Raw genomic sequence first — 288358 nt, 5'->3', positions numbered from 1 at the left:
CGTAATGTGTGAAAAATATGGTTCACATACAGAAGTTTTATGTGATGAATGGGAGAGAATGACAGTGCATGACGGGGAGAAATTCCCAAGAGTAGGTAGCTTTAGCCCAGAAGTGTTGCAAAATTTAAGGAGGAGGATATGTCTCATTAAATCAACAAAGAGACGAATCCAACATTATGATTATTTGCAGTTATGGCAACAGGAGGGTGAAATACAGAGAGGATTGGCTCTGGCGGCGGGATCTAATCCTATCAAGAAATTGATAGCGACGGCCCCGCCGCCACCATACATATCAGGAGAGAAATTGGTTGCGGAGAATGACGCATTAGGGTGTAACAAACAAACACTTAGCAACTGTGTAAATGTTAATAAGTTAACAAATGCAAGTATTAACCCGTGCAAGTTGTACCCTGTTTTGAACTTTCCCCAGGAGTGTGATCAAGAGGACGAATCGGCAACAATATCGGCGCTCTCTCTAGCAGCCACCATAGCAGAGACAACAGTAGGCACGGCTCCACCCACGAGATTAGTAACAAAAGCCCCTAGCGGAGGGATAGGTGAGGTCGTATCTACAGGTAAGTACGGCACCATACACTATGCTGAAACCATTTCACCACAGGCTGTAGAACCTACACAGAGTGATGTTAGTAGACTTAATCCTGTTAGGGTAATAGCAGTGCCAAATGGGAAAACTGACACGACAGGAATCACACCTGTTAGGAACATTGCCATGTACAGCCCATTTTCCCGAATGGAATTAAGAACCATAGTGTCTGAATTCCCTGATCCTAGAAAAGACTTAGTTGCTAGCCAGAAATACATCAGAGACCTAGGGAACACTTTAGAGCCCAATAACAAAGACTGGCAGGTATTGCTGAGGGCATGTTTACCCTCCAATGTCGACGCAGCTCAATTTTTAGCTGACTGTGGACTGGATCAGGATGTACCTCTTACAGATGTGTACAACAAAGATAACGTAAAAAGAATAAGTTTACAGTTAAAGGAGTATTTCCCAGCGGTAGTTAAGTGGAACAAGATTTTCTCCATTAAACAGAAAGAGTCAGAAACTGCTGCAGAATATTTTCACAGGGCATTACTAGAAATGGCAAAATACACAGGTATAGAGGACATTAAAACAAACATAAACCATCGAGAAGTAGCTGTATCTGTACTGATGGATGGTTTAAAAGAGACATTAAAGACAAGGGTACAGACCACACAACCATGTTGGCGAGGTCTGTCGGTGGCTACTTTGAGAGAGGCTGCTATTGATCACGACCGGAATATCACCAGACACAGGGAACAACAAGGTGATAAATTAATGGCCGTAAGTATACAGGCCCTGACCACAAGGCAGCCTTTGTATAAATCACCAAACCCTGTGGGTAAGTCAAATGTGGTAACTTGTTTTTCATGTCATAGACAGGGACACATGGCACGAGACTGTAGAGTGAAAAATTCACAAAACTCATATCAACCCCCTTGTCACGAACCGGTCTCTCACCTTTGCGGGTTCTGGGGTTCATCCGTTGCCAGTGCGGTTGCTCGCGGTGCTGTGCGCCCGTGTGGGGACACGGCGTGATCAATGGCACAGGTAATGCAGAGTCTGGGAACTGTGAGTGCGGGGACCAAATGGCCTAAGGCACTGCGGTGTGTCTGCTGTATAGGAGGTGGCCATGTTGGAGACCAAATAGCTAATACTGAGCACTTGTGAAAACACCTGTGGGCAGGTGTAAGCCAATCCCGTGCTTGTGCTGCCTTTAAGTAGGCTGGGATTATGTCACTCTGGGCCAGTGCTTTGTTGTATCAAAGCTGTGCTCTAGCTCTGAACTCTCTCCGTGCATTCCTGTGTGATTCCCGTGGTCCAGATATCGCCTCCGTTCCCAGAGGTCCGTTTTGCAGCCTTCACTGCCAAAGATCTACCGGCTCTCCATTGTGCTATCAGTCAATTGCACACCTATTGGAAATACTTGGATTCCCAGTGTCCTGCATGAGGTTACCTTGTCTGTCTGCCTATCATACAAAGTCTGGAGGATTCCAATTCCCTCAGCTGTTCGTTTGTTCAACTCTGCATTTAACCCATTCATCACCTCACCATCTACTACAGTTTCACAGTGATCTCCGGAACCCGCAAGTAACCCAATTCAGTACTTTTTCTATGTTGTCATTACAAGGATAATTCTTCACAGTCTCTCAGTTAACTCTTAAAACTCCATTGCAAATTCTTACAGTTAATTCTCCATGTCTGCATTAACCAGTTAAACACAATCTGCAGTTCAGCATCAAAGCCTGTTTATATTTGGACAATTCAACATTTATTCTTCAGCTTGTTTTTGCATATGTTTCCATGAACATTTCTTTTATTTATTTCTGAGTTTTCTCTTGCATATTATTTCTGTCATTCCTGCAATACTTCAGTATAATGATGATTAACAACTAGTCATTTAACTCCTTACTGAATTGTTACTTTAATAAATATATGAAACGGAACTTCCTTCGTCCTCCCTGTTTTCTTCATACCCCAGCACCTACACCTGTGGTTGGTTCCAGGTTAACGGATTCACAAAAACACCCGGACCTGACAGTAAGCACTGGCCACATGGATCCGTCAAGTGACCAATTCGCAGGAGGCGGTGCTACGTCAAATATCCTTTCCCGTCTGGAAAACCAGGAGTCTATACAGACACAAATAGTGCAGTTTATGCAAACTATGGCAGACCGTTTAGAGACTCTTCATACAGCAATTAAAACGTCTCAAGTCCAGATTCCAATTCCGGTTGTCCCAGTTACCACTACAGCTTCTCCTGTGATGCTGCCTACGTCCCGCTTGCAGTTACCCTCTCCGAGTAAGTTTGACGGAACTCCAAAACTTTGCAGGGGATTCCTGAATCAATGCGAGATCCAGTTCGAACTGATGTCCGCCAGTTTCCCATCAGCTCGTTCTAAGGTCGCATATATTATTGCCCTCCTCTCCGGTCAGGCTCTGGAGTGGGCATCACCATTATGGGAGAGAGGTGATCCTATCCTCTCTAATTACAAAGAGTTTGTATCTTCTTTCCGGAGAATCTTTGACGAACCCGGCAGGACCACCTCAGCATCTTTGGAGATTCTCCGTCTACGTCAAGGTTTACGTCCTGTCAATCAATATATTGTTCAGTTTCGCACGTTGTCTTCAGAGTTAAACTGGAATGAGGAGGCCCTGATCGCCGCGTTTTGGAATGGACTTTCTGAGAGAATCAAGGACGATTTAACTATCCGGGATGTGCCAACTAAACTGGATGAATTGATTTCTCTCTGTAACAAACTTGACCTACGCTACAGGGAGCGATGTTTAGAGAAATCCAGGGCAGAGCGATCCAGTCCACGTTATCATCCTAGGCCTCGACAAGATTCTTCATCACAGTCTCCGGTAACGACAGACGAACCTATGCAGATTGGGCGCTCTCGCCTCACAGAAGAGGAACGACTTCGTCGTCGACAGGGTAACCTCTGCATGTACTGTGGGTCCTCTGAACACTTAGTTAAATTCTGCAAACTCCGACCGGGAAACTCTCGCTCCTAGCTTATTCAAGAGAGGTTAAGCTAGGAGTTACTCTAGAATCACGTTCTGGGAAAGAGCCGACCTTGTCTATTCAATTAGAAGTTCCAAGTTCTACAGTGAAAGTTTCAGCTCTCCTAGATTCTGGGGCAGCCGAGAACTTCATCTCCTCAGCCTTTGTCATGCGGTCTAAAGTTCAAACCATGCCTCTGGAAGCAGCAGTTGCCGTTACAGCAGTGGATGGAAGTCGAATTCCAGATGGTATAATTACTCATCGAACCGTATGTCTCAAGATGAAAGTTGGTGTGCTCCATTCCGAATACCTCTCCTTCTACGTGATTCCCAAAGCCTCTCAAGATGTGATACTTGGTTTACCTTGGCTGCAGAAACATAACCCTCAACTTAATTGGCAAACCATGGAAGTCCTTTCATGGGGTAAATCTTGTACCAAGGACTGTTTAGCCTCAATTGTACCTCTCCGGTCAATCAGCCTTCCCGACCTACCTCCGGTGTATCAATCCTTTGCGGATGTTTTCAGTAAACAAGCAGCGGACTCTCTACCTCCTCATCGCGAATGGGACTGCCCAATTGTCCTGGTTCCGGGTAAAACACCTCCTAGGGGACGAATTTATCCGCTATCCATCCCAGAGACGCAAGCTATGTCTGATTATATACAAGAAAATCTAACCAAAGGATTTATCAGACCATCTTCTTCACCTGCAGGAGCCGGATTCTTTTTCGTTAAGAAGAAGGACGGTGGGTTACGACCATGCATAGATTACCGTGGACTCAATGAGATCACTGTGAAAAACAAGTATCCATTACCCTTAATTCCAGAATTATTTGACCGGGTAAAAGGAGCTACTGTGTTTACAAAACTGGATCTCCGAGGGGCCTACAATTTAATCCGCATCCGAGAAGGGGACGAGTGGAAGACTGCTTTTAATACCCGGGATGGGCATTACGAATACCTTGTAATGCCTTTCGGTCTTTGTAATGCACCTGCAGTTTTTCAAAGCTATGTGAATGAACTTTTTCGTGATCTTCTCTACAAGTGTCTAGTAGTGTACCTGGATGATATCCTAATATTCTCTAGGGATATAAAGTCTCACCGTCACCAAGTTAAAGAGGTACTGACACGTCTGAGGAAAAATCAACTTTATTGTAAGTTAGAGAAGTGCACTTTTGAAGTATCTTCCATACCGTTCCTTGGTTACATCATTTCTGGATCAGAGCTATGTATGGATCCCGGTAAGGTACAAGCTATCCGAGATTGGTCCACTCCTACAACTCTCAAGGGGATTCAGCGATTTCTCGGCTTTGCTAATTTCTATAGGAGATTCATTAAGAATTATTCTACGTTAGCTGCTCCCATCACAGCCCTAACTCGTAAGGGAGCAAATCCTACGAACTGGTCTTCAGAAGCAATCAAAGCCTTCTCTGATTTAAAGCAAGCCTTTGTGTCAGCCCCCATTCTTCGACAGCCTGATCTGAATCGTCCCTTTCTACTAGAGGTGGATGCATCTACAGAAGCAGTAGGAGCTGTGTTGTCACAAGTCTTTGAAGATAAAAAGGTCCATCCCTGCGGATATTTCTCCCGTAAGTTCCTCCCGGCAGAACGTAATTATGCAATCGGTGAGCAAGAGTTACTTGCCATCAAGTTGGCATTTGAGGAGTGGAGATACCTTCTAGAAGGAGCTCAACATCGCATTACAGTTTATACTGATCATAAGAATCTTCTGTATCTGCAGTCAGCTCAGTGTTTGAATCCACGACAAGCTCGATGGGCGCTTTTCTTCTCACGATTTGATTTCAAACTCACCTATCGTCCAGGGTCTCAGAACAAAAAGGCAGATGCCCTTTCCCGGTCCTTTGCTTCTTCTGAATTAAATGATGCTACCACGAATCAAGCCATTGTGAATCCTAGGTCCTTTTTAATGACTCGAACCTCTCCAGTTCCTCCGCCTGGCAAGACCTTTGTCGCCACAAGTCTTCGAAAACGGCTGCTTACCTGGGCTCACTCCTCTTCCTTCATGGGTCATCCTGGGGTTCTAAAGACTCTCAAGTTTATTCAACAGTCTTATTGGTGGCCACGTCTCAAAGCCGATGTCCAAGAGTTTATAGCAGCATGTCCTAAATGTGCCCAACATAAGAGTCCAAGAAGTTCTCCACCAGGTTTGTTACATCCACTATCCATACCCAAACAACCATGGACTCATATCTCAATGGATTTCGTGACCGATCTACCTCCATCAAAAGGGCGAAATACCATTTGGGTGATAGTGGATCGATTTTCGAAAATGGCACATTTCATTCCATTAACTGGGTTACCATCAGCCCCTTTACTAGCCAGATTGTTCATCTCTGAAATCTTCAAGTTGCATGGCCTTCCTCGAGAAATTGTTTCTGATCGGGGAACACAGTTTGTGGCCAAGTTTTGGAGGTCGCTTTGTTCATCTTTAAATGTCAAGTTGAACTTTTCTTCTGCATATCATCCTCAGACAGATGGACAAACTGAGAGAGTCAACCAAGACCTTGAAACATTTCTCCGGCTATATATATCGTCCTCACAGGATGACTGGGTTGACTACCTACCATTGGCAGAATTTGCTCATAATAATCTCTTCCATTCATCTTCAGAATCTACGCCCTTTTATATTAACTTTGGCTTTCATCCTCGTGTGCCAGAGTTTCATCCATTGCCAGCCCTAGAGGTCCCAGCGGCAGATCAAGAGCTTCAACGTCTATCTAGCATCTGGAGTTGTGTACGTAAGTCCTTGGTCAAAACTTCCGCTCGTTATAAATCTTTTGCAGATAAAAAACGTAAAGCTGTACCGAATTACAAAGTGGGAGACCAAGTTTGGATTTCTACGCGCAATCTCAAGTTCAAAGTTCCTTCTAAGAAATTTGCTCCCAGGTTTATTGGTCCATTTCCCATTGTAAAGGTACTCAACCCTGTGTCATACAAAGTCAAGCTGCCACCGTCTTTGAGAATTCCTAACGCCTTTCATACATCTTTACTGAAGCCTTTGATTCTCAATAAGTTCCGTACTACCCAGTCCAAATCTCCTAAAGTTCACTCTTTGCAGAATGAGGAATTTGAAGTTAAAGAGATTGTGGACTCACGTTCCCGATATGGACGTTTACAGTTTCTGGTCGACTGGAAGGGTTACGGCCCGGAGGAGAGATCCTGGGTTTTCTCTGAAGATGTTCATGCTCCAAGACTGGTACAGAAATACTTCTCCAAAAATCCTGACAAGGTTCAAAGGTGTTCGGAGACCACCCGTAGAAGAGGGGGTACTGTCACGAACCGGTCTCTCACCTTTGCGGGTTCTGGGGTTCATCCGTTGCCAGTGCGGTTGCTCGCGGTGCTGTGCGCCCGTGTGGGGACACGGCGTGATCAATGGCACAGGTAATGCAGAGTCTGGGAACTGTGAGTGCGGGGACCAAATGGCCTAAGGCACTGCGGTGTGTCTGCTGTATAGGAGGTGGCCATGTTGGAGACCAAATAGCTAATACTGAGCACTTGTGAAAACACCTGTGGGCAGGTGTAAGCCAATCCCGTGCTTGTGCTGCCTTTAAGTAGGCTGGGATTATGTCACTCTGGGCCAGTGCTTTGTTGTATCAAAGCTGTGCTCTAGCTCTGAACTCTCTCCGTGCATTCCTGTGTGATTCCCGTGGTCCAGATATCGCCTCCGTTCCCAGAGGTCCGTTTTGCAGCCTTCACTGCCAAAGATCTACCGGCTCTCCATTGTGCTATCAGTCAATTGCACACCTATTGGAAATACTTGGATTCCCAGTGTCCTGCATGAGGTTACCTTGTCTGTCTGCCTATCATACAAAGTCTGGAGGATTCCAATTCCCTCAGCTGTTCGTTTGTTCAACTCTGCATTTAACCCATTCATCACCTCACCATCTACTACAGTTTCACAGTGATCTCCGGAACCCGCAAGTAACCCAATTCAGTACTTTTTCTATGTTGTCATTACAAGGATAATTCTTCACAGTCTCTCAGTTAACTCTTAAAACTCCATTGCAAATTCTTACAGTTAATTCTCCATGTCTGCATTAACCAGTTAAACACAATCTGCAGTTCAGCATCAAAGCCTGTTTATATTTGGACAATTCAACATTTATTCTTCAGCTTGTTTTTGCATATGTTTCCATGAACATTTCTTTTATTTATTTCTGAGTTTTCTCTTGCATATTATTTCTGTCATTCCTGCAATACTTCAGTATAATGATGATTAACAACTAGTCATTTAACTCCTTACTGAATTGTTACTTTAATAAATATATGAAACGGAACTTCCTTCGTCCTCCCTGTTTTCTTCATACCCCAGCACCTACACCTGTGGTTGGTTCCAGGTTAACGGATTCACAAAAACACCCGGACCTGACACCCCTAGACAACGACACGACACACGACATTGGGAGCAGGGTCCGCAGAAACGGAGTTATGAGCCACATGCAGGGGAAACAAAAAGATACCCCCCGAACAGAGACTGGCAAGCCTCTGGCAGTTCCCATTTAACCCCTTCACAAGTAGTTGCTGCCAGCGGGATTCAGGGAGGTCACCATACCCAATAGGGGTGTGGCCATACCTGTAATCTGCAGCCAGTAAAATTGATTGCAAGTCTTGGAAGTGAACCTGAAATTGCAATTAATGTAGCTGGTAAAACATTAAACTTCCTTGTAGATACAGGGGCGGCCAAATCAGTGATAAATTCGACAGTGGGCATGAGAACCACTGGAAAGACAATTCCAGCCATGGGAGTAACAGGAGTAGTCCAGCACTACCCTGTTAGCAAACCAGCCGAGATTACAGTAGGGCCTTTACATACCAAGCATTCCTTTTTGCTGGCTGCATCGGCACCGACTAATCTCCTGGGAAGAGACTTATTGTGTAAAATGGGGTGCGTCATTTATTGTACTCCTGAAGGTGTATTCTTGGACATACCTGAGAATCACGCTCAGGAAGTGCGAGACATGTTAGACTCCCCATCAAAATTAATGTCACATACCATTATGACAAATAGGACTCCATCCCAAGTAGAAGAAATGACATCCCAGATACCAGAGTCACTTTGGACTAAAGATGGACAGGACACTGGATTACTGGCAAACGTAGCTCCAGTAGTTGTACAAGTAAAAGATGGTAGGATAGCTCCAAAAATCCCACAGTACCCTCTGAAGCCAGAGGTGGAGTTAGGAGTTTACCCAGTAATAGAGCGCTTGCTACAACAGGGCATTCTGGTAAGAACGTCCAGCACTGCCAATAGTCCCATCTTCCCTGTTAAAAAGAGTGGGGGGAGGGGTTACCGGCTAGTGCAGGATCTAAGGGGGATTAACAAAATAGTTAAGAGTCAGTTCCCCGTAGTGCCAAATCCAGCTGTCATCCTTATGCAAATCCCTCCCACTGCGAAATTTTTCACTGTTATTGACCTCTGCTCCGCTTTCTTTTCGGTACCTCTGCACCCTGACAGTCAATATTTGTTTGCATTCACATACAGAGGAGTCCAATACACATGGACTCGATTACCACAAGGTTTCATAGACAGTCCAAGTATATTTTCCCAGGCTTTGCATGATTGTTTACAGTCTTTCCAACCAGAGAGTGGATCAGTATTAATACAGTACGTGGATGATCTACTACTGTGTTCTGATTCATTGGAAGCATCCCTGAAGGATACGAAACAGCTCCTGTTTCATCTTTCAGACACAGGACACAAGGTTTCCAAAGACAAGTTGCAATTATGCCAAACTAAGGTAAAATATTTGGGACACTGTCTAACACAAGGACTGAGACACCTGACCGCTGATAGAATTCAAGCAATTAGAGACATGACTCTGCCACAAACCCAGCAACAGATCAGAACATTTTTAGGAATGTGTGGGTATTGCCGTAACTGGATCCCAGGGTTTTCCATTATAGCATTACCTTTGCAGGAGATGGTTTCCTCAAACAAACCTGATCGGGTTTCGCATACAGACGAGTCCGAGATGGCATTTGAGAGACTTAAACAGTGCCTAACGCAGGCGCCAGCATTAGGTATGCCAGACTATGGGAAACCCTTTGAGCTGTACGGAACAGAAAGTGCTGGTTGCGCGGCAGGCGTCTTAACCCAAAAGCACGGTGATGCCAGCAGGCCAGTAGCATACTACAGCGCTCAGCTAGATACGGTAGCGCGATCCCTCCCCACATGCTTGCGAAGCGTTGCTGCGATAGCATTGCTAGTAACGAAAAGTGAAGATGTAGTGCTAGGTCACAACCTCACAATTCATACACCACATGCAGTGTCAGCCTTGCTAAATTCTGCCCAAACCAGGCACGTCTCATCAGCGCGGTTTACAAGATGGGAATTGGCACTAATGGCCCCCGTAAACATCACCATAAGGAGATGCAGTGCATTAAATCCTGCAACATATCTCCCAGGTGTGCCTGGACAGGCACAAAGGGTGGAGGATGAGAGTGGTGGGGAAGGAGAATTTAATACAAAGGAGGACACACATGATTGTATGGAATATTTGACCCAAAATTTTACCGCAAGGCCTGACATCAGTGACAACCCACTGGAAGATGTAGATCTAACTTTCTACACGGACGGTAGTTGTCACAGACAGTCAGACTCGGGAGACTTGTGTACTGGATACGCAGTCGTAGATGACCAAGGCACCATAGAAGCAGAACCGCTAGGCCCACCTCACTCAGCCCAGGTTGCTGAACTGGTCGCCCTAACCAGAGCATGTGAATTGGCTAAGGGCAAATCAGCCAATATCTACACCGATTCTAGATACACATTCGGGGTAGTCCATGATTTCGGAGCCCTATGGCGCCTCAGAAATTTCATGACGGCAGCTGGTACACCGGTAGCGCATGCAGCTCACATCAAAAGGCTTCTAACAGCGATACAGGAACCCGACAGAGTGGCTGTTATCAAGTGTAAAGCACACACATATAGCCAAGACCCAGTATCACTTGGTAACAGCCGAGCAGACGAAGCAGCTAAGTTAGCAGCTGGTACCCCCAGACAGACAGACACCACACAGCTGATGGTATTTAATACCATCAACACACAGAAGCTGTGTGAGATGCAAAATTTGTGTTCCACACAGGAAAAGGCAGTCTGGAAGGCGAAGGGATATGGCCAGGAGTCCTCAGGACTCTGGACGGATGGACAAGGTAAACCGGTGGCCCCCAGAGCATATCTTCCATGTTTAGCTTAGGCAGCTCACGGGCAGACTCATCTGGGCAAGGAGGGAATGTGCAAGTTGGTAAGAGCATATTGGTGCGCCCCAGGATTTTCATCTCATGCAAGTAAGAGAGCAATGTCATGCCTTACATGCTTGAGAAAGAATATCGGAAAGGCAATACCAACAGAACCATCTCATATCCCACCTACAGGCGGCCCTTTCCAGGTAATACAGATTGACTTTATTCAATTACCCCCTTGTCGAAATTTGAAATATGTACTTGTTTGTATAGATGTGTTCTCAAATTGGGTCGAAGCATTTCCTGCGGCCACAAATACCGCTATGTTTACTGCTAAGAAAATTGTGCAGGAATTTGTATGTAGATATGGTATCCCTAGAATAATTGAAAGTGATAGGGGTACCCATTTTACAGGTGATGTCTTTCAAGGAATGTGTAAGTTGATGGGAATTGATAGCAAGCTGCACACTCCATACCGTCCACAGGCGAGTGCGAAGGTAGAAAGAGTGAACAGCACTATTAAAAATAAACTGAGCAAAGTTATGGCAGAGACAGGATTGACATGGCCAGAAGCTCTACCCATTGTACTGTACAGCATCAGAACCACTCCCAGGTCCCCTCTTAATCTGTCTCCCTTTGAAATCTTGTTTGGTCGACAACCGCATGTTATGATTAACCCTCAGGATGATTTGAAGTGTAACAATGAAGTGACTGTAAAGTACCTGGTTAATATGAGTAAACAGCTAAGGAATCAAAATGATAATTTGAAGTTGGTGATTCCTGATTTACCAGATAGTAATTGCCATGACATTGAACCTGGGGATTATGTAATGATACGGAATTTTCTACGCTCAGGTTGCCTTATTGACAGATGGGAAGGACCATACCAAGTCTTATTGACTAGCACTACAGCATTGAAAGTTGCCGAGAGAGAGACTTGGGTTCATTCGTCCCATTGTAAGAAGGTTGCTGACCCAGAGAGGTCCCGTGATAAGGAACAGACGGTAGAGGAAGTTGTATCACTGGAGTGTCTGTTCCAGGAGGACTGAGGTGGCACCTGAGCATTGAGGATCACAAGATCAAAAGCAGTTGTCGATTCCCTGTTCCCTTTTATTGTTTTTCTCCACTTCCCATCCCCTCTCCCTCAAATTATTTTTTCCCCCTTCTCATTCTTCTTCGTTTCCTCCTAAGATGGACTTGCCTCAAGAGACTGTGATCCGGATTTTCCTGTTGACCATGATGTTGACCAGAGCAGTCTGTTCCGGCGAGAGTACCATGGAGTTCGAGAGAGGTTCTGGAATGGGTTCTGATGACAGAGATGGAGGCGTAGTTTCCCAAGAACAACATAATCAACAAGCAAAGGCGAGTATCAGAAAACGATCCGATAGCATTGACCATAGAAGGAATTGTGAAGGATTGTTAGCTGAAGAAAACTGTATCTGTAGGCTCTGTGACAATGTAGTTGAGGATGGGTGCATCAAGAAATGCCAATCCAGTTTTAATATCCACATGGACCGGCATCCCTTGAGTGACTATCACTCTTTAGTGGGTAGTGTGTTAAATCAAACAGATTGTTGGGTATGCTCTCAAGTACCTCAAGGTCATAGCAAATCAGGACTAGTACCATTTCCTTTAACGATAGGGGAGGTACTTGAGCTAAGTGGTGGGAGGCCGGTGGACAGGAGGTTTAATATCTCCAGTCCTCCTAGTCTGAAGCTCCACCAATATCATGTGGATAGATCCCTAATATGTTTTAACATTTCCAATCCCCGAAAGCCGGGAAATTGGGAAGTGTCATGGAGTAACCAAACCATGACCTTTTCATATAGAGCAGATAGAATGCCTACAGATACAGAGCTTATACGCCACATAGCCAGTAGAGGAAAATCTTTCCGATATAGGTATACCCTAGGAAGTAGGATTACGAGAGTTGGAGAGGTATCACCAGGATACTGTGCACATATCGTACAAGCTGATACGTGTACTAGACAGATGGGAGAATTAGGGTTAGGAGATTTCACATGGAAAATGTGTAATATGGTTATGTCCTACTCCGTCCCATATGTTCTCCCCGATGATGCATATTTCATATGCGGGAGGAAGGCGTATAAGTGGCTTGCCCCAAACTCTGAAGGATTGTGTTATATTGGAAAAGTACTGCCTGAAGTAATGACTGTATCACATACTAAAATGAAAGATATTCACCGCGGTGCCCAAGCTCCTTATACTCACACTCATTACGAGCACATCGTTAAACGCCACCTAATAGAAAGAACAGAGCATCCGGCCTCTGACATGATCCATGAATCCACCGGGATTCAGGTTCTAATCGCGTTAGATTTCACTCGCACCGCCAGAGGAGTGTTGAATTATAAATACATATCTGCGCTCGCAAATTTGTTAGACAATATCACAGAAATGTATGATGACACGTTTAGGTATACTGGAAGAGAGCTTCAAGCTTATAAAACAGAACTGGTTCAGCATAGAATGATTCTTAATTATCTCACAGCAGTAACAGGTGGATATTGTGTCACACTGGCAACACAGTACGGCGTGAAATGTTGCACATATATTACAAATAGTACCGAGGACCCGGTCGAGGTCATAGACCAAAAGATGGACGATATTCTCCAACTGAAGTGGGAATTTCGCAGGAGACACAATCTCACTCTTGCTGCTGTAGGTAATGAGCTGACTGGTTGGGTGTCATGGTTGAACCCGCGAAATTGGTTCTCTGGTTTAGGAGAATGGGCTCAAGGAGTCATAATGAATGTAGGGAAGTTTCTCCTATGTATCTTAGGTGTTATCATAACGATTGGCTTGATATTTAGATGCGGTCAGGCTTTAATGAAGTGCAAACGTAGTACTAGGATAATGAGTTTAAGGAGTGAGGAAATTGTAATTCCAATGGATTTGATTTATGACCCAACTGTAGAAACAATGATGTGATGAAAATGCGATTTCTACGGTCCGTTTCTTTCACCTGTTTTTCTGGTTTCTCCAAGGTAAAAAGACCCACTTTTGACGAGGAATTTGATGACCCTGTATACAGACAACTGATGGATTAAAGAAGAAGTTTTGACAACCTTATACACAGAAATTTGATGAACTTTGCCATAGACCCCCAGTTTCCCTAGAAATTTTAAAATTACGCTAGCCCAACACTTTTGTAAGTCTATGGACATTGACAAAGCTTTTTGCCCACACGCCTTTTGGCAAAAGCACAAAGAAGACTGCATTCAACAGACACCGAACAAGACTTCAACCGACAAATGTTCATTAACCTGACATAGAATACCACTGCATTTACCGTAATTATGTCTTTCCTTCATCTCTACAACCTTCAGGTAATTACACACATAGTCGATAGGGAATACAGGCACAGATATCAGCAATCACATATTCCCCCATTCATGTATCATCAACTAAAATGTGCTCCCCATTTTGTTACAACCACAGCCGAAAAGAGCTCGGTAAAGTTTGACAGCCCATCCACAGACCCGTACCACGGGATAAGAAGGAATTCAAATGTATACTTCGCAATACCTCGAAGCTTGATTTAAAACACGTATGGCACGATGATACATGACCCCCAAACACGGATTCATACACACATGCTTCTGCTATCTCATTAGGTCATACCCTTTTCCTACCTTCTCCTCTCCTCCCCTACCCAACCATGGAAATGTATTAACCCCTGACATATATTTTTCTCGTTTTGAAATGTTTTAGGAAGTGGCAGTTATTGTTGACTGCCAAAGGGTGGACTGTCAAAGTCAGAAAAATATCACGATGCACACTGCCATATTTGCACCTCATATGTGTCCCTGCTGCGCATGCGTGCGCTCTCCCGTGCGTGCGCATACTCGCTGTTGCGGGCACCCGCAGGCGCACGGTATGCGCATTTACGGTAGAGATTGTATGCGTCTAGCGGGCGACTCTTTCGTTACATATTTTTACTATATAATGTATTTTGTAGATTATGGTCCCTTTGATAGAATCTGAAAGTTTGGTTAATGTAGCATGTTCATGGACAGAGAAATCCCTCTTTGTTTGATACGAAGGGTCAGACAGGAGTAATACAGTGGTGTTTAGTATCCATCGGAAGAGTATTTAATTAGCAATATTCCGGTGTTGGTTTGAAGCGGATTAATCGCTCGTGCGAATAGTTATGGACATAAGAAGTTTATGACCATTTACTATTATTTGCACTTACTTATCCATGCGGCGGGAAACCTAGTTTCCCACCCACCTGAGCAGTTGGAAATCGTCACAGCCCACCTGTATGAATCAACCTATGACCTTTTGTTATAGTGCGAGGAGGAATTCCTGTGTCCAATGAACAATGAGATTGTAGGGACCATTGAATTGTATTGTGTGTGGGGCATAAATAGACAAGCCGATCACATCCAGCTCTCACTCTTCAACGGTTCTCATTGCTGAGAATCGGGAGCTGGATGTCCAGAGGCGCATGCGATCGTTCCCCTTTGTGCGTAAGTTTTCTCCGCAATCATATTGTCTTTCTTGTTATTATGGGCCATATCTCTCTCTCTCTCTCTTCTCCTCTTTCTCTCATTTTCCCTTAAACGTAATTGTATTGTGTTTACCGTATAGTTATCTGGTTAGTTAGTCTATGTTATATTGTAGTGTATGACTTGTATTGTATTAATTCTTTTGCAAGTATAACATTCATAATATATATATAAGGCGTTGGACCCTAAGCCCAGGTATCTGTGTATTTCTTATAGTGTTAAGTATTCACAGAGCGTCGGTGACGCTCAAACAGCTTTTAAGTTAACAAGGTTACACTGTGTTGCATCTACACCCTATCTCTTCACTAAGGTTTTACTGCATATTACATTGTTTATGGTTTAGATATAAAGGTTTAACATTGTGAGCGTCTGCGCCGCTGGTGATTTCCTCGTGGTCCCGAGCGTCCGCTACGCTATAGCGAACCATTACGTTAGTCGGCAGCCAATAGCGTGCCTGCCTGTGATCTCTTGGCCGTGAGCGAACGTGACGCTTGAGCGTCTCGACCACGGCTAAGCGATTGTTACGCAACGTGCGTACCCTTACGGTACTCCATACGTCAATAGCGTACAGTGTTCTTAGGCCTCTTAAAGGGTTTTAAATAAGGTAAATATTTAGCTTTATCAATACTCAGCAGCTGTTTCTGACTCTTTTTGTTTAATGGAGAAAATTTTGTTCCATTTAACTACAGCTGGAAAATACTCTTTTAACTGTAAATTTATCCTCTTTACATTGTCTTGGTTGTACACATCCGTAAGGGGTACATCTTCATCTAATTTACAGTCAGCTAAGAATTGTGCTGAGTCGACATTGGAGGGTAAACATGCCCTCAGCAATATCTGCCAGTCTTTGTTATTGGGCTCTACAGTATTCCCTAGATCTCTAATGTATTTCTGGCTAGCAACTAGATCCTTCCTAGGATCAGGGAATTCAGACACTATTGCTCTTAATTCCATTCGGGAAAATGGGCAGTGCATGGCAATGTTTCTGACAGGAGTAACTCCTGAAGTATCCGTTTTCCCATTTGGCACTGCTATTACCCTAACGGGATTAAGTTTAATAACATCGTTCTGAGTAGATTCCACAGCTTGTGGTGAAATGGTTTCAGCATAGTGTATGGTGCCGTACTTACCCGTTGATACGACCTCACCTGTCCCTCCGCTAGGGGCCTTGGATACTAATCTTACGGGTTGGGTCGTGCCCACTGCTGTTTCTGATATGGTGGCTGCTAGAGAGAGTGCCGATAGTGTTGTTGACTCGTCCTCTTGATCACACTCCTGGGGAAAGTTTAAAACAGGGTACAACTTGCACGGGTTAATATTTGCATTACTCATCTTATTCATATTATCCTTAACATTTATACAGTTACTAAGTGCCTGTTTATTACACATTAGTGCGTCATTCTCTGCAACCAACTTCTCTCCCGTTATGTAAGGTGGCGGTGGTGCCGTAGCTATCAGTTTCCTGATAGGGTTAGATCCAGCCGCCTGAGCCAATCCTCTCTGTATTTCACCCTCCTGTTGCCATAACTGTAAGTAGTCATAATGTTTGATCCGTCTCTTTGTTGATTTAATGAGACATATCCTTCTCCTTAGATTTTGTAACACATCTGGGCTAAAACTACCTACCCGGGGAAACTTTTCCCCGTCATGCACAGTCATCCTTTCCCATTCATCACATAAAACCTCTGTGTGTGAACCGTATTTTTCACACATTACATACCTTGCCGACCCGATTGGCCGGTTTACTGAATCAACCTGAACCGAGGTTGATCGCCCCCTACCTGAACAACTGGCCCCCATACTTGCAGGTGTTGCTTTCACTACCTCTGACCTTCAAATCAGGGTCTTCAGCGAACCCTTACAAAAACCAAGATGTCCGGGGCAGGCTGGCGGCGAAGTTTACCGAGTACTCCACTCACTCCTCGCCCACGTTGGCCAGTACTGCAATCACTGATTCAGAGCTGCTGTACCCAACCTAGGGCCCCTATGAACCTTTACTTACTGGGGCGTGTTAGACCTACCAGTCCCCAGCAAGTATCGGTTGTTGGATAGTTCCCGAGTGACCAGCGAACCTCCCTTAAAATAAAAAAAAATTACACAAATCACGTTAGAGTGTACAAATAGCGTTTATGACCCCTTTCGTACGCAAATGGTACTGGTCAGGTTACTAACTAATGCACACAATTACGTGCGGTACAATCGTTCTGCACATAAGCAACTAATCTTATGTGCGGAGCGACCAGTGGAATCGAAAATTTCGGCTGCGAATTCCTTCAGCCAGAGCTTTAATGGCCTATATGGGTTCCGCACCAACCCTTCCTGGTGTTGTGCTCTTTTCTCTATAGCGGACTTCTTAGTCTGCTGTACCTAGACCTCCTGGTCTGTTCCGGACCTCCTGGTCTGTGCTACAGTAGACCTCCTGGTCTGCTATACTCTAATGCTCAAATTTATGTTTAACAAGGGATGCCTCCCAAGCCACCATGCACGTCACTTACATGTATGTACCTCACGAGAACTCGACTTCTTGTGGTTCAACCCAAAATTGTAAAAACTTATATATACAAACACTCACCACATGTACACTTTAATTTTATTTCTGCGCAGAAATTCCTTTCATTCAGTAAACAGTCTAGACCAGATGAGTCGCAAATTGGAGAAGGATCTATTAGCTTAAAATTTTGGACACTAAAATTGACTTGCGCTATTTATCGCGTTGCCTCCTTTTCGCCTGTTAAAAATAATACTATCGTGTGATTTGAATTATGTGGGCATACCCGGACGCTCCGTTGCGTAATATACGCTACGTGCGTCGGCCTTTGTGTTGCGTACACTAGTCTCACCCTTTTGTTAGAAACACGTGTATGCCAGCCAGATATGTCCACAGAAATACAATTAACACGTTTATCAATGTAGATGATCTTTAATTGTATTCATCTATCGAGCACCACACAGGTCTCTCCTTGTATCTTAGGCAAAGCTGTGTGCGTGCTTTACAAATTACCCCTTAATGTATTACTTTTACTCTTTAACTACTAATAGCAACAAATCTTTCTTAGCACGTTATCAATTGTGAAATGGCAAACAGGAGAGTGATATGTGAAAATACACGAATGAAAAGAAATGCAGATATATGCGTGCGTGCGTGCGTACGCAAGACAGAACAGAAAAAAAAACAGTTTTAAAAGATACTAGCGTATTGTTCTTACCTCCGGTTCCGGATTCCTTCAGCACCCTTTATTAAGCGAAGCAGACGCTTATCTGGTCAGCACTACGAGGAATATTACCTCCCACCCTTTGCTGACCGATAATGTCTGCTGAAATTACCTAGTGCAGATATGTGAAGGACGGACGAGCCGCCAATTGATAAAGCCTAATATTTATCTTATTTAAAACACTCTAAAAGGTTAAAGAACACAGTACGCAATTGACGTATGGAATACCGTAAGAGTACGCACGTTGCGTATCAAACGCTTAGCCGTGGTCGAGACGCACGAGCGGCACGTTCGCTCACGGCTTAGAGCGTACAGGCAAGCACGCTATAGGCTGCCGACTAACGTAATGATACGCTATCAGCGTAGCGGACGCTTGAGACCACGAGGAGATCACAAGCGGCGCTGACGCTCACAGTGTTAAACCTTTATAACTATACCATGAACAATATACTTATACTGTAAACCCTTGTGCAGCGATAAGGTGTAAATGCAACACAGTGTAACCTTGTTAGTTTAAAAGCTGTATGAGCGTATGTGACGCTCTGAGAACCCCTTAGCAATATAATAAACACTCAAATGCCGGTCTAAGGGTCTAACGCCTTTTAAGGAAATGAATGAACGTTCAATTGTAAAAGAATAATACAATACAAGTTATACACTACCAAGATAACATAAAATACCTAACCGGATAACTACACATAAAATACAATAAAGATACAATTACTTTTAAAGGGGGAAGGAGAGAGAGAGAGAGAAAGTGAGAGAGAACGAGAGAGAATGGCTTATAACAATGAAGACAATATGATTGCAGAGAAACTTACGCACAAAGGGAAACAATCGCATGCGCCTTCTGGATGTCCAGCTCCCGATTATCAGTGATGAGAACCGTTGAAGAGAATAGAGAGCTGGCCCAGATCGGCTTGTCCTTTTATACACTACACACAATACAGTACAATGGCCCCTACATTCTTATTGTTCATTGGACACAGGAATTCGTCTTCGCATTATAACAAAAGGTCATAGGTTGATTCATCCTGGTGGGCTGTGACTATTCCTAACTGCTCAGGTGGGTGGGAAACTGGGTTTCCCGCCGCATGGGTAATAAAGTGCAAATACAGTAAATGTTCATAAACTTCTTATGTCCATAACTATTCACACGAGCGATTAATCCGCTTCAACCCAACACCGGAATATTGCTAATTAAATACTCTTCCGATGGATACTAAACACCACTGTATAACCCCTGTCTGACCCTTCGTATCAAACAAAGAGGGATCTCTTTGTCTATGAACATGCTACATTAACTAAACTTTCTGATTCTATCAAAGGGACCATAATCTACAAAATACATTATATGGTTAAAATATGTTACGATTGAGTCGCACGCTAGACGTATACAAACTCTACCGTAAATGCGCATACCGTGCGCCCGCGGGTGCACGCAACAGCGAGTATGCGCACGCACGGGAGAGCTCATGCACGCGCAGCGGGGACACGCATGAGGTGCAAATATGGCAGTGTGTAGCGTGATATTTTTCTGACTTTGACAACGGTACAGTAGGCCACTGCTCTACCTACCTCTGTGTCGTCAAGTATACTATCCATCCATACCTGTGGTGCATTTAAGTTTTGCACAGTATATATATAGTAGGAGGACAGTGCATAATTTTGCTGACCACCAGTATATAATATATAGCAGTATGGTACAGTAGGCCACTGCTCTACCTACCTCTGTGTCGTCAAGTATACTATCCCATCCATACCTGTGGTGCATTTAAGTTTTGCACAGTATATATATAGTAGGAGGACAGTGCATAATTTTGCTAACCACCAGTATATAATATATAGCAGTACGGTACAGTAGGCCACTGCTCTACCTACCTCTCTGTCGTCAAGTATACTATCCATCCATACCTGTGGTGCATTTAAGTTTTGCACAGTATATAAATAGTAGGAGGACAGTGCATAATTTTGCTGACCACCAGTATATAATATATAGCAGTACGGTACATTACGCCACTGCTCTACCCACCTCTGTGTCATCAAGTATACTATCCATCCATACCTGTGGTGCATTTCAGTTGTGCGCAGTATATATAGTAGTAGGCCATTGCTATTGATATATTACTGACATATAATTCCACACATTAAAAAATGGAGAACAAAAATGTGGAGGGTAAAATAGGGAAAGATCAAGATCCACTTCCACCTCGTGCTGAAGCTGCTGCCACTAGTCATGGCCGAGACGATGAAATGCCATCAACGTCGTCTGCCAAGGCCGATGCCCAATGTCATAGTAGAGAGCATGTAAAATCCAAAAAAATAAAGCTCAGTAAAATGACCCAAAAATCTAAATCAAAATCGTCTGAGGAGAAGCGTAAACTTGCCAATGTGCCATTTACGACACGGAGTGGCAAGGAACGGCTGAGGGCCTGGCCTATGTTCATGGCTAGTGGTTCAGCTTCACATGAGGATGGAAACACTCATCCTCCTGCTATAAAACTTAAAAGAGTTAAGATGGCAAAAGCACAGCAAAGAACTGTGCGTTCTTCTAAATCACAAATCCCCAAGGAGAGTCCAATTGTGTCGGTTGCGATGCCTGACCTTCCCAACACTGGACGGGAAGAGGTGGCGCCTTCCACCATTTGCACGCCCCCTGCAAGTGCTGGAAGGAGCACTGGCAGTCCAGTTCCTGATAGTCAAATTGAAGATGTCACTGTTGAAGTACACCAGGATGAGGATATGGGTGTTGCTGGCGCTGGGGAGGAAATTGACAAGGAGGATTCTGATGGTGAGGTGGTTTGTTTAAGTTAGGCACCCGGGGAGACACCTGTTGTCCGTTGGACGAATATGGCCATTGACATGCCTGGTCAAAATACAAAAAAAATCACCTCTTCGGTGTGGAATTATTTCAACAGAAATGTGGACAACTGGTGTCAAGCCGTGTGTTGCCTTTGTCAAGCTGTAATAAGTAGGGGTAAGGACGTTAACCACCTAGGAACTTATACGTCACCTGGAGCGCATTCATCAGAAGTCATTGACAAGTTCAAAAACTTTGGGTGACAGTGGAAGCAGTCCACTGCCAACTAAATCCCTTCCTCTTGTAACCAAGCTCCTGCAAACCACACCACCAACTCCCTCAGTGTCAATTTCCTCCTTAGACAGGAAAGCCAATAGTCCTGCAGGCCATGTCACTGTCAAGTCTGACGAGTCCTCTCCTGCCTGGGATTCCTCCGATGCATCCTTGAGTGTAACGCCTACTGCTGCTGGCACAGCTGTTGTTGCTGCTGGGAGTCGATCGTCATCCCAGAGGGGAAGTCGGAAGACCACTTGTACTACTTCCAGTAAGCAATTGACTGTCCAACAGTCCTTTGCGAGGAAGATGAAATATCACAGCAGTCATCCTGCTGCAAAGCGGATAACTCAGGCCTTGGCAGCCTGGGTGGTGAGAAACGTGTTTCCGGTATCCACCGTTAATTCACAGGCAACTAGAGAATTGATTGAGGCACTGTGTCCCCGGTACCAAATAACATCTAAGTTCCATTTCTCTAGGCAGGCGATACCGAAAATGTACACAGACATCAGAAAAAGAGTCACCAGTGTCCTAAAAAATGCAGTTGTACCCAATGTCCACTTAACCACGGACATGTGGACAAGTGGAGCAGGGCAGACTCAGGACTATATGACTGTGACAGCCCACTGGGTAGATGTATTGCCTCCCGCAGCAAGAACAGCAGCGGCGGCACCAGTAGCAGCATCTCGCAAACGCCAACTCTTTCCTAGGCAGGCTACGCTTTGTATCACCGCTTTCCATAAGAGGCACACAGCTGACAACCTCTTACAGAAACTGAGGAACATCATCGCAGAATGGCTTACCCCAATTGGACTCTCCTGGGGATTTGTGACATCGGACAACGCCACCAATATTGTGCGTGCATTACATCTGGGCAAATTCCAGCACGTCCCATGTTTTGCACATACATTGAATTTGGTGGTGCAGAATTATTTAAAAAACGACAGGGGCGTGCAAGAGATGCTGTCGGTGGCCCGAAGAATTGCGGGACACTTTCGGCATTCAGCCACCGTGTGCCGAAGACTGGAGCACCAACAAACACTCCTGAACCTGCCCTGCCATCATCTGAAGCAAGAGGTGGTAACGAGGTGGAATTCAACCCTCTATATGCTTCAGAGGATGGAGGAGCAGCAAAAGGCCATTCAAGCCTATACAGCTAACTACGATATAGGCAAACGAGGGGGAATGCACCTGACTCAAGCGCAGTGGGGAATGATTTCAACGTTGTGCAAGGTTCTGCAACCCTTTGAACTTGCCACACGTGAAGTCAGTTCAGACACTGCCAGCCTGAGTCAGGTCATTCCCCTCATCAGGCTTTTGCAGAAGAAGCTGGAGAGATTGAAGGAGGAGCTAAAACAGAGCGATTCCGCTAGGCATGTGGGACTTGTGGATGGAGCCCTTAATTCGCTTAACCAGGAATCACGGGTGGTCAATCTGTTGAAATCAGAGCACTACATTTTGGCCACCGTGCTCGATCCTAGATTTAAAACCTATGTTGTATCTCTCTTTCTGGCAGACACAAGTCTGCAGAGGTTCAAAGACCTGCTGGTGAGAAAATTGTCAAGTCAAGCGGAACGTGACCCGTCAACAGCTCCTCCTTCACATTCTCCCGCAACTGGGGCTGCGAGAAAAAGGCTAAGAATTCCGAGCCCACCCGCTGGCGGTGATGCAGGGCAGTCTGGAGCGAGTGCTGACATCTGGTCCGGACTGAAGGACCTGCCAACAATTACTGACATGTCGTCTACTGTCACTGCATATGATTCTGTCACCATTGAAAGAATGGTGGAGGATTATATGAGTGACCGCATCCAAGTAGGCACGTAAGACAGTCCGAAAGAGTGTTTAGTGCAGCCGCTCACCTTGTCAGCAATCGGCGTACGAGGTTACTTCCAGAAAATGTGGAGAAGATGATGTTCATCAAAATTAATTATAATCAATTCCTCCGTGGAGACATTCACCAGCAATTGCCTCCAGAAAGTACACAGGGATCTGAGATGGTGGATTCCAGTGGGGACGAATTAATAATCTGTGAGGAGGGGGATGTACACAGTGAAAGGGGTGAGAAATCGGACGATGAGGAGGAGGTGGACATCTTGCCTCTGTAGAGCCAGTTTGTGCAAGGAGAGATTGATTGCTTCTTTTTTGGTGGGGGCCCAAACCAACCAATCATTTCAGTCACAGTTGTGTGGCAGACCCTGTCGCTGAAATGATGGGTGCATGTCCTGTTTATACAACATAAGGTTGGGTGGGAGGGCCCAAGGACAATTCCATCTTGCACCTCTTTTTTCTTTCATTTTTCTTTGCATCATGTGCTGTTTGGGGACTATTTTGTGAAGTGCCATCCTGTCTGACACTGCAGTGCCACTCCTAGATGGGCCAAGTGTTTGTGTCGGCCACTTGGGTCGCTTAGCTTAGTCACACAGCTACCTCATTGTGCCTCTTTTTTTCTTTGCATCATGTGCTGTTTGGGGACTATTTTTTTGAAGTGCCATCCGTCTGACACTGCAGTGCCACTCCTAGATGGGCCAGGTGTTTGTGTCGGCCACTTGGGTCGCTTAGCTTAGTCATCCAGCGACCTCGGTGCAAATTTTAGGACTAAAAATAATATTGTGAGGTGTGAGGTGTTCAGACTAGACTGGAAATGAGTGTAAATTATGGTTATTGAGGTTAATAATACTATGGGATCAAAATGACCCCCAAATTCTATTATTTAAGCTGTTTTTGAGGGTTTTTTGTAAAAAACACCCGAATCCGACAAAAAATTTTCAGGGAGGTTTTGCCAAAACGCGTCCGAATCCAAAACACGGCCGCGGAACCGAATCCAAAACAAAAACAAAAACACGAAAAATTTCTGGTGCACATCACTAGTAATAAGCCCTGAAAAGTGATACATTCCACAGTGATAAAGTACCAGCCAACCAGCACCTAACTGTCAAGTTTATATGCTTATGTTCCAGATTTATCAAGCCTTGGAAAGTGATAAATTGCGCGGTGATAAAGTATCAACCAGTCAGCTCCTATCATTTTTCAAACCCAGCCTGTAACACGGCAGTTAGGAGCTGATTGGCTGGTATTTTATCACTGTTAAATGTATCACTTTTCAAGGCTTATTACATCTCCCCTTGAGTCTGATAGGCCCTACACACATGCCGATTTTCTGAAAGATATGAACGATCTCGTTCATAAATGAACGAGAACTCGTTCATATCTTTCAGTGTGGAGACTCCAGCGATGAACGATGCGCGGCCCCGCGCTCGTTCATCGCTGGTCTCCCGTCGGCTGTGCATGCAGGACAATATGGACGATCTCATCCATATTTGCCTGCACTTCAATGCAGCCGCGTGACGGGGGGAGTGAAGAAACTTCACTCCCCCCGTCACTGCCCCCCCGCCGCCGGGTCGCTCGTCGGCCGTTTCGGCCGTCGGGCACCTCGGCGGCGCATCGTCAAATGAGTAGGGCCCCTGAGAGCTAACACAAGTATAATGCCATATAAAACACACACTGGCTGACAGTTATTACAGATGATCAGAGATAATTGATGTGACCCTGCCAGACACACATGTAGTGCTGGTGAACTGGGCTCAACAGCAACATGTAGAGCAGTGTTTCCCAACCTCGGTCCTCAAGGTACACTACCAGTACTGGTTTTAGTGATATCCAGGCTTGAACACAGGTGACTTAATTAGTAGCTCAGTTATTTTGATTTAACCATCTGTGCTGCAGCCTGGATATCACTAAAACCTGCACTGTTGGTGTGCCTTGAGGTCTGCGGTTGGGAACGCCTGATGTAGAGCAAAGCAGGAGTTGTTCTGCTGTAGCTCCACCCACTGCTTCATTCCATAGGCTAAATGTTAAATCAATTAGATTCCCCTCCCTGTGATGTCACCAGTCTCTGGGCAGATTTCTTATGGTCATTTCTCCCAGCTCCAGACTCCCCCAGTTATCATTATACAATCTCTTAATACCCATAATGCAGCATGGAGGGGCTCAGTGAGGGCGACAGTGTAAGTGTCTGATGGGGTCACACAGAGAATAAAAGGACATCTGTCCTGCCTCATAATCCAAATATACCCTCACTCTGTCACAGGTGATTTTGGGCCTAATTCAGCATTAGTTGCTAAATTCCGTAGATCGCAAATGGGCGCTTTTTGGCTGATTTGTGCATGTGCAGAGTACGCAGAGCGTCTGCATTCACACTGCGATCGCATTCCAGAAGGATGCAATCGCAGTTTGATTGATAGGCGGCGGGCGTTCGGGGGCGGCGACGCGGCATTGGGGGGCACCAAGAAACAGCCGTGTTATGGTCGTTTCCAGGGTGGCCCAATAATATCGCCTGCATTTCCTGCGATAGGAAACATGGCGGCGGTGTGCCTGCATACGCAGCCAGGCTGCGTATGCAGGTGAGAACCACTAATTGTAGATTTCGGCAATGTAATCGCAATTGAATTGCTATCGCATCACTGGGATTAACATTCTAGGCGGCCTCCAGCAAGCCATTGTAAGCAGTAGCATTTTTGCTTTTTTTTAGCAGAACTGCTACTGAAGCTGAGGAGGGCCATTGTCAGCTACCCGAATCTCTGTACTGTCATGTAGCACTGACTACTGATTATTATACAACCTATACAAACACCATGCCTTGTTATTATATCCAATGACTCACTTACCTCTCCTGTCTACATTGAGGTAACAAATCCCCACCCCCCACCACACTGATTTACTGACATCCACTTCCCAGTAATGTCGCCCTAAAGGTGTGTACACACGGTGAGATCCTTGCTATGCCCGATTTTGACTATGCGATTTCCCTTGAACTCCCCCCGAAGCCCAGGTAGCACAGATAGTACAGATTTTAACTATCTGTACTTTCGATTTTGTCTATGTACCAATTTTGACTATACTTTGCACTTGTTAAAGGTAGCTCCAGGACAGGGCACCCCTCGCTGATCCAAGTTCAAGCACACACTCAGTCAGTCAGCATCAGGTTCATTCACGGCTGCAGCGAGTGGCCAGAAAGCAAAGTAACCTTTGTAATAACTAGCCACGTGTGTTTAGTAAAAGTAACAGCGCAGTTTTTATTTCCTGAAAGCAGTATGTTATAAAGAAATACACATTTGCATACAGTGTCGTAATTTCCTTACACAAAGCTTAATCCTATTGGTTAATAACATCTTTAATTCTATTGGTTAACATACTTTCTTAATCCTATTGGTTAATCAACTCCTATTTTATACGTAATATGCTTAGTATCGTCTAAAATTCCTATATGTGCTTTTAAGTGGGGTAACTGGGGTTTTTTGCTAAGCTTGAGACATACATTTGTCTGGTTATGTTTTCACACCTGCTATACCGCAAACTGACAAATACCCTTTGAATCTTACATGTCTAGCTGCTGACATTATATTTCTGCTAGGAAATTACCATGAAATATATCTTAGATAAAGGTCATAACTTCACAATATGGGTTTAAACAAGGTACAACACCTTGCACTTTTTCCTGTATCAGCACTAAGCTGAAAACAATTTGAAACAGATTATCAGATGTCAATTACATATGGAGTCTATGAACAAGTATGGCTTCCATCTTTATCATACTAGATAGTACACTAGATAGTCAAGATTGACTTGACTGCACAGTCTATCTAGCCCTACGGGATCGCGCATCGGGATTGAATATCGCAAGCTGCCTAATACCTTGAGATGTGCACTAACTTTTCATAAGATTTTGACTATAGAATTTGTATGTGAATGTTTTCGTTCTCCTCTTGTTTTTGTTCGATGTAAGCCCACTTTTTTGTATTCGTATACTTTATATGTTTTGTGAGGCTTGCATTTTATATACATTGTTTGTATTTTCCTTACAGATTTAAAATTGAAAATAATGAATTTATCTAAAAAAAAAAAGATTTTGACTATATAGTCAAAATCTTGCAGATTTATCTCACCGTGTGTACACACCTTAAGGAGAATCTCCTGGTGCTTATTACCTAATCACACTGAAATCTCTCTGGTGTTACTGGGTGATTCTGGTTTACATCTGACCTAGATGCAGGTTTCCTGTCACCTGATATCTGTACATAATTACAGCTGTGGTTACATCCAGTGAGGGGTGTCCTGGGTTGGGTTCTAATTATCTAGGCCCAGATATGCTCGAGTGCCCCAGCTCGGTTGAGCTGCTGAGAGGGACAAATGCCCCCTGTGCCTGATCCGAGGAAACTTCTTTGAAATACGTATGTTTGCATTTAGTAATAGATCTGCACGTTCCTTCACATAAATACCTGTATTTATACCTGTTATTTTATCAGATAATGTGTGTAATGTCCCTGAGATGAGACCCACATCCAGATCTCCTGCACCATGGACCTGGTTATCATGCGTCTCTGTGTCCTCAGTATCACACAAGTCCCCTGTGTCTGGTTCCTGTAAGACAGTCAGTGGATCAGACATGTTACACAGCTCCTCAATGTGACACATCTTCCTGGACAGCTCGTCCTTCTTTATTTCCAGCTGCTGGATCAGATTAGAGACTGAGGTTGAAACGCGCTGTTCCTGCCTGGAGATCTCACTCAGGACTCTCTTCTCTAGGTCTTCCAGCTGTCTCCTGATGTCTCTAAACAGGGCAGTGACTGTCTCTGTTACACAAGCTGCTTTTTCCTGATCTTCTCTCTTGCGCTCCTGCAGACTCTCGACTCTTTTCTCAGTATCCGCTCTCTTTGTGGTCAGTTTCTGCAGAACATTCCTCAGCTTCTCCTTCTTCTTCTCAGAGGCCTCATCCAGTGACTGCATATGATGTCCTCTGTGCTCCCCGATCAGACAGCAGGAGACACAGATACAGGCAGCGTCCTCAGTGCAGTAATACTCCAGGATCTTCTTATGGACGGAGCATTTCCTGTTCCCCAGGGCAGTGGTGGGATCACATAAGACGTGTTCTGCTGACTTGCTGTGTACTCTCAGGTGTTTATCACACAGAGAAGCCTCACACATCAGACAGGATTTAGCAGCAGGTACAGGAGAGTGAATGCAGTAAGTGCAGAAGATCCCAGTCTCCTCCTGATCTGGCCGAGTAGACAGGAACCTCCCCACTATGTTACACAGAGGAATGTTCCGTATCAGTGCAGGACGCTCCTGACACTCTGCTCTGCAGTCAGGACAGGTATAAGCTCCAGCCCCCTCCTGTGTATCCAGCACACGATCAATACAGCCCCGGCAGAAGTTGTGGCCACATCTCAGGGTTACAGGATCTGTATAAATGTTCAGGCAGATGGAACAGTCCAGCTCCTGTCTCAGATCAGCAGACGCCATTGCTGCAGAAGGAGAGGGAAGTGAAAGTAAAAGTCTCTGACACTCAGATACCAGCCGGGTCACATTCTGCACACAGGGCGAGGCTGAGCTGTCACTCAGATACCAGTGGGTGGGTGTCATGTTTTCATACTGATGATTGGTGTTGGGCTCAAATGTTCAAGTGCTGATAGGGAACAATTAGTGTGGGTGGAGGCTGATTGCATAAACATTCAGATGAGATCATGAGATGACCAAACCCAGATGAGATCACTAATCTCATCCTAGTGTAGCCCATACACTTGTGAGATATCATGTACAATCCTTCGATTTCGACTGCATCTGTTAGATAAATTGAAGGATTGTATGCACATTTTAGGTACCATGCGACGCAATGCGCGGGCACACCAATCGAATGTCGCCTCTCAAGATAGTATGTGCTGCACTTAATATTTATCGAATCGCGGTGCGATCGCATGCTGTTTTTTTACCACTTTTGATTTATCACACTGCGATGTGCGAGCTACCAAACAGCGCACAAGGTAGGCAGGCTACACCACTGGCCACCAATGATTATTATGATGTTTTACCACCACTGCCCATCATTATGCTGCTCTACCCATCATTATACTGGCCCACTGCCCAAAATGCTGCACCACCTCAAGTCCCTGGCCGCGCCCTAAATGCCGTTATACTGCGCCAGTGCCCACCATTATGCTGCTGCACCCACTATTATACTGGCCCACTGCCCAAAATGCTGCTCCACTGCAAGCCCCTGGCCGTGCCCTAAACGCCATTATACTGCTCCAGTGCCCACCATTATGCTGCTGCACCCACCATTATACTGGCCCACTGCCCAAAATGCTGCACCACTGCAAGCCCCTGGCCACGCCCTGTCCGCCATTATGCTGCCCCACTACAAGCCGCTGTCCACCATTATGCTGCTGCACCCACCATTATACTGGCCCCATGCCCAAAATGCTGCACCACTGCAAGCCCCTGGCCACGTCCTGTCCGCCATTATGCTGCCCCACTACAAGCCGCTGCCCACCATTATGTTGCTGCACCCACCATTATACTGGCCCCATGCCCAAAATGCTGCACCACTGTAAGCCCCTGGCCACGCCCTGTCTGCCATTATGCTACCCCACTGCAAGCCACAGCCCACCATTATGCTGCTGCACCCTGCACACCAAAGTATTAGCACAACATATTTCAGATAACTCACAGCAATAACTAGAAAACAAACTTTATTTAATCAGAATAAAGGAACTTTTTTCATGTGTATTCATTTTCCTTTTTTGTATTCTGCAGATGTCCTATGAGAGCCGCGTCCTCACTGGACTACAGCAACAAACAGAAGAGGGAGCCTGCATATAATCGCCTGGTGGAGTACTCCAAGCCCACCTTCTTTGGGGGCTTGGTGTCTTGGGTCCGGAAGAAAATTGCCAATATACGGACAGTCTTCATCAAAGAGAACCGCAAGGTGGAGTTGAAGAGGTCAGGGACCGGTGCAGACAAGGTCTATGTGCTACAGCTGTGGCATTACAAAGAACTAAACTTACTCCTGGAGAAACGGTCAGCTAAGGAGTCCTTAGTGGTGATGGCAGAGTCCGAGGAGGGAAGTCTGGATTGGAGGAGGCCGAAGGGGTAAGTTGCTTGTTAGCTAATATATTCCTCCTGCCATGCCACAGCTCCTTCCCCATTGAAAAAGGCATTATATTTTTCATGGACCTCTTTTGCCCTTGCAGTGCCGCATAAGGTTATTGCAGGCCGTCCCACCGAGGAAATCGTCAGTTTCACCACTGGCTGGTTGGGGTCTTCCGGTCCTGCTGGGAGCAAAGGCATTTGCCTCGTAGCCTTGCGTCGGAGCATGTTGTGCAGTATACAGCATGCTATTACTACACAGTCAATTTTGTCCAGCCTCATGTTGATGGGTCGGTGGAAGATCCTGAACCGTTTGCTGAGAATGCCAAATGCATTCTCAACAACCCGACGGGCCCTAGAAAGGTGGTAGTTGAAAATGCGCCTATCGTGGTTCAGGACTCTCTGCGGGTAGGGCTTCATTATGTGTTCGTGTAGTGCGAAGGCCTCATCTGCCACGAACACAAATCCCAGGCCATTCTTTCTTTGCTCAACAGGTGGCAGATGAATGGAGTTGGTGGTGAGCATATCATAGCATATTTTTCAAGGATCCACCATCTGAGCAACGACCATTTTTCCCAACATCCAGGAAAATAAATTCATAATTTGCATTGACCACTGCCATGAGAACAATGCTAAAGTAGCCTTTATAATTGAAGTAGTCCGACCCGCTGTTGGTGGGTTTGGTGATGCGCACATGTTTCCCGTCTATCGCACCACCACAGTTTGGGTAATTCCAGCGCCTGTCAAAGTCCTCTGCAATAGCTTTCCATTCTTCCACGCTTGTAGGGAGCTGTAAAAAAAATAATTTTTTTTTGAATATTTACTAAATCTGTTTTTTTTTACCCTACAGACACCTGAAGACCTCAGCCATACCCCTGACCTCAAGAACACATCACCAGAGGAACCAAAATCTCCACAGTAACAGGGTGCCAGGAGGAAGCCAGGGAAACCAAATTTGTTGAAGACCCGCTACTATTGGAGGCCCGTTCACAGCTGCTACGAAACCTGATGAATTTGAAGACTTTGCGTCATATGTTAGCAAAACCATGCGTAAGGTTTCCGAGCAGCAGCAAGTAGAGTGCCAGCGCCTGGTGTCACAGGTTTTGTACAAAACACTCACAGGACAACTGACACCAGAGTGGAACGTTCATGGGCCAGAACCTCAAGCACCTGATCCTCATCTTTCTTTTACCTTCAGTTCACCACCCAACTACCCTTCCTCCAGTACCCATCCTCCTCCTCATCCCAGCTACCATTCCGGTTATCCGCAACCACAGACCCCATCCACCTACCCTTCCTCCACTTTCCATCCTCCTCAAACCAGCCACTCTTCCAGTTATCGTCAACCCCCACCCCCATCCACCCACCCCCCACTATCCAATCTCCTCAACCCAGATACCCTTCCCAAGCCAGCCAAACATCCACTGTCCCCTCCGCAATTTTGACCTCACAGGGGAAACAAGAGGAGGTGGAGGAGACAAGTCTATTTGAAATGTAGGGTGATTCTCATTTACTGCTGCCCTTGTTATACAGATGAAGCCATCTTTATCTTGGCCTTTAATAGGATTAACTGGGCCAGGGCAGTCGGACTTAATCCCCTGCTGTAATTACTTAATCCCCTGGTGGTATATTTACTAAGATTCGTGTTTGTGCCGATTTCAGTCGAAATTGAACTCGAAAGACATCGGCCGTGCAAAATTGCAACTTTTTGAATTTGTACTCGGTAATTTACTAATCTACCGTGTTTCTCAAATTCGTATTTTCTGATGTCGATGCCATTCGTATTGTCGGGCAGTGTTTTACGGGAGTGATTAGTAAAACACTGCCGGACATAACACAATGAAACCTGGCTGGATCAGTGAGATCCATGCAGGGCTTCATTGTGTACAGTACTGAAAGTGTTAAAAGTTTTTTTAAAATTGCGTGGGGTCCACCCTCCTAAGCTTAACCAGCCTCAGGCTCTTTGAGCCAGTTCTGGTAGTTTAAATACCAGGGAAAAATTGACTGGGGTCCCCCAGTATTTAGACAACCAGCACCGGGCTCTTGGGCTGGCCCTGGTTCCAAAAATACGGGAGACAAAAGACGTAGGGGTCCCCCGTATTTTTAAAACCAGCACCGGGCTCCACTAGCCAGAGAGATTATGCCACAGCCGGGGGAAACTTTTATACTGGTCCCTGTGGCCGTGGCATTAGCCCCCCAACTAGTCACCCCTGGTCGGGGTACCCAGGGGGAGTGGGGACCCCTTAAATCAAGGGGTCCCCCCCTCCAGGCACCCAAGGGCCAGGGGTGAAGCCCAAGGCTGTCCCCCGCACGCCAGGGTGGTGGGTGCAGGGCTGATAGCCTTTTCAAGTGTAAAAAAGGAGATTTATGGTAAGAACTTACCTTTGTTAAATCTCTTTCTGCGAGGTACACTGAGTTCCACAGGGAATAACATCGGGGTGTAGAGTAGGATCTTGATCCGAGGCACCAACAAGCTAAAAGCTTTGACTGTTCCCAAGATGCTCAGTGCCGCCTCCTCTATAACCCCGCCTCCGTGCACAGGAGCTCAGTTTTGTTAACCAGTCCAATGCAGTAGCAGGTAAAAGAAACGACAACCGTTAGTAGCCACATACACCACATTCTCACGACAGGAGAAGGTATCAGCGGCTAATGCCATACAAACCCAAAGAAGCTAAGTGCGTCAGGGTGGGCACCCTGTGGAACCCAGTGTACCTCGCAGAAAGATTTAACAAAGGTAAGTTCTTACCATAATTCTCCTTTTCTGCAGCGGGGTACACTGGGGTTCCACACGGAATAACATCGGGGATGTCCTAAAGCAGTTCTTCATGGGAGGGGATGCACTGTAGCAGTCACAAGAACCCTGGGAGGTGGAAGTATTGAAGGCATAGAACCTTATGAACGTGTTCACTGAGGACCACGTAGCCGTCTTGCACAATTGTTCAAGGGTCGCACCACGGCGGGCCGCCCAAGAAGGTCAAACAGACCAAGTAGAATGGGATTTGATGGTAGCAGGAGCTGGAAGACCAGCCTGTACACAAGCTTGTGCAATCACCATTCTAATCCATCTGGCCAGGGTCTGCTTATTCGCAGGCCAGCCACGTTTGTGAAAACCAAAAAAGCCGTCCTCTTCACATAGATACGGAGAGCCCATACCACATCCAAAGACTGCTCTTTGGAGGACAATTCAGGAGAGATAAAGGCCGAAACCACAATCTCCTGGTTAAGGTGGAAAGAAGACACCACCTTAGGTAGATAACCAGGGTGCATCCTAAGAACCGCCCCATCACGGTGAAAAATCAGAAAGGGAGACCTACAGGATAAGACACCCAAGTCCTAACCCCATCTAGCAGAGGGAATAGCCAGCAGAAACAAGACCTTAAGAGTAAGCCACTTAAGGTCCACAGATTCAAGAGGTCCAAACGGAGCCTCTTGCAAGGCCACCAGAACCACAGACAGATCCCAAGCAGCCACTGGCGGGACATAGGGAGGTTGAATCCGTAAAACACCCTGAGTGAATGTATGAACATCAGGCAGAGTCACAATTTTTCCTGAAACCACACCAACAAGGCAGAAACATGAACCTTGAGGGAGGCCAGACGAAGGCCCAAATCCAGGCCCTGTTGCAGGAAAGCCAAAAGATTGGCCGTACTAAACTTGTAAACGTCATGATTGTTAGATGTGCACCAAGCAAAGTAAGAATTCCAGACCCCATGATAAATCGAGCAGAAGCCAGCTTATGGGCGGCGGGCCTTCAACATAGTTTGAATGACCGCCTCAGAAAATCCTTTGGCCCTCAGAACTGAAGCTTCAAGAGCCACGCCGTCAAAGCCAGCCGGGCCAAATACTGGTAGACACATGGGCCCTGAACGAGAAGATCTGGGCGTTGCGGAAGCAGAAGAGGACGCTCCAACGAGAGACCCTGTAGGTCTGAGAACCAATGCCGTCTGGGCCACACTGGAGCAATCAGAAGTAGGATTCCTCCATCTTGCTTGAACTTCCTTATTACCCTGGGCAGGAGTGACACCAGCGGAACACGTACGGCAGCCGAAAGTTCCATGGAATTGCCAGTGCATCCACGAACGCTGCTTGAGGATCCCTTGTTCTTGCTCCGAAGACCGGAACCTTGTGATTGTGTCGAGACGCCATCAGGCCTACATCTGTTAGGCCTCACTTGTCCACTAGGAGTTGAAATACTTCTGGATGAAGGCTCCACTCTCCAGCGTGTACATCCTGAAGTCCGCTTCCCAGTTGAGGACCCCCGGAATGAACACTGCCGATATGGCTGGCAGATGGCGTTCCACCCATTGAAGAATATTTGACACTTCCATCATCGCCATGCGGCGACGAGTGCCGCCTTGATGATTTATGTATGCTACCATGGTAGCGTTGTCCGACTGTACATGAACAGGCCTGTTCTGTACCAGATGCTGGGCCAGTTTCAGAGCATTGAACACTGCCCACAATTCCAGAATGTTTATCGGGAGGAGAGACTCCTCCCTGGTCCACCGACCCTGAAGAGAGTTTTGCTCCAACACCGCGCCCCAACTCACCAGATTGGCATCCATCGTCAGGACGACCCAGTTTGAGATCCAGAAGGGACGACCCCTGCACAATTGTTGGTCCTGTAGCCACCAGCTCAGTGACAGACGAACCTCCGGAGACAAGGAGATCATGTGAGACCTGATCTGGTGAGGCAGGCCGTCCCACTTGGCAAGAATCAGCTTCTGCAGGGGGCGGGAATGAAATTGAGCGTACTCTACCATGTCGAAAGCCGACACCATGATGCCTGGTACTTGCATTGCGGGCGAGAGAGGAAGCATCGTATCCTGTCCCAAATTTTCAGGACCTTCTCCCGAGACAAGAACAACCGCTGGTTGTGTGTGTCTAACAACGCCCCCAGGTGCACCATGCTCTGAGCAGGGACCAGGGATGATTTCTTCCAGTTGATGAGCCGCCCGTGGGCTTGCAGAAAACTGGACCGTCAGATCCAGATGACGGAGGAGAACATCTGGGGAATTCGCCAGGATCAGCAAGTCGTCCAGATACGGTAGGATCCTGATACCCTGACGGCGGAGCAGGGCCGTCATCACTGCCATGACCTTGGTGAAGATTCACGGAGCCGTAGTCAGTCCAAAGGGTAAGGCCCAGAATTGATAATGGAGGTTGCCAATAGCAAACCGCAGGTATAGCTGATGCGACATGGCAATAGGTATATGTAGGTAAGTGTCCTATATGTCCAGGGATACCATATAGTCCCCTGGCTCCAAAGCCAGAACAATAGAGCGAAGGGATTCCATTCGAAACTTGGAGACCCTCACAAACTTGTTCAAAGACTTGAGGTTGAGAATGGGCCGAGAGGAATCATTCAGTTTCGGGACTAGGAACAGCGTTGAATAGTACCCCCTGCCTCTCTGAGCCAGAGGCACCAGCACTATCACTCCTGTGTCCAGGAGGGATGTCTGTCAGGCAAAAGTGATGAGGGGGACGTTTCTTGAAGGATATGGCGTATCCGTGAGTGATGACATCCCTTACCCAGGCATCTGAAGTTGTCTTCAACCATACCTGGATAAACTGTAGAAGTCGGCCTCCCACCCTGGGATCTCCAGAGGGAGGCCCGCCCCATCATGCAGCATGCTTGTTTGTTTTGGAAGCAGGCTGACGGGCAGCCCAGGCACGTTTAGGTCTGGGCTTAGTGGATTTGGAAGTGCGAGCCTGTTTCAGGTACGCCTGACCCTTTGCTTTACCTGGAGGTCCAAAGGAACAAAAGGAAATACTCTTAGCCTTCGGAGCCGAAGGAGCAGTACTAGACAGACATGCAGTCTTAGCAGATGCTAAGTCAGCAACGATCTTGTTGAGATCTTCCCCATAAAGTATGTTTCCCTCAAAAGGGATCACCTCCAAGGTCTTTCTAGAGTCCAGATCTACAGACCAGGACCGCAACCAGAGGATCCAGCGAGCCAGAATAGACGTAGTAGATGCTTTGGCCGCCAGGATACCTGCATCAGATGCTGCCTCCTAAATATAATGGGAGGCTGTAATAATATATGAAAGACACTGTCTAGCGTTATCAGGAAAAGTAGACGGTAGTTCCACCTCAACTTCCTGAACCCAGGCCTCTATAGCTTTAGCAGCCCAAGAGACCGCAATAGTAGGCCTATGCACAGCTCTAGCAAGAGTGTAAATAGACTTCAAGCAACCCTCCACATGCTTATCCGTCGGTTCCTTCAGAGAGGTGATGGTAGTGACCGGCAGAGCAGATGAGACCACCAGACGCGCAACTTGTGAGTCCACCTGCGGCGGTGTTTCCCAATTGTTGCTCAACTCTGCAGCGAGGGGATAACGAGCTAGCATCTTCGTAGACAAGGAAAACTTCTTACCCGGATTTTCCCAGGATTCCTGACGAATATCAACCAAGTGGTCAGAATGAGGTAAAACCAACTTAGTAACCTTTTGACGTTTAAACTTATCTGGTTTCTTAGAGGTAGCTGGAAGCCCTTCATCATCATTGATTTGAAGTATCAGCCTGATAGCCTCCAAGAGGTCCGGAACATCCACCTGTGACAGAAATTCCCCATCAGAAGCATCTGCATCAGAGTCTGAAGGGTCAGTGAAAGCGCCATCTACATCAGATGAGGTATCCGAAACATGTGTGGAATGTGAGGAAGTAATGGCCCGTTTAGATGACCCCTTGGTCTTAGGCGGGCGAGAGTCAGGATTTTGCTTAGCTAGTGACTGATGTAATTGCTGTAACCGAGAGAACAGAGTATCTGCCCACGGCGGATTAACTGCAGGGACAATATGTGACTGTAATGGCACAGGAGGTCCCACAGGGGGCACAAGTCTAATTACTAGCATAGTCAGTAAATTAGAGAAAACAGCCTAAGGGGGGTCTTGATTTGCCCCGGTTGCTGCAGACTGACCATGGGGTATAGAACCCCCAGTACCTGAACCCGCAGCTGCTACGTTTTCCGCCGAGAAATCCGTGGCATCAACACTGCATGGTGCAGGATCAGCCATGGATTTATCACCCTGTGTAGCAGACATGATATGTAAGCGTAACCCTAGGGTGTAATAGTACAATATAAGCAGACAAACTACCTGTCAAAAATCCCCTGTATGGTGTGACTGCAAGGCAGAGCACAAACTGAGGATTTAAGAGGTATGTGGTGACTGAAAAACACAGAGAAAAATACCAAAGTAATATATCCTGTGAAACACTATATTATATGAGAACCCTGACGCACTTAGCCCCCCTCAGGGTACAGAATATAGGGATAGCAATATGTGTGAGATACACGAAATAGAGACCACACAGCAGCCATTGGCACACACACAGTCACATGTACAATGCAGAAATTATTACAAACAATAAAACTGCACTGGACCAGCAATACTAAGTAACTATACTACTGAGTAAAGCTATGTAGATCTAGAGATATAACAATGCACAGTAAAGACTGGATGTATATCACAGGGTACTTGTACTAAATAACCCTGAATGTAACTGTCTAGACGACATGTAGAATACTTAAGTGACGTGTCCTGTAAATGCACAGCAGTGCCGTAACTAGGCATTTTAGTGCTGTGTGCAAGAAACGACATTGGCGCTCCCCCCCATGTAAGATAGGGGCAGTGCGCGCCGTAGGCGCGCAAAAAGTATATAGGGCGTGGCTTCATGGGGAAGGGGCGTGGCAACAAAATAATAGCAATTCATACTACGGTGCACAGTAGTCTACATTATTCAAATTACGCTGCACAGTAGCGCCACTACACCAGGTAGAGCCCCTTTTATACATTACAGCAGACAGCGTCCCCCTTTTTACACATTACAGCAGACAGTCTCCCTTTTAACACATTGCAGCAGCCAGTCCCCCTTTTTACACATTGCGACAGACAGCGTCCCCTTTTTACACATTACAGCAGACAGCGTCCCCTTTTTTAACATTACGGCAGACAGCGTCCCCTTTTTACACATTACAGCAGACAGCGTCCCCGTTTTTACACATTACGGCAGACGGTGTCCCCCTTTATACACATTGCGGCAGCCAGTCCCCCTTTTTACACATTACGGCAGCCAGTCCCCCTTTTTACACATTGCGGCAGCCAGTCCCCCTTTTTACACATTGCAGATGCCAGTCCCCATTTTTACACTTTGCGGCAGCCAGTCCCCCTTTTTACACATTGCGGCAGCCAGGCCCCCTTTTTACACATTGCGGCAGCCAGGCCCCCTTTTTACACATTGCGGCAGCCAGTCCCCCTTTTTACACATTGCGGCAGCCAGGCCCCCTTTTTACACATTGCGGCAGCATGGCCCCCTTTTTACACATTGCGGCAGCCAGTCCCCCTTTTTACACATTGCGGCAGCCAGGCCCCCTTTTTACACATTGCGGCAGCCAGGCCCCCTTTTTACACATTGCGGCAGCCAATCCCCCTTTTTACACATTGCGGCAGCCAGGCCCCCTTTTTACACATTATGGCAGACGGTGTCCCCCTGAGAGAGAGAGAGAGAGAGAGAGAGAGAGAGAGAGAGAGACATACTTACCATCACCCCGCTGACAGGCTCCTCGTGCAGCTCCCTCGGTGCAGGCAGGTGAGAAGGAGGAGGAGGGAGGGGGACTGGAGCCGCAGCGGCGCTTACTACCAATTAAATAGCGCTGCTGCGGCTCCAGTCCCCCTCCCTCCCCGCGCTGTGGAGGAGAGCTACAGCGCCGGGCAGGTTAGAAGGAGGAGGAGGGAGGGGGACTGGAGCAGCAGCAGCGCTATTTCATTGGTAGTAAGCGCCGCTGCAGCATCCCCCTCTCCTTCCGTATTGGCTGCCCGGCGCTGCTGTGGATGCTGGGATGGAGGAACTGCATCCCAGCATCCACAGCAGCGCCGGGCAGCCAATACAGAAGGAGAGGGGGATGCTGCAGCGGCGCTTACTACCAATGAAATAGCGCTGCTGCGGCTCCAGTCCCCCTCCCTCCTCCTCCTTCTCACCTGCCCGGCGCTGTAGCTCTCCTCCACAGCGCGGCGGTGGCGCACGGCGCAGACTTCAGAGGCATGTAATGAGTCAATTTGACTCATTACATGCCGCTGGCCGTGCGCCCTCAGGGCAACTGCGCTGTGTGCCAAGCCCACTTGGCACACACGTAGTTACGGCCCTGATGCACAGCACTGATGAAGCAGGCAGCATTACAGAGGAGGATTGCCCACCAGTCCCAAAGTCAGCGTAGCATGTGTGTAATGGCGCCCAAACGCTGACAGGGAGTGAGGGAGACAGAGAGATGCAGTTCCAGGGCAGGAACATTTACTCTAAATGGCGCCCAGGGACTGGGGGAGGGGCTACAGGCCAGAGCCTTATCCCCTGGCTGGACTTCACCACCGGGTACTGTGGGCCATAATAAAATGGTTTATATACAAAACCGACCTGTGTCCCTGCCCTGGTGGTCTAGTGGGGTCCCTGTACCAACACAGTGTCCACGCCAGCGCGCGCGGCCAGCCTCCTTATGGCTGCGCCGGATCGCGATTTTCGGCGGGTCCCACCTGGGGGACCCTCTTACCTCCTCCCTTGATGCGGCCACACAATCCTGGAGAGCTGCGGCAAGTTTGTGTGCCCTAGGTGAAGAACCGGAGCCTCTGCTGTAAGTACCCGGCAACCAGGGACACGGGAGTATACAGCGCCGCCGGGGGAGGTGATGGAGCTGCAGCAGGAGATGTCAGAATGACATCTAGCACTAAGAGTGCATCTGCTGCAGCCCTTGAAGTCTTCTATCTTCTTTAAAAAAAAGCTCTTTTCAGGGCTGCTGGAGCAGCCCTGCCTGTTAGTGCCCTGCCTGCAGGGCACCAACTTACAAACTGAGCTCCTGTGCACGGAGGCGGGGTTATAGAGGAGGCGGCGCTGAGCATCTTGGGAACAGTCAAAGCTTTTAGCCTGTTGGTGCCTCGGCTCAAGATCCTACTCTACACCCCGATGTTATTCCCTGTGGAACCCCAGTGTACCCTGCTGCAGAAAAATAGGATTTATCTTACGTCCTAGAGGATGCTGGGGTCCATTTTATTACCATGTGGTATAGACGGGTCCACTAGGAGCCATTGGCACTTTAAGAGTTTAATAGTGTGGGCTGGCTCCTCCCTCTATGCTCCTCCTACCAGACTCAGTTTAGAAAATGTGCCCGGAAGAGCCGGTCACAGTTAGGGGAGCTCCTAGAGCTTCTTTGGTTTTATTTTTTTCTAAGAGTGTTAGGCACAGGGAGGCTGCTGGCAACAGCCTCCCTGCTTTGTGGGACTTAGGGGGGGAGTAGTGTCCAACCCTGAGAGGTTAATGGCCACTATCTCCGCTGACAGGACACTGAGCTCCTGAGGGTGCTGATCTTTAGCCGCCCGAGGCGACCGCTCACTCCCGCAGCATGCCGCCACCCCCTAACAGAGCCAGAAGATTCCGGTGGTGAGTGTGTCGCCGGCGACCCGCTTGGCGGGGAGCCGGTGTGAATGGCGGCAACAGGGTTGGAGTGCAGTACTGACACTGTGCTCCGGAGGCTCAGCAGTACACAGTGCGGCGTTAGGAGGGGCGCTCTAAGCCAGCGCAATACCCTACACTGGTCACTCAAGCTATCAGGGACCTCGGTAACGCTGCTAGCACCATACCTCCGGCCAGTATAAAGATTTCACAGAGCGGGAAGATGCGCCATGTTCGGGGGCGGAGCTTCTCCTCAGAGCGGACCCAGCAGCTCATCAACGCCATTTTCTCCCTGCAGATCCGTAGACTGAGACGCTGACAGGGAGCGCTGTCTCTCCACACGACTCCAACTATCCTGTGCGGTACCAGGGGGTTGTAGAAGGGGGGTGGCGGTAGTTACTGTTTAGTCTATTAAGGATGCACAGTTATCGTCGGGTATTTAATTTATAACTGCCTGATATAGCGCTGTGTGTGTGTGCTGGCTCCAAACTCTGTGTTCCTCTGAAGGTACTTGGGAGAAACTGTGTCTGACATTTTCCTGTGTGTGTGGGTGTATGCTAGTTTCTCACATAGACATGTCCAGGGACTCTGTGTCTTATGCTGCAGAGGATGTATCTTCTCCAGAGGAATCCATTCCCTGTACTCAGGATTGTAATACCATGTGTCAGGCTCGTGATCTAAGCCCCAATGGCTGGCTTCCATTAAGGGAATGATATCTCAGATTTCTACTAGGGTAGCCCATACTGAGAATGAAACTCAGGTTTTAAAGAAATCTATGGAAGTTTGGTCAGGTTCTGTCCCTACTACTTCTAAATCCCCTAGCATATACCCAAAGAAACGTGCACTTGCCCAGACTATGCAAGCCGACACGGATACCGACTCTGACACGGCGGACGGTGATGGGGATGTGTTGAAGGGGGCGAGATCCCTTGCAAAGAGGGTGCAGCTCATGTTTGAGGCCATTAGGGATGTGTTACAAATTACTGACACACCGCCTGTGCAGGTTGAGGAGGCTTACTTTACAGACAATAAGAAAGCCTCGCTAACCTTCCCTGCGTCTAAGGAATTAAACGCATTATTTGAAAAGTCCTGGGAAACCCCGGAGAAAAAATTCCAGGTCCCGAAAAGGGTTCTGGTTGCTTTTCCCTTCCCTGAGTAGGATAGGAAAAAATGGGAAAACCCACCCATAGTTGACGCATCTGTCTCCAGACTGTCAAAAAAGGTGGTTTTACCTGTCCCTGGATCTACCGCGTTAAAAGAACCGGCTGATCGTAAGATTGACACTACGCTCATATCCATATACACTGCTTCAGGAGTGGCGTTAAGGCCCATTATTGCCTGTGCATGGATTTCTAAAGCCATAGTAAAGTGGTCAGGCACATTACTGGAGGACTTAGATACGATGGATAGTAGTGACATTGAACTGTTTTTATGTAACAAACAGAAATCTGCGGGTTTCATGGTGGAGTCCATGAAGGACCTGGGTACTCTGAATGCAAGGATATCTTCCCTGGCTATCTCAGCATGCAGGGGACTCTGGCTACGCCAATGGTCTGCAGATGCGGAATCCAGGAGAAGTGTGGAGAACCTTTCCTTCACAGGTCAGGCTCTATTTGGGGAAGCGTTGGATGCGTGGATTTCCACGGCAACTGCGGGTAAGTCGACCTTTCTTCCCTCAGCTGCTCCTTCTACGAAGAAACCCTTTTCTTCATCACCATCGCAGTCCCTTCAGACCGCAAAGACAAAGAAGTCCAAGCCCTCTACCACTTTCTTTAGAGGTGGTCGGGCAAAATCCAAAAAGCCTGCACCTACAGGTTTCCAGGACCAAAAGCCTGTTTCTGGTTCCTCAAAATCCTCAGCATGATGGTGGACTCACAGTCTGGAGGACAGGCTGGTGGGTGTGAGACTCAGACGTTTCAGCCACGTCTGGGTGTCGTCCGGCCTGAATCCCTGGATACAGGATATTTTGTCCCAGGGGTACAGGCTGGTGTTTCAAGAAATCCCGCCTCACCGGTTCTTCAAATCAGGCTTGCCAGTTTTACTGACGGAACGGGCTATCCTACAGGAAGCCATCCACAAATTGGAAAAGTCAGAGGTCATTGTTCGAGTTCCACCTCATCTGCAACACATGGGTTACTATTCAAACATTTTCGTGGTACCAAAACCGGATGGGTCGGTCAGACCGATTTTGAACTTCAAATCGTTAAACCCTTATCTAAGGGAGTTCAAATTCAAGATGGAGTCTCTGAGAGCGGTGATCTCAGGTCTGAAGGAGGGAGAGTTTCTGGTATCCCTGGATTTCAAGGATGCGTACCTCCGCATTCCGATTTGGGCGCCACACCAGGCTTATCTCAGATTTGCACTGTTAGACAGTCACTATCAGTTCCAGGCACTGCCATTCGGTCTCTCCACGGCACCGAGGGTGTTCACCAAGGTGATGGCGGAGATGATGGTTCTCCTCCACAGATGGGGAGTGAACATAATTCCATATCTGGATGATCTGCTGATAAAGGCATCGTCCAGGGAGACGTTTTTACAGTCCATAGCTCTCACGACTCATCTGCTCAGAGAACATGGGGGGTGATTCCGAGTTGTTCGCTCGCTAGCAGATTTTAGCAGCATTGCACACGCTAGGCCGCCGCCCTCTGGGAGTGTATCTTAGTTTAGCAGAATAGCGAACGAAAGATTAGCAGAATTGCGATTAGAAATTTCTAAGCAGTTTCTGAGTAGCTCCAGACCTACTCACAGATTGCGATCAGCTCAGGCCATTTCGTTCCTGGTTTGACGTCACACACATGCCCAGCGTTCGGCCAGCCACTCCCCCGTTTCTCCAGACACTCCCGCGTTTTTCCCTGACACGCCTGCATTTTTCCGCACACTCCCAGAAAACGGCCAGTTTCCGCCCAGAAACACCCACTTCCTGTCAATCACACTCCGATCACTTCAACGATAAAAATTCTTCGTTTGGACGTGAGTAAATCTACTAAGTTTTGTGTAAAATAAGTTAGCGCATGCGCTCTGCGTACCATGCGCATTTAGCAACAAATCGCAGCACAGCGAAAATCGGCAACTAGCGAACAACTCGGAATGACCACCATGGTTGGATCCTGAACCTTCCAAAGTCACATTTGGAGCCAACAAGGAGATTGTTTTTCCTGGGGATGATCCTCGACACGGACGTGCAGAGGGTGTTTCTGCCGGTGGAGAAAGCGTTGGTGATACAGTCAATGGTCCGGGATGTCTTGAAGCCTGCCCGGGTATCGGTTCATCAGTGCATTTGCCTTCTGGGGAAGATGGTTGCCTCCTACGAGGCTCTACAGTACGGAAGATTTCATGCTCGGCCATTCCAACTGGATTTCCTAGACAAGTGGTTGGGATCTCACCTACACATGCACCAGAGGATACGTCTGTCACCGAAAGCGAGGATTTCACTCTTCTGGTGGCTGCAACTGCCTCACCTTCTGGAGGGCTGCAGGTTTGGGGTTCAGAACTGGATCCTTCTAACCACAGATGCAAGTCTCAGAGGTTGGGGCGCAGTCACCCAAGGGGAAACCTTCCAAGGAAGGTGGTCAAGTCAGGAATCCCTTCTTCCAATAAACATCCTGGAACTAAGAGCCGTGTACAACGGTCTTCTACAAGCAGCACACCTTCTGCAGGATCAGGCCATTCAAGTGCAGCCGGACAATGTAACGATGGTGGCCTACATAAACCGACAGGGCGGAACGAAGAGCAGAGCTGCGATGTCAGAGGTGACAAGAATCCTCCTCTGGGCAGAAAAGCACGCTGTGACGCTGTCAGCAATCTTCATTCTGGGAGTGGACAACTGGGAAGCGGACTTCCTCAGCAGGCACGAACTCCATCCAGGAGAGTGGGGTCTTCATCCGGAGGTTTTCGCAGAAGTGACAAGTCTTTGGGGTGTACCTCAAATAGACATGATGGCCTCCCGTCTCAACAAGAAGCTTCGGAGGTACTGTTCCACGTCGAGGGACCCACAAGCAGTGGCGGTGGACGCCCTGGTAACTCCGTGGGTGTTCAAGTCGGTGTACGTGTTCCCTCCACTTCCACTCATCCCAAGGATTCTAAAGCTTGTAAAAGAACAAGAGTTCAGGCGATCCTCATTGCTCCGGACTGGCTAAGGAGGGCTTGGTATGCGGACCTTCTGGAGTTATTGCTGGAAAATCCGAGGCCTCTTCCCCTTCAAGAGGACCTTTGAAGGGGATTCCAAGCAAGGTTATTCCTACCCTGATACAGGCTAGGAAGAGAGTAACGTCTAAACATTATCATCGCATTTGAAAAAAATATGTGTCTTGGTGTGAATCCAAAAAGTTTCCTACGGTGGAGTTTCAACTTGGACGGTTTCTCCTCTTCCTGCAAGCAGGTGTGGATATGGGCCTGCATTTGGGATCCATAAAGGTCCAGTAATGTTTTCAGCTATTGCTGAGTTTCAGGCTAGTTAGCTTGATGTGCCTTGTTTGTGTGAGCTGGTATGAATCTCGCCACTATCTGTGTATAATCCTTCTCTCAAAGTTGTCCGTCTCCTCGGGCACAATTTCTAGACTGAGTCTGGTAGGAGGGGCATAGAGGGAGGAGCCAGCCCACACTATTAAACTCTTAAAGTGCCAATGGCTCCTAGAGGACCCGTCTATACCCCATGGTACTAAAATGAACCCCAGCATCCTCTACGGACTACGAGAAAAGGATCATACTTTGAGAGAAGGAAATACACAGATAGTGGTGAGATTCACACCAGCTCACACATAACCAAAGGAAAGCCAAGCTAACCAACTTGAAACGATTCAGCAACGGCTGAACAACAATACTTAACCAAGTAACAATGCAGTACTTAACCAAGTAACAATGCAGGAAAACGAAGCACTGGGCGGGCGCCCAGCTTCCTCTATGGACTACGAGAAAAGGATTTACCGGTAGGTAATTAAAATCCTGTTTTCTCTTACGTCCTAGAGGATGCCGGGGTCCATTTTAGTACCATGGGGATGTACCAAAGCTCCCAGTATGGGAGGGCGAGTGCTGAGGTTCCTGCAGAACAGATTGACCAAACTTAAGGTCCTCAGTGGCCAAAGTATGGAACTTGTAGAACTTAGCAAACATGTTCGAACCTGACCAAGTAGCTGCCTGGCAAAGCTGCAAAGCTGAGACTCCCGGGGCAGCCGCCCAGGAAGAACCCACTTTACGGGTAGAGTGGGCCTTAACAGATTTTGGACACGGCAAGCCTGTCATAGAATAAGCATGCTGAATAGTAAACCTGATCCAGCGAGAAATCATCTGCTTAGAACTGAAGCAGGACACCCAACCTTGGCCCTCATTCCGAGTTGTTCGCTCGTTATTTTTTTTCCGCAACGGAGCGATTAATCGCTAATGCGCATGCGCAATGTTCGCACCGTGCCTGCGCCTAGTAAATTTGCTAAGAAGTTTGGTATTTTACTCACGGCTTTATGAAGAAATTTCTTCGTTCTGGTGATCGTAATGTTATTGACAGGAAGTGGGTGTTTCTGGGCGGAAACTGCCCGTTTTATGGGTGTGTGCGAAAAAACTCTTACGTTTCTGGGAAAAACGCGGGAGTGTCTGAAGAAATGGGGGAGTGTCTGGGTGAACGCTGGGTGTGTTTGTGACGTCAAACCAGGAACGAAACTGACTGAACTGATCGCAGTGGCAGAGTAAGTCTCGAGCTACTTAGAAACTGCAAAGAAATTTCTATTCGCAATTCTGCTATGCTAAGATTCACTCCCAGTAGGCGGCGGCTTAGCGTGTGCAATGCTGCTAAAAGCAGCTAGCGAGCGAACAACTCGGAATGAGGGCCCTTGTTGGGATCATAAAGGACAAACAGAGCATCCGATTTCCTGTGACGAGAAGTTCTCTTCACATAAATCTTCAAAGCCCTCACAACATCCAAGGACATTGAGGTAATTGAGAAGTCAGTACAGAGCTGGCCCTAACCAATATGATGCCCTAGGCAAGATTTTGGCTGGTGCCCCCTAGCACCGCCGCTAGTTCTGCAGGAGATGCCTGGCATGAGTCAGGAACCTTTTGTTTATGAAAATGCATCTTATTTGCATTACTATGTGGCTAGGACACAGAAGCAGCTTCTGCTGATTAAAATGATATGCAGCATGTCTATATTTTGTGTGCGACTGCGGCTGTATCTGCATACGAAATGCTACATTACAGTTATTTCCAGGAATACACTGCAACATAGCATTTCGTATATGCAGATACAGCCGCATTCACACACAGAATATAGGCATGCCGCATATCATTTTAATCATCAGAAGCTGCTGGTGCCCCTAAGCATACCAAATGCCCTAGGCATTTGCCTAGTTTGCCTATGCCTAAGGCCGGCTCTGAGTCAGTAGCCACTGGCACCACAATAGGTTGGTTGATATGAAAAGCTGACACAACATTTGGAAGACATTGCTGACGCATTCTGAACTCAGCCCTATCTTCATGGAAAATAAAGTAGGGGCTTTTGCAGGACAATGCCCCCAATTCTGACACACGTCTAGCAGATGCCAATGCCAACAGTGTGACCGCCTTCCAAGTAAGAAAATTGACATCTGCCTCCTGTAAAGGCTTGAACCAATCCGATAGCAGGAACTGCAGTACCACATTAAGATCCCAAGGTCCCGTAGGAGGCACAAAGGGAGGTTGGATGTGCAGAACCCCTTTCAAGAAAGTCTGAACCTCCGGGAGAGCAGCCAGTTGTTTCTGGAAGAAAATGGACTAGGCCGAAATCTGAACTATTATGGAGCCCAAGCGTAGGCCCACATCCACACCTGCTTGCAGAAAGAGGAGAAACCGTCCTAGTTGAAACTCCACCATAGGAAACTCCTTGGATTCACACCAAGACATATACTTTTTCCAAATCCGATGGTAATGTTTAGACGTTACTCTCTTCCTAGCCTGAATCAGTGTATGAATGAAATTTTTCGGAATGCTCTTTCGAACTAAAATCTGGCGTTCAACCTCCATGCCGTCAAACGTAGCTGTGGGACGTCTTGATAAGCGAATGGCCCCTGTTGAAGAAGGTTCTCGCGAAGAGGAAGAGGCCTCGGATCCTCCAGGAGTAAGCCCAGCAGATCCGCGTACCAAGCCCGTCTTGGCCATTCCGAAGCAATGAAGATCGCCTGAACTGTTGTACTTTTTATTAGTTTGAGAATCCTTGGGATGAGCGGAAGTGGAGGGAACACATACACTGAGTGGAACACCCACGGAGTCACTAGTGTGTCCACTGCCACTGCTTGTGGATCTCTCGACCTGGAACAGTACCTCCGAAGCTTCTTGTTGAGGTGGGAAGCCATCATGTCTATTTGAGGTATGCCCCAACAACTTGTTACCTCCGCGAACATCACCGGGTGGAGGCCCCACTCTCCTGGAGGGAGATCGTGTCTGCTGAGGAAGTCGGCTTCCCAGTTGTCCACTCCTGGAATGAAGATTGCTGACAGCGCCACCGCATGCTTTTCTGCTCAGAGGATTCTTGTTACCTCTGACATTGCCGCCCTGCTCTTTATGTAGGACACCGCCGTTACATTGTCTGACTGAACATGAATGGCCTGATCTTGTAGAAGATGTGCCGCTTGTAGAAGGCTGTTGTACACGGCCCTTAGTTCCAGAATGTTTATCGGAAGGATGGATTCCAGACTTGACCACTTTCCTTGGAAGTTTTCCCCTTGGGTGACTGCTCCCCAATCTCTGAGATTCTGAATCCCGAACCTGCGGCCCTCGAGAAGGTGAGAAGTTTGCAGCCACCAGAAGAGTGAAATTCTGGCTTTCGGTGACAGGCATATCCGCTGGTGCATGTGAAGATGAGATCCCGACGATTTGTCCAGGAGATCCAGTTGGAAGGACCGTGCATGAAATCTTCCATACTGTAGAGTCCCGTAGGAGGCAACCATCTTCCCCAGAAGGCAAATGCACTGATGAACCGATACCCGGGCAGGCTTCAGGACATCCTGGACCATAGATTGGATCACCAACACTTTCTCCACTGGTAGAAACACCCTCTGTACTTCCATGTTGAGGATCATCCCCAGGAAGGACAGTGACCTTGTCGGTTCCAAATGTGACTTTGAAAGGTTCAGGATCCACCTGTGATCCTGGAGTAGTTGAGCTGAGAGAGCAATGCTCTGTAACAGCTTCTCCCTGGAAGATGCCTTTATCAGCAGATCGTGCAGATATGGTAAAATGTTCACTCCCTGCTTGCGGAGGAGTAGCATCATCTCTGCCATGACCTTGGTGAACACCCTCGGTGCTGTGGAGAGGCCAAATGGCAGTGCCTGGAACTGATAGTGACAGTCCAGCAGCGCAAATCTCAGATAAGCCTGGTGAGGCGGCTAGATCGGAATGTGAAGGTACGCATCCTTGATATCCAGGGATACCAGGAATTCCCCTTCCTCCAGACCTGAGATTACCGCTCTCAGAGACTCCATCTTGAATTTGAATTCCCTCAAGCAGGGGTTCAATGACTTTAGGTTTAATATCGGCCTTACCGAACCGTCCAATTTCGGTACCACAAACAGGTTTGAGTAATAACCCTTGTGTTGTAGATGAGGTGGAACTGGAACAATTACATTTGTTTGTACCAATTTTTGAATGGCTTCCTGTAGGATAGCACTTTCTGTCAGTGAAGCTGGTAAGCATGATTTGAAGAATCTGTGAGGTGGGTGTTCTTGAAACTCCAGCCTGTACCCCTGGGTAATGATGTCTTGTACCCAGGGGTCTAGGCATGATGATGCCCAGATGTGACTGAAATCCATTTGTCTTGCTCCCACCTGCCCGATCCCCAGGCTGGGAGGTCCACCGTCATGCTGAAGATTTGGAAGAAGCAGAACCTGGCTTCTGTTCCTGGGTGGAGAGGGTTTGGACTTTTTAACTTTTGCGGTCCGAAAGGACTGCATTGTAGACGTAGGATAAGATTTCCTAGCCGGTGGCGCTGCCGAGGGAAGGAAGGTTGACTTACCCGCAGTTGCTGTGGAGATCTGTTAGGGTCTCCTGCCCTGTGCTGCCACGTCGTCATGGCAACCGGGAGACAAGTGCTAGCGGAGTAACCTGAGCTGATACTCCGGTTCGGGTCTTTTGCTGTGCAGTGGTTACAGGCTCTGTGCACGGCAGGGGATCCGGTGCTGGTTTTTTGCTCACAGTCTGTGAGGTCTGAGTGGGGCGTGGACAGCACCTGCTTTATAAGGCCTCTTCTCAGGTTAAGCAGATGCTGCTGAATCTTTGTTGGTTAGTCAGTTCCTGAAAGTTAGCCAGTACTGTGTAGCTTTGTATTTGTTGTTGCTTACTGCAAATAGGCCTGGGGATTTGGTACTACACTCTGCCAATCCAGACCTAGCAGTAAGACTGGAGTCAGTCGTTTAGCTTGCTGGGGTTCTTTTACTACTCTGTGAACTTAGCAAGTTTGCGGCTGTATTCTAAGACTTGCCTGCCTAAATCCTGTCTCACTGTGCAAGGTGTCAGGTGTCAGTTTAGTGGCAGTAAGCTGAACCTGTGCACTGCAAGTGAGAATTAGGATTGTGGAGACTCTCCTTGTGTCTATCATTCCATCTCTGACCAAGGAGTTTACTGCCACACCCGTTGGTAACCCTTTAGGGTTTTGCTGTTGCCCTTAGCAACAGCATTTCGGGTTCTCTACGTATTAAAACACAACATCTTGCTTTTCCCATCTGAGCATTACTAATACTAGGGAGACACCCAGTTCCTTAGCCTCTGGGCTTCTCTGTTCACTTTGTGTGTATTTTGTTACCCTATCACCTTCTGTGTACGTAATGTCATATTCCCCAGTCTGTCTGTGAGTTCATTTGTTTTGCATACCTATCCGTTCAGACACCAGTACATTTCTGCAGGCACTGGTGTGCATAACAGTTCAAACACCAGTACATTCCTGCAGGCACTGGAGTGCATAACAGTTCTGACACCAGTACATTCCTGCAGGCACTGGTGTGCATAACATATTCAGCAGCCTAATACTCCTGTTGAAATTTTGTGGGAATATGGAGCATACCCCTCAAAATAAGTTGCAACAGGTGGTCGATCAGGTGCAGGTCCTGACTCGACAATTTAATGATTTGTCCATTAAAATGCACACCTCCCAGGCCGCTGGCGGAGCTCCCGCAGCAGCAGCACCTGCAGGGGTTAAGGAGCCGAAAGTAAATCTCCCGGATCGTTTTTCTGGAGATCGCTCGCAGTTCTTTTGTTTCAAGGAGAGCTGCAAGCTATACTTCCGGCTTAGGCCTCAGTCTTCTGGGTCGGAGATTCAGCGGGTGGGCATAGTGATTTCCTTGCTACAAGGAGACCCACAGGTCTGGGCATATGGGTTGCAGCCTGACTGTCCGTCGCTTAAAAGTGTTGATGCTTTTTTTACGGCACTGGGCATGTTGTATGATGACCCTGACAAGAAGGCCTCAGCCGAGGCTCAGATTTCGATCCTTAAGCAAGGGCGAAGGCCAGTTGAGGTTTACTGTACGGAGTTTCGGAGGTTGGCCCATGATACCCAGTGGAATGACCCAGCCCTGAGACACCAGTACTGAAGAGGTCTTTCTAACCAGATAAAGGACCAACTGGTACAATATCCCTTGCCTGATAGCTTGGATCAGCTCATGCAGTTAACCATCCGGGTGGATAGACGGCTGAGAGAGCGTAGGCTTGAAAGGGAGACTGAGGTTTCCTTCTTTCCCGAGGGAACCTCAGACTCTAAGGAATTTTCCGAGGAGCCTATGCAGATTGGGGCTACCCGCCTCTCCTCGCGTGAGAAGACGCGGAGGAGACAGCAGGGGTTGTGTTTGTACTGTGGGAATAAAGGTCATGTGGTAGTATCATGCCCAGAAAAGCCGGAAAACTTCAGGGCCTGAGGGTGATGGGAAATATCCTGTCAGGCCAGAAGTCAGAATTTCCCAAGAAGACTTTTATCATTCCGGTGACCTTGAAGATCCTCGGTCAAACTGTCAAGACTGAGGCCTTTGTGGACAGTGGGGCCGACGGGGTTTTTATGGACCGCCAATTCGCCCTGAAACACTCTGTTCCCTTAGTACCCTTGGCATCGGAAATTGAGATTTGTGGGTTAAACGAGGAACCATTATCCCAAGGTAAAATTACCTCTTGCACTAGCCATATTTCTTTGTTTATTGGAGCCACACACTCTGAAAAATTGTCCTTTTATGTGACTGTCTGTACTTTTGCCCCATTGGTGTTGGGGTTACCCTGGTTAAGGGCCCACAATCCTCAATTTGACTGGGTCTCTGGGGAGATTCTTAGTTGGGGTACTGATTGTTTCAGGAGTTGCTTGAGCCTTCCAGTCAGGCTCTCGCAGCTAAGTTTGCCAGGATTGCCAGGGTGTTATGCAGATTTTGCGGACGTGTTCTCCAAAAAAGTTGCAGAGGTACTACCTCCCCATCGCCCCTATGACTGTGCCATTGATTTGTTGCCAAATGCTAAGCTTCCCAAGAGCAGGTTGTACTCCCTGTCACGTCCTGAGACTCAGGCTATGGCAGAGTACATTCAGGAGAACTTGGCTAAGGGATTTATCAGACCTTCACAGTCTCCAGTTGGGTCGGGGTTCTTCTTCGTGGGTAAAAAGGACGGTTCGTTGCGACCCTGCATCGACTTCAGGGAATTGAACCGTATCACGATTAAAAACTCATACCCACTGCCTCTCATTTCGGTCTTGTTTGACCAGCTTCGTACTGCCACCATTTTTTCTAAGATTGACCTACGCGGTGCGTACAATCTAATCCGAATAAGAGAGGGGGATGAATGGAAGACTGCCTTTAATACCCACTCAGGGCATTATGAATATTTGGTGATGCCTTTTGGGCTCTGTACTGCCCCGGCAGTCTTCCAGGATTTCATGAATGATGTGCTCAGGGAATATTTGGATAGATTCTTAGTTGTATACTTAGATGACATCCTAATCTTCTCCCATTCCCTGGAGGAACATCGGAAGCATGTACGCTTAGTCCTCCAGAAACTCAGAGACCACCGGCTTGGGGCGAAGCTGGAGAAGTGCGAATTTGAAGTTCAGCAAATCGCATTTCTAGGATATATTATCTCCCCAGAAGGTTTCCAAATGGAGGGTTCCAAGGTACAGGCAGTCCTGGATTGGGTGCAGCCCACTAGTTTGAAGGCGCTTCAGCGTTTCCTGGGCTTTGCGAATTTTTATAGACGATTTATCGCTGGATTTTCGTCTATAGTGGCGCCCTTGGTGGCACTCACTAAGAAAGGGGCGGATGTTGCTCACTGGTCTTGTGAGGCTAAAGCGGCTTTTGCCCGTCTCAAAAGGGCATTTGTATCGGCCAAGGTGCTGCGACACCCAGATCCAGAGCGTCCTTTTGTGGTGGAGGTGGATGCCTCTGAGATGGGTATTGGGGCAGTGCTTTCTCAGATGGGAGTGTCTGATAATCGCCTTCATCCCTGTGCTTACTTTTCCCGTAAATTTTCGCCTGCCGAGATGAATTATGACGTGGGTAACCGGGAATTGTTGGCTATTAAGGATGCACTCGAGGAGTGGAGACACTGGCTTGAGGGGGCTAAGTTTGTGGTCTCAATTCTCACCGACCATAAGAATCTGGCATATTTAGAGTCAGCGAAGCGTCTCAATGCCAGGCAGGCACGATGGGCTTTGTTTTTTGCTCTCTTTAATTTTTTGATAACATATCGCCCTGGGTCAAAAAACATCAAGGCTGATGCGCTCTCGCGGAGTTTTGCTCCAATCCAGGAGACCACCGAGGAGCCGTTGCCCATTGTGTCCCCATCATGTATTAAAGTGGGCATTACCCAGGACCTCTTATCATTAGTCCTTAGAGCACAGGAGCAGGCTCCTCCAGACCTTCCGGTAGGTCTTTTGTTTGTGCCTCCTAGGTTAAGACAGCGAGTGTTCCTGGAATTCCATGCCAAGAAGTCGGCAGGTCACCCGGGTATTGCCAGAACTCGGGAGTTGCTATCTAGGGCGGTGTGGTGGCCCTCGGTGGCTAAGGATGTGGATCAGTGGGTTCGGGCATGTGACATCTGTGCCCGAAATAAGACTCCTAGAGGGGTTCCTGTTGGCCCATTACATCCACTCTCTATCCCATCTAAGCCATGGACCCACATTTCAATGGATTTTGTGGTGGACTTGCCCAAATCCTCGGGGATGACAGCCATCTAAGTTGTCGTTGACAGGTTTTCGAAGATGGCGCACTTCGTTCCACTGGTTGGGCTGCCATCGGCCAGACGCCTGTCTGAATTATTTATGCTGCATGTTGTGCGTCTCCACGGGTTGCCACTTGATGTGGTCTCTGACCGCGGATCCCAGTTTGTGGCCAAATTCTGGAGGGCATTTTGTTCCGATCTCCAGATTTCTGTCAGCTTGTCGTCAGGCTACCATCCGCAGTCTAATGGGCAGACTGAAAGGGTGAACCAGTCCTTGGAGCAGTTCCTCAGGTGTTATGTCTCCAAGTGTCAGACTGACTGGGTTGCTCATCTGTCCATGGCGGAGTTTGCCTATAACAACGCGGCTCACTCTGCTACAGGGATCTCTCCCTTCCTTTGTGTGTATGGGCATCATCCTAAGGCCAATTCTTTTGACCCCCTGGACTCCACGCCTGGTGGTTCCTCTGTGGTTTCGGTCCTTAGAGGTAAGTGAAGAAAGCCCTTGTGTCTGTGTCATTAGTGACCAAAAGGGTTTTTGATAAGCGGAAAAGACCCTGCAGCTTCAAATTAGGAGACTTCGTCTGGTTGTCTACCAAGAATTTGAAGTTGAGACAGCCATCTCATAAGTTAGGCCCCCGGTTCATCGGCCCTTATAAGATCACCAGGGTTATCAATCCGGTGGCATTTCAGTTAGATCTGCCCCGTTCTTTGGGTATCAATAAAACATTTCATTGTTCCCTTTTAAAACGGGCGATTAGTAATCCTTCTTCCAGTGGAAGACCTTCCCCTCTTCTGATACGTGGCCAGAGGGAGTTTGTTGTTGAAAGGATTCTTGACTCCAAGATGGTTCGGGGTCGGCTGTCATTTTTGGTGCACTGGAAGGGGTATGGCCCGGAGGAGCGGTCGTGGGTGCGCAGTTGTGATCTTCATGCCCCCAGACTGATACGCTCTTTCTTCTCGCAGTTCCCCGATAAACCCGGTGGTAGGGGTTCTTTGAGGGGGGGGTACTGTTAGGGTCTCCTGCCCTGTGCTGCCACGTCGTCATGGCAACCGGGAGACAAGTGCTAGCGGAGTAACCTGAGCGCAGCTGATACTACGGTTCGGGTCTTTTGCTGTGCAGTGGTTGCAGGCTCTGTGCACGGCAGGGGATCCGGTGCTGGTTTTTGTGCTCACAGTCTGTGAGGTCTGAGTGGGGCGTGGACAGCACCTGCTTTATAAGGCCTCTTCTCAGGTTAAGCAGATGCTGCTGAATCTTTGTTGGTTAGTCAGTTCCTGAAAGTTAGCCAGTACTGTGTAGCTTTGTATTTGTTGTTGCTTACTGCAAATAGGCCTGGGGATTTGGTACTACACTCTGCCAATCCAGACCTAGCAGTAAGACTGGAGTCAGTCGTTTAGCTTGCTGGGGTTCTTTTACTACTCTGTGAACTTAGCAAGTTTGCGGCTGTATTCTAAGACTTGCCTGCCTAAATCCTGTCTCACTGTGCAAGGTGTCAGGTGTCAGTCATAGGCGTGCGCAGCACATTTTATTAGGGGGTGCACCATCGGAGGGGTGTGTCTAGCACCGCCTTATGGGCGTGTCTAGCAGCATCTATTGATGGTCAACGCATATAAAATATCCACCCTTGTACCAATCCTAATAAAGCAGATACATTGTCAGATGTTGTGGTGTGCACCAAACAAACACCCCTGATGGCACTCACTGCAATTACACTGCTCCTCCTCAGCCTGGTCTGGCTCCCCCACTCTTTCCCCTGCAAGCTGCAGCAGCTTACTTACAAGTCAGCCACTCACTGACACTGACAGTCACAGACTAGTACTGCTGCTGCTGGTAAAAACGAGTGACGTGTCAATGCTGCTGCCGACCGCCTGCCAGTATTGAATTTGTCTTCCTAAGAGGAAAGCTGGCTGCATGCTGATCCTCATCAGTGGCTGGCGTTGGCATAGCATAGAAGGAGAGAGGTGGGCATGTGGCGGGTGTGGCAGGAGGGCGTACAAGCATTTTTTTGTACATGGAGTTTGAAAGCCGGTAGCAGTGGCACCCTTAATTAACCCAGGCGTCCGGTTAGTAATGCAATCCTGACAGGGTGCAGCGCAGAGGGGACAGTAATCAGCCTGCTCTGCAATCGCTGCATCAGGCATGTGAGATCGGGGTGCCAGACATTAGGGGGTGCCTGTGCGCACCAGGAACCCCCCCTGCGCACACCTATGGTGTCAGTTTAGTGGCAGTAAGCTGAACCTGTGCACTGCAAGTGAGAATTAGGATTGTGGAGACTCTCCTTGTGTCTATCATTCCATCTCTGACCAAGGAGTTTACTGCCACACCCGTTGGTAACCCTTTAGGGTTTTGCTGTTGCCCTTAGCAACAGCATTTCGGGTTCTCTACGTATTAAAACACAACATCTTGCTTTTCCCATCTGAGCATTACTAATACTAGGGAGACACCCAGTTCCTTAGCCTCTGGGCTTCTCTGTTCACTTTGTGTGTATTTTGTTACCCTATCACCTTCTGTGTACGTAATGTCATATTCCCCAGTCTGTCTGTGAGTTCATTTGTTTTGCATACCTATCCGTTCAGACACCAGTACATTTCTGCAGGCACTGGTGTGCATAACAGTTCAAACACCAGTACATTCCTGCAGGCACTGGAGTGCATAACAGTTCTGACACCAGTACATTCCTGCAGGCACTGGTGTGCATAACAAGATCCACGCATCCAACGCTTCCCAAAACAGAGCCTAACCTGTGAAGGGTAGGTTCTCCACACTTTTCTTGGATTCCGCAGACCATTGGCGCAGCCAGAGTCCTCTGCGTGCCGAGACAGCCATGTAAGAAGCCCTTGCATTAAGGTGGCCAAGGTCCTCCATGGCCTCCACCATGAAACCTGCAGAATCCTGTATGTGACGCAAAAATAATTCAATGTCACTCCTATCCAGAGTATCTAATTCCTCTAGCAATGTGCCTGACCACTTTACTATGGCTTTAGAAATCCACGCACAAGCAATAGTGGGCCTTAAAGCCACTCCTGTAGCAATGTATATTGATTTGAGCGTAGTCTCAATCTTGCGGTCAGCAGGCTCTTTTAAAGCGGTTGAACCAGGGACAGGCAAAACCACCTTTTTAGACAACCTAGATACAGAAGCGTCTACTATAGGCGGGTTTTCCCACTTTTTTCTATCCTCTTCAGGGAAAGGAAAAGCAATGAGAACCCTTTTTGGGATCTGGATTTTTTTCTCTGGGTTTTCCCAGGATTTTTCAAATAAGGTGTTTAACTCCTTAGAAGCGGGGAAGGTAAGGAAGGATTTCTTATTGTCTGTAAAGTAAGCCTCCTCTACCTGCTCGGGTAATTTTTCAGTAATGTGTAAAATGTCCCTAATGGCCTCAATCATGAATTGCACCCCCTTTGCAAGGGATGCACCCCCCCCCCCCCCCTGCATATTCCCATCACCGTCCCCTGTATCACAGTCGGTATCCGTGTCGGCTTGCATTATATGTGCAAGAGCATGCTTTTTAGGGTATGTAGCAGGGACGTGCAGTCAGGGGAGGCAGGGGAGGCAGTGCCTCCCCTGTCATTAGTGGTTAAAATAATACAAAGAGGATACTTATGACACATATTCTGTGCATATGTATCCTCTTTATATTATTCTAATCATTTTAGTTTATTAAACTAGTTTGGGAGGCACTGATAGCAAGTGCCTCCCATAAACAGTGGGAACGGGGATAAAGCTGGGGGCGGGGCCAAGTACTGGGCTGTAAAAGCCCATTAAAAAAAAACAATGAAAGCGGCACTTATACAAGTGCCTCGCTGGCAGGGAAAGCATGCCCCTGCTAGCGAGGCACATTTGATTGGACAGCGGATCCAGTGCTGTCCAATCAATGCAGACTGCGGTGGAAGTATGCGGGACAGCGCGACACTGCTGACTATTTCTCTCCAAGGCATGGATCGCAGGAAGGAGAGGAAAGCACAGCGTGAGAGCTAAAGGCGGACGACAGCCAGCCCGATCAGCTGCCCGCTGGAGGGTAAATGATTCGGGGCCGGCAGGAGAGCAGACGGAGAGGCGCATCCGATGACTGGACTGGGAGCGTGAGGTGAGCACGGGTCCAGCTGGTATCGAGGCCAAGGGCTCTGGAGGAGCGCAGATCCCGGCGGCTGTTAAGGAGCGACGGGGAGAGAGGTGCCTGCGCAGGTAGTGTGAGAGGGCCACAGGTCGGGGGTCACAATGTCCACACTGAGTGGAGTGTGTGTGATGGGCATAGGTTGGGGGTCACAAGGGACGCACTGCAGGAGTGTGGGTGAGGGCCATGGGTTTTGGGTCACAAGGGCCGCAATGCAGGAGTGTGGGTGAGGGCCATAGGTTTTGGGTCACAAGGGCCGCAATGCAGGAGTGTGGGTGAGGGCCATGGGTTTTGGGTCACAAGGGCCGCACAGAGTGTAGGGGTGTGTGATGGCCACATGTTGTGGTGATGACTCCCCTCCCATCTCCTGCCGTAATGTGTAATAGGGGGCTCTACCTATCGTACTGTGTAAGAGGGGTCTCTACCTGCCGTGCTGTGTAAGAGGGGGCACTACCTGCCGTACTATGTTAGAGGGGGCTCTACCTGCCGTACTGTGTAAAAGGGGGCTCTACCTGCCGTACTGTGTAAGAGGGGGCACTACCTGCCGTACTGTGTAAGAGGGGGCACTACCTGCCGTACTGTGTAAAAGGGAGCACTACCTGTCGTACTGTGTAAGAGGGGGCACTACCTGCCGTACTGTGTAAAAGGGAGCACTACCTGCTGTAATGTGTAAAAGGGGACTCTATACCTGTAATCACCTGCCATAATGTGTAAAAGGTGACTCTACCTGCCGTACTGTGTAAAAGGGGGCACTACCTGCCGTACTGTGTAAGAGGGGGCACTACCTGCCGTACTGTGTAAAAGGGAGCACTACCTGCCGTACTGTTTAAAAGGGAGCTCAACCTGCTGTACTGTTTAAAAGGGGACTCTATACCTGTAATCACCTGCCATAATGTGTAATAGGGGACTCTACCTGCTGTACTGTGTAAAAGGGGACTCTATACCTGTAATCACCTGCCGTAAAGTGTAAAAGGTGACTCTACCTGCCGTACTGTGTAAAAGGTGACTCTACCAGCTGTACTGTGTAAAAGGGGGCTCTACCTGCTGTACTGTGTAAACACAATGGCTTCAGTACCAGCCCACCCCCCATGTACTCTAATGTATCTGCTTTTCCTAAAAAGTGAGCTGAGGTTTGTGTTCTTGTGCAACTGGGGATGTACTGGAGAAGCCAGTGCCTCACCAGCCATTGACCTCACCGCACGTCACTGGTATGTAGTAAGGGCTTTAGATGAGGTAGTGGGAGCTGAATACTGTAAACCTGCCACAGATTGTTGTAAAACCTGTGTTACATTCTCATTGTGTGACACCCTAGAAGACATCTGGGATATAATTTCCCTTATAGAATCCACCCGGGGGGGGGTTCAGTTTGAGAAGGTTGAGAAGGTATATGACAATCCTGAGTACATGGGATAGACTCTTCAGAAGAAGAAACACTCTGCAGCACAACATACAGAGGCCCTCATTCCGAGTTGATCGCTCGCTAGCTGCTTTTAGCAGCAATGCAAACGCTAAGCTGCCGCCCTCTGGGAGTATATCTCAGCTTAGCAGAAGTGCGAACGAAAGATTCGCAGTTCTGCAGTAAAATATTTTCATGCAGTTTCTGAGTAGCTCCAGACCTACTCCTACCTTGCGATCACTTCAGACAGTTTAGTTCCTGTTTTGACATCACAAACACGCCCTGCGTTCGGCCAGCCACTCCCCCATTTCCCCAGGCACCCCTGCGTTTTCATATGACACGCCTGCGTTTTTTAGCACACTCCCGGAAAATGGTCAGTTACCTCCCAGATACGCCCCATTCATGTCAATCACTCACCGATCAGCAGAGCGACTGAAAATCGTCGCTAGAGCTTGTGTGAAACTGCATAGTTTTTTGTGAAAGTACGTCGCACGTGCGCACTGCGGGCCATACGCATGCGCAGAAATGCCAATTTTTAGCCTGATCGTTGCGCTGCGAACAACGGCAGCTAGCGATCAACTCAGAATGACCCCCAGAGTCCCTAGACATGGTAATGTGAGATATACAGCCACACACACACGAAAATGTCAGACACAGTTTCCCCAGAGTACCTTCAGAGAGACACAGAGTATAAGGAGCCAGCCACACACAGCGCCCCAGTAGGCTGTTACATATAAGAAACGCGGGCGCTGACTGAGTAACCTAAATAGGATAAACAATGTCTAAAACACTCTCCCCCCGTCTATAACACCCTGGTACCGCAGAGGATCGCTGGAGTTATGTGGAGGGCAGCGCTCCCTGTCAGCGTCTCTTCAGTGTGATCTGCAAGGAGAAAATGGCGCTGGTGAGTGCTGGATCAGCTCTGAGGAGAAGCTCCGCCCCGTGTAATGGCGCATCTTCCTGCACTTAGAGATTATACTGGCCTGAGGTAATTTCTGCAGCAAACAGTGGGTTAGACCTTGAAAGCTATGTTTGACCAGGTTAGGGTATTGTGCAGGCCCCTCATAGCGCCTAACACAGTGTGTTCGCTGAGCCTTCCGGAGCACAGCCTGTCAGAGCTGTGCTCCCACCCTAGTGCCGCCATTCCCACCGGCGACCCGCTTGCCGGGGCGCTGGCGTCCTACTCACCACTCTTCATTCTTCTGGCTTTGTTAGGGGGTGGCGGCCGTGCTGCGGGAGTGAGCGGTCGCCTCGTGGGCTTGCGATTAATACCCTCAAGAGCTCAGTGTCCTGTCAGCGGAGATAGAGAACCATTAACTTCTAGAGTTGGTTCCTACTCCCCCGCTAAGTGTGGAGATGTGCCCTGTACTACAGGGCACATCGTTACGGCGATGGGTGTCCGGTGCAGGGATTAGACTTTTCCCTGCACCGGATTTACAGCGGCGGCGGGATTTGAAATCCGGCGCCGTCCGCGAGCCAATCGCGGCTCGCCGGCCAATCAGAAGCGGGTTGGCTCGCCGCGTCACAGGCCCCGCCCCCGGCATCTGAGGTCAGACGCCGGGCGGGAGCCGAAGAGGCCGGGCGCGCGGAAGAGCGCTGAAGACGCCAGGCGGGAGTTGAAGAGGCCAGGCACGCGGAAGAGCGCTGAAGACGCCGGGCAGGAGCCGAACAGGGAGGAGGCCGCGCCGAAGAGCGGCGAAGATCCCGGCGGCGCGAGGAAGAAGAGGACGTCGCGGTGGAAGGTCCTGTGGCTGTTGAAGAGGCCAGAAGACGTCGAGCTCCAGAGGAAAGGAGTTGTCCAGTGGCGGCTGGACGCGGAGGAGCGGAGGCGGCGCCGCTGGCCAGGCCGGGTCAGCGGCAGAAGAGGGCACCGGAGATCCCTGGATCTGGTGAGGCCTCAGTGAGGCTACTCTCAGCCCCTCCCCTTTTCCTCCCTAGACCATCAGGGACGGGCATTAGGCCCGGGGGCACAGTTCAGGCACTAGGCCTGTGGCGCAGATAGGAGTGCGGGGGGGTCATCATCTGGCTCGGTGGTTTGGGCATTAGGCCCAAGCCACCCCCTCCCGGCGCAGTAGGCGGGCATTAGGCCCGAGCGGCACATCAGGCACTAGGCCTGGGGGAACTATAGAGGGCATTAGGCCGGCGCTAGGCCCGTGGGTGAAGTCAGGCCTCCGGCCTGTGTGCAGTCAGGGGGCGCTAGGCCCAGTGAATAAGTGCCCCCCCCCCCCCGAGGTGAATAAAGGTGGCACTGGGTATTAGGCCCAGGCCACCCTGAGGTGTTTAGGTAGGCAGGTCCGCTTGACCTGAGCCCCATAGAAGGAAGTGTACAGGAGGTGGGCAGGCTGTGTGTCGCCCACCCCCTTCCAGCGGTAGGTACGGATTTAAAGGGACAGCACCGTGGGATCTTGTAATCCGATATTGTGATGTATGTTGCTACCGTGCAGGGCAAAGTGTCTGTTTGTTTCAAGTTTGTGCATAGTTGTGTTGCACCACCCACACGAGCTAGTTTGAGGGCTCTGTTTATGTAGCTAGTGTAGCGGACGCACACTAGGGTAGTTCTTGGCCCTGCACGGCTGTTTTCTCTTTACCTCCTTACAGGGACCTGTAAGTGGAGAAGATCGGACTACAAGACTTGTGACGGTGAGTAGCATCCGTGTACGTTTGTCCCTTGTCTGTCCCCGAGCGCCGGAATAGGGATTGCTCACGGACGTGAGAATCCCCTTCATCACACTACGCGCGAGAGTGCGAGTGTGTGAAATCTGGGTGGCTGAGGCTTTGTGCCATCACCCCTGGGGTATCCCCTTTTCCGGTGGAAGAAGGGTTGATACCCCCTTTAAGGTAGACTATTTTCTCCTCAGCTCGGTCGTCGGTCAGCTCCGAGAGGGAATCGCCATGTCCGGATCCGACTGAAGATTGCCAGGTCCGTTGAAGGTTCCGGTACCTGAAGGTGAGAAAGAGCGGCGCCTGGTGAGTACTGAAACTACACCTGCACGGCAGCAGGCACCACCACACGCACCGCCGCCCTCTTACATTTTGGCGTAGTCGGCAGGATCAAGGATACAGGATCACGGACACGATGTGGAACGCCACCAAGAAGACCTCCCTGCGGACGGCTCCGGAAACAGACTCAACCCCGGACGTGTGCAGACCAGAGCGACTGGGTGACGGTGTCTGGGGCAGACCTCCTGAAGATGGTGCAGCGGTCGGTCCAGCATGAAAAGGAAGAGCGCCGGGTGAAGGGGCGCAAGAAGGCCGCTGTGACGCCCTGCAAGAAATGTCAGCAAACGGGGCACTTTGCCGACGAGTGTACTTGGCGAGAGACGTCCCCAAAGAAGGCGGTCCAGGAAGCGGACCGAAGACGTCAGAAGGGCCAAGCGAAGAAGGAGTCCTGGTGTTTGCTCTGCGGAAACTACAGGCATGAGCATAACCGTTGTCCCTGGGATAAAGAGTAGAGCCAAGACGAGGTTGATTTCCAGTGTGAAAGCTGTGAAGATCACCGACATAGACTCCAGGAGTGTCCATGGACTGAAGACAGGACGGACTACAAGGCCACAGTGAAGCAGCTGACGGAGTCTCGTCAGCAACTTCGGAACCGGGTGGCTGCAGAGCCCGTGTGTGCGCTCTGCGAGGCGAGAGGACATGCGCTTCCCGATTGTCCGTGGAATGAAGACCGGATGACTGCGGATGGTCGTGCCCAGAGAAGGGAGGAGGAAACCAGGGAAATGGAGCGGAAGACCCTGCTTGAAGTTAGTTCGCAGGTGCCCATTTCCTCTGAGCCGGAACCAATGGGTGAAGATCCCCCAGTGAAGGAGGTGGCCAAGGAACCCGTCTTGGAGAAGGTGGCAGTGACTCTCCCTTGTTGGAAGTGTCGGCGATCAGGACATTCGGCCAGTGAGTGCCCCTGGGAAGATGCCGCGGATCTACTCTGTCCCAAGAAAGCAACCCCAGTAAGGAAGAATCCTTTCCCGCAGAAGGTGGAGGTGGACGACTGGGAGGTGAAGAGACCACGCTGCGAGGGAAAGCGTGAAGACCCAGTGACGGGGATGTCCGGAATCTCCCCACGTTGGAACCGTCCACGACCAGGACGTGCGGAACAGGTGTGTCCTGGGTACTTAGAGATGCCAGCGGAAGAGAAGTACGCTGAGGGATTAGACATGCCAGCGGAAGAGGAGTACGCTGAGGAAGTAAAGATGCCAGCGGAAGAGACTAAGTACGCTGAGGAGGAAAATAATATTCTAGTCCAGGTATCGGTGGAGGAGGACTCGGACTACGGTGAGATGTCCGCCGACGAATCCCTCCAAGAGCAGATGGAGGACGACTCGGGCATCGGAAGTGCCGACGAGTGGGACTGGCAGGATCGGGTGGAGTCGTGCTCCCAGTTGATTGCCCTCCGTGAAGAGGAGGAGCTAGTCCTGGAGCAAGAATACCTGCCGGAAGTGCCGAGTTGGACGGACGTACGGGGAGAGGATCGTGATGCAGTGGGAGGACCCGTTCCAGAGGAAGACATAGGACCTTTGGAGATGCCCCACGAGGAAATGCGACAGATGGTGGCTGTTGCCCAGGAGGAAATGGATGCCCCGGAGGATTCCGCTGTTGGGTGGTGGTCGGTACCACACCCTGAAGACAGGTACGATGTCCCAGACGATATGGCAGGGCAAGAGTGGGTGACTGTTGTCCCCGTGGAGGAAGATTCCCCTTGGTGGCCAACGTCGAGCGACCGTGAGGAGATGCCACTCCCCCAGAGGATCCGCCGATGGAGGTCAGGAGGTAAGAAGAGGAACCCGGAGCTGGAGGTGGAAGGATGTGGGGTCACGGTCTGTCCGGGCTGGACCCTCGAACACAACCTGGCCGGAGGGACCTCGGAATTCCCTGACCCGCGGACGATGGACGTCGTGGAGACCTTTGTAGGCACTACAAAGGAAAAAGGGGGAGGAAATGTGGAGATGTGCCCTGTACTACAGGGCACATCGTTACAGCGACGGGTGTCCGGTGCAGGGATTAGACTTTTCCCTGCACCGGATTTACAGCGGCGGCGGGATTTGAAATCCGGCGCCGTCTGCGAGCCAATCGCGGCTCGCCGGTCAATCAGAAGCGGGCGCGGCGAGCCAATTGGCGCTCGCCGCGTCACAGGCCACGCCCCTGGCCTCTGACGTCAGACGCCGGGCGGGAGCCGAAGAGGCCGGGCGCGTGGAAGAGCACTGAAGATGCCGGGCGGGAGCCGAAGAGGCCGGGCGCGCGTAAGAGCGCTGAAGACGCCGGGCAGGAGCCGAACAGGGAGGAGGCCGCGCCGAAGAGCGGCGAAGATCCCGGCGGCGCGAGGAAGAAGAGGACGTCGCGGTGGAAGGTCCTGTGGCCGTTGAAGAGGCCAGAAGACGTCGAGCTCCAGAGGAAAGGAGATGTCCAGCGGCGGCTGGACGCGGAGGAGCGGAGGCGGCGCCGCTGGCCAGGCCGGGTCAGCGGCAGAAGAGGGCGCCGGAGATCCCTGGATCAGGTGAGGCCTCAGTGAGGCTACTCTCAGCCCCTCCCCTTTTCCTCCCTAGACCATCAGGGACGGGCATTAGGCCCGGGGGCACAGTTCAGGCACTAGGCCTGTTGTGCAGATAGGAGTGCGGGGGGTCATCATCTGGCTCGGTGGTTTGGGCATTAGGCCCAAGCCACCCCCTCCCGGCGCAGTAGGCGGGCATTAGGCCCGAGCGGCACATCAGGCACTAGGCCTGGGGGAACTATAGAGGGCATTAGGCCCTAGGAAAGCCCGCTGGTAAAGGAGCATAAGGTGACCCTGGGCACTAGGCCCAGGTCACCCAACGGGTGACAAGTTAGGCGGGCGCTAGGCCCGTGGGTGAAGTCAGGCCTCCGGCCTGTGTGCAGTCAGGGGGCGCTAGGCCCAGTGAATAAGTGCTCCCCCCCCCCCCCCGAGGTGAATAAAGGTGGCACTGGGCATTAGGCCCAGGCCACCCTGAGGTGTTTAGGTGGGCAGGTCCGCTTGACCTGAGCCCCATAGAAGGAAGTGTACAGGAGGTGGGCAGGCTGTGTGGCGCCCACCCCCTTCCAGCAGTAGGTAGGGATTTAAAGGGACAGCACCGTGGGATCTTGTAATCCGATACTGTGACGTATGTTGTTACCGTGCAGGGCAAAGTGTCTGTTTGTTTCAAGTTTGTGCATAGTTGTGTTGCACCACCCACACGAGCTAGTTTGAGGGCTCTGTTTATGTAGCTAGTGTAGCGGACGCACACTAGGGTAGTTCTTGGCCCTGCACGGCTGTTTTCTCTTTACCTCCTTACAGGGACCTGTAAGTGGAGAAGATCGGACTACAAGACTTGTGACGGTGAGTAGCATCCGTATACGTTTGTCCCTTGTCTGTCCCCGAGCACCGGAATAGGGATTGCTCACGGACGTGAGAATCCCCTTCATCACACTACGCGCGAGTGTGTTAAATCTGGGTGGCTGAGGCTTTGTGCCAGTGATGACCTTTCACCCAACCGGTGAAGGTCGCCGTCACCCCTGGGGTATCCCCTTTTCCGGTGGAAGAAGGGTTGATACCCCCTGTAACGGACGCAGCCCAGCTGGCTCATGAGGAGTACTTTTTGCCAGCCTGTTTCTGGATTCAGTGCGTCAGTGTAGAGAGGCAGGACAGAACTTGGTTATCACCTATACAGCATGCTGCCTGGATTCACAATAGAACTGGACATCACATATTATTGTGAAACATTATCCCCCTGTTATATGTGTTTGTGCTTATCAGGGAATAATATGTCTAGCCTGATATTTTGTACAGAATGCATATGAAGATGTATATATATGAATGTACTGGTTATTGTATTATAGTTTGTAAAATAATGTGTGTGTCCCCTCCCCCCCATGTGACTGCTTTGATAACCTGTTTGTTTGCTGTTGGAGATACAGCCAGTCTCAGATGTCAGTCCATACACCCCCCTCATTCTTCCCCAGACAATGGATTCCAGGCCACACAATCAGATTAATTAAGGTTCATTTAATTAACATCTATTGTGTGCTAGAGGACATGCCGGGGCATGTTAAAGTAGGTCTATCTGAAAGTGTTCTGTAGTCAGCCCCTTTAATGTAACCCACCCAATACAGAGCCAGAAGGTGTCGCCTTATGGTAGGACATAGAAAGGTTTGAGGATAACAGAGGCTATTGAAACAGAGAGTGCACGGAAGTTCCTGGCCTGAGAGGAGTGATGTGTTTGGCTTCTGAAAGCTACTGGGAAGATAGTGCTGCCAGTGTGCTGAGGCCTAGAAGCATTGTTGGGATCCGCTGGTTTCAATAGGCTACTGGACGTGCACTGAGGGAGAGATCTACACAGAAGGTCAGAGAGAGTGGATGTACCTCTGGAGTGGAGACACTGGCAAGGCATTGCGGTGCCGTCAGTGGCAAAGGGCACTGTGTGAGCTGGTATCCCAGACCAAAGGACACAGAACTACTGCTGGCATGTGACATCAGGAGACTGTAATTCTAAACTACTGTGGGGACTTAGTAAGTAAGATACCATCCTGGCATGTAATAGTTACTGTTTTGTGTACTGTGTGTGTATTTTTACAATAAAGGGGATTTGCCACTTTACTAAACTGTTTACCTGAGTGATCAGAGACTCCGTATCTTCTCAATTGGTGGCAAGCAGTGGGGTCACTCAGTCCCGGTTTACCCTGGGTAAGGCTGCGAGAGGTGTCGGCGGAGTACACCTAAGAGCCTTGTAAACAGTTTGGCACACAGTAGCCAGGTATCTTGCTGAAAAGTTGTTAGTACGTTTGGAAAGTCAGCAGTATGGAGGCAGAAACAGAGGTGTACAAAAACCTCAACAAGAGATTCCTGCATATGGTCTGTCGAGCACGAGGTATTAAGGTGACCGCAACAGATGTAAAGGAATCATTAATTGCGAAATTGCTGAAATGGGATCAAGAACACCCTTGTGATGAGGAGGAGGATTCTGAGGAGTCAGATGAGGAGGAACAAGTGACAGAGTGGTTGAGACCTACAGCCGGGACATTCGATGCCAGTAACCGCAGGAAGAGCGGAGTATCGGAGGTGGGATCCCGAGGGTTAGTACAACCCCGTCTGAAAGCCCTTGGAGAGGGGAAGGTTGGAGAAACATTTGAAAGGACACCGGAGGTATTACAGGCCCGTCTAGAAGCGCTGGGAGATGGCGCAACACCCGAGGATCGGATGCGGGTAATAAAGGAGATGCTGGGATTACCAGACAACAGTCCTACAGTGTCCAATACTCTACAGACTCCCCTGTCTGATCAGGATGTGCTCCAGGAAATGGGCCAGCAACCCAACCTGGTGTCTGAAGTTTTGCATGGAGGAGATTTGCCAAGCCAGCGACTTGGTCAGAGGATGGAGAGCTCGAGCAGTCGGCTGATGGAATCCACTCTAAGGTGGCATGAACAGACCAGGGAGCAAGGTGTGTTGGATCATTCCAGGAGGCAGTTATCCCCAGAAAGGCGTACATGGAGTCTGGACCATACAGTGTGGGTAAGTGCAGTGAATGCTACCCTGTGCTACCCTATGCAAGGAATGTATCAGGAACGGCTGAGTTATAGCATTCCTTTACAAAGGACTAACCAGTCAGCTAAGGTGCCTGTGGTGGGAGGGCTCAATGCACCACACACAGAGGACAAGACCCAGAGTCATGATCTGTTTGATACAGCAATAGACCTGGGAGAAGTGCAGCTTCCAAGCTTTCCATTTTCAGAGATGGAAGATGAGGAACTGGTGAATGAATGCCAGTACCAAGAAGATGTTGGTGTCAAGGGTACCAAGGAGCTGATAAGGGCCGAGGACTCACCGCTGCAGGTGAGGTCTAGTCTGCCAGTGGCACCTGAACCAGCTGTCCAGTTTACTATGCTAGTGGATTCCCAGAAATTATCAATTAAGGGCGTAGAAGACATTTCAGACCCAAGGGAGGGGGTAGAGGCTTTTGAGGGGGGAGCACGTGGAGAAGAATTACAGATACTCACTGCTCCCCTGCAGCCAAATTCATCCCAGCGGTTAAGTACAGAAGAAGGGCCCCAGCCACTGACTATCCCTGCCAGGTTTTCTGATGCAAGGCTGGTGATGCCGATTGTGCTACCCTGTGATACCTCTGAAGTAGAGGGAGTAACGTCTCTCAAAATGGGGGAGGGGGAGGCAAGCCACTGTCCAGATGCACCAGAGGTGATGGAGGTGGAGTTCCCAGGGAATATAGTGTTGGGGAGGAAGAGTGAAGACCCCAGATACCAGATTTTGTTGATGCAGCTCACTCCCCACTCTTATGCGCCAAATATAAAAGGAGTGTTGTCACCCAAAAAGGAGGGTGGCGAGGGAAGCACCTCTGATGATAGGGGTTACCCACCACCAATCAGGCTGTTTAAACACAGTGCCTGGGATACTGGAGGGGGTCTTAAAAACTGTGAACTGCTGAGCCCAGACCCTCTACCGCCAGATGGAAACGTAAGCCCACACTTGTTTGACCCAGGTGGTCCAGATGTGATGTCTGCCCATCCCAAATGGGTTACTCTTGTCACTGAATCGCAGCGGCTGGAAAAAGTAGGGGAGGTCTGTAACGGACGCAGCCCAGCTGGCTCATGAGGAGTACTTTTTGCCAGCCTGTTTCTGGATTCAGTGCGTTAGTGTAAAGAGACAGGACAGAACTTGGTTATCACCTATACAGCATGCTGCCTGGATTCACAATAGAACTGGACATCACATATTATTGTGAAACATTATCCCCCTGTTATATGTGTTTGTGCTTATCAGGGAATAATATGTCTAGCCTGATATTTTGTACAGAATGCATATGAAGATGTATATATATGAATGTACTGGTTATTGTATTATAGTTTGTAAAATAATGTGTGTGTCCCCTCCCCCCCATGTGACTGCTTTGATAACCTGTTTGTTTGCTGTTGGAGATACAGCCAGTCTCAGATGTCAGTCCATACACCCCCCTCATTCTTCCCCAGACAATGGATTCCAGGCCACACAATCAGATTAATTAAGGTTCATTTAATTAACATCTATTGTGTGCTAGAGGACATGCCTGGGCATGTTAAAGTAGGTCTATCTGAAAGTGTTCTGTAGTCAGCACCTTTAATGTAACCCACCCAATACAGAGCCAGAAGGTGTCGCCTTATGGTAGGACATAGAAAGGTTTGAGGATAACAGAGGCTATTGAAACAGAGAGTGCACGGAAGTTCCTGGCCTGAGAGGAGTGATGTGTTTGGCTTCTGAAAGCTACTGGGAAGATAGTGCTGCCAGTGTGCTGAGGCCTAGAAGCATTGTTGGGATCCGCTGGTTTCAATAAGCTACTGGACGTGCACTGAGGGAGAGATCTACACAGAAGGTCAGAGAGAGTGGATGTACCTCTGGATTGGAGACACTGGCAAGGCATTGCGGTGCCGTCAGTGGCAAAGGGCACTGTGTGAGCTGGTATCCCAGACCAAGGGACACAGAACTACTGCTGGCATGTGACATCAGGAGACTGTAATTCTAAACTACTGTGGGGACTTAGTAAGTAAGATACCATCCTGGCATGTAATAGTTACTGTTTTGTGTACTGTGTGTGTATTTTTACAATAAAGGGCATTTGCCACTTTACTAAACTGTTTACCTGAGTGATCAGAGACTCCGTATCTTCACACCCCCCTTAAGGTAGACTATTTTCTCCTCAGCTCGGTCGTCGGTCAGCTCCGAGAGGGAATCGCCATGTCCGGATCCGACTGAAGATTGCCAGGTCCGTTGAAGGTTCCGGTACCTGAAGGTGAGAGAGAGCGGCGCCTGGTGAGTACCGAAACTACACCTGCACAGCAGCAGGCACCACCACACGCACCGCCGCCCTCTTACATAAGTCCCACGAAGCAGGGAGGCTGTTGCCAGCAGCCTCCCTGTACCTAACTAACTCTTAGAAAACAATAAAACTAGAAAAACTCCTAGGAGCTCCCCTAGCTGTGACCAGCTCCTCCGGGCACATTTTCTAAACTGAGATTGGTAGGAGGGGCATAGAGGGAGGAGCCAGCCCACACTATTAAACTCTTAAAGTGCCCATGGCTCCCAAGGGACCCGTCTATACCCCATGGTACTAAATGGACCCCAGCATCCTCTAGGATGTAAGAGAAATATATGTAGAGATGTGCCTTGTGTCACAGGGCACATCACAGCAGCGGCAGCGCCATTTCAAATTTAGCGCCAATTCAGCAGCCAATAGGAAGCACCGCCCGTGGTCTTTCAAAACTGGCGCCCTCCATGAGCCAATCATGGCTCGCGGAGCGGCGGCCAATGGGAAGCAGCCGCGGCGAGCCAATCGGAGTTCGCCACTTCATACCTGGCCCCACCCCCTGACGTCAGACGCCAGGCGGGAGCCGAAGAAGGAGACCGCGCGGAACAGCATTGAAGAGTCAGGCGGCGCCAGAGTGAAGAGGACGCTGCAGAGGGAGTTCATCTGGCTTCATATTAGGCGGGCACTAGGCCCGTGGGTAATTGGCAGGCCTTAAGCCTGAGATGACAGCTAGGGGGCACTAGGCCCAGTATAAATAGTGCGTGCCCCCCCCCCTACCCCTTGGTGAATAAGGGTGGTACTGGGCACTAGGCCCAGGCCACACAGATGTATACATGTAGGCAGGCCCGCTTGTCCTGAGCCCCCTGGTAAATTAGTGTATGGGGAGGTGGGCAGGCTGAACGGCGCCCACTCCCCAGTAATCTAAAGTAGATTTTCCCCTGTGTGTCCAGCTCCACACACGTAGTCGTAACAACAGTAAGCAGATAGGAACTTAAAGGGACAGCACCATTCTATATTCTTGTACCGTACTGTTATTGTGATGTGTGTTGTTTCCGTGCAGGGCAAAGTTTGTTTACAGTTTGTGCATAGTTGTGTTGCACCACATACACCTGAGCTAGTTTGAGGGCTCTGTTAATGAAGCTAGTGTAGCGGACGCACACTAGGGTAGCTTTCGGCCCTGCACGACTGTTGTTTGTTTGCCTCCTTACAGGGACCTGTAAGTGAAGAGGACGATTGCAGTACAAGATTAGCAACGGTGAGCATCATCTGTGTCCGTCTGTCCCTCTGTCTGTCTGTCCACTGAGTGCCGGTTCGGTGGACCTTGGCCCTCATTCTGAGTTGTTCGCTCGCAAGCTGCTTTTAGCAGCTTTGCACACGCTAAGCCGCCGCCTACTGGGAGTGAATCTTAGCTTAGCAAAATTGCGAACGAAAGATTTGCAATATTGCGAAAAGACTTCTCTGTGCAGTTTCTGAGTAGCTCGAGATTTACTCTTCCAGTGCGATCAGTTCAGTGCTTGTCGTTCCTGGATTGACGTCACAAACATACCCAGCGTTCGCCCAGACACTCCTCCGTTTCTCCAGCCACTCCCGCGTTTTTCCCAGAAACGGTAGCGTTTTTTCAAACACTCCCATAAAACGGCCAGTTTCCGCCCAGAAACACCCACTTCCTGTCAATCACACTCCGATCTCCAGAACGAAGAAAAAACCTCGTAATGCCGTGAGTAAAATACCTAACTGCATAGCAAATTTACTTGGCGCAGTCGCAGTGCGAACATTGCGCATGCGCAGTTAGCGGAAAATCGCTGCGATGCGAAGAAAATTACAGAGCGAACAACTCGGAATGACCACCCTTGCACGGTGAGGTCCAGGGTACACCTCAGCGTGAGAGCGCTGGTAGGTGAAAATTGGGTGGCTGAGGCTTTGTGTCTGTGATGACCTTTTACCCAACCGGTGAAGGTCACCGTCACCCCTGGGGTATCCTCTTTTCCGGTGGAAGAAGAGTTGATACCCCTTAATTGGTTCACTTTTCTTCCTAGCTCATCTGTCGTCAGCTCCTGGAAGGGGATCGCCGTGTCCGGGTCCAAGTGCAGTTTCCAGGTCCGTTGAAGGTTCCGCGATCTGAAGGAGAGGGGGCGGCGCCTGGTAAATAGTGAATCTACACCTGCACGGCAGCAGGCACTACACCACACTGCCACCCTCACATATATATGGCATTTTTTTTACGTTTCACAAATGTAATGCTGCCCTTGCTATATATAGCAACAGATGTGGTGCATTCTGATACTACGGCATTGAGTGGCACCGCTTCCAGATCGACAGTGTCTAGGTCGACAATGTTTAGGTCGACCACTATAGGTCGACAGTCACTAGGTCGACATAAATGGAAGGTCGACAGGGTTTCTAGGTCGACATGTGCTAGGTCGACAGGTCTAAAGGTCGACATGAGTTTTTCAAATTTTTTTGGGATTTTTTCATACTTAACGATCCACGTGGACTACGATTGGAATGGTAAAGTGTGCCGAGTGAAGCGGTAGCGGAGCGAAGGCACCATGCCCGAAGCATGGCGAGCGAAGCGAGCCATGCGAGGGGACGCGGTGCACTAATTTGGGATCCCGGTCACTTTACGAAGAAAACGACCCAAAAAAAAAATCCTCATGTCGACCTTTAGACCTGTCGACCTAGCACATGTCGACCTAGAAACCCTGTCGACCTTCCATCCATGTCGACCTAGTGACTGTCGACCTATAGTGGTCGACCTAAACATTGTCGACCTAGATACTGTCGATAAAACGAACCACACCCCAATGTACACATGCAACTTGGTGCAGGTTGATGGTACCGGGGACCCATCTTCCTACTCCAAGTTGCATGTTTGCATTGTGCCCCTGGCTGCGGTGCCACTCAACACCGTAGTATCAGAATGCACCACATTTATCACCATATATAGCTTTTTTTTTTCCATTTCATAAATGTAATGATGCAGATGTGCTGCATCATGAAAACCTATACTGTTTGCTAAAGTTCATCCATGTTGGCCACATATTTAATATAAAAGTTATGTCTTGAAATAAAAAAGGAGATTTATGGTAGACTTACCATTGCTAAATCTCTTTCTGCGAGGTACACTGGCTTCCACAGGGAATACATTGGGTGTAGAGATGGATCTTGATCCAGGCACCAACCGGTTAAAGCTTTAGCTGTCCCAAGATGCATTGGGTTCTCCTCTATAACCCCACCTCCAGGCACTGTGAGCTCAGTTTCGTTAACCAGTCCAATGCAGGAGCAGGTAAAAGAGAAGGCAGATGTTAGTCACATAGAACCACATTCTCACGACAGGAGAAGGGACCAGCGACTAATGCCATACAAACCCATAGAAGCTAGGTGCATAAGTGCGGGTGCCCCGTGGAACCCAGTGTACCTCATGAAAGAGATTTAACAATGGTAAGTCTACCATAAATCTCCTTTTCTGCAGCGGGGTATACTGTGTTCCACAGGGAATACATTGGGGATGTCCCAAAGCAGTTCCTCAAGGGAGGGGACACGCCTTAGCGAGTATGAGAACCCGGCGTCCAAAGGAAGCATCCTGGGAGGTGAAAGTATCAAACGCATAGAACCTAATGAACGTGTTCACTGAGGACCACGTGGTCGCCTTGCACAAATGTTCTGCGGATAAGCCACGTCGGGCCACCCAAGAGGGTCCAACAGTGCCAGTGCATCCACAAACGCTGCTTGAGGATCCCTGGTTCTTGATCCGAAGACCGGTACTTTGTGATTGTGTCGAGACGCCATCAGGTCTACATCTGGTAGGCCCCACTTGTTCACTGGAGTTGAAAGACTTCCTGATGAAGAATCCACTCTCCAGCGTGCACGTCCTGACGACTGAGGAAATCACCTTCCCAGTTGAGGACTCCCGGAATGAACACTGCCGATATTGCCGGCAGAAGGCGTTCCGCCCAACTAAGGATTTTTGACACTTCCATCATTGCCATGCGGCTTTGAGTGCTGCCTTGATTGTTTATGTACGCCACCGCGGTGGCATTGTCTGACCGTACTTGAGCAGGCCTGTTCTGTATCAGAAGCAGGGCGAGAGACAAATCATTGAACACTGTCCGCAATTCCAGAATGTTTATCGGGAGGAGTGATTCCTCCATGGTCCACCGACCATGGAAAGAGTGTTGCTCCAACACCGCGCCCCAACCCCTCAGACTGGCGTCCGTAGTCAGTAGGACCCAGTTGGGGATCCAGAAGGGACAGCCCCTGCTCAACTGCTGGTCCTGTAGCCACCAGGTCAGTGACAGACGAACCTCCAGAGTCAAGGAGATCATGTGAGACCTGATCCGATGAGGCAGGCCATCCCACTTGGAAAGGATTAACCTCTGTAGAGGGCAGGAATGGAATTGATCTACCATGTCGAAAGCCTTGCATCGCCGAGTGTATCGACACTCTTGGGCGAGAAAGGAAGTTTCAGGACTTTCTCTGGAGACAGAAACAGCCGTTGACTGTGTGTGTCCGGTAGTCCCCCCAGGTGCACCATGCTCCGAGCAGGGACCAGCGAGGACTTCTTCCAGTTGATGAGCCACCCGTGGGCTTGTAGGGAGTTTACCGTCAATTGTAGATGACTGAGGAGGACATCGTGGGAGTTTGCCAGAATCAGCAAATCTTCCAGATACGACAGGATCCTGACTCCCTGGCGACGGAGATGAGCCGTCATCCCAGCCATAACCTTGGTGAAGATCTGAGGGACCGTGGCCAGTCCAAATGGCAGAGCCTGGAATTGATAGTGAAAGTTGCCAATAGCAAACCGTAGATATCGCTGATGCGATATGGCAAAAGGCATATGCATTTAAGCATCTTGTATATCCAGGGATACCATATAGCCTCTGGGTTCCATAGCCAGTACATTTGAGCGCAGTGTTTCCATACGGAACTTGGCCACTCTCATAAACTTGTTCAGTGATTGAGGTTGAGAATAGGCTGGAAGGACCCATAAGGTTTCTGGACTAGAAACAGGGTCGAGTAGTATCCTCTGCCACTCTGGGACAGAGGTAACCGCACTACCACTCCTGTATCCAGGAGGGAACGCACAACCATCTGTAGAGCTTGCGCCTTTAACGGATCTGAAGGGATAACCGTTGTGCAGAACTGGAGAGGGGGACGTCTCTTGAAAGAGACTGCGTATCCATGAGAGACAACTTCTCGCACCCATGCGTCTGAAGTGGTCCTTAACCAGACCTGGATGAATCGTAGAAGTCGGACCCCCACCCTGGGATTTCCCAGAGAGAGGCCTGTCCCGTCATGCAGCAGGCTTGTCATGAGAAGCAGACTGACGAGCAGCCCAGGATAGTTAGGCCTTGGGCTTAGTTGTTGTAGGGAGCACGAGACAATCTCGGATATGCCTGACCTTCGCTTTCCCTTAAGGATGAAAGCAGGGAAAAGTGGTACCTTATGCCTTCTGTGCAGAAGGAGTAGCATGTCAAAGTCAAAATATTACATAAAGAGAACATACAAACTACACACATTTAAGTCGCTATACTTGCAAATACGCGCAGCGAGCACAGCCATATATGGTAACACACGCATTTACACGGACATGCCACAGAGATGGATTCGACACATTTCATACAGTACATAATTATAATAATATCAAGCGCCAGACATCATGATGATTTAAAATTATCTAATGAAGTAATGTCATGAATGTGTATTATTTGAACTAAACAAGATAGACCGGTCATGTTTACTATTAAAACAACCAGCTTAATGTGTAGATTAATTTGATACTTGTTATGAAGTTGTAGGACATTGCAGCGAATAGTTATGATTACATGTATAAAAGCTAAAATCACTTTGTTAGAACATTGAATGTTAAAGTGGACAGGGAACTCAGGCCAGCCCTTTGGATGTCTTCAAGGCTGAATCTGATTATCATATACAAAGGAACTGGTGACTCATCATGAGTCCCCTCCCCCAGAAACTAGATGAGACATAAGCTGACCACACAGGAGGTCAGTTACTTGCTTTTTGGTCTCAGAGGATGATGGAGGAGTTGCTGGCAGTTCAGTTCCTGTATTTATTTACAGGGAGAGGGAGACATAAGCTGCATTGGAGGGAATGGTAATTGTATCGCTGGCATGTAACTGAAACTGTATGTAATGGCATATAATTGTATGTTCTAACTGCTTACTGTGTGAGTGTAACCATGTAACTATAGGTATACTGTACTTTGTAAGATATATTGAATCCATATCCTTTTTAATAACAAATATATACATCAATGAGCTTTGGAACTCAGATAATGTGTGGGTGTATTGTTTTCTCTTATGGGATGCAGTGTTTTGCGATGTTTAACGCACATTCATGGGATATGGCAATAAGAGGTGCAGGCGTTTACAATATATATTAGAGCGGGCATTTTAAATATTTGTGAGAAATCAATTTGGCATTCTTAGATGGGGGCTGGTCCGCGATATCACGTTCTTAATGATGCACTGTACATTATAAACGCGACGCTGTGGTCGATCAGCTTGTGATGGATGCATCATAAAAGCTGAGAAAATCATAATATCCGTGTGTATTGTTGTGTTATTAGTAAGACGCTGATATGAAATTTCAAGGGACAATGCGTTTCTCATAGTATTTAAGATGCTAAAATGTTTTTTTATTGTTGCAAAACAAGGTTCAAATAAGTCATATTGTGTTTGATTCAGATTGGATTGCTTATCTGTTAAGTAGGGTTAAAAGTACATTTAAAAGTTGCTGCATAGCCTTGATATAGTTTTTATTTTTAACTCAGGCCTAAAATAACTTCTGATGCTTGAATGATGTGTGATTACTTTGTGACAAAGGAAGCCGCATGGTCTGTCCTCCATTTTGGACTAACCACATGGCCTGTCCACCATTTTGTGTAACCCTCATGGATGTGGAAGGGGGAGGAGCAGCGGCCATTTTGGGAAGGTCATTTTTCTAAATGGCTGATTTTCAGTCTGCTCAGAATAATCAGCTCTCCTTGGTCACATCAAAACACCATTTATGAGTTACCAATGTATTTATTTAACCCATGCCATAGTCAATACAAATAGTTTCAGCTGGGCCTAGTGAGAGTTAAGAGATAAATACTTAGTGTAAGAATTACACACAGATAAAAAAAAAGTTGTTTTTTTTTCTTTTACCTCTAGGATTCAGTTAACTTTGCTTGCTAGTTTAGGAAAGACATTGAAATGTTAATTAACCTGTCCCACTACCCTCTTGAACAGGCATATGAACCTCTGTTGATATGCAAATTAGAGACTTTAAAGGAAATGCATTCATTCAGTAGGTGTGTACTGTGTGAGGGTTCTATAAGAGTCAAGTGATATATATTATATAAATATATATTATATATAATATTATTATAATTATGTGTATATTTATATCAGTGTATGTTCTGCAAGATAGCTATCCAATCTGAATCATATCATTTAAATTATTGATCATTGCTAGATTCATTTAGACCTGTGTGAAACCGGAGATATTTGTTATATAGTTAAAACTAAAATAAATATTTAAGGAAGTAAGCGTAAAGCACAAACACAGTCTGGCCTAGTTGTAAAGGTTTAGACAGAAAGAAACTGTGTTGTGTTTAGTGGGCAATAGTAGTTTTATTGCTCACATTTATAGAGTTGTATGATTTGTTTTATTGCGGACGCAGGGTTTTGTACACGTGTCTCGGACAAAGTAAAGGACTGCGCACGCAGCGTAAGAGACACGCACGGTCGCGTGTTTGTACAAATTGCGTAAGTGTACGGGCGCTAAGTACAAATTACACAATAGTTCGCTTAGTTTAAAGGTGGGACAGTAGCCACGCTACAATAGCACCAAACTACCCGGTTTCTAAGAAAAAAATTAGTTTAAAAACGAAATTTAGTATAAATATTTTTTTTTAAATTGCCTGTGGGGGTAAAGCTGCCAACTTGAATGAATCCTAATTTTCTGTACAGAAAAACAAAGTATACCTGAGTGAGCGAACGTAGGAGTGAGTGAAATTCGAACCCAGTAACTCGGGATCCCGTTGTTCGGTACATCAAGTGAGGGGAGGCTTGGTTGCGTGAGGCGGCTGACTCACGTTAGTATAAGGTTTAATACGCAAATCGTGAGGTGATTTGTAGAGGAGCGTGATAGTGCATTGTATTGCAAAGTATTGAAGTAAAAAGGTTTTTTTTGGTATTACGCTCTGGACTGAGGGTCCCAGTTTGTACAACGACCCGTGGTCGTACGGCAGATAAGTAACAAGTACCTATATGCTGTGCGATTGGACCGCGCGTTTATGGGTGCGATACATAGCGCAACGTGATATCCTTTTAAGAGCTTTTGCGTAAAATCGCGGTATCATTAGCGCTATATAGAGCAGACGCAAGCGTGATTTGTGTATAATAAAGTGCATAGGGAGTTTTCGCTGGTCTCTCTCAGGAAAATCTCCAACGACCGATACTTTACTGGAAAGGGTAAGTTATTCCTAAAAACTTCCAGTAAATATAGGTCAGATAGGGCCCTAGGTTGGGTACATTGCCTTCGCTATCGACAGTGTATGGTAGTACTGGCCAACGTGGGCGGTGAGTGGGTGAAAGCGCTCTGAGAACTTTCACCGTCTATTCGTATTGTGCATTGGGGATTGCGTAAAAGGAAAAAGTCTGTGATGGGATCCAATTGCACAAGCGGTGGACGTTTTGTAACCAGGGTTCAGGTTGAAGAGCCGCGGCCCAAGGGGTCAGCGAAGTTTAAAGGAAAAAGTATTATGTGTGGGAAATATGGTCCACACGCTGAAGACTTTTTGTCTGAATGGGAATGTATTACTGACAAAAATAGGGTACCATTCCCTAAGGTGAGCAGCTTTGAACCAGAGGTATTGCAGAACTTAAGGATAAGAATATGTCTGATAAAATCCCAAAAACAAAGGGTCAGACATACAAATTGTTTAAACCTGTGACAGCAAGAGGGGTTGGCGAGTTTGATCCTAAGGTATTGCAGGTGGTATGTCTAACCGAAGTCATATAAGACAAGAATGGAAATATAAGAACTGTTTGAACTTGTAGCAACAATAACCAAGAAAAGAAAAAAAACAGAATGCAAGTACACCGCCTTATGTAGATGTGGAAGCAGTTACGGCCAGCATACAAACTATAGAAAATAATAAAAATATGAAAAATATGACTGTAACCCATATATGTACTAATGAATGTTGAAGTTTTATTTAGGAGGAGAAGGTGACCTGATTGTTTTCAGCCATTTCTCATGCACCCAGAGGAGTATCCAACCGGTAAAAGAAGAGCAGTAGCCTCTGGGGGAAGTGGCTGAGACCAGTGGAACAGGTAAGTATGGTATCATTCGTGTACATATATATAGTAAAACCCAAAAATAAAACAAAACAAAAAAATCAAGAAAGTAACGTCAGAAATGGAGAAAAACCTGTCCGCACATTAGTATTTGCCATTAGGAAAGCGGACAGAGACAAGGTAACCCCAGGGTATTTCTTTCAGTTACCATATAAGAAGTATTCATTCCTAGTAATGCCCCTAGTAAAGATGAGCTCGGAAATGTTTGTTGGACCATGTACAGACCCTTAATACGGGATGAGAAGGATTGAATTAAATACTTTGCATGACCTAGAAGCTTGTTAAACTTTTTTTTTTTTTTTTTGTCTTTTGCAGAAATAGAAAACTCTCCATCTGGATGAGATCACTGGTAAACACTAATTCGGCAAATGGGAGATGGCTGTCTCTGTGCAAATGGACGGGCTCAATAAGGCATTGAGTGTCAGGGTGCAGACTTCTTTGCAAAATTGGAAAGGTCAGAGTAGCTAATCTTAGATAGTGTGCTATTGAACATCACAAGAATAGTGTTAGGCGCAGAGAACAACAGGTGGAGAGGTTGAGGACGGTAAGTATACTGGCACATACAGGAAAGACCCATCAGTCCAAACCCCAGATCCCAAATGGTCAATAATATGTTACACTTGTAGGAAGGAAGGGCATTTTGCCAGAGATTGTAGGAGTAGTAGGACACATAGTCAATATTGATCCCCTAGACAGAAAACACAAGCCACATTATTAAACACATAGACGGGACCAAGGGACATATAGTAAGGAATCATAAGCCATATAGAAAACACAGATTCGGCTAATGGGAAGAACAGAATAAATGCAACTTACTAATGTTACATTTCACTGTTCTAGATGCATGTCCATCACAGGTAGAGAAAATTAACTCACAGATACCGGGTTCCCTATGAACTTAGGATGGACAGGACACTGGATTGATGGCTGGGATAGTCCCAGTAGAGATAAGACACACAGAATTTTTTTTTCAAGGAGTAGACCAAGTAGAGAATCACTTTCCCGTAGTGCCCAATCCAGTTGTCAAAATTTTTATAACATCTTCTTCACCTCTACAAACTCATCTGTCACCAACCTCTATTCTGTTTCTCTACAGTTTTCCTCTTCATCTTTTGCGTTCACACAGGGTGGTACAATACATGGACCCAAGTACAGTTCAAACTCCACATGCCTAGGTCCTTCAGAGTTCTGCCTAAACCCAGTATATCTCAACAGCACGATGACACCAGTATTACTGCAGTGTGCCTTGTCATGCACAAAGGGTGGAGAATGGGAATACTGGTGAAGGGAAATTTTGTATAGACACTGATATGCCTGTTGGTGAATGGCAAACCTGACATTTTCTTTTTCATTTTCTTCTTCCTCCTCTCCTCTAGAGATGTTTCTTTTTTTTTTTTTTTTTGAGTTATGCTCATGGTACTCTACATTGCAAACACACGATAGTTAAATTAAGATACAAAAATTTGTGTTCCCTGCAGGAATAGGCAGTTTGGAGGACAAAGGGGTATGACCAGGAGTCCTCAGGACTGTGGGCAGGTGGACACGGTAAGCCAGTAGCCCCCAGAGCATACCTTCCAAGTCTAGCTGAGGAGGCACACGATCTGACTCATCTAGGCACAGAGGGTAGGTGCAGGCTGATGAGAGTGTACTGGTGTGCGCCAGGATTCTATTCCCATGCAGGTAAGAGAGCAATGACCTGTCTTAGTTGCTTGAGGAAGAATATTGGTAAAGCAATACCAACAGAGCCATCCCATATCCCTCCTGCAGACGGATCTTTTCAGGAAATACAAATCGACTTCGTACAGTTAACACCCTTTAGGAATTATTGTTATGTATTGGTGTGCACTGATGTTTTCTCAAACTGCATTTCCTGCCGCCACGGATGCTGCTGTGTTTACCGCAAAGAAAAATTGCGCAGAAATGTGTGTAGATAATGGTACCCCTAGAAGTAGGAGCAAAGCTTGAAATTGTACTATTGTGATCATAGATACTGCCACTAGCATTATGTAGCTTCGGAACCACTCCCAGATCTTCACTCGACGAATCATCCTCTTCGAAATTTGTTTTGGTTTTGGTATTTTTGTTTTTTTTGGGTTGTTTTTGGAAGACAACCTCATGTCATGATTGATCCGCACAATGATCAGAAATACACCAATGATGTGACAGTACAGTACCTTGTTGAGATGAGCCAGCATTTGATAACTTGACAAAATAACTTGAAACTGTTGATTGCTGGTATGCCAAATGCTAACTGTCTTGATTATGAACCAAAAGACTGTGTGATCGCCCTTATGCTCAGGTTGCCTAATAGACAGGTGGGAAGGACCATACCAAGATTTGTTGACAGCACTAAAGGTCGCCGAAAGAGAGACTTGGGTCCACTCGTCCCACTGCAAGTAGGTCGCTGATCCGGAGAGAACTCGTGACAAAGTAGTTTATTGCTCACATTCATCGAGTTTGTGAACTGTGTGTTCAAAGTGAACTGTGTGTTCCACATGAACTGTGTGTTCAAAGAGCAAGGTGGAGAGCAAAGTGAACTGTGTGTTCTAAGTGAACTGTGTATTCAAATGGCAAGGCAAAGAGATCGCAAAAGTATCACCAGAGACTCTGTTCCATGAAGACTGAGAGGCGGCACTGTTGAACACTACCTGAGCGTACTAAAGGACTGCAGAAAGACCAGTCATTGTAATTGATTTGTTATGAACAAGAGTTGTTTTGTTCTATTTCTCTTTTCTCTCTTTCCCGCTGACAAACATTTTCTTTCAGGATATTCTATTTTTGCGAGTTTTTTTATGAGGAGTCGAGTGTGGGACTGGAACTGGTTCTGTAGGAAGCAGTGATTTCCTTATAGGATCCCAGGATTAGCCGATCAGTTTGTTAAAGTCAGAGAAAAATCAAAGTTCTAGTAGTTATGGAGTTCAGAGGTAATCAGGAACAGTCAGACAATAGCTATTCACACATTGCAGATAAAGAGCTCATTAATATATGTGGAAGAAAGGTTTATGAGTAGCTCTCCCCGAACTCCGAAGGTTTATGTTATTTAGGAAGGACACTACTTATAACCCTTGTTCAATGATTAAACAGACCTAGCATACGTTCCAGAAATGGAAACACAGAAAATGATAGGAATATGTAGATCATAAAAATTTTATATGTCACTGTCACGATTTGTTTGTGTCTTCTTCACCTACCCAGCAGAACCTCAATTGAATCCAAACATCAGTGTACAAAGAAGTAGGTACATGTATGTGTGAAATGTTCGTCGCAAATCAGACATTATAGGCCAAAGCACTGTCCCAGCATACTCTATAGGTTGAATGTTGTCCCACACCCAACCAGTGGTCCCGTGACTGCCGAGTGCATATAGAGGATGTCTCGTCCTCCTCCCTGTCTTCCCCAAATATAGTCAAGTGTCTGATTTGCGAAATGCATACATACTTGTGTCTAGGTCACCGATTATGGTATGAAATATTTTTTTCTTATGCTAATAATTGGTGGCAGTTATTGTTTACTGCCAAAGGGTGGACTGTCAAAGTCAAAAATATTACATAAAGAGAACATACAAACTACACACATTTAAGTCACTATACTTGCAAATACACGCAACGAGCACAGCCATATATGGTAACACACGCATTTACACGGACATGCCAGAGATGGATTCAACACTTATTTCATACAGTACATAATTATAATAATATCAAGCGCCAGACATCATGATGATTTAAAATTATCTAATGAAGTAATGTCATGAATGTGTATTATTTGAACTAAACAAGATAGACCGGTCATGTTTACTATTAAAACAACCAGCTTAATGTGTAGATTAATTTGATACTTGTTATGAAGTTGTAGGACATTGCAGCCCTTTGGATGTCTTCAAGGCTGAATCTGATTACCATATACAAAGAAACTGGTGACTCATCATGAGTCCCCTCCCCCAGAAACTAGATGAGACATAAGGTGACCACACAGGAGGTCAGTTACTTGCTTTTTGGTCTCAGAGGATGATGGAGGAGTTGCTGGCAGTTCAGTTCCTGTATTTATTTACAGAGAGAGGGAGACATAAGCTGCATTGGAGGGAATGGTAATTGTATCACTGGCATGTAACTGAAACTGTATGTAATGGCATATAATTGTATGTAATTGTATGTTCTTACTGCTTACTGTGTGAGTGTAACCATGTAACTATAGGTATACTGTACTTTGTAAGATATATTGAATCCATATCCTTTTTAATAACAAATATATACATCAATGAGCTTTGGAACTCAGATAATGTGTGGGTGTATTGTTTTCTCTTATGGGATGCAGTGTTTTGCGATGTTTAGCGCACATTCATGGGATATGGCAATAAGAGGTGCAGGCGTTTACAATATATATTAGAGCGGGCATTTTAAATATTTGTGAGAAATCAATTTGGCATTCTTAAGCATTTGGGAGAAAGGCAGTCATAGTAGCCACCGATTCAGACCCAATTTTTAATTAGGTCTTCCCCAAATAAGATGTCCCCAGTAAAGGGGAATACCTCCAAGAACTATAGGAGTCCAGATCCACCTTCCATGACCTCAACCACAGAATACGGCGAGCCAGGACAGACGTATTCGACGCCTTGGCAGCCAATACACCCGCCTCAGGGGACGCCTCCTGGTGTAGAAAAAGGTGGCGGTGGTATTGTGAGACAGGGAATGTCTGGCGTTGTCAGGTATATCCTCGGGCAGCTCTTCCTCTAATGCCTGATCCAGTCATCAATCTATTTTGCAGCCCTAAGAGGACGCAATTGTGGTCTATGTACAATACCCGTAATGGAGTAATAGACTTCAGGCATCCCTCCACACGCTTATCTGTCAGTTCCTACAGTGAGGGGACAGCGGTGAGAGGCAGAGTGGACACCCGATGGGTGACACATGAGTTCACTAGCAGTGAATTAGCTACTTGTTATAGAACTCTGCAGGGGGAGGATATCGAGCTAATGCCGTTGCAGACAGGGGGAATGTCTTCTCTGGATTAGACCAGGGGTCTTGTCTGATGTACACTTAATGGTCAGACTGTGGTAACAGAGTTTTATTTACCCTCTGATGTGTGAACATATCAGTTTGTTTAACCACAGTAGGGGAATCCTCTTAACATCAGTGATTTGTAGGATTTGTTTCCCAGTAACCACAAGGGCAGTGGTATCATTTAGCAATGTAAAATCTTTGTCAGAAACACCTTGTCAGGTTCGGTCTGGTTTGTGTCCCCGGAGGGGGCGCTAGTGGGTCAGTGGAGGTAGGATGGAAGAAGTGAGGAAACTGGATTGGATTCCTGCGCATGTGCGCAATGTTGTTTATTAAGCAGAAAGATAAAACAATATGGCAGCAGGAATACTTGGAGAAATAAACAATAATAAATGCAATGGGTATGGTGCAGCGTGGAAGCTGAGAGTCTATGGCAAAACAGTGAGAGTCTATGGCAATATGCTGTTATGGGAACCAGAGATGATTAAAACGTGGAGCCAGCAGAGGTGATGATATTGGTAGCAAACCTGGTAGCAGATGCAGAAGACTTGATGCAGGGTTCACAGTGCTATTGGGAAAGCACAGGCAGCTTGCAAGCTGATTCACAGGTGAGGTGATGAGATGCACCTGGAGAAGGAGTCTCTACAGCTGAGGCTGAAGCACACTGTGTTGGAGATTGGTGTGAAGCCTGTAAATGAATGCAGGAGTTGCTGATGCTTGTAGTTCCACGGAGCTGTAGTAGGATAACCAGGAACACGGAGTAACAAGCAGGTAACCAGGAACACGGAGGAACAGGTAGGTAACCAGGAACACAGGGGAACTGGAGACTGGAACACAGGAACTTGCACACTGAATGTCGCAGGAGAGCTGGAGAGGTTGCTGGAACTTGTAGTTCCACAGGAACACTGGAACAGCTGGAAACTGGAATGGAACTGGAACAGCTGGAAACTGGAACGGAACGGGAACAGCTGGGACCTGTAGTTCCACAGGTCCAATACACAAGGATATCTCTGTAGACAGAGGATTGCAAACAGGAGCCGCCTGTTCACAGAATGTGACGTGTTGTCCAAGGCAATGAGACTGAGCCAGGAACTGGAGTTTAAACACCTTGGTCTGTGATGATTGGATGATCTCTGTGAGAACACACCCTGCTGGATTGGGTGTCCAGATCATCTGTGAGTTAACTGGAGCTGGTGATTAACCGGGAGAATAACACTGTAGTAAGTTAATGCCATGCACTGCTGGTGGCTGGCTGGGATCAGTAGTGCACCGGGAGTAAATGCTGTTTAACTAGAAACACTGTGTATTCCAGGCTGCTGGCTGAAACCAGTGGTTACCAAAAGATAGAACTGGTTAGGTGGAGCACGGTGAGCTGTGGGCTGCAGGAGACTGAAGACTGGAACTACTGGGACCTGTAGTTCCACAGGTCCAATTCACAGGGGATACTCTGAGGACAGAGGACTGAAGCCAGGAGAGCCCTGTTCACTGGAAGTGATGCAATGGAGACTGCGGATTCCTGACAGTACCCCCCCTTTTATGGGTGGGCACCGAACACCCACGCAGGAACTTGGAGGATCCTTGAAAAAGAACTTAGGAATACACAAAAGCAGAGGTCCTCAAAAGTCTTCCCAACTTTCATCTTCAGAAGACAGATTTTCCTCGTCAGAACAAGTAGACCATTCATGGTCATTAGAGACAGATTTTACTTCCTGGGAGAAGGCATAACTCGGAAGGATAGAACCCTCCATAATGTAACTTGAGTCGTCATCAACAAACTCACTTTCAGAGTCAGAGTCCAGGTCTAGTGTGGTCATGGGAGCCTTTTGTTTAGGAACAATAGTATCTGAGACAACCTGTGGACCAGTAGATTTGAAGCTATATGAGACACCAGGACTAGGGGTAACGGCAGCATAGCCAATACTTACATCAACAGATGGTAGACTTTGAACTGGTTTTTGAGCTCTCCAATTCTTGTAATTTTTGAAAACTCTGATACATTGATTCAACAGAACCTGATCGTGTTTGGAAAGAGTTGAGGACTGGAATAAGCATTCAGAAGCAGGAGTAGAATCAACTTGAAATGCTCGAGGGTGGAGAGAGGACGTCATCTCCTGGATTGACTGACGGGAATTCTCTGCTGAGGTTGACAGAACGCTAGAAGCTTCATCTTGGGGTGAGATGCTTAGAGCCTCCATCTGGGTTGAGGCAACTGCAATATCTGCAAGAACTGTAGACTCTGGACATAGCGACAGGAGTTGCTTACTTGAACCACTGGAGAGAACCACACCGGGTTCAGAGGAACTGGAATCGGCAGGGGCCGATGGCAACTTTAGACAAACGGATTTATCCGGGATTTGTCCAGGACTACTTGAATTGACTTGAACTGTAAGAGGCTGATCTGGACAGACGGATGGGACCGGATTGGGTCCAGATAAGCTTGAACCGACTGGAACTGCAGGAGTCTTCGGACTGACGGATAGAACCGGATTTGATACAAAGAGACTGGAATCGGCTGGAACCGAAGGAGTCCTCGGACTGACGGATAGGACCGGATTTGATCTGAGGATGCTGGAATCGGCTGGAACCGAAGAAGGTAGCTCAGCATTGGAAACAGAGCTACTGAGGCTGGCTGGAACCAGAGGAGGCTGATCTGGACAGACGGATGGGACCGGATTGGGTCCAGATAAGCTTGAACCGGCTGGAACCGGATTTGATATGAAGAGACTGGAATCGGCTGGAACCGAAGGAGTCCTCGGAGTGACGGATAGGACCGGATTTGATCCGAGGATGCTGGAATCGGCTGGAACCAAAGGAGGTAGCTCAGCATTGGAAACAGAGCTACTCGGGCTGGCTGGAACCAGAGGAGGCTGATCCGGACAGACGGATGGGACCGGATTGGGTCCGGAAGAGCTTGAAGCGGTAGGAACCGGTGGAGTCCTCGGACTGACGGATAGGACCGGATTTGATCCGAGGATTCTGGAATCGGCTGGAACCGAAGGAGGTAGCCCATCATTGGAGCCACTCAGGCTGGCTGGAACCAGTGGAGACTTTGGACCGACGGCTGGAACCGGGCTAGGTCCATTGACACTTGACTCTGTATAGACAGAATCCGGATGTTCGGGTGATCCCTCTTGGAGTGGTACTGAGCTGGTAGCACTCTCTGAAGTTGGCAAACAAAAGTTCATGTCTGTATCTGTGGCTTTAAGAATTCCTCCTGGGATCTTGGCCCTGGATTCCTCACTTGAGGCTGAAACTCCAAAGACCCCTCCTGGGGTTAATAGATCAGACGCACTTCTTTGAGTTGCATGCCCGGATGCCACTTCTGGAACCTGAACATCAGATACCGCTACTGGGGTCACAACATCAGATGCCCCACCTGGGGCTGTAGGCACGGATGCCCCTTCTCGGGCTGTAGGCACGGATGCCCCTTCTCGGGCTGTAGGCACGGATGCCCCTTCTCGGGCTGTAGGCACAGATGCCCCTTCTCGGGCTGTAGGCACAGATGCCCCTTCTCGGGCTGTAGGCACAGATGCCCCTTCTCGGGCTGTAGGCACAGAAACTACTTTAGTTATGGGTAACATAGATAGTCTCTGTTGATTTCTGAACTTGGGATTGGGTCTATTTGTCACAGGACCCCAATCGTATACTTTTTGGACACTCCTGTCCGAGGTAAAGGAACTTGAAACTGTAGAGGATACGTTGGAAGGTTTGCAGGTGAAAACACTGTGATGCTGGGACCTGTCACCAACTTTTGAGTTGCGGAAGGAACAGTCCTTAATAAGATGACTAGAACTCCCACAGTAAAAGCAGAGGTGAAGCTGCTTGCGATGCCGGCGTTCAGCCTCCGTGAGTTTAGAGCGTGGGTAGCTGTGGAATCTGCCCTTTCTCTGCATAGGAGAAGAGACTTTAGTTTGAAAAAAAGTTGACACGGAGGTCGCACTAGTCTCAGTACTTTGACCAGTACTCTTCACTGCGTTTAAAGCACCACCCAGGATTTCTGGCATTATTGGAATGATTTTTGTTAGGAGACTTTGAAGTTGTTCCAATAGATGATAAAGAGTGCTTATTGGTTCAGAGTTCACAGCAGACAACAAAGGAGTCTTGGAGCTTTCAAAGGAGGAAGTCGCTCTCTCAGGAGAATTAGCTGTGAAGGGACTGCCATAGGACTGACTTGAGCAAGATCCATCCACAGGAACGGATTGCGCAGGGAAAGTTGAAATTACTGGAGCAGGAGTGACTTGAACAGGAACTGGAGAAACAACAGAACTTGGAAGGAATTGCTGCAAGGTATCCAAACGGATAGACATTCCCTGTAGAAACTGGAACATCTGCTGCTGCGCAGCCTCTTGACCATCCAAACGGGAGACCAGATTTTGTAAGGCCCCTGACCCCACATTCTGACCACCATCCGAGTCCATGGGCCTTGGACAAACTGTCAGGTTCGGTCTGGTTTGTGTCCCCGGAGGGGGCGCTAGTGGGTCAGTGGAGGTAGGATGGAAGAAGTGAGGAAACTGGATTGGATTCCTGCGCATGTGCGCAATGTTGTTTATTAAGCAGAAAGATAAAACAATATGGCAGCAGGAATACTTGGAGAAATAAACAATAATAAATGCAATGGGTATGGTGCAGCGTGGAAGCTGAGAGTCTATGGCAAAACAGTGAGAGTCTATGGCAATATGCTGTTATGGGAACCAGAGATGATTAAAACGTGGAGCCAGCAGAGGTGATGATATTGGTAGCAAACCTGGTAGCAGATGCAGAAGACTTGATGCAGGGTTCACAGTGCTATTGGGAAAGCACAGGCAGCTTGCAAGCTGATTCACAGGTGAGGTGATGAGATGCACCTGGAGATGGAGTCTCTACAGCTGAGGCTGAAGCACACTGTGTTGGAGATTGGTGTGAAGCCTGTAAATGAATGCAGGAGTTGCTGATGCTTGTAGTTCCACGGAGCTGTAGTAGGATAACCAGGAACACGGAGTAACAAGCAGGTAACCTGGAACACGGAGGAACAGGTAGGTAACCAGGAACACAGGGGAACTGGAGACTGGAACACAGGAACTTGCACACTGAATGTCGCAGGAGAGCTGGAGAGGTTGCTGGAACTTGTAGTTCCACAGGAACACTGGAACAGCTGGAAACTGGAACGGAACTGGAACAGCTGGAAACTGGAACGGAACGGGAACAGCTGGGACCTGTAGTTCCACAGGTCCAATACACAAGGATATCTCTGTAGACAGAGGATTGCAAACAGGAGCCGCCTGTTCACAGAATGTGACGTGTTGTCCAAGGCAATGAGACTGAGCCAGGAACTGGAGTTTAAACACCTTGGTCTGTGATGATTGGATGATCTCTGTGAGAACACACCCTGCTGGATTGGGTGTCCAGATCATCTGTGAGTTAACTGGAGCTGGTGATTAACCGGGAGAATAACACTGTAGTAAGTTAATGCCATGCACTGCTGGTGGCTGGCTGGGATCAGTAGTGCACCGGGAGTAAATGCTGTTTAACTAGAAACACTGTGTATTCCAGGCTGCTGGCTGAAACCAGTGGTTACCAAAAGATAGAACTGGTTAGGTGGAGCACGGTGAGCTGTGGGCTGCAGGAGACTGAAGACTGGAACTACTGGGACCTGTAGTTCCACAGGTCCAATTCACAGGGGATACTCTGAGGACAGAGGACTGAAGCCAGGAGAGCCCTGTTCACTGGAAGTGATGCAATGGAGACTGCGGATTCCTGACACACCTAATATAGGGACTGACAGGACAGCATGATCCCCCTCTCTTCAGATAAAATATCAGAGAGATGATTGAATAGGGAGGAGGGAGCAGCCCACTTAGATGACCCAGAGACACAAGAGTGACCTGGAATAGGGTTTTGCCTGACCAAGGAATGAGTCATGTGAGGTAATATTTTCCCACCCACAGCGCAGTAACCATGGGGACCAGTAGCGGCTCTTGCCACGGGCAAGCAGGCTTTTTGCCCGGGGCGCCGCTGTCCCGAGGGCGCCGCCGCCGTGGCAAGAGCTACATCCTAACCCTCGCTCACTCCCCGCTCCCTGGCTGCAGCAGGCGGTGTGGGCTGTGTGGGCGCCCGCTGCAGCCGGTGCCACTGACTGACGCTAGAGGTCATAATTGACCTCTAGTGTCTGTGCGGCGCTGCTATGGGAGAAACGTCAAGATGTCTCTCCCATAGAGAGGAGCCGGCGGCCAGAGACTCCGGAGGGCAGCGCAGCAGCGGTCGGGAAGCAAGAGCGGGGCTGGTAAGTATTGTGTGGGATTTTTTTCTTTGTGTGTTTGTAAGCGCGCTACTGGGGCACAGCTACAGGGGTCACAACTACTGGGGGCACAGCTACAGGGGGCACAGCTACTGGGGGCACAACTACAAGGGGCACAGCTACAGGGGGCAAATCAACTGGGGGCAAATCTAATAGGGGCACAGCTACGGGGTCACAGCTACTGGTACAACTGCTGGGGGCACAGCTACAAGGGGCACAGCTGGGGGCACTGCTATAGGGGGCAAATCAACTGGGGACACAGCTACAGGGGGCACATCTACTGGGGGCAAATCTACAGGGGGCACAGCTACAGGGGGCACTGCTACAGGGGGCACAGCTGCTGAGGGCACAACTACTGGGGGCACAACTACTGGGGGCACAAGTACAGGGGGATAACTGTGGCCATGCCCCTTCCCTATGAAGAAGCCATGCCCCTATTTTTGGGCACGTGCCTTAGGCGCACATCAACTCTATTTTACCTGGGGGGGAGGGGTGCGCCACAGGAAACTTTCGCCCTTGGCGCCACAAGGTCTAGAACCGGCCCTGATGGGGACATTAGTGACTGTAATGTTAGAGGTGGTCCCACAGGGGGCATACAGCGTTCAAATAGAGTACCCAGTATGTTTGAGAACGCAGCCCAATTTGGCTCCTGATTGATTACAGGAGCTGCGGACTGACTGGGAGATATAAGAGACATAGTACACAGACCATCACACAAAACTTCCCCCTCAGGTAAATCCATTGCGCATTATACACAAATGCAACAGTGAGCGGTTTAGTACGATGAAGCCAGACAGAGTACAATACCTGCGAATAAATCCGTTAGCATGTGACTGAGTCCCCAGTACACAACACCTGCGAATAAATCTGGTATTATGTGACTGAGTACACAGTAGATTACACATAATAGGTAAATACTGTGGCGCACTATATATTGACCCAGACGCACCTAGTCCCCTAGTGTACAGTATACAGTGATAGATATATCTGGAATACACCGCAGTGAAATCACATAGCAGATACAGGCACACATAGTCACGTTTGCAATGCAGATAATTATTTTCATGACAATAAAATTGCATAGGATTATTATCTGAATATACAGTACTAGGTGCTTCATCGCGCCCTACGGGCGCTCTTCACACCGTCGCAAGTGGCTACGCCCCCTTAACCCTTGCATGCCTTTCTGGGGTTCAATATTTGTATTATAGGGAGTATTACCTGAATTCCTTTGTTAGTGGTTAAATATTGCACAATGAAAGGGCGCGTGATGGTGAAGGAGGCGCAGCCCCTTGCGACGGCATGAACAGCACCTGCAGGGCACGATGTACAGAATGTAGCGGGTGCAGGGGGGACTGCGGATGGGGGAGGGTGTCTGTAGATGCTGCGGGTGGAGGGGAAAGCGGATGTGCGGGGGGGGCTCGGATGGGGAAGGGTCCGGAGATGCGGGTGGGGGAGGGGCAGAGGAGTGGGGGCTGCAGATGGGGGAGAGGTCCGGAGGCACTACAGGTGGGGGAGGGTCAGGGCTGCCACGGGTGGGAGAGGGGCAGGTGCGGGGATGTTGCGGATGGGTGAAGGGTTCCGGAGGTGCTGTGGGATGGGAAGGGGCGGGGGTGTCGGGGGTGGGATAGGTGGTCCGGAGGCGCCGTGGGTGGGGGAGGGGCAGGCGCGGGTGGTGCGGCGGCGCTGCAGGTGGTGGAGGGGCGGATGCGGGGGTGCCGTGGGTGGGGGAGGGGTGGGTGAGGGGGGGGGGGGGTGGAGGATGGTGTCTGCAGATGCTGCGGGTGGAAGGCAGGTGTGGGGGAGACATATATGGGAGGTGGATGGGGTCTGGAGGTGCTGTGGGTGGTGGAGGGGTGGGGGAGTCGGAGCCGCGGGTGGCGTAGGGGGTCTGGAGGCACAGCGTGTGGGGGAGGGGTGGGGTGCCGCATGTGGTTGAGGAGAAGGTGCGGAGGTGTGGTGCATTGGGGAGGGGTCTGGAGGCGCTGCGGGTACTGTACCTGCCAAAAAGGTAGTTGGAGGGTATGCAGTAACAGGGTCAGAACAGAAGTGACAGGGTCAGAACAGGGGTGACGGGGCCAGGACAGGGGTGACAGGGTCAGAACAGGGGTGATGGGGCCAGGACAGGGGTGATGGGGCCAGGACAGGGGCGACGGGGCAAGGACAGAAATGACAGGGACAGGATAGGGGTGACAGGGCCAGGGTAGGGGCGGCAGGACCAGGACAGGGGTGACAGGGCCAGGATAGGGTTGACAGGATAAGGGTGACAGGGCCAGGATAAAGGTGTGAAGGAGCTGGGCGAACCTCACTGCAGGCGGCAGCGCTGCAGCTAGCGGTGGGGTTGCCGGGGCTGGAGATAACAGAGGCAGTACGGAACCTGCACAGTGGCAGGTGCCCCACAAAACTGCAGCTAAGAAGCGTGGAGTGTGCCAGAAAGTGACGCTCCTCCGCACCAGAGAGCGCCTGCTGAGTATGCTGATGTGGGGGGTCAAGCACACAGTGAGCCGGTGCCGTCTGTCTGTACGACATACCCCCTCACACACCCCCATACCTCCCAACTGTCCCGATTTTCGCGGGACAGTCCCATTTTTTGGGGTCTGTCCCGCTGTCCCACCCGCGGGCCGCAGTGTCCCGCGGTGGGGGGTTGACAGTTGGGAGGTTCCTGTACTCGCTGTTCTGCTTAGCAGAGCAGCGGTGAATAGACGCTGTGCGCATGCGCACAGCGTCTATTTAGTGGAGGCAGGAGGAGAGGGGGCATCAGGGGGTACGGATTAAGGGGGGGGGGGGCCCGGCAGCAGAGCCGGATTAAGGGGGGCCCCACAGTTTTAGAGGGCCCCCCGGCTGGAGTAGCTCTGTCCCAGCTCAGAAGCTCCCCCCCCCCCGTCCTGCCAGCAACAGCAGCAGCATTGTGCTACAGTCAGCACACGCTGCTGCGTGTTGGTAGGTCTGTGGTGTTGCAGGGAGGCAGCAGCCTCCCTGCTTTCTTCTGCCTGTGCGGGTGTGTAGGGGGGAGCGACCACCCCCTCTGGATTTAGCCCTAGCGCATACTTACCTACCTGACCCTCTCCATGAATGAGAAAATGCTCTGTTCCTGGACTTTCCTGGTAATGTATGATTGCCATCACCTGTGGTGAGCTAGTTAATTGATAAGAAAGGTGTTTCACCACAGGTGATGGCAATCATACATTACCAGGAAAGTCCAGGAACAGAGCATTTTCTCCCTCATGGAGAGGGTCAGGTAGGCAAGTATGCCCTAGCTGAGGGGCCAAATTCCCATAAAAAAATAAAAATAATTCCGGAATTTGCATAAGGGGGCGTGGCCACGCATCCCGCGATTAGGCCACCCGCAGCAGGCACAGAAATGAGATAGGGCCCCCCTTTCTCAAGTGCCCTGGGCCCCCGGGACTCATATTCCGCCCCTGGGGGCATGCCAGCAGCTCACAGAGCGCTGGACATGCCCCCTCACTGACAAAAACGGGGGCGTGGCTCGAGATCGCGGTCCTCCCGCCAAGCCCCCTTTTCGTTGGCCACGCCCCCTTTTCGCCGCGTGTGTGTCCCTCCTTCTGCCTGAAGAAAGCTGTGAGGTATGCACCCCTGTCTGCCTGAATAAAGCTGGGAGGTATGCAGCCCTGCCTGTGCCATGTCCATACCATCTGCTTCTGCTCCTAGTCTCCTATAGATTTGCCCAGATCTGTGACTCATTTGACTAACTCCGCCCAGTGTTGTGACTCCGCCCAGCATTAGCAAATGAGGCACAAAGTCACAGATCTGGGCTAATATAAAGGAGATATATATAATAATGCGCGGTCTGAGACCGGATGTATATATCAGAATACTCGTACAATATATTTTGTCACAGGTGCACTTGTTCTTAACTAACGCTGTCTTAATATTGACATGTAGAATACTTAAGTGTGTGTAAAATCACGTCGCTGATATACAGGCGGATTTACAGAGGAGACCTTGCCCTGCAGTCCCGGAGACCAGTCGCATCTATTTTAGAAAATGGCGCCCAGCGTCTCAGTCAGGGAGTGAGGGAGAGTGTGAGGCAGCTCCAGGGCGGCAACACCAGCAGTAGATGGTGCCCTGGGCCGGGGGATGGGCTACAGGTCAAGCACCGGCTCCCCTATGCTGGACTTCACCACCTGGTACTGTGGAGTCTTATTAAAAGTGGACATTAGTATATCCAACCTGTACTCCTATGCCCTGGTCATACTTGCCTACCCTCCCGGAATGGCCGGGAGGCTCCCGAAAATCGGGTGACCCTCCCGGCCCCCCGGAAAGGTGGGCAAGCCTCCCGCTTTCCCCCTCGGCCGCCCGCAGCAGTGAACAAGTAGGCGGGCCGAGGGGGTCCGATGACGCGATTCGCGCTGAATCGCGTCATCGTAGCTCCGCCCCCCGCTATGCAGCGCCTCGTTTCTCGGCACAGCACAGCGGGGGGTGGAGTCACGATTACGCGACCCTGATGCAACGCCCCTGGACCGCCCATCCTGCTGCCGGCCACGCCCCCGAACCACCCGTCCTGCTGCCGGCCACGCCCCCATTCACCTACAACGCTGCCTCCTCCCGGAGGAGGAGGCAGCAAAGTAGGTAAGCCTGGCCCTGGTGGATATAGTGGGGTCCCTGCTCGGTGACAGTGTCCACGCCAGCGTCGCAGTCCGTCTCCCTAGACTGCGATCGGAACGCGATTTAATGGCAGGTCCCGCCTGGGGGACTTTTTCTGTCAGAAAAAGCTTTTTGAGGGATGCCCAGTGCAGCCCACCTGTTATGTGACCTGCTGCTGCAGACACCAACTCAAAACTGAGCTCACAGTGACTGAAGGCGGGGTTATAGAGGAGGCATCTTGGGACAGCTAAAGCTTTAACCTGTTGGTGCCTGGATCAAGATCCATCTCTACACAAAATGTATTCCCTGTGGAACACAGTGTACCCCACTGCAGAAAGCACATATTATTCTACCAAATTCAGTTTGCAAAATAAAATATTTTGTTATACGACAAGCAATGTGTGGTGTAATTTTCATACCTAGCAGTACTTGTACTGAAGCACCTTGATAATAGCCTTGCAGATTTCAGGTATGATGTGTCCCAAAGCCTGCACAGAGATACGGGTCCCATACTTCAGCTCCTCAAATGACTGTCCAGTAGCAAGGAACCGCAGGGCAGCTTTGAGCCTCTCCTCAGCAGGGATGGGAACCCGCCATTTGATATCTCGCTTCTGTATGAGGGGGGTCACCAGACGCAGCAACTCCTGGAAGGTGTCATCATCCATGCGCAGGAAGTTGCGGTAGTCATCCGGGTTGTTGTCCCTGATCTCATCCAGGAGGTGCATGTAGAACATACTTACCGACTTTGTGGCTGCTCTCTCTGGGAGAGAGCAGCCAGGTCGGCTCAGCAGGGGGGGCAATGATGGGCAGAGGGGGCGGAGGCAGAGGCAGAACGGGGGTGGGATGGAGGCAGTACGGGGGCATGGCTGGCGAGGCGCGTCATTTAAACCACCCCCTGCTCTGTAATGCCGATATTACAGGCATTATACTGCAAGGGCGGGACTATGATGTTGCAATTCAACAAGAATCGCGTCATCGACAGCCCGGACCGCCCACTTTACTCACTAAGTGGGCGGCCGGGCAGGGGGAAGGGAGCACAAAAATTGGGAGACTTGCCTGCTCTTCCAGGGGGGGGGGGGGGGGGGGGGGAGCAGGTCACCCGATTTTTGGAAGCCTCCCGGCCATTCCAGGAGAGCAGGCAAGTGTGATGTAGGAATGAGTAGGCTGCTAAAGCCACTCCTTCGTCCAGCAAGATATCTGGGCCCTCTCCCTGTCTCCCCTCACCATCAGCACAGAGTAGCACATGAGAGCCTGATAGCGAGCAGAATCCATCTCTACACACACACAGCACTATAGAAACACTTTGTAATGCAAGCAGAACAAAGCAGTGCACGGTAGCTAGCAATGTGGAACGAGCAGCAGGTACGTATAAACCAAACTTCTCTAGTCACAGAGCAAACAGAAGTGCACAGACTACAAAATGGCTGCTTGTTTATATATCCCCCAGATAGGCCAGCCCTCTATTTACATTTTTAAAGATCTTGCAGATAAATCTGGTTTGCTTTGGTCAGCATGCGATGCGCTCGCATTCGATCATCCGATGCCACCCGATTTCTGGTCGTAAGGGGCATGCGATAAATCGCAGGATTGTATGCTCATTGAATTCACAAAAAAAGCACTTACGATGCGATTTATCTCAAGGTGAGCTTCAAGGGAAATCGGGCCCGATATCTTGTGGCGCCATATAAATAAAATATAATAATAATAATTACCAGGCTCAGTTGCATTCTCACCAATTAAAATCTAGGAGTAATTACTATACATTAGTTAATGCCTGTTATTATCTTGTGATTATTTCTGGATTCCGGGATTCATTTTGTTTCTATTAATTTCTGGTTCCCTTATGCATCTGGTCTGTGTGTATACAGGAACTTTGATTATAGACACACACTTACAGTATATAATATTCGAGGTTCTTGGCATATATTGGCCAATATATGAGCCTGCCCACCTACATTACTTTACGGTGACCTCATCGGACAGGTCCCTCACACTATAGGGGTTCACCTCTGGGGCGCAGAGCACCCCCAGACTACCCCAGCCACACCACCCCAGGGCACCACACAGAAAAAGGATAGGAGTGAAAGATCAGTGTTAAGCAAATGAAAGAGGCTGCTGAATATAAAAGAAAAAGAGAGGACAGCAGTAAAGTGTCAAAGAGAGGACATCAGTAAGGTGTCAAAGTGTTAGAGAGAGGACAGCAGTTAAGTGTCAGAGTCAGGGCCGGTTCTTGCCCTTGCGGCGCCCCGGGCAAAAGTTAGGGGCGTGGCTTAATATGGGGGCGTGGTCAGTCACGCCCCCCATTTGTAGCGCCGCTGAAAGAAAAGAAAAAAAAATATACTTACTGTACCCCGCTCCTGTTTCCAGACCCTGCAGACCGGCGCCGCTCTTCTCCTCAGATCTATGGGAGAGACGTCAGTCATGACGTCTCTCCCATAGCACAGCATAAGCGCTAGATGTCAATTATGTCCCCTAGCGTCTGTGCCACAATGCTGTGCGGTGCGCGATGACGTCATCGCGCACCGCACACCAAAGGTCCTCTCCATGAAGGGAAACTAGACGCTTAGCGTCTGATTCCCTTCAGAGCGGGGGAGGACCAGCGCGGGGGGGCACAACGGGGGGACACTGCTGGGGCGCACACTGACAGTGGAGGATCTTGCCATGGTGCGGCGCCCTCCGGATGGCGCCGGCGCCCTCCGGAAGGCGGCGCCCCGGGCAAAAGTCCTGCTTGCCCGTGGCAAGATCCGCCACTGGTCAGAGTGTTAGAAAGTGACGTTTAGCTGAGCAGTGTTACAAGTGTAAAAGATATGTGAAAAATGCTAAATCACAATGTGATATAAGTGTTAAAAGTAAATGTAAGGTGGTGATGCCCAAAAGTGGCCAAGCCAGAGCAATATAGGGAGCTCCACACCCCAAACGCTCACCCCCAAACTGACTTTGTATATAATTGAAAGGACCTGTGTTAGGGACCTGCCCGATGAGGTCACCGTGAAGCAAGTGGGCAGGCTCATATACTGGCCTTAGACAAAAGAAATGTAAAGATGGCACTTAAGTTCAAAGGTGCTGCAGTCCACCAGCCGGGATGGTCAACTAAATCCCAAAAAATCACAGTTTATACAGTCGAGTTTGCTGTGGTGTGCTCCCTGGGTTACTAGGGCAATATTCAATCTTCAGACGTGTTAGGCTCAGGTGAGTATATTCTTAGTTCGACAACGATTCCCCACTCCAATTCACACGATTTTACCCAAAAAATAGAAAAGAAAGCGATATAGTGAAGTATAGTCAGATTCAGTTATATTAATATGAATATATTTATATTCATATTAATATAACTGATTCTGACTGTACAAACTGTCATATACTGGCCTATATATGCCAAGAACCTTGAATATTATATTATGCTTGTAATAATTTTAATGGTGTATGGTGCACCTGCACCCTTTGTTCCTATAGTGTAGTATTGCAGTACTAAGTCCCAGCAAGGTAGCACATCCTATTATAAGAAGCTAGGGTGTGCAGTCAAGGCCCCGTCTCCATACAGAATAACAGAAACAAAAGCAACGCTGGATAAGTCTAAAAATGGATGGATGCACAGCAAATAAAAATGAATAATTTTAATAATAAAAATGTACATATAAACAAATAAAATCTTGATAAACTGCCTGAAACGTGCAGTTCATGCAAGACAGCCCAAGAATTTACAAGAACTGGAGGCTTTTTGCCAAGAAGAATGGGCAGCTTTACCATCTGAGAAAATAAAGAGCCTCATCCACAACTACCACAAAAGACTTCAAGCTGTCATTGATGTTAAAGGGGGCAATACACAATATTAAGAACTGGGGTATGTAAACTTTTGATCAGGGACATTTGGGTAGTTTCTGTTGTCATTATGATTTAAAAAGAGTAAACGCAGTTGTTTGACAATAAATGGCTTCACCCAACCACTAACCATGAGTGAAAGAAAAGTTTGTGAGTTATCATTCATATTCTCTGACAAATGGCCAGAAAATCACAAATTCTGCTAGGGTATGTAAACTTATGAGCACAACTGTATGTAGCTGGTTTGATTGATATACGAATCCTGAATGGTATATGCAGGAAAGGGAAGAGGAACATTTGTTTGAGAAATCAAATACAAACCGTATTTTGAAGCTATGTGATAAATGTATCAAAGGCGAATTGTAAACTGCCAGGTGGTAAAGAATGCAGTTTAAATGACACCAAACTTTGTGTGTAACAGGAAGGAGGAAATTGCTTTATGCAGTTATATCCTTTTAAAATGTAATTTATTTATATTTTGAAAGATATCCTGATTGGATGGAAAAGACTGAGGGTGGGACTACCTCATGAAATACAATGTGTTTTTACTGTATAAAAAGGGGCCTGCGAGCCTCAGTGTGTATTATACCATCTTCTTCTGCTGTAAACATCTGCTGTATTGCTGTTGCCCCTAGAAATAGGGAAGAGTTATTTTTAGAACTATTGAGCAAATAAACATCTTCTGCCTCAAGACGACCACTTCATCTTGTGACCTGCAGGGCTATGCCAAACATAGCTCTGATCTTCGGCTGTTTTGGGTAACACTCAGCATCTCTAAGCTCCACCTTCCGCCAGCTACCGTGCTTGGGCAAGCGACTAGTGGGGATCAATCAATGCCACACAGGTGTGGAAGGACAGCGTGTCGATGCATAGAGAGCGTGGTTCCAGACGCCACGGCAAGGAGGAGTCTGGTGGTGGCAGCATAGTACCTGCCCACTGCGCAGTGGGTGGAGTCAGTAACAGGCATTTACTGGCGGTAAGTGGGAATCCCCTAATTGGCCAGCTCCCATGTGACCTAAACTCCATTCTGTGATGCGGGACGCGAGGCAGTGAGGGCTTTCAGAACCGTCTGGTCACACATCCATGTCAGGTAGGAGAAGAAATATCAGTTTTGTCTTAATAATATAAGTGGTGACTCAGTGTATATATCATAAAAGCTGAACGTGTTATGTAATAATTTTACTGACATGGGCACTGCTGTTAATGCAGTGATCCAGTTAAACAGGATTTAAGCCTATTTCCTAACTTGCAAGTCTACAAATAACCACTGGAGGGCAACAATCGTCTAATTTTTTGATTGTTCTATAACATAAAATAAATCTTATGCAGCAAAACCTGACTTTACAATGCTCCCCGACTTTGGGGGTAATTCAGAGTTGATCACTAGGCTGCGTTTTCTCACAGCCTGCGATCAGGTCCGAACTGCGTATGCACCGCAATGCGCAGGCGCGTCGGACGACTGCACCCAGCATTGGCGCATAGCAACGGGAAGGTGCGAAAAAAGCAATCGCACGGGCTATCGCAAGCAGATTGACAGGAAGAGGGTGTTTGTGGGTGGCAACTGACCGTTTTCAGGAAGTGTCTGGAAAAATGCAGGTGTGTCCAAGCGTTTGCAGGGCGGGTGTCTGACGTCAAATCCGGTCCCGAACAGGCTGAAGTGATCGCAGCGGCTGTGTAAGTCCTGGGATGCGCAGAGACTGCACAAATTTACTTTGTACAGCTCTGCTACACATGCAATCACACACTTGCACAGCGAAAATACACTCCCCCCTGTAGGCGGCGACTATCTGATCGCAGGACAGCAAAAAACGCAGCCCAGCGATCAGGTCTGAATTAGGCCCTTTGTTTCATGCTGTGTTATTGCTACAGTATCTTCTGGTGACTTTTATTTTAACCTACACAGATTTGGAAAAATTTGTGGACAAGCAGCAACACGCCGCTCCCAGTGGTGGATCTACATTGAAACTAATGAAACGTAAGCTTTAGGGCCCCTATTCCCGGAGGGGCCCTGAACCAACTTTTTATTTTCATGAGTACATTTTTCAACAAAATCGATAACACCATAACAACCAGACTTCTAGTACAGCGTAGCTGCTATTACAGCTTGGACACACGTCATTTAGTACCGCAGGAGCTGCTGGGAGTTGTAGTCCAGCTCTGTGATTTGCGCTCTGTAGATAGTGTTAAATATGTATCCGTCTGCTGTGAGGTGATTAATGAAGTGGGGGTTCTATGAGGTGATTATTGAAAGGGGGGATGTTTGTGAAGGGATTCCAACCCACCAACCCATTCTCCACCATTTGGGCATCAAGCTCCTTGCAATGGCACCATGGCCCTTTGGCTGTTGCCCTATTGTTGCTGGTTGCAAAGGGGCCCCCAATAACAGTACAAGGCTCAGGGCCCCAAACATGTGGATCCACCACTGTCCGCTCCTGGAAACACTCTGCTCACTGCCAGAGAATACTACTGCAAACAGCGTGATCCATCCATCCACGGACCACACTTTCTGGGACATAGGTGGTAACTGGACGAGGGTGGCATGGAACTAACCCATCTTATGGGAGTGTCTAGGGCATATATGCCAGTTTCTGTGCACGTTTGTAGCGCTCAGGCAGAGGTGTGACGCCTGTGTTAGATGAGCACACAGCAGGCGGTGGATGCATTTCCAGATGATGAAAGCTGCGGGTGTACTGTAAACACAGTGACGGGATAGGCTTCCGCATGCAGTTGGGCAGAAAACACCAATCAGGTTCCTGCCTAAGCATCTTACCCCTGCCCTGAGCAACTACAGCCCTTTGTAGAAACATTCGTGGGTGGCATATACTGCTGAATGTGGGAGATAAACCCACTACATACAGATCCACAGAGATTTATTATGTGGTGCCTCACAATGGGGGTAATTCTGAGGTAATCGCAGCAGCAAATGTGTTAGCAATTGGGCAAAATCATGTGCACTGCAGGGGGGGGGGGGGGCAGGTGTAACATGTGCAGAGAGAGTTAGATTTGGGTGGGGTTTATTCAAACTGAAATCTAAATTGCAGTGTAAAAATAAAGCAGCCAGTATTTACCCTGCACAGAAACAAAATAACCCACCCAAATATAACTCTCTCTGCACATGTTACATCTGCCCCCCCTGCAGTGCACATGGTTTTGCCCAATTGCTAACAAACTTGCTGCTGCGATCATCTCAGAATTACCCCCAATGTGTGCAGCATGGCTACATCACGTAACATAACAATAGGAGTCAGTATGCAGAGTCCTCCAGGAGGGGACAGCCCAGTCAGTGCATGAGCGCATGGCCGGCATACAGGTGTGCTGTCCAGGGGGCATGCTGCACGATTGTCTCATTGTGGCTCCACCCCCTGCTCTTCAGTGCTGAGAAAACAGGCACTGTATAGCGGGGTGGGGGGGGGGGGGGGCTACGATGACTTGATTTAGCATGAATTACGTCATCAGATCCCCTTGGCCCGCCCACTTGTGCTCTATTGTGGGCGGCTGAGGGAGGGTGTGGGGGTCTGGAGGAGGATGCAGGAGACTTGCCTATCTGGGAGTGCCACATGAGATTTGGGAACCTATTGCCCCTATTCCAGGATGGTAGGCAAGTATGATGTAGACAGGGCCGAAACTAGGATTTTCGACACCCGGGGCAAGGCAGTAATTACTAATTTGGCGCCCTCCCCCCAAAAAAACAAAGCACAAAACAAAAATCAAAATAAGACTAAAATTATCAGATTATGAAAAATTTGAAAAAAAGGGGAAACTACTGGGCAATGGCCCTCATTCCGAGTTGATCGGTCGCAAGGCGAATTTAGCAGAGTTACACACGCTAAGCCTACGCCTACTGGGAGTGTATCTTAGCTTCTTAAAATTGCGAACGATGTATTCGCAATATTGCGATCACAAACCTCGTAGCAGTTTTAGAGTAGCTTCAACCTTACTCTGCCTGTGCGATCAGTTCAGTGCTTGTCGTTCCTGGTTTGACGTCATAAACACACCCAGCGTTCGCCCAGACACTCCCCCGTTTCTCCAGCCACTCCTGCGTTTTTTCCGGAAACGGTAGCGTTTTCAACCACACGCCCATAAAACGCCGTGTTTCCGCCCAGTAACACCCATTTCCTGTCAATCACACTACGATCGCCGGAGCGAAGAAAAAGCCGTGAGTAAAAATCCTAACTTCATAGCAAATTTACTTGGTGCAGTCGCAGTGCGAACATTACGCATGCGTACTAAGCGGATTTTCACTGCGATGCGAAGAAAAATACCGAGCGATCAACTCGGAATGAGGGCCAATATTCCCCTTTGTGCCTCAAATGCCCTATGTGTCACATGCTCCACCAGCGTGTTCAATTACATGCTCCTCTGTGTGTCCCCATAGATTGCACTATATCATAACACTTCACTGCACTACATTCCTCTATCCACTGCACTACATCACTATACTACATCTCCTACATGCTGAACTACATCACTACACTACATGCCGCTATGCACTGCACTACATCACTGCACTACTGCACTACATCACTGCACTACATTCCTCTATACACTGCACTACATCACTATACTACCTCTCCTACATGCAGAACTACATCACTACATACTTACCTACTTTTTGGCAGCTCTCTCCGGGAGAGAGCTGCCAGGACGGCTCAGTGGAGGGGCTGGGCTGAACAATGATGAGAGGAGGAGGCGTAACGGGGTGTGGCGGAGGAGGGGCAGAGGCAGAACGAGGGTGGGGTTACAGCGGGACACTGATTTGCCACGCCCCCCCGCTCTGTAATGCCGCTATAACCGGCATTTTACAGCAGGGGGCGTGACTATGATGACGCGATTAACAAGAATCACGTCATCTACTGTCCGGCCCGCCCACTTTACTCTCAAAGTGGGCGGCCGGGCAGGGGGGTACTGAAATACCGGGAGACTTGTCTGCTCTTCCGTGGGGCCAGGAGGGTCACCCAATTTTCGGGAGCCTCCCGGCCATTCTGGGAGAGTAGGCAAGTATGCATCACTACACTACATGCCGCTATGCACTGCACTACATACCCTATATGCTACACTACATCCCCTTATATGTTACACCACATGCCCCTATATACTGCAATACATTACTACACTACATGCCCTATATGGTACACTACATCACTGCACTACACCCCACTATAAACTACACCAAATCTCACATCTGGGAGACAAAGCAAAGGTTGATACTGCTAAATGGGAGCACAGTGCGCTTCTATAGCTTGTATGGTGCACCACACACTAGTCGCAGCACTTCATGGCAAAGAAGAGCGTTTTGAGACAGAATCCGATATAGGAGAGATCCCAGGTACTAGAGCTAACCCGTACAGCATCAGAGCCAGCTGCGGACAGACAGGTGGGTCAGATACATTGCCCTGGGAGCTGTCTACTGTCTCACTGGAGCAGAACAGCACTGCCGGTAAAAAAAAATATTTAAAAATCCTGCTCCTCTGTAACCCCTTGGCGCCCCCTCAAATCCTGCACCCGGGGCGCATGCCCCCTTAGCCCCCCCCTAGTTACGGCCCTGATGTAGACTCCAGATGTAACATCCCGGCGTTGGTGGGTGTCTAAGTGGTTAGAGATGGGTTTCACAGGTGTTCACTGGCTTGGTGATGGACCCTTTCCCTAAGATGTTTTTCCACGTACCTTATTCTATGTGAGTGGTTCAGAGAGGTAGGACAGATTAATACATAAACAGGAAGGTCATTTAACAGCAATCTCCATGGAGAGTCCTCTTTATTTTACTGCAATGAATGCTGGATAGAAAGAAGATTAATTGGTTCACACAAGCAAGATGACAAAGATGATATTCAAGAAGATTAAATCACGTGGTGGCGTTCAATAAAGACTAATTCACTACAGCTCACATTACACTGGATGACTCAATGTGGCTCAGGCCTAACTCAAACAGTGGTTGATAAAGTCTCTGACACAGATATGCAAGCATTAATCAGTACAATTTTCAAGAAGGCAATAAAAAAGATGACCAAGAAAAGAGTAATTTGCAAAAGCAATTAAAGTCACTGAGGCTCAGAAAAATACAATCCTCTATTTTCCCTCAATGGGGGTCATTCCGAGTTGATCGTAGCTGTGCTAAATTTAGCACAGCTACGATCATTAACTCAGACATGCGGGGCGACGCCCAGCACAGGGCTAGCCCGCCCCGCATGTCAGTGCTGGCCCCCCCGCACAAATACAAAAGCATCGCACAGAGGCGATGCCTTTGTATTTGAGGAGTAACTCCCGGCCCGTGCAGCTCCTGCGGCTGGCCAGGAGTTGCTTGTCGCTTCTGCTGGCCGCAGCGGCTGCGTGAGACGTCACGCAACTGCCGCAGCCTGCCCCACCAACGGCCCGGCCACGCCTACGTTGGCCGGACCGCTCACCCTAAACAGCGGCGTAACGCCGCTGTTCAGCCCCCTCCCGCCTAGCGACCGCCTCTGTCTCAGAGGCGATCGCTAGGTAACGAAAGCTGACATGCGCCAGCGCACTGCGGCGCTGGCGCATTTCCGACCCGATCGCTGCACTGCGACAAACTGTAGCGAGCGATCAGGTCGGAATGACCCCCTATATCACTACACACAGGGGTAAATTTACTAAGGTGGGAGATTTTTTAGAACTGGTGATGTTGCCCATAGCAACCAATCATATTGTATCTATTATCTTCTAGAAGCAGCTAGATAAATGTTAATTAGAATCTGATTGGTTGCTATGGGCAACATCACCAGTTCTAAAAAAAAACCTCCCACCTTAGTAAATTTACCCCATAGTGTCAATCTTCAATGGCAATAAAACATTGGAGCTCATAGATCCTACAAGTGTCACAGTGTTGCATTGGGGTTCTGAGGCTTAAATTAACTTAATTCCAACTATGCACAGGATCTTTGTGGCAAATATCTTTAGGTTCCAACTTAGCAAAATATCTCTGTAGCAATTGCTCAAGGTAGTAAGTGTGTCTGTACTGACACAGCACTGCCTTTAGACAGGGATCAATCTGTGACTGTTATCTGTAACATGCCTCCAAGCACTCTTCTTAATGTGGTAGCTGGGCGATGTGTATGGGATAATAGAAATCATGTTTTTAGTAGAGATGAGCGGGTTCGGTTTCTCTGAATCCGAACCCGCCGAACTTCAGCTTTTTTTACACGGGGCCGAGCGACTCGGATCCTCCCGCCTTGCTCGGTTAACCCGAGCGCGCCCGAACGTCATCATCCCACTGTCGGATTCTCGCGAGGCTCGGATTCTATCGCGAGACTCGGATTCTATATAAGGAGCCGCGCGTCGCCGCCATTTTTCACACGTGCATTGAGATTGATAGGGAGAGGACGTGGCTGGCGTCCTCTCCGTTTAGAGTGACTAATAGTACTAGAGAGAGAGACACACAAATTTTGGGGAGCATAATATAGGAGGAGTACTACTTGCTGCTGATAGTGTGACCAGTGGCAGTGACCAGTGCCACCAGTTTAATGAATCCAATCTCTGCCTGAAAAAAAACGATACACAGTGTGACACAGTCACACATACCATATCTGTGCTCAGCCCAGTGTGCTGCATCATATACTGTATATCATTATCTGACTGTGCTGAGTGCTCACTGCTCACACAGCTTAATTGTGGGGGAGACTGGGGAGCAGTTATAGCAGGAGTACATATTTTAAGTACAGTGCACACTTTTGCTGCCAGAGTGCCACTGCCAGTGTGACTGACCAGTGACCACTGACCACCAGTATTGTGATTGTCTGCTGACCACCAGTATATTGTGATTGTCTGCCTGAAAAAGTTAAACACTCGTCGTGTGGTGTTTTTATGAACGCATTCTGCAGACAGTGTCCAGCAGGTCCGTCATTACATAATATATACCTGTCCGGCTGCAGTACTAGTGTGATATATATATATATATTTTAATTTTATCTCATTATCATCTAGTCTATATTAGCAGCAGACACAGTACGGTAGTCCACGGCTGTAGCTACCTCTGTGTCGGCAGTCGCTCGTCCATCCATAATTGTATACCACCTACCCGTGGTTTATTTTTTTTTTCTATCTTCTTGATACTAGTAGCTTACTTTAGGAGTCTGCAGTGCTGACAGACAGTGTCCAGCAGGTCCGTCATTACATAATATATACCTGTCCGGCTGCAGTACTAGTGTGATATATATATATATATATTTTAATTTTATCTCATTATCATCCAGTCTATATTAGCAGCAGACACAGTACGGTAGTCCACGGCTGTAGCTACCTCTGTGTCGGCAGTCGCTCGTCCATCCATAATTGTATACCACCTACCTGTGGTTTATTTTTTTTTTCTATCTTCTTGATACTAGTAGCTTACTTTAGGAGTCTGCAGTGCTGACAGACAGTGTCCAGCAGGTCCGTCATTACATAATATATACCTGTCCGGCTGCAGTACTAGTGTGATATATATATATATTTTAATTTTATCTCATTATCATCCAGTCTATATTAGCAGCAGACACAGTACGGTAGTCCACGGCTGTAGCTACCTCTGTGTCGGCAGTCGCTCGTCCATCCATAATTGTATACCACCTACCCGTGGTTTATTTTTTTTTTCTATCTTCTTGATACTAGTAGCTTACTTTAGGAGTCTGCAGTGCTGAGTCTGACAGACAGTGTCCAGCAGGTCCGTCATTACATAATATATACCTGTCCGGCTGCAGTACTAATGTGATATATATATATATATTTTAATTTTATCTCATTATCATCCAGTCTATATTAGCAGCAGACACAGTACGGTAGTCCACGGCTGTAGCTACCTCTGTGTCGGCAGTCGCTCGTCCATCCATAATTGTATACCACCTACCCGTGGTTTATTTTTTTTTTCTATCTTCTTGATACTAGTAGCTTACTTTAGGAGTCTGCAGTGCTGACAGACAGTGTCCAGCAGGTCCGTCATTACATAATATATACCTGTCCGGCTGCAGTACTAGTGTGATATATATATATATATATATTTTAATTTTATCTCATTATCATCCAGTCTATATTAGCAGCAGACACAGTACGGTAGTCCACGGCTGTAGCTACCTCTGTGTCGGCAGTCGCTCGTCCATCCATAATTGTATACCACCTACCTGTGGTTTATTTATTTTTTCTATCTTCTTGATACTAGTAGCTTACTTTAGGAGTCTGCAGTGCTGACAGACAGTGTCCAGCAGGTCCGTCATTACATAATATATACCTGTCCGGCTGCAGTACTAGTGTGATATATATATATATATATATATATATTTTAATTTTATCTCATTATCATCCAGTCTATATTAGCAGCAGACACAGTACGGTAGTCCACGGCTGTAGCTACCTCTGTGTCGGCAGTCGCTCGTCCATCCATAAGTATACTAGTATCCATCTCCATTGTTTACCTGAGGTGCCTTTTAGTTGTGCCTATTAAAATATGGAGAACAAAAATGTTGAGGTTCCAAAATTAGGGAAAGATCAAGATCGACTTCCACCTCGTGCTGAAGCTGCTGCCACTAGTCATGGCCGAGACGATGAAATGCCAGCAACGTCGTCTGCCAAGGCCGATGCCCAATGTCATAGTACAGAGCATGTAAAATCCAAAACACCAAATATCAGTAAAAAAAGGACTCAAAAATCTAAAATAAAATTGTCGGAGGAGAAGCGTAAACTTGCCAATATGCCATTTACCACACGGAGTGGCAAGGAACGGCTGAGGCCCTGGCCTATGTTCATGGCTAGTGGTTCAGCTTCACATGAGGATGGAAGCACTCAGCCTCTCGCTAGAAAAATGAAAAGACTCAAGCTGGCAAAAGCACAGCAAAGAACTGTGCGTTCTTCGAAATCACAAATCCACAAGGAGAGTCCAATTGTGTCGTTTGCGATGCCTGACCTTCCCAACACTGGACGTGAAGAGCATGCGCCTTCCACCATTTGCACGCCCCCTGCAAGTGCTGGAAGGAGCACCCGCAGTCCAGTTCCTGATAGTCAGATTGAAGATGTCAGTGTTGAAGTACACCAGGATGAGGAGGATATGGGTGTTGCTGGCACTGGGGAGGAAATTGACCAGGAGGATTCTGATGGTGAGGTGGTTTGTTTAAGTCAGGCACCCGGGGAGACACCTGTTGTCCGTGTGAGGAATATGGCCGTTGACATGCCTGGTGAAAATACCAAAAAAATCAGCTCTTCGGTGTGGAAGTATTTCAACAGAAATGCGGACAACATTTGTCAAGCCGTGTGTTGCCTTTGTCAAGCTGTAATAAGTAGGGGTAAGGACGTTAACCACCTCGGAACATCCTCCCTTATACGTCACCTGCAGCGCATTCATAATAAGTCAGTGACAAGTTCAAAAACTTTGGGCGACAGCGGAAGCAGTCCACTGACCAGTAAATCCCTTCCTCTTGTAACCAAGCTCACGCAAACCACCCCACCAACTCCCTCAGTGTCAATTTCCTCCTTCCCCAGGAATGCCAATAGTCCTGCAGGCCATGTCACTGGCAATTCTGACGAGTCCTCTCCTGCCTGGGATTCCTCTGATGCATCCTTGCATGTAACGCCTACTGCTGCTGGCGCTGCTGTTGTTGCTGCTGGGAGTCGATGGTCATCCCAGAGGGGAAGTCGTAAGACCACTTTTACTACTTCCACCAAGCAATTGACTGTCCAACAGTCCTTTGCGAGGAAGATGAAATATCACAGCAGTCATCCTGTTGCAAAGCGGATAACTGAGGCCTTGACAACTATGTTGGTGTTAGACGTGCGTCCGGTATCCGCCGTTAGTTCACAGGGAACTAGACAATTTCTTGAGGTAGTGTGCCCCCGTTACCAAATACCATCTAGGTTCCACTTCTCTAGGCAGGCGATACCGAGAATGTACACGGACGTCAGAAAAAGACTCACCAGTGTCCTAAAAAATGCAGTTGTACCCAATGTCCACGGACATGTGGACAAGTGGAGCAGGGCAGGGTCAGGACTATATGACTGTGACAGCCCACTGGGTAGATGTATGGACTCCCGTCGCAAGAACAGCAGCGGCGGCACCAGTAGCAGCATCTCGCAAACGCCAACTCTTTCCTAGGCAGGCTACGCTTTGTATCACCGGTTTCCAGAATACGCACACAGCTGAAAACCTCCTACGGCAACAGAGGAAGATCATCGCGGAATGGCTTACCCCAATTGGACTCTCCTGTGGATTTGTGGCATCGGACAACGCCAGCAATATTGTGTGTGCATGAAATATGGGCAAATTCCAGCACGTCCCATGTTTTGCACATACCTTGAATTTGGTGGTGCAGAATTTTTTTTAAAACGACAGGGGCGTGCAAGAGATGCTGTCTGTGGCCAGAAGAATTGCGGGACACTTTCGGCGTACAGGCACCACGTACAGAAGACTGGAGCAACACCAAAAACGCCTGAACCTGCCCTGCCATCATCTGAAGCAAGAAGTGGTAACGAGGTGGAATTCAACCCTATATATGCTTCAGAGGTTGGAGGAGCAGCAAAAGGCCATTCAAGCCTATACAATTCAGCACGATATAGGAGGTGGAATGCACCTGTCTCAAGCGCAGTGGAGAATGATTTCAACGTTGTGCAAGGTTCTGCTGCCCTTTGAACTTGCCACACGTGAAGTCAGTTCAGACACAGCCAGCCTGAGTCAGGTCATTCCCCTCATCAGGCTTTTGCAGAAGAAGCTGGAGACATTGAAGGAGGAGCTAACACGGAGCGATTCCGCTAGGCATGTGGGACTTGTGGATGGAGCCCTTAATTCGCTTAACAAGGATTCACGGGTGGTCAATCTGTTGAAATCAGATCACTACATTTTGGCCACCGTGCTCGATCCTAGATTTAAAACCTACCTTGGATCTCTCTTTCCGGCAGACACAAGTCTGCTGGGGTTCAAAGACCTGCTGGTGAGAAAATTGTCAAGTCAAGCGGAACGCGACCTGTCAACATCTCCTCCTTCACATTCTCCCGCAACTGGGGGTGCGAGGAAAAGGCTCAGAATTCCGAGCCCACCTGCTGGCGGTGATGCAGGGCAGTCTGGAGCGACTGCTGATGCTGACATCTGGTCCGGACTGAAGGACCTGACAACGATTACGGACATGTCGTCTACTGTCACTGCATATGATTCTCTCCCCATTGAAAGAATGGTGGAGGATTATATGAGTGACCGCATCCAAGTAGGCACGTCACACAGTCCGTACTTATACTGGCAGGAAAAAGAGGCAATTTGGAGGCCCTTGCACAAACTGGCTTTATTCTACCTAAGTTGCCCTCCCACAAGTGTGTACTCCGAAAGAGTGTTTAGTGCCGCCGCTCACCTTGTCAGCAATCGGCGTACGAGGTTACTTCCAGAAAATGTGGAGAAGATGATGTTCATTAAAATGAATTATAATCAATTCCTCCGTGGAGACATTGACCAGCAGCAATTGCCTCCACAAAGTACACAGGGAGCTGAGATGGTGGATTCCAGTGGGGACGAATTGATAATCTGTGAGGAGGGGGATGTACACGGTGATATATCGGAGGATGATGATGAGGTGGACATCTTGCCTCTGTAGAGCCAGTTTGTGCAAGGAGAAATTAATTGCTTCTTTTTTGGTGGGGGTCCAAACCAACCCGTCATTTCAGTCACAGTCGTGTGGCAGACCCTGTCACTGAAATGATGGGTTGGTTAAAGTGTGCATGTCCTGTTTATACAACATAAGGGTGGGTGGGAGGGCCCAAGGACAATTCCATCTTGCACCTCTTTTTTCTTTAATTTTTCTTTGCGTCATGTGCTGTTTGGGGAGTGTTTTTTGGAAGGGCCATCCTGCGTGACACTGCAGTGCCACTCCTAGATGGGCCAGGTGTTTGTGTCGGCCACTAGGGTCGCTTATCTTACTCACACAGCTACCTCATTGCGCCTCTTTTTTTCTTTGCGTCATGTGCTGTTTGGGGAGTGTTTTTTGGAAGGGCCATCCTGCGTGACACTGCAGTGCCACTCCTAGATGGGCCAGGTGTTTGTGTCGGCCACTAGGGTCGCTTAGCTTAGTCACACAGCTACCTCATTGCGCCTCTTTTTTTCTTTGCGTCATGTGCTGTTTGGGGAGTGTTTTTTGGAAGGGCCATCCTGCGTGACACTGCAGTGCCACTCCTAGATGGGCCAGGTGTTTGTGTCGGCCACTAGGGTCGCTTAGCTTACTCACACAGCTACCTCATTGCGCCTCTTTTTTTCTTTGCGTCATGTGCTGTTTGGGGAGTGTTTTTTGGAAGGGCCATCATGCGTGACACTGCAGTGCCACTCCTAGATGGGCCAGGTGTTTGTGTCGGCCACTAGGGTCGCTTAGCTTACTCACACAGCTACCTCATTGCGCCTCTTTTTTTCTTTGCGTCATGTGCTGTTTGGGGAGTGTTTTTTGGAAGGGCCATCCTGCGTGACACTGCAGTGCCACTCCTAGATGGGCCAGGTGTTTGTGTCGGCCACTAGGGTCGTTTATCTTACTCACACAGCTACCTCATTGCGCCTCTTTTTTTCTTTGCGTCATGTGCTGTTTGGGGAGTGTTTTTTGGAAGGGCCATCCTGCGTGACACTGCAGTGCCACTCCTAGATGGGCCAGGTGTTTGTGTCGGCCACTAGGGTCGCTTAGCTTACTCACACAGCTACCTCATTGCGCCTCTTTTTTTTCTTTGCATCATGTGCTGTTTGGGGAGTGTTTTTTGGAAGGGCCATCCTGCGTGACACTGCAGTGCCACTCCTAGATGGGCCAGGTGTTTGTGTCGGCCACTAGGGTCGCTTAGCTTAGTCATCCAGCGACCTCGGTGCAAATTTTAGGACTAAAAATAATATTGTGAGGTGTGAGGTATTCAGAATAGACTGAAAATGAGTGGAACTTATGGTTTTTGAGGTTAATAATACTTTGGGATCAAAATGACCCCCAAATTCTATGATTTAAGCTGTTTTTTAGTGTTTTTTTAAAAAAACACCCGAATCCAAAACACACCCGAATCCGACAAAAAAAATTCGGTGAGGTTTTGCCAAAACGCGGTCGAACCCAAAACACGGCCGCGGAACCGAACACAAAACCAAAACACAAAACCCGAAAAATTTCAAGTGCACATCTCTAGTTTTTAGCACTCAGCCTCCTATGGTTTCTTGATTAACACAGTCTCTGTAACTCATTCAGACTCTCAGCGGCTCCTCCCCACCTGCATTTGTCTCTACGTAGCATCAGCAGACTTCTCAAATGGCCACGGCATCCGTGCCCCTGCATAGGCCTGGTGGCATCTGGTCCCTGGCTGTAGCGTCCCACGCCCGCGCTCCTAGCTCTCACGACTCTCCTGTAAGCACTCCGCTACCTTGGCTCTGCAGTGTGTCTCACAGCTGCCTCCTGCATGACCGCCCAACTCTCCGGTTCACTGCTCTGTACCACTCCTTACACATGTCTGCTCTCTGCAATGGCTCCAGCTCAACCATGTCACTCCCTTCTTCCCACAAGGCTCTACTTGCTCCTCAGACTCTGTCCAATCAGATCCTGGCACCTCACTGCATAGAACACAGGGTGTGTTATGAAATTAGGGTGTGTGCAGGTAGGGAGTGCAGGGGGATGATTGCAAGGGGAGGAGTGCAGGCGGGGATCAGCTGTGGGGATAACCTGCGGGGATCGCCAGCATCAGCGGTGATAGCGGCACCCGGGAATCCACATAAGCCATTACACTGTTAAGCACGCCCCCCAGCCAATAGGAGTCCGGGGGGCGGGCTTAACACTGTAATAGTTTATGCTGATTCCCGGGCGCCAGGCGATTAGCGCTGGTGGTCCCCAGGGAATCAGTGATGTAGCCCGGAAATCTTCTGTGGTGGCCAGCGCCGGCAGTGCAGCTGGCCCTGTAAAATTTCCAGGCATACCACTGAAGCGGTTAAAGAAACCAACACCCTTGCCACACAGACACTGATATAAATAATTAGATCTGACACAGAGAAGACTGCTGGGAGACAAAGAGGGGGATGATGAGAGACACAGGAGAGCTAACAGAGAGGGAGGATGAAAGGCACATGGGGGGGGGATGAGGGACGCAGAGTGTGGGGCAGGCTGAGGGACGCAGAGTGTGGGGGAGGCTGAGGGAGGAAGAGTGTGGGGGAGGCTGAGGGAGGAAGAGTGTGGGGGAGGCTGAGGGAGGAAGAGTGTGGGGGAGGCTGAGGGAGGAAGAGTGTGGGGGAGGATGAGGGAGGAAGAGTGCGGGGCAGGGTGAGGGGCGCAGAGTGTGGGGGAGGCTGAGGGAGGAAGAGTGCGGGGGAGGATGAGGGAGGAAGAGTGCGGGGCAGGGTGAGGGGCGCAGAGTGTGGGGGAGGCTGAGGGAGGAAGAGTGCGGGGGAGGATGAGGGAGGAAGAGTGCGGGGCAGGGTGAGGGGCGCAGAGTGTGGGGGAGGCTGAGGGAGGAAGAGTGCGGGGGAGGATGAGGGAGGAAGAGTGCGGGGCAGGGTGAGGGGCGCAGAGTGTGGGGGAGGCTGAGGGAGGAAGAGTGTGGGGGAGGCTGAGGGGCGCAGAGTGTTTGGCAGGCTGAGGGAGGAAGAGTGTGGAGCAGGCTGAGGGACGCAGAGTGTGGGGGGGGATGAGGGACACAGAGTGTGGGGGAGGCTGAGGGACGCAGAGTGTGGGGCAGGCTGAGGGACGCAGAGTGTGGGGGGGGTGAGGGAAGCAGAGTGTGGGGGAGGCTGAGGGACGCAGAGTGTGGGGCAGGCTGAGGGACGCAGAGTGTGGGGGGGGGTGAGGGAAGCAGAGTGTGGGGGAGGCTGAGGGACGCAGAGTGTGGGGCAGGCTGGGGGACGCAGAGTGTGGGGCAGGCTGAGGGGCGCAGAGTGTGGGGCAGGCTGAGGGGCGCAGAGTGTGGGGCAGGCTGAGGGGCGCAGAGTGTGGGGCAGGCTGAGGGACGCAGAGTGTGGGGTAGGCTGAGGGACGCAGAGTGTGGGGCAGGCTGAGGGACGCAGAGTGTGGGGGGGGGGTGAGGGAAGCAGAGTGTGGGGCAGGCTGAGGGACGCAGAGTGTGGGGCAGGCTGGGGGACGCAGAGTGTGGGGCAGGCTGAGGGATGCAGAGTGTGGGGTAAGCTGAGGGATGCAGAGTGTGGGGCAGGCTGAGGGACGCAGAGTGTGGGGCAGGCTGAGGGACGCAGAGTGTGGGGCAGGCTGAGGGACGCAGAGTGTGGGGTAGGCTGAGGTACGCAGAGTGTGGGGCAGGCTGAGGGACGCAGAGTGTGGGGCAGGCTGAGGGACGCAGAGTGTGGGGCAGGCTGAGGGACATGGGAAGGTGTTTTGGAGTGACAGCGTGCTGGAGGCTGGAAAAACAGGAGGCTGAAGAGATACAAGGAGCAGGAAGCTGGAGTGGGTACGGGGGGCATGGAGTAACACAGGAGGCTGAAGAGATACAAGGAGCAGGAGGCTGGAGTGGGTACGGGGGGCATGGAGTAACACAGGAGGCTGAAGAGATACAAGGAGCAGGAGGCTGGAGTGGGTACGGGGGGGGGTATGGAGTAACACAGGAGGCACGAGTCTGGTTGAACCTTTGTTTGATGATGCATTGGTTATAGTCCTACACAAACAGGCATCTTCGGGACCAGGTGATCTCCTACATGAATAATAAATACTGACTGAAGACACTGTCTTCCCTGGGAGGATCTGTTTCTTCAAAGGTTCGGCGTTGCTGTGAAACCACCATGTAGGTAAGGTGTATTTGGAATAGAATGAAGAGGAATGCACCATAGTGCAGAACACAGGTGGCGTGTCATGCTGATATGTCCCTGTTTCCAGTAGCCAAGTTCTTTTTGTTTTTTGCTCAAAGTACCACTAAGGCATTTTCTCTACTTGCACCACTGCCCACACATCATTCCACAGACACTCACCATCACCTGCCAGACCTTCCTACCTACCGCCCCTTGTTGTAAGGCCACACACACTTTTCAAGGAACATGTGCAAAAGAAACCCCACCCCCTCTTTTCCCCTATTTTGGTACCCCTCTTGTCATTTTGTTCTGGATCCGTCCCTGTGTAAGGGGCACCATGACTATGGGCATTGTGTAAGGGGCACCATGACTATGGGCATTGTGTAAGGGGCACCATGACTATGGGCATTGTGTAAGGGGCACCATGACTATGGGCATTGTGTAAGGGGCACTACAGAGTGAAGAGGCAGGCTGAGAGACACAGATTGAGGTGGACTGTGAGAGTGGCAAGGAGACACAGGCGGGAAATGTTGGTGCCGATGAGAGACGACACAGGGAGGGGATGATGGTGTAGCTGAGAGACGCATGGGGCAGGAGTCTGGTTGAACCTCTGTTGCATGATGATGATCTTAGGCCCTCATTCCGAGTTGTTCGCTCGCTAGCAGTTTTTAGCAGCCGTGCAAACGCATAGTCGCCGCCCACAGGGGAGTGTATTTTCACTTTGCAGGAGAGCGAACGCCTGTGCAGCCGCACGGCAACAAACACATTTTCTGCAGAACAAGACCAGCCCTGTAGTTACTTATTCTGTGCGATGATTGCTGCGACGAGTGACACAGTAATGACATCAGATACCCGCCCAGCAAACGCCCGACCACGTCTGCATTTTCCTAAACATTCCCAGAATAAACGGTCAGTTGCCACCCAGAAACTCCCACTTCCTGTAAATCTTCCTGCGTTCGCCAGTGCGACTGAAAGCGTCACTAGAACCTGTGCAAAACCACGATGCTCTTTGTACCTATACACCGCGCGTCCGCATTGCGGTGCATACGCATGCGCAGTTTTGCCGTTTTTTAAAATAATCGCTACACATCGGCAGTTAGCGATCAACTCGGAATGAGAAACTTAGTTATATTCCTGCACAAACAGGCATCTTGTGGACCATGTAATTTCCTACATGAATAGTGATTATCGACTGTAGATGCCGTCTGCCCAGGGAAGACATTTCTTCAGAGGTTCCCAGTTGTGAGAAACCACCATATAGGTAAGGTGCATATGGAAGGGAAAGTAATGCTCCCAGAGTGATTAGAAACAGATGGCGTGTCATGTTGACACCCCCTGTTTGCAGTGGCCATGTCCCTTGTGGTATGTGATATTTATTGCAGTGAGTGCCAATAGGCGGTGCTAAACACACCCCTCCGACGGTGCACCCCCTAATAAAATGTTTTGGGCACGCCTATGGGGCTGCTCACTGATATTACAGTAGCAACCCTGAATGGCTGTCTAGCTGAACTACAGGAGTGGATGAGCGCCAGTTGGCTGCGACTGAACCCGGATAAAACAGAGGTCCTTATAATACGACCGCAACATCAAAGGACAAGACTGCAGCATAGCCAACCAACTGGACTTACACTCGGGGATTCAGAATTACAGACCAGTGATCATGTGCGGAATCTTGGCGTTGTCCTGGATGATGGCTTGACACTTAAACATCAGATATCAGCCACAATCAAATCCTCATTCTTTCACCTGAGGAACATAGCCAGAATCAAGCACCTAATTCCCTCAGATGATATGCCAAAAGTCATACATGCATTTGTATCATCTCGATTAGACTACTGTAATGCCCTCTACCTTGGTCTACCAGCAAAAGAATTGCAACGCTTACAGCTGGTGCAAAACACAGCTGCCAGGCTGTTAACCAACCAGCCCCGTTCCAGCCACATAACACCCATCCTCTACTCCCTTCACTGGCTGCCTGTAAGATGGCGAATCCTCTTCAAGATTGGCTTACTGAGTTTCAAAGCATTACATGACCAAGGCCCAAGGTACCTGAAACAGCTTCTGATCCCATACTGCCCCACTCGATTACTGCGATCTGTAGATGAAGGACTTTTAGCAGTATCTAGAATCTCCCGTAATTCATCTGGGGGTCGAGCTTTTAGTCATGCGGCTCCGACTCTATGGAACTCACTTCCCAGCACAGTGCGAGAGGCCCCAACTATAGAATCCTTCAAAAGTAGACTCAAGACTTTCCTGTTTACTCAAGCATTTCCATAGTGTCTCTTTTAGTATCTTCATGCTTCTGTATTTTATGAAAAATGTACTTCATTATTTTTCTGTACTATATTATGCTGTGTATCTGTTAAGCGCCTTGAGTCCTATTGGAGAAAGAGCGCTATATAAATAAAATTATTATTATTATTATTATTATTACTCCCTCCCGCATGGTGATACTGTGAGGAACCTGTGCGGGGGATGTAAACAGGGGCCGCTCACTGATATTACACCCTCCTGCATGGTGATACTGTGGGGAACCTGTGCAGGGGATGTATACAGGGGCCGCTCACTGATATTACACCCTCCCTCATGGTGATACTGTGAGGAACCTGTGCAGGGGATGTATACAGGGGCAGCTCACTGATATTACACCCTCCCTCATGGTGATACTGTGAGGAACCTGTGCAGGGGATGTATACAGGGGCCGCTCACTGATATTACACCCTCCTGCATGGTGATACTGTGGGGAACCTGTGCAGGGGATGTATACAGGGGCCGGTCACTGATATTACACCCTCCTGCATGGTGATACTGTGGGGAACCTGTGCAGGGGATGTATACAGGGGCCGCTCACTGATATTACACCCTCCCTCATGGTGATACTGTGAGGAACCTGTGCAGGGGATGTATACAGGGGCAGGTCACTGATATTACACCCTCCCGCATGGTGATACTGTGAGGAACATGTGCTGGGGATGTATACAGGGGCCGCTCACTGATATTACTCCCTCCTGCATGGTGATACTGTGAGGAACCTGTGCAGGGGATGTATACAGGGGCAGCTCACTGATATTACACCCTCCCGCATGGTGATACTGTGAGGAACATGTGCTGGGGATGTATACAGGGGCCGCTCACTGATATTACTCCCTCCTGCATGGTGATACTGTGAGGAACCTGTGCAGGGGATGTATACAGGGGCCGCTCACTGATATTACACCCTCCTGCATGGTGATACTGTGAGGAACCTGTGCAGGGGATGTATACAGGGGCAGCTCACTGATATTACACCCTCCTGCATGGTGATACTGTGAGGAACCTGTGCAGGGGATGAATACAGGGGCCGCTCACTGATATTACACCCTCCCACATGGTGATACTGTGAGGAACCTGTGTGGGGGATGTATACAGGGGCCGGTCACTGATATTACATCCTCCTGCATGGTGATACTGTGGGGAACCTGTGCAGGAGATGTATACAAGGGCCGCTCACTGATATTACACCCTCCCGCATGGTGATAATGTGGGGAACCTGTGCAGGAGATGTATACAAGGGCCGCTCACTGATATTACACCCTCCCGCATGGTGATAATGTGGGGAACCTGTGCAGGAGATGTATACAGGGGCCGCTCACTGATATTACACCCTCCTGCATGGTGATACTGTGAGGAACCTGTGCAGGGGATGTATACAGGGGCCGCTCACTGATATTACACCCTCCTGCATGGTGATACTGTGAGGAACCTGTGCGGGGGATATATACAGGGGCCACTCACTGATATTACACCCTCCTGCATGGTGATACTGTGAGGAACCTGTGCAGGGGATGTATACAGGGGCCGCTCACTGATATTACACCCTCCTGCATGGTGATACTGTGCGGAACCTGTGCAGGGGATGTATACAGGGGCCGCTCACTGATATTACACCCTCCTGCATGGTGATACTGTGCGGAACCTGTGCGGGGATGTATACAGGGGCCGGTCACTGATATTACACCCTCCTGCATGGTGATACTGTGAGGAACCTGTGAGGAGGATGTATACAGGGGCCGCTCACTGATATTACACCCTCCTGCATGGTAATACTGTGAGAAACCTGTGAGGAGGATGTATACAGGGACCGCTCACTGATATTACACCCTCCTGCATGGTGATACTGTGAGGAACCTGTGCGGGGGATGTATACAGGGGCCGCTCACTGATATTACACCCTCCAGCATGGTGATACTGTGAGGAACCTGTGCAGGGGATGTATACAGGGGCCGGTCACTGATATTACACCCTCCTGCATGGTGATACTGTGAGGAACCTGTGCGGGGGATGTATACAGGGGCAGCTCACTGATATTACTCCCTCCTGCATGGTGATACTGTGGGGAACCTGTGCAGGGGATGTATACAGGGGCAGCTCACTGATATTACACCCTCCTGCATGGTGATACTGTGCGGAACCTGTGCAGGGGATGTATACAGGGGCCGGTCACTGATATTACCCCCTCCTGCATGGTGATACTGTGAGGAACCTGTGCAGAGGATGTATACAGGGGCCGCTCACTGATATTACACCCTCCTGCATGGTGATACTGTGAGGAACCTGTGCGGGGGATGTATACAGGGGCCGCTCACTGATATTACACCCTCCAGCATGGTGATACTGTGAGGAACCTGTGCAGGGGATGTATACAGGGGCCGCTCACTGATATTACACCCTCCTGCATGGTGATACTGTGAGGAACCTGTGCGGGGGATGTATACAGGGGCCGCTCACTGATATTACTCCCTCCTGCATGGTGATACTGTGAGGAACCTGTGCAGGGGATGTATACAGAGACCGGTCACTGATATTACACCCTCCTGCATGGTGATACTGTGAGGAACCTGTGTGGGGGATGTATACAGGGGCCGCTCACTGATATTACTCCCTCCTGCATGGTGATACTGTGTGGAACCTATGTGGGGGATGTATACAGGGGCTGCTCTCATTTGTGTCTTTATCCCAGAACCCAGCACAACAAGCTCCCAGCACTGTGCGTACAACCACAGTATATTTATTTATTAATTTCAGCAAATTTACACAGCAGTGTACATCATATCTACTTACTGGTATAATCAGCATTTACACTGTTGTTATAAAGACACACTAGGGGTGGTATTCAATTCTTTTCACCCCCTTCCACACCTGCTCTGTTTCTGCTGATGGGTGTGGTATAATCATTTCAGCTCGCTACCTCTGGAGTAGTGAGGGTGCCCAACCCTTTACGCAGCTAAACCTGATCACTATGGGTGCAATATGCGCGATAACGGGGATCACTTTAGAGATTGGGAGTGATATTTCATTTTAATTCCGCCCTAAGAGTTACGTATATTAGTATACAATGTGAGTCTGAGAGCTAAAATAAGTACAATGCCATATAACAGGCCAGTCACGCACTGGCTGACAGTTATTACAGCTGATTACAGATAACTGATGCATACTCTGCAATATTTTACACACAAAAATCGGTACAAACTCGAAAAGGGGGTGTGGCCACAGATAAAGTGGGCATGGTCACGCCCCTTTTCCTATACTTTGAAAAGAAGTTTGGAGAGCCAAAAATCGGTACAGACCATAAAAAAAAAAGTACTGTACCTGCCAAAAAGGTGCAGCTGGAGGGTGTGCTGATGTGACCCTGCCAGACACACATGTAACACAGCAAGAGGCCAAGTGATGGGGAATGAACTGGGCACCTGGTAACACAACACCTAGTACAAAGCAGGAGGAGCTCAGCTGTAGCCCCACCCACTGCTTCATTCCATAGGATAATGTTCCACCAATCAGAATACCCTCCCTGTGATGTCACCAGTCTCTGGGACAGATTTCTTATGGTAATTTCTCCCAGCTCCTGACTCCACCAAATATAGTTACACACCCACTCCATATATATAATGCAGCATGGAGGGGCTCAGTGAGGGCGGCAGTGTAGGTGTGTAAGTGTCTGATGGGGTCACACAGAGAATAAAAGGACATCTGTCCTGCCTCATAATCCAGATATACCCTCACTCTGTCACAGGGGATACTGTCAGGTAACTGGATCTCTGTCCTGTCATGTATCACTGAGTACTGATTATTATCTCTACACAGACACCAGGACTTGTTATTATATCCAATGAGTGACTGATCTCCTCTCCTGTCTATACTGGGGTAACACATCCCCACCGTCCACCACTCTGACTTACTGACATCCACCTCCCAGTAATGTCGCCCTGAGGAGAATCTCCTGGTGCTTATTACCTGATCACACTGAAATCTCTCTGGTGTTACTGGGTGATTCTGGTTTGCTGACCAGTAGGCAGTTTTCTGGTCACCTGATATCTGTATATAATAACCAGCTGTGGTCACATCCAGTAATATGTCTGTAGCTTCCTGTACATATATCCCTGTATTTATACCTGTTATTATATCAGATAATGTGTGTAATGTCCCTGAGATGAGACCCACATCCAGATCTCCTGCACCACGGACCTGGGTATCATGTCTCTCTGTGTCCTCAGTATCACACAAGTCCCCTGTGTCTGGTTCCTGTAAGACAGTCACTGGATCAGACATGTTACACAGCTCCTCAATGTGACGCATCTTCCCGGACAGCTCGTCCTTCTTTATTTCCAGCTGCTGGATCAGATCAGAGACTGAGAGTGAAACGCGCTGTTCCTGCCTGGAGATCTCACTCAGGACTCTCTTCTCCAGGTCTTCCAGCTGTCTCCTGATGTCTCTAAACAGGGCAGTGACTGTCTCTGTTACACCCGCTGCTTTTCCCTGTTCTTCTCTCCTGCGCTCCTGCAGTCTCTGGACTCTTTTCTCAGTCTCTGATCTCTTTGTGGTCAGTTTCTGCAGAACATGTCTCAGCTTCCCCTTCTTCTTCTCAGAGGCCTCATCCAGCATCTCCACCAAGTGTCCCCGGTGTTCTCCAGCCAAACTACAGGACACACAGATACAGGCAGAGTCCTCAGTGCAGTAATACTCCAGGATCTTCTTATGGACGGAGCATTTCCTGTTCCCCAGGGCAGTGGTGGGATCACATAAGACGTGTTCTGCTGACTTGCTGTGTACTCTCAGGTGATTATCACACAGAGAAGCCTCACACAGCAGACAGGATTTAGCAGCAGGTACAGGAGAGTGAATGCAGTAAGTGCAGAAGATCCCAGTCTCCTCCTGATCTGGCTGAGTAGACAGGAACCTCCCCAGTATGTTACACAGAGGAATGTTCCGTATCAGTGCAGGACGCTCCTGACACTCTGCTCTGCAGTCAGGACAGGTATAAGCTCCAGCCCCCTCCTGTGTATCCAGCACACGATCAATACAGACCCGGCAGAAGTTGTGGCCACATCTCAGGGTTACAGGATCTGTATAAATGCTCAGGCAGATGGAACAGTCCAGCTCCTGTCTCAGATCAGCAGACGCCATCGCTGCAGCAGGAGAGAGAAATGAAAGTGAAAGTCTCTGACACTCAGATATCAGTGGGGTCACATTCTGCACACAGGGCGAGGCTGAGCTGTCACTCAGATACCAGTGGGTGTGTTTCATGTGTCTCCACACTGATGATTGGTGCTGGGGAAAAATGTTCAGGTGCTACAGGGAACAATTAGGGGTAAATTTACTAAAGCTTCTAAAAATCACAAATGGGGATATTGCCCATAGCAACCAATCAGATTATGTCTATCATTTCCCTAGAAAATAAGAGAATCTGAATGGTTGCTATGAGCAACATCACCACTTGTAATTTTTAGAAGCTTTAGTAAATTTACCCATTAGTGTGGGTGGAGGCTGATTGCGTCAACATGCAGATGAGATCATTACCTGGGTCAGCTGTATTTCCACACATAGATATCTAGGAATAATTATAATACATTAATAAGCGACTGTTACTATTGTACAATGCGGCTCAGATGTGTCTTGTGATTATTTCTGGATTTTACGTTCCATTTTGTTTCTGTTACTTTATTCATTTATTGGTTTAGGTGGTCCAGGGGCGTTTTAAGAGAGGAGGAGGCCCGTGTGCAGCCTTTTGCTTCAGGGGCCCCCTCCTCTCTGACTGATGCACAGGATTTAATACTTACCTCTCCGGAGTCCCCCGGCGGTGCCATCCTTCTCAGCGGCAATAGAGTCTGAGAACAGCGCATTTTCCTGAAGATTTTGCTAATGCGCATGCGCGAAACTCCGGAAAAATGGCCGCCGTACCATCTTTCCGGAGTTTTCAGCAGGCGCAATATAGTTTGTTCCCCCTAGTGTTCAAACTGTATTGCGCTGCCGAAAAGGGATGGCTCCAACAGGGGACTTCAGAGAGGTAAGTATTAAGCAAATGAGTGTAGTGTGTGTGGGGTGGGCCCCCCTGGACCTGGGGGCCCGTGCGCCTCGCACACACTGCACCCATTATAGAAACGCCAATGAGGTGGTGTGATTATAGCACCATAGTTACTATATGCATAACATAAAATATAGAAATAGCCCCACATAACAATTATAATCCAGTATTATACAGACAGGCAATATTAGTCCATTGGTTTCAAACAATGTTTTTCTCAGTGTATTATGTAAGTCAGGCCTAGAGCCTGCACTAGCTATAGGTAATTGCCTAGGGCATCAGCAAATCATAGGGGCATCTGGGCAGCGTGCAAGCTGCTGAAAGTGAAACTAAAGAGAGGGGGAGGAGTCCGAGTAGGGGGCGGGGATACACGGCTCTGTGTACAGTCACTGCCTGTGCTGTAGGGATGGCCATTGGTGGGTTATCCATCGATGGTATAAAACTATCTGCTAGGGATCCATCGATGGTTATCCTTGCTTTCCTATGAAGTGGACTGTGGGCCAATCAGTGACCGGGGGCGGGGCTTCACAAGTATCAGGGGGCAGAGCTATGCTGTGTCCAGACACATTTAAAAAAGGGGGGGAGAATGATTTGGTTGGCCTTTACCATCGATGGTAGGAAACCATGTGGTTTTCTATCATCAATGGCTAAAGTATTCAACATCGGATTATTCAACATTTGAATCATCGATGGTCGATGGCCATTCCTACTGTGCTGTGCAATGTGGGAAACTGAGGGGAGTATCAGAGCTGCCGTATTAGGGTGTGCTGTCAGTGCCATGTGATGTGTAAAGGTAAGGGGGGCACCATCTATAAGCAGGGGCATAGCGAGGGTGTAACGAGTGGAGCATGAGCTCCAGGCGCCGCTGGGGACTGAAAGCGCCGGCTCTCTGACACAGCTGAGAGCCGGGTCTCGGAGGAGGAGGTGGTTACTAGAAAAGAGGGAAGGGGTGGCAACCATACTGCCTGCATGTTCCATATCACTGATTGCACAGTGCAGAGAGTCCAGTGCAGTGCGGTGTGTTGTTAGGGAAGAGGGGAGGTTTGGAGGCTTGTCAGAAGAAGGTTCCTGGCTGTCATGTATGTGCATTCAGTGCATAGTTGCCTACCCTCCCTCATTCTGCAGGAGACTCCCTGAAATAGCAGCAATCTCCCTCACTCCCTGAAAAGTCCAGCAATCTCCCTGATTACACCTTACCCCCATTATGCAGCTATTACATTCTTGGGGGAAAAAGAAATCAGAGCTACATACATTCAAATGGGATCATTAGTGCCATTTCCTGCATTGGTTATTATCAGGGCCGGTTCCGGGGCGTCTGGCGCCCCGGGCGGCAGTAGGGGGCGTGGCTTTGTACAGGGGGCGTAGTAATTTACGCCCCCTGTACAGACTGGAAAGATGCGCGGTGCGCGATGATGTCATCGCGCACCGCACATCAAAGGTCCTCTCCACGAAGGGAAACTAGACGCGTAGCGTCTAGTTCCCTTCGTGGAGAGGACCTTGGCTGTGCGGTGCGCGATGACATCATCGCGCTCCGCACAGTGAAGGACCTCTCCACGAAGGGAAACTAGACGCGTCCGCGTCTAGTTTCCCTTCCCAGCGGCCAGCGGCAGCAGGGGGACAACGGGGGCCGGGGGGCACACACTGCAGCAGCGGATCTTGCCCTGGTGCGGCGCTCTCCGGATGGCGCCCTGCGCCCTCCGGAAGGCGGCGCCCCGGGCAAAAGTCCTGCTTGCCCGTGGCAAGATCCGCTACTGGTTATTATACGGCACAATGATCCCTATGGCCACTTACAGTATATGGAACCTCTTGTAAAACACAATGGCCCTCATTCCCAGTTGTTCGCTCGCTAGCTGCTTTTAGCAGCATTGCAAACGCTAGGCCGCCGCCCTCTGGGAGTGTATCTTAGCTTAGCAGAATAGCGAACGAAAGGTTAGCAGAACTGCTACTAAATAATTCCCTGCAGTTTCTGAGTAGCTCCAGACCTAATCCTAGACTGTGATCACCTCGGTCCGTTTAGTTCCTGGTTTGACGTCACAAACACGCCCTGCGTTCGGCCAGCCACTCCCCCATTTCTCCAGCCAATCCTGCATTTTTACCTGGCACGCCTGTGTTTTTTAGCACACTCCCTGAAAACGGCCAGTTTCTGCCCAGAAACACCCACTTCCTGTCAATCACACTACGATCACTCGAGCGTTGAAAAAACGTTGCTCGAGCTTGTGTAAATCTCCAAAGTTTTGTGTTAAATTACTTAATGCATGCGCGCTGCGTACCATGCGCATGCGCATTTTCTACCTAATCGCTCCGTTGCGAAAAACGGCAACGAGCGAACAACTCGGAATGACCACCAATACACAAACAAATCCTGCAAAATATCAGTGTCTTTTCTTCAACAAATAGATCTTACTAACTTTGGGTCTCATTTACATTCGGATATCAGTCATTTTCATGACACGCCTCTCAGATGTAGCAGTACACGTCCGCGCTGATAGGTGTTACTTTCATAATCTCCCTGAAAGGCTTTTTCAAAGGTAGGCAAGTATGATTCAGTGGTATGAAACATGCAGGCAGGGTTGGTTCTATATCGGAGTGGCAGAAGGGACCTTGTGACGTATCTAGGGGAGGAGAGACGTCACCAGGGGGAGGAGCTATGGGCGAACAGGGTACCCGAACAGTACCCTCGCGGGCTCGCTTCGCTAGCCACGCTTCGGGCACGGTGGCTCGCTTCGCTCGCCACCTGATTACTAAAAGTAATAGTTGGTGGCGTGGATAGTAGAGGGACTATCCCGCTGGCCTAGCTCCACCCCCTTGCGCCGTAACTCCTCCCCCTTGCGGAAAAGGTCCCTTAGCCCACTTGATTCTAGCATCTACCATGCAGGCAGTGTGGAGGCCACCCCTTCCCTTTACTCAGGCCTTTCCTCCTACCCACGGAGGCTCAGCCTGTCAATCACATAGAAGCTCCGCCCCTCCATGCTAGAACTAGGAGCTGAAATAATCAGTGGTGCAAGTAGAAATATTTTCTTAGTGGTACTGAGTGCCGAAAAATGGGCGTGGCCACATGCTGCTAGTGGGAGTGGCTACAAGGCCACACGACAGCCCCTTTTTTGGGAGAATCTGGAGGCAAGGCTAAAAAAATATAGTAATGCCTCCAGCATAATAGAAATATATAGTGATACTTTCAGTATAATATAAATATATAGTAATGCCCCCAATTTAATAACAATATATAGTAATGCCTCCATTATAACAGGAAAATACAGCCACTGTCACATTCCCAGTAACCATGACAAAGTGGGAGGAGCCGTCATGCTGCAAAGCACCATGGTCTTGTTGCTATGTGGCACATTATAATTGTGGTAATGGCAGAGTGTGTGGCAGGTGGTACTGCGTACCCGCTGCCAAATTCTTACGGGTACTCTGTACCCGAGTGTACCCGCATACTTGCACCACTGGAAATAATGTGTGTATACTGTGTGTATATACTGTTTAATGTGTGTATAATGTGTGTATACTGTGTGTATATACTGTTTATATCTGTGTATACTGTGTGTTTATATGTGTATACTGTGTGTATGTGTTTATATCTGTGTATACTGTGTGTTTATATGTGTGTGTGTATGTATGTGCTGGGTGGCTCATCGCGCCCTACGGGCGCCAGGGCCGGCTCCAGGCCTACTAGCACCCTGAGCGAGAAAATGTAAAAGCGCCCCCCCCCCCCCCCCCCAATGCGCGCGTTCCCGGAAAAGGGGGTGTGGCCTCTGGGAAAGTGGGCGTGTCCTCGTAACTTTATATCATCAAACTATAAATATATTTTCACACAATTAGCAGCCGAACACATAGCCACAGTAGTGTTCCTTACACACAATGTCTCCAGTATAGTGCCAGATACACATAATGTGCAGTGCCAGATGGACATGACATGCCCCCCAGCAGTGTCAGCTACACATGACATACCCCGCAGCAGTGCCAGCTACACATGACATGCCCCGCATCAGTGCCAGCTACACATGACATGCCCCGCAGCAGTGCCAGCTACACATGACCTTCCCCCGCATCAGTGCCAGCTACACATGACATGCCCCCCAACAGTGCCAGCTACACATGACATGCCCCCCAGCAGTGTCAGCTACACATGACATGCCCCCCAGCAGTGTCAGCTGCACATGACATGCCCCCCAGCAGTGTCAGCTGCACATGACATGCCCCGCAGCAGTGCCAGCTAGACATGACATACCCCGCATCAGTGCCAGCTACACATGACATGCCCCGCAGCAGTGCCAGCTAGACATGACATGCCCCGCAGCAGTGCCAGCTACACATGACATGCCCCGCAGCAGTGCCAGCTAGACATGACATGCCCCCCAGCAGTGCCAGCTACACATGACATGCCCCCCTGCAGTGCCAGCTACACATGACATGCCCCGCTGCAGTGCCAGCTACACATGACATGCCCCCCAGCAGTGCCAGCTACACATGACATGCCCCGCTGCAGTGCCAGCTACACATGACATGCCCCCCAGCAGTGCCAGCTACACATGATAGTGTTCACTTTTTAGGGCATGGTGCTGATCACAGGGAGGGCACATTTTTAAGTTAGGAGGGCAAAATGATGTACATGCTGCTTGTTGTTCCCATACCTATATGCCAAAGTATGGCGCGCAGCAAAAATTAAGGGGAGTTACTTCGTGGGGAAGGTACGTGGCCACATAATAGTGGCAATTTGCATTACACCACACAGTAGTGCAGCTAATACACACTGTACCAGGTAGAACCTCCTATACACTTTGCGTCAAGCACAGCACTGAGACACATTGCACCAGGGAGAGCACTGAGACACATTGCCTAGCCACAGACGCCTAGCGGGAACACTACATGACATGCTCCCCAGCCGTGCCAGCTACACGCGACATGCCCCCCAGCAGTGCCAGCTACACGTGACATGCCCCCAGCAGTGCCAGCTACACATGACATGCTCCCCAGCAGTGCCAGCTACACATGACATGCCCCGCACCAGTGCCAGCTAGCCAGCTACACATGACATGCCCCGCAGCAGTGCCAGTTACACATGACATGCCCCCCAGCAGTGCCAGCTACACGTGACATGCCCCCAGCAGTGCCAGCTACACATGACATGCTCCCCAGCAGTGCCAGCTACACATGACATGCCCCGCACCAGTGCCAGCTAGCCAGCTACACATGACATGCCCCGCAGCAGTGCCAGCTACACATGACATGCCCCCCAGCAGTGCCAGCTACACATGATAGTGTTCACTTTTTAGGGCATGGTGCTGATCACAGGGAGGGCACATTTTTAAGTTAGGAGGGCAAAATGATGTACATACTGCTTGTTGTTCCCATACCTATATGCCAAAGTATGGCGCGCAGCAAAAATTAAGGGGAGTTACTTCGTGGGGAAGGTACGTGGCCACATAATAGTGGCAATTTGCATTACACCACACAGTAGTGCAGCTAATACACACTGCACCAGGTAGAACCTCCTATACACTTTGCGTCAGGCACAGCACTGAGACACATTGCACCAGGGAGAGCACTGAGACACATTGCCTAGCCACAGACGCCTAGCGGGAACACTACATGACATGCTCCCCAGCCGTGCCAGCTACACGCGACATGCCCCTCAGCAGTGCCAGCTACACGTGACATGCTCCCCAGCAGTGCCAGCTACACGTGACATGCTCCCCAGCAGTGCCAGCTACACGTGACATGCTCCCCAGCAGTGCCAGCTACATGTGACATGCTCCCAGCAGTGCCAGCTACACGTGTCATGCTCCCCAGCAGTGCCAGCTACATGTGACATGCTCCCAGCAGTGCCAGCTACACGTGTCATGCTCCCCAGCAGTGCCAGTTACACGTGACATGCCCCGCACCAGTGCCAGCTACACGTGACATGCTCCCCAGCAGTGCCAGCTACATGTGGCATGCTCCCAGCAGTGCCAGCTACACGTGTCATGCTCCCCAGCAGTGCCAGCTACATGTGACATGCTCCCAGCAGTGCCAGCTACACGTGTCATGCTCCCCAGCAGTGCCAGTTACACGTGACATGCCCCCCAGCAGTGCCAGCTACACGTGACATGCCCCCCAGCAGTGCCAGCTACACGTGACATGCCCCCCAGCAGTGCCAGCTACACGTGACATGCCCCCCAGCAGTGCCAGCCTCACGTGACATGCCCCCCAGCAGTGCCAGCTACACGTGACATGCCCCCCAGCAGTGCCAGCTACACGTGACATGCCCTGCAGCAGTGCCAGCTACACGTGACATGCCCCCCCAGCAGTGCCAGCTACATAAATGCCCCGAAAGTGCCAGATACATAAATGCCCCCACAGTGCCAGATACATAAATGCCCCCACAGTGCCAGATACATAAATGCCCCCACAGTGCCAGATACATAAATGCCCACACAGTGCCAGATACATAAGTGCCCCCACAGTGCCAGATATGTCCCCACAGGGCCAGATACATAAATGCCCCCAGTGCCAGATACATAAATGCCCCCAGTGCCAGATACATAAATGCCCCCAGTGCCAGATGCATAAATGCCCACACAGTGCCAGATACATAAATGCCCCCAGTGCCAGATGCATAAATGCCCCCAGTGCCAGATGCATAAATGCCCCCAGTGCCAGATGCATTATTGCCCCCCACAGTGTCAGATACATTAATGCCCCCCACAGTTCCAGATACATTAATGCCCCCCACAGTGCCAGATACATTAATGCCCCCAGTGCCAGATATGCCCCCACAGTGCCAGATACATAAATGCCCCCACAGTGCCAGATACATAAATGCCCCCACAGGTCCAGATACATATATGCCCCACATAGTGGCAGATATGCCCCTAATGCCAGATACACTTGTCCCCACAGTGCCAGATATGCCACCAATGCCAGACATGACCCCAGTGCCAGACATGACCCCAGTACCAGACATGACCCCACAGTGCCAGACATGACCCCAGTGCCAGACATGACTCACACAGTGACAGACCAGACCCCCATTGCCAGACATGACCCCACAGTGCCAGACATGACCCCACAGTGCCAGACATAACCCCACAGTGCCAGACATGACCCCCAGTACCAGACATGACCCCACAGTGACAGACATGACTCACACAGTGACAGACCAGACCCCCAGTGCCAGACATGACCCCCAGTGCCAGACATGACCCCCAGTGCCAGACATGACCCCACAGTGCCAGACATGACCCCACAGTGCCAGACATGACCCCACAGTGCCATACATGACCCCACAGTGCCATACATGACCCCCCCCCCCCCCCGTGCTGCTTACCGTGCTTCTGTTGTCCAGCTGAGGGCGGGGAGGAGAGCGCAGCGTGTCCTCTCCTAGCTTTCAATCTCCAGTGGCCGCGGGAGTGTCAGCTTAAACTTGGCGCCGGTCCGCAAGTCAATCAAAGCTCGCGGTCCGGCAGCCAATCATGAGCCTCAGCTGCCGGATCGCGAGCTCTGGTTGGCTCACAGGCCGGCGCCGAGTAGCGAGGAGGGAGCATGCAGTGCGCGTCTCTGCTAGGTGACTGACACTGCTGTAGAGACGGCTCCAGGCTCCAATATGGTGGCCAGAGCTAGCGGCGCCCATAAAGTGCGGCGCCCTGTTCGGCCGCTCTATTGGAACATGCTTGGAGCCGGCCCTGACGGGCGCTCTTCACACCATCGCAAGGGGGTATGTCCCCTTAACTGTTGCACGCCCTTGGGGTCCTTGGGTATTTTTATTATATGGAGTATTACCTCCAATCATAATTGTGTGAGTGGTTAAATATTGAACGGACAAAGGGCGTGCGATGGTTAAGGGGTCGTAGCCCCTTGCGACAGTGTGAACAGCACACGCAGGGCCTGGTGAATCACCTAGTAGGTGCTGTGGTTGGCGGAGTGGCAGGTGCGGGCGAGACGCGGATGGTGGAGGGGGTCCGGGGGTGCTGCGGTGGGGGAAGGGTGGTTGCGTGGTTTGTTTCGGGTGGGGGAGGGGCAGGTGCGGGGGAGACTGTGGATGGGGGAGGGTGTCTGTAGATGCTGTGGGTGGAGGGGGGGTGGATCGGGGAGGGGGCCAAAGGTGCTGTGGTTGATGGAGGGGAGGGTGTCCGGGGATGCCGCAGGTGGGGGGAAGAATCCTGAGCCTCCGTGGTTGGGGGGGATGTGGGGATGGTAGTGGTGGTTGCGGGGGTGCCGTGGGTGGGGGAGGTGCGGGTGTGCCGTGGGTGGGGGAAGGGCGGTTGTGTGGGTGCCGCGGGTGGGGGAAGGGTGGGTGCGGGTGTGCCGTGGTGGGGGAGGGGCGGATGGGGGGGGTGCAGCGGGGGAGGAGGGGGCTGCGGGGTTGCGTGAGGTGCATGCAGCCAAGGCACTGCAGAGGTGACAGTATAGGGGACACAGGCACAGCATAGGTGACATATGGGGGCACGAGGTCATGACCGGCAGAGACACAGCAGCAGAGCTCTCCCGGAGACAGGCACTGAGCCGGGTCATGTGTTGTGCACGGCAGGTAAGGGGACAGCAGCAGCACATTGCCGGCCTCCTGCAGCGCTCCGCTGATGCAGCCACGCTACTTACTGTAGTACAGCCGGTACTCTCCGGTGTGGAGCCGCCCCCTCTCCTCTGTGCTGTAGGGCGGCCTGCTGCTGAGCCAGTGTGTGGTGACACGCTACGGCACCACTTCAGAGGCTAAACGTCGGGCCGGAGCGCCACAGCACGTTCCCCTCCTCTGGCAGCGAAGGCGCGGGCCCTGCACACAGCCGCTGCAGCGCTATCCGACACTGCAATCTACACGGCTGACAGGGGCACTGTGGCTGCATCTGATCCAGGACATTGGTGCAGGGAAAACACACCCAGCAAAGGTACAGAATATTGGTGAACCGGCGCCCACCATGCCCTCCTCACCGGCCCCCACCACTGCACCTCGCCCACCACGCACTGACCTCTCCCCAGCACTCACACGTGGAAGAGTCTGACTTCCCTCCATCCAGTGTGGGGAGATCTGTGCGCACTGTACACACATTTACCCTCCCTTGTGCCTATGGTGTGATAGACCTGCCGCTAAGGTTATTTCTAAAACGGTAAACCACGTTGGTGAAGCGACCTCTGAGTCTGACATCACCAGGGGGAGGATTTACCCTGGCGCTAACCCAATGAGAGCTCCTAGCCACGCCCAGCGTTAGCCACACAGTCACAGAATGACAGATCTGGGCTATTATTATAGGAGATGTATGTGTGTATATGTGTGTGTGTGTATATGTCTGTGTGTGTATATGTCTGTGTGTGTGAAAATGTCTCCGTGTGTATATCAGGGACGTGTAGTCAGGGGAGGCAAAATAATAAAAAGAAGATACTTATGACACATAGTCTGTGTCATAAGTATCTTCTTTATTTAATTCTAATAGTTTTCCTGGTTTAAAGTACTTTGGGAGGCACTGATTGCAGTGCCTCCCGTAGATAATGGGAACGGGGACAGAGCGGGGGGCGCGGCCAAGCACTGGGCTGTAAAAACCCATTAAAAAAAGATGAGGAAAGCGGCACTTAAACAAGTTCCTCGCTGACAGGGACACCACCCCGATGTCAGCGAGGCACCTGTGATTGGACAGCAGATCCAGGGCTGGATCCGCTTGTCCAATCACCCACACGCGGTGCTGGAGGCGGCGGGTCCCGGCGGTGAGTGGCGTTGGAGGTAGCCGGGAGCAGCTGTGGGCCTGCAGTGTGTGCGGCTCTCCCCCCCCGTCCTCCTCCGCCGGCTCACCTCACAGCCAGCAGCGGTGGCCCTGCGGAGCGTGCGGCTCTCCCCCCGTCCTCCCCCGCTGGCTCCATCCTCCTGCTAACCTGACAGCCAGCAGCGGTGGGCCTGCAGTGTGTGCGGCACTCCCCCCGTCCTCCCCCACCGGGTCCGTCCTCCCGCTCACTTGACAGCCAGCAGCTGCAGCCCTGCAGTGTGTGCGGCTCTCCCCCCGTCCTCCCCCGCCGGGTCCGTCCTCCCGCTTACCTGAAAGCCAGCAGCGGCAGCCCTACAGTGTGTGCGTCTCTCCTCCCGTCCTCCCCCGCCGGGTCCGTCCTCCCGCTCACCTGAAAGCCAGCAGCGGCAGCCCTACAGTGTGTGCGTCTCTCCTCCCGTCCTCCCCGCCGGGTCCGTCCTCCCACTCACCTGAAAGCCAGCAGCGGCAGCCCTGCAGTGTGTGCGGCTCTCCCCCCGTCCTCCCCCGCCGGGTCCGTCCTCCCGCTCACCTGAAAGCCAGCAGCGGCAGCCCTGCAGTGTGTGCGGCTCTCCCCCCGTCCTCCACCGCCGGGTCCGTCCTCCCGCTCACCTGAAAGCCAGCAGCGGCAGCCCTGCGGTGTGTGCGGCTCTCCCCCCGTCCTCCCCTGCCGAGTCCGTCCTCCCGCTCACCTGAAAGCCAGCAGTGGCAGCCCTACAGTGTGTGCGGCTCTCCGCCAGTACCCCCCCGCCGGGTCCTTCCTCCCGCTTGATTCTACTGGACAAGTGGACATGATCGGCGTGGGATGTAGGTAAGTATGTGTGAGTGTGTAAGTGTGTTTTAATAAATTTTTACTTTCACGGTGTGTGAGTTTATTTGGGTATTTCTGCTGCGGGGTACACTGGGCTCCACAAGGAATTACATCGGGGTGTAGAGTAGGATCTTGATCCGAGGCACCAACAGGCTCAAAGCTTTTGACTTTTCCCAAGATGCACAGCGTCGCCTCCTCTATAACTCCGCCTCCATGCCAGGGAGCTCAGTTTGTAAGTTGGTGCCTTGCAGTATGCATGCACTTAACAGGGGCTGCTCTAGGCAGCCTTTTCAGAGCTTCATTTACAGACTGAAAGACAGAAGAAATGTATGAAGATTTACAGGGCTGCTGCTGGCAAATTCTCATAGACTTTCCTGCGTGCAGCACCATCAGCCCCAGCGGCGCTGTATACTCCCGGGTCACTGCAGCGGAGGCGCCGGCTTCTTCCCTCTTTACGTGAGTCACACACACGCCGCCGTCTCCCGGATCGCGGGGCCGCTGACAAGGGGGAGGTAGGAGGCGGGTCGCGCGCGCGCTGGTGTGGACACGGATTACTGGGCTGATGTTCCACTAGCCACCAGGGATATACTTTATGGGCACATGTCAGGGGGGACGTTATACAACCCCCCCCCCCCCCCGTTTTCTTTACTCTGCCCGTGATGGGGATGCCAGCAGGGGGAGCATGCCAGACCTGAGGCCCCTCCCCCCAGCCCCAGGGCGCCATTTATGCAATGTTCCCACCCTGGAGCTGCTTCCTTCTCCCTCACTCCCGGTCTGCAGCCATTACAGATAGAGCTTTGCTGTTCCTGGGATTTCTGGGGCAAATCCTCCTCTGTGGAACCATCTGACTGCCAGTGCTGTGCTTCCTACAGGACACTTGAGTATTCTACCTGTCACTGCGACTGGGGCCCTCATTCCGAGTTGTTCGCTCGCTAGCTGCTTTTAGCAGCATTGCGCACGCTAAGCCGCCGCCCTCTGGGAGTGAATCTTAGCTTAGCAGAATTGCGAATGAAAGATTAGCAGAATTGCGAATAGAAATTTCTTAGCACTTTCTGAGTAGCTCCAGACCTACTCACAAATAGCGATCAGCTGAGGCCGTTTCGTTCCTGGTTTGACGTCACACCCCCCCCCAGCGTCCGGCCAACCACTCCCCCGTTTCTCCAGACACTCCCGCGTTTTTCCCTGACACGCCTGCGTTTTTCCGCACACTCCCAGAAAACGGCCAGTTTCTGCCCAGAAACACCCACTTCCTGTCAATCACACTACGATCACTTCAACGATGAAAAATCTTCGTTCGGACGTGAGTAAATCTACTAAGTTTTGAGCAAAAATACTTAGCGCAAGCGCATTTTTGCCTTAATCGCTCCGTAGCGAAAATCAGCAACGAGCGAACAACTCGGAATGACCCCCTGTGTTAGTTAAGAAAGAGTGCATACATTCAGGGTTGTGTGGTACAAACACCCTGTGATATACATCCAGTGCTTACTGTGTTTGTTATATCTATTGTTATCACATATAGCCATACTATTACTTTGTATTGCTAGTCCAGTGCAGTTTATGGTACATAATTTGTGCATGGTACGCTTGTAACTATGGCCCTCATTCCGAGTTTTTTGCTCGCTAGCAGTTTTTAGCAGCAGTGCAAACGCTAAGCCGCCGCCCTCTGGGAGTGTATCTTAGCTTAGTAGAAGTGCGAACCAAAGGATCGCAGCGCTGCTACAAAAAAAGATTGTGCAGTTTCAGAGTAGCTCTAGACCTACTCTTAGCTAGCGATCACTTCAGACTGTTTAGTTCCTGTTTTGACGTCACAAACACGCCCTGCATACTCCCAGCCACGCCTCCGTTTCCCCAGCCACTCCTGCGTTTTTATCCGACACGCCTGTGTTTTTACACACACTCCGGTCAGTTGCCTCCCAGAAACACCCACTTCCTGTCAATCACTCTGCAGCCAGCAGTGCGCCTGAAAAGCGTCACTAGACCTTGTGTGAAACTGCATCGGCTTGTGTGAAAATACGTCGCACGTGCGCACTGCGTCCCATACGCATGCGCAGAAAAGCCATTGTTTAGCCTGTTCGCTGCGCTGCGAACAACAGTAGCTAGCGATCAACTCGGAATGACCTCCTATATACGTGTGTGTGTGCATGTAGCTGCTGCGTGGTTGCCTTACTGCAGGGTATTTCACTCAGCGTGCTATTCCTATATTGCTATACCTGTGGGGGCCAAGTGTTTCAGGTTTTCTCCGATGATAATATAGGATTGTTTCACAAGGTATACTACTGGGGTATTTTTTACTTGTGAATTACAGTCACCATATGTTCTATTCCTATTGGACTCTCGGTCTGTGCCATCTTAGACAGGTTTCTCTGAGTGTCCTTACTGGGTATAGTGCTGCTACAATTTGTACCGGGTTGCCCATTACTGTGCACATAGTTATGTCTGCTACACGTGGCAACGACGTTGGGGCCTCTCCCACACTGCGTGGTAGTGAGGCCACTGACGGAATGGAGGATAATTTAGCAGGTGAGAATTCAGGTTCAGGGGGTTCCTTGCCCCCCAGTGGGTCGGTAGCACTTGGGGCATCACAAGATCCACCTTGGGCTACATTTTCCACATTGTTAAACACGCTTGTGACTAAATTGACGCCCCCTGTGGGACCACCTGTGCCACTACCACAGTTTATGATCCCCGCTGTGAACCCGCCATGGGTGGATCAGCTTTCCACTCAGTTACAGCATTTGAACCTATCCATGTCTAAATCTAAGGGTCACTCTCGCCCGCATAAGACTAAGTCGTCTTCTAAAATGGCCATTACCTCCTCCCAATCCGCGGCCTTAATTGACACGTCTTCCGAGGAGGACGGTGCATATACTGACCCCTCAGACACTGACGCTGATGTTTCAGATGGGGAGGGAAAATCATCCGTGGATGTCTCGGATTTGATTGAGGCGATACGGCTCGTTCTTCAAGTGGCTGATGACTCTGAGCCTGAGACTGTCTCCAAGAAACCTGATAGGTTTAAGCGTAAGAAGGTGGTTAAGCAGGTTTTACCCTACTCTAAACACCTGATTGACATACGTCAGGAATCCTGGGAAAATCCTGGGACAAAGTTTACACCGAGTAAGAGACTGTTGGCTCGCTATCCTCTCTCTGCGGAGGTGTATAAAAATTGGGAAACTCCTCCGCCTGTAGATTCTCATGTGGCACGCATGGTTGTTTCCTCTGCTCTGCCAGTAACTACCGTCACCTCCCCTGAGGGAACCGACGGATCGTTGTGTGGAGGGCTGTTTGAAAGTGATTTATACCCTTTCCGGGGCTGTGCAAAGGCCAACTATTGCAGCGACTTGGGCTGCTGAAGCTGTTGAGGCGTGGACTCAGGAACTCGAGGCGGAACTGCCTTCTGATGCATCTGAGCATGCTCGACAATGTCTTTCATATATTGCCACGGCTTCTCTGTACTTTAAGGAGGCGGCCTCCGATGCTGGGGTGCTCGCGGCCAAGGCTGCTACTGCGTCCGTTTTGGCCAGATGTATCCTTTGGTTGAGATCCTGGTCGGTGGATTTGGAGTCCAAGAAAACCCTGGAGGTGCTTCCTTTCAAGGGAGACATTCTCTTTGGAGAAGACCTCAATAAGATTGTGGCTGATCTGGCTACTGCTAAAACGGCCTGCCTGCCTAGTACGGCTCCTTCAGCTCAGAAGGCTAAAAGTACTTCCCCTCTACCCTTTCGTACTCCAGATAAAGCAAAAGGTCAGGCGTACCCGAAGCAAGCTCGTGCTCCCAGGCCTGCCAAGCCCAGACCGAAGCGTGCCTGGGCCGCCCGTCAGCCAGCTTCCAAAACTGACAAGCCGGCCGCATGACGGGGCGGACCTTCCTCTGGGGGATCCCAGGGTGGGGGGCCGACTTCTAGGTCTTACCCAGGAATGGTTAAAGACCACTTCGGATACCTGGGTAAGGGAAGTCGTTGCTCGAGGTTACGCCATACCCTTCAAGAATCGTCCCCTTCATCGATTTTGCCCGACAGATGTGCCTCTGGATCCGGCAAAAGCAAACACATTGCACTCGGTGGTACATTCCCTCCTGTCCACAGGAGTGGTGGTACAGGTGCCTCTGACTCAGAGGGGCAAGGGATTCTATTCACCGCTGTTTCTAGTCCCGAAACCGAACAGGTCCTCGCGGCCCATTCTCAATCTGAAGTCTTTGAACAAGCATGGGCGGATCTCCAAGTTCCGTATGGAAACGCTGCACTCTATTGTTCTGGCCATGGAGCCTGTGGACTATATGGTTCTCCTGGACATACAGGATGCCTACCTACATATTCCTATTGCGGTATCTCATCAGCAGTACCTGCGGTTTGCGGTGGGCAACCTTCATTACCAATTTCGGGCATTACCCTTTGGTTTGACAACGGCTCTGCAACGTTTCACCAAAGTAATGGCGTTATGACGGCTACACTCCGCCGTCAAGGGGTCAGGATACTACCATACCTAGATGATTTGTTGATCCTGGCGAGTTCTCCAGAAATTCTACTGTGTCATCTCGATCTGATGGTCCAGTGCATGACAGCCCACGGGTGGCTGATCAACTGAAAGAAATCCTTCCTGGTTTCGGCTCGGAGCATTGTGCACCTGGGAGCGTTGTTGGACACTCACAACCAGTGGTTGTTCTTGTCTCAGGAGAAAGTCCCGAAACTTCAGGGCAATATCCAATGCTTCCTATCCCGTCCGCAAGTGTCGATTCATTCGGCGATGCAAGTGTTAGGTCTCATGGTGTCGGCTTTCGACATGGTGGAGTATGCTCAATTCCATTCTCGCCTTCTACAGAAGTTGATTCTGTCCAAGTGGGACAGCCTGCCTCACCGGATCAGATCTCACATGATCTCCCTATCTCCGGAGGTCTGCCTGTCACTGAGCTGGTGGCTGCAGGACCAACAATTGAGCAGGGGTCGTCCCTTCTGGATATCCAACTGGGTCCTGCTGACGACGGATGCCAGTCTGAGAGGTTGGGGCACGGTGTTGGAGCAACACTCTCTTCAGAGTCGGTGGACCAAGGAGGAGTCGCTACTCCCGATAAACATTCTGGAACTGCGGGCAGTGTTCAATGCGTTGACAATGGCCCAGCATCTAATACAGAACAGACCTGTTCAAGTACAATCAGGCAACACCACCACGGTGGCGTATATCAATCATCAGGGCGGCACTCAAAGCCGCATGGCAATGAAGGAAGTATCAAGGATTATTCAGTGGGCAGAATGCCATCTGCCGGCCATATCAGCAGTGTTCATTACGGGCGTTCTGAACTGGGAGGCGGGCTATCTCAGTCGTCAGGACGTGCACGCCAGAGAATGGAGCCTACATCCAGAGGTGTTTCAACTTCTCGTGGACAAGTTGGGCCTCCCAGATGTGGACCTGATGGCGTCTCAACACAATCACAAGGTTCCGGTCTTCGGAGCAAGGACAAGGGATCCTTAAGCAGCGTTCGTGGATGCTCTGTCAATCCTGTGGAACTTTCGGCTGCCGTATGTGTTCCCTCCGGTGTCACTCCTGCCCAGAGTAATACGGAAGTTCAAGCAAGAAGGAGGAAACCTTCTTCTAGTCGCTCCAGCGTGGCCCAGACGGCAACTGGTTCTCCGATCTACAGGGCCTTTCGTTGGATCGTGCCCTTCTACTTCCACAACGACCAGACCCCTTCATTCAGGGCCCGTGTGTTTACCAGGATTTGGCCCGGCTGGCTTTGACGGCATAGCTCTTGAAGCTTCTGTCCTGAGGGCTAAGGGTTTTTCTAAGGCGATCGTTCAAACTAAGTTGAAGGCCCGTAAGCCCGCTTCTGCTCGGATATACTATAGGGTCTGGAACGCTTACTTTACTTGGTGTGCGTCTCACAATCATGACGTTTTCAAGTTTAGTACAGCCAAACTTTTGGCCTTTCTACAACAAGGCCTGGATTTGGGCCTGCGTCTGGCCTCTCTCAAGGTGCATACTCTGCCTTGTCGGCTTGGTTTCAGAGAAAGATCGCTAACCTGCCTGATGTCCATACATTCACTCAGGGTGTGTTGAGGAGTCAGCCTCCTTATGTGCCACTTGTGGCCCCTTGGGATTTGTCAGTGTTCTTGGAGGCCTTACAAGAGTCTCCGTTTGAGCCTCTTACCTCTGCTGACCTTCAGTGGCTTTCCCTTAAGGTGTTGTTTTTGCTGGCTATTGCTTCAGCTAGAAGGGTCTCTGACTTGGGTGCCTTGTCCTATAAGTCTCCCTATTTGATTTTTCACCGTGACCGGGCAGTGCTTCGAACACGTCCAGGTTATTTACCCAAGGTGGTGTCTTCCTTCCACCTTAACCAGGAGATTGTGGTTCCGGCCTTTAATTCTCCTGAGTTGTCTTCCAAAGAGCAATCTTTGGATGTGGTACGGGCTCTCCGTATCTATGTGAAGAGAACTTCCCCCATTAGGAAATCCGATTCTCTTTTTGTGTTGTTTGGTTTTCACAAACGTGTCTGGCCTGCTTCCAAGCAGACTCTGACCAGATGGGTTAGAATGGTGATTGCACATGCATATGTACAGGCTGGTCGTTCGGTTGCTGCTACCATCAGAGCCCATTCTACTCGGTTGGTTGGACCTTCTATGCGGCCCACCAGAGTGCGACCCTTGAACAATTGTGCAAGGCGGCTACGTGGTCCTCAGGGAACACGTTCATATGGTTCTATGCCTTCGATACCGCCGCTTCCCAGGATGCTTCCTTTGGACGCCGGGTTCTTGTGCCCGCTACTGTGCGTCCCCTCCCGTGAGGAACTGCTTTAGGACATTCCCAATGTAATTCCTTGTGGAGCCCAGTGTACCCCGCAGCCGAAAACGAGATTTATGGTAAGAACTTACCATTCTTAAATCTCTTTCTGCGAGGTACACTGGGCTCCACAAGGCGCCCACCCTGACGCACTTAGCTTTTTTGGGTTGGTATTGGCATAGCCGCTGCCACCCTCTCCTGCGGTGAGTGTGTGGTGTATTTGGCTACGATCGGTTGTTGTCTCTGGTACCTGCTACTGCATTGGGCTGGTTAACAAAACTGAGCTGCCTGGCATGGAGGCGGGGTTATAAAGGAGGCGGCGCTGTGCATCTTGGGAACAGTCAAAAGCTTTGAGCCTGTTGGTGCCTCGGATCAAGATCCTACTCTACACCCCTATATAATTCCTTGTGGAGCCCAGTTTATCTCGCAGAAAGAGATTTAACAACGGTAAGTTCTTACCATAAATCTCGTTTTTTGTTGTTGTAGAACTACAGTTACCAGCGAATCCGTTATTTCCCCGCATGCTGGTACTTGAGGTTCTCCAAGTACCAGCAAGCGGGGGAGGCTTGCTGGGCCTTGTAGTTCCACAACAAAAAACAATATTCTTTTTTATACACACATGGCTATCAGCCTGGCACCCACCGCCCAGGGGGGCTGGGGACAGCCTTGGGCTTAACCCCTGGCCCTTGGGTGTCTGGAGGGGGGGACCCCTTGATTTAAGGGGTCACCACTCATCCAGAAAACCCCGGACAGAGGTGACTAGTTGGGGGGGGGGTAATGCCATGGCCGCAGGAACCTACATAAATGTGTCCCCCGGCTGTGGCATTATGTCCCTGGCTAGTGGAGCCTGGTGCTGGTTTTAAAAATACGGGGGACCCCTACATCTTTTGTCCCCCGTATTTTTGGAACCAGTAGCGGACTAAGAGCCCCGTGCTGGTTGTCTAAATACGGGGAACCCCTGTCCAATTTTACCCCCAGTATTTAAACAACCAGGACCGGCTCAAAGAGCCCGAGGCTGGTTATACTTAGGAGGGGGGACCTCACGCATTTGTTTTTTTTTAAGCCATTCAGACTCTTCTCCATTAGGTTAATGGAAGCCCTGGACAACAAAATGGCATTCATGTCCTCCTCCCAGTCCCAAATACTATTTATTTTTTTTTCTATAAAAATGTACAATATATCACAAGTATGATGAGCAGGCAGGCAGCGGGCATTGGTGGCATCGAACTGAGATGCAAATTAGTGGTGGAGGGCTGGGTCAGTTGATGGTGGGCGAGTTTGGAAGCCTTTGGCGGTGGCAGCAGGCATCGGCTCAGAGGCAGTAGCGGGCATTGGCTAGGGGTCATCGGCAGGATTCAGCGGACATTATGGCTGTAGTGCCTCACCAGCCACTGACCTCACCGCACGCCACTGAGGCAGAGCCATTCTCCTTGTCAATACTACAGAGTTTTGACAGTCACTAGGTCGACATGGATGGAAGGTCGACAGGGTTTCTAGGTCGACATGTGCTAGGTCGACAGGTCTAAAGGTCGACATGAGTTTTTTTTTTTTTTTTTCCAAGCGAGTACATCCATAGTTTGCCAATCCAAGCGGGGGTTGTGCTCCTGTAACCATGGGAATTTTAGGATTATTTTTTAAGAGGCTATGGAAATTACCAGGAAAGAGAGAGCTTCAGAATGGAGAATACCAACTTTTATCTTATGAGGAACCGTACGGTGGGTGATGATCCCTTTAGGGATATAACTTCCATGAACCGCAGTGATAGAAATAGCTCACTCCAAGCAAATGGTTGGTATTTCAGACTATCAGATTAAGGCGGAAGTAATGAAACTTTCTGCAGCTCCAGAATCCAAAAGTGCTGCAACATGAAGGGAGGTAGACGGAAGTTCCAGACATACAGCCAACAGTGATTTCTTCCTGATAAATTGGTTGGGGAATGCTCCTAGCTTAACCTCTCCTGCGTAAGCTAGGAGCGGGAGTTTCCTGGTCACTGAATATAAGACTTAACGAAGTGGTCGGCCGCCCCACAATACATGCAGAGGTTGCCCTGTCTGCGTCTTTAACGTTCCTCATTGGTGAGACGAGAGCGGTTGACCTGCATGGGTTCTTCAGTAGACGGCGAGTATGGTCTAGGAATGGAACAGGCCCGAGGTTTGAATCGCTCAAACCTTGTTCTCTTAAGAAAGCGCTCCTTGTATCTTAGAGCAGTCTTGTTACATAAAGAAATTAGCTGATCGAGCTTAGCTGGCACATCCTGAGTAACTAGGTCATGTTTAACTTTGTCGAGAGACCGTTCCAAAAGGCGGTAATGAGAGCCTCTTCATTCCAGCCCACTTCGGAAGACAGAGTATGGAATTGGATCACGTACTGGGCAACGGAACGGGTTCCTTGACGCAGACGCAGAATCTCCAAAGAGGCAGAGGTGGTCCGGCTTGTCTCATCAAAGATTTTACGAAAAGTTGCCACGAATTCTGGGTAATTCGGCAGTATGGGATCAGTTCTCTCCCACAAGGGTGAAACCCAATCCAGAGCCTGTCCAGTCACAAGTGAAATGATGTATGCAATTTTGGTCCGATCAGATGGAAAGTTAGCTGACTGAAGCTCAAACTGGATCTCGCATTGATTGAGGAACCCTCGGCATTGCGTTGAACTACCGTCAAATTTACTGGGTGGCGGTACTAGTAAACAAGGAACTGGAATAGACACAGGAGGATTAGGTGCTGGCGGATTGGAAGCTGGAGCCGGAGTCTGAGATGTGGATATGGCTGCGTGAAGAGAATCCAAACGAGTGGACATATTCTGCATGAACTGTACAATCTGTGCCTGCATGGCCTCCTGATTATTTAGACGAGTCAGAATATCCACAGAGGCATCGCCCCCATTGGGCCAGTGCTTACTGTCACGCTCGGCGTAAGTTGGGGTTTCCGATAACCGAGTTTGGCTGAAGGGACAGCTACCTGTGAGGAGAGTAAACGAGGTGGCTGAATGTAATTCCCCCTCATGGGGTGGAGGCCACACTTAGTGTTAACGTTGGCCAGAGGGCGTAAAGAAAAGGAGGACTCCGTAGGAAGATAACTGAAGTTTTAATGAATAACAGGCTGTACACGAATATTGGAGAAATTGAAGAAACTGGAAGAATTAGAGTCTATGGTTAAATGACTTGAAGAGTGAAGCTGAAGAACTCCGGTAAAGAACTGAAGACTGTGTTTTATGATTAAAAAACAAAGGCTGAAGAGCTTGGACTTTGAATAAATGAATGGGTTCGTGAAAGACGAGGCTGAAGAACTTGTACTTTGAAGAAATGAGGACTGTGATTGTAATTGAAAGACGAGGCTGAAGAATTTGGACTTTGAAGAAATGAAGACATCTGCGAGAACCGCCGTTAGCACCTGGAGCTCCTCTACGACCTTGGACCCCGTGAGCGCTTCCACAAGTGGCGACGGACTTAGACAGCAGGACTGCAGCAGCGTTTAGGTAAACAATAGATGAGAGCAACCAGGACCAGGGCACCAGAAGTAACCTGGGAGTACAGAGCTGCAGAACCTTTCACAAGGAGGTAACATGAAGCACTGGCACTCTCCCTCTGAGACAGCCCCCTTTTGTAAGGGGAGAACACGGAGGATTGGCTGGACACAGATTGGAAACTTCATTGGTAATACTCTGGTCTCCAACATGGCTGCCTCCAGCACAGGAGACATACTCAGCTGTTAGTACACAGCTTTAGCCAGCTTCTGTCTCTGACACACTATATTGTGTCACCACTAGTGGACCTTACCGCAGCGATCCCCAACGCAGTGCCCGGCTCTCCGGGCCCCCGGCAGCCGTACATCCGTCCAGCAACTCCCTGCCGCAGCAGCCGCGCCAACCAGCGGGACGGCAACACCCGGGAGCACGCGCCGGAGGTAAGGCTCTGGAGCCTGACACACAGAGCACTGATTCCCAGGACTCCACAGGGTGGATTAGCGGGACGGGTGTAACACACGGCCACCATGTCACACTGCCCATGTATCTCTTCATACCGTGCCGCAGCTCTCCCTTCTTTCTGCAGTCTGTTCTCCATATAGCTCTGTGCTCCCAGCTGTCTTTCCTCTTTGTCTCCTATTATTCCTGTTCCCTTACTGCTGTCTGTCACTTTCTATTCCTCTTTATCTCTATTTCTCTGTGCGTTAATACCCTCTCTGTACTATGGGGGTCATTCCGAGTTGATCGCTAGCTGCCGTTGTTCGCAGCACAACGATCAGGCTAAAAATTGGCACTTCTGCTCATGCGTATGCACCACAATGCGCACGTGCGACGTAGGGTTACAAAGACCGTTGTGGTTTTGCACAGGTTCTAGCGAAGTTTTCAGTCGCACTTGCGGCCGCAAGAAGATTGACAGGAAGGGGGCGTTTCTGTGTGTCAACTGACCGTTTTCAGGGAGTGTTTGTAAAAATGCAGGCGTGCCAGGGAAAACGCAGGCGTGGCTGGGCGAACGCTGGGCGGGTGTGTGACGTCAAAAGCCGTCCCACCAACGTTAGAATCAACGTACACGAAGAGTAACTACAGGACTGATCTTGTTTTGCACAAAATGATTTTGCAGGCGCTCTGCAAAGCGAAAGTACACTCCCTGGTGGGCAGCGACAATGCGTTTGCACGGCTGCTAAAAACTGCTAGCGAGCAAACAGCTCGGAATGACCCCCCTATATTCTCCCTGCACTTTACTCTGCACTCCCGTTATCTGTCCGGGATCAGTATGATTTGCTCATGGACGCGATACCAGCTGTCAGTACACCGACAGCGGCATCCCATCCATCAGAATCCCGACAGCCCCCCATTAAGCCCCCTAACCCTCCCTGGTGGTACCTAACCCTCCCCGCATGGTGCCCAACCCTAACCCTCCCTTTCCCGCTGCCTAAACCTATCCCTCCACACTAGGTGCCTAACCCTCCCTCCCTGGTACCTAACCCCTCTTTTAATGGCTAAAGCCCCACTACGGTGTCCTTACCCCACTGACCCTGCACCCAGTGCTCCCACTACTGTGTCCTTACCCCACTGACCCTGCACCCACTGCTCCCACTACTGTGTCCTTACCCCACTGACCCTGCACCCACTGCTCCCACTACTGTGTCCTTACCCCACTGACCCTGCACCCACTGCTCCCACTACTGTGTCCTTACCCCACTGACCCTGCACCCACTGCTCCCACTACTGTGTCCTTACCCCACTGACCCTGCACCCACTGCTCCCACTACTGTGTCCTTACCCCACTGACCCTGCACCCACTACTGTGTCCTTACCCCACTGACCCTGCACCCACTACTGTGTCCTTACCCCACTGACCCTGCACCCACTACTGTGTCCTTACCCCACTGACCCTGCACCCACTGCTCCCACTCAGTGCCGTTTCTAGCGGCGGGCGAGCCGTGCAACCGTACGGGGCACCCGCCGCGGCACTTTGCAGGTCCTTTTCCCCCTCCTCCCTCTTCCCGAGTAATCCTGTTCGGGGGGCGGAGTTTCGCGGAATGATGCGGTTGCGTCGTGACGTCACGACGCAATCGCGTCATTCCGCAAAACTCTGCCCCCCGAACAGGAGTACCGATGACAAGAGGAGGGGGTGCCAGCTGGAAGGAGGAGGCAGCCGGCGCGGGCCGAAGAGCGGGAAGAGCCTCTTCATACTGTATGTAAGTATTCTCTCTCTCTCTCTCCCCCCCTCCCTCTCCCCCCACTTGACACTTGCCTGCAATGCTGTGTAAAATGGGGACTCTTGCTTGCAATACTGTGTAAAATGAGGACTATTGCCTGCAATACTGTGTAAAATGGGGACTATTGCCTGCAATACTGTGTAAAATGGGGACTATTGCCTGCAATACTGTGTAAAATGGGGACTATTGCCTGCAATACTGTGTAAAATGGGGAGTATTGCCTGCTGTACTGTGTAAAATGGGGACACTTGCCTGCTGTACTGTGTAAAATGGGGACTCTTGCCTGCTGTACTGTGTAAAATGGGGACTCTTGCCTGCTGTACTGTGTAAAATGGGGACTCGTGCCTGCCGTACTGTGTAAAATGGGGACTCGTGCCTGCCGTACTGTGTATAATGGGGACTCGTGCCTGCCGTACTGTGTAAAACGGGGACACTTGCCTGCCATACTGTGTATAATGGGGACACTTGCCTGCCATACTGTGTATAATGGGGACACTTGCCTGCCATACTGTGTATAATGGGGACACTTGCCTGCCATACTGTGTATAATGGGGACACTTGCCTGCCATACTGTGTATAATGGGGACACTTGCATGCCATACTGTGTATAATGGGTACACTTGCCTGCCATACTGTGTATAATGGGGACACTTGCGTGCCATACTGTGTAAAATGGGGACACGTGCCTGCCGCAGTGTGTAAAATGGAGACTTGTTTTTCCTGTGGTGGGCGTGATGATATCAGATGAGGCCACGCCCATTTTAATAAGGCCACACACCCTTTGGCGCGCACTTGCTTTTTCTTTTTCTATCTATGGGGGCGGGGGGCATATATAATAAGATTTTACTCACTGGTAAATGTATTTCTCGTAGTCCGTAGTGGATGCTGGGAACTCCATAAGGACCATGGGGAATAGCGGCTCCGCAGGAGACTGGGCACAACTAAAGAAAGCTTTAGGACTACCTGGTGTGCACTGGCTCCTCCCACTATGACCCTCCTCCAGAACTCAGTTAGGATACTGTGCCCGGAAGAACTGACACAAAAAGGAAGGATTTTGAATCCCGGGTAAGACTCATACCAGCCACACCAATCACACCGTATAACTCGTGATACTATACCCAGTTAACAGTATGAACTATAACTGAACCTCTCAACAGATGGCTCATAACAATAACCCTTTAGTTAGGCAATAACTATATACAAGTATTGCAGACAATCCGCACTTGGGATGGGCGCCCAGCATCCACTACGGACTACGAGAAATAGATTTACCGGTGAGTAAAATCTTATTTTCTCTGACGTCCTAGTGGATGCTGGGAACTCCGTAAGGACCATGGGGATTATACCAAAGCTCCCAAAGGGGCGGGAGAGTGCGGATGACTCTGCAGCACCGAATGAGAGAACGCCAGGTCCTCCTCAGCCAGGGTATCAAATTTGTAGAATTTTGCAAACGTGTTTGACCCTGACCAAGTAGCTGCTCGGCAAAGTTGTAAAGCCGAGACCCCTCGGGCAGCCGCCCAAGAAGAGCCCACCTTCCTTGTGGAATGGGCTTTTACAGATTTAGGATGCAGCAGTCCAGCTGAATTGTGCTACAAATCCAACGAGCAATAGTCTGCTTAGAAGCAGGAGCACCCAGCTTGTTGGGTGCATACAGGATAAATAGCGAGTCAGTTTTCCTGACTCTAGCCGTCCTGGAAACATAGATTTTCAAGGCCCTGACTACGTCCATTAACTTAGAATCCTCCAAGTCCCTAGTAGCCGCAGGCACTACGATAGGTTGGTTCAAGTGAAAAGCTGATACCACCTTAGGGAGAAACTGGGGACGAGTCCTCAATTCTGCCCTATCCATATGGAAAATCAGATAAGGGCTTTTACATGACAAAGCCGCCAATTCTGACACACGCCTGGCCGAAGCCAAGGCCAAAAACATGACCACTTTCCACCTGAGATATCTTAGATCCGCGGTTTTAAGTGGCTCAAACTAATGTGACTTTAGGAAACTCAACACCACGTTGAGATCCCAAGGTGCCACTGGAAGCACAAAAGGAGGCTGAATATGCAGCACTCCCTTAACAAAAGTCTGAACTTCAGGCAGTGAAGCCAGTTATTTTTGGAAGAAAATGTACAGAGCTAAAATCTGGACCTTAATGGAAGCCAATTTTAGGCCCATAATCACTCCTGACTGTAGGAAGTGCAGAAATCGACCCAGTTGAAATTCCTCCGTTGGGGCCTTCCTGGCCTCACACCACGCAACATATTTTTGCCATATGCGGTGATAATGTTTTGCGGTCACATCTTTCCTAGCCTTAATCAGCGTAGGAAATGACTTCCTCCGGAATGTCTTTTTTCCTTTAGGATCCGGTGTTCAACCGCCATGCCGTCAAACGCAGCCGCGGTACGTCTTGGAACAGACAGGGCTCCTGCTGCAGCAGGTCCTGTCTGAGCGGCAGAGGCCATGTGTCCTCTGAGATCATTTCTTGAAGTTCTGGGTACCAAGCTCTTCTTGGCCAATCCGGAACCACGAGCATAGCTCTTACTCCTCTCCTCCTTACTATACTCAGTACCTTGGGTATGAGAGGCAGAGGAGAGAACACATACACCGACTGGTTCACCCACGGTGTTACCAGAGCGCCCACAGCTATCGCCTGAGGGTCCCTTGACCTAGCGCAATATCTTTTTAGCTTTTTGTTGAGGCGGGACACCATCATGTCCACCTGTGGCCTTTCCCAATGGTGTAAAATCATTTGGAAGACTTCTGGATGAAGTCCCCACTCTCCTGCGTGGAGGTCGTGTCTGTTGAGAAAATCTGCTTCCCAGTTGTCCACTTCGGGAATGAACACTGCTGACAGTGCTAACACATGATTTTCCGCCCATCGGAGAATCCTCGTGGCTTCTGCCATCGCCATCCTGCTTCTTGTGCCGCCCTGTTGGTTTACATGGGCGACCGCCGTGATGTTGTCTGACTGAATCAGTACCGGCTGGTTTTGAAGCAGGAGTTTTGCTTGACTTAGGGCATTGTAAATGGCCCTCAGTTCCAGAATGTTTATGTGTAGGGAAATCCCCTGATTTGACCATAGTCCCTGGAAGTTTCTTCCCTGTGTGACTGTCCCCCAGCCTCGAAGGCTGGCATCCGTGGTCACCAGAATCCAGTCCTGTATGCTGAATCTGCGGCCCTCTCGAAGATGAGCACCCTGCAGCCACCACGGCAGAGATACCCTAATCCTTGTAGACAGGATTATCAGCCGATGCATCTGAAGATGCGATCCGGACCACTTGTCCAACAGGTCCCACTGAAAAGCTCTTGCATGGAACCTGCCGAATGGAATTGCTTCGTAGGAAGCTACCATCTTTCCCAGGACTCGCGTGCAGTGATGCACCGACACCTGTTTTGGTTTCAGGAGACCTCTGACTAGAGATGACAGCTCCTCGGCTTTCTCCTCCGGGAGAAACACTTTTTTCTGGTCAGAACCATCCCCAGGAACAGTAGACGTGTCGTAGGAACCAGCTGTGCTGTTGCAGCCCTTCCCGAGATAGTGCTACCCCGACCAATAACTGCTCCTTGGACCTCGCCTTTATCAGGAGATCGTCCAAGTACGGGATAACTAAAACTCCCTTTTTTCGAAGGAGTATCATCATTTCGGCCATTACCTTGGTAAATACTCTCGGTGCCGTGGACAGACCGAACGGCAACGTCTGGACTTGGTAATGACAAACCTGTACCACAAAACTGAGGTACTCCTGGTGAGGATGGTAAATGGGGACATGCAGTCTCCCTCGTCCAGGTTTGCAATAACCGTCCTGAGCGATTTCATTTTTAACTTGAACCTTCGTATATAAGTGTTCAAGGATTTCAGTTTTAGAATGGGTTTCACCGAACCGTCTGGTTTCGGTACCACAACATTGTGGAATAGTAAGCCCGGCCTTGTTGAAGGAGGGGTACCTTGATTATCACCTGCTGGAAGTATAGCTTGCTGATTTGAGGTAACGGCGAGAGGGAGTCGCCTTGAACTCCAGCTTGTATCCCTGTGATACTACATGCAGAACCCGGGGATCCCCCTGTGAGCGAGCCCACTGGACGCTGAAGTTCTCGAGCCGCATCCCCACCGCACCTGGCTCCACCTGTGGAGCCCCAGCGTCATGCGATGGACTCAGAGGAAGCGGGGGAAGAATTTTGATCCTGGGAACTGGCTGCCTCTGTGCAGAAAAGAAGCGCCTTTGACCCGCTTGCTTTTCTGAAGCCGAAAGGACTGTACCTGATAATACAGTGCTTTCTTAGGTTGTGAGGAAACCTGAGGTAAAAATTTTTCTTCCTAGCAGTTGCTGTGGATACGAGGTCCAGAGACCATCCCCAAACAATTCCTCACCCTTATAAGGCAGAATCTCTATGTGCCTTTTAAAAATCAGCATCACCTGTCCACTGCCGGGTCTCTAATACCCTCCTGGCAGAATGGACATTGCATTAATTTTGGATGCCAGCCGGCAAAATATCCCTCTGTGCATCCCTCATATATAAGACGACGTCTTTAATATGCTCTTATGTTAGCAAAAAAGTATCCCTGTCTGACAGGGTCACAGACCATGCTGCAGCAGCACTATCCATGCTGAGGCAATTGCAGGTCTCAGTATAATACCTGAGTGTGTAAATACAGACTTCAGGATAGCCTCCTGCTTTTTATCAACAGGTACCTTCAAAGTGGCCGTATCCTAAGACGGCAGTGCCACCTTTTTTGACAAACGTGTGAGCGCCTTATCCACCCTAGGGGATATCTCCCAGCGTAACCTATCCTCTGGCGGGAAAGGGTACGCCATCAGTAACTTTTTAGAAATTACCAGTTCTTATCAGGGGAACCCACGCTTTTCACACACTTCATTCACTCATCTGATGGGGGAACAAAACACTGCCTGCTTTTTCTCCCCAAACATAAAACCCTTTCTTTTTTTTTAGTGGTACTTGGGTTAATGTCAGAAATGTGTAACACATTTTTTATTGCCGGGATCATGCAACGGATGTTCCTAGTGGATTGTGTATATGTCTCAACCTCGTCGACACTGGAGTCAGACTCCGTGTCGACATCTGTGTCTGCCATCTGAGGGAGCGGGCGTTTTTGAGCCCCTGATGTTCTTTGAGACGCCGGCTGTCCCACAGCTGTTATGTCATCCAGCCTTTTATGTAAGTAGTTGACACTGTCGGTTAATACCTTTCACCTATCCATCCACTCTGGTGTCGGCCCCACAGGGGGCGACATCACATTTATCGGCATCTGCTCCGCCTCCACGTAACCTTCCTCATCAAACATGTAGACACAGCCGTACCGACACACCGCACACACACAGGGAATGCTCTGACTGAGGACAGGACCCCACAAAGTCCTTTGGGGAGACAGAGAGAGAGTATGCCAGCACACACCAGAGCGCTATATAATGCATGGATTAACACTATAACTGAGTGATTTTTCCCCCAATAGCTGCTTGTATACACAAATTGCGCCTAAATTTAGTGCCCCCCCCTCTCTTTTTAACCCTTTGAGCCTGAAAACTACAGGGGAGAGCCTGGGGAGCTGTCTTTCAGCTGCACTGTGAAGAGAAAATGGCGCCAGTGTGCTGAGGGAGATAGCTCCGCCCCTTTTTCGGACGACTTTTCTCCCGCTTTTTTATGGATTCTGGCAGGGGTATTTATCACATATATAGCCTCTGGGACTATATATTGTGATTATTTTGCCAGCCAAGGTCTTAATATTGCTGCTCATGGCGCCCCCCCCCCCCCCCCAGCGCCCTGCACCCATCAGTGACCGGAGTGTGAGGTGTACATGAGGAGCAATGGCGCACAGCTGCAGTGCTGTGCGCTACCTTGGTGAAGACTGATGTCTTCTGCCGCCGATTTTCCGGACCTCTTCTTGCTTCTGGCTCTGTAAGGGGGACGGTGGCGCGGCTCCGAACACCAAGGACGGGTCCTGCGGTCGATCCCTCTGGAGCTAATGGTGTCCAGTAGCCTAAGAAGCCCAAGCTAGCTGCAAGCAGGTAGGTACGCTTCTTTTCCCCTTAGTCCCTCGTTGCAGTGAGCCTGTTGCCAGCAGGTCTCACTGTAAAATAAAAAACCTAATTCTATACTTTCTTTCTAGAAGCGAAATGTGAAATGCCGCAGGGGTGAAATGAAATGCCAAGTGAAATGCCGGTGCTGTAACGAGTGGGAGCATGGAGCACAGCGTTACCGCTGTGGTGTACCTTCAATCTCTGAAGTCTTCTGCCGTCCAGATGTCTTCTGGTCTTCTCATACTCACCCGACTTCTTTCTTATGGCTCTGTGAGGGGATGGACGGCGTGGCTCCGGGAACAAGCAGCTAGGCGCACCAAGTGATCGAACCCTCTGCAGCTAATGGTGTGCAGTAGCCGAGAAGCAGAAGCCTTGAAACTCGCAGAAGTAGGTCCTGCTTCTCTCCCCTCACTCCCACGCTGCAGGGAGCCTGTAGCCAGCAGGTCTCCCTGAAAATAAAAAACCTAACAAAAGTCTTTTCTAGAGAAACTCAGTAGAGCTCCCCTAGTGTGTGACCCATCACTCCTGGGCACAAAGTCTAACTGAGGTCTGGAGGAGGGGCATAGAGGGAGGAGCCAGTTCACACCCAGTCTAAAGTCTTTTAGTGTGCCTAAGTTCCTGCGGAGCCCGTCTATACCCCATGGTCCTTTTGGAGTCCCCAGCATCCTCTAGGACGTAAGAGAAATAAAAAACCTAAAATATACTTTCTTTCTAGGAGCTCAGGAGAGCCCCTAGTGTGCATCCAGCTCGGCCGGGCACAAAAATCTAACTGAGGTCTGGAGGAGGGTCATAGTGGGAGGAGCCAGTGCACACCAGGTAGTCCTAAATCTTTCTTTAGTTGTGCCCAGTCTCCTGCGGAGCCGCTATTCCCCATGGTCCTTACGGATTTCCCAGCATCCACTAGGACGTCAGAGAAATATTTTTATTTAATGTCAATGGGGGGGCGCATTTTGAAATCTTGCACTGGGAGCCAAATTGGCTAGAAACCGCCCTGCTCCCACTACTGTGTCCTTAGCCCACTGACCCTGTACCCACTACTGTTTCTTTACCCCACTGACCCGGCACCCACTACTGTGCCCTTACCCCACTGACCCTGCACCCACTACTGTGCCCTTACCCCACTGACCCTGCACCCACTACTGTGTCCTGACCCCACTGACCCTGCACCCACTACTGTGTCCTGACCCCACTGACCCTGCACCCACTACTGTGTCCTGACCCCACTGACCCTGCTCCCACTACTGTGTCCTTACCACACTGACCCTGCACCCACTACTGTGCCCTGACCCCACTGACCCTGCACCCACTACTGTGTCCTGACCCCACTGACCCTGCACCCACTACTGTGTCCTGACCCCACTGACCCTGCACCCACTACTGTGTCCTGACCCCACTGACCCTGCACCCACTACTGTGTCCTGACCCCACTGACCCTGCTCCCACTACTGTGTCCTTACCACACTGACCCTGCACCCACTACTGTGCCCTGACCCCACTGACCCTGCACCCACTACTGTGTCCTGACCCCACTGACCCTGCACCCACTACTGTGTCCTGACCCCACTGACCCTGCACCCACTACTGTGTCCTGACCCCACTGACCCTGCACCCACTACTGTGTCCTGACCCCACTGACCCTGCTCCCACTACTGTGTCCTGACCCCACTGACCCTGCACCCACTACTGTGTCCTGACCCCACTGACCCTGCACCCACTACTGTGTCCTGACCCCACTGACCCTGCACCCACTACTGTGTCCTTACCCCACTGACCCTGCTCCCACTACTGTGTCCTTACACCACTGACCCTGCACCCACTACTGTCTCCTTACCCCACTGACCCTGCACCCACTGCTGTGTCCTTACACCACTGACCCTGCACCCACTACTGTGTCCTTACCCCACTGACCCTGCACCCACTGCTCCCACTACTGTGTCCTTACCCCACTGACCCTGCACCCACTACTGTGTCCTGACCCCACTGATCCTGCACCCACTACTGTGTCCTTACCCCACTGACCCTGCACCCACTGCTCCCACTACTGTGTCCTTACCCCACTGACCCTGCACCCACTGCTCCCACTACTGTGTCCTGATCCCACTGATCCTGCACCCACTACTGTGTCCTTACCCCACTGACCCTGCACCCACTGCTTACTACTCTCACTACTGTGTCCTTACCCCACTGACCCTGCACCCACTGCTCTCACTACTGTGTCCTTACCCCACTGACCCTGCACCCACTACTGTGTCCTGATCCCACTGATCCTGCACCCACTACTGTGTCCTTACCCCACTGACCCTGCACCCACTGCTTACTACTCTCACTACTGTGTCCTTACCCCACTGACCCTGCACCCACTGCTCTCACTACTGTGTCCTTACCCCACTGACCCTGCACCCACTGCTCCCACTACTGTGTCCTGATCCCACTGATCCTGCACCCACTACTGTGTCCTTACCCCACTGACCCTGCACCCACTGCTTACTACTCTCACTACTGTGTCCTTACCCCACTGACCCTGCACCCACTGCTCCCACTACTGTGTCCTGATCCCACTGATCCTGCACCCACTACTGTGTCCTTACCCCACTGACCCTGCACCCACTACTGTGTCCTTACCCCACTGATCCTGCACCCACTACTGTGTCCTTACCCCACTGACCCTGCACCCACTGCTTACTACTCTCACTACTGTGTCCTTACCCCACTGACCCTGCACCCACTGCTCTCACTACTGTGTCCTTACCCCACTGACCCTGCACCCACTGCTCCCACTACTGTGTCCTGATCCCACTGATCCTGCACCCACTACTGTGTCCTTACCCCACTGACCCTGCACCCACTACTGTGTCCTGATCCCACTGATCCTGCACCCACTACTGTGTCCTTACCCCACTGACCCTGCACCCACTGCTTACTACTCTCACTACTGTGTCCTTACCCCACTGACCCTGCACCCACTGCTCTCACTACTGTGTCCTTACCCCACTGACCCTGCACCCACTGCTCTCACTACTGTGTCCTTACCCCACTGACCCTGCACCCACTGCTCCCACTACTGTGTCCTTACCCCACTGACCCTGCACCCACTGCTCCCACTACTGTGTCCTTACCCCACTGACCCTGCACCCACTGCTCCCACTACTGTGGTTTTACCCAAAGCCCTGCACTCTATACTGTTCCCTTACCCCCATCTCTGCACCCACTACTGTATGCTTATTCCCTTATTATGCTTATTCCCTGCACCCAATACTGTATCCTTACCCCACTAATGTGTCCTTACCCCTAACCCTGCACTCTATACTGTACGCTTACACCCTAACTATGCACCATTGCTGAAAGTATGGCGGTACGGCGTACCTGTAAGTAAATCCCAGCAGGTACGCCGTACCGCCACCTTGCAGACACTTGGTGTTGCAGTGAGGAGAGCGCAGCATGCGCCTCTCCTCTCCTGTCTGCCCAAGTCCCGTCCGGCGGCGGCAGCGTGCACTGAGCCGGTTCGTGAGCTAATCAGAGCTTGTGGACTGGCAGCCAATCAGGAGCCGCTGCTGCCGGACCACGAGCCCTGATTGGCTCGAGGACTGGCGCCAGTTCTATGATACAGGAGAGAGACCGGACTGAGGGGAGGAGGAGCACGTACTGCGCTCTCCTCTCCCCAGCAGCAGAAGACAGTGCCAGCCCCAGGCAGCAGCAACAACGGTAAGTTGCACTGTGGGGGCGTATCTGGCACTGTGGGGTCATTGTGTATCTGGCACTGTGGGGTCAGTGTGTATCTGGCACTGTGGGGTCATTGTGTATCTGGCACTGTGGGGTCATTGTGTATCTGGCACTGTGGGGTCAGTGTGTATCTGGCACTGTGGGGTCAGTGTGTATCTGGCACTGTGGGGTCAGTGTGTATCTGGCACTGGTGGGTCAGTGTGTATCTGGCACTGGTGGGTCAGTGTGTATCTGGCACTGGTGGGTCAGTGTGTATCTGGCACTGTGGGGTCAGTGTGTATCTGGCACTGGTGGGTCAGTGTGTATCTGGCACTGGTGGGTCAGTGTGTATCTGGCACTGGTGGGTCAGTGTGTATCTGGCACTGGTGGGTCAGTGTGTATCTGGCACTGGTGGGTCAGTGTGTATCTGGCACTGGTGGGTCAGTGTGTATCTGGCACTGGTGGGTCAGTGTGTATCTGGCACTGGTGGGTCAGTGTGTATCTGGCACTGGTGGGTCAGTGTGTATCTGGCACTGGTGGGTCAGTGTGTATCTGGCACTGGTGGGTCAGTGTGTATCTGGCACTGGTGGGTCAGTGTGTATCTGGCACTGGTGGGTCAGTGTGTATCTGGCACTGGTGGGTCATTGTGTATCTGGCACTCTGGGGGGCATATCTGGCACTCTGGGGGGCATATCTGGCACTCTGGGGGGCATATCTGGCACTCTGGGGGGCATATCTGGCACTCTGGGGGGCATATCTGGCACTCTGGGGGGCATATCTGGCACTCTGGGGGGCATATCTGGCACTCTGGGGGGGCATCTGTGTATCTGGCACTCTGGGGACATATCTGGCACTGTGGGGTCATATGTATATCTGGCGCAGTGGGGGCATATCTGGCACTGTGTGGGCATACGTGTATCTAACACTCTGGGGCAATGTGTATCTGACACTGTGGGGGCATATATGGCCTCCTGTAAGTCTACCTACAAAAATGTTTGCAATAAAAAAAATACAGTTGTACTTTTGCAATTATTTGCCTAAGGGATTTCAAAATCATTCCAGGTACCCCCAGGCGGCACTATAAAGGCACTACAAGGTGACGGAGCTGCATAATAGCACCATGCTATAACCATTGACGCTTCTGATGTCAGATGTCACCTTCCCGCCCCCGCTGACAGTGCTCACCAATGACAATGTCACCTTCTCCCCCCACAGACAGCAATTCCCAGCATCCAGGTGTCCATGATCCCCCCACCCTCTGACAGTAATCCCTCCCCACCCTCCATAAATAATCACTCGGCATCCAGTATGCAGCTATTTTTTTATTACTTTTTTTTCCATTTTAGGTTTTATATAAAATATTATACCAAAATAAAAGAGAAGCGAAAACACATGTGGAACAGAAATGTAACCCCTTCAGCGCCGAGTGTGCGAGACACGGGCTCCGTTATAGCACAAGGCAGGATAGTAAGATTGGGGACCGTCCTGTCGGCAACACAAACTACTGACAGTCAAAGCTACAAGCGACCGAACATATTCATGGTCTCATCTCTCTGTTACGCCTGTTGTACTAACATGTCGTTACTAGAACCGATATGTTTAGATGGATAGGTTTCCCTTTGGTAGTTTTATCAATGACAAATTCTAGGATTCTCTGCTGGCCATTGGCCAGCCACTGGCTTGCAAAGGATCATGGGAGTAGCGAGAGAAACCAGGGGATTTACTAAAGCTTCTAACGCTGAAAACTGCTGTTGCCCATAGCAACCAATTAGAATCATTTTGTAGAATGCAATGACGGATAAAATCTGACCGGTTGCTACGGGCAACTCCCCCACTTTTTATTTCTCAAAGCTTTATTAAATCTACCTCCTTGTGTTCTTTGGTAGAGCGATGGTTGCCATCAGTAGCGGACCTGTTCTGCACCTTGGTGATGAGATTGTACGCGAGGCACTGTGACGGTAATAAGAGGCACCAACCTTTACGGCTTCAATAACGGACGAGAGTAGCAAATACGACTAATAAATACTATTTACAAAGCGGGAGGGACAGGTAAGTGGCTACGTGGAGAGGACTGGGGCAGAGAACCACTTGGATTATTAAGAAACATAATTTAATGGACTACGGTGAGAGAGGATCCCATACAAGAATAATCTGATTAGACACGGAGCCGGGGAGGGGTTGGATGATGGGACAATAATGTCCTATTATATAAGATATAAGGCACTACAGACACAGCAAATGGGCTGAGAATGGGGGATTAGGGCTCTCCAGCTGTTGTAGAACTACAAGTCCCAGCAGGACTTGTGACATGGAGTTGCACAATATCTATAGCAGGCCACAGATTGGCTAAACTTGGATCAAGTCTTCAAAATCAATTTGTATATAAATTCTCCTCTTTAAACTGCAGATTAATGGTTGGGGGAAGATTTCCCTTTTATATTTAACCTTTTCCCTTCCTGTCTGCTACACATTCCTGGCTCATCTAGAATTGAAAGAGTTAACATTCCATAAATAGGTCCATTTCCTGTCCCAAATGTTCTCATCTTAGGATGCGTGATCTGGCAGTGGTCTGCAGGAGAAGGGTCTCAGCCCCTTATCAGGTCCCATTTCACTGCCAGTCGTATCTCAAGGGGTTAAAGCCCATGTCTTAATATTAACGTTTCCATATCTGTCCCAATTCAAACAGGAAAAGTTAGATGGTTCCTCTGCTAGACGTCCATGAAATCCGGCCGATACGTTCCACAGAATCTTCCTCGCTTCTATCATCGCTCATTTGCCAATATCAAGTCTAGAGTCCCAGCCTCCTCCGCCTGATAAGGGCGGCATAGTCCGAGGGGCGGTCTCTGTCTGGGAACTTGAGGGGTGGCTGTGTCAGTTTGGGAAATGGGGTTCAGGGGGAAGGGGATGTGGAGAAAATATACCATTAGGAAGTTGTGTTTACTCTGTCCAGTTCTATTATTTTCGTCGTCTCATTTTGTCCAAAATCCGAGCTGAACCTGGAAACAGAAAAAGCAAAAGGGCAATAATTACACCTGGTTAGTAATGTCGTGCAGAGGATAAATAAGAAAAACAATCCTTTCCTCACATCCACAGAACACTGAATATCCTTTACCAATCAGCGCCTAATTCTTTCCATTCTCTCTCCAACCAAGTATTGTATTACCTGCGTCCTCACCTCTCCCACTAAGCACTGTATTACCTGCGTCCTCACCTCTCCTGTACTGCACCTCTCCCACTAAGCTCTGTGTTACCTGCGTCCTCACCCCTCCTGTACTGCACCTCTCCCACTAAGCACTGTATTACCTGCGTCCTCACCCCTGCTGTACTGCACGTCTCCCACTAAGCACTGTATTACCTGCGTCCTCACCCCTGCTGTACGGCACCTCTCCCACTAAGCACTGTATTACCTGCGTCCTCGCCCCTCCTGTACCGCACCTCTCCCACTAAGCATTGTATTACCTGCGTCCTCACCCCTGGTATACTGCACCTCTCCCACTAAGCACTGTATTACCTGCGTCCTCACCCCTCCTGTACTGCACCTCTCCCACTAAGCACTGTATTACCTGCGTCCTCACCCCTCCTGTACCGCACCTCTCCCACTAAGCACTGTATTACCTGCGTCCTCACCCCTCCTGTACCGCACCTCTCCCACTAAGCTCTGTGTTACCTGCGTCCTCACCCCTCCTGTACCGCACCTCTCCCACTAAGCATTGTATTACCTGCGTCCTCACCCCTCCTGTACCGCACCTCTCCCACTAAGCTCTGTGTTACCTGCGTCCTCACCCCTCCTGTACCGCACCTCTCCCACTAAGCTCTGTGTTACCTGCGTCCTCACCCCTGGTATACTGCACCTCTCCCACTAAGCATTGTATTACCTGCGTCCTCACCCCTCCTGTACCGCACCTCTCCCACTAAGCTCTGTGTTACCTGCGTCCTCACCCCTGGTATACTGCACCTCTCCCACTAAGCATTGTATTACCTGCGTCCTCACCCCTGGTATACTGCACCTCTCCCACTAAGCACTGTATTACCTGCGTCCTCACCTCTCCTGTACTGCACCTCTCCCACTAAGCTCTGTGTTACCTGCGTCCTCACCCCTCCTGTACTGCACCTCTCCCACTAAGCACTGTATTACCTGCGTCCTCACCCCTGCTGTACTGCACGTCTCCCACTAAGCACTGTATTACCTGCGTCCTCACCCCTGCTGTACGGCACCTCTCCCACTAAGCACTGTATTACCTGCGTCCTCGCCCCTCCTGTACCGCACCTCTCCCACTAAGCATTGTATTACCTGCGTCCTCACCCCTGGTATACTGCACCTCTCCCACTAAGCACTGTATTACCTGCGTCCTCACCCCTCCTGTACTGCACCTCTCCCACTAAGCACTGTATTACCTGCGTCCTCACCCCTCCTGTACCGCACCTCTCCCACTAAGCACTGTATTACCTGCGTCCTCACCCCTCCTGTACCGCACCTCTCCCACTAAGCTCTGTGTTACCTGCGTCCTCACCCCTCCTGTACCGCACCTCTCCCACTAAGCATTGTATTACCTGCGTCCTCACCCCTCCTGTACCGCACCTCTCCCACTAAGCTCTGTGTTACCTGCGTCCTCACCCCTCCTGTACCGCACCTCTCCCACTAAGCTCTGTGTTACCTGCGTCCTCACCCCTGGTATACTGCACCTCTCCCACTAAGCATTGTATTACCTGCGTCCTCACCCCTCCTGTACCGCACCTCTCCCACTAAGCTCTGTGTTACCTGCGTCCTCACCCCTGGTATACTGCACCTCTCCCACTAAGCATTGTATTACCTGCGTCCTCACCCCTGGTATACTGCACCTCTCCCACTAAGCACTGTATTACCTGCGTCCTCACCCCTCCTGTACTGCACCTCTCCCACTAAGCACTGTATTACCTGCGTCCTCACCCCTCCTGTACCGCACCTCTCCCACTAAGCACTGTATTACCTGCGTCCTCACCCCTCCTGTACCGCACCTCTCCCACTAAGCTCTGTGTTACCTGCGTCCTCACCCCTGGTATACTGCACCTCTCCCACTAAGCATTGTATTACCTGCGTCCTCACCCCTGGTATACTGCACCTCTCCCACTAAGCACTGTATTACCTGCGTCCTCACCCCTCCTGTACCGCACCTCTCCCACTAAGCTCTGTATTACCTGCGTCTTCACCCCTGCTGTACTGCACCTCTCCCACTAAGCACTGTATTACCTGCGTCCTCACCCTCCTGTACCGCACCTCTCCCACTAAGCACTGTATTACCTGCATCCTCACCCCTCCTGTACCGCACCTCTCCCACTAAGCTCTGTGTTACCTGCGTCCTCACCCCTGGTATACTGCACCTCTCCCACTAAGCTCTGTGTTACCTGCGTCCTCACCCCTGCTGTACTGCACCTCTCCCACTAAGCACTGTATTACCTGCGTCCTCACCCCTCCCACTAAGCACTGTATTACCTGCGTCCTCACCCTCCTGTACCGCACCTCTCCCACTAAGCACTGTATTACCTGCGTCCTCACCCTCCTGTACCGCACCTCTCCCACTAAGCACTGTATTACCTGCGTCCTCACCCTCCTGTACCGCACCTCTCCCACTAAGCACTGTATTACCTGCGTCCTCACCCCTGCTGTACCGCACCTCTCCCACTAAGCACTGTATTACCTCCGTCCTCACCCTCCTGTACCGCACCTCTCCCACTAAGCACTGTATTACCTGCGTCCTCACCGCTCCTGTACCGCACCTCTCCCACTAAGCTCTGTGTTACCTGCGTCCTCACCCCTGGTATACTGCACCTCTCCCACTAAGCACTGTATTACCTGCGTCCTCACCCCTCCTGTACCGCACCTCTCCCACTAAGGACTGTGTTACCTGCGTCCTCACCCCTCCTGTACTGCACCTCTCCCACTAAGCTCTGTGTTACCTGCGTCCTCACCCCTCCCACTAAGCACTGTATTACCTGCGTCCTCACCCCTCCTGTACCGCACCTCTCCCACTAAGCTCTGTATTACCTGCGTCCTCACCCCTCCCACTAAGCACTGTATTACCTGCGTCCTCACCCCTCCTGTACCGCACCTCTCCCACTAAGCACTGTATTACCTGCGTCCTCACCCCTCCTGTACCGCACCTCTCCCACTAAGCACTGTATTACATGCGTCCTCACCCCTCCTGTACCGCACCTCTCCCACTAAGCACTGTATTACCTGCGTCCTCACCCCTCCTGTACCGCACCTCTCCCACTAAGCACTGTATTACCTGCGTCCTCACCCCTCCTGTACCGCACCTCTCCCACTAAGCACTGTATTACCTGCGTCCTCACCGCTCCTGTACCGCACCTCTCCCACTAAGGACTGTGTTACCTGCGTCCTCACCCCTGGTATACTGCACCTCTCCCACTAAGCACTGTATTACCTGCGTCCTCACCCCTCCTGTACCGCACCTCTCCCACTAAGCTCTGTATTACCTGCGTCTTCACCCCTGCTGTACTGCACCTCTCCCACTAAGCACTGTATTACCTGCGTCCTCACCCCTGGTATACTGCACCTCTCCCACTAAGCACTGTATTACCTGCGTCCTCACCTCTCCTGTACCGCACCTCTCCCACTAAGCACTGTATTACCTGCGTCCTTACCCCTGCTGTACCGCACCTCTCCCACTAAGCACTGTATTACCTGCGTCCTCACCCCTCCCACTAAGCACTGTATTACCTGCGTCCTCACCCCTCCTGTACCGCACCTCTCCCACTAAGCACTGTATTACCTGCGTCCTTACCCCTGCTGTACTGCACCTCTCCCACTAAGCACTGTATTACCTGCGTCCTCACCCCTGCTGTACCGCACCTCTCCCACTAAGCACTGTATTACCTGCGTCCTCACCCCTCCCACTAAGCACTGTATTACCTGCGTCCTCACCCCTCCTGTACCGCACCTCTCCCACTAAGCACTATATTACATGCGTCCTCACCCCTCCTGTACCGCACCTCTCCCACTAAGCACTGTATTACCTGCGTCCTCACCCCTCCTGTACCGCACCTCTCCCACTAAGCACTGTATTACCTGCGTCCTCACCCCTGCTGTACCGCACCTCTCCCACTAAGCACTGTATTACCTGCGTCCTCACCGCTCCTGTACCGCACCTCTCCCACTAAGCTCTGTGTTACCTGCGTCCTCACCCCTCCTGTACCGCACCTCTCCCACTAAGCTCTGCGTTACCTGCGTCCTCACCCCTGCTGTACCGCACCTCTCCCACTAAGCACTGTATTACCTGCGTCCTCACCCCTCCTGTACCGCACCTCTCCCACTAAGCACTGTATTACCTGCGTCCTCACCCCTCCTGTACTGCACCTCTCCCACTAAGCACTGTATTACCTGCGTCCTCACCCCTCCTGTACTGCACCTCTCCCACTAAGCACTATATTACATGCGTCCTCACCCCTCCTGTACCGCACCTCTCCCACTAAGCACTATATTACATGCGTCCTCACCCCTCCTGTACCGCACCTCTCCCACTAAGCACTGTATTACCTGCGTCCTCACCCCTCCTGTACCGCACCTCTCCCACTAAGCTCTGTGTTACCTGCGTCCTCACCCCTGGTATACTGCACCTCTCCCACTAAGCTCTGTGTTACCTGCGTCCTCACCCCTGCTGTACTGCACCTCTCCCACTAAGCACTGTATTACCTGCGTCCTCACCCCTCCTGTACCGCACCTCTCCCACTAAGGACTGTGTTACCTGCGTCCTCACCCCTGGTATACTGCACCTCTCCCACTAAGCACTGTATTACCTGCGTCCTCACCCCTCCTGTACCGCACCTCTCCCACTAAGCTCTGTATTACCTGCGTCTTCACCCCTGCTGTACTGCACCTCTCCCACTAAGCACTGTATTACCTGCGTCCTCACCCCTCCTGTACCGCACCTCTCCCACTAAGCACTGTATTACCTGCGTCCTCACCCCTGCTGTACGGCACCTCTCCCACTAAGCACTGTATTACCTGCGTCCTCGCCCCTCCTGTACCGCACCTCTCCCACTAAGCACTGTATTACCTGCGTCCTCACCCCTCCTGTACCGCACCTCTCCCACTAAGCTCTGTGTTACCTGCGTCCTCACCGCTCCTGTACCGCACCTCTCCCACTAAGCATTGTATTACCTGCGTCCTCACCCCTCCTGTACCGCACCTCTCCCACTAAGCTCTGTGTTACCTGCGTCCTCACCCCTCCTGTACCGCACCTCTCCCACTAAGCTCTGTGTTACCTGCGTCCTCACCCCTGGTATACTGCACCTCTCCCACTAAGCATTGTATTACCTGCGTCCTCACCCCTCCTGTACCGCACCTCTCCCACTAAGCTCTGTGTTACCTGCGTCCTCACCCCTGGTATACTGCACCTCTCCCACTAAGCATTGTATTACCTGCGTCCTCACCCCTGGTATACTGCACCTCTCCCACTAAGCACTGTATTACCTGCGTCCTCACCTCTCCTGTACTGCACCTCTCCCACTAAGCTCTGTGTTACCTGCGTCCTCACCCCTCCTGTACTGCACCTCTCCCACTAAGCACTGTATTACCTGCGTCCTCACCCCTGCTGTACTGCACGTCTCCCACTAAGCACTGTATTACCTGCGTCCTCACCCCTGCTGTACGGCACCTCTCCCACTAAGCACTGTATTACCTGCGTCCTCGCCCCTCCTGTACCGCACCTCTCCCACTAAGCATTGTATTACCTGCGTCCTCACCCCTGGTATACTGCACCTCTCCCACTAAGCACTGTATTACCTGCGTCCTCACCCCTCCTGTACTGCACCTCTCCCACTAAGCACTGTATTACCTGCGTCCTCACCCCTCCTGTACCGCACCTCTCCCACTAAGCACTGTATTACCTGCGTCCTCACCCCTCCTGTACCGCACCTCTCCCACTAAGCTCTGTGTTACCTGCGTCCTCACCCCTCCTGTACCGCACCTCTCCCACTAAGCATTGTATTACCTGCGTCCTCACCCCTCCTGTACCGCACCTCTCCCACTAAGCTCTGTGTTACCTGCGTCCTCACCCCTCCTGTACCGCACCTCTCCCACTAAGCTCTGTGTTACCTGCGTCCTCACCCCTGGTATACTGCACCTCTCCCACTAAGCATTGTATTACCTGCGTCCTCACCCCTCCTGTACCGCACCTCTCCCACTAAGCTCTGTGTTACCTGCGTCCTCACCCCTGGTATACTGCACCTCTCCCACTAAGCATTGTATTACCTGCGTCCTCACCCCTGGTATACTGCACCTCTCCCACTAAGCACTGTATTACCTGCGTCCTCACCCCTCCTGTACTGCACCTCTCCCACTAAGCACTGTATTACCTGCGTCCTCACCCCTCCTGTACCGCACCTCTCCCACTAAGCACTGTATTACCTGCGTCCTCACCCCTCCTGTACCGCACCTCTCCCACTAAGCTCTGTGTTACCTGCGTCCTCACCCCTGGTATACTGCACCTCTCCCACTAAGCATTGTATTACCTGCGTCCTCACCCCTGGTATACTGCACCTCTCCCACTAAGCACTGTATTACCTGCGTCCTCACCCCTCCTGTACCGCACCTCTCCCACTAAGCTCTGTATTACCTGCGTCTTCACCCCTGCTGTACTGCACCTCTCCCACTAAGCACTGTATTACCTGCGTCCTCACCCTCCTGTACCGCACCTCTCCCACTAAGCACTGTATTACCTGCATCCTCACCCCTCCTGTACCGCACCTCTCCCACTAAGCTCTGTGTTACCTGCGTCCTCACCCCTGGTATACTGCACCTCTCCCACTAAGCTCTGTGTTACCTGCGTCCTCACCCCTGCTGTACTGCACCTCTCCCACTAAGCACTGTATTACCTGCGTCCTCACCCCTCCCACTAAGCACTGTATTACCTGCGTCCTCACCCTCCTGTACCGCACCTCTCCCACTAAGCACTGTATTACCTGCGTCCTCACCCCTGCTGTACCGCACCTCTCCCACTAAGCACTGTATTACCTCCGTCCTCACCCTCCTGTACCGCACCTCTCCCACTAAGCACTGTATTACCTGCGTCCTCACCGCTCCTGTACCGCACCTCTCCCAGTAAGCTCTGTGTTACCTGCGTCCTCACCCCTGGTATACTGCACCTCTCCCACTAAGCACTGTATTACCTGCGTCCTCACCCCTCCTGTACCGCACCTCTCCCACTAAGGACTGTGTTACCTGCGTCCTCACCCCTCCTGTACTGCACCTCTCCCACTAAGCTCTGTGTTACCTGCGTCCTCACCCCTCCCACTAAGCACTGTATTACCTGCGTCCTCACCCCTCCTGTACCGCACCTCTCCCACTAAGCTCTGTATTACCTGCGTCCTCACCCCTCCCACTAAGCACTGTATTACCTGCGTCCTCACCCCTCCTGTACCGCACCTCTCCCACTAAGCACTGTATTACCTGCGTCCTCACCCCTCCTGTACCGCACCTCTCCCACTAAGCACTGTATTACATGCGTCCTCACCCCTCCTGTACCGCACCTCTCCCACTAAGCACTGTATTACCTGCGTCCTCACCCCTCCTGTACCGCACCTCTCCCACTAAGCACTGTATTACCTGCGTCCTCACCCCTCCTGTACCGCACCTCTCCCACTAAGCACTGTATTACCTGCGTCCTCACCGCTCCTGTACCGCACCTCTCCCACTAAGGACTGTGTTACCTGCGTCCTCACCCCTGGTATACTGCACCTCTCCCACTAAGCACTGTATTACCTGCGTCCTCACCCCTCCTGTACCGCACCTCTCCCACTAAGCTCTGTATTACCTGCGTCTTCACCCCTGCTGTACTGCACCTCTCCCACTAAGCACTGTATTACCTGCGTCCTCACCCCTGGTATACTGCACCTCTCCCACTAAGCACTGTATTACCTGCGTCCTCACCTCTCCTGTACCGCACCTCTCCCACTAAGCACTGTATTACCTGCGTCCTTACCCCTGCTGTACCGCACCTCTCCCACTATGCACTGTATTACCTGCGTCCTCACCCCTCCCACTAAGCACTGTATTACCTGCGTCCTCACCCCTCCTGTACCGCACCTCTCCCACTAAGCACTGTATTACCTGCGTCCTTACCCCTGCTGTACTGCACCTCTCCCACTAAGCACTGTATTACCTGCGTCCTCACCCCTGCTGTACCGCACCTCTCCCACTAAGCACTGTATTACCTGCGTCCTCACCCCTCCCACTAAGCACTGTATTACCTGCGTCCTCACCCCTCCTGTACCGCACCTCTCCCACTAAGCACTATATTACATGCGTCCTCACCCCTCCTGTACCGCACCTCTCCCACTAAGCACTGTATTACCTGCGTCCTCACCCCTCCTGTACCGCACCTCTCCCACTAAGCACTGTATTACCTGCGTCCTCACCCCTGCTGTACCGCACCTCTCCCACTAAGCACTGTATTACCTGCGTCCTCACCGCTCCTGTACCGCACCTCTCCCACTAAGCTCTGTGTTACCTGCGTCCTCACCCCTCCTGTACCGCACCTCTCCCACTAAGCTCTGTGTTACCTGCGTCCTCACCCCTGCTGTACCGCACCTCTCCCACTAAGCACTGTATTACCTGCGTCCTCACCCCTCCTGTACCGCACCTCTCCCACTAAGCACTGTATTACCTGCGTCCTCACCCCTCCTGTACTGCACCTCTCCCACTAAGCACTATATTACATGCGTCCTCACCCCTCCTGTACCGCACCTCTCCCACTAAGCACTATATTACATGCGTCCTCACCCCTCCTGTACCGCACCTCTCCCACTAAGCACTGTATTACCTGCGTCCTCACCCCTCCTGTACCGCACCTCTCCCACTAAGCTCTGTGTTACCTGCGTCCTCACCCCTGGTATACTGCACCTCTCCCACTAAGCTCTGTGTTACCTGCGTCCTCACCCCTGCTGTACTGCACCTCTCCCACTAAGCACTGTATTACCTGCGTCCTCACCCCTCCTGTACCGCACCTCTCCCACTAAGGACTGTGTTACCTGCGTCCTCACCCCTGGTATACTGCACCTCTCCCACTAAGCACTGTATTACCTGCGTCCTCACCCCTCCTGTACCGCACCTCTCCCACTAAGCTCTGTATTACCTGCGTCTTCACCCCTGCTGTACTGCACCTCTCCCACTAAGCACTGTATTACCTGCGTCCTCACCCCTCCTGTACCGCACCTCTCCCACTAAGCACTGTATTACCTGCGTCCTCACCCCTCCTGTACCGCACCTCTCCCACTAAGCTCTGTATTACCTGCGTCTTCACCCCTGCTGTACTGCACCTCTCCCACTAAGCACTGTATTACCTGCGTCCTCACCCCTCCTGTACCGCACCTCTCCCACTAAGCACTGTATTACATGCGTCCTCACCCCTCCTGTACCGCACCTCTCCCACTAAGCACTGTATTACCTGCGTCCTCACCCCTCCTGTACCGCACCTCTCCCAATAAGCACTGTATTACCTGCGTCCTCACCCCTGCTGTACCGCACCTCTCCCACTAAGCACTGTATTACCTGCGTCCTCACCGCTCCTGTACCGCACCTCTCCCACTAAGGACTGTGTTACCTGCGTCCTCACCCCTGGTATACTGCACCTCTCCCACTAAGCACTGTATTACCTGCGTCCTCACCCCTCCTGTACCGCACCTCTCCCACTAAGCTCTGTATTACCTGCGTCTTCACCCCTGCTGTACTGCACCTCTCCCACTAAACACTGTATTACCTGCGTCCTCACCCCTGCTGTACTGACCCTCTCCCACTAAGCACTGTATTACCTGCGTCTTCACCCCTGCTGTACTGCACCTCTCCCACTAAGCACTGTATTACCTGCGTCCTCACCCCTCCTGTACTGCACCTCTCCCACTAAGCACTGTATTACCTGCGTCCTCACCCCTCCCACTAAGCACTGTATTACCTGCGTCCTCACCCCTCCTGTACCGCACCTCTCCCACTAAGCACTATATTACATGCGTCCTCACCCCTCCTGTACCGCACCTCTCCCACTAAGCACTGTATTACCTGCGTCCTCACCCCTCCTGTACCGCACCTCTCCCACTAAGCACTGTATTACCTGCGTCCTCACCCCTGCTGTACCGCACCTCTCCCACTAAGCACTGTATTACCTGCGTCCTCACCGCTCCTGTACCGCACCTCTCCCACTAAGCACTGTATTACCTGCGTCCTCACCCCTCCTGTACCGCACCTCTCCCACTAAGCACTGTGTTACCTGCGTCCTCACCCCTCCTGTACCGCACCTCTCCCACTAAGCTCTGTATTACCTGCGTCCTCACCGCTCCTGTACCGCACTTCTCCCACTAAGCTCTGTGTTACCTGCGTCCTCACCCCTGGTATACTGCACCTCTCCCACTAAGCACTGTATTACCTGCGTCCTCACCCCTGCTGTACTGCACCTCTCCCACTAAGCACTGTATTACCTGCGTCCTCACCCCTCCTGTACCGCACCTCTCCCACTAAGCACTGTATTACCTGCGTCCTCACCGCTCCTGTACCGCACCTCTCCCACTAAGCTCTGTGTTACCTGCGTCCTCACCCCTCCTGTACCGCACCTCTCCCACTAAGCACTGTATTACCTGCGTCCTCACCGCTCCTGTACCGCACCTCTCCCACTAAGCTCTGTGTTACCTGCGTTCTCACCCCTCCTGTACTGCACCTCTCCCACTAAGCACTGTATTACCTGCGTCCTCACCCCTGCTGTACTGCACCTCTCCCACTAAGCACTGTATTACCTGCGTCCTCACCCCTCCTGTACCGCACCTCTCCCACTAAGCACTGTATTACCTGCGTCCTCACCGCTCCTCTACCGCACCTCTCCCACTAAGCACTGTATTACCTGCGTCCTCACCCCTCCTGTACCGCACCTCTCCCACTAAGCACTGTATTACCTGCGTCCTCACCCCTCCTGTACCGCACCTCTCCCACTAAGCACTGTATTACCTGCGTCCTCACCCCTCCTGTACCGCACCTCTCCCACTAAGCACTGTATTACCTGCGTCCTCACCCCTGGTATACTGCACCTCTCCCACTAAGCACTGTATTACCTGCGTCCTCACCCCTGCTGTACCGCACCTCTCCCACTAAGCTCTGTATTACCTGCGTCCTCACCCCTGCTGTACCGCACCTCTCCCACTAAGCACTGTATTACCTGCGTCCTCACCGCTCCTCTACCGCACCTCTCCCACTAAGCACTGTATTACCTGCGTCCTCACCCCTCCTGTACCGCACCTCTCCCACTAAGCACTGTATTACCTGCGTCCTCACCCCTGCTGTACTGCACCTCTCCCACTAAGCACTGTATTACCTGCGTCCTCACCCCTGCTGTACCGCACCTCTCCCACTAAGCACTGTATTACCTGCGTCCTCACCGCTCCTCTACCGCACCTCTCCCACTAAGCACTGTATTACCTGCGTCCTCACCCCTCCCTCCTGTACCGCACCTCTCCCACTAAGCACTGTATTACCTGCGTCCTCACCGCACCTCTCACACTAAGCTCTGTGTTACCTGCGTCCTCACCCCTGCTGTACCGCACCTCTCCCACTAAGCACTGTATTACCTGCGTCCTCACCGCACCTCTCCCACTAAGCTCTGTGTTACCTGCGTCCTCACCCCTCCTGTACCGCACCTCTCCCAATAAGCTGTGTTACCTGCGTCCACACCCCTGCTGTACTGCACCTCTCCCTCTAAGCACTGTATTACCTGCGTCCTCGCCCCTCCTGTACCGCACCTCTCCCACTAAGCACTGTATTACCTGCGTCCTCACCCCTCCTGTACCGCACCTCTCCCAATAAGCTCTGTGTTACCTGCGTCCACACCCCTCCTGTACCGCACTTCTCCCACTAAGCTCTGTGTTACCTGCGTCCTCACCCCTCCTGCACCGCACCTCTCCCACTAAGCACTGTATTACCTGCGTCCTCGCCCCTCCTGTACCGCACCTCTCCCACTAAGCACTGTATTACCTGCGTCCTCACCCCTCCTGTACCGCACCTCTCCCACTAAGCACTGTATTACCTGCGTCCTCACCCCTGCTGTACCGCACCTCTCCCAATAAGCTCTGTGTTACCTGCGTCCACACCCCTCCTGTACCGCACCTCTCCCACTAAGCTCTGTGTTACCTGCGTCCTCACCCCTCCTGTACCGCACCTCTCCCACTAAGCTCTGTATTACCTGCGTCCTCGCCCCTCCTGTACCGCACCTCTCCCACTAAGCACTGTATTACCTGCGTCCTCACCCCTCCTGTACCGCACCTCTCCCACTAAGCACTGTATTACCTGCGTCCTCGCCCCTCCAGTACCGCACCTCTCCCACTAAGCTCTGTGTTACCTGCGTCCTCACCCCTGGTATACTGCACCTCTCCCACTAAGCACTGTATTACCTGCGTCCTCACCCCTGCTGTACTGCACCTCTCCCACTAAGCACTGTATTACCTGCGTCCTCACCCCTCCTGTACCGCACCTCTCCCACTAAGCACTGTATTACCTGCGTCCTCACCCCTGCTGTACCGCACCTCTCCCACTAAGCACTGTATTACCTGCGTCCTCACCGCTCCTCTACCGCACCTCTCCCACTAAGCACTGTATTACCTGCGTCCTCACCCCTCCTGTACCGCACCTCTCCCACTAAGCACTGTATTACCTGCGTCCTCACCCCTGCTGTACCGCACCTCTCCCACTAAGCACTGTATTACCTGCGTCCTCACCGCACCTCTCCCACTAAGCTCTGTGTTACCTGCGTCCTCACCCCTCCTGTACCGCACCTCTCCCAATAAGCTCTGTGTTACCTGCGTCCACACCCCTGCTGTACTGCACCTCTCCCTCTAAGCACTGTATTACCTGCGTCCTCGCCCCTCCTGTACCGCACCTCTCCCACTAAGCACTGTATTACCTGCGTCCTCACCCCTCCTGTACCGCACCTCTCCCACTAAGCTCTGTGTTACCTGCGTCCTCACCCCTGGTATACTGCACCTCTCCCACTAAGCACTGTATTACCTGCGTCCTCCCCCTGCTGAACTGCACCTCTCCCTCTAAGCACTGTATTACCTGCGTCCTCACCCCTGCTGTACCGCACCTCTCCCACTAAGCACTGTATTACCTGCGTCCTCACCCCTGCTGTACCGCACCTCTCCCACTAAGCACTGTATTACCTGCGTCCTCACCCCTCCTGTACCGCACCTCTCCCACTAAGCACTGTATTACCTGCGTCCTCACCCCTGCTGTACCTCACCTCTCCCACTAAGCACTGTATTACCTGCGTCCTCACCCCTGCTGTACCGCACCTCTCCCACTAAGCACTGTATTACCTGCGTCCTCACCCCTCCTGTACCGCACCTCTCCCACTAAGGACTGTGTTACCTGCGTCCTCACCCCTGGTATACTGCACCTCTCCCACTAAGCACTGTATTACCTGCGTCCTCACCCCTGCTGTACAGCACCTCTCCCATGAAGCTCTGTGTTACCTGCACCCTCACCCCTGCAGAACTGCACCTCTCCCACTAAGCTCTGTGTTACCTGCACCCTCACCCCTGCTGTACTGCACCTCTCCCACTAAGCACTGTATTACCTGCGTCCTCACCCCTGCTGTACTGCACCTCTCCCACTAAGCTCTGTGTTACCTGCACCCTCACCCCTGCAGAACTGCACCTCTCCCACTAAGCTCTGTGTTACCTGCACCCTCACCCCTGCTGTACTGCACCTCTACCACTAAGCTCTATGTAGCCTGCATCTCTCACCTGTACTGCACCTCTACCACTAAGCACTATGTAGCCTGCATCTCTCACCTGTGCTGTACCTCTACCACTAAGCTCTATGTAGCCTGTATCTCTCACCTGTGCTGTACCTCTACCACTAAGCTCTATGTAGCCTGCATCTCTCACCGGTGCCGCACCTCTCCCACTAAGCTCTATGTAGCCTGCATCTCTCACCTGTACTGCACCTCTACCACTAAGCTCTATGTAGCCTGTATCTCTCACCTGTGCTGTACCTCTACCACTAAGCTCTATGTAGCCTGCATCTCTCAACTGTACTGCACCTCTACCACCACTAAGCTCTATGTAGCCTGCATCTCTCCGCTGTACTGCACCTCTACCACTAAGCTCTATGTAGCCTGCATCTCTCACCTGTACTGCACCTCTACCACTAAGCTCTATGTAGCCTGCATCTCTCACCTGTGCTGTACCTCTACCACTAAGCTCTATGTAGCCTGTATCTCTCACCTGTGCTGTACCTCTACCACTAAGCTCTATGTAGCCTGTATCTCTCACCTGTGCTGCACCTCTACCACTAAGCTCTATGTAGCCTGCATCTCTCACCTGTGCTGCACCTCTACCACTAAGCTCTATGTAGCCTGCATCCCTCACCCGTGCTGTACCTCTCCCACTAAGCTCTATGTAGCCTGCATCTCTCACCTGTGCTGTACCTCTACCACCACTAAGCTCTATGTAGCCTGCATCTCTCACCTGTACTGCACCTCTACCACTAAGCTCTATATAGCCTGCATCTCTCACCTGTGCTGTACCTCTACCACCAAGCTCTATGTAGCCTGCATCTCTCACCTGTGCCGCACCTCTACCACCAAGCTCTATGTAGCCTGCATCTCTCACCTGTGCCGCACCTCTACCACTAAGCTCTATGTAGCCTGCATCTCTCACCTGTACTGCACCTCTACCACTAAGCTCTATATAGCCTGCATCTCTCACCTGTACTGCACCTCTACCACTAAGCTCTATGTAGCCTGCATCTCTCACCTGTGCCGCACCTCTCCCACTAAGCTCTATGTAGCCTGCATCTCTCACCTGTACTGCACCTCTACCACTAAGCTCTATATAGCCTGCATCTCTCACCTGTGCCGCACCTCTCCCACTAAGCTCTATGTAGCCTGCATCTCTCACCTGTACTGCACCTCTACCACTAAGCTCTATATAGCCTGCATCTCTCACCTGTACTGCACCTCTACCACTAAGCTCTATGTAGCCTGCATCTCTCACCTGTACTGCACCTCTACCACTAAGCTCTATATAGCCTGCATCTCTCACCTGTGCCGCACCTCTCCCACTAAGCTCTATGTAGCCTGCATCTCTCACCTGTACTGCACCTCTACCACTAAGCTCTATATAGCCTGCATCTCTCACCTGTGCCGCACCTCTCCCACTAAGCTCTATGTAGCCTGCATCTCTCACCTGTACTGCACCTCTACCACTAAGCTCTATATAGCCTGCATCTCTCACCTGTACTGCACCTCTACCACTAAGCTCTATGTAGCCTGCATCCCTCACCTGTGCCGCACCTCTCCCACTAAGCTCTATGTAGCCTGCATCTCTCACCTGTGCTGTACCTCTACCACTAAGCTCTATGTAGCCTGCATCTCCCACCTGTGCCGCACCTCTCCCACTAAGCTCTATGTAGCCTGCATCTCTCACCTGTGCTGTACCTCTACCACTAAGCTCTATGTAGCCTGCATCTCTCACCTGTGCTGTACCTCTCCCACTAAGCTCTATGTAGCCTGCATCCCTCACCTGTGCCACACCTCTCCCACTAAGCTCTATGTAGCCTGCATCTCTCACCTGTGCCGCACCTCTCCCACTAAGCTCTATGTAGCCTGCATCTCTCACCTGTACTGCACCTCTACCACTAAGCTCTATGTAGCCTGCATCTCTCACCTGTGCTGCACCTCTACCACTAAGCTCTATGTAGCCTGCATCTCTCACCTGTGCTGTACCTCTACCACTAAGCTCTATGTAGCCTGCATCTCTCACCTGTACTGCACCTCTACCACTAAGCTCTATGTAGCCTGCATCTCTCACCTGTACTGCACCTCTACCACTAAGCTCTATATAGCCTGCATCTCTCACCTGTACTGCACCTCTACCACTAAGCTCTATGTAGCCTGCATCTCTCACCTGTACTGTACCTCTACCACTAAGCTCTATGTAGCCTGCATCTCTCACCTGTGCCGCACCTCTCCCACTAAGCTCTATGTAGCCTGCATCTCTCACCTGTACTGCACCTCTACCACTAAGCTCTATGTAGCCTGCATCTCTCACCTGTACTGCACCTCTACCACTAAGCTCTATGTAGCCTGCATCTCTCCCCTGTACTGCACCTCTACCACTAAGCTCTATGTAGCCTGCATCTCTCCCACTAAGCTCTATGTAGCATGCATCTCTCACCTGTACTGCACCTCTATCACTAAGCTCTATGTAGCCTGCATCTCTCACCTGTACTGCACCTCTACCACTAAGCTCTATGTAGCCTGCATCTCTCACCTGTGCTGTACCTCTACCACTAAGCTCTATGTAGCTTGCATCTCTCACCTGTGCTGTACCTCTACCACTAAGCTCTATGTAGCCTGCATCTCTCACCTGTACTGCACCTCTACCACTAAGCTCTATGTAGCCTGCATCTCTCACCTGTGCTGTACCTCTACCACTAAGCTCTATGTAGCCTGCATCTCTCACCTGTGCTGTACCTCTACCACTAAGCTCTATGTAGCCTGCATCTCTCACCTGTGCTGTACCTCTACCACTAAGCTCTATGTAGCCTGCATCTCTCACCTGTGCTGTACCTCTACCACTAAGCTCTATGTAGCCTGCATCTCTCACCTGTACTGTACCTCTACCACTAAGCTCTATGTAGCCTGCATCTCTCACCTGTGCTGTACCTCTACCACTAAGCTCTATGTAGCCTGCATCTCTCACCTGTGCTGTACCTCTACCACTAAGCTCTATGTAGCCTGCATCTCTCACCTGTGCTGTACCTCTACCACTAAGCTCTATGTAGCCTGCATCTCTCACCTGTACTGTACCTCTACCACTAAGCTCTATGTAGCCTGCATCTCTCACCTGTACTGTACCTCTCCCACTAAGCTCTATGTAACCTGCATCTCTCACCTGTACTGTACCTCTCCCACTAAGCTCTATGCAGCCTGCATCTCTCACCTGTACTGCACCTCTACCACTAAGCTCTATGTAGCCTGCATCTCTTACCTGTACTGCACCTCTACCACTAAGCTCTATGTAGCCTGCATCTCTCACCTGTACTGTACCTCTCCCACTAAGCTCTATGTAGCCTGCATCTCTCACCCGTGCTGTACCTCTCCCACTAAGCTCTATGTAGCCTGCATCTCTCACCCGTGCTGTACCTCTCCCACTAAGCTCTATGTAGCCTGCATCTCTCACCTGTGCCGCACCTCTCCCACTAAGCTCTATGTAGCCTGCATCTCTCACCTGTGCCGCACCTCTACCACTAAGCTCTATGTAGCTTGCATCTCTCACCTGTGCTGTACCTCTACCACTAAGCTCTATGTAGCCTGCATCTCTCACCTGTACTGCACCTCTACCACTAAGCTCTATGTAGCCTGCATCTCTCACCTGTGCTGTACCTCTACCACTAAGCTCTATGTAGCCTGCATCTCTCACCTGTGCTGTACCTCTACCACTAAGCTCTATGTAGCCTGCATCTCTCACCTGTGCTGTACCTCTACCACTAAGCTCTATGTAGCCTGCATCTCTCACCTGTGCTGTACCTCTACCACTAAGCTCTATGTAGCCTGCATCTCTCACCTGTGCTGTACCTCTACCACTAAGCTCTATGTAGCCTGCATCTCTCACCTGTACTGTACCTCTACCACTAAGCTCTATGTAGCCTGCATCTCTCACCTGTACTGTACCTCTCCCACTAAGCTCTATGTAACCTGCATCTCTCACCTGTACTGTACCTCTCCCACTAAGCTCTATGCAGCCTGCATCTCTCACCTGTACTGCACCTCTACCACTAAGCTCTATGTAGCCTGCATCTCTTACCTGTACTGCACCTCTACCACTAAGCTCTATGTAGCCTGCATCTCTCACCTGTACTGTACCTCTCCCACTAAGCTCTATGTAGCCTGCATCTCTCACCCGTGCTGTACCTCTCCCACTAAGCTCTATGTAGCCTGCATCTCTCACCCGAGCTGTACCTCTCCCACTAAGCTCTATGTAGCCTGCATCTCTCACCTGTGCCGCACCTCTCCCACTAAGCTCTATGTAGCCTGCATCTCTCACCTGTGCTGCACCTCTACCACTAAGCTCTATGTAGCCTGCATCTCTCCCACTAAGCTCTATGTAGCATGCATCTCTCACCTGTACTGCACCTCTATCACTAAGCTCTATGTAGCCTGCATCTCTCACCTGTACTGCACCTCTACCACTAAGCTCTATGTAGCCTGCATCTCTCACCTGTGCTGTACCTCTACCACTAAGCTCTATGTAGCTTGCATCTCTCACCTGTGCTGTACCTCTACCACTAAGCTCTATGTAGCCTGCATCTCTCACCTGTACTGCACCTCTACCACTAAGCTCTATGTAGCCTGCATCTCTCACCTGTGCTGTACCTCTACCACTAAGCTCTATGTAGCCTGCATCTCTCACCTGTGCTGTACCTCTACCACCACTAAGCTCTATGTAGCTTGCATCTCTCACCTGTACTGTACCTCTACCACTAAGCTCTATGTAGCCTGCATCTCTCACCTGTGCTGTACCTCTACCACTAAGCTCTATGTAGCCTGCATCTCTCACCTGTACTGTACCTCTCCCACTAAGCTCTATGTAACCTGCATCTCTCACCTGTACTGTACCTCTCCCACTAAGCTCTATGCAGCCTGCATCTCTCACCTGTACTGCACCTCTACCACTAAGCTCTATGTAGCCTGCATCTCTCACCTGTACTGCACCTCTACCACTAAGCTCTATGTAGCCTGCATCTCTCACCTGTGCTGTACCTCTCCCACTAAGCTCTATGTAGCCTGCATCTCTCACCTGTGCTGTACCTCTCCCACTAAGCTCTATGTAGCCTGCATCTCTCACCCGTGCTGTACCTCTACCACTAAGCTCTATGTAGCCTGCATCTCTCACCTGTACTGCACCTCTACCACTAAGCTCTATGTAGCCTGCATCTCTCACCTGTACTGCACTTCTACCACTAAGCTCTATGTAGCCTGCATCTCTCACCCGTGCTGTACCTCTCCCACTAAGCTCTATGTAGCCTGCATCTCTCACCTGTGCTGTACCTCTCCCACTAAGCTCTATGTAGCCTGCATCTCTCACCTGTACTGTACCTCTCCCACTAAGCTCTATGTAGCCTGCATCTCTCACCTGTGCCGCACCTCTACCACTAAGCTCTATTTAGCCTGCATCTCTCACCTGTACTGCACCTCTACCACCACTAAGCTCTATGTAGCCTGCATCTCTCACCTGTACTGCACCTCTACCACTAAGCTCTATGTAGCCTGCATCTCTCACCTGTGCCGCACCTCTCCCACTAAGCTCTATGTAGCCTGCATCTCTCACCTGTACTGCACCTCTACCACTAAGCTCTATGTAGCCTGCATCTCTCACCTGTACTGCACCTCTACCACTAAGCTCTATGTAGCCTGCATCTCTCCCCTGTACTGCACCTCTACCACTAAGCTCTATGTAGCCTGCATCTCTCCCACTAAGCTCTATGTAGCATGCATCTCTCACCTGTACTGCACCTCTATCACTAAGCTCTATGTAGCCTGCATCTCTCACCTGTACTGCACCTCTACCACTAAGCTCTATGTAGCCTGCATCTCTCACCTGTGCTGTACCTCTACCACTAAGCTCTATGTAGCTTGCATCTCTCACCTGTGCTGTACCTCTACCACTAAGCTCTATGTAGCCTGCATCTCTCACCTGTACTGCACCTCTACCACTAAGCTCTATGTAGCCTGCATCTCTCACCTGTGCTGTACCTCTACCACTAAGCTCTATGTAGCCTGCATCTCTCACCTGTGCTGTACCTCTACCACCACTAAGCTCTATGTAGCTTGCATCTCTCACCTGTACTGTACCTCTCCCACTAAGCTCTATGTAGCCTGCATCTCTCACCTGTGCTGTACCTCTCCCACTAAGCTCTATGTAGCCTGCATCTCTCACCTGTACTGTACCTCTCCCACTAAGCTCTATGTAGCCTGCATCTCTCACCTGTGCCGCACCTCTACCACTAAGCTCTATTTAGCCTGCCTCTCTCACCTGTACTGCACCTCTACCACCACTAAGCTCTATGTAGCCTGCATCTCTCACCTGTACTGCACCTCTACCACTAAGCTCTATGTAGCCTGCATCTCTCACCTGTGCCGCACCTCTACCACTAAGCTCTATGTAGCCTGCATCTCTCCCCTGTGCTGTACCTCTACCACTAAGCTCTATGTAGCCTGCATCTCTCACCTGTGCTGTACCTCTACCACTAAGCTCTATGTAGCCTGCATCTCTCCCCTGTGCTGTACCTCTACCACTAAGCTCTATGTAGCCTGCATCTCTCACCTGTACTGCACCTCTCCCACTAATCTCTATGTAGCCTGCATCCCTCACCTGTGCCGTACCTTTCCCACTAAGCTCTATGTAGCCTGCATCTCTCACCTGTGCCGCACCTCTCCCACTAAGCTCTATGTAGCCTGCATCTCTCACCTGTGCCGCACCTCTACCACTAAGCTCTATGTAGCCTGCATCTCTCACCTGTGCCGCACCTCTCCCACTAAGCTCTATGTAGCCTGCATCTCTCACCTGTGCTGTACCTCTACCACTAAGCTCTATGTAGCCTGCATCTCTCACCTGTGCCGCACCTCTCCCACTAAGCTCTATGTAGCCTGCATCTCTCACCTGTGCCGCACCTCTCCCACTAAGCTCTATGTAGCCTGCATCTCTCACCTGTGCTGTACCTCTACCACTAAGCTCTATGTAGCCTGCATCTCTCACCTGTACTGCACCTCTACCACCACTAAGCTCTATGTAGCCTGCATCTCTCACCTGTACTGCACCTCTACCACTAAGCTCTATGTAGCCTGCATCTCTCACCTGTGCCGCACCTCTACCACTAAGCTCTATGTAGCCTGCATCTCTCCCCTGTGCTGTACCTCTACCACTAAGCTCTATGTAGCCTGCATCTCTCACCTGTGCTGTACCTCTACCACTAAGCTCTATGTAGCCTGCATCTCTCACCTGTGCTGTACCTCTACCACTAAGCTCTATTTAGCCTGCATCTCTCACCTGTACTGCACCTCTACCACCACTAAGCTCTATGTAGCCTGCATCTCTCACCTGTGCCGCACCTCTCCCACTAAGCTCTATGTAGCCTGCATCTCTCACCTGTGCCGCACCTCTCCCACTAAGCTCTATGTAGCCTGCATCTCTCACCTGTGCCGCACCTCTCCCACTAAGCTCTATGTAGCCTGCATCTCTCACCTGTACTGCACCTCTACCACTAAGCTATGTAGCCTGTATCTCTCACCTGTGCTGCACCTCTACCACTAAGCTCTATGTAGCCTGTATCTCTCACCTGTACTGCACCTCTCCCACTAAGCTCTATGTAGCCTGTATCTCTCACCCGTACTGCACCTCTCCCACTAAGCTCTATGTAGCCTGCATCTCTCACCTGTGCCGCACCTCTCCCACTAAGCTCTATGTAGCCTGCATCTCTCACCTGTGCTGTACCTCTACCACTAAGCTCTATGTAGCCTGCATCTCTCACCTGTACTGTACCTCTCCCACTAAGCTCTATGTAGCCTGCATCTCTCACCTGTGCCACACCTCTCCCACTAAGCTCTATGTAGCCTGCATCTCACCTGTGCCGCACCTCTACCACTAAGCTCTATGTAGCCTGCATCTCTCACCTGTGCTGTACCTCTCCCACAAAGCTCTATGTAGCCTGCATCTCTCACCTGTACTGCACCTCTACCACTAAGCTCTATGTAGCCTGCATCCCTCACCCGTGCCGTACCTCTCCCACTAAGCTCTATGTAGCCTGCATCTCTCACCTGTGCCGCACCTCTCCCACTAAGCTCTATGTAGCCTGCATCTCTCACCTGTGCCGTACCTCTACCACTAAGCTCTATGTAGCCTGCATCTCTCACCTGTGCTGCACCTCTACCACTAAGCTCTATGTAGCCTGCATCTCTCACCTGTGCTGCACCTCTACCACTAAGCTCTATGTAGCCTGCATCTCTCACCTGTGCCACACCTCTCCCACTAAGCTCTATGTAGCCTGCATCTCTCACCTGTGCCACACCTCTCCCACTAAGCTCTATGTAGCCTGCATCTCTCACCTGTGCTGCACCTCTACCACTAAGCTCTATGTAGCCTGCATCTCTCACCTGTGCCGCACCTCTACCACTAAGCTCTATGTAGCCTGCATCTCTCACCTGTGCTGCACCTCTACCGCTAAGCTCTATGTAGCCTGCATCCCTCACCTGTGCCGCAGTGCACCGTCCCGGCTGCTGTCATTAGAAGGCATGTGTGATTTCTCCTGGGAGCGGCTGAGCTCCTCCAGTGCCGCCGCATGCTGCTGAGAGATCATTTCTGTGGCCCTCTCCCAGATGTCGCGGGTGTCCACGGTCACCGCGGAGCTATGGAGCTCTTCCCACCCATGATGTTCCTCGAAGATGAGGAGATTTCTGGACCGCACTAGGAGAGAACGTTGCCGTCAGTGACCGATCGATACACAGCTTGTAGGGTGCACGTATTGCATGCCGTGCTCTCACTCACCTATCGATGCTGCATAGGATTCTGGCAGCGAGTGCTCTTGCACTGTCCTCGTCGCTGATGGGTAAGGGTCAAAGGTCTGGGTGAAGCTACCAAAAAAAACTGCAAAGCACAGTACCACCACCTGGGGGAGCACAAGAGGCAAGAGATTAGTGGGGGAAATAAAGGATAATTCACCTCTCATAGGGGTCTACGACCTTAGCCTTGGAGAGAGATAAAGAATCAGCCAATCAGCTTTTAACTGCCATGTTACAGGCTGTGTTTGAAAAATGACAGATAGGAGCTGATTGGCTCATACAACTGCCCCACTGTGTAATAACTGTATAACATCTAAGGGGCCTATTCAGGAGTAGCTCCCAGCAAGCGCAGCTCCTGCGGCTGGGCGTGTTTGTGACGTCAAACCAGGAACTGGAACTACTCAGAAACTGCTAAGAAATTTCTTTTCGCTATTTTGCGAATCTTTCGTTCGCAATTCTGCTAAGCTAAGATTCACTCCCAGAGGGCGGCGGCCTAGCGTGTGCAATGCTGCTAAAAGCAGCTAGCGAGCGAACAACTCGGAATGAGGGCCAAAGAGCGATGCAGAAACCAGAGTACAATGATATGCTGAGCCCTGGGCAGCTCTGGTTACGTGATATGTAGAACGGTACAGATAAATGGGTACACAATGTAACCGACACCACAGTGAGGAGAGCATCAGCGTAAACTAATCCTTTAAAGAAATCAAAGGTTAGAAAGACTTCATTATGACAAATAGACGTCTTTCATGTACGTGTACCGAGCCCAACTCTCCATAGTGAACAGGTGGGTGCACACAAGATCTGGGTTAGAGAAAGTGGCTCATTCCTCAGTGATGTCACTAGTTCCTAACGACCAGATATGCTGAATGTCATCTCAGCCTGCAGAATGTCTGCCTCAGCTATGCATAGGTAACATGGACATGATATAACGGACTGAAACCAGAAAACCAACACTCACCATGAGACAGGTGCCGGTTTGGGTACTTGCGACTTTGTACGAGCGGGAAACCTTGCCGGCCACCATTGCCTGGAGACGCTGTAACTGCTGCAGGAGTGTTCTGCGGATAGAAAGAGGTGGAAATGAGGTCCACTCCCCCTGCATATATACTAATTACAGGGAAGTACTGGTAGGTTTATCATCTAGCAGCCAAAAACTAGCTTCAAGGACACAAAGTTTTTGCTTGCACAGGTCTAGATCAAGGTGTCTGGTTGTTACGGCACATACGTTGCTGAATAAGCCATCAGCAATTGCAGAATTCACTGTATGTAACAGATAAATACACACTGGAAAGAAAATACAGTTTGGAAATTGGAATACATAAAACAAGTTCTTGTGACGAGGGTTTGTGCTACAATAAAAAAGAAGACTGAATAATCGTCTCACCTGTTAGTGGTTTCCAAGACTTCCACCTTTTTCCGCAGGTCGCTGTTTTCGGAGGAACAGTTCTCAACCCTGCATCAGAAAGACGACAAATTTACACATCAGTCGCCCTCACACAGAGCCAGACTGGCGTCACCAATATCTCTAACAGGAATCCCTCCGAACCTTTGTTAGACACAGATGTGAGCCAAGAACAACTCTTCCCAAAGCTACAGGGGCAAGGGCCTGTGTTACTGATCTACCAGACTGCCTGCAGATTGACTTTCCCCTCATTTGCATAATATGCCAAAGGCAACAATAAAAGGATAAAACTGGAAGTTCTTCATGCTCGATGGATTAATTCATGGTAAGACAGGCCTGGGTACATATTTACCTTTTCTCCAGGCTGTCCATATATTCTTTCTTCTTCCTGCGGCTTTCCTGGGCAGAGATCTGGAGAGATATACAGGTATTGAGTGATCTCAGTACGGCTGGATTACCCTGACCTGACATTACAGAACTTGTTTGCTAGTAAATGCAGGGAGTATTAGCAACATAACTAACGCCATACAGAATACTGCCATACTTTTATGTGGGTTATTTAATGATTAAATGGTAAAACCTATATACAAATGACTGATTAGTGCTATGTCGGTCACACTTTAACCAAATGCATCAATTGTAGTGGGTTTGTAGGTGTGCCCTCCCGCAACTTTTACCAAATACATCAATTGTAGTGGGTTTGTATGTGTGCCCTCCCGCAACTTTTACCAAATACATCAATTGTAGTGAGTTTGTATGTGTGCCCTCCCGCAACTTTTACCAAATACATCAATTGTAGTGGGTTTGTATGTGTGCCCTCCCGCAACTTTTACCAAATACATCAATTGTAGTGGGTTTGTATGTGTGCCCTCCCGCAACTTTTACCAAATACATCAATTGTAGTGGGTTTGTATGTGTGCCCTCCCGCAACTTTTACCAAATACATCAATTGTAGTGGGTTTGTATGTGTGCCCACCCGCAACTTTTACTAGATACATCAGGAATGGATTTTAGAATGCACATCGGTCATGTGTGTGAGAGAGAGCTGGACTAAAGATCTGCTTGTGCGCGACGTGGACTAATGACAGACCCACCAAGGGACCTCATCTCCGCACCTTGTTTTTGATCTTCCTGCGGATCTTCTTCAGCGCCTTCTCTTCCGCTTTCGTGAGGGGCAGTTTTGTGGGGATGGGGTATCCTTCAGCAACCAGTGTCCTTTTTTCTTCATCGGTCAGGATCAGGGGACCAGTTCCTTGCAGTTTCTGTAGAAAATTATATATTATTATTATTATTATTATTACTACTACATTTTATTTATAAGGCGCTACAAGTGTTTCACAGCGCCGTACAAAGGACAGTACAGGGAGACAAAACTTATAATTACAGTAAATAAATAACAGAGAGTACAGGTAACAAAGAGCACCACAATTCTCATACATAATACAGCTTAGATGTAAGTAGTGAGGGAGGGATCACTGTACTACTCGGGGCCATAGATAGAGATGAGCCTTTACCAGCAGGAGAGAAAGCGGGTAAAGATGGTCTCTGAGTAGGAGAGAGCTGCGAGTGAAATGTGTCGAGAGGAGGGCTTAGATAACAAGAGGAAAGAGGGCCCTGCTCTGAAGAGCTAACAATCTAGTGGGAAGGGTCGACAAAAAGATGACACGAGGTGCAAGCAAACGGGAGGTAGCCTGATGGCAGTATGCAAGCAAAGCCGAGATGTTCAAAGCATGAGGCAAGGGGATGGAGGAGCGGCCTCAGGACGCTTGTTAGAAGCACGAATGACCAAAAAGGATTCCAGCAAAGCAAGCAGAGGCCGACTGCTTCAACAAAGACAGAAATTCTATCAAAACAAAAAAAAAACTACACAAAATTCCAACTGTATGTACAATAACTTTAGTTTCGTTAATCTCCTGTTACTTCGTTTTGTAGCACAGATACAGTAAATATATAAAATACCCTTAGTTTAAAAAAACAACAACCAGAGATTCGGCGCAATACCGCACATTGTCTGTAGGTGGCGGCGTTTGCTCTTTTTATCCGAGCATGTCCTGTTACACTGACACTATATATACAGTAAATCCGTATACTATTGCATACACACAGGGGGCTGTTTTCTAAACCATTAAAACCAACTGCATTAATGGACTTACAGGATTTATTTGATGTGAAAGCGTTTACATCTAGGAGCTATGTACACCGCCATATTAAGACATACGCTCACAGAATACCATGCATGTACATTAATATTTGCAGGGGAATGTGTTTAAGTGCCCGGCTGCCTGTGGAAGTGTGAGTCAGTGTTGGTGATGAATAGTAGCATTGTGCCTGCGATGAGGCAATGGGTGTATATGCTGCACAATGACACAGAATCTCCGTTAGCTGCTGCAGAACAGACTGAAAATCATTCTCCAGCCTACGAGGAATTCCTCTACAACAGCTTATCGCTGGGGCAAGGATCTAATGTATTACAGTTGTAGAACGGTTACTTAGTAACGTGGTGATAACCCATAGCAACCGGATGTTGTCTTTCCTCAATATAGTACGAGTTATAATATGAGTACACACTATGTTGGTTGCTATGGGTTACAGCAGATTTCTACTACTTACACCCGTTATAAAAAGAGACTTTCCCACTTAAACCTGTACTTAACCCCTCTTCCCAAGAGCAGTACTTTGGGAATTACTTCTATAGCTGGGAGACCGTCCCGACCAGCTTTCGTGTTGTTGGGTCTCTCCACAACCGGAGAAAAGGGGGAGATTTATCAAAGCTCAGAGAGATATAGGGGGAAATGTATCAAACCCCGGAGAGAGATAATGTGGAGGAAGATAAAGTACCAACCAATCAGCTCCTTACTGCCATGTTACAGGTTGTGTTTGAAAAACGACAGAGCTGATTGGTTGGTACTTTAGGGGACATTTACTAAGCAGTGATAAGAGCGGAGAAGTGAGCCAGTGGAGAAGTGAGCCAGTGGAGAAGTTGCCCCATCAACCAATCAGCAGCTCTGTATCATTTTACAGTATGCAAATTATAGATGTTACTTCAGTGCCGATTGGTTGCCATGGGCAACTTCTCCACTGGCTCACTTCTCCGCTCTTATCACTGCTTAGTAAATGCCCCCTTTTATCTCTCTCTGAGCGTTGATACATCTCTTCCATGATCTAAAACTGCCGTGTGCACTCCGCACAAAGCCAATTAACGTTCCTATATGCTTTCACAGCGCGGGAGGAAATTACCTGGGGGAACCTACACCAACATAGGAAGAACATACAAACTCAGGAATTGAAGCCATGACTCCAATGATGTGAGATAGTAATACTAGCCACTGTGCTACCCATAATGTGCTACAGGGAGCCCCAACTAAAAGGTGATCAGTGAAGTTTCCAGCTATACATGCATGATGGGAGACAAGCTATATATAGTGACCCATTGGCAGGACAGCAGTAGACAGTGAGCCGCTTGACCTAAGAAGAGAGACTTACATGCGGAGCAGTCAGCAGGGGCGAGTTTGAGAGCGCAGAGGGGTTGCGAGCGGTCACTTTGCCTCCGGACTGTGACTGGATGGGGCTGGATGGTGGTAGGGACCGGCTGGGGCTCTGACCTCCCTCAGAGTCGCTCCCATGGCTGCTGGGAGGAGTAGGGGGCAGTTGCAGGCTATCAGAGGAGGCAGCTGGATGAGGGGACAAAAGCACAATGGTTACCAAGACAAAGAAACACAACTACAGACAACATTTACCCGTAACAACCAAGCACGACCACGCCTCACATCATCTCACATCAGGTACTGGGGGGCAAGGGAGGCACACCTACCTTCTTTTGGGCACAAGTTCAGGAACTGATCCACTTCGTGGGGCTCCAGCTTGATTTGGGGGAGGGACTTTGGGGTCAGAGGCTTATGCTGGAAGGAAAGGAAATAACCTATTATACGTCACTGGAAGATCTGTGCACCAATTACATCCACGCAGTTACTCATCCGTCCTCAGACCGGTGACATTACAACGGAGCAGTGACAAATGGGAAGGAGCTCTCCGGATATGTAATTATTGTAGGATTACAGTAATTCTTTGTCAGACATCTTAGACAGCGCCATAACTTTACGCGTTTACCTGACAGCAACCAGCAAGAGGCAAAGCTGTGGAGATATTGCACCTTATTTGCAGGTGCTGTGTACATACATATGGGAGGTGAATCTTACCTGTTCCGGCACTGGCAGCGCTTCCACCTCTAGCGGCGTGGTTACTGTGCTGGCTGTCAAGGTGACAGAAGGGGCAAGGCCCGGTGTCTCCTCAACAGGGACTTCCATCTTGATTTTGGTTGGCGTGAGCCGTCCTCCCAGGCACCAGTCATCACCTGCGAGATCCCCTGTGGAGGGAAAACGTTATAAGATCAGAAAGATGGGAGTGAAGTTTTGCTTTGTTATTTGACAATAGATATTTATTTGGGACAAGGATAAAGGTGACTGACAGGGCGTGCACTCAGTGTCTTCACACCATGCAGGCAGCCATTTTGGGGTAGAACCAACAGTTTCTAGATTGTAGCATATAAACACGCTAGACGTCCGAGAGTTTGATACACAGGGTCCACAGAATAAAAGACACCCAACATATTACCAAGTTATACTATATACATAAGCAGAAGGGAAGGTATTTTCTCCTGCACACCTCGCTTCCTGGGCGGTTCCCTAGCGGGGACAGTGCTAAGAATGTGGGGAATGCAGATATTTGTACGATACATGAAGTAATAAGCTCAGGCGTGGAGTATTGTTATTGTAAGGACATTATTTAGTGCTAATGGGGAGCGTCTGACAGGTTATATAAGCAGCAGGAGGTGGAGACGGCTCAGTGTATGTCAGTTTGTGAATCTGGTTACCCACCAGCGTTCTGACCAGGGCCACAGTGGGAGAGGATTTCACATTTGCTGCCGGGTATTGCAATGAACATAAGATACGTTATACTGTGGGGTGTGGTATACTGTGTCGACATTCAGAATGCCGACAGCATAAAGTCTGAATTTCGATGTAGATATAATAGTGAATGTCAACATTTAAATGTACAGTAAGCTTAATTCTAACTGTAATTCCAGCCTAAACCCTAAAATCATGTGTCGACTTTCTGGCCGTCGGCATTCACAATGTCTACATTAGGTCAGTGTCAACATTGTGAATGTCAACTGCAAATTCAAACCCGGATAAAACCCAATTTACTAGGACAAATCGTTGAATCCTGGGACTGTCCCGGCATATAATAAGCAGCAGCAATTATACAACAGACTGGAACCAGGCAGTATTCTCTCACACTTCCAGACAATGTATAACTAGCAGACATTGTGCAATCATGGGGACATATCTTTATGACCTATATAATACCACAGAGCTATATTAGTACATGACGGAGAGCCGGGAACCTGTCAGCCACTCAGCGAGGAGGGAATTACAGGAGCCTGACGTCAGCGAGACACCTTCTAGCTTCCCGGTCCTTTCTGTCTAATTAGACTTTAACCCCTGCCTGGACCTTGGGTGCTCAGTTGTCTAATGATCTCAGCGTAGGAGGAGAAGCAGGAACGTTTGTGGTATATAAATATGTTACACACCTGAGGAAGTCTCATTGTGAGCGGACACACTTTGTCATGTGATGAAAAGGTCACATTATCCAGACAATACCCGGACAGTGACACCTGTCACCACCTCAGCCCTGTCTGGAAGGGGCATCGGTGCTAACATATTACCTCAAATATTAAGTTTTGAAGCCCAGTGTGGGTGCGACATTGCGGAGGTGTGCGCATACGGTGCCCCTTGCATAGGTGTACCAACATTTTTGTGCACTCTTCTATGGGAGCAAACAAAATCGGTCAGTGCCGGCTTCATGCTGCAATTTGCGTGACGAACATTGAGCCTGCAATCCGTGGCTAATTAAATCGCCACCTAAAAATCCTGCATCTTACTAAAGGGGCAAAAAAAAAAAAAAAGAGAATACTATTGTGCACTTGAAAGAAATAAGGACAGTTACAGGCGCAAACCTCTACAACCCCTCCCCCTTCTGCCATCACATGACATGCTGAGAGCTTCGGGAGTGTGTAACCGGCAGCCATACTTCTCCAGAGAGATTTTGAAAGGGAGATCATTTGTAAATGGGGAGCTAAGAAAAATGATGCACGCTGAATATAATGTACTGAACTTGCTATTTATAAAGAAACATTTTTTTTTGTGGGACTGTGGCTTTTAAAACATAGTACAGATAAAATTGTCAGGTCAGCCATTTACAGATCTTGTTCCCTACATTTACGGAGGTGCTGGTGGAGGCAGCCATTTTGTGTCCTGAAGAAGCAGCCTATCAACTCTCTGGGAACATGTGACATCATGGCCAGCGTCAATGAGGCTGCGGTGAGCCCACAGACTGCATGATAACAGAAATTGGTGTAGGCCACACAAGGATTTCCTGCACAGTACGCTTTACAGCGAGGCACAGGTCACATGAAACACGCTTACCCTGCAGGTAGCTCAGCAGCATGTACTGTGTCTCGTACATTCAGTGTTGGTGAATCACATATTACGCATCACAAACAAGTTACAGGCACACGTTTTTACAGACCCCCCCCCATTACCCACTCATCGTACCATCGCTAAAGTTGTCGTCAGAAGAGCCATGGGTGAAAGGGGACTGAGGGCGAGAATCCCCGCACAGGGAGTAGCTGTGTTCCGCCTTGATCATGGGGGAGGGAGAGCCCGGATTCTCCACTTCCATCATTTCATACTTCTCCGTCAGGAATGGGTCCCCTATGAGCTGTCCCAGGGCATCCAGCAATGCAGTGTCATCCAGCAGCTCGGAGAAGGGCTGTGGAGAAAGCGTAAGAGAATCAGTCCATTTCCAGGTGGCATGATGCAGCAAGCAACCATATTAATGCAGAGTGTATTGTACAGTACACACAATCTGAACGCAAAGACAACTACATTGAATTTACCTGTATCCCCAAACGTCTGGGATATAAATACCAGCCCTGCCTCAGAATCTGTAAAATAAATGCAATACAGGTATGGGATTCTGCTGTGCTACTACTGAGTCAGTCACGTTTTGGAGGCTTTGGATCTATACAGTAGGCCCAAAAAAGGACAAGATTGAGAGGGCACCAATTCCCCTGGTATTGTCATGGTAAGAGTTACACATAACACATTCCCCTGTATGGAAGGAGGTTTATGGTTTGTGTGTAAGTGAGAAGGACGGTCTGTGTACATAGGACACCAGACCTCCGGCTAAGACCCCAGCTCAGTGTAAACAGGAAGATCCCCAGCCGTGTAATCCTATAAACCACTACTGCAGCACCCGGGTCACCCTACAACAATATACAGAGAGAATGTCCGCCAAACGGCAATTGCAAACAGGATTAAAAAAATAAAATATAAGCTGCTGTATATAAAACAGGTAGAGTTTTACAGTGGATATTTCCATAGACTGTCCCCATAGGGGAACCATGATGTTGACTAAACCAATAGTTCAGAAAATTTGGCCTGTGATCACGGATTTCTAAGGAACATCACTGAGGTATGAGGCACTTATGAAGCACTGGTCCCAGGAACGCTGGTCACAGGGCCGGAAGAGGGGCCGTCCGCTTGCCCCCCACTCCCCCTGCCCACCTGAGCACACGTCTGACCCTGTGCAGCATTTGTGGGCTACAGGCGGCTAGTACTTTCATTGCTTGCAAAAAAAAATAAATGCATTGCATCATGGCTTGTTCTAGGAGTAAATTGCTCCCAGTCCCAATTCTGACCAAGGCCCTGCCTCGCAGCACAAACACTCATTGTGTGCACAGTAAATGCACTCACCATGAACCAACCGCACAGCACGGCGAGAAGACTCTGCAAACACGCATGTAGAAACAGTTTGTACTGGGGAAGCGACTGGAAACCCCCCCACTTCATCCGTCTCTGGGGTGCAACATTCTTACAAGTACTCAAAGCATCGATTCATAACCAGTAACATCCCCGCCACTCTGTAACAGTAATACTTTCTATACCGATCCCTGGCAGATTACTAGAGCCACTTATACACCGTCCTGCTGAACCCGGACCTACTGGGTAATGATAGATCCCTAGTTACACTGGGATGGTATCGTGGTCGCCGGTATTCCGAGCTGTGTCTGTATTCTGATTACCGGATCCCGTTACACTCTATCATTTTCATACCGTATCAGATACGTCTCATTGTTACTATGACAGTACAGTTACCTATCCCCTTATGCCACTCAAGGGGAGATGCGTCAAAGATTGGAGAAAGTACCAACCAATCATTTTTATAGGCTGCTATTGAAAAATGACAGGAGCCGATTGGTTGTTACTTTACCTTTTTCCACTTTATCTCTCTCCACGATTCGATACATCTCTCCCATAGTGTATGAAACCTTCTAAGGAGGACAAGTAGAAATGTTTCCCAGTCAGCTCTTAGCTATCGTTTATCAAGTACAGGCGTAGGCAACCAGTTGACCTCTAGCTGGCATGGAACTACATATCCCAGAATGCTCTGCCACAGTTTTGCCGTTAGTGCTTGCTAAAATGGTGGCAGGGCATGCTGGGATGTGTAATTTGCAGCAGCTGAAGTGCCACAGGCTGCCTACCCCTGTATATTCTATAACATGACAGATAGCTGACTGGTTGCTACTGGCAACATTTCCACTTGCCCTATGTAGAAGGTTTGAAACATCTCGCGCATGGTGCTTTGCGATAGTGAAAGGACTGAGATCATGAGTTTCCCTGTCATGGCATGTGTGGAGTTTGTATGTTCTCCCCTGTGTTTGCATGGGTATCCCCGCACACTCAGGTAGGTTAATTGGGGTATGATATACAAGATCTTCAGTAACTAGACAGACGGTCATTAGGTCGCCCCTGACATGTAAATGGTCAACACAGGTTGTTGGGTTTTTTTTGGAGGGGGGGAGGGGTGGTTTTGAGTGTCATTTTCTGTATTTCATCATATGTGACCACAATCTGTTAGAAACGTGCCCCTTTGTAGCCCTGCTTCGGGTGGATGGTAAATAAGACAAATGTTGAAAACGGTATAATAAATATAAATATATATATATTTCTCCTTCATCCACTAGGGGCCACTGGAGTGTAGTTACAATGGGGAGATAGTAGGTGGTATTGGTAGCTGGCACTTTAAAAATTCTCACACTGTGGCTAGCTCCTCCCCTACTATCTCCCCTCCAAGCCAGTCTTAGTTAAGTGCCCGAGGTAGCTGGTTCACTTGGGTTTAGCTGAAGAATTTTCTTCTTTTTTCTTTAACACACTCACAGACTGGCAGCTCTGCCACTGCCAGTCTGCACCGTGGGAGCTGCCGGCGGGGTCCCATCGCAGCTGCGTGCGGCTAGGGATGGGCCCCGGCTGAGGGAGACACTGAGCTCTCCTGAGTTGGCGGACACCGCTGCGTGCGGCGCGTGTCGCGGCCACTCCATCCAGCAGAAGATTCCGGCAGCATGGCAGCGGTGAGTATCAAAAATGGTCGGACACCGCTGCGTGCGGCTTGTGTCGGGACCACCCCACCACAGAAGATTCCGGCTGGACGCCGCTGCGTGCGGCGTGTGTCGGGGCCGATCCACCAAGAACACAGTGGTGAGTGAAGTATACTTTATTTGTGGTGGCTATGTATGTTTTTAGAGCAATCTGTTTATTGTTGTACAACCCACTCCAGAAGGGCTCTCTGGGGCTGTAATGTACTTTATTGTATCCTTACCTGTCCTCCTCATGGAGAAACAGACAGGATGATTGGGGGAGGCTGAGTATGTGTTTATACAACCCTGACTGAAAAACGGGTGTGTGTCATTCTGATAACCCTCTGCTCCCCCAGCTCCCCGCACCCCCCGCACCCACTCAGCGCGACTCACAGAGCCGGCACAGGGATCCCGCTCGAGCGCAAAGCAATGTTTAAATTTGGCGCCTTGTACGGAGGGGGCGGAGCTAAGTCCCGCTCTGTAGAGCGAGCTCAGCGCTCCCTGCTCCCAGGCGGCGACTCGCGCTCTGTTCAGCGCAACACTCCCCGGCGGCGGCTAGCAGATACAGGGCTCTACTAGCGCTGTATAGCGGGCTCAGCGCTCAGCGCTCCCCGGCGGTGACTCGCAGGCCCAGCGGAGGGTACAGCTCGCTTCCCGCTTAGTTTTGCAATAAGGCGCCATAGCCGGGGGGCGGAGCTAACTCCTGCTCTGTACAGCGGGCTCAGCATTCTCCGCTCCCCGGCCACTGTTATAGTGTAATAGGCATTTATGTGAGTTTAATGCACATGGTGCTGAGGAGAATGTGATATAGTCAGAGTGGCTCAGCACTAATCCAGTTATCCACTATATAGATTTTATCGCATAGCCCAGAGGAGTTTCACTCTGGCGGCCATTTCCTCCCTGCACAGACCTGGCTTCATATTTGCAGTGTCTCCTATAGCCCAGTGGGCTAATCTTGCATACTCAGAGACAAATACAAATAAAGTCCCAGGTATATTAACAGTTAACCCGCTTTACTCAGCGGGCTCCCAGGTCTCCCCGTCGCTAGGCAACAGCTCTGGGATTTGTAACTTTTCGATACTTCAGGCTGCTGAAATATAGATACATTCCTCCTGCAGTAGAGTCCTCTACCCAGCATTTTCCTACTTGCAAATCAGGGAACCTGCTCTATTACAGTAGCTGGGACTCGGCTCAATAATAATTAAAAGGATCTACTGTGCAGTATTTATTTACCTACGGTGTGTGTGTATATATACATATATAGTTATGTTTGTGCATGTATATATATAGATATATATATTTAAGTGCGTGTAGGTATGTATATAGATAAATCCATAAAATACCAGATATAGGGGATAAAAGCCTACGGCCACACCACCCTGAACACGCCCGATCTCGTCTGATCTCGGAAACTAAGCAGGGTCAGGCCCGGTTAGTACTTGGATGGGAGACCGCCTGGGAATACCAGGTGCTGTAGGCTACTTCCGCAATGTTTTCTAATAACAACATCTTGCACATAACATTTTCCCCCATCTTTCTCACAGGCTGGTCACCATTTTGAAAAGCCAGCGGAACCTCAGAGAAACATCTGGTGCACCTTAATTAGCGGTACACTAAATACAGGGCGGGGTGTTGCCTTCCCTCTATTATTCCTTGTTGTCACTAGTTACTAATGCTATTTGTAATTGTGGAATGCGTGTAAGGCATCAGACAAATAGCGCTGCGGCTCAGTACGCTAGTAGCGGGTATCTGAACAGGGGTTTGAATCCAAACAAAACTTTAAGGAGAACTCCTATAGCCTAGGGCTAAGACTCCTGTCCCACAGCGCAGCGTTGCTGGTTCAGGTCTCCGCTGCTCCAGAAAGTTTATTTTAATCGTATCGGTCACTACACATTATAGTGCAGACCTTACGTAGGGCTCTGTTTATTTAACCCACCTTTTCTCCTTTCGTTTGTCTCTCCTGGGATAGTCGAAGAATTCCCTCTTAGGTGTGAAGTATGCGGCGGAGCCATCTGCTTCGCCCTCCACGCACCTGCACACCCCTGTTTGATCAATGATGCAGGTAATGTCACTATTAACCAGACAATAGCTCATCAGGTAAGCCCTTGGACTTTGGTTTCCAAGGTCACAGGATCAAATCACAGCGGGACCAAACACACCTTTCCAAAAAGAAACTTTGCTAACATTCCATGCATTACTGATGTCTGTTTTCTGTGGATCTGAACCAGTGTCTCAGAATATACAGGTACATAATACAGCAGTTCATCTGATACTGCAGGTAAAGGAGGAGGACACGTCAAGTCCATCAGGGTTCCACGCCATTGACGAAAATGACAGCGACTGGTTCAGTTTCGGATGAGCTGGGCAGGCTCCGGTAGGCGGCCGACAGACACCCGAATACACAATATCAGGTATCAAACAGGGTTTGTTTTCCTATCTTTTCCCCGCAGATGGCAGGAGATGGTATCAGAACCTCTCTAGGGTATACACCTCGGTGTATCGCCGGTCCATCAAGCCGCCGTTTTCCTGAGGCAACCTTGCTCAGGGATCCATCGACATATGCGGCAGCATGGTTCTACCGTATCCGGAGCAGGTAGGTTGGGGAACAATTGTCCTCTAGGTTACAGGATGCTTCGCATCAGGATCAATTGATACTTTGATACAGGTCAGAATCACGATTCTGCTTTATGTTCCTTGGAGGTCTCCATGTCTACAGACTCGGACCCTGCATCTTCGCTTGGGCTGTCTTAACCCGACGACCTCTGGGGCTGCGACAGTGACAAGTAAACATGAAATCCTACGGGGCAGATGGTTCTGGGGAAGGAACTTTCTGCAGGATTTCTTGAACCAATGGAGGTAGGTCCACTTTGATTTCTCCTACTACTGCCCCAGCTCCAAGACAGACCTTTACTGGTCTTCCCTTTAGATTGTTTCGTGCCCTTTCAGGTTTTTGACTCCACACGGGTGATATCTTCGTCGCCAGGGGTTCTCAGGGTAAAAAGGCTGAAGCAGAGGTTCAACATCCTCAGTCCAGTCTGATTTTATGTCATCCTATACACCCATTACACCTGCAGGGTCCCAGGGTAGGCGCAGGTCGATGGGAGAAGGCTTGGGCGGTTACAACCGTCTCAGGAGTCCCTCGGCATGGGTCGGCTGATTTACGATGACAAGAGAGTCATACTGCAGGCTGCGCTCCATAGGTTTCTAACCGCAAAGGGTGTTGATCCCTGTTTTACACATATCATTTGAATTAGGACAGTTCTCAGGCCTTTGTTTTCTTTTCACGTTCCGAAGCCAAGTGGCTCGGACAGGCCTATTCTGGCCTTACAATCCTTTTAGTCTGTGATTGCTAGTTTAAACAAGAAAGGGAGTTTTACGTGTCCCTTGTCTTCAGAGATGCCTGTTTACTGATTTCCGTTGGACAGGCTTTTCTCAGATTCCCCCTTAACAGGATTCTCATTTTCACTGTAAGTCCTTTACTCTTCTCTCTTCCGCTCCCACAGAGTTTAGGAAGATAACAGAATAACTCTTTTTCAAGGGCAGTGGGTGACGTTGGTTCCCTAATGGGACAATTTACTGCTACTATCCCACTCTGTACATTAGGTGGCTTCTGAATATCCGGAGGATCCACGAGCTTCTGATTCGACACAGATCCAATTTATGCTCCGCATAGACGTTTCTCAACACGGTCCGTCAGAGGTTTTTTCATTCCTCGGCACCAGAGACTCTATTTCTTCAGTCAAGTTGCGACGTAATGAGTGGTCGCCTCCATTCCTCTCGGAACGGGGGACAACAATCTTGTTTCCAGATCAAGCCACCAGGTCAGACTCCTGGGTGAGGGAACATGCCCCGGAGTTTTGTCAGCTGGTCCGCTGTGGGCGGAGATTTCGGATCGACCTCAGGGCGTTCTGACTGACTCTTTAACCCTTTATTACTCTCGGACGGCAGTAGCCGTGGAGGCCCTCAGGGCTCCGGGGAGTTTTCTGGTTATTCTATCCTGCCTCCTTTTCTATTTCTACTTCATGTTCAGTAACACAGGAGGGGATTATGCGTGCTAGTCCTCTCGGTGGCGCTGGTTGGGCCACGCATGACTTGAAGATACAGATACGCCTGTTGTCAGTAGAGGAGCCTTGGCTCCTACCTCGACGGGACTGTCTACTTCAACAGGCTCCTTTTTTTTTTTTTTTTTTTTTTTCTCCTTGTTCAATTTTACACTGGTTTCGGTTACCCGTGTGACTGTTCACGAGACCTCAGAAGGGAGGAGTTCCCTAGTTCGGTTAGGCCTACTGGGCTCCGATTTCAGAAGTCTATTACCTCTTCTCGCTTTTGCCACTTTGGGAAAACTTTATGGAACATAATGAAGATAAAAGGGGGTTTTTCCCCCTTCTTCCAGTTACCATTCATCTTTGGTTTCTCTGGGAGGTTTTTTTTTACTCCGCTGCGCTTCAAACCACACTGACCGGAATTTTAGGTCTCTGCCTTTTTCGCTTTTCTTCCAAATGAGATTAGCCTAGCGGCCGTAAGTTCGGCCTCTTGTTCAGGGAGTACTCTATTGGCAACTCCCCGGGCTCGGCTTCGGCCTCAGCGGTAGTTTCTTCCAGAGGGGAGGTCCATTTTTCATATAAATCTGACACTAGTGGTTTTCAATCCTCTCTGAATGTTGTCAGGGCTCGTCAACTCTCTCTACAGAGGTCTCAGGCTATTCGATGAAGTGTTTTTTTCTTCTTTGCTCTGGACGATGCTCCCGTACTAAATAGCCGGGGCCCCAGCATATGCTGGACAGTTGGATACATCTGATCATCAGACAGTCTTCTTGGCGGTTACTAGGGAACCTCCGTTTTCCAATTCAGCGCGCTTTACGCGCATTGTAAGACCTTCGTGGGCAGCCGCCCGCGGGGTCTCCATGAATATTTTGTCGGGCGGCTACTTGGTCAAACCGACATTCGTTTTGTCAAATTCTACAAGTTTGACACTTTTACGGCCTCTGCATCACTGTTTGGCCGAGCAGTTTTTACAGGACTCTCAGCGCTTTCCCACCCGTTTTTTGGGAGCTCTGGGACGTCCCCATTGTAACTACACTCCAGTGGCCCCTAGTGGATGAAGGAGAAATCAGGATTTTGGTACTTACCGATAAATCCCTTTCTCCGATTCCACAGGGGCCACTGGACGCCCGCCCAGCGCTGTTTCTCCTGATTTTTGTTTGATTAACGATTGCAGATCACCATATGACTGCTTGTTGGGTTCAGGCTAGCCTGGTTTTTTGTCAGGTTCTGTTCCAGGTTTAGTTTGTGTTCGCCTGGTTTACAGGGCGTCGTTAACCTCCTCTACCTTACGGTTTGTTTATTACAGCTCTCCTCGGGCACAGTTTAACGTAGACTGGCTTGGAGGGGAGATAGTAGGGGAGGAGCTAGCCACAGTGTGAGAATTTTTAAAGTGCCAGCTACCAATACCACCTACTATCTCCCCATTGTAACTACACTCCAGTGGCCCCTGTGGAATCGGAGAAAGGGATTTATCGGTAAGTACCAAAATCCTGATATATATATATATATATATATATATATATATATCTCCTATATAATAGCCCAGATCTGTGATCTTGTGATTCATTTGCTAACGCTGGGCGGAGTCACAACAGTGGGCGGAGTTAGTCAAATAAGTCACAGATCTGGCCAAATCTATAGGAGACTAAGAGCAGCTGCAGAAGCAGATAGTATGGACATGGCACAGGCAGGGTGCATACCTCCCAGCTTTCACACACACACACACACACACACACACACACACGGCGAAAAGGGGGCGTGGCTTCACGGGAGGGCCCCGTTTTCGTCAGTGAGGGGGCATGCCCAGCGCTCTGTGAGCTGCTGGCATGCCCCCAGGGGCTGATTATGAGTCCAGGGGGCACAGGGTACTTGAGACAGGGGAGCCCTATCTCATTGCTGTGCATGCTGTGGGTTGGGGGCGTGGCCTAATCGCGGGACGCGAGGCCACGCCCCATTATGCAAATTCCGGGATTGTTTTTTTTTTTTAATGGGATTTTGGCCCCTCAGCTAGGGCTAAATCCAGAGGAGGTGGTCGCTCCCCCTACACACCCGCACAGCCAGAAGAAAGCAGGGAGACTGCTGCCTCCCTGTAACACCACAGACCTGCCAATATGCAGCAGCGTGTGCTGACTGTAGCACAATGCTGCCGCTGTTACTGGCAGGACGGGGGAGCTTCAGAGCTGGGACAGAGCTACTCCAGCCAGGGGGCCCCCTAAAACTGTGGGACCCATGGTACGTACCCCCTGCCCCCCCTTAATCCGGCTCTGCTGCTGGAACCCCCCCTTAATCCGTACCCCCTGATGCCCCCTCTCCCTCTGTGTCCACTATTCACCGCTGCTCTGCTAAGCAGAACAGCGAGTACAGGAGCTTTCCAACTGCCCCCCCCCCCCCCCACCGCAGGACACTGGGACAGCGGGACAGACCCCAAAAAATAGGACTGTCCCGCGAAAATTGGGACATTTGGGAGGTATGGGGTGTGTGAGGGGGTATGCCATACTTGATCCCCACATCAGCATACTCAGCAGGGTCTCTCTGGCAGGGAGGAGCGTCACATTCTGGCACACTCCACGCTTCTTAGCTGTAGTTTTTAGAGATGAGCGGGTTCGGTTTCTCTGAAACCGAACCCGCACGAACTTCATGTTTTTTTTACGGGTCCGAGCAGACTCGGATCCTCCCGCCTTGCTCGGTTAACCCGAGCGCGCCCGAACGTCATCATGACGCTGTTGGATTCTCGCGAGACTCGGATTCTATATAAGGAGCCGCGCGTCGCCGCCATTTTCACACGTGCATTGAGATTGATAGGGAGAGGACGTGGCTGGCGTCCTCTCCATTAGAAATTAGATTAGAAGAGAGAGAGAGATTGTGCAGAGTCAGACAGAGTTTACCACAGTGACCAGTGCAGTTGTTGTTAGTTAACTTTTATTTATTTTAATATAATATATCCGTTCTCTGCTATATCCGTTCTCTGCCTGAAAAAAAACGATACACAGCAGCAGCCAGTCACACAGTGTGACTCAGTCTGTGTGCACTCAGCTCAGCCCAGTGTGCTGCACATCAATGTATAAAAGGCAAAGCTTATAATAATTGTGGGGGAGACTGGGGAGCACTGCAGGTTGTTATAGCAGGAGCCCCCAGGAGTACATAATATTATATTAATTTAAAATTAAACAGTGCACACTTTTGCTGCAGGAGTGCCACTGCCAGTGTGACTAGTGGTGACCAGTGCCTGACCACCAGTATAGTAGTATATTGTTGTATGTATTGTATACTATCTCTTTATCAACCAGTCTATATTAGCAGCAGACACAGTACAGTGCGGTAGTTCACGGCTGTGGCTACCTCTGTGTCGGCAGTCGGAACTCGGCAGGCAGTCCGTCCATCCATAATTGTATTACAATATATACCACCTAACCGTGGTATTTTTTTTTCTTTCTTTATACCGTCGTCATAGTGTCATACTAGTTGTTACGAGTATACTACTATCTCTTTATCAACCAGTGTACAGTGCGGTAGTTCACGGCTGTGGCTACCTCTGTGTCGGCAGTCGGCAGGCAGTCCGTCCATCCATAATTGTATTATTATTATAATATATACCACCTAACCGTGGTTTTTTTTTCATTCTTTATACCGTCATAGTGTCATACTAGTTGTTACGAGTATACTACTATCTCTTTATCAACCAGTGTACAGTGCGGTAGTTCACGGCTGTGGCTACCTCTGTGTCGGCAGTCGGCAGGCAGTCCGTCCATCCATAATTGTATTATTATTATAATATATACCACCTAACCGTGGGTTTTTTTTCATTCTTTATACCGTCGTCATAGTGTCATACTAGTTGTTACGAGTATACTACTATCTCTTTATCAACCAGTGTACAGTGCGGTAGTTCACGGCTGTGGCTACCTCTGTGTCGGCAGTCGGCAGGCAGTCCGTCCATCCATAATTGTATTATTATTATAATATATACCACCTAACCGTGGTTTTTTTTTCATTCTTTATACCGTCGTCATAGTGTCATACTAGTTGTTACGAGTATACTACTATCTCTTTATCAACCAGTGTACAGTGCGGTAGTTCACGGCTGTGGCTACCTCTGTGTCGGCAGTCGGCAGGCAGTCCGTCCATCCATAATTGTATTATTATTATAATATATACCACCTAACTGTGGTATTTTTTTTTCTTTCTTTATACCGTCGTCATAGTGTCATACTAGTTGTTACGAGTATACTACTATCTCTTTATCAACCAGTGTACAGTGCGGTAGTTCACGGCTGTGGCTACCTCTGTGTCGGCAGTCGGCAGGCAGTCCGTCCATCCATAATTGTATTATTATTATAATATATACCACCTAACTGTGGTATTTTTTTTTCTTTCTTTATACCGTCGTCATAGTGTCATACTAGTTGTTACGAGTATACTACTATCTCTTTATCAACCAGTGTACAGTGCGGTAGTTCACGGCTGTGGCTACCTCTGTGTCGGCAGTCGGCAGGCAGTCCGTCCATCCATAATTGTATTATTATTATAATATATACCACCTAACCGTGGTTTTTTTTTCATTCTTTATACCGTCGTCATAGTGTCATACTAGTTGTTACGAGTATACTACTATCTCTTTATCAACCAGTGTACAGTGCGGTAGTTCACGGCTGTGGCTACCTCTGTGTCGGCAGTCGGCAGGCAGTCCGTCCATCCATAATTGTATTATTATTATAATATATACCACCTAACTGTGGTATTTTTTTTTCTTTCTTTATACCGTCGTCATAGTGTCATACTAGTTGTTACGAGTATACTACTATCTCTTTATCAACCAGTGTACAGTGCGGTAGTTCACGGCTGTGGCTACCTCTGTGTCGGCAGTCGGCAGGCAGTCCGTCCATCCATAATTGTATTATTATTATAATATATACCACCTAACCGTGGTTTTTTTTTCATTCTTTATACCGTCATAGTGTCATACTAGTTGTTACGAGTATACTACTATCTCTTTATCAACCAGTGTACAGTGCGGTAGTTCACGGCTGTGGCTACCTCTGTGTCGGCAGTCGGCAGGCAGTCCGTCCATCCATAATTGTATTATTATTATAATATATACCACCTAACTGTGGTATTTTTTTTTCTTTCTTTATACCGTCGTCATAGTGTCATACTAGTTGTTACGAGTATACTACTATCTCTTTATCAACCAGTGTACAGTGCGGTAGTTCACGGCTGTGGCTACCTCTGTGTCGGCAGTCGGCAGGCAGTCCGTCCATCCATAATTGTATTATTATTATAATATATACCACCTAACCGTGGGTTTTTTTTCATTCTTTATACCGTCATAGTGTCATACTAGTTGTTACGAGTATACTACTATCTCTTTATCAACCAGTGTACAGTGCGGTAGTTCACGGCTGTGGCTACCTCTGTGTCGGCACTCGGCAGGCAGTCCGTCCATCCATAATTGTATTATTATTATAATATATACCACCTAACCGTGGTTTTTTTTTCATTCTTTATACCGTCGTCATAGTGTCATACTAGTTGTTACGAGTATACTACTATCTCTTTATCAACCAGTGTACAGTGCGGTAGTTCACGGCTGTGGCTACCTCTGTGTCGGCAGTCGGCAGGCAGTCCGTCCATCATTGTATTATTATTATAATATATACCACCTAACCGTGGTTTTTTTATACCACCTAACCGTGGCAGTCCGTCCATAATTGTATACTAGTATCCAATCCATCCATCTCCATTGTTTACCTGAGGTGCCTTTTAGTTCTGCCTATAAAATATGGAGAACAAAAAAGTTGAGGTTCCAAAATTAGGGAAAGATCAAGATCCACTTCCACCTCGTGCTGAAGCTGCTGCCACTAGTCATGGCCGAGACGATGAAATGCCAGCAACGTCGTCTGCCAAGGCCGATGCCCAATGTCATAGTACAGAGCATGTCAAATCCAAAACACCAAATATCAGAAAAAAAAGGACTCCAAAACCTAAAATAAAATTGTCGGAGGAGAAGCGTAAACTTGCCAATATGCCATTTACCACACGGAGTGGCAAGGAACGGCTGAGGCCCTGGCCTATGTTCATGGCTAGTGGTTCAGCTTCACATGAGGATGGAAGCACTCAGCCTCTCGCTAGAAAACTGAAAAGACTCAAGCTGGCAAAAGCACCGCAAAGAACTGTGCGTTCTTTGAAATCCCAAATCCACAAGGAGAGTCCAATTGTGTCGTTTGCGATGCCTGACCTTCCCAACACTGGACGTGAAGAGCATGCGCCTTCCACTATTTGCATGCCCCCTGCAAGTGCTGGAAGGAGCACCCGCAGTCCAGTTCCTGATAGTCAGATTGAAGATGTCAGTGTTGAAGTACACCAGGATGAGGAGGATATGGGTGTTGCTGGCGCTGGGGAGGAAATTGACCAGGAGGATTCTGATGGTGAGGTGGTTTGTTTAAGTCAGGCACCCGGGGAGACACCTGTTGTCCGTGGGAGGAATATGGCCGTTGACATGCCAGGTGAAAATACCAAAAAAATCAGCTCTTCGGTGTGGAGGTATTTCACCAGAAATGCGGACAACAGGTGTCAAGCCGTGTGTTCCCTTTGTCAAGCTGTAATAAGTAGGGGTAAGGACGTTAACCACCTCGGAACATCCTCCCTTATACGTCACCTGCAGCGCATTCATAATAAGTCAGTGACAAGTTCAAAAACTTTGGGTGACAGCGGAAGCAGTCCACTGACCAGTAAATCCCTTCCTCTTGTAACCAAGCTCACGCAAACCACCCCACCAACTCCCTCAGTGTCAATTTCCTCCTTCCCCAGGAATGCCAATAGTCCTGCAGGCCATGTCACTGGCAAGTCTGACGAGTCCTCTCCTGCCTGTGATTCCTCCGATGCATCCTTGCGTGTAACGCCTACTGCTGCTGGCGCTGCTGTTGTTGCCGCTGGGAGTCGATGGTCATCCCAGAGGGGAAGTCGTAAGCCCACTTGTACTACTTCCAGTAAGCAATTGACTGTTCAACAGTCCTTTGCGAGGAAGATGAAATATCACAGCAGTCATCCTACTGCAAAGCGGATAACTGAGTCCTTGACAACTATGTTGGTGTTAGACGTGCGTCCGGTATCCGCCGTTAGTTCACAGGGAACTAGACAATTTATTGAGGCAGTGTGCCCCCGTTACCAAATACCATCTAGGTTCCACTTCTCTAGGCAGGCGATACCGAGAATGTACACGGACGTCAGAAAAAGACTCACCAGTGTCCTAAAAAATGCAGTTGTACCCAATGTCCACTTAACCACGGACATGTGGACAAGTGGAGCAGGGCAGGGTCAGGACTATATGACTGTGACAGCCCACTGGGTAGATGTATGGACTCCCGCCGCAAGAACAGCAGCGGCGGCACCAGTAGCAGCATCTCGCAAACGCCAACTCTTTCCTAGGCAGGCTACGCTTTGTATCACCGCTTTCCAGAATACGCACACAGCTGAAAACCTCTTACGGCAACTGAGGAAGATCATCGCGGAATGGCTTACCCCAATTGGACTCTCCTGTGGATTTGTGGCATCGGACAACGCCAGCAATATTGTGTGTGCATTAAATATGGGCAAATTCCAGCACGTCCCATGTTTTGCACATACCTTGAATTTGGTGGTGCAGAATTTTTTAAAAAACGACAGGGGCGTGCAAGAGATGCTGTCGGTGGCCAGAAAAATTGCGGGACACTTTCGGCGTACAGGCACCACGTACAGAAGACTGGAGCACCACCAAAAACTACTGAACCTGCCCTGCCATCATCTGAAGCAAGAAGTGGTAACGAGGTGGAATTCAACCCTCTATATGCTTCAGAGGTTGGAGGAGCAGCAAAAGGCCATTCAAGCCTATACAATTGAGCACGATATAGGAGATGGAATGCACCTGTCTCAAGTGCAGTGGAGAATGATTTCAACGTTGTGCAAGGTTCTGATGCCCTTTGAACTTGCCACACGTGAAGTCAGTTCAGACACTGCCAGCCTGAGTCAGGTCATTCCCCTCATCAGGCTTTTGCAGAAGAAGCTGGAGGCATTGAAGAAGGAGCTAACACGGAGCGATTCCGCTAGGCATGTGGGACTTGTGGATGCAGCCCTTAATTCGCTTAACAAGGATTCACGGGTGGTCAATCTGTTGAAATCAGAGCACTACATTTTGGCCACCGTGCTCGATCCTAGATTTAAAGCCTACCTTGGATCTCTCTTTCCGGCAGACACAGGTCTGCTGGGGTTGAAAGACCTGCTGGTGACAAAATTGTCAAGTCAAGCGGAACGCGACCTGTCAACATCTCCTCCTTCACATTCTCCCGCAACTGGGGGTGCGAGGAAAAGGCTCAGAATTCCGAGCCCACCCGCTGGCGGTGATGCAGGGCAGTCTGGAGCGACTGCTGATGCTGACATCTGGTCCGGACTGAAGGACCTGACAACGATTACGGACATGTCGTCTACTGTCACTGCATATGATTCTCTCAACATTGATAGAATGGTGGAGGATTATATGAGTGACCGCATCCAAGTAGGCACGTCACACAGTCCGTACTTATACTGGCAGGAAAAAGAGGCAATTTGGAGGCCCTTGCACAAACTGGCTTTATTCTACCTAAGTTGCCCTCCCACAAGTGTGTACTCCGAAAGAGTGTTTAGTGCCGCCGCTCACCTTGTCAGCAATCGGCGTACGAGGTTACATCCAGAAAATGTGGAGAAGATGATGTTCATTAAAATGAATTATAATCAATTCCTCCGCGGAGACATTGACCAGCAGCAATTGCCTCCACAAAGTACACAGGGAGCTGAGATGGTGGATTCCAGTGGGGACGAATTGATAATCTGTGAGGAGGGGGATGTACACGGTGATATATCGGAGGGTGAAGATGAGGTGGACATCTTGCCTCTGTAGAGCCAGTTTGTGCAAGGAGAGATTAATTGCTTCTTTTTTGGGGGGGGTCCAAACCAACCCGTCATATCAGTCACAGTCGTGTGGCAGACCCTGTCACTGAAATGATGGGTTGGTTAAAGTGTGCATGTCCTGTTTTGTTTATACAACATAAGGGTGGGTGGGAGGGCCCAAGGATAATTCCATCTTGCACCTCTTTTTTCTTTTCTTTTTCTTTGCATCATGTGCTGATTGGGGAGGGTTTTTTGGAAGGGACATCCTGCGTGACACTGCAGTGCCACTCCTAGATGGGCCCGGTGTTTGTGTCGGCCACTAGGGTCGCTTATCTTTCTCACACAGTCAGCTACCTCATTGCGCCTCTTTTTTTCTTTGCGTCATGTGCTGTTTGGGGAGGGTTTTTTGGAAGGGACATCCTGCGTGACACTGCAGTGCCACTCCTAGATGGGCCCGGTGTTTGTGTCGGCCACTAGGGTCGCTTATCTTACTCACACAGCGACCTCGGTGCAAATTTTAGGACTAAAAATAATATTGTGAGGTGTGATGTGTTCAGAATAGGCTGAAAATGAGTGTAAATTATGTTTTTTGAGGTTAATAATACTTTGGGATCAAAATTACCCCCAAATTCTATGATTTAAGCTGTTTTTTAGGGTTTTTTGAAAAAAACATCCGACAAAAAAAATTCGGTGAGGTTTTGCCAAAACGCGGTCGAACCCAAAACACGGCCGCGGAACCGAACCCAAAACCAAAACACAAAACCCGAAAAATTTCAGGCGCTCATCTCTAGTAGTTTTGTGGGTCACCAGCCGCTGTGCACTTTCCGTACTGCCTCTGTTATCTCCAGCCCCTGCGACCCCACCGCTAGCTGCAGCGCTGCCACCCGCAGTGAGTTGCGCCCAGCTCCTTCACACACTTTAGCCGGCGGGTAGCGCTGCAGAAATCCGAGCTGCTTGCAGGCTCTGACCCACTCCTCCCTCCAGCCGCAGCGTCTCCTGGGAGCTAACCAGTCACTCCCAGTCTCCCCTTACCATAGTGCCCAGCAGCCGTGAGGTCCGCGCCACGTGCATGCTATGACCCCCTCCTCCCTCCAGCCGCAGCATCTCCTGGGGGCTAACCAGTCACTCCCAGTCTCACCTTACCACAGTGCCCGGCAGCTGCGCGAGGTCTGCGGTGTGTGACTGAGGAGAGGGGGAGTGATGCGGACGGGCAGAGGAAGCAGGAATACAGCCTAAGAGAGTCAGCCATGCCAAGTCTCCACCAGCAGCAGATGCCAACAGGTTGGAGTGGAACAGCAGCAGCCAGCAGCAGTGACTCCGGTAAGACACATCTGTCTGTCACCACTGTTCTGTCCCTAATACCAATCTCTCCCGTGCCCTGTGTTCTGTCATGTCCCTGTAACCCCTGGCCTTGACCTGCCACCCTTATCCTGGCCCTTTCACCCCTTATCCTGGCCCTTTCACCCTTATCCTGGCCCTGTCACCCTTATCCTGGCCCTGCTACCCCTATCCTGGCCCTGTCACCCCTGTGCTTGCCCTGTCAACCCTATACTGGCCCTGTCACCCCTGTCCTGGTCCTGCCGCCCCTACACTGACCCTGTCACCCCTATCCTGTCCCTGTCATTTCTGTCCTGGCCCCGTCGCCCATGTCCTGGCCCCGTCACCCCTGTCCTGGCCCCGTCACCCCTGTCCTGGCCCTGTCACCCCTGTTCTGACCCTGTCACCCCTGTCCTGGCCCAGTCAACCCTGTTCTGACCCTGTCACCCCTGTCCTGGCCCTGTTACTGCATTCCCTCCAACTACCTTTTTGGCAGGTACAGTACCCGCAGCACCTCCAGACCTCTCCCCAATGCACCACACCTCCGCACCTTCCCCTCCACCACATGCGGCACTCCACCCCTCCCCCACATGCTGTGCCTCCAGACCCCCTACACCACCCGCGGCTCCCACTCCTCCGCCCCTTCACCACCCCCAGCAATCTCCAGGCCCCCTCCACCATTCACCCCCCTTATATGTCTCCCCCACACCTGCCCCCCTCCACCCGCAGCATCTGCAGACACCCTCCTCCATCCGCGGTCCCCCCCTCACCCACCCCTCCCCCACCAATGGCACCCCCGCACCTGCCCCACCACCACCTGCAGCACCTCCGGACCTCCTTCCCCATCTGCCGCAACACCCGTACCTGCCCCTCCCCTACCCATGGCGCCTACGGACCCCTACCCCACCAGTGGCACTCCCGCCCCTTCCCATCCCACAGCACCTCCGGAACCCTTCATCCATCTGCAACATCCCCACACCTGCCCCTCCCCCACCCATGGCACCCCTGCCCCTCCCCCACCTGCAGTGCCTCCGGACCCCTCCCCCATCTGCATCCCCCACTCCTCTGCCCCTCCCCCACCCGCAGCACCTCCCAACCCTTCCCCATCCGGGCCCCACCCCCACTTCCGCCCCCCCTCCATCCGCAGCATCTACAGACACCATCCGCAGTACCCCCCGCACCCGCTACATTCTGTACATTGTGGCCTGCAGGTGCTGTTCACGCCGTCGCAAGGGGCTGCGCCTCCTTCACCATCGCACGCCCTTTCATTGTGCAATATTTAACAACTAACAAAGGAATGCAGGTGATACTCCATATAACACAAATATTGAACCCCAGAAAGGCATGCAAGGGTTAAGGGGGCGTAGCCCCTTGCGACGGTGTGAAGAGCGCCCGTAGGGCGCGATGAAGCACCTAGTATATATATATATTATTTTTTTTATTATAATTTATTTTACTTCCACTCGCTCCCAGGAGAAGCAGTGCTGCCGCTATCTAGAAGGGAAGGACTTTGTACTTAATGTTCTTCGCCCCTTTAAATCCGGCACAGTCTCTGCCAGCCGTTATTGGAAGAATCTGGCGGATGATTTGGCAGCCGCTTGTGTGATTGTGGCTGAAGTTGGAGAGAGACTTAACCCCTCTGAGTCCTCCTGTAACTCACTGCTGCGTGCTATATAAATGGTCCCTCCAGCAGTGATAGCGTTAACAGGCCAGTGTTAAATTCATTACAGAAGAGTAAACCCAGACAGTTACGTAGGGGAACCACGAATCCAGACAAACACCCCAAAGTCTGAAACCCGATCAGCTTTTTCCATGAGTCACCGCAGATTTTCCAACTTAAAAATACGGAAATAAAGATGTGGGAAAGAGTCGTTTTAAAGCGAGGGCCGTCAGTAAGGGAGATAGCAGGATGGAATTAGAGACCGCTGGGAGAACGAGAGTCCTAAAGGAGTAAGAGACAGCGGTGAAGGAGAAGAGACATAGGGGCAAAGGTATCAAGCGGCGATGACCCCTTTTTCTGCGTCCTTCCCAAAACTGGGATGATTACGGATTCTCCAAAATGTATTAAAAGGCAGTCTGTGGAGAAATCAGATTTTTTATGCTATGCTTACATGTCCTGCCGACTGTGCCAATTGCCACTTCAGGGAGCACATTAGGGTGACCCCCTCTAGGCTTCAGTAGGGGCCCTTGTTACCCCTAAAAGTGAGTAATAAGTTAAAACAATACATATAATCAGAGAAAGAGACACCTATCTGCAATAGCAGACCAGCCGGCAAGTGTTACAAGCTATAACAAACAAATGGACGAGGAAGGAAGGAACTGGTTGGGGGGGCACAGGTGAAGGCCCGGGGGACCGCCAGTTGCCCAGCTCTGGGTTAAAGAGAGAATACAGCAACGACAGAAGAAGGGGTCAGATGATATGACAAACAGAGAGGAAACTGGCCACAAATAGGGAATAAAAGGGGCAGTTCGGAGCCAGGACAGAGAGGCGGGGAGATGTGCACCAGATGTTAGAGATTGCACACAGCTTCCACAGATGGGATTGCACAGAATCAGGGCTGCGTTGCATCATCTGAGTAACCCCCCCACACTCCCCCTTCCATACACAGTACATGACTGCACCAACAGAGGGTCCCCTGATCTCATCCAGGCACTCCGCACATCCCCAGTCTCCCCGTACAGCCTGGCTGTGGTCCAAAGGGACCCCCGGGTTCTTTGTGAAGTGTGTCCCCTCTTGTCTAGGGCGGCAGGGGGCGAGATGATAAAGTAAACAGCCCCTACCGGTTACTCTGCCAAATCAATACTCTGCAAGCCGATGACGCACAGAAATCGGACCTTCCTCACATCACAGTATTATACAGGTTACCGGGGCGATACGGCCTTTCCTAAAGGTTTATTCTGTGTTTTATATTCAGCCAGCAACAAAAAAAAGAGAGACTTTTGTGTAAAAATAAGATTTTACTCACCGGTAAATCTATTTCTCGTAGTCCGTAGTGGATGCTGGGAACTCCGTAAGGACCATGGGGAATAGACGGGCTCCGCAGGAGACTGGGCACTCTAAGAAAGAATTAGATCTACTGGTGTGCACTGGCTCCTCCCTCTATGCCCCTCCTCCAGACCTCAGTTAGGGAAACTGTGCCCGGAAGAGCTGACACAATAAGGAAAGGATTTGGAATCCCGGGTAAGACTCATACCTCGTGGAATGGGCTTTGACAGATTTAGGATGCGGCAGTCCAGCCGCAGAATGTGCAAGTTGAATGTGCTACAGATCCAGCGAGCAATAGTCTGCTTAGAAGCAGGAGCACCCAGCTTGTTGGGTGCATGCAGGATAAACAGCGAGTCAGTCTTTCTGACTCTAGCCGTCCTGGAAACATAGATTTTCAGGGCCCGGACTACGTCCAGCAACTTGGAAGCCTCCAAGTCCTGAGTAGCCGCCGGCACCACAATAGGTTGGTTCAAGTGAAACGCTGATACCACCTTAGGGAGGAATTGGGGACGCGTCCTCAATTCTGCTCTGTCCATATGGAAGATCAGATAGGGGCTTTTACAGGACAAAGCCGCCAATTCTGAAACCCGCCTAGCCGAAGCCAAGGCCAAAAGCATGACCACTTTCCACGTGAGATATTTTAATTCCACGGTCTGAAGTGGCTCAAACCAATGTGATTTTAGGAAATCCAACACCACGTTGAGATCCCAAGGTGCCACTGGGGGCACAAAAGGGGGCTGAATATGCAGCACTCCCTTAACAAACGTCTGAACTTCAGGCAGTGAAGCCAGTTCTTTTTGAAAGAAAATAGACAGGGCCGAAATCTGGACTTTAATGGATCCCAATTTTAGGCCCATAGTCACTCCTGACTGTAGGAAGTGCAGAAATCGACCCAGCTGAAATTCTTCTGTGGGGGCCTTCATAGCCTCACACCAAGCAACATATTTTCGCCATATGCTGTGATAAAGGCTAGGAATGAGGTGACAGCAAAGCATTATCAGCGTAGGAATGACTTCAACCGGAATGCCCTTTTCCATCAGGATCCGGCGTTCAACCGCCATGCCGTCAAACACAGCCGCGGTAAGTCTTGGAACAGACAGGGCCCCTGCTGTAGCAGGTCCTGTCTGAGAGGCAGAGGCCAAGGGTCCTCTGAGATCATTTCTTGTAGTTCCGGGTACCAAGTCCTTCTTGGCCAATCCGGAACGATGAGTATAGTTCTTACTCCTCTTTTTCTTATTATCCTCAGCACCTTTGGTATGAGAGGAAGAGGAGGGAACACATAAACCGACTGGTACACCCACGGTGTTACTATTGCGTCCACAGCTATCGCCTGAGGGTCCCTTGACCTGGCGCAATATCTTTTTAGCTTTTTGTTTAGGCGGGACGCCATCATGTCCACCTGTGGCCGTTCCCAACGGTTTACCAACAGTAGGAAGACTTCTGGATGAAGTCCCCACTCTCCCGGGTGGAGGTCGTGCCTACTGAGGAAGTCTGCTTCCCAGTTGTCCACTCCCGGAATGAAAACTGCTGACAGTGCTATCACGTGATTTTCCGCCCATCGGAGAATCCTTGTGGCTTCTGCCATCGCCATCCTGCTTCTTGTGCCGCCCTGTCTGTTTACATGGGCGACCGCCGTGATGTTGTCTGACTGAATCAGCACCGGCTGGTTTTGAAGCAGGGGTCTTGCCTGACTTAGGGCATTGTAAATGGCCCTTAGTTCCAGAATACTTATGTGTAGGGAAGTCTCCTGACTCGACCATTGTCCTTGGAAGTTTCTTCCCTGCGTGACTGCCCCCCAACCTCGGAGGCTTGCATCCGTGGTTACCAGGACCCAGTCCTGTATGCCGAATCTGCGGCCCTCTAGAAGATGAGCACTCTGCAGCCACCACAGCAGAGACACCCTGGCCCTCGGGGACATGGTGATCAGCCGATGCATCTGAAGATGCGATCCGGACCACTTGTCTAACAGATCCCACTGAAAGATCCTTGCATGGAACTTGCCGAATGGAATTGCCTCGTAAGAAGCTACCATCTTTCCCAGGACTCGCGTGCAGTGATGCACCGACACCTGTTTTGGTTTCAGGAGGTCTCTGACCAGAGATGACAACTCCTTGGCCTTCTCCTCCGGGAGAAACACCTTCTTCTGTTCCGTGTCCAGAATCATACCCAGGAACAGCAGACGCGTCGTAGGAACCAGCTGCGACTTTGGAATATTCAGAATCCAGCCGTGCTGTTGTTGCACTTCCTGAGATAGTGCTACTCCGACCAACAACTGCTCCCTGGACCTCGCCTTTATAAGGAGATCGTCCAAGTATGGGATATGAGAACTCCCTTCTTTCGAAGGAGTATCATCATTTCGGCCATTACCTTGGTAAATACCCTCGGTGCCGTGGACAGACCAAACGGCAACGTCTGGAATTGGTAATGGCAGTCTTGTACCACAAACCAGAGGTACACCTGGTGAGGTGGGTAAATGGGGACATGCAGGTACGCATCCTTGATGTCCAGTGATACCATGTAATCCCCTTCTTCCAGGCTTGCAATAACCGCCCTGAGCGATTCCATTTTGAACTTGAACCTTCTTATATAAGTGTTCAAGGAATTAAATTTAGAATGGGTCTCACCGAACCGTCTGGTTTCGGTACCACAAACATTGTGGAATAGTAACCCCGTCGCTGTTGAAGGAGGGGAACTTTTATTATCACCTGCTGGAGGAACAGCTTGTGAATTGCCGCCAGCACCACCTCCCTGTTCGGGGGAGTAGCTGGCAAGGCTGATTTGAGGTAACGGCGAGGGGGAGACGTCTCGAATTCCAGCTTGTATCCCTGAGATACCACTTATAGAACCCAGGGATCCACCTGTGAGCGAACCCACCGGTCGCTGAAGTTCCGGAGACGGGCCCCCACCGCACCTGGCTCCACCAGTGGAGCCCCAGCGTCATGCGGTGGATTTAGTGGAAGCAGGGGAGGATTTCTGTTCTTGGGAACTGGCTGTATGGTGCAGCTTTTTCCCTCTACCCCTGCCTCTGGGCAGAAAGGACGCGCCTTTAACCCGCTTGCCTTTCTGAGGCCGAAAGGACTGTACGAGGTCCGAGAGACCATCCCCAAACAATTCCTCACCCTTGTAAGGCAAAACCTCCATGTGCCTTTTAGAATCCGCATCACCTGTCCACTGCCGAGTCCATAATTCTCTCCTGGCAGAAATGGACATTGCATTTATTCTAGATGCCAGCCGGCAAATATCCCTCTGTGCATCTCTCATGTATAAGACTATGTCTTTAATATGCTCTATGGTTAGCAATATAGTGTCCCTGTCAAGGGAATCAATATTATCAGACAGGGAATCAGACCACGCTGCTGCAGCACTGCACATCCATGCTGAAGCAATAGCAGGTCTCAGTATAGTACCTGAGTGTGTATACACAGACTTCAGGATAGCCTCCTGCTTTCTATCCGCAGGCTCTTTTAAGGCGGCCGTATCCTGAGACGGTAGTGCCACCTTTTTTGATAAGCGTGTGAGCGCTTTATCCACCCTTGGGGATGTCTCCCAACGTACCCTGTCCTCTGGCGGGAAAGGGTACGCCATTAGTAACTTTTTAGAAATCACTAATTTTTTATCGGGGGAAGCCCACGCTTCTTCACACACTTCATTTAACTCATCTGAAGGGGGAAAAAATAAGAATTTACTTACCGATAATTCTATTTCTCGGAGTCCGTAGTGGATGCTGGGGTTCCTGAAAGGACCATGGGGAATAGCGGCTCCGCAGGAGACAGGGCACAAAAAAGTAAAGCTTTACTAGGTCAGGTGGTGTGCACTGGCTCCTCCCCCTATGACCCTCCTCCAGACTCCAGTTAGGTACTGTGCCCGGACGAGCATACACAATAAGGGAGGCATTTTGAATCCCGGGTAAGACTCATACCAGCCACACCAATCACACCGTACAACTTGTGATCTAAACCCAGTTAACAGTATGACAACAGAAAGGGCCTCTTAAAGATGGCTCCTTAACAATAACCCGAATTAGTTAACAATAACTATGTACAAGTATTGCAGATAATCCGCACTTGGGATGGGCGCCCAGCATCCACTACGGACTCCGAGAAATAGAATTATCGGTAAGTAAATTCTTATTTTCTCTATCGTCCTAAGTGGATGCTGGGGTTCCTGAAAGGACCATGGGGATTATACCAAAGCTCCCAAACGGGCGGGAGAGTGCGGATGACTCTGCAGCACCGAATGAGAGAACTCCAGGTCCTCCTTTGCCAGGGTATCAAATTTGTAAAATTTTACAAACGTGTTCTCCCCCGACCACGTAGCTGCTCGGCAGAGTTGTAATGCCGAGACCCCTCGGGCAGCCGCCCAAGATGAGCCCACCTTCCTTGTGGAGTGGGCTTTTACAGTTTTAGGCTGTGGCAGGCCTGCCACAGAATGTGCAAGTTGAATTGTGTTACAAATCCAACGAGCAATCGACTGCTTAGAAGCAGGTGCGCCCAACTTGTTGGGTGCATACAATATAAACAGCGAGTCAGATTTTCTGACTCCAGCCGTCCTTGCAATGTATATTTTTAAGGCTCTGACAACGTCCAACAACTTGGAGTCCTCCAAGTCGCTAGTGGCCGCAGGCACCACAATAGGTTGGTTCAGATGAAATGCTGATACCACTTTAGGGAGAAAATGCGGACGAGTCCGCAGTTCTGCCCTATCCGAATGGAAGATTAGATAAGGACTTTTATAAGATAAAGCCGCCAATTCAGATACTCTCCTGGCAGAGGCCAGGGCTAGTAACATAGTCACTTTCAATGTGAGATATTTCAAATCCACCTTTTTCAATGGTTCAAACCAATGAGATTTGAGGAAATCTAAAACTACATTTAGATCCCACGGTGCCACCGGAGGCACCACAGGAGGCTGTATATGCAGTACTCCCTTGACAAAAGTCTGGACCTCAGGGACAGAGGCCAATTCTTTTTGGAAGAATATTGACAGGGCCGAAATTTGAACCTTAATGGATCCCAATTTGAGACCCATAGATAATCCTGATTGCAGGAAATGTAGGAAACGACCCAGTTGGAATTCCTCCGTCGGAACCCTCCGATCCTCGCACCACGCTACATATTTTCGCCAAATGCGGTGATAATGTTTCACGGTGACTTCCTTCCGTGCCTTAATCAAGGTAGGAATGACTTCTTCTGGAATGCCTTTCCCTTTTAGGATCTGGCGTTCAACCGCCATGCCGTCAAACGCAGCCGCGGTAAGTCTTGAAAAAGACAGGGACCCTGCTGTAGCAGGTCCCTTCTCAGAGGTAGAGGCCACGGTTCGTCCGTGAGCATCTCTTGAAGTTCCGGATACCAAGTCCTTCTCGGCCAATCCGGAACCACTAGTATTGTTCTTACTCTTCTTTGCCGTATGATCTTCAATACCTTTGGTATGAGCGGCAGAGGAGGAAACACATACACTGACTGGTACACCCAAGGAGTTACCAGTGCGTCCACAGCTATTGCCTGTGGATCTCTTGACCTGGCGCAATATTTGTCCAGTTTCTTGTTGAGGCGAGACGCCATCATGTCTACAATTAGTCTTTCCCAACGGTCTATTAACATGTTGAAGACTTCTGGATGTAGACCCCACTCTCCCGGATGAAGATCGTGTCTGCTGAGGAAGTCTGCTTCCCAGTTGTCCACGCCCGGGATGAACACTGCTGACAGTGCTATCACGTGATTCTCCGCCCAGCGAAGAATCTTGGCAGCTTCTGCCATTGCACTCCTGCTTCTTGTGCCGCCCTGCCTGTTTACATGGGCGACCGCCGTGATGTTGTCCGACTGAATCAACACCGGCTTTCCTTGCAGGAGAAGTTCCGCCTGGCTTAGAGCATTGTAGATTGCTCTTAGTTCCAGAATGTTTATGTGAAGAGACTTTTCCAGACTCGTCCATACTCCCTGGAAGTTTCTTCCTTGTGTGACTGCTCCCCAGCCTCTCAGGCTGGCGTCCGTGGTCACCAGGATCCAATCCTGAATGCCGAATCTGCGGCCTTCTAATAGGTGAGCCTTCTGCAACCACCACAGAAGTGACACCCTTGTCTTTGGTGACATGGTTATTCGCAGGTGCATCTGCAGATGCGACCCTGACCATTTGTCCAACAGATCCCTTTGGAATATTCTTGCATGGAATCTGCCGAATGGAATTGCTTCGTAAGAAGCCACCATTTTTCCCAGGACTCTTGTGCATTGATGTACTGACACTTTTCCTGGTTTTAGGAGGTTCCTGACCAGATCGGATAACTCCTTGGCTTTTTCCTCTGGAAGGAAAACCTTTTTCTGAACCGTGTCCAGAATCATTCCTAGGAACAGCAGACGAGTTGTCGGGATTAAATGGGATTTTGGAATATTCAGAATCCACCCGTGTTGTCTTAGCACCTCTTGAGATAGTGCTAAAGCTGTCTCCAGCTGTTCTCTGGACCTTGCCCTTATTAGGAGATCGTCCAAGTATGGGATAACTAATACGCCTTTTCTTCGAAGAAGAATCATCATCTCGGCCATTACCTTGGTAAAGACCCGAGGCGCCGTGGACAATCCGAACGGCAGCGTCTGAAACTGATAGTGACAGTTTTGAACAATGAACCTGAGGTACCCCTGGTGTGCGGGGTAAATCGGAACGTGTAGATACGCATCCTTGATGTCCAAGGATACCATAAAGTCCCCTTCTTCCAGGTTCGCTATCACTGCTCTGAGTGACTCCATCTTGAACTTGAACTTTTTTATGTAGAGGTTCAAGGACTTCAGATTTAGAATAGGCCTTACCGAGCCATCCGGCTTCGGTACCACAAATAGAGTGGAATAATACCCCTTTCCTTGTTGTAATAGGGGTACTTTGACTATCACCTGCTGAGCGTACAGCTTGTGAATGGCTTCCAACACCCTCTCCCTTTCGGAAGAGACGGTTGGTAAGGCAGACTTCAGGAAACGGTGAGGAGGATCCGTCTCTAATTCCAACCTGTACCCCTGAGATATTATCTGCAGGATCCAGGGGTCTACCTGCGAGTGAGCCCACTGCGCGCTGTAATTTTTGAGACGGCCCCCCACTGTCCCCGAGTCCGCTTGAGAGGCCCCAGCGTCATGCTGAGGTTTTTGCAGGAGCCGGGGAGGGCTTCTGTTCCTGGGAAGGAGCTGCCTGTTGGTGTCTCTTCCCTCTTCCTCTGCCTCGTGGCAGGTACGACAAGCCCTTTGCTCTCTTATTTTTGTAGGAGCGAAAAGGCTGCGGTTGAAAGGTCGGTGCCTTTCTCTGTTGGGGAGTGACTTGAGGTAAAAAAGTGGATTTCCCGGCAGTAGCCGTGGCCACCAAGTCTGATAGACCAACTCCAAATAACTCCTCCCCTTTATACGGCAAAACCTCCATGTGACGTTTTGAATCCGCATCGCCTGTCCACTGTCGTGTCCATAAGGCTCTTCTGGCTGAAATGGACATAGCACTCACCCGAGATGCCAGTGTGCAAATATCCCTCTGTGCATCACGCATATAGATAAATGCATCCTTTATTTGTTCTAACGACAGTAAAACATTGTCCCTATCTAGGGTATCAATATTTTCAATCAGGGATTCTGACCAAACTACTCCAGCACTGCACATCCAGGCAGTTGCTATAGCTGGTCGTAGTATAACACCTGCATGTGTGTATATATTCTTTTGAATAACTTCCATCTTTCTATCTGATGGATCCTTAAGTGCGGCCGTCTCAGGAGAGGGTAACGCCACTTGTTTGGATAAGCGTGTGAGCGCCTTGTCCACCTTAGGGGGTGTTTCCCAGCGCGCCCTAACCTCTGGCGGGAAAGGGTATAATGCCAATAACTTTTTTGAAATTATCAACTTTTTATCAGGAGCAACCCACGCTTCATCACACACGTCATTTAATTCTTCTGATTCAGGAAAAACTGTTTGTAGTTTTTTCACACCATACATAATACCCTGTTTTACGGTATCTGTAGTATCAGCTAAATGTAACGTCTCCTTCATTGCCAAAATCATATAACGTGTGGCCCTACTGGAAAATACGTTTGAATTTCTACCGTCGTCACTGGAATCAGTGCCCGTGTCTGGGTCTGTGTCGACCGACTGAGGCAAAGGGCGTTTTACAGCCCCTGACGGTGTTTGAGGCGCCTGGACAGGCATTAATTGATTGTCCGGCCGCCTCATGTCCTCAACTGACTGTTTAAGGGAAGATAAACCATCACGTAATTCCACAAATAAAGGCATCCATTCTGGTGTCGACCCCCTGGGGGGTGACATCTGCATATTTGGCAATTGCTCCGCCTCCACACCAATATCGTCCTCATACATGTCGACACCACGTACCGACACACACCGCAAACTCACAGGGAATGCTCTAATGAAGACAGGACCCACTAGCCCTTTTGGGGAGACAGAGGGAGAGTCTGCCAGCACACACCACAAAGCGCTATATATACAAGGGATATCCTTATATTAAGTGCTCCCTTATAGCTGCTTTAATATATATATATATAGCCATTAATGTGCCCCCCCTCTCTGTTTTACCCTGTTTCTGTAGTGCAGTGCAGGGGAGAGACCTGGGAGCCGTTCTGACCAGCGGAGCTGTGACAGAAAATGGCGCCGTGTGCTGAGGAGATAGGCCCCGCCCCTTTTTCGGCGGGTTCTTCTCCCGCTATTTTTCCAGTCAGGCAGGGGTTAAATATCTCCATATAGCCCCTATGGGCTATATGTGAGGTATTTTTAGCCTTGTATAAGGTTTATATTTGCCTCTCAGAGCGCCCCCCCCCAGCGCTCTGCACCCTCAGTGACTGCCCAGTGAAGTGTGCTGAGAGGAAAATGGCGCACAGCTGCAGTGCTGTGCGCTACCTTATGAAGACTGAGGAGTCTTCAGCCGCCGGTTTCCGGACCTCTTCACGCTTCAGCATCTGCAAGGGGGTCGGCGGCGCGGCTCCGGGACCGGACTCCACGGCTGGGCCTGTGTTCGATCCCTCTGGAGCTAATGGTGTCCAGTAGCCAAGCAGCAAATCCACTCTGCATGCAGGTGAGTTTACTACTTTCCCCCTAAGTCCCACGTTGCAGTGATCCTGTTGCCAGCAGGACTCACTGTAAAGAAAAAAACCTAAACTAAACTTTCTCTAAGCAGCTCTTTAGGAGAGCCACCTAGATTGCACCCTTCTCGTTCGGGCACAAAATCTAACTGGAGTCTGGAGGAGGGTCATAGGGGGAGGAGCCAGTGCACACCACCTGACCTAGTAAAGCTTTACTTTTTTGTGCCCTGTCTCCTGCGGAGCCGCTATTCCCCATGGTCCTTTCAGGAACCCCAGCATCCACTTAGGACGATAGAGAAACCACTGGTTGCTTTTTCTCCCCAAACATAATACCCTTTTTAGTGGTACCTGGGTTAATGTCAGAAATGTGCAACACATTTTTCATTGCCGTAATCATGCAACGGATAGCCTTAGTGGAATGTACATTAGTCTCGTCGTCGTCGACACTGGAGTCAGACTCCGTGTCGACATCTGTGTCTGCCATCTGAGGTAGCGGGCGTTTTTGAGCCCCTGATGGCCTTTGAGACGCCTGGGCAGGCACTGGCTGAGCCGGCTGTCCCAAAGCTGTTATGTCATCAAACCTTTTATGTAAGGAGTTGACACTGTCGGTTAATACCTTCCACATATCCATCCACTCTGGTGTCGACCCCGCAGGGGGTGACATCACATTTATCGGCACCTGCTCCGCCTCCACATAAGCCTCCTCATCAAACATGTCGACACAGCCGTACCGACACACCGCACACACACAGGGAATGCTCTGACTGAGGACAGGACCCCACCAAGTCCTTTGGGGAGACAGAGAGAGAGTATGCCAGCACACACCACAGCGCTATATAACACAGGGATTTACACTACACAAAGTGATTTTCCCTATAGCAGCTATAATACACAGTATTGCGCCTAAATTTAGTGGCCCCCCCTCTCTTTTTACCCTATTGAGCCTGGAAACTGCAGGGGAGAGCCTGGGGAGCTGTCTTCCAGCGGAACTGTGAAGAGAAAATGGCGCCAGTGTGCTGAGGGAGATAGCCCCGCACCTTTCACGGCGGACTTCTCCCTCTCTTTTATTAATATTATGGCAGGGGATTTTTACACATATATAGTTTATTAGACTATATTATGTGTTTTTTGCCATTTTTAAGGTAATCTAATTGCAGCCCAGGGCGCCCCCCCCAGCGCCCTGCACCCATCAGTGACCGGAGTATGTGGTGTGCATGGGGAGCAATGGCGCACAGCTGCAGTGCTGTGCGCTACCTTAATAAAGACCGGAGTCTTCAGCCGCCGATTTTCTCCTCGGAATCTTCCGTCTTCTGGCTCTGCAAGGGGGACGGCGGCGCGGCTCCGGGACCGGACGACCGAGGCTGGGCCTGTGTTCGATCCCTCTGGAGCTAATGGTGTCCAGTAGCCTAGAAGCCCAAGCTAGCTGCAAGCAGGTAGGTTCACTTCTCTCCCCTAAGTCCCTCGTAGCAGTGAGTCTGTTGCCAGCAGATCTCACTGAAAATAAAAAACCTAACAAATACTTTCTTTACTAAGAGCTCAGGAGAGCCCCTAGTGTGCAACCAGCTCGAGCCGGGCACAGATTCTAACTGAGGTCTGGAGGAGGGGCATAGAGGGAGGAGCTAGTGCACACCAGTAGATCTAATTCTTTCTTCGAGTGCCCAGTCTCCTGCGGAGCCCGTCTATTCCCCATGGTCCTTACGGAGTTCCCAGCATCCACTAGGACGTCAGAGAAATGATCTATTATTCATGGACCTATTACTCATACCCCCAGCATCACCACTGGGTGATATCCACACTCACCATGGGGAGCAGAGACATCACCCAAACTGCCCCAGAGAGCCGGGACAAATGAGGCAACTGGTGGCAGACTACTCCCAAATAGGGCCAGTTGTGACCTATGCTGGTTCCCAGCGACTGTCTTAGTTGCATCCTCATGAATCTGGTTTAGCCCACAAAACTAACAAGAGTGGGAGCGGCCATATTGTTTTCAAGGCCTTGCTAGGAAACAGCCGCCAACGTCCATAACAGTGCCCCCAAGTGGCCAAATTATCATGCAATACTTCAACAGGGCAAAATAATAGTTTAGACAAAAGAAGAGACGACAGAATGCACTCTGCAGATTATTAGGTTATATATTTAAGTAATAAACACAAAACCATCAGACAGAACGTCCTCCACCACTTGTGACTGAGCAGGCGCGGGTGTGCAGGCCTCTCCGCCAGGCCAGCTCTGAGAGATAGTTATGTATTCCAGGCCTGGGGCAACGAGCTGTATACAGACATGTCCCAACGCTGTGCAGAGCAGTAATGTGAGCCCAGGTGTTACCTGGCAGGATACAAAGAATGTCTTTATATGGCAGCAGTCCCTCACCCTGCACAGAGCGGACCAGACATTCCTGCAGATCACCGCCGGTACCTCCAGAGTCAGGCCCTTATTAGGGGATGTTACAGACCAGCTGCCTTATTACAAGTCGTTTCATATTAAAGCTAGCCACAAACAAGCCAAATTATTCTTGGCCAATCGGAGTATAAAAGAGGAATTTTCCGCCACTAGAGCTTTCTAGCATGCACACCACTGTGCAACCTTTACTGAACATATAGCACAAAAAAAGATAAAGCAATATTATCCAGCGGAAGGGTTTATTCTGATTGTCCGGCAATATACATAGCAGTGTTCTCTGCACCGGATTCCGGTGGTATCCAGTTAGCAGATCTCTGCCTTATCCCAGGAGAACAAAAATAAACACTGCACCTAATGATATAAAAACACAGATGAAAAGCATAGAACGAAGCCAGATCTACAAAGCAATTTGTCAAGGTTGCAAGAGGGCATCTGCAACTGTATTGAGAACATATGAAGGGTTGTTTTTTTTTTAAACTTTTTTCCAATGTTCCTTAAAAGTTCTATAAATCTAAAAAATTAAGCAAATCAAAACCAGCACAAGACTATCATGTAACACGCTGGGTCCTCTATCAGACTGGAAATAACGCACAAAGGGCCTAATTCAGACCTGGTCGCTGTTGTGTGAAATCGCAAGGCGGCCAATTATCGAATGACTGCACATGTGTAAGGATCGTAATGCGCAGGCGCAAGGCCATACTGCGAAAGAATCCAGCGTCTTTTTTGTTCTCTAGGCGAATGCAGATTGATTGACAGGAAGAGGGTGTTTGGGGGGTGGTAACTGGCAGAGTGTCTGGAAAAAACGCAGGCGTTCCCAAGCGTTTTCATGGAGGGTGTGTGACGTCAGCTCCGGACCCGATCAGCCTGTTCTCATCGCACTGTAGAAGTAAGACCTGGGCTGCGCACACACTGGAAAAATCATTAGATGGTGAGGGAGTTTCGAACGGATTTGCAGCTGGCCGGCGTTTGCAAAGCTTTCCGCACGGTGGTGGTCATTCCGAGTTGTTCGCTCGGTAATTTTCTTCGCATCGCAGTGATTTTCCGCTTATTGCGCATGCGCAATGTTCGCACTGCGACTGCGCCAAGTAAATTTGCTATGCAGTTAGGAATTTTACTCACGGCATTACGAGGTTTTGTCTTCGTTCTGGTGATCGTAATGTGATTGACAGGAAGTGGGTGTTTCTGGGCGGAAACTGGCCGTTTTATGGGTGTGTGTGAAAAAACGCTACCGTTTCTGGGAAAAACGCGGGAGTGGCTGGAGAAACGGGGGAGTGTCTGGGCGAACGCTGGGTGTGTTTGTGACGTCAAACCAGGAACGACAAGCACTGAACTGATCGCACTGGCAGAGTAAGTCCCGAGCTACTCAGAAACTGCACAGAGAAGTCTTTTCGCAATATTGCGAATCTTTCGGTCGCAATTTTGAGAAGCGAAGATACACTCCCAGTAGGCGGCGGCTTAGCGTGTGCAATGCTGCTAAAAGCAGCTTGCGAGCGAACAACTCGGAATGAGGGCCGGTGTACGCAGACTTGCACAAAGTGTTGTACTCAGGTGTCGCATACGCAATATGAACTCCCTCCATTATGTGCTCCATAATATACAGTAATAACAATGTATAGAATGTACAGTGTTACAATACAAATGTCACGTTAATATGTGTAGAAATGATCTGTATTTCAGTGATCGCTAGGGAGACCGACTACTGATCATATATGTATTTCTACATTCCTTACAGGGAGCATCTCTCAAGCAATTGGTGAGGGAGCCCACTCGCAAAGACTCAATATTAGATCTAATTCTTACAAATGGTGAAAGGATATCTGATATATATGTGGGTGAGCACCTGGGATCCAGTGATCATCAAGCAGTATGGTTTAGTATAAAGACAGGATCCAACTCCTCTCACACAAAAACAAAGGTGTTGGATTTTAGAAATGCAGACTTTGCTAAAATGGGGAGATGTTTAAGTGATTCATTGGCAGACTGGAGAAACTTGGAAGGGGTGCAGGAGAGGTGGAAAAAAATTAAAAGTGCATTACTAAGTGTAACAGACCTTTGTATCAAAATGGTTAGGAAAAGCACCAGGAAAAGGAAGCCAGTGTGGTTCACAAAAGTAGTATCAACTAGTGTGAAAGCAAAAAAGATGGCTTTTAGGAAATACAAACAGACTCAAAATAATAACGACAAAGAGGAGTATCTGGACAGACGGAAGGATGCTAAGAAAGTGATCAGACGTGCAAAGGCAGAAGCTGAGGAGAAAATGGCCCAGTCAGTAGATAAAGGGGGCAAAACTTTTTTTAAGTATATAAGTGAAAGGAGAAAATCAAATGGAGGAATAATAAGACTTAAGACAGAGAGTGGGCATTTGGTGGAGGGAGACAAGGCAATAGCAGATCACCTAAATAATTATTTTTGCTCAGTATTTACTACAGAAGAAGGGATGGGGCCACAGTTAAATTGCAAGGACATTCATAAAAATAAGGTAGATGAAAATACATTTACAGAGGAGAAGGTCCTAACAGAACTTTCAAAACTAAAAGTGGATAAATCAATGGGACCAGATGGGATACACCCAAGGATACTCAAAGAGCTAAAAGATGTCCTGGTTACACCTTTAACAGAATTATTTAACCAGTCACTAAATACAGGTGATATTCCAGAGGACTGGAAAAGAGCAAATGTAGTTCCACTGCACAAAAGTGGAAGCAAGGAAGAAGCAAGTAACTACAGACCAGTAAGCCTTACATCAGTAGTAGGGAAAGTAATGGAAAAACTATTAAAAGAAAGAGTAGTGGAATATCTTAAATCAAACAACTTACAGGATCCAAAACAGCATGGATTTACTGGTGGGAGATCATGCCAAACAAATCTTATTGACTTTTTTGACTCTGTGATGAAAATAATAGATCAAGGGGGAGCTGTAGATGTAGCATATCTAGACTTTAGTAAGGCATTTGACACTGTCCCACATCACAGACTGCTAAATAAACTTGAAAGCCTGGGGGTGGATTATAAATTAGTGAAATGGATAAGAACCTGGTTGCAGGATAGGAAACAGACAGTTGTAGTTAATGGAGTGCAATCTATGGAGGGAAATGTTACCAGTGGAGTACCCCAGGGATCTGTACTTGGTCCAGTTCTCTTTAATATCTTTGTTGGTGACATTGCAGATGGTATTGAAGGGAAGATATGCCTTTTTGCAGATGATACAAAGATATGCAACAGGGTAGACACACCGGGAGGGGTCAAACAAATGATTGATGACCTAGGTAGGCTTGAGAAATGGTCAAGAACGTGGCAACTACAGTTTAATGCTAAAAAATGCAAAATCATGCACTTGGGTCTCAAAAACCCAAAGGCTAAGTATAGTATCAAGGGTACTATAATGGAAACTACTGAGGAGGAAAGAGATTTAGGAGTCACTATTTCAAGTGACTTGAAGGCAGGAAAGCAATGCAACAAAGCAATGAGAAAGGCAAGTCAGATGCTTGGTTGCATAGGGAGAGGAATCAGTAGCAGGAAAAAAGAAGTGATAATGCCACTGTATAGGTCATTGGTAAGGCCCCATCTGGAATACTGTGTCCAGTTCTGGAGACCCTATCTCCAGAAGGATATAAATACATTAGAGAGTGTACAAAGAAGGGCAACTAAAATGGTGCATGGCCTACATCACAAAACTTACCCGGAAAGGCTAAAAGATCTTAACATGTATAGTTTGGAGGAGAGAAGGGAAAGGGGAGACATGATAGAAACTTTCAAATATATAAAGGGTCTTAACAAAGTTCAGGAGGGAAACATTCTTCAAAAGGAAAAGAAGTATTAGAACTCGAGGGCATACATTGAGACTGGAGGGGGGGAGGTTCAGGGGAAATTTAAGGAAAAATTACTTCACAGAAAGGGTAGTGGATAAGTGGAATAGCCTCCCATCAGAGGTGGTAGAGGCTAAGACTGTAGGGCAATTTAAACATGCTTGGGACAGGCATATGAATATCCTTACAAAGAATCAAGATTAAAAAAGGGTTGAGATTGCCTAAAGGATAAAATAAAAAAGGGGCAGACTAGATGGGCCAAGTGGTTCTTATCTGCCGTCAAATTCTATGTTTCTATGTTTCTAGGTTACCAAACCCAGGGGTAGATTTATTAAAGTTCTTTAGGGGTTAAAGCGCTATCTGCACACGTTATGTGCCGCAGATAGCGCATCCCCTGATGTAGTATCCCGGCGATGCGGTATAGAAGGCTGGGGCGCTATGCGCCCGCTGCCTTATCGGCGCCTCTATCTGTTAGGTAGAACACCGATAAGCTTGCTAACTTATGAACGTTCGGTGTGCCCGAACGTTAGTCACTCCTACCCCATTCCTCTTCGCCTCCCAGATCCAGACCCAGCTGCGGGTGTACAAGCAGTTCCTCCCCCTACACACACGACAAGCTCCGGCATCCATAGAATGAAAGTGCGCATGCGCCAGCTTAACTCCCGAAAGGCACGCTGGGAGTTACTGGACGGCGCAGGCGTGGAAGTAGATACTGCAGCCGAAGCGGACGCATGTTATGGGAGGACACGTATCACCAGAAGGGTGAGATAACGTGCTCCCATAACGAACAAGGCAGGGTTAGTAAATTCACTGGAAAAGAGGTCCTGCTTCACCACGATAATGCGGTGAAGCGGGACCCTGCTTATAAAGAACCGTATGTGCATTTTAATAAATCTACCCCCCAGCCACAGGTGAGTAATAAGGGTTATAATAAGGTACGGTTACATGGATGCTTGGAGAGATTTACTAGAGGTTGCTTTACCAAATTTTACCAGTTCCAGGGTCTCGAGCTTCTTTGCATTACAATCACGATTATTGAGCTGGGTTCTTATGCCGGCGCCAAGTTCGAGCCGCACCCCCTCCCTGATTAGCTATTGGTCTCTAACATTAACACAGTGATGTAAAATGTATCTGCGTATTGGAATCCATATTTCAGGCCTTTGGCAGATAAAGGGGTAGGATCATGATGACTTCATTAATACAGATGTAAGCCTGGGCCAAGCCCAGAAACCAAGGGTTCTGGCAGAGCGAATAGCCCGTCTCCTGCGGCCTGAGAGCGCCAGGTCCAGCCTGTTCTCGCATCTGTCTTCCATCTCCAGCGGGGCCTTCCCAGGCCAAGAACAGCTCCACGCAGGGCTGCACGGCTGGGGGGAATGCGACTTTCAAACAACACAATCATTTTGCAGACTGCAGGCCTGAGGGGGGACACAGCCGGAGGAAACCACGTACTCAGGGGGGGGCCTTTCCTTCCAACCTCTGGCTGGGTTTTAAAAGACATCAACAACGTTATATGCAACTGAAATGCAAATATAGCAGTAATCAGGGTTCACGCTGCCCTGTAAATATTTCTCCCAACCACACAAGTGGGCAATGCCAAACTTGTGGGCATATTCATTGGCCCCCTACCCTCTGACCCCAGGACACCAGGTGAGGCCCAGTACATCTATAGACTACATGTAAAATAATATAGGGGGACATTTACTAAACAGTGATAAGAGCAGAGAAGTGAGCCAGTGGTGAAGTGCCCCTGGCAACCAATCAACACTGAACTAACATCTATAATTTGCATACTATAAAATGATACAGAGCTGCTGATTGGTTGATGGGGAAACTTCTCCACTGGCTCACTTCTCCGCTCTTATCACTGCTTAGTAAATGTCCCCTACAGTCACTTATACCTGAAAGAATGACCTAGGCTTCGCTGCATCCTAAAGGCAGCAGCCTTATAATATGACCCAACCAACAAACCCAGTCCTTGCGTAACGGCGCTGGGGGTAAACTGTTAATTATCCCTGGAAATAGTAACAGGAGGACCAAATGGAAACTGTTTTCCATGAACTTCCCTCATGAACGAGGTATCATCTTGCACAGCGACAGATTAACCAACATCCTTAGTAATCCCCGGACACAGCGTTTTATAACTCGCACCAGAGGGGGTCCGCGGTCATAATGAACACGCTCCTTTCACAATGCCCACATGCGTCACCAATAATGTATTCACTAGTAAAGATCAGGTCAGCGTAATCTACTGCACAAAATAAAGTCTCTATAGGGAACAAGAGGGAAACAGAGAAATAAAATAAGTCTCAGAGAAAAAGAGGATTAAAAGTAAAAGACACATACAGATTTCTCCTCATACACTATCGCTCTTGTTTTTGCCCAAATGTGCGCCTCAGCCGCATAAATGAAAACTGAATGCAACAAAACCACATAAATAAACGTATTTATTAGATGTGCGACACTTGTACATCTGCAGGTGAGTCTGAATCTGTATAGGAAGTGCTGCGATGCCGCAGCTTTTTCTCATGCCAAGTCCAGTTGCGCTTCATCTGCGACTTTGTACACGTTTCAAAGAAATTCCTGTGAGGTAAAAGTAGCAGACCAGGGCCTACAGTACTGCATCTGCAACGTGACTAAGACGCACATTGACTCAGTTGCGCCCGTTGGCTCGTGACTTATAGGGTTTTGCGGCTCGCTGTATGAGGACATATCTGTATTTGTCAAAATTAAAACCTAGTACTTTCCAGGGGATCGGTATGTATTACTGCCGCACGGGATGCCGAATGTCACGATACCGACATCAGCATCACATGCGGCAGGGGGACGAGCGCAACGAAGCCTCTTGTGGGCTTCACTCGGCAGAGGCGCTATTCTTCTTCTATGGGTGTCGTGGACACCCATAGAGGGGGAATCACCTAACTCGCCGGTATTCCGGCGGCAGTATAGTCCCGTCGGGATCCCGGCTGTCTCAATACCGACGCCGTGATCCCGACGGGACTATACTGCCGCAGTATGCTAACTGCAAACCCTTTCCGGCTTCCCCCATCACCTGCATAGCCACCTACTAAACTACGGACATCACTGAGGCGCAGGGCGACACAGACGGCCCTTGTGGTGACAAGGGACAGCTACCACGTCACGTGAAGCTAAATATAGAGCCATGGGCATCACTACACTTTAGGGCAAAACTAAAAAAACAAGAAAATTGTACGATGCTACCAAACACAGCGTAACCCAGCATGCTGCTTAGTGTTACCATGACGGCGGCTTGATGGTATGCCCTTCCCCTGCCCCGGGGGCTGTTGTGCACAGGCAGACTCACATTGAGTGCACACCCCGTGTAATTGCTAACCTTTACGTACTGTGCCGCAGGCTGTATGACCTACCCGCACCAGGAGATTCCTAGTGTCTGCCATTAATTGTGCAATGCACCAGGTAACCATGGTGTTATCTATCGTAACCTAAATCACATAGAAACTTCCTAATGACTATTTGTATATGTAGAAAGCAGAAAATGACCATTTGTGTAGGTCGGTGGTATGGGATAACTCTTGTATGTATAATGTACAGTGCTATAAAATATCATTGTGCGCTAAGGGCTAAATTTACTAAGGTGTGAGTTGTTGTTTTTTTAGAACTCGTGAGGTTGCTCATAGCAACCAATCAGATTCTCTTTAACATTTATCTAGCTGCTTCTAGAAGAGAATATAGAATCTGATTGGTTGCTGTGGGCAACATCACCAGTTCTAAAATAAACAAAAACTCCCACCTTAGTAAATTTACCCCTCAGTGTGATAAATGTTTGACATTGTAGCTATTTCCCATACGTCTGTCACTCCGAGTTACTATTCTTTGTAAATCAGCCATTTAGGCTCTAATAGACTCCCGCAATTGTGGCAAAGAAAAAATACACTGCCTCAATTTCCAAAACTTAATTCAAAATCCTTAAATTCATACAAATTCCAGAAATATTTCAAGTGGCTACAAACTATTCAAGCACTTTGCATTGTTGCACATATTATGTTCGTACATTGGGGGTCATTCCGAGTTGATCGCTAGCTGCCGTTGTTCGCAGCGCAGCGATCAGGCTAAAAATCTGCACTTCTGCGCATGCGTATGGTACGCTTTGCGCACGCGCGAAGTACTTTCACAAAAGTCGATGCAGTTTCACACAAGGTCTAGCGACGCTTTTCAGTCGCACTGCTGATCAGTGAGTGATTGACAGGAAAGGGGCGTTTCTGGGATGTAACTGATCGTTTTCCGGGAGTGTGCTGAAAAACGCAGACGTGCCAGATACAAACGCAGGCGTGCCTGAGGAAACGGGGGAGTGGCTGGACGAACGCAGGGCGTGTTTGTGACGGCAAAACAGGAACTAAATAGACTTAAGTGATCGCAATCTAGGAGTAGGTCTGCAGTTACTCTGAAACTGCTTGAAAATATTTTGCGGCCGTTCTGCGATCCTTTCGTTCGCACTTCTGCTAAGCTAAGATACACTCCCAGTGGGAGGCGGTTTAGCGTTTGCACTGCTGCTAAAACTGCTAGCGAGCGATCAACTCGGAATGAGGGCCATTGTGTAACAGAAATGGACTGATGCAGGCATTTTTATCATTGGTCAACAGAAAATACTCTAATATCTATTAAAAAAAATTAAAAAAATGATTTAATAAGTGTTCTACCTTTCGTTGAAATAGTCCTAATAAAACCCTGGTGTCATCAGTTGTCTTCAGAGGTCACATAATTTATTACTTTCCACTTGTGTGCAATTAAATCACTTAGAAGTTTCCCTGCCTGCAACAAGTCAACAAGTCCCACACATGTTTTGCACATTTCCAAGCAAGAGCTTCATCATGAAGATAAAAGAACAGTAAACAGCAAATGTGGGAGAAAAGCACCAAATCAGGGGAAGGCTATACAATTCCAAGAGACTGAATATGCCCTGGTGTACTATTAAGTCCACTGAAGAAATGTGGAGACTACGGCACAAGTTATCATGTCTAAAACACTCCAAACATGAATATCTAATGCAAAAAAAGGCACGTCTAGGAGGGACAACCAAAAGCATAGGACGACTGTGGGAGTGTCAGCTCTTCGTGGAAAGGATCTGAGGAACTGTTCAGCAATTTGGGCACTTCCATAATTCTGTGCTTTACTGGAGTGTGAGAAAGACAACCATAGTTAAAAAAAAAATGGTCTCTTAAAAAAAAAAAAAGAGAGTTGTGCCAGTTGGAGTAAGATGCTATGGCCTTAGGGACTATGGGGGTAATTCTGAGTTGATCGCAGCAGCAAGTTTGTTAGCAATTGGGCAAAACCATGTGCACTGCAGGTGGGGCAGATGTAACATGTGCAGATAGAGTTAGATTTGGGTGGGTTATTTTGTTTCTGTGCAGGGTAAATACTGGCTGCTTTATTTGTACATTGCAATTTAGATTTCAGTTTGAATACACCCCACCCAAAACTAACTCTCTCTGCACATGTTACATCTGCCCCTCCTATAGTGCACATGGGGGGTAATTCCAAGTTGATCGCAGCAGGATTTTTGTTAGTAACTGGGCAAAACCATGTGCACTGCAGGGGGGGGGGGGGGGGGGGGGGCAGATATAACATGTGCAGAGAGAGAGAGATTTGGGTGTGGTGAGTTCAATCTGCAATCTAAATTGCAGTGTAAAAATAAAGCAGCCAGTATTTACCCTGCACAGAAACAAAATAACCTACCCAAATCTTACTCTCTCTACACATGTTATATCTGCCTCCCCTGCAGTGCACATGGTTTTGCCCAATTGCTAACAAAATTCCTGCTGCGATCAACTTGGAATTACCCCCATTGGCCCTCATTCCGAGTTGATCGGTCGCAAGGCGAATTTAGCAGAGTTACAAACGCTAAGCCGCCGCCTACTGGGAGTGAATCTTAGCTTCTTAAAATTGCGACCGATGTATTCGCAATATTGCGATTACTAACTACTTAGCAGTTTCAGAGTAGCTTCAGACTTACTCTGCCTGTGCGATCATTTCAGTGCTTGTCGTTCCTGGTTGACGTCACAAACACACCCAGCGTTCGGCCAGGCACTCCCACCGTTTCCCCGGCCACTCCTGCGTTTTTTCCGGAAACGGTAGCGTTTTCAGCCACACGCCCCTGAAACGCCGTGTTTCCGCCCAGTAACACCCATTTCCTGTCAATCACATTACGATCGCCGGAGCGATGAAAAAGCCGTGAGTAAAATTACTTTCTTCATAGTAAAGTTACTTGGCGCAGTCGCAGTGCGAACATTGCGCATGCGTACTAAGCGGATTTTCACTGCGATGCGATGAAAAATACCGAGCGAACAACTCGGAATGAGGGCCATGGTTTGGCCATCTGCTAACAAATTTGCTGCTGCGATCAACTCAGAATTAGGCCCTATAAGCGGAGACTTTACAACACTAGTGGACAAATGGAACCTACCAGTATATTTTTGTAGGCCGAAATCGGGAGTACTTGGAGGAAACTGGCCTAATCTTGGTGAGAATATACAAACTCCACACTAATAGGCCGTTGCATGAATCAAAGCCAAGACCTCAGTACTGTGAGGCAGTAATGCTAACCACTGCACCATCTATGCTGCCCTATAAACTCTCAGAACGTGAATATGCCCTATAGCTGTCCTGATATTTATATGCTTTACACCCTTGTCATTATAGTATAATTACTTTCATTGCAACTGATAGGACATGGCTCTATAATTCTATTCAAAGAGCAGCTTTGTATCCCAGGTCGGCTAAGAAACAACTACTGGGTAAAAAGTTGCATGAGGGTAAGTACATGGCAACAAAGTAATATGAAGGTGCAACACGCTTCCCCACTTCACAAATGTCATCATGCATGCACAGACTGTCCCTTAGCTTTGTCCTCTCACACGGCCCCAAGCTGTTTCTCACAGACGTGTCCCCAGCCTGAGATAAACAAATACGCATATGACGTTATATACATAACAACGTAGCGGTGTGAGAGGGGGACAGGTAAACTGTCACTGGTCATTTATTATTCTACGCAGTCCTAGTGCCAAATACAACACAGTTTAGGGTGACCCCAACTCCCTTTACCAGAGTCCATAGCGGAGGCGGAGGGTTACACAATGTGCCTCTACCAAGAACTCTATGTCCTTGCTGCTGAAGAGGGAACAGAGCATAAAGAGGTACGGCGTACAGTGACCGCAGGGAACAGGGCATGAAGAGGTACGGCGTACAGTGGCCGCAGGGAACAGGGCATGAAGAGGTACGGCGTACAGTGACCGCAGGGAACAGGGCATGGAGAGGTACAGCGTACAGTGACCGCAGGGAACAGGGCATGGAGAGGTACAGCGTACAGTGACCGCAGGGAACAGGGCATGAAGAGGTACGGCGTACAGTGACGCAGGGAACAGGGCATGATGAGGTACAGCGTACAGTGACCGCAGGGAACAGGGCATGATGAGGTACGGCGTACAGTGGCCGCAGGGAACAGGGCATGATGAGGTACGGCGTACAGTGGCCGCAGGGAACAGGGCATGATGAGGTACAGCATACAGTGACCGCAGGGAACAGGGCATGAAGAGGTACGGCGTACAGTGACGCAGGGAACAGGGCATAAAGAGGTACGGCGTACAGTGACCGCAGGGAACAGGGCATGAAGAGGTACGGCGTACAGTGGCCGCAGGGAACAGGGCATGATGAGGTACAGCATACAGTGACCGCAGGGAACAGGGCATGAAGAGGTACGGCGTACAGTGACGCAGGGAACAGGGCATAAAGAGGTACGGTGTACAGTGGCCGCAGGGAACAGGGCATGATGAGGTACAGCGTACAGTGACGGCAGGGAACAGGGCATGAAGAGGTACAGCGTACAGTGACCGCAGGGAACAGGGCATGAAGAGGTACGGTGTACAGTGACGCAGGGAACAGGGCATGAAGAGGTACAGCGTACAGTGGCCGCAGGGAACAGGGCATGAAGAGGTACGGCGTACAGTGGCCGCAGGGAACAGGGCATGATGAGGTACGGCGTACAGTGGCCGCAGGGAACAGGGCATAAAGAGGTACAGCGTACAGTGACCGCAGGGAACAGGGCATGATGAGGTACAGCGTACAGTGGCCGCAGGGAACAGGGCATAAAGAGGTACGGCGTACAGTGACCGCAGGGAACAGGGCATGAAGAGGTACGGCGTACAGTGGCCGCAGGGAACAGGGCATGAAGAGGTACGGCGTACAGTGGCCGCAGGGAACAGGGCATAAAGAGGTACGGCGTACAGTGGCCGCAGGGAACAGGGCATGAAGAGGTACGGCGTACAGTGGCCGCAGGGAACAGGGCATGAAGAGGTACGGCGTACAGTGGCCGCAGGGAACAGGGCATAAAGAGGTACGGCGTACAGTGACCGCAGGGAACAGGGCATGAAGAGGTACGGCGTACAGTGACCGCAGGGAACAGGGCATGAAGAGGTACAGCGTACAGTGGCCGCAGGGAACAGGGCATGATGAGGTACAGCGTACAGTGACCGCAGGGAACAGGGCATGAAGAGGTACAGCGTACAGTGACCGCAGGGAACAGGGCATGATGAGGTACAGCGTACAGTGACCGCAGGGAACAGGGCATGAAGAGGTACAGCGTAAGGTGACCGCAGGGAACAGGACATGATGAGGTACAGCGTACAGTGACGGCAGGGAACAGGACATGAAGAGGTACAGCGTACAGTGACGGCAGGGAACAGGACATGAAGAGGTACAGCGTACAGTGACCGCAGGGAACAGGGCATGATGAGGTACAGTGTACAGTGACCACAGGGAACAGGGCATGATGAGGTACAGCGTACAGTGGCCGCAGGGAACAGGGCATAAAGAGGTACGGCGTACAGTGACGCAGGGAACAGGGCATGATGAGGTACAGCGTACAGTGACCGCAGGGAACAGGGCATGAAGAGGTACAGCGTAAGGTGACCGCAGGGAACAGGACATGATGAGGTACAGCGTACAGTGACGGCAGGGAACAGGACATGATGAGGTACAGCGTACAGTGACGGCAGGGAACAGGACATGAAGAGGTACAGCGTACAGTGACCGCAGGGAACAGGGCATGATGAGGTACAGTGTACAGTGACCACAGGGAACAGGGCATGATGAGGTACAGCGTACAGTGGCCGCAGGGAACAGGGCATAAAGAGGTACGGCGTACAGTGACGCAGGGAACAGGGCATGATGAGGTACAGCGTACAGTGACCACAGGGAACAGGGCATGATGAGGTACAGCGTACAGTGGCCGCAGGGAACAGGGCATGATGAGGTACAGCGTACAGTGACCACAGGGAACAGGGCATGATGAGGTACAGCGTACAGTGACCACAGGGAACAGGGCATGATGAGGTACGGCGTACAGTGGCCGCAGGGAACAGGACATGATGAGGTACAGCGTACAGTGGCCGCAGGGAACAGGGCATGATGAGGTACAGCGTACAGTGGCCGCAGGGAACAGGGCATGATGAGGTACAGCGTACAGTGACCGCAGGGAACAGTACATGAAGAGGTACGGCGTACAGTGGCCGCAGGGAACAGTACATGAAGAGGTACAGCGTACAGTGACCGCAGGGAACAGGGCATGAAGAGGTACAGCGTACAGTGACCGCAGGGAACAGGGCATGATGAGGTACAGCGTACAGTGACCGCAGGGAACAGGGCATGAAGAGGTACAGCGTACAGTGACCGCAGGGAACAGGGCATGATGAGGTACAGCGTACAGTGACCGCAGGGAACAGGCCATGAAGAGGTACAGCGTACAGTGACCGCAGGGAACAGGACATGAAGAGGTACAGCGTACAGTGACCGCAGGGAACAGGGCATGATGAGGTACAGTGACCGCAGGGAACAGGACATGATGAGGTACAGCGTACAGTGGCCGCAGGGAACAGGACATGATGAGGTACAGCGTACAGTGACGGCAGGGAACAGGACATGATGAGGTACAGCGTACAGTGACCGCAGGGAACAGGGCATGAAGAGGTACGGCGTACAGTGACGCAGGGAACAGGGCATGAAGAGGTACGGCGTACAGTGACGGCCGGGAACAGGACATGATGAGGTACGGCGTACAGTGGCCGCAGGGAACATGACATGATGAGGTACAGTGACCGCAGGGAACAGGACATGATGAGGTACAGCGTACAGTGGCCGCAGGGAACAGGGCATGATGAGGTACGGCATACAGTGACCGCAGGGAACAGGGCATGATGAGGTACGGCGTACAGTGACCGCAGGGAACAGGGCATGATGAGGTACGGCGTACAGTGACCGCAGGGAACAGGGCATGATGAGGTACGGCGTACAGTGACCGCAGGGAACAGGGCATAAAGAGGTACGGCGTACAGTGACCGCAGGGAACAGGGCATAAAGAGGTACGGCGTACAGTGACCGCAGGGAACAGGACATGATGAGGTACAGCGTACAGTGACCACAGGGAACAGGGCATGATGAGGTACGGCGTACAGTGACCGCAGGGAACAGGGCATGAAGAGGTACGGCGTACAGTGACGGCAGGGAACATGGTATGAAGAGGTACGGCGTATAGTGACCACAGGGAACAGGGCATGATGAGGTACAGCGTACAGTGACCGCAGGAAACATGGCATGAAGAAGAGGTACGGCGTACAGTGACCGCAGGGAACATGGCATGAAGAGGTACGGCGTACAGTGAATGTCCGGTCACACTTGCATGTGGAATGCGGTAATGTGACCGGCGCTCGGGATCCCGGACGTCACCATGCAGATGCCGGAATCCCAACCGATCACAATGCCCCCCCGATGGAATGCCGACACATAGGGTCTATTCCCACTCGTGGGTGTCCACAACACCCACAGAGTGGGAATAGAACCTGTGGCAAGCGCAGCAAGCCACCGAGCCCGCTGTGTGGCAAGCGTATTGAGCCCACAAGTGGCTCTATTGTGCTTGCCACCCCCGCCGGCATTCTGCTGCCGGGATCCCAGGCGCCGACAACACGTTACCAACCCCTGCATACATATCCTGTGAAGTCCCTAGCATCCATTTCAAATAAAGGCTTCGGCAGCCATTTTGTAGGTTGTACCAATAACTAGAATAACACAGCCAATCAATTCACTACAAACTAGCAACTTCACCAGGCCAGAAAACACAGGCACAGCCCCATAATGTTGTGGTTACACCAATTGCTTCTCAGGTGCTTCAGATGGGGCCCATAATATGTAACGTTGCCCCGTTCGAAACATGACCCGACATTTCACATCACACCCCTGTCACAGGAGTACAGGTATGAAGACGCCTCATTGATGTGAGGGATTCCTAGAGGGGGTGTAGGTTGTATTCTCAATAAATACTATCTATAGGGGGAGCCTTTATCAAAGCTGGGAGATAGATTAAGGGGCCTATGTACTAAAACTTGGAGAGAGAGATAAAGTGGACGGAGACAAAGTACCAGCCAGTCAGCTCCTGTCATTTTTTTCAAACACAGCCCGTAACATGGCAGTTAGAAGCGGATTGGTTGATACTTTATCTCTCGCCAAAGCTTAGTACATAGGGGGACATTTACTAAGCAGTGATAAGAGCGGAGAAGTGAGCCAGTGGAGAAGTTGCCCCATCAACCAATCAGCACTGAAGTAACATCTATAATTTGCATACTATAAAATTATACAGAGCAGCTGATTGGTTGATGGGGCAACTTCTCCACTGGCTCACTTCTCCGCTCCTATCACTGCTTAGTAAATGTACCTCTTAGACCCACAGAGTACCAACCAATCAGGTCCTAACTGCCATGTTACGGGCCATGGTTGAAAAATGACAGTTAGTAGCTGATTGGTTGGTACTCCCTCTCTCTCCAAGGTTTGATACATCTCTCCCCCCCCCCCCCCCCCCTAATCTGGGAGAAGTGTACGAAACATCTTTCTGACATTAAAGCACCCTGGATATAGTTTTCAAAAGGAACGTCTCGCACAATTTCTCCGTAGAGTTTGTGTTTAAGCCATGACATCCAGATCTCTAGATTGTAAGCTCTCTGTACAACTTCCTCAGCGACCTCGCATGTAATCGTTCCATTTCTATGCAGGATTGGAATGTTGCGATACAGACTGCAGTTTTGTGGCGCCTCACAGATAGACAATGATGAGGGTTATAAATGGTAAATGAATTTGGCATTTATCTGAAAGGAGTTTATTCATAATATCGCACTTGCGACTATTAAATAGTGTGCAGCGATATATCAGAGTAATGGCTGCAGGAGGGACAGAACCGGCATTGTGTTCCGAGCGCAGACAAAGTTGTTTTCTGAGGCATCGTGGTTATTCTTGGCCTGAAGCTGGGCTGGGTTATCCAAGGGAGTCCTCAGGGGCCCCGCCTCTGGCACCGTTCTCATACAGCTGAAATAACGGGTATTAATGTTGAATCTCTTTGCATATCTCCAAGTAGTAGGCTGAGGTACGCCAGGACTTTTCCAGAAACCCATAATCCCTGCGGGCCAGGCTGGATGACTTAAAGGAACACACTAAGCCCCAGAGGATAGATCCGTGTGAAGGGCCTGGATGCAGAATAAAGCCTATACAATTACTAATAAAAAGGGATTGCTACAGTAAGACATCGGCTGGTGGTATCATTGCTGATTTATAGAGGTTTGAAACCGGCGTTTTACATTTTTTGTGTCCTCTCAATTTCGGCCAGTCAGTCACAAAGCTTGTCATGACTTCTGGCGGGATTGCTGAGAGGAGTTGTACTGTACACCATGCCGTGTGCAGAGCTCACCGAGTTGTACGCTTATGCCTTGATATTTTATGGGTGAGAAGTGGGTGGGCTGGGTTCAGATTAATTAGCTCACCCTTCTCGGTCCCAAAGTAACGCGACTGTGCCCTCTTTCAGCGCATTACCCACTTACAAATATTGGGAGCATGTTTAAATATCGTCAAAAGTGGTTTCTTTTTTATGACAAATTAACGCGATTTAAGGGGGGAGATTTATTAAACCTTCTAAAGAGGAATGTGGGAGGTATTACCCATAGCAACCAAACGGATTCTCGCCATTATTGATCTAATATATTCTATTAAATAATAGCTAGAATCTGATTGGTTGCTATAGGAAACTCTTTCACACGTCCATTTTAGATACTTTGCTATAGCCCCTCTTACGGAGGCCTATAGACACCGATTCCGACGGCCAATAACCCCATTTTCTGATCAAAATCTGCCACAGATATGGGACCAAAAAAGCCTCTGATCATAGTCAACACTGGATATCACGGATATTGCCTACTGAAATTGAAAGTTGCATTACTACCTAGGACAATATTTAATATAAGGCGACTTCACACCCTTCCTGGTGACCCAGGGGCTGATTCTTCCATCTCTTTCTGCCTGGAGTTCCTATTATGAGGGCGCACTCAGATAGCAAAGATGGCAGGTTTCGCTGACAAGTGATGGGACAGGCAGCTAAGACGGAGCACATTCCTCCGGGAGGAGGAGCGAGCATTCCTCGGAGCTTAATACACCTCATCTATTGTGCAGCACAAAGCCGGCTTCATACCAAAGACTTTACCTTAAAGATACACGGCCCAGAAATTCTGGCTATTTCGGGAGAGTACGCAAGTATGGCCCATGGCGGCATAAGATACGACGGTAAAGGCTACAGCCAGGCATGTCAAACTCGTGGCCCTCCAGCTGTTGTGAAACTACAAGTCCCAGAATGCTTTGCCAGCATACCTTCCACTGATTAGCTGGTGAAGTATGCTGGGACTTGTAGTTTTACGACAGCTGGATGACCATGAGTTTGACATGCCTGGGCTACACCGTACCATTTAGCAAATGTATTTCTAAATACATTCCATTTTTAATATATAAAAAGAAATTAATGGTATAAGAGATATCATCAACTTATTTTTCTCTATCGTCCTAGTGGATGCTGGGGTTCCTGAAAGGACCATGGGGAATAGCGGCTCCGCAGGAGACAAGGCACAAAAAGTAAAGCTTTACGATCAGGTGGTGTGTACTGGCTCCTCCCCCTATGACCCTCCTCCAAGCCTCAGTTAGATTTTTGTGCCCGGCCGAGAAGGGTGCAATCTAGGTGGCTCTCCTAAAGAGCTGCTTAGAAAAGTTTAGCTTAGGTTTTTTATTTTACAGTGAGTCCTGCTGGCAACAGGATCACTGCAACGAGGGACTTAGGGGAGAAGAAGTGAACTCACCTGCGTGCAGGATGGATTGGCTTCTTTGGCTACTGGACATTAGCTCCAGAGGGACGATCACAGGTACAGCCTGGATGGTCACCGGAGCCTCGCCGCCGGCCCCCTTGCAGATGCTGAAACGAGAAGAAGGTCCAGAATCGGCGGCAGAAGACTCCTCAGTCTTCTTAAGGTAGCGCACAGCACTGCAGCTGTGCGCCATTTCCTCTCAGCACACTTCACATGGCAGTCACTGAGGGTGCAGGGCGCTGGGAGGGGGGCGCCCTGGGAGGCAATGTAAACCTATTTTTTGGCAAAAAATACCTCACATATAGCCTCCGGGGGCTATATGGAGATATTTAACCCCTGCCAGAATCCGTTAAAGAGCGGGAGACTAGCCCGCCGAAAAAGGGGCGGGGCCTATCTCCTCAGCACACAGCGCCATTTTCCTCACACAGCTCCGCTGGTCAGGAAGGCTCCCAGGATCTCCCCTGCACTGCACTACAGAAACAGGGTAAAACAAGAGAGGGGGGGCAAAATTGTGGCAAAAATATATATATTAAAGCAGCTATACAGGGAGCACTTATTATAAGGCTATCCCTGTCATATATAGCGCTTTTGGTGTGTGCTGGCAAACTCTCCCTCTGTCTCCCCAAAGGGCTAGTGGGGTCCTGTCTTCTTTAAGAGCATTCCCTGTGTGTCTGCTGTGTGTCGGTACGTGTGTGTCGACATGTATGAGGACGATATTGGTGTGGAGGCGGAGCAATTGCCAAATATGGGGATGTCACCCCCTAGGGAGTCGACACCAGAATGGATGGCTTTATTTATGGAATTACGGGATAGTGTCAACACGCTAAAGCAGTCGTTTGACGACATGAGACGGCCGGACAATCAATTAGCACCTGTCCAGGCGCCTCAAACACCGTCAGGGGCTGTAAAACGCCCGTTACCTCAGTCGGTCGACACGGACCCAGACACAGGCACTGATTCCAGTGGCGACGGTGACGAATCAACCGTATTTTCCAGTAGGGCCACACGTTATATGATTTTGGCAATGAAGGAGGCGTTACATATTGCTGATACTACAGGTACCACAAAACAGGGTATTATGTGGGGTGTGAAAAAACTACCTATAGTTTTTCCTGAATCAGATGAATTAAATGAGGTGTGTGATGAAGCGTGGGTTGCCCCCGATAAAAAACTGCTAATTTCAAAGAAGTTATTGGCTTTATACCCTTTCCCGCCAGAGGTTAGGGCGCGCTGGGAAACACCTCCTAGGGTGGACAAGGCGATCACACGCTTATCAAAACAAGTGGCGTTACCCTCTCCTGAGACGGCCGCACTTAAAGATCCAGCAGATAGGAGGATGGAAAATATCCAAAAAAGTATATACACACATACAGGTGTTATACTACGACCAGCTATAGCGACAGCCTGGATGTGCAGTGCTGGGGTAGCTTGGTCAGAGTCCCTGATTGAAAATATTGATACCCTGGATAGGGACAATGTTTTACTGTCTTTAGAGCAAATAAAGGATGCATTTCTTTATATGCGTGATGCACAGAGGGATATTTGCACACTGGCATCACGGGTAAGTGCTATGTCCATTTCGGCCAGAAGAAGTTTATGGACGCGACAGTGGTCAGGTGATGCGGACTCAAAACGGCATATGGAAGTTTTGCCGTATAAAGGGGAGGAGTTATTTGGTGTTGGTCTATCGGATTTGGTGGCCACGGCTACAGCCGGGAAATCCACCTTTTTACCTCAAGTCACTCCCCAACAGAAAAAGACACCGACTTTTCAACCGCAGCCCTTTCGTTCCTTTAAAAACAAGAGAGCAAAGGGATATTCATATCTGCCACGAGGCAGAGGAAGGGGGAAGAGACTGCAACAGGCAGCTCCATCCCAGGAACAGAAGCCCTCCCCCGCTTCTACAAAAGCCTCAGCATGACGCTGGGGCTTCTCAAGCGGACTCGGGGGCGGTGGGCGGTCGTCTCAAGAATTTCAGCGCGCAGTGGGCTCACTCGCAGGTAGATCCCTGGATCCTGCAGATAATATCTCAGGGGTACAGGTTGGAACTAGAGACGGATCCACCTCGCCGTTTCCTGAAGTCTGCTTTACCAACGTCCCCCTCCGACAGGGTGACGGTCTTGGAAGCCATTCACAAGCTGTACTCTCAGCAGGTGATTGTCAAGGTACCTCTTTTACAACAAGGAAAGGGGTATTATTCCACTCTATTTGTGGTACCGAAGCCGGATGGCTCGGTAAGACCTATTCTAAATCTGAAATCCTTGAACCTGTACATAAAAAAGTTCAAGTTCAAGATGGAGTCACTCAGAGCAGTGATAGCGAACCTGGAAGAAGGGGACTTTATGGTATCCTTGGACATCAAGGATGCGTATCTCCACGTTCCAATTTACCCCTCACACCAGGGGTACCTCAGGTTCGTCGTACAGAACTGTCACTATCAGTTTCAGACGCTGCCGTTTGGATTGTCCACGGCACCTCGGGTCTTTACCAAGGTAATGGCCGAGATGATGATTCTTCTTCGAAGAAAAGGCGTATTAATTATCCCATACTTGGACGATCTCCTAATAAGGGCAAGGTCCAGAGAACAGCTAGAGATGGGATTAGCACTGTCTCAAGAAGTGCTAAAGCAGCACGGGTGGATTCTGAATATTCCAAAATCCCAGTTAATTCCGACAACACGTCTGCTGTTCCTAGGGATGATTCTGGACACGGTTCAGAAAAAGGTTTTTCTCCCGGAGGAAAAAGCCAAGGAGTTATCCGAACTTGTCAGGAACCTCCTAAAACCAGGAAAGGTGTCTGTACATCAATGCACAAGAGTCCTGGGAAAAATGGTGGCTTCTTACGAAGCAATTCCATTCGGCAGATTCCACGCAAGAATTTTCCAGAGGGATCTGCTGGACAAATGGTCAGGGTCGCATCTTCAGATGCACCAGCGGATAACCCTGTCTCCAAGGACAAGGGTATCTCTTCTGTGGTGGTTGCAGAGTGCTCATCTATTGGAGGGCCGCAGATTCGGCATACAGGATTGGATCCTGGTGACCACGGACGCCAGCCTGAGAGGCTGGGGAGCAGTCACACAAGGAAGAAACTTCCAGGGCGTGTGGTCGAGCCTGGAAACGTCTCTTCACATAAACATTCTGGAACTAAGAGCAATCTACAATGCTCTAAGCCAGGCAGAACCTCTGCTTCAAGGAAAACCGGTGTTGATCCAGTCGGACAACATCACGGCAGTCGCCCATGTAAACAGACAGGGCGGCACAAGAAGCAGGAGTGCAATGGCAGAAGCTGCAAGGATTCTTCGCTGGGCAGAGAATCATGTGATAGCACTGTCAGCAGTGTTCATCCCGGGAGTGGACAACTGGGAAGCAGACTTCCTCAGCAGACACGACCTTCACCCGGGAGAGTGGGGACTTCATCCAGAAGTTTTCCACATGCTTGTAACCCGTTGGGAAAGACCAATGGTGGACATGATGGCGTCTCGCCTCAACAAAAAACTGGACAGGTATTGCGCCAGGTCAAGAGACCCGCAGGCAATAGCTGTGGACGCGCTGGTAACGCCTTGGGTGTACCAGTCGGTGTATGTGTTTCCTCCTCTGCCTCTCATGCCAAAAGTATTGAGAATTATACGGCAAAGAGGCGTAAGAACGATACTAGTGGTTCCGGATTGGCCAAGAAGGACTTGGTACCCGGAACTTCAAGAGATGATCACGGAGGATCCGTGGCCTCTACCTCTGAGAAGGGACTTGCTTCAGCAGGGTCCCTGTCTGTTTCAAGACTTACCGCGGCTGCGTTTGACGGCATGGCGGTTGAACGCCGGATCCTAAAGGAAAAAGGCATGCCGGAAGAAGTCATTCCTACCTTGATTAAAGCAAGGAAGGAAGTAACCGCGCAACATTATCACCGCATTTGGCGAAAATATGTTGCGTGGTGCGAGGATCGGAGTGCTCCGACGGAGGAATTTCAACTGTGTCGATTCCTACATTTCCTGCAATCAGGATTGTCTATGGGTCTCAAATTGGGATCTATTAAGGTTCAAATTTCGGCCCTGTCGATTTTCTTCCAGAAAGAATTGGCTTCAGTTCCTGAAGTCCAGACCTTTGTTAAGGGAGTACTGCATATACAGCCCCCTGTGGTGCCTCCAGTGGCACCGTGGGATCTCAATGTTGTTTTGGACTTTCTCAAATCTCATTGGTTTGAACCACTAAAAAATGTGGATTTGAAATATCTCACATGGAAAGTGACCATGCTACTAGCCCTGGCTTCGGCCAGGAGAGTGTCAGAACTGGCAGCTTTATCTTACAAAAGCCCATATCTGATTTTCCATTCGGACAGGGCAGAACTGCGGACTCGTCCACATTTTCTCCCTAAGGTGGTGTCAGCATTTCATCTGAACCAGCCTATTGTAGTGCCTGCGGCTACAAGCGACTTGGAGGACTCCAAGTTGTTGGACGTTGTCAGAGCTTTAAAAATATACATTTCAAGGACAGCTGGAGTCAGAAAATCTGACTCGCTGTTTATCCTGTATGCACCCAACAAGTTGGGCGCTCCTGCGTCTAAGCAGACTATTGCTCGCTGGATTTGTAGTACGATTCAGCTTGCACATTCTGTGGCAGGCCTGCCACAGCCAAAATCGGTAAAAGCCCACTCCACAAGGAAGGTGGGTTCTTCTTGGGCGGCTGCCCGAGGGGTCTCGGCATTACAACTCTGCCGAGCGGCTACGTGGTCGGGGGAGAACACGTTTGTAAAATTCGACAAATTTGATACCCTGGCTAAGGAGGACCTGGAGTTCTCTCATTCGGTGCTGCAGAGTCATCCGCACTCTCCCGCCCGTTTGGGAGCTTTGGTATAATCCCCATGGTCCTTTCAGGAACCCCAGCATCCACTAGGACGATAGAGAAAATAAGAATTTACTTACCGATAATTCTATTTCTCGGAGTCCGTAGTGGATGCTGGGCGCCCATCCCAAGTGCGGATTATCTGCAATAATTGTACATAGTTATTGTTACCTAAATCGGGTTATTGTTGTAGGGAGCCATCTTTCAGAGGCTCCTCTGTTATCATACTGTTAACTGGGTTTAGATCACAGGTTGTACGGTGTGATTGGTGTGGCTGGTATGAGTCTTACCCGGGATTCATAAATCCTTCCTTATTGTGTACGCTCGTCCGGGCACAGTATCCTAACTGAGGCTTGGAGGAGGGTCATAGGGGGAGGAGCCAGTACACACCACCTGATCGTAAAGCTTTACTTTTTGTGCCCTGTCTCCTGCGGAGCCGCTATTCCCCATGGTCCTTTCAGGAACCCCAGCATCCACTACGGACTCCGAGAAATAGAATTATCGGTAAGTAAATTCTTAATATAAGGCGCCACAAAGAGCATGCAGCGCCATACAGCATACACCTAGAACACATGTTATATCAGGCCTGGTAGCGGTTTATTTTTTTCTGCCTGAAAGAAATAAAAAAAGAAATGTAGAAAATAATAGCTAGGCGACTGATTTCTAATGAAATAAATTGACATATTAAAATAATAATCCTAATTTGCATTACTCATTAGGACATTTGTCTAGCATGGCAAGGACACAGAAAATGTCAGATCGCTAATTATCCCACCAGGTACTGTAAAAGGTAGAGCTTGCTCGCCTGAGGCGGAACTGACATTTGGAATATCAGTCATTGTGAATGAATCCCATTCAGAGAGTGTTAGAGGCCATAAACAGGCACTATATCACCTGAAGGGAATGCAGGTGAGGACTTGTACGCACAGCCCCTGTAGTTTGGGGTTAGGGGTAAGGTAGAGAGGTGAACGATAAAGAGAATATTTAAGTTCTACAAAAAGACTGAAAGAGTGACATTGATTTAAACCAGAGGCAGTCAGGTCAGCTGCTATGCGGCTTGAGGGGAGCCACATTTCCCAGCATGCCTTGCCACATTTAGCGTAACTCTACTAAAAATAGCTGTTGCTATCCTGACTGCTGCACTACAACTCCCATCATTCCCCAGCAGTCAGGAAAAATTTCCAAAAAAAAAAGGGGAAGGGCGCCTCCCAGAGCCTATGTTGAAATGCTGCTCGCTGCTTTCAGGGGAATAGGGTATTAGCAATCCCTAAACAATGAAAGACAAAAACTAAAGAAAAGAGAGCGCAAGCAGACTCCACTAAAATTGAACAGTTTTAATCATAAAATATACACAATCATCACATAGTCATACATATACCTAATTGTAACAGAATGTAGGCAATAAATATAAGTATAGGATCCGCACTAAACTTCATATACTTCCATAAAACCAGTGCACTATTAAATCATAAATATGAGCCGACATAATGGTGATCTTTATATTAGAACCAATATGTCCTTTGATTCATCTAAGAATTGACAGCTGATGGTTAACGCTGAAAGTCTTATGTATTATCCACAGATCAGTCCCGTAATTGAAAATAGATGTATAACAAGTGCACTGTTATTTTGTGTTTTTTGTGAAGTTGAGCCTCTATTTGTTAAACACCAAATACCGCACCAGTTCAATCTGCTGTTTTAATTAGTATAGCAGCGTGTTGGAATGATACCGCTTACCACTTCCTCGATATACCGGCGGCACTGACAAGTGCTCAGGTGCCGCTGACTCCGGAGGCTATATCTCACACTCTCTCCCTGCCACAGCGTGTCAAACCACTGACCGCTTGCCGCCTCCAAAGGTCATCCAACGGCGCTGTAGATGTCCGAAACACCGCTGGCCTGGGGAGATGAGTTAGCAGCCACGGTCCCCGTATTGCAGATGGAACCAATGCAGGTGGCTTTGCTCGGGCAGATTCAACCCGACGATGAATTGGAGCTTTAGCGGGTGGAGGTCGTGGAAAGGTGGAGGTGGTCAAATAGAAGTAGTCGGATCCTAGGTCCAGCCCTGACGCGTTTCTCGACCGGCAATGTCTGGTCGTTTCCTCAGAGGGTTAAAAATTTCCAACTGTTGCACTTCCTAATTAGCACCGCAACTACCGAATAAATTTAATTATTACCTTATTTAAACGCTCCAAGTGCCTCTCGTTAATGGTGCACTATAACTTAGCTGGAAGTGGCTTAGTATGACGCATCACCCCGGTGAGACACTTTTAATGGTCTTGTTAAACGTTAAACCTAGCGAGACACAAGCCCAGAGGGAATCTTTTTTCTCCCGGGTTCCATTTTATTATCATTACTTTCCCGTCTGACAAAAAGGAGGCTCTTAAGTTGCATTACTCTGCGACTGCGTCATCTCGGAAAACAGAACTCTTTCCATGTGTATAAAAGAAAAAAAAAAGTCTAAAATAACAGAGGAAGACGTCAGTTCCTGTGTATAATTACACCCAACAACTGACTGGCTTAACATATCTACTGCACATAGGTCTTTGAAGGACTGACTTTGCAATTGGATGATAAAATCACCTCAAATAAGACCGGTCAGCACAAATACCCAAGTCCTGATTTCAATCTCACCAAGTATTTATACCTCAAGGTCCTTGTCCCCGTGCATGGCTTTCTGTGTCTCGCTGCAATATCCGTGTCCGGGTGTCCCCATATGCCCTTGGCTACATATTACATGTGATGTACACCAGGAGAAAGGCTTTATTTAATACATTCTGATATCTGGTTGCTATGGGATACAGCGCCATATAGTCCATTGCCCTTTGTACCAGGCTATTAAACTGTAGCCAGATATCAATGCATTAAAAGCGATACACACACACACACACTACATGTATATATTAACATGTATATATAGATTTATCAAGCCTTGGACATAGAAAATGGAGCGGTTGCCCAATGGCCATAGCAATTTCGCCATTTATCTCTCTCCAAGGCTTGATAAATCTCCCCCTTACTGCCTGACATCACTGGAGAAGTCATAAGCGGACATGAATTCTGATTATACCAACAAAATGGCTGCACCCACGGCATGTAGGTGCCAGATGCACGTTAAATGGCTCATTGTCTTTCTTCTCTGACAGAAAATTTTTCCTCAGTAAGCAATTTCCATCGAATTCTACTGAAATCCAGAACTGTCAACGCTAACAGGATGTGAGCAATAGTTTGCAGAAGTGTCAGGTTTTTCAGAAAGTAAAATAAAAATATACAAGGTTCTTTTGTTTTGAAAATTGACCACCCTTTATGCGATAGGGCAGCAACAGGCCGCTTTGTCTTTTTGAGACTTGGCAGTGCCAGGGTGGCCAGATGCCACCATAAAAAGAAGGCCACATCTGCTAGCTATTACAGCTCAGCTCCCTCACAAAACTAACATCTGTATTTAGTTTAGCCTGTGTTCTGCTCTCTCCCCCATCCTCCACCGGGGACCGGGTTCTGATGGGACTGAAAAGAGATTACGAGCAGAGAAATACAGATGTGTTTGGTAAACTGTCCTTCTAGGGTCAGCAGGAGGGAACGGAGTAAATATCTAGATTTTGTATGAAACTATGCTATAATATAGCTCACTATGGAAGCATATATTTTGCATTTGTACCACATCGGAGAGTTGCGCGGTTCAAAAATCTGTCCACTGTTGCATTTCAACCTAGTATATAATATAAAGTATTACTGTAAATTTGTTTCATGAATTGCAATGGTCCTACCTAAATCAGGACTAATGGACTCATGCAAACTTCAGGTCACACGACCGTTCCGTTATTAATTTCAAAATGGAATTTGGCCTACAGCTGATACACATTTCATATCCTCCCATAAGTGATATCATACTAACCTACTCTACTCCTCAATGTCTAGGAGGTTTCTCGGAGAGTGGGTCACCTTCCCAGATTACGCTTAGCTTTCTTTGGAAGTAGGTGGGGCCTTGAAAATGCAAATTGCATCACCAAATCTATGGACGGGGGCTACTGATGCAAAATGTATCTCAAAGCACATGGAACACAAAAATAAGAAGGAATCTAAGAGACTACCAACAGCAATGAAAGCGCACATATCCCCAATACACACTGTTGGCAGCCATTTTGTGGGTTGAGTCGGTATCGGTTACAAGGCAGCCTATCAGATCATTAGAAGTCAGGTGATCTCACCGAGTACATTTGCAGCTCCTTGTAAAGAGCCAGACGATCACTGGCACAGGCCACAAAATGGCCGACTCCATCAATACCAACGTTCTGGAGGAAATAATAAGAATTTACTCACCGGTAATTCTATTTCTCGTAGTCCGTAGAGGATGCTGTGGACTCCAAAAGGACCATGGGGTATACACGGGATCTGCAGGAGACATGGGCACACTAAAAGACTTTGACTGGGTGTGAACTGGCTCCTCCCTCTATGCCCCTCCTCCAGCCCTCAGTTATAGGAACTGTGCCCAGGGAGATGGACATTTCGAGGAAAAGGATTTTTGTTAAACCAAGGCTGAGATACATACCAGCTCACACCACAACACATCGTACAACTGGATTACCAAGAAAACCAGATAACAGTATGAACGAAAAATACATCAACAAGCTGAACATGACCGATACACAACCTTTGTGTAACCGAAACCAACAAGTAACAATACAACTGCAAGTAACAGTACGCACTGGGATGGGCGCCCAGCATCCTCTACGGACTAGGAGAAAAGGATTTGCCGGTAGGTATTAAAATCCTATTTTCTCTTACGTCCTAGAGCAGGCCTGGCCAACCTGTGGCTCTCCAGATGTTGTGAAACTACACATCCCAGCATGCCCTGCCACAGTTTTAGCATTCCCTAATAGCAAAACTGTGGCAAGGCATGATGGGACTTGTAGTTTTACAACAGCTGGAGAGCCACAGGTTGGCCAGGCCTGTCCTAGAGGATGCTGGGGACTCCAAAAGGACCATGGGGTCTATACTAAAGCTCCAGATCGGGCGGGAGAGTGCGGACAACTCTGCAGCACCGATTGAGCAAACATGAGGTCCTCATCAGCCAGGGTATCAAACTTGCAGAATTTAGCAAAAGTGTTTGAACCCGACCACGTAGCTGCTCGGCAAAGCTGAAGTGCCGAGACCCCTCGGGCAGCCGTCCAAGATGAGCCCACCTTCCTGGTAGAATGGGCCTTCACCGACTTCGGCAACGGCAATCCAGCCGTAGAATGAGCGTGCTGAATCGTATTACAAATCCAGCGCGAAATAGTCTGCTTGGAAGCAGGATTTCCAATCTTGTTGGAAGCATACAGGACAAACAGAGCCTCTGTTTTCCTCACAAGAGCCGTTCTGGCGACATAAATCTTCAATGCTCTTACCACATCGAGAGATTTTGGCACCGCCACGGCATCCGTAGCCACCGGCACCACAATAGGTTGATTTATGTGAAACGAAGAACCACCTCCGGCAGAAATTGTTGACGAGTCCTCAATTCCGCTCTATCCACATGGAAAATCAAATATGGGCTCTTGTGAGACAAAGCCGCCAATTCCGATACCCGTCTGGCGGACGTCAAGGCCAAAAGCATGACCACTTTCCAAGTGAGAAATTTCAACTCAATCTTTCGCAAAAGGTTCAAACCAGTGAGACATTAGAAATTGTAACACCACGTCAAGATCCCACAGTGCCACGGGTGGCACAAACGGAGGATGGATATGCAGCACTCCCTTCACGAAAGTCTGAACTTCAGGAAGGGCGGCCAATTCTTTTTGAAAGAAAATAGATAAAGCCGAAATCTGCACTTTGATGGAACCTAATTTTAGGCCTGCATCCACACCTGCCTGCAAAAAATGGAGGAAACGACCCAGCTGAAACTCCTCCGCAGGAGCTTTCCTGGCTTCACACCACGACACATATTTTCTCCAAATACGGTGATAATGCTTCGCTGTGACCTCCTTTCTAGCCTTAAGGAGAGTGGGAATGACTTCCCCGGGAATACCCTTTCGAGCTAGAATTTGGCGTTCAACCTCCACGCCGTCAAACGCAGCTGCGGTAAGTCCTGAAATACGCATGGCCCTTGCAGTAACAGGTCCTTACTGAGAGGAAGCAGCCAAGGATCTTCTATGAGCAATTCCTGAAGATCTGGATACCAGGCCCTCCGTGGCAAATCTGGAACGACGAGTACTGCCGGAACTCTTGTTCGTCTTATGATCCTCAACACTTTCGGAATGAGAGGAAGTGGAGGGAACACATATACCGACTGAAACACCCACGGAGTTACCAGGGCGTCTACTGCACTGGCTTGGGGGTCTCTTGACCTGGAACAGTACCTCGAAGCTTCTTGTTGAGGCGAGATGCCATCATGTCTATTTGAGGAATTCCCCAACGCCTTGTCACTTCTGCAAATATCTCTTGATGAAGAGCCCACTCTCCCGGATGGAGATCGTGTCTGCTGAGGAAGTCTGCTTCCCAGTTGTCCACGCCCGGAAGGAAGACTGCCGACAGAGCGCTCACGTGCTTTTCCGCCCAGCTGAGATTTCTTGTGACCTCCGCCATGGCCGCTCTGCTCCTTGTTCCGCCCTGACGGTTTACGTATGCTACCGCTGTTACATTGTCCGACTGAATCAGGACAGGTAGACCTCGAAGAAGGTGTTCCGCTTGCAGAAGGCCGTTGTAAATGGCTCTTAACTCCAGAACGTTTATGTAGAGACAAGTTTCCTGGCTTGACCATTTTCCCTGGAAACTTCTTCCTAGCGTGACTGCTCCCCAGCCTCGGAGACTTGCATCCGTGGTCAGCAGGACCCAATCCTGGATTCCAAACCTGCGTCCCTCTAGAAGGTGAGAACTTTGCAGCCACCACAGGAGAGAAATTCTGGTCCTGGAAGATAGACTTATTTTCCGGTGCAAATGCAGGTGAAACCCGGACTATTTGTCCAGCAGGTCCCACTGAAACATCCTTGCATGAAACCTGCCAAATGGAATGGCTTCGTAAGCCGCAACCATCTTCCCTAGCACTCGAGTGCATTGATGAATCGACACTCTTGCCGGTTTCAGAATCTCCTTGACCATGCATTGGATTTCCAGAGCCTTTTCCGCTGGAAGAAACACTCTTTGCAGTTCCGTGTCCAGGATCATGCCCAAGAAAGGCAGCCGAGTTGTCGGAATCAACTGAGATTTTGGCAAATTTAGAATCCAACCATGATGTTGCAGAACCGTCAGGGAGAGTTCCACATTTGTTAGCAACTGCTCCTCCGATCTCGCCTTTATCAGGAGATCGTCCAAGTGCGGGATAATTGTGACACCTTGCTTGCGTAGGAGCACCATCATTTCCGCCATCACTTTGGTGAAGACCCTCGGGGCCGTGGAAAGCCCAAACGGCAATGTCTGAAATTGGAAATGACAATCCTGCACTGCAAATCTCAGGAACGCCTGATGTGGAGTATATATCGGGACGTGTAAGTAGGCATCTTTTATGTCGACTGACACCATAAAATCCCCCCCTTCTAGACTGGAGATCACTGCCCGAAGAGATTCCATTTTGAACTTGAAAGTTTTCAAATACAGATTGAGGGGTTTTAGGTTCAGGATCGGTCTGACCGAGCCATCCGGCTTTGGCACGATAAAGAGGCTTGAATAAAACCATTCTCCCCGTTGGGACGGGGGTACCGGTACCATGACACACTGTTGACACAGCTTTTGTATTGCCGCACTCACTACTTCCCTTTCTGGGATAGAAACTGGCAAGGCTGATTTGAAAAATCGGTGTGGGGGGGGCAGCTCCTGAAACTCCAGTTTGTATCCTTGGGACACCATGTCTAACACCCAAGGTTCTAGGCCCGAGTGAACCCAGACCTGACTGAAGAGTCTGAGACGCGCCCCCACTGGCACGGACTCACGTAAGGGAGCCCCAGCGTCATGCGGTGGACTTGGCAGAGGCCGGGGAGGACTTTTGGTCCTGGGAGCCTGACGCAGCAGGCGCCCTTTTTCCCCTTCCTCTACCTTTTGAAGCAAGGAAGGACGAGCCTCTACCTTTTTTGTATCTATTAGGCCGAAAGGACTGCATCTGATAATGGGGTGCCTTTTTCTGTTGTGCTGGAGCATAAGGAAGAAAAGATGACTTACCCGCTGTAGCGGTAGACACCAGGTCAGCGAGGCCGTCCCCAAACAAGACACTACCTTTATAAGGGAGAACTTCCATAGCTTTCTTGGAGTCGGCATCAGCATTCCATTGATGAATCCACAGCGCTCTCCTGGCCGAGACTGCCATGGCATTGGCCCTTGATCCCAAGAGGCCAATATCCCTCGCCGCATCCTTTAGGTAAGCTGCAGCGTCCCTGATATAACCGAGAGTCAAAAGAATGTTATCCCTATCCAGGGTATCCATATCAGATGCCAAATTATCAGCCCACTTAGCAATAGCACTACTCACCCAAGCCGACGCCACGGCAGGTCTGATGAGTGCACCCGTAGTGACATAAATAGCTTTTAATGTCGTTTCCTGCTTACGATCCGCAGGATCCTTGAGGGCAGCAGTGTCGTGAGACGGAAGTGCCACCTTCTTGGACAGCCGGGACAGAGCCTTGTCCACAGTGGGAGATGACTCCCACTTTTCCCTGTCGACCGAGGGGAAAGGATATGCCATAAGAATTCTCTTGGGAACCTGCCATCTTTTATCAGGCGATTCCCAAGCCTTTTCACAAAGAGCGTTCAGTTCATGAGAGGGGGGAAACGTCACCTCGGGCTTTTTCCCTTTATATAAACATACCCTTGTATCTGGAACAGTAGGTACCTCAGAAATATGTAAAACATCTTTAATTGCCACAATCATGTACTGAATACTCTTCACCACTCTTGGATGTAAACTGGCCTCACTAAAGTCGACACTGGAATCAGAGTCCGTGTCGGTATCAGAATCCGCCATCTGGGTAAATGAACGCTTTTGTGACCCCGAGGGTGCCTGTACCTGGGATAAGGCTTCCTCCATAGATTTTCTCCACGTTTGAGTCTGAGAATCAGATTTATCCAGCCTCTTAGACAATAATGCCACATTTGCATTCAATGCACTTAACATGGCCACCCAATCAGCAGTCGGCGGTGCCGACAGAGACACTCCCAACTCTTTCTCTGCGTCCCCAGTAACCTCCTCCGGGGAGGAACACTCAGCCTCAGACATGTCGACACACCGTACCGACATCCACACACTCACTCTGGCAAAAGGGGACAGACCCACAGAGAAGCCTGTTAGAGAGAACACAGAGGGAGTATACCAGCTCACACCCCAGCACCCATATACTACTGAAAAATAATAAGATTTTACTTACCGATAAATCTATTTCTCGTAGTCCGTAGTGGATGCTGGGGACTCCGTCAGGACCATGGGGAATAGCGGCTCCGCAGGAGACAGGGCACAAAAGTAAAAGCTTTAGGATCAGGTGGTGTGCACTGGCTCCTCCCCCTATGACCCTCCTCCAAGCCTCAGTTAGGATACTGTGCCCGGACGAGCGTACACAATAAGGAAGGATTTTGAATCCCGGGTAAGACTCATACCAGCCACACCAATCACACCGTACAACTTGTGATCTGAACCCAGTTAACAGCATGATAACAGAGGAGCCTCTGAAAAGATGGCTCACAACAATAATAACCCGATTTTTGTAACAATAACTATGTACAAGTATTGCAGACAATCCGCACTTGGGATGGGCGCCCAGCATCCACTACGGACTACGAGAAATAGATTTATCGGTAAGTAAAATCTTATTTTCTCTGACGTCCTAGTGGATGCTGGGGACTCCGTCAGGACCATGGGGATTATACCAAAGCTCCCAAACGGGCGGGAGAGTGCGGATGACTCTGCAGCACCGAATGAGAGAACTCCAGGTCCTCTCCAGCCAGGGTATCAAATTTGTAGAATTTTACAAACGTGTTCTCCCCCGACCACGTAGCTGCTCGGCAGAGTTGTAATGCCGAGACCCCTCGGGCAGCCGCCCAGGATGAGCCCACCTTCCTTGTGGAATGGGCCTTGACAGATTTAGGCTATGGCAGGCCTGCCACAGAATGTGCAAGTTGAAATGTGCTACAATCCAACGAGCAATCGTCTGCTTAGAAGCAAGAGCACCCAGTTTGTTGGGTGCATACAGGATAACAGCGAGTCAGTTTTCCTGACTCCAGCCGTCCTGGAAACCTATATTTTCAGGGGCCTGACAACATCTAGCAACTTGGAGTCCTCCAAGTCCCTAGTAGCCGCAGGTACCACAATAAGCTGGTTCAGGTGAAACGCTGACACCACCTTAGGAAGAAACTGGGGACGAGTCCGCAGCTCTGCCCTGTCCGAATGGACAATCAGATATGGCTTATGTGAGACAAAGCCGCCAATTCTGACACTCGCCTGGCCGAGGCCAGGGCCAACAGCATGGTCACTTTTCATGTGAGATATTTCAAATCCACAGATTTGAGCGGTTTAAAATGTGATTTGAGGAATCCCAGAACTACGTTGAGATCCCACAGTGCCACTGGAGGCACAAAAAGGGGGTTGTATATGCAATACTCCCTTGACAAACTTCTGGACTTCAGGAACTGAAGCCAATTCTTTCTGGAAGAAAATTGACAGGGCCGAAATTTGAACCTTAATGGACCCCAATTTGAGGCCCATAGACACTCCTGTTTGCAGGAAATGCAGGAATCGACCGAGTTGAAATTTCTTCGTGGGGCCTTCCTGGCCTCACACCACGCAACATATTTTCGCCACATGTGGTGATAATGTTTTGCGGTCACCTCCTTCCTGGCTTTGACCAGGGTAGGAATGACCTCTTCCGGAATGCCTTTTTCCCTTAGGATCTGGCGTTCCACCGCCATGCCGTCAAACGCAGCCGCGGTAAGTCTTGGAACAGACCTGGTACTTGCTGAAGCAAGTCCCTTCTTAGCGGCAGAGGCCATGAGTCCTCTGTGAGCATTTCTTGAAGTTCCGGGTGCCACGTCGTCCTTGGCCAATCCGGAGCCACGAGTATAGTTCTTACTCCTCTACGTCTTATAATTCTCAGTACCTTGGTTATGAGAAGCAGAGGAGGGAACACATACACCGACTGGGACACACACGGTGTTACCAGAACGTCCACAGATATTGCTTGAGGGTCTCTTGACCTGGCGCAATACCTGTCCAGTTTTTTGTTCAGGCGGGACGCCATCATGTCCACCTTTGGTCTTTCCCAACGGTTCACAATCATGTGGAATACTTCCCGATGAAGTCCCCACTCTCCCGGGTGGAGGTCGTGCCTGCTGAGGAAGTCTGCTTCCCAGTTGTCCACTCCCGGAATGAACACTGCTGACAGTGCTATCACATGATTTTTCGCCCAGCGAAGAATCCTTGCAGTTTCTGCCATTGCCCTCCTGCTTCTTGTGCCGCCCTGTCTGTTTACGTGGGCGACTGCCGTGATGTTGTCCCACTGGATCAATACCGGCTGACCTTGAAGCAGAGGTCTTGCTAAGCTTAGAACATTGTAAATTGCCCTTAGCTCCAGTATATTTATGTGGAGAGAAGTCTCCAGACTTGATCACACTCCCTGGAAATTTTTTCCCTGTGTGACTGCTCCCCAGCCTCTCAGGCTGGCATCCGTGGTCACCAGGACCCAGTCCTGAATGCCGAGTCTGCGGCCCTTTAGTAGATGAGCACTCTGCAGCCACCGCAGAAGAAACATCCTTGTCCTTGGAGACAGGGTTATCCGCTGATGCATCTGAAGATGCGATCCGGACCATTTTTCCAGCAGATCCCACTGAAAAGTTCTTGCGTGAAATCTACCGAATGGAATCGCTTCGTAAGAAGCCACCATTTTTCCCAGGACCCTTGTGCAATGATGCACTGACACTTTTCCTGGTTTTAGGAGGTTCCTGACTAGCTCGGATAACTCCCTGGCTTTCTTCTCCGGGAGAAACACCTTTTTCTGGACTGTGTCCAGAATCATCCCTAGGAACAGCAGACGTGTCGTCGGAAACAGCTGCGGTTTTGGAATATTTAGAATCCACCCGTGCTGTCGTAGAACTACTTGAGATAGTGCTACTCCGACCTCCAACTGTTCTCTGGACCTTGCCCCTATCAGGAGATCGTCCATTTTCTTTGAAGAAGAATCATCATTTCGGCCATTACCTTGGTAAGGACCCGGGGTGCCGTGGACAATCCAACCGGCAGCGTCTGAAACTGATAGTGACAGTTCTGTACCACGAACCTGAGGTACCCTTGGTGAGAAGGGCAAATTGGGACATGGAGGTAAGCATCCCTGATGTCCCGGGACACCATATAGTCCCCTTCTTCCTGGTTCGCTATCACTGCTCTGAGTGACTCCATCTTGATTTGAACCTTTGTATGTAAGTGTTCAACTATTTCAGATTTAGAATAGGTCTCACCGAGCCGTCTGGCTTCAGTACCACAATATAGTGTGGAATAATACCCCTTTCCTTGTTGTAGGAGGGGTACTTTGATTATCACCTGCTGGGAATACAGCTTGTGAATTGTTTCCACTACTGCCTCCCTGTCGGAGGGAGACGTTGGTAAAGCAGACTTCAGGAACCTGCGAGGGGGAGACGTCTCGGATTTCCAATCTGTACCCCTGGGATACTACTTGTAGGATCCAGGGGTCCACTTGCGAGTGAGCCCACTGCGTGCTGAAACTCTTGAGACGACCCCCCCCACCGCACCTGAGTCCGCTTGTACGGCCCCAGCGTCATGCTGAGGACTTGGCAGAAGCGGTGGAGGGCTTCTGTTTCTGGGAATGGGCTGCCTGCTGCAGTCTTCTTCCCTTTCCTCTATCCCATGGCAGATATGACTGGCCTTTTGCCCGCTTGCCCTTATGGGGACGAAAGGACTGAGGCTGAAAAGACGTTGTCTTTTTCTCCTTTATACGGCAATACTTCCATGTGCCATTTGGAATCTGCATCACCTGACCACTGTCGTGTCCATAAACAACTTCTGGCAGATATGGACATCGCACTTACTCTTGATGCCAGAGTGCAAATATCCCTCTGTGCATCTCGCATATATAGAAATGCATCCTTTAAATGCTCTATAGTCAATAAAATACTGTCCCTGTCAAGGGTATCAATATTTTCAGTCAGGGAATCCGACCAAGCCACCCCAGCGCTGCACATCCAGGCTGAGGCGATCGCTGGTCGCAGTATAACACCAGTATGTGTGTATATACTTTTTAGGATATTTTCCAGCCTCCTATCAGCTGGCTCCTTGAGGGCGGCCCTATCTGGAGACGGTACCGCCACTTGTTTTGATAAGCGTGTGAGCGCCTTATCCACCCTAAGGGGTGTTTCCCAACGCGCCCTAACTTCTGGCGGGAAAGGGTATACCGCCAATAATTTTCTATCAGGGGAAACCCACGCATCATCACACACTTCATTTAATTTATCTGATTCAGGAAAAACTACAGGTAGTTTTTTCACACTCCACATAATACCCTTTTTTGTGGTACTTGTAGTATCAGAAATATGTAACACCTCCTTCATTGCCCTTAACAAGTAACGTGTGGCCCTAAAGGAAAATACGTATGTTTCTTCACCGTCGACACTGGAGTCAGTGTCCGTGTCTGTGTCGACCGACTGAGGTAAAAGGACGTTTTAACGCCCCTGACGGTGTTTGAGACGCCTGGACAGGTACTAATTGGTTTGCCGGCCGTCTCATGTCGTCAACCGACCTTGCAGCGTGTTGACATTATCACGTAATTCCTTAAATAAGCCATCCATTCCGGTGTCGACTCCCTAGAGAGTGACATCACCATTACAGGCAATTGCTCCGCCTCCTCACCAACATCGTCCTCATACATGTCGACACACAGCACACACACAGGGAATGCTCTGATAGAGGACAGGACCCCACTAGCCCTTTGGGGAGACAGAGGGAGAGTTTGCCAGCACACACCAAAAACGCTATAATTATACAGGGACAACCTTTATATAAGTGTTTTTCCCTTATAGCATTTTAATATATATAGTCATATCGCCAAATAAGTGCCCCCCCTCTCTGTTTTAACCCTGTTTCTGTAGTGCAGTGCAGGGGAGATCCTGGGAGCCTTCCCACCAGCATTTCTGTGAGGGAAAATGGCGCTGTGTGCTGAGGAGAATAGGCCCCGCCCCCTTTTCGGCGGGCTTCTTCTCCCGTTTTTCTGAGACCTGGCAGGGGTTAAATACATCCATATAGCCCCCAGGGGCTATATGTGATGTATTTTTAGCCAGAATAAGGTACTATCATTGCTGCCCAGGGCGCCCCCCCCAGCGCCCTGCACCCTCAGTGACCGCTGCTATGAAGTGTGCTGACAACAATGGCGCACAGCTGCAGTGCTGTGCGCTACCTTATGAAGACTGAAAAGTCTTCTGCCGCCGGTTTCTGGACCTCTTCACTTTTCGGCATCTGCAAGGGGGTCGGCGGCGCGGCTCCGGGACGAACCCCAGGGTGAGACCTGTGTTCCGACTCCCTCTGGAGCTAATGGTGTCCAGTAGCCTAAGAAGCCAATCCATCCTGCACGCAGGCGAGTTCACTTCTCTCCCCTAAGTCCCTCGATGCAGTGAGCCTGTTGCCAGCAGGACTCACTGAAAATAAAAAACCTAACAAAACTTTTACTCTAAGCAGCTCTTTAGGAGAGCCACCTAGATTGCACCCTTCTCGGCCGGGCACAAAAATCTAACTGAGGCTTGGAGGAGGGCCATAGGGGGAGGAGCCAGTGCACACCACCTGATCCTAAAGCTTTTACTTTTGTGCCCTGTCTCCTGCGGAGCCGCTATTCCCCATGGTCCTGACGGAGTCCCCAGCATCCACTAGGACGTCAGAGAAAATATATGAAAATAATATAATAAAATAATATATGATCACTGCGCTGTTTTGATAGCACCAAATAACTGTGCCCCCACGTGAAGAAAGAAAAATGGCCCTGGTAAGCCGTTAGGGCTAAGCCACGCCCCCTCCCGGCGCGCTGTAGTCCCGCTCAAATTTGAATATTTAGACTGGCGAGGGTCTTCTATTTAGTGCCTAGGCACTTATATATATATGTCTTTGCCAGTGTTATTAGCTCCAGTAACTTGCTGCCCAGGGCGCCCCAACTGCGCCCTGCACCCTGTGAGTGCCGTTGGTGTATGTGTGGGAGCATGGTGCGCAGCGCGACCGCCGTGCTGTACCTCCGTTACCGAAGTCTTCTGCCGTCACTGAAGTCTTCTTTCTTCTGAATACTCACCAGGCTTCTTTCTTCTGGCTTCTGTGAGGGGGTTGACGGCACGGCTCCGGGAACAAGCAGCTAGGCGCACCAAGTGATCGAACCTTCTGGAGCTAATGGTGTCCAGTAGCCTAAGAAGCAGAGCCTTTAACTCAGAAGAAATAGGTCTGACTTCTCTCCCCTCACTCCCACGAAGCAGGGAGCCTGTAACCAGCAGGTCTCCCTGAAAATAAAAAAGCCTAACAAAGTCTTTTCAGAGAAACTCAGGAGAGCTCCCCTAGTGTGTGTCCAGTCTCTCTGGGCACTGAATCTAACTGTGGTCTGGAGGAGGGGCATAGAGGGAGGAGCCAGTTCACACCCAGTCAAAGTCTTTTAGCGTGCCCATGTCTCCTGCGGATCCCGTCTAGACCCCATGGTCCTTTTGGAGTCCCCAGCATCCTCTAGGACGTAAGAGAAAAAACACTTACAAGCTAAACCAGAAAGACACACCATAGTAGATATGCAGGGATAAAGCAAAACAACAAATAACTAATACCTTCCTATAGCGGTCTCAATAGCTCATTCTCTGTATACCGCTGCTAGCACCAGGAATTCTTATACAAGGAAAGTCTATTCGTAGACATAGAACAGGGTTTATTGTAAAAAGGCTATTTCTAGGTTTCGGCTAATCTTAGAAGGATGCCGTCACTGACCTGATATGAGTAAAGAACATACAGTGCTCTTTAGACTCTGCATACATTTGACAGGAGCCTACTAGGCTGTAAAACAACCATGGTGTAAAATGGATGCCTGCACTTTAGTCGTTATCTGTTGGTGTGGTGGTCAATTGCGTATGGGTTCAATGAAACAGCACCCCCTAAAGGAACTAGGAAAATAAAGAACACTAAAAAGTTGGAAGACTAACAATAATAAATTATATTATATATATATATATATATATATATATATATATATATATATATATATATATATATATATTTATTTTTATTTTTTATTATGTGAACCCGGTTATGACGGACATCCGTCAAATAAGAATCTTTCCAGGAACATAAACAGAGCGGCCTACACAACAACGGAGGAGCGTGTTTACTCAAGATAGCGAGGACTTTTCAGCATAAGTACACATACCGGGCACAGCATCAGGTAGTAACTGAGATAAATAAGAAATTTATGAGGCGATAGAGGACTCTGGGAACAATAAGGGAGGGCTCTAATCGTGTGAGAACACAACTGAATGAGGTTTTATCAGTTATTAAGCTTGGCCCGCTGTGCAAAGAAAGAACAAGATTATAAGTAAATGAAGGATATATAGCCCCACAGATACCGCTATACTTCTTGTGAATTCATTATGTCATTTGTATCATCAGCCGCCGAGTCTTGCGTGACACAAGCCATCATGCATGCACCAAAACCCTGCATGCCGACTCCTCTCCCCCACAAAACTGCGCATCGGATCCTTGGAAACGCAAAAGGAAATTGGCAACCAAAAAAAACTAGGTGCTTATGAATTCAAAGGGGGAAATCCAATTGTTTGAAAAGTCGGTTGGATGTCTGTTTTTTCATGTCTATTAGATAGGAAAAAACAGACGCCCAACTGACTTTTCAAACAATTGAATACCCCCCCTGTGAATGGGTTTTGTTTTTAAATAAGAAAAAAAATGCAAAAATTAATTTGATGGGGAAAAAAATAAATATATTTTTTTACTTTAAACAGATGCAAAACTATTACAGGTCCCCGCAAGAGAAAATAAACCTGCTCTCACCGCTATGGGAGAAGGAAGCACTGGAGTAAGATGAATGTATTTTGTTGGCTTGCAAGGGTTGTAAATGAAACATACAGCAAGGCTCCTGTATGACAGGCCCCCCCAGTGCATATGATGGGGGGGGGAATAAACACAGGACACAGCTGACTGCTGTCTGGGGCACAGAAACAAGCTGGGACCATTTGTAACGCATTCCAGTGAAAATTAGGAGGAACCAAACAAACGCAAAGCTGGATATTCTCACCATGGGAAACAGGCAGAAGCGGTCCGGCCCACGCTCTGAGTCACACGGAAGGATTCCGGGGAGGCTAGGTCACCCTTTTCCAGTGTGGAAGGAGTGAATGTGGAGTGCAAGACAAATTAACTCTTTTCAATGCAGAATCTTCCTGTCAAAGTCAGCATGCATCTCCTAACGTATGTATGTATGTATGTATGTATGTATGTATGTATGTATGTATGTATGTATGTATATATATATATATATATTTTCACACACATATATTATATAGTTATTTATTTTTATACACACACACTAGTAATTTGGATCAGTCATTCATCAGGTCCTTAGCAATTGTTCCTGCCAGGATTTCTCTCTCTCCCCCTCTTCCGTCCAACTCTTGCCCTCTTCCCCTCCTACTCCCATCTCACTCCCTCCCACTCTTCCTCCCATCTCTCCCCCCCATACTCTTCCTCCCATCTCTCTACCCCCCCACTCTTCCTCCCATCTCTCTACCCCCCATCTCTCTACCCCCCGCCCCCCACTCTTCCTCCCATCTCTCTACCCCCCGCCCCCACTCTTCCTCCCATCTCTCCACCCCCCCACTCTTCCTCCCATCTCTCTCCCCCTCCACTCTTCCTCCCATCTCTCTACCCCTATCTCTCTACTCCCCCACTCTTCCTCCCATCTCTCTACTCCCCCACTCTTCCTCCCATCTCTCTCCCCCTCCACTCTTCCTCCCATCTCTCTCCCCCTTCACTCTTCCTCCCATCTCTCTACCCCCCCCACTCTTCCTCCCATCTCTCTACCCCCCTACTCTTCCTCCCATCTCTCTACCCCCCTACTCTTCCTCCCATCTCTCTACCCCCCTACTCTTCCTCCCATCTCTCTACCCCCCCACTCTTCCTCCCATCTCTCTACCCCCCCACTCTTCCTCCCATCTCTCTACCCCCCCCACTCTTCCTCCCATCTCTCTACCCCCCCCCCCCCCACTCTTCCTCCCATCTCTCTCTCACCCCCACTCGTCCTCAGATTTATTCACAACATTTTTATTCTCAATAAAATCAGCGTTAATCACTACAGTCATTCAACTGGGAGACGCTGCAGTGTCAAACAGGAGATTCTAGGCATACAAAAAAACAGGCTCAGAAAATAAATGGACACATGAAAATAAAGTGCAGGGAGGACAATGCTCAAAAAAAAAAAGCTTACACTCTTTTGGGAAAAGGGCAGAGCTGAGACCATCCCCCTGTAGAAGAAGAAAACAAACAGAATTCCTGACTCCTTCTTTGCCACAGGGCAGGAATCTGACCATCCACTATCCAAGTGTGGTAAAACAAGTATGGGATGAAAATAACCCACAAAACTGGTCAAAGGTCTACCGAGGTGTCTGCATATCTCACACAAGCGCATAGACCTGACAGCACAATACACAGCGCAGAACAAAGCTGAGACTCCCACTGCCCTGTAGCTGGAGAGTCACATAAGGTGAGAGGGGGGATGAGGAACCTGCTAATCCCAACGCAGCAACATAAGGCCGCACGGCAAGTGATGCAAGTTCACAAATACAAATCTGTGGTCCCGGCATCTTCACCAATACAAGCTGTGGTCCCGGCAGCTTTACCAATACAAGCTGTGGTCCCGGCAGCTTCACCAATACAAGCTGTGGTCCCGGCAGCTTCACCAATACAAGCTGTGGTCCCGGCAGCTTCACCAATACAAGCTGTGGTCCCGGCAGCTTCACCAATACAAGCTGTGGTCCCGACAGCTTCACCAATACAAGCTGTGGTACCGGCAGCTTCACCAATACAAGCTGTGGTCCCGGCAGCTTCACCAATACAAGCTGTGGTCCCGGCAGCTTCACCAATACAAGCTGTGGTCCCGGCAGCTTCACCAGTACAAGCTGTGGTCCCGGCAGCTTCACCAATACAAGCTGTGGTACCGGCAGCTTCACCAATACAGTCTGTGGTACCAGCAGCTCGCACTAACGCACCAGAAAAAGGTTGTGCTACGTTTTAAAATGTTAACTGCATCATTTTAAAACACTGGGGGGTATTTATCAAACCTTTGGAGGTATTGCCCATAGCGCCTTGAGTCCTGATGGAGAAAGAGCGCTATATAAATCAATTATTATAGCAGCTGCTGCGACTTCATAATGATTTTATTAATACAGCGCTCTTTCTCCAATAGGACGCAAGGCGCTTACCAGATGGAATGAACATAATAGAGCACAGCACCAATTTATAGAATGTAGTAAATGAATGCTAGCTAGAATCCGATTGGCCGCTGTGGGATACGCTTCCATTTGTCCTCTTAGTTGGGGGGGTGGAGGGACTATTCTATTTCAGTGGAGACTAGGGGAGAACGGTCACCTCTGCACCAAAGCGTTGTGTAGGCCCCACCAACATTCCGCCTATCAATTCACTGGAATCTAGTTACATCAGCGAGGCATGAGGCGTTTTGCGATGTCACCAACTACTACGGGAACAATCTGTGACATCATTTACATACTACAGCTCTGTATGGAACACGCTACCTCTGCAGGACATTGAGAGTGGCAGGACAGGAACAAGATGGTTGACAAGCATATGAGCTGCAACGTGTAACTTTGCGTAACACGACACAATGGTAACTTCCTACGTGCTTCAGACGGTACGCAAAGCCTTTAATTGTCGCACTGTCATAATAAAAGGTTTATATTTGTGTCATCGGTAGTTAGGTAACGGTCTGGTCTTAAAGACCCTTTGTCTGCCCTTCCTTCCTTCCCCCCACTGCAGTCATTCTTTGCATTCAGGCCAGACGTAGATATGTATTTAGCCATGTTATTACAAGGCTCTTATTCCGCCAGGCACCAGCTAGGCAGACACCCTTATAACTAAACTATTCTCTGTGGTTTTGCTGCATGTAAACTGTCATTAAGGAGGCAGGCCTACAAAATATATATATATTATTATTTTTTTTAAAGCTGTTTTTTCTACATGTTGTGTCAAGATAATTAGAACGGCATGTAGCCTTGTTTGCTAGGTGAACCTCTCACAATCTGGCTCTGGGTGGATTTCTCTTATACCTTTTATAGAGTACTTGGGCACCCAAGGCCCTCCAGCTATTGTGGAGATATAAGTCTCAGCAGCATTCTGGGACTTGTAGTTCTACCGCTTTAGGTTATCAATGTACTTTGTATTTTATTCATCAGCAGATAATTTGATAATACTCCACTGGGGGATTAGCTGGAGTAGAGGTCTGCCAGTGAAATGAGAAGTCTGATAGGTTGCTAAGGGTAACTGCGTATGCAGACGCTTTAATCCTCATTGTCAAAAAAGGAAAAATAATCAGAGACCCAAGGCGCAATAACACTACTGCAGCTAACACGACAAAAGGTGGGCCACCTCACCCACATAAGCAAACATATAAACCAGAAAAAAGTCGAAATAAAGCGCTCAGTGCAATTCCATTAAAATATACTTAAAGTTCATAAATGTCCATGTAGGAAAATCAACTTCGTAGGTCAATCTTGCTGCTGAAATGTAGATCGGAACTTCTGCTTCACAAGTTGGCTCAAGACAATATAAAATAAAAGCAGAAATAACAGATCATGGTGCAGTATGTCCTTATGGAATACGAGGTTGATGTTATATCTGGTAACAGTAGATTCTCTATGCGATAAATGGCGTACCCCACTCACAAGAGAAATGGTAAAACTCCGCTCATAAAGGTATCTTTAACTCTATCATAACACACGGGTCGTGACAAGGAATGCGTACCATTACTCACTCTGGAATTAGCGTAGATCCTCACGTAGCGGTATCTTTTCTCGTCACTCCGAAAAATGAAATGTACTGGTGGCAATGAATTATAGTAAAAACTTTTTTATTATTATTAAAAAACAGGGGACCACAAATGGCTCAAGGTGGAACATGTGATAACTGGTGAGCCGTCGGCCGAAAACGGCAACTGCCAGCTAGTTCTAAAAACACAAAATTCCAGCCTCAAGAGGACAAGTGTGCATAATATCCTCCTGTATAACTTATTCCGGGAATAAGTTATACAGGAGGATATTATGCACACTTGTCCTCTTGAGGCTGGAATTTTGTGTTTTTAGAACTAGCTGGCAGTTGCCGTTTTCGGCCGACGGCTCACCAGTTATCACATGTTCCACCTTGAGCCATTTGTGGTCCCCTGTTTTTTAATAATAATAAAAAAGTTTTTACTATAATTCATTGCCACCAGTACATTTCATTTTTCGGAGTGACGAGAAAAGATACCGCTACGTGAGGATCTACGCTAATTCCAGAGTGAGTAATGGTACGCATTCCTTGTCACGACCCGTGTGTTATGATAGAGTTAAAGATACCTTTATGAGCGGAGTTTTACCATTTCTCTTGTGAGTGGGGTACGCCATTTATCGCATAGAGAATCTACTGTTACCAGATATAACATCAACCTCGTATTCCATAAGGACATACTGCACCATGATCTGTTATTTCTGCTTTTATTTTATATTGTCTTGAGCCAACTTGTGAAGCAGAAGTTCCGATCTACATTTCAGCAGCAAGATTGACCTACGAAGTTGATTTTCCTACATGGACATTTATGAACTTTAAGTATATTTTAATGGAATTGCACTGAGCGCTTTATTTCGACTTTTTTCTGCTTTAATCCTCATTATTTATAAATAAATAGTCTGGACGGTCGATCTATGCAAATTTAATGAATTTAGTAATACAGAGAAATTACACACAGTAAGTCATTTATTGCACTTTAATTATTATCAGGGCTGCGGTGCCGCTTAACATTGATTGTCAAACATCTCACGGGCCCAAATCACTACCAGGCACCATAATACAGAGCAGACACCACTGGCCACCATCTGCAGACAGAAGCTTGTCCCTATCAGATTTCAAAGGGGTCTGCATCTTTGAAGAAGGAAATTGCAGACAACACAACTGGGGCCCACAAGCCGCAACAACTGCAATGCCTTATTTTCACTTTTACATGTGAAACCCTGCCACCAGCTGCCCAACCAGTGGCACTCCAGTGCTGCCAGAGGATTATGGGACTTGTAGTACACAAGTGACGTTAATATGTACCTCCTAAAAGTTCCAGTTTTGTTCCTGAAAATCGGGACTGTCCGGCCATCTCTCCAGTAGGCACATTTATGAGGTGTCCTTAACACCTATTTAGTGGACCGTGGAGATGGGTTTGGGGCAGAATAGCCGCACTAATTTGAGGTAAAACTTGTGCATTAATCGATACTGCACATTATTAAGCATAGTAGGAGCCCTAATCATTACTGTGCACTGAATTAAAGATCTTGGCTTGCCTGTATACAGCCTATCAATTAACTCTAGAGACACTAGTGAGGGCAGCCATTTCTGTGCTGTGAATCAATCCTCCAGCAAGCTGCGCCCAGGTAATAAGTACCCCTGCTCACCATCCCACCCCTCTCGGCGCAACTGGATACAGCCAATCAGATCGCTGAGATTTGGTCACAGGTGAATTGCACTTGATCGCACAACCTGGTATATGTTCCTTTAACCGCTTTACTATACGGAGACCTAAAATGAGGTATAGGTTGGATTTCATGTCCTGACCAAACACACACTATATGTGCCTGAAAGCATGTGACCACTCAGATATGACATCCATAGGTCCTTGTTGAACATCTCATACCAAAACCATAGGTATTAATATGCTGTTTATCCCATTGTGCTGCTATGGCAGTCTTCATTCTTCTGGGAAGGCTTTATACATGATTTTGGAACACGGTTGTAGGATTTGCTCCCACTCAGCGGCAAAAGCATTAGTTAGGTCAGACACAGATGTTGGGCTAGAACGTCTGGCATGCAGTCTGTGTTACACATACTCACAAAGGTGACCAATGGGGTTGAGGTGATCTCAACCTGTGCAGGTCAGCCATGTTTTCCATACCAAACGCAGCCTAGCAGTGTTTTTGATGGCCCATGCTCGGTGCACAGAGTAATGGTCATGCTGACACAGGAAAGGAACTGTTACCGTAAAGCTGGAACCACACCATTCTCTAAAATGTCACTGTATGCTGTAACGGTAAGATTTCCCTTTACTCGAACTAAAGAGCCCAGGCCCGACCATGAAAAACACCTCAGACCATTATTCCTCCTCCACCAGTTTCCAGCTGGCAGCAAGCAGTCAGGAAGCGTTCTCCTGGCATGCGCCAAACACAGATTTATTATTATTATCTATTACCAGTTATTTATATAGCGCACACATATACCGCATCGCTTTACAGAGAATATTTGGCCATTCACATCAGTCCCTGCCCCAGTGGAGCTTACACTCTATATTCCCTATCACATGTATACACAGAATTTTGCTGAGATCCAATTAACCTACCAGTATATTTTTGGATTGTGGGAGGAAACCAGAGTACCTGGAGGAAACCCACGCAAGTACGGGGAGACTATACAAACTCCACACAGTTCGAGCCATGGTGGGAATTGAACCCATGACCTCAGTGCTGTGAGGCAGTAATGCTAACCATTACACCATCCGTACTGTCCGATTCACCCAACAGACTGCTGGATGGTGAAGTGTGACTTGTCACTCCACATAGCGAGTCTCCATTGCTCCAGAGTCCAATGGCGGTGTGATTTACACCACTCCGGCCTGGTGGTCCGAGGCTTTTATGCGGCTGCTTGGCCATGGAAACTCAATCTGTGAAGCTCCCAATGAGCAGTTCTTGTGCGGATGTTACTCCCAGAGGCAGTTTGGAACTCCGTAGTGTTGCAGCCATAGGCAGGCGGGTTTTATTATGCACTAAGCCCATCAGCGCTTAGCGGTCCGGTTCTGCGAGCTGGTGTGGCGGACAGATTGATGGCTGAGCTGCTGTTGCTCCTTTATGTTCCCACTTTTCAATCACACCATTTATAGGCCCTACACACATGCCGATTTTGTTGAAAGATATGAACGATCTCGTTCATAAATGAACGAGAACTCGTTCATATCTTTCAGTGTGGAGGCTCCAGCGATGAACGATGCGTGGCCCCGCGCTCGTTCATCGCTGGTGCCCCGTCGGCTGTACATGCAGGCCAATATGGACGATCGTCCATATTTGCCTGCACTTCAATGGAGCCGCGTGACAGGGGGAGTGAAGAAACTTCACTCCCCCCGTCACTGCCCCCCCCCCCCTGCCGCTGGGTCGCCCGTATCCGCCGTCTGGCAGCTCGGCGGCGGATCGGCTAGTGTGTAGGGCCCCTTAGAGTTTGACCCATTCTACGGGTTGCGGTCAGGATTAGATAAGGATTACAATGCCAGCGCCAGTATCCCAAAGGCCGAGATCCCGAACGACGACCTACCACCACTCAGGATAGGTAAGCCAGGGGAGGATATGGATACTGCGGGTGTGGATCATAGAGTCGACAGTGACTAGGTCGACACCTGAAATAGGTCTACATGGATTTTTATGTTTTTTTTGGTGTTGTTTTCTTCGTAAAGTGACCGGGAACCCCAATTAGCGCACCGTGTCCCCTTGCATAGCGAGCGAACTTCGGGCAAGGTGCCTCGCTCCGCTGCGCCTGCCAATTGTAGTCCACGTGGATCGTCAAGTATGAAAAAGTTCTAAAAATGGGGGGGGGGGGGGGGGGGGGAGGTGAAAAACTCATGTCGATCTTTTTCCACGTCGACCTATAGTGGTCGACGTAAGGAACGGATACTGCATGGCTGTAGGCTTGAGTGTAAGCGGTTATTAGCAATGGGTGTGGCTGAAATGGCCAAGCTCAATAACTGGAAGGGGCGTCCACATACTTTGACCATGTAGTACATACATGTAAACCAACAGGTCCATTAATCATATTTTACAAAAGACTAAATGACATTCTTGTGTATACTGGGGTCTACAATCAGTAAGCCTGCCATCACTTACACGGCCATAAAAAATAAAAAAAGGTATAGGATGGACAAAAATAATAGGTAATAAATATCAGACGAGATCCTGTACAATCCTCACTTACTACGAGACGCTCTGCGGCCGCCAGCAGTGATGGATAAACAAGCATACACTCTTACAGCATGCAAATACTGTAAAATAATAATCACAATATTGTATTACACATGTAGGATACATGATTAACCTACGTCTTAAGATCTTATTACAGCACAGCGCAGGCATAAACACAGTGTTTAAATAAAAAATAATGAAAGCGGTTTTCCAGAAGAACATGTGATAAGGTGTTTTTTCCTCCCTAATACCTCAGTAAAGGTCCAGGGGGCACTGGTACAAGCCTGCTCTATCCCAGACGTCCTCTACCTGGGCCAGGAATTCCTCACCGGTGACTAGTCTACGACTGTGAGGTGCACGGCCAAACACCCGCAGATCGGCACACGCCGACACAGGCACATACAAGTGACACGGACAGCAAGTCATGTGTGTGCATGCAAAATTACACTGCACATGCAGAGAGCACAACTGGTACACCTCTAACTATGCTGTAACCCACGGCAACCAGATTCTGCCATCCTACTACAGTGTATGGCATTTTAAGCAGTCACCGGTACACCAGTTTTTATAAATATCCTCCATTATCAAAATAGGGAACCTTAGTCCAGAATATCACAGAACGTGCAAAGTTTTGTATATTGGGAAAAACAAAGGATAAAACAAATTAAGTCAGACAGGATCAGGGCGCAGAATTAATCCGACACCCAAATCGCAGTCTTTGGGATACACAGGCAATGAAAGTGTAACATGGGGGTCGATTCAATTCACCGACAGTTGAATAGCGCCGGGAATTATCTCCCGGCGCTATTCAGTACAGCGACAAGTGATCCTCAATTGTCGCTCTCACCCCCGGGGGATGAGAGAAGAAACCCAACAAAAGTGCTACCGCGAGGCTGATTCTGTCGGGAATCAGCATCGCGCCGGAGAGTTAAGTCGGAGAATGCCCGTTCTCCCGACAAAACAACCTGTTAAGTCCGCGAGAACGGGCCTTCGCCGACTTAACTTGAGCTGAAATGAATAGCGACAAGAGCTAACTCCCGGCGCTATTCAACTGTCAGTGAATTGAATTGACCCCATGAAGTGTCATAATACTGTATATGGCTACAGCATCATCCAGATTCCTTCTCAAACACCACATCAGCAGAAGATGCAGACTGCGCAGGTGGGAGGGTGCAGGTAACTCGGATCCTGCTACTGCTGTTGGAAAATAAGTGGGAAAAGCAGAAACAGAGTATGGTTTATGGCAGCCACTGCACCCCAGCGATGTGGGTACCTCTTGCGACTAAACTCAAACACCTAAAAAGTGGACCAGGCGGACGCTGTTTGGCAACGGGCCACAAAAGGCGAGTAACAGTGCATAGCACCTGGACAAGTTCAGAAATTAAGCACGCAAAACGCTGCAGCCGCCCAGCGCTACAGAACGATGCCTACATTTAATATCAATGACAGCTCATCCTCATACAGGACTGTAATAGAGGAACATCAGACAAACGACCAAAGATAAAATATAAATACACGGGCAGTATGGTGGCTATACAGGGGGACAGGCTATCACTAGCACTGGCATGCCATGGGGGGCACGGGCAGGGGTATATAAGTAGAATATGTAAATCACATATACATGACAAAAGACAGAGCACCACCGATATTTAAACATCAGGGAATCAGTGGAAAGGTCAACGTTTCCTATCACAGGAGATAAATTGACCTTTTAGGTAAATCCTGTTTAGCAAACAGTCCTGTGTTTGCACATCTGTTTCATGCATGTATACTATTACTCCATAGGACACGAGCCGCCCCAATGCCCCCCACCTTCCTCCGCACCCCTCCTCTGATGCCAAATGCAGAAATACATTCTAGGGAAAACCGACGACCGGGGACCAATCACATTCCCAAATCCCGTACCATCTCTCCAATCTAGTGCCTGGTGCCTCCCCACCACAATACAACAATGGGTGGGTATGGAAACACCTACACAATGTCTTGTACACCTGATAAGACGGATCAGAGACAAAGTAACAAGACAAGGTAAACAAAGCCCCCCCCCCAAGCCTTGCTCATTATCTGCGTCTGTCCCTATATAACAAAGAGGACACAAAAACTGTCAAACTTGCAAGAAACTTTTTTGGTAACTATAAAAGTAAAATAAAAAAGTGTAACATTTCCTGGGGGGATAACAATCCGGCACACTGAGGAGTCCTAGGTTTACAGATGTTTCATGTAACTAAGTACCCTAACCCCCCCTCCACCCCCACCCCCCCATACTTCACTGTACACAGCTGTGCAAAGAATGCTGGCCCCCATCCAGGTGCGGGGAGACATAACATCTGTCTGCGGATGGACTGGGGCAATGTATGTGATGGGGAGGGGGACAGAGGATACAGTATGTGTGCTCTTACAGGGTTATGCTACTCCCAGTGACCTGGAAAGAAAACTTTAATTGCAGAAAATAAGAATATTGCAGGGTGACATTTGCAGAACATCATGGAAGCAAAGGCAATACCAACACTGGTGTCAGACTGGTGGCAAGTACAATAAAATGACATGGGGAGCAGAGGGGGGGGGGGGGGGGACATGGAAAGGGGGAGGGGGACAATCCAACCACAACACAACTTTTGGTGAGGTCCAGTATTGCACCAGATGCAAACGTCAATAAGCGTAAAAGAGTCATAATAATAATAATAATAATAATTATAGGTTTCTCACCGTATTATACAGCGAGTCGCTCTCCGCCACCTCCGAGAGCTCACTCAGCTTACGGTCCCAGTGCATGACAGACTCTCCACTCTCCAGAATCTCCATGCTCTGCCAGCAGTTAGCCCACACAGGCAATAAATGGGAAATTATTAAGAGATAATTCAATTATTTTGAATTAATTCTAATTAAAAGGAGCATCCAACTCCTGCAGTGTGCAATGTGGGTCCCCAGCAGTGATGGGGGGGACAGATCAGCTGGTCTGTGGGATTTAAAGGTCCTCTCTGTGCCTGCACTGAGCAGTGTGTAAGGAGCCAGCCCTCAGTACAGCTGGCAGGGGCACTGGGGGGCAGAAGTGAGGCAGGCTGCTGTGATAAGGTGGGTCCCAGCCGGGGGCAGATGCCTGTGGGGTCCTGTGGGAGGTCAGGGTAATAACACAGGGAGCAACAGTCACAGATCCCCCTTCCCAGCGTCCAAGATCAGACTGACAGCCAGAGAGCAGCCCAAGTCCCCCTCCTGCCTTCCAGACACGCCCTAACTGAGCGCCGGCCAATCACCTCCGGTGATCTCCCCTGCGTCATCGCTCTCAGCCAATCATGCACTTTCCTCTACCCCGGGGGAAAGCGCAGCTGGAGTCCACAGGAATGTGGGCGGAGCCTAGTTTGTTTGATATCCACCTTGACCAATCAAGTGACGCGGGTGTAGCGAAGTGCTGACATGACTGACATTGGAACAGACCAATGGAAGTGAAGTGTAAGATGGCGCGTCCAATAGGCTAAGGACAAGAATATCTGAGCATCCAACACAGAGCAGGCACCGCCCCTATGTGTACCTGGAAGTATTAGGCTGGTTATTAGTATTTTTATTTTATGATGTTGTTTATTATATTATTATTATTATTATTATTATTATTATTATTATTATTATCATCATCATCATCATCAGTCATTGCTTTTGTTAAGTTAATATTTTATAGTGATTATTATATGAATATAGTTTTAAAGTGTTATTATATTTTAAACTCCCATTCTATATAACTGTTATGTTCTTGAATAGGGATAATTCTATATCACTGTACATTATTATATGGTACCTTGAAGTTATTGAATTATTATTATTATTATTATGTTATATTTTTATTGTTGATATTATTTAATATTTATTATTTTATGTTTATTAGAGGGCTGTTCTGCGAGTATATTCTATTATTACAGAACCTGTAACTATAATAATGATAAACTAGAACAATACATGGGATAATGCACTTCCTACTGTAAATTATAAGGATATTAGAAGTCACTGAGGACCTCTAAGACCCATGAGTGATGAGCGTTATAACTAATACACCAGCTTTCCTAGTGCACAATGAGGCAATGAACTCACCGATTATAACAAAACCAACCCGGTGATATTATTTACAGACGTTTACACATATATTTACATCACCTGTGTATTATACTATTTATAGCGTATCCATATCTCCCAGTAGTATTGACTTTGGCGGGGCAGTTCCGATTTGTGGGGACGATCCTGCTGTCCGTCAAATGTCACATTCAGGCTGAATTGTGCAAGGTTGAGAGTGGTAATAAAATGATGCTTTTTTTCGGCCACGCCCCCAGCGATTTGCAATCGTGCCCAAAGTTCTGATTCCAACTCTACCAATGTTGCGTATATAATAAACATATTTTGCTGCTACTATGTAAACTATTTCACTCATTGGGGCAGATGTACTAAGCCTTGGAGAGATATAAAGTGGAGAGAGTTAAGTACCAGCCAATCAGCTCCTGACATTTTGCAAGCACAGCCTGTAACATGACAATTGGGAGCTGATTGGCTGGTACTTTATCTCTGTCCACTTTATATCTCTCCAAGGCTTAGTACATCCCCCAATATGAGATAGGTGTTATAATTATTACATATCAGTAAATGACCATACTGCAGGTGTATACGTTAATATTAATATAATATGAAGACTGTAGTTGAATAACTGCCACCCTGGCCTCCTGCCTTTCCCACTTATTTTCTAATTCCACTGGCCTGGCCTGAGATAAATAATATTTAAACACGTATGTTCGCCTGAGGCGTGTTCTGTGTTGGTAGAATACACGTACAGCAGACTAAACAACATCAGTCACAGGGTTAATTGATCCCCATTATTGGACCTCACAGTTCTGCAACTTAAGGGCCCTACACATTTAAAGATCCGCCACAGAGCTGCCCGACGGCGGATATGGCCGACGGGCGACCCGTCGGCGGGGGGGGGCAGTGACGGGGGGAGTAAAGTTACTTCACTCCCCCCGTCACACGGCTCCCTAGAACTGCAGGCAAATATGGACGAGATCGTCCATATTGGCCTGCATGCACAGCCGACGGGGCACCAGCGATGAACGAGCGCGAGGCCGCGCATCGTTCATCGCTGGTGCCTCCACACTGCACGATATGAATGTTATCTCGTTCATTAATGAACGAGATTGTTCATATCCTGCAGTCAAATCGCCCAGTGTGTAGGGCCTACTAGGCAGGTATCCAATTAGCCACGATAACCATTTTTCTCTGCAAAAAAATGCGAAATCACAGCTTTTTTCATGACGCACAATATCGCAGATATCCAATTACTCGCATGCAATAATTCTCCATAGGGTTTATCACAAATATCTCTTCACTTACTCTGAGCAGGTGAAAAGTTGGGGAATATCCCTATTTTTGCGTAAAAATGTCAGGTCTTGGGTCAGAGTCCATTGGACAACCCCCTTAATGGTGAATTGGTCACTTTGAATTTTTCAATAATTTTCTCTGACGTCCTAGTGGATGATGGGTACTCCGTAAGGACCATGGGGTATAGACGGGCTCCACAGGAGACTGGGCACTCTTAAAAGAAAGATTAGGTACTATATCTGGTGTGTACTGGCTCCTCCCTCTATGCCCCTCCTCCAGACCTCAGTTAGTATCTGTGCCCGGCCAGAGCTGGATGCACCCTAGGGGCTCTCCTGAGCTTCCTAGAAAAGAAAGTATTTGTTAGGTTTTTTATTTTCAGTGAGATCTGCTGGCAACAGACTCACTGCTACGTGGGACTGAGGGGAGAGAAGCGAACCTACCTGCTTGCAGCTAGCTTGGGCTTCTAAGGCTACTGAACACCATTAGCTCCAGAGGGATCGAACACAGGCCCAGTCCTCGGTCGTCCGGTCCCGGAGCCGCGCCGCCGTCCCCCTTGCAGAGCCAGAAGAACCGAAGAGAAGTTGAAAATCGGCAGCTGAAGACTCCGGTCTCCATTAAGGTAGCGCACAGCACTGCAGCTGTGCGCCATTGCTCCCACAGCACACCACACACTCCGGTCACTGATGGGTGCAGGGCGCTGGGGGGGGGGCGCCCTGGGCAGCAATTAGATTACCTTACTTGGCGAAAAGCACATAATACAGTCTGATAAACTGTATATGTGCATTAACCACCCCATTAAAGTACATAAAAGGACAGAAGCCCGCCGCTGAGGGGGCCGGGCCTTCTTCCTCAGCACACCGGCGCCATTTTCTCTTCACAGCTCAGCTGGAAGGAAGCTCCCCAGGCTCTCCCCTGCAGTATCCTGGTACACAAAGGGTAAAAAAGAGAGGGGGGGCACATAAATTTAGGCGAAAAACTGTGTATATAAGCTGCTATAGGGGAAAAATCACTCAGTATAGTGTACATCCCTGTATTATATAGCGCTGTGGTGTGTGCTGGCATACTCTCTCTCTGTCTCTCCAAAGGGCCTGGTGGGGGAACTGTCTTCAAATAGAGCATCCCCTGTGTGTGTGGTGTGTCGGTACGCGTGTGTCGACATGTCTGAGGTAAAAGGCTCCTCTAAGGAGGTGATAGAGCGGATAAGTGTGTGGGAGGGTGTCTCCGTCAACAACGCCGACACCTGTTTGGATATGTGTAAGTGCTGAGGTAAAATTATTGCACAAAAGGTTAGGGAACAGAAAGGAAATCTACCCTGGTCTGTCCCTATGTCACAGAGTCCTTCAGAGTCTCTCTATGCTCACTATCCAAAATAACAAACACTGGTATCGACACGGAGTTTAACTCCACTGTCGACTACGATAATGCAAAGTTACAGCCAAGAGGGCTAAAAGATATTCAATATATGATTATTGGAATAAAAGATGATTTGCATATCACTGATGACTCATCTGTCCCTGACACGAGAGTACACATGTTAAGGGGAAGAATGCTGAGGTAAATTTCCCTCCTCTCATGAGGAAAAAGAGCGGGAATCTCCAGACAAGAGACGGCAGCTTCCCACAAGAGAATTCTCAGGCTGTATCCTTTCCCCACTAGGGCCAGGATGTGTTGAGAATCTTCCCCTTGGGTGTCCTGTTTGCACTAGCTATTCTCAGGGATCCTGCAGATAGTGTGCACATTCTAGTATACTACCCAGACCGGCGATTGTGTCGGCATGGGTTTATAGCGCTGTGGCAGCGTGGACAGGTACCTTATCAGCAGAGATTGAGACCCTAGTATGCATATAAATATTTTAAGATGCTGTCTTAAGTGATAGATATATAATTATAATGCATGCCCAAAGGGACATCAGTATACTGGGTCCTAGAGACAAAAGCTATGTAGATTTCTGCTTGACGTGTCCTGTAGAATATACATTGGACAGATGATGCCGACTTAAGAGGCATATGGAAGGCTGAGGATTGTGTGGAGAAAGGTTCTCGGGCCTGGTCTCCACAGCTATAGCTGGTAATTCTGATATTTTGCCTTATATTCCTGCACAGCCTAGGAAAGCACGACATTATTAAATGCAGCTTTTCGAATAAAGAAACAAGAAGCTGTACAACACAGCTAGTCCCCAGGAACAGAAGTCCTCCCCGGCCTCTACAAAAATCCACCGCATGTCGCTGGGGCTCCACAGGCGGAGCTAGGCCCGGTGGGAACACGCCTTCGTAAGTTTAGCCACAAGTGGGTTCACTCCCTGTTAGATCCCTGGGCAATAGAAATTGTATCGCAGGGATACAGGCTGGACTGTGAGAAGATGCCCCCTCACCGAGGACCCGGCGGGCTTCCCCCCAAGAGAGGGAGCCAGTGTTAACTGCAATTTGTAAATTGTATCTTCAACAGGTGGTGGTCAAGGGTCCCCTCCTTCAACAAGAGGGTGTTATTATTCGACCATGTTATAATCCCGAAACCAGACGGTTCGGTTAGACCCATATTGAATTAAAATCCCTGAACATATACCTGAAAAGGTTCAGGTTCAAGATGGAAACGCTAAGAGCGGTCATTGCAAGCCTGAAATGAATCGGGACATAAGGGATGCATACCTTCATGTCCCCATTTATCCACCTCATCAGGCGTACCTCAGAATTGCGGTACGAGATTGTCATTACCAAGTTCACCAAGGTAATGGCGGATATGATGGTGCTCCTGCGGAAGCAAGGTGTCACTATTATCACATACTTGGATGATCTCCTCATAAAAGCGAGATCAAGAGAGCAGTTGCTGGACAGCGTATCACCTTCTCTGGAAGTGAAACGGCAACACGACTGGATTCTATATATTCCGAAGTCGCAGTTGGTTCCTACAGCTCATCTGCCTCGCCTAGGCATGATCCTAGACACAGACCAGAAGAGGGTTTATCTCCCGATAGAGAGAGCTCAGGAGCTCATGACACTGGTCAGGAATCTATTGAAAACCAAAACAGGTGTCAGTGCATCACTGCACTCGAGTCCTGGGAAGGATGATGGCATCATACGAGGCCATCCCCTTCGGCTGGTTCCATGCAAGGACAATGGAACTTACTGGACAAGTGGTCCGGATCACATCTTCAGATGCATCGGTTAATCACCCTATCCCCCAGGGCCAGGGTGTCTCTCCTGTGGTGGCTGCGGAGTGCTCACCTTCTCGAGGGCCGCAGATTCGGCATTCAGGACTGGGTCCTGGTGACCACGGATGCAAGCCTCCGAGGGTGGGGGGCAGTTACACAGGGAAGAAAATTCCAAGGTTTGTGGTCAAGCCAACAGACTTGCCTTCACATCAATATCCTGGAACTAAGGGCCATATACAACGCCCTAAGTCAAGCGGAGTTCCTGCTTCGCGACCAACCGGTTCTGATCCAGTCAGACTGCAGGGGCTCATGTAAACCGCCAGGGTGGTACAAGGAGCAGGGTGGCGAGGGTAGAAGCCACCAGAATTCTTCTACGGGCGGGAATCAAGTAAGCGCACTGTCAGCAGTGTTCATTCCGGGAGTGGACACGACCTCCACCCGGGAAAGTGGTGACTTCATCAGGAAGTCTTCACGCAGTTTTGCAAATTGATGGGAACTGCCTCAGGTGGACTACATGGCGTCCCACCTCAATAAAAAGATAAAAAAGGTTTTACGCTGGGTCAAGGGACTCTCAGGCGATAGCTGTGGTCGCACTAGTAACACCGTGGGTGTTCCAGTCGGTCTATATATTCCCTCCTCTTCCTCTCAGACCCAAGGGCTGAGAATTGTAATAAACGGAGGAGTGTGAACAATATTCTTTGCTCCGGATTGGCCAAGAAGGACTCGGTACCCGGAACTGCAAGAAATGCTCTCAGAGGACCCATGGCCTCTGCCTCTCAGTCAGGACTTGTTGCAACAGGGACCCTGTCTGTTCCAAGACTTACCGCGGCTGCGTTGGACGGCATGGCGGTTGAACGCCGGATCCTAGCGGAAAAGGGCATTCCGGATGCAGTTATTCCTACGCTGATAAAGGCTAGGAAAGACATGACAGCAAGACTTTTTCACTGTATATGGTGAAAATAGGTTGCTTGGTGTGTGGCCGGGAAGGCCCTACAGAGGAATTCCAGCGGGGTCGATTCCTGCACTTCCTACAGTCAGGAGTGACTATGGGCCTAAAATTAGGATCCATAAAGGCCAAGATTTCGGCCCTATCCCTTTTTCTCTCAAAAAGAACTGGCTTCACTGCCTGAAGTTCGGACGTTGTTACAGGGGTGCTGCATATTCAGCCCCTTTTGTGCCTCCAGTGGCACCTTGGGATCTTAACGTTGTGTTGGATTCCTAAAATCCCACTGGTTTGAGCCACTTAAGACCGTGGAGCTAAAATATCTCACGTGGAAAGTGGTCATGCTTTTGGCCTTAGCTTGGACTAGGCGTGTGTCAGAATTGGCGGCTTTGTCATGTAAAAGCCCATATCTGATCTTCCATATGGAAAGGGCAGAATGGAGGACTCGTCCCCAATTTCTCCCTAAGGTGGTATCATCGTTTCATTTGAACCAACCTATTGTGGTGCCTGCGGCTACTCGGGACTTGGAGGATTCCAAGTTGCTGGACGTAGTCCGGGCCCTGAAACTTTATGTTTCCAGGACGGCTAGAGTCAGAAAAACTGACTCGCAATTTATCCCGCATGCACCCAACAAGCTGGGTGCTCCTGCTTCAAAGCAGACTATTGCTCGCTGGATCTGCAGCACGATTCAGCTTGCACATTCTGTGGCTGGACTGCCGCATCCTAAAATCAGTAAAAGCCCATTCCACGAGGAAGGTGGGCTCTTCTTGGGCGGCTGCCCGAGGGGTCTCGGCTTTACAACTTTGCCGAGCTGCTACTTGGTCGGGTTCAAACACTTTTGCAAAATTCTACAAGTTTGATACCCTGGCTGAGGAGGACCTTGAGTTTGCTCATTCGGTGCTGCAGAGTCATCCGCACTCTCCCGCCCGTTTGGGAGCTTTGGTATAATCCCCATGGTCCTTACGGAGTACCCAGCATCCACTAGGACGTCAGAGAAAATAAGAATTTACTCACCGGTAATTCTATTTCTCGTGGTCCGTAGTGGATGCTGGGAGCCCGTCCCAAGTGCGGACTCTCTGCAATACATGTATATAGTTATTGCTTAACTAACGGGTTATTGTATGAGCCATCTGTTGAGAGAGGCTCAGTTATTGTTCATACTGTTAACTGGGTATAGTTATCACGAGTTGTACGGTGTGATTGGTGTGGCTGGTATGAGTCTTACCCTGGATTCCAAATCCTTTCCTAGTAATGTCAGCTCTTCCGGGCACAGTTTCCCTAACTGAGGTCTGGAGGAGGGGCATAGAGGGAGGAGCCAGTGCACACCAGATATAGTACCTAATCTTTCTTCTAAGAGTGCCCAGTCTCCTGCGGAGCCCGTCTATACCCCATGGTCCTTACGGAGTACCCAGCATCCACTACGGACTACGAGAAATAGAATTACCGGTGAGTAAATTCTTATTTTTAATTAGCCAATAATAAGATGTCAGTTTTGAGGTGAAAAAGTGCAAAGTGATGGAAATTGGGGTACAAGATATGGGACAGGTATACGAGAGGGCTTTATGAGTGGAAGAAGTGTTTTTAGGCTTCCAGGTCATTTTTGCAAGGTTTTTAAAAGTGCCTTTAATTGACAATTTCATGTACCCCAAATTTAATGAGAGCATTTATTTTACACAAAAAGCTTTATTTTTTATTATTTTTCAATTGTTTTTAAAAGAATACATATTGCAGCCATTTAACACCTTTTAATTTCCCAAAATCTTTTTATTATGCCCTCTACTTCTATATTGTATATACTTCTATGTCACTTTGGCATTTATAGGGGTACAGTCAGATTTCCCCATTTTTATCTGCACTTTTTGCTAGTTAAAGCATCACCCATTTTCACTATTTTCTAATAGGACAGGACAAAAAATGGGCGTGCGCATATCCGTGATAAGCAGGATTTTCGGCTGGTCGGTGCGATAACTTTACCTGTGATCACATTATTGTGGCTAATTGGATAAACACCCCCCCATAGGGAGAAAGGAAAGTTGATTGTTTACAGTCTGCCTCAAGAAATGTCATTTAGACATTCGCAAAACCTGTATGTACTATGGGGGTCATTCTGAGTTGATCGCTCGCTAGCAACTTTTTGCAGCACTGCGATCAGGTTAAATCTCGGCAAAACTGCGCATGGGTGTTGTACGGGTACAAAGAGGATCGGTGCTGGGCAATGGATTTAATGAACAATCCATTTGCACAGTCGATCACAAGTAGATTGACAGGAAGAGGGCGTTTGTGGGTGTCAACTGACCGTTTTCTGGGAGTGTTTGGAAAAACGCAGGCGTGTCCAGGCGTTTGCAGGGCGGATGTCTGACGCCAATTTCCGGGACCAAAAAGACTGAAGTGATCGCAGCGGCTGAGTAAGTCCAGAGCTACTCAGAAACAACAAAAAACTTTTTTGTCCCGTCGGCTGCAAAAGCGCTCGCACTCTTGCAAAGCAAAAATACACTCCCCCATAGGCGGCGACTATCTGATCGCAGCGCTGCAAAAAGTTGCTAGCGAGCGATCAACTCGGAATGACCCTCAATGCTAGAGACGGTTCAGCCATTGAGCTGAGGATATTGCAGCTGGAGAATGAGTGGGGAAAGTGGAGCATTATGACAGCGTGCAGTGACTCACCTAGGCTGCTCTGCGTTGTTACAGGGGGAGAATGCAGTCAGGAGAAAGGTGCTGCTAATGATTAATTACATAAACACATTATGCAAAACTCTGTTCATTGTGATACGAGATGGAGTGACAGCTACTATAGTTATGCTAATCTGTCTGCCTGCTTAGACAGCTGGGCTGGAGGTATAGGGAAGGCAGGTTGTTGAGTGATTGAATTAATTTACTATCTTGGAAATGGATTATCCAGCAAGCAGGACTGGTGCCCCAGGTTCAGCCGGACTGGTGCGTTCTATTAGGAGTTGCATTACGATGCACAGGTCACAGGGAATAAAGTATAAGCAATTGAAGTTTTTTTTGTCGCTCAGAGTATTGTTTGCTCCTCACAAGTGGTGCTGTAATAAGTCACTTCTGCATAAATCTGCATTTTACAGCGTTCCTTTCATCAGCCTGTGGTCTCAGCACCAACAGTTCCATGCGATAGTCTGCAGTGTATTGTAGCTGCTCTGTTGTGTAGATGAAAGCAAAGCAGGATCATTGCGGACCCTTATCAGGAGTAGTGAAGACAGAACCATCCAGAGGTCACGTCGCCTGCGGCCAGTGCTGCAAACGCCCTTTGCATCATGAGGCGATAGATAAAATGGTAACAGATAATGATACATTGCCTGCTACTGTGCTACCCATCAGAAGAGTACATCTCAGCTTTCCGAAAGACAACAAGGAGACGCAATAAGCCTCAGCCACCCCCAATCTGCACAAACCATGCCTCTAAACGGTCCAAATTCTGCCCAGGTCACCCAAACACACCCTTATTGAGCGGCACCACGCCCCTGTACATGCAAGTCCACACCCCAATTGTGATCGGAAGTAGTTATATCAGTGATTTATTTATACATGTTAGTACATAAATTAATGTTTAAATTGACAAAGATTAAGATATTTACAGAAAATGACGGAGTGTTGGCTATAGATATTTAGGACTTCTGTCCTTCTGGTCCATAATTGTCGATGCCTATTGTGGTGGGTTACCACGCTCCGAGGTTCCGGGATGCACTTGTCATACATTATACCCCTCACACCTCCCCTTGTTAAACATCATGCCCCAAACCGCTCTCCCCTTGTCAAACATGCCACCTTACTTCCTTACCATGCAATATTCCCCCCACCCCCCATTTTCCCATGCCACTTATTACACTGTAGGTCTTCATCATCCACACCTACTATAATCCAACCACTGTGTCTGACAGCAAGCATCCACCAAAGGGGTACATGGATGTACCTGCTGGTAAGGTGGGCACTATGATGCCACATACTCATGTATACATGTTAGTATTAGTAATAGCGCTTTCACATAGCAGCCGAGGCTTTGACCCGGCCTTTGGAACACGGATTGGATCCCGGTCCCAACTCAGTACCCCCTTTCACACAAGAGATGAAATTCCCGGGGCAAGCATTTGTACCCGAGAATTTGCCAGGGCTTGCCAGCATAACCCTGGGCCTTTCTCTGTGTGAAAGGGACAACCAGAGAAAGGAGTCGGGTTGAGCCAGCCTGCCCCTGCAAATTATCTTGTCAAAATCTCTGTGTGAAAGAGACAACCTGAGTCAAAAGTCCCTGGTCCTTGACCATTGTCACGACCAGGTTTGAAGCCCCTGTATTTTTGACCCCGGTAGACCCTTTCACACAGAGAATGGGACGGGTTGACCCGGAATGGCCTTGCAAATTATCTGGTCAAAATCTCTGTGTGAAAAGGGTGTAAGAAAGTTTACTGTATATCCAGGACTGTTGTCGACAGAAGGTGTTCTCTGCTTTTATTCTGACTGTCCCTTGTGTCCCACAAACCCACATGGCCTCATTGCAGGAGAGACCGAAGCCAACATGTTCTATTCATGGGTAACCCTGCTAGGACCTCACAGAGCCCTGGTGTTGGTGGATCAGGGTGAAGCGGCTATTCATTTAATGACGAAGGCTATTCATTTAAGAGTGATAGGCTCATTTTCTGTCCCATCATCTTCAACTGAGCTTCATACAAGACGGGACAGAATGTTAGCTCCTCAAGCAGTGTTTGCCGTGGCACAATCCTGGCTTAAGGGGTATTAGAGGTAATACCCCCCAATTTCCTTCCCTATATTTAGGAGCGTTGGCCAACCGTAACAGAATTCTTGCGCTATCTAATCATTCGTAAAGTAATAAATGAAATGAGCAGAAGAATTATGCATCAGAATCACAGAGACCGTGTTTCAGGCCCAGGTAAAATGCAGACACAGGAGCCATTGTAACAGCTGGGGACTTCATACGCCCCTGCTGGAACAGGATAGGAGAGCTTTGTGAGACAGTTTGCTCTCCTGCCGTGTGTACACAGGGATTAGGGTCAGGGAGCTCTCCCACCTGAAGAAGTATTGAGGTGGGGTGTTAACAGGAAGAGAGGAGTGGGCAGGTACAAAGCTCGTTGGCAGAAAGATGCATTCACAATTATGTAAGAAGGTTTAGCAGCACAGTGTGCTATTTATACACGTCTGCCGGCTTACACAGGGGCCTGTATACAGCAAGTTCAGTGACACGGCCCTCTCACAAGGAAGCACTGTCATAAAGAACCATTTACTAAATATAACTTTTTGTGCTTTGTAAGTTGGCATCGCTGCGTTTGCAGTCTGTGAACGGACAAATTATAATCAGAAAAACGTAAGGGACTGGAAGGGCCTGGAAGCCTAAATCAGACGCTGCTTTGCACGGATAAGGCCTCAGCAATATACAATAATATAAGCTTTAAATCAGATTGTTTCCTATGCGGCAAGCATGTACCATACAGGCCAGAGGGTCAGAAAGCAATATTAGAGGGCTGCAAAGCAGCACAGCGGTCGCTGACTAAAATGCCATTCTCAGAGCCCGAGCTTAGCTCACCTGCTTCCAATACCCTAAATGCTGTTATTGCGCGTAAAAAAATCACATGTATGTTTATAAAGTTGCGGCTTTGCATATTATCGCTGATTCCGAGTCACATGCGTTTCGATGTTCACGGAGTTCAGTGAATGTTTGCTGCTGCACGTGTGCAAAAACCCCTAAAAGTTTGTGCGGTGCGTGCGTTACAGAGTGTAAGCAAAGAGGGCCAAATTCATGTCTGTACGCAGCGCTGATAATCACGCAACTGAACGATTATCCCAGACCGTGCATGTGCTGCGCACGCACTAAGGTATCACTGTGATGTCACTGGCGGTGAGAATTTAAACGCAGAGTGATTGACAGGAAGGGACCATTTGAAAGAGGTAACAAGGAGTAGCGGCAAAAAAACGCAGGCGTGTCACGGTCATTTTCAGGGGGGTGTTTCTGCCATCAACTGCGATCATGTACGCAACATGGAGCCTGCATTGCTACCGCCACGGCCAGTCTGCATGACCATTGGGGGGTGGGGTGGGGGGGAGTCGGTGTGCCTCGTTATTGCGACAATGCTGCACATCTGCTGAGGACTTTGCGATGGCTCTGGTGGGGGGGGGGGGGGGGGGGGCATCTGTGTGTCACGTGCTGCACCACTTCTCTGGAATTCCCTACCTCTCCCCCTCAGACTCTCCACCTCTCTACAAAACTTCAAACGGGCTCTCAAGACCCATTCTTCACCAGACACAGCCAAATCTCATCCTAAACCTCTGTTCCACGCTCTCTATGTACCCCATCTGTGTCACCCCTGTCTGTCTACCCCCCCCCCCCCCCCCCCCTTTAGATTGTAAGCTCTCACGAGCAGGGCCCTCTTCCCTCATGTGCTTATCCTTTCTTACTTTAATAATCTTCAACTGCACCACATCCAGCAGTCTTCTGCCACCTGATACTTATTCCAGTGTCATCTGCTGATGTAGCTATGTTTATTTACCCTGTACTTGTCCTATACTGTCATCAACTGTAAGTTGCTGTTTTCCTGTTTGATTATTCATGTACTCTGTAATTGGGCGCTGCGGAACCCTTGTGGCGCCATATAAAGGATAATAATAATAAATATAGGACCCACAAGTGATCACCGTTGATTTATCTGTGGTAGTTGTAGTGCACCTGCCCAGTGACCCCGCACAACATCTGCTGTAATCATTTCTAATCGCATTTATTATTTTTTCTAGAACTGCATTGCGTAATAATTGCGATGTGTATTTACGGTAAATTAGGGCACGTAGCGGGCAGTATCTAGGATTATGGTGACATTACCTGGAAGAGGCCCACATAACACAGCACACTCTGACAGAACGCTGTGCGACAGACGGACACTCCCCGGAATGTTAACTCTGTCCCTCCCAGGAAAGTTTGCTATGATTTGACGTACACAGAACATGCAGACACTTCCTTGACAAACACAAGTCTTTAAACTTTCCTGTACGATTAGTGACAAGGAACAAAGGTGACTGCCTGGGAAACACGCCAGAATACATACCTGATGCAGCCTTGTGAGCGCTGCAGGCAACGCCAACTCTGAAACGGGGACGCGCTAGCAAGCTTGATGATCAGAGACTCTGACGTCCCTTTTTATGTTCCACCTAGCGACACCATATGTACTGGTATGGGACACGCTGAGCTGGTCCCTTTGAAAACATGCCATTGGGACAAATGTGGCACAGTGGTTAGCATTGCTGTCTCACAGCACTGGAGTGACGTGTTGGATTCCTGACCAGGGGAACTATATGTGTGTCGTTTGCATGTGGGTGTGTGTGCTTGTGTGTTAGGGAATTTATGGGGACATTTACTAAACAGTGATAAGAGTGGAGAAGTGAGCCAGTGGAGAAGTTGCCCATGGCAACCAATCAGCACTGAAGTAACATCTATAATTTGCATACTACAAAATGATACAGAGCTGCTGATTGGTTGATGGGGCAACTTCTCCACTGGCTCACTTCTCCGCTCTTATCACTGCTTAGTAAATGTCCCCCTCAGACTGCAATCACTGGGGTGGAGGGGAGCAGATGTGAAAGACAAATATTCTGTGTGCAGCGCTGTGTGAATGGGTGGCGCTAATTAAATACCTGCTGACATAAGGAGCCTCGTTTGCTCAGCCAAACTACCCTCAGATGTGACCGCGGGGGGGCTGCAGCTAAACAGGGGGATTATTGTTGCATGGAACTGCAACACAAAATAAACACATCTGCCATGTGTATAATGAAGGGGTGGTTCCGTGATTCCCCATTAAAACCAGTATGTACAGACTGGGTTTATTAACGGCAGGGACAGTCCATCACTACGTGCACATCCACGTCCTTTCCAAGTATTTTGTTGTCACTGTATTAAACGTCATTGTGAGGTTCAGCGAAAATGTAATTAAGGGCGTTTAATAAAACTTAATTGTCTGGGTGCGGAGAGAGGATGTTTGTATAGTGTGTTTGTCAGAGAGAAATAAATTGTGGCCTCGATGATTAAAAATGTCAGCAGTTCCAGCTTATAGAAGAGTGTGTACACTGTGACCCCGGCTAGTACGGTCAATGCCCAAACAAAGATCAGACCGGCCTCATAAATAAACCCAGAATGTTCGGAGCCTGCCATTAGAACTCAATGTAAAACTCTGGGCTGAGGTGCCCGTGGCAAAAAGTGAGAGTTATTAGGGGGGGCGGCTATACTCCGGACGGAACCAGCTCGCAGACTAACAATTTTCTAGGCATCGGTGACATAGCTTGTCCTGATTAATATTCATCAGGTCTGACTTATATATTCATGAGGCGTTGGCCCCTAGTGATTGGATAAGTCTGCATCCTCATGAATATTAAACATGGCCGCTTCAACTGCGTGAAGGCGACCGGACACTTTAAAGTCGGTCGTCTGTCACTTATACATATTGAAGAAACCGCCCTCGGCTATTTGTGAGCATGTTGCGTAATTAAGTAAAGTGAAGGGTGGATGTCAGGGGACCAACCTCCAGGTGTAACACTGCCATGCAGGATCCTAATATGGGAGTACAACCCTCTCTCATTCAATAGATCACACCCACATTAATCCGGAGGGTTT

At 49.3% G+C, this 288358-nt stretch overlaps 3 protein-coding genes and 1 non-coding gene across 5 annotated transcripts; 1 reads left to right on the top strand and 3 right to left on the bottom strand.

Annotated features, from left to right (window-relative positions):
• Positions 1-26618: 26618 nt before the first annotated feature.
• On the bottom strand, positions 26619-28918 carry LOC134933635 (E3 ubiquitin/ISG15 ligase TRIM25-like). Its single transcript, XM_063928984.1, has one exon. It carries the CDS (start codon positions 28868-28870, stop codon positions 27695-27697), a length of 1176 nt encoding a protein of 391 aa, XP_063785054.1. The 5' UTR covers positions 28871-28918; the 3' UTR covers positions 26619-27694.
• A 92214-nt stretch (positions 28919-121132) lies between these two features.
• LOC134933634 (E3 ubiquitin-protein ligase TRIM11-like) lies at positions 121133-123585 on the bottom strand. The gene has a single exon (XM_063928983.1). It carries the CDS (start codon positions 123545-123547, stop codon positions 121967-121969), a length of 1581 nt encoding a protein of 526 aa, XP_063785053.1. The 5' UTR covers positions 123548-123585; the 3' UTR covers positions 121133-121966.
• Positions 123586-158445: 34860 nt separating this feature from the next.
• CREB3L2 (cAMP responsive element binding protein 3 like 2) lies at positions 158446-273528 on the bottom strand. 2 transcript variants are annotated; one of them, XM_063928981.1, is made up of 12 exons: positions 273008-273528; positions 190753-190969; positions 188335-188501; positions 187950-188037; positions 187622-187809; positions 185254-185400; positions 184491-184549; positions 184121-184189; positions 183695-183794; positions 182723-182843; positions 182428-182641; positions 158446-160137 (listed from the first exon to the last, which is right to left on the bottom strand). In XM_063928981.1, exons 1-12 carry the CDS (start codon positions 273101-273103, stop codon positions 160065-160067), a joined length of 1539 nt encoding a protein of 512 aa, XP_063785051.1. In that variant the 5' UTR covers positions 273104-273528; the 3' UTR covers positions 158446-160064. The 2 variants fall into 2 exon arrangements, with proteins under 2 accessions (XP_063785051.1, XP_063785052.1); XM_063928982.1 differs by lacking the exon at positions 273008-273528 and adding an exon at positions 191097-191118.
• On the top strand, positions 194978-195096 carry LOC134937524 (5S ribosomal RNA). Its single transcript, XR_010180575.1, has one exon. It is a non-coding gene; the product is annotated as a 5S ribosomal RNA (ribosomal RNA).
• Positions 273529-288358: the final 14830 nt, after the last annotated feature.

The sequence above is a fragment of the Pseudophryne corroboree genome, chromosome 6 (assembly GCF_028390025.1).
Source record: "Pseudophryne corroboree isolate aPseCor3 chromosome 6, aPseCor3.hap2, whole genome shotgun sequence".
Taxonomy (NCBI): domain Eukaryota; kingdom Metazoa; phylum Chordata; class Amphibia; order Anura; family Myobatrachidae; genus Pseudophryne; species Pseudophryne corroboree.
This window is presented reverse-complemented; position numbering and strand designations above follow the sequence as displayed.

Excerpts from the sequence above, each read along its gene's own strand:
- LOC134933635 (XM_063928984.1), bottom strand. The coding sequence starts at position 28,870 with ATGGCGTCTGCTGATCTGAGACAGGAGCTGGACTGTTCCATCTGCCTG.
- LOC134933634 (XM_063928983.1), bottom strand. The coding sequence starts at position 123,547 with ATGGCGTCTGCTGATCTGAGACAGGAGCTGGACTGTTCCATCTGCCTG.
- CREB3L2 (XM_063928981.1), bottom strand. The coding sequence starts at position 273,103 with ATGGAGATTCTGGAGAGTGGAGAGTCTGTCATGCACTGGGACCGTAAG. Across the intron at positions 190,970-273,007 it reads GCGACTCGCTGTATAATACG|CCCTTCTCCGAGCTGCTGGA; the intron begins GTGAGAAACCTA and ends CTTTCTCCACAG. Across the intron at positions 184,550-185,253 it reads GCAGGAAGATCAAAAACAAG|ATCTCTGCCCAGGAAAGCCG; the intron begins GTGCGGAGATGA and ends ATATCTCTCCAG.